The 266,861-nt window shown below is 40.5% G+C and overlaps 7 protein-coding genes across 8 annotated transcripts; 5 read left to right on the top strand and 2 right to left on the bottom strand.

Annotated features, from left to right (window-relative positions):
* The first annotated feature begins 473 nt into the window (after positions 1-473).
* On the top strand, positions 474-6,506 carry cdk5 (cyclin dependent kinase 5). Its single transcript, XM_070844403.1, has 12 exons — positions 474-647; positions 1,003-1,091; positions 1,186-1,253; positions 1,397-1,457; positions 1,547-1,603; positions 1,713-1,808; positions 2,045-2,119; positions 4,028-4,124; positions 4,548-4,619; positions 4,813-4,871; positions 4,985-5,065; positions 5,310-6,506. The coding sequence occupies exons 1-12, from the start codon at positions 611-613 to the stop codon at positions 5,394-5,396; spliced, it is 879 nt and encodes a 292-aa protein (XP_070700504.1). The 5' UTR covers positions 474-610; the 3' UTR covers positions 5,397-6,506.
* Positions 6,507-12,178: 5,672 nt separating this feature from the next.
* Positions 12,179-27,549, bottom strand: asic1c (acid-sensing (proton-gated) ion channel 1c). Its single transcript, XM_070844700.1, has 11 exons — positions 26,908-27,549; positions 23,626-23,776; positions 22,961-23,088; positions 18,459-18,609; positions 18,289-18,345; positions 17,676-17,829; positions 17,357-17,448; positions 16,925-17,004; positions 16,664-16,735; positions 13,412-13,464; positions 12,179-12,257 (listed from the first exon to the last, which is right to left on the bottom strand). Exons 1-11 carry the CDS (start codon positions 27,547-27,549, stop codon positions 12,179-12,181), a joined length of 1,659 nt encoding a protein of 552 aa, XP_070700801.1.
* Positions 27,550-105,811: 78,262 nt separating this feature from the next.
* h2bk1 (H2B.K variant histone 1) lies at positions 105,812-106,275 on the top strand. Its single transcript, XM_070844970.1, has 2 exons — positions 105,812-105,946; positions 106,038-106,275. The coding sequence occupies exons 1-2, from the start codon at positions 105,833-105,835 to the stop codon at positions 106,272-106,274; spliced, it is 351 nt and encodes a 116-aa protein (XP_070701071.1). The 5' UTR covers positions 105,812-105,832; the 3' UTR covers position 106,275.
* Positions 106,276-112,117: 5,842 nt separating this feature from the next.
* asb10 (ankyrin repeat and SOCS box containing 10) lies at positions 112,118-117,147 on the top strand. 2 transcript variants are annotated; one of them, XM_070845838.1, is made up of 5 exons: positions 112,118-112,548; positions 113,767-114,034; positions 114,751-115,255; positions 115,806-115,919; positions 116,481-117,147. In XM_070845838.1, the coding sequence occupies exons 1-5, from the start codon at positions 112,224-112,226 to the stop codon at positions 116,664-116,666; spliced, it is 1,398 nt and encodes a 465-aa protein (XP_070701939.1). In that variant the 5' UTR covers positions 112,118-112,223; the 3' UTR covers positions 116,667-117,147. The 2 variants fall into 2 exon arrangements, with proteins under 2 accessions (XP_070701939.1, XP_070701940.1); XM_070845839.1 differs by lacking the exon at positions 112,118-112,548 and adding an exon at positions 113,257-113,518.
* Positions 117,148-119,438: 2,291 nt separating this feature from the next.
* gbx1 (gastrulation brain homeobox 1) lies at positions 119,439-121,171 on the top strand. Its single transcript, XM_070845652.1, has 2 exons — positions 119,439-119,889; positions 120,568-121,171. Exons 1-2 carry the CDS (start codon positions 119,439-119,441, stop codon positions 121,080-121,082), a joined length of 966 nt encoding a protein of 321 aa, XP_070701753.1. The 3' UTR covers positions 121,083-121,171.
* Positions 121,172-126,735: 5,564 nt separating this feature from the next.
* On the bottom strand, positions 126,736-240,486 carry agap3 (ArfGAP with GTPase domain, ankyrin repeat and PH domain 3). The gene is made up of 18 exons (XM_070844873.1): positions 239,672-240,486; positions 190,447-190,505; positions 187,557-187,644; positions 184,052-184,137; positions 181,309-181,450; positions 180,568-180,702; positions 177,752-177,879; positions 177,291-177,446; positions 171,964-172,047; positions 167,704-167,808; positions 165,770-165,941; positions 159,227-159,376; positions 153,014-153,169; positions 142,990-143,144; positions 142,431-142,521; positions 140,881-141,103; positions 130,735-130,990; positions 126,736-129,898 (listed from the first exon to the last, which is right to left on the bottom strand). Exons 1-18 carry the CDS (start codon positions 240,039-240,041, stop codon positions 129,668-129,670), a joined length of 2,787 nt encoding a protein of 928 aa, XP_070700974.1. The 5' UTR covers positions 240,042-240,486; the 3' UTR covers positions 126,736-129,667.
* Positions 240,487-249,694: 9,208 nt separating this feature from the next.
* On the top strand, positions 249,695-263,381 carry rb1cc1 (RB1-inducible coiled-coil 1). Its single transcript, XM_070844571.1, has 23 exons — positions 249,695-250,001; positions 250,982-251,114; positions 251,206-251,332; positions 251,435-251,605; positions 251,830-252,032; positions 252,300-252,714; positions 252,818-252,988; positions 253,073-253,257; positions 253,409-253,595; positions 254,444-254,525; positions 254,650-254,714; positions 254,836-254,939; positions 255,404-255,530; positions 255,750-257,686; positions 257,970-258,156; positions 258,801-258,909; positions 259,190-259,493; positions 260,899-260,950; positions 261,053-261,100; positions 261,546-261,604; positions 261,827-261,954; positions 262,241-262,311; positions 262,479-263,381. Exons 2-23 carry the CDS (start codon positions 251,044-251,046, stop codon positions 262,554-262,556), a joined length of 4,881 nt encoding a protein of 1,626 aa, XP_070700672.1. The 5' UTR covers positions 249,695-250,001; positions 250,982-251,043; the 3' UTR covers positions 262,557-263,381.
* Positions 263,382-266,861: the final 3,480 nt, after the last annotated feature.

The following is a 266,861-nucleotide window of genomic DNA, read 5'->3' as shown; positions in this document are numbered from 1 at the left end:
AAGTTAAAAGGTAAGATCTGTATCCCTATGAAGTAATATTGACGCAATTTAACAGGCACAGTAGGCTGTCTGGACTTAATAAATCAAAGTACATGAAAGTATAACCTGATATCTATCTAGTAGGATCCATTTGCAGCTTCAGATTAGATCACAAATGATCAGTTTAAACAAGGGAGACACATTTAAGAAGGCTCATCTGCAGTGAGTGTACTCATCCTGCACAGCTGTAATCTTTGACTATAAGAGTCAGGATGAAGAGTCTGATACTTGGACACTATTAGAGTGAACCAGTCTGCCCTCTGTATACACTCATTACGCCTTCATTCACAACCTAAGTCTGCTATTCAGTGTCTGCAGAGAAAAAACTGCTTCTGCTGCCAAGATGTCGCTTCATCCAGCAATGTTTTGATCTGGTTTTCAAGGGTGTTGCAATACATCTTTTGTCCTGTAGATGACCAAGAAGACGAGCTCTGCTGCAGACCGACCAGGAGCAGCAAGTGCAGATAGCCTCAAGCTAACGCCAGCTATCATAACATTATTAACCCCGATTTGGGGCTTTAACCAGTCATTGGTTTGCTAGCTTGGTCAAGGCTGGCTCCACTGGCCAAACATGCAGAAATATGAAAAGCTTGAAAAAATCGGGGAGGGTGAGTTTCATACGCTGTTTAGAAAGTTAATATTAGCTAGCTTGATTTGCTAAACTAGCATTCATGATAGTTGCTGTGCCAGCTAGCGTTAGCTCGATTGTAAGCTTTGTACCAGCGCTAACTAATTCATTAGTTAACCACATTCAAAGCAGTGTGTACCGTTTTTACTTACACTAGCATGTGTTAACGACAAGACCTGTCAGAAGATTTCTGCCCGCCAACAGTAGCTGTTACGATATGAACGCTAGTTAGCTAGTTAGGTAGCTAGCTAATAGTAAAACATAGCGTTACTGTGTCATTCATCAATAGGATGGCTGCGACTTAGCGTTAACTCTAGCTAACTGTCACTCCGTAGGTACGTATGGGACAGTTTTCAAGGCTAAAAACAGAGAAACCCACGAAATTGTGGCTCTGAAAAGGGTCCGGTTGGACGACGACGACGAGGTACGTTTTCACAACAACAGTAATTTCATTTCATTATCTCCTAGCAAGTTGTTAGCATGCTAGTGCTAATCCAGCTGGGTGTCATCTCTTCCAGGGGGTGCCCAGTTCTGCCCTGAGAGAAATCTGTCTTCTGAAGGAGCTAAAGCATAAAAACATTGTCAGGTCAGTGTGCTGCCCAGACTGGTTTTAACTTGTTGTTATGTGGTAGGGCTTTGCTGTTTGCCAGATGGGTTAAAATGCCATTCAGTTTGCATTTAAATTTGAAGTCACCAAACATTAACTTAAAGCTGTTCTGTCTCCTCCAGACTACATGATGTTTTGCACAGTGACAAGAAGTTGACCTTGGTTTTTGAATATTGTGACCAGGTGAGGTAGAGTCATCCCAGTCCTGCAGTATGCATGTTTTAATGTGCACCGCCTAAAGCTAACATGCGTCTCTTATCTATCATCTACAGGATTTGAAGAAGTATTTTGACAGCTGCAATGGGGATCTAGATCCTGAAACTGTGAAGGTGAGAGACAAACCTCCTGGATGCTTTAACCAAAGACAGCACGTCTGCTTATGAAACTGAAGATTTCGTTGTCTCTAAACTCTGTCTTTCTCTCTCTGTTTTGATGCAGTCATTCATGTACCAGCTGTTGAAAGGCCTGGCTTTCTGTCACAGTCGAAATGTTCTTCATCGAGATCTGAAGCCGCAGAATCTCCTCATAAACAGAGTGAGTGTTCAAGTGCACCTGGACTTTGGCTTGAAGGCCGGTAAATATTCATTATTGCATGAAAGAAGTCGCTTATGTCTGTCATGTTGAAACCTGGAGGAAGACAAACTACACACACATTTCAAACAATACATGCTACAGACATGCTGTGAAATGTATAGCTGTATCTGATGCATTGTGGGGGCTGTGGTTTTAGTCACCTGGGAAGATTTGGTAACTTGTGTCTGTGTCTGTAGAACGGGGAGTTGAAGCTGGCTGACTTTGGGTTGGCTCGAGCCTTTGGCATTCCTGTGAGGTGTTACTCAGCAGAGGTAGGTTGTGCTTCATTGATACAACATGCAACTAATGACTGACTTCTTCCATTTTAAATGTGGAACCTGAATGAAATTATATAGATTTTTCGCACATTTGATATCTTAAGAGAAGCCAGAGACAGGTTTCTGAACATGTTGACTGCTATTGAGGGATTTTAAATCAGTTGCTATCTTTAATCCAGTTAGTTGTATTACATCTCTATAGATAATCCATAGTCTCGTACTAAAAAAATATATTCCTAGTTTTAAAACTAAACACTAAAACTAAATGTAACTAGCAAACTGCAGCAACAATGGGAGATGCTCGACCTCTTTCCTCCATGTTCTCATGTTTTCAGGCACACTTATTTCTTCTCTTACTATTTGTGTGAACAGTCGATGACCTCAATTTGTTTCTCCTGAGGTCCTGAAGTTAAACCATTAAATGAATGATGAGCGAGGGTGGGACATGCAGCACAGCATGTGGTTTAGTGGTGTTTGATTTTTTTATTTTATTTTTTTTTATCGTTGCTGATGCTATCAGAGAAATGACAGGCGAGTCTCACATAGGTTTAGTGGTTTTGGTTGGCTGACCTAAGGCCCTGGCGAGCCACTCTCATGAGGAGGCGTTTGACCCAGGGTGATGCCACTGATCTGAAAATGTAATAAACAGAAAACCAAGAGGGGAACGGAGTTTGAAGCAGCTGAGAGCTTGAAGTAAGGTCATTGTAAAAGGTCATTTCATTTCAGAGGATGTGTTACCCTGAGACACTGTTTCAGCAAGAAGAAATGAATGATGCTACACTTATTTCACATCACACATGATATACTGTAGCGTATGTAGTAACACACAGCGTAAATTAGAAACAGTGACTGAGGTTCTTGGGACAGTATGGGGAATTTATCTAATTCATCAGCATTATTGCCAGCTAAGTCAAATCCCTAAAAATCCAAGAAAGTGGGTCAGAGTGGAGCTCATCAGTTTTCTTACTTTTTCTTGCGTGACACCATTTTCTCTTCCCTGGCAACCTCAAGTTAACGTGCAGCAGGCATTATTTAGGCGCATAAGCAGTTTCATGCAGTTTCATCCAAGAAAAGTGCATATGCAGAGTTCCCCACACTCTTATTTTGAAACTCTACTCCATAAAACCATTCACCCAGATGAGTGAAACATCTCCCACAACCCACAGCTGGGTGGTGTCTTTGAAACCAAATGCTCGAGGATGTGTCGCACATAGAGGGTTTTAATTTATGTCATCCGTGTGCGTTGCTTTTTTGAACACTGTAAATAAAGAATGAACGCTGGAAACAGTCGTGACTCATTATGTGCCATTTTTAAGTTACTTAGCAGCTTAAAGCACGTCTCAGTTATTCCGGTTTGAGGATCCCCTGACTTAACTTCATTTTTCTCTCTAAAAAAAAAAACGATTCTCCAGAAGTTAGTTTTTGTAGTCACTACAAAAAGTTATGAGCAATTCTGTGGCAGGTGGCCACATTATTAAAATCTGTACTGAACTGAACTTTGAAAGTTTTCACGCTGGGCCATAAGCGCCTCCAACTGCTTTCAGTCAGCCCACACATCCTGTGAAAAAGAACTTTTCTTTAGTTTCATTTTATTCTTTTGGCTCTGTCCTGTCAGCGCACTTCACCAAACACATTTTCATAATACCTGGAAAAATATCTGTAAAACCCTGGATACTTGACTAAGCAGCAGTTTGTTGGTGTAGCAGGTGTAATGGGAAGCAGATGGCTGATTTAAGTTCACCACTTAAGTGTTAGTGACAGTGCTGCCAAACCCCTCTGTGAGTGAAATCAGTCAGTACAAGATAACACCCACCCCAGAGAACGGGTTTTAACACCGGTTTGGCTGTGATAATTAGTCTAATTATTCTAATTCTTACATTTTAATCTGTGATTTGTACACAGGTGGTGACGTTGTGGTACCGGCCTCCAGATGTGCTGTTTGGTGCTAAACTTTATTCTACCTCAATTGACATGTGGTCTGCTGGATGCATATTTGCAGGTTTGTTTGTGATTGTTCACATAAATTAGGATCTAAATTACTGTTCTTGTCCGTATAATTTGTCCTGTTACCTAGCGTGACTAGTGTACTGTTGAAACTAATGATATTCACCCTCCAGGCCGTTTACAGCTGTTTGAGCATTAGAGAACATCAGATGTATAATACCAGCCAGGCATAGTTAAAGTCAAACTCCAGACTTGAAATGTGTGACTTGAATATGGAACAACTTACCTGTCAGGTTGCTATTTCTATTTGTGTTTTTATCCTCTAACTGTTTGTATGCCATCTGTGTGTATTATTTTTTGGTGACTATGTAGAAAAGTGTGTTGTTTGTAAGCTGTTTCATGACAGAATCAAACTAAACCAAACTACATGGAAAATGTTGGAAAATGGTTTTTCACTGTGATTTAATGTCCCACTCAGAGCTGGCTAACGCTGGAAGACCTTTATTCCCTGGAAACGATGTGGACGACCAGTTGAAAAGAATCTTCAGATATCTTTTTTTTCTGGACATCATTAGTAGGTTTTCACAGCACCAGTCCTTGGCTTGTACAGTTTGGTATGTGCGACCACAGAAGCTTGTTCAGGCAGAACTATTGATCCACTCAATGATTTACTGACTGTAAGTCTCAGCAGGCTGGACACACTTCTCTGTTGCAAAAAGTTTTTCTTTAACCACTCGGTACATTGTTGGGCACGCCAACCGAAGAGCAGTGGCAGACGATGACCAAACTCCCCGATTACAAGGTAAATCATTGATGTCAGTTAGTTTGTAAGACCCACGGTGGGGAGTGGATAGATAGTGGTTAGAGTTTACACCATGTTTTTCTCTTCTTCACTGCTTGTCTTTCTACCTGCAGCCATATCCCATGTATCCAGCCACCACCTCACTGGTGAACGTGGTCCCCAAACTAAGTAGCACAGGACGGGATCTACTCCAGGTACTTTCACTGTCAGCTTTCCTTTAGTTTTTCAGAATAAATTTGAATAAACACAGTAATGTTTGGCTTTCTAGATTTACATACACTCCAATATCAATCTATACTCAATAAAAGTCTCTATATTTTATAATTGTGCAAATAACTGTAGCTACAGTTTCCTACCAGCTGCTAATAGTCAGTGTTGCTTACAAGAAATGTGGTGTTGCAGTTCACTTATTGGAACGTTTTCTTTGATCTCATGCAGAACCTGTTGAAATGTAATCCTGTCCAGAGGATCTCTGCAGAGGAGGCCTTGCAGCACCCTTACTTTGCTGATTTCTGCCCACCCTAAATGCTAAATTGCCTCTCGCTGAACCTCATTCGCCAGAATCAATCATCCTTCACCCTGTTGGGTCATTAGGACCAGTCCCAACAAGGCAAATCCCTCACCGGTTTTCAAACACTCCCCCCCCCGCTTTAATTCCGCTGTACCTCTGTATGCGTTTAGTGGCTCTGCAAGGTTTAAAGTTGTTTTAAGTTGTAAGCCTGTTTAATTTGGTACATACACGCCTCCTAGTTAATTAGCACTAATGCTGGAGGGGTGGACTATGTGTTGCATTGGAGTCTTTTTATACCTGTGGAAACGGTCGTCAACAAGAAGCCCTTCGGTTTAATCATGAATGGTTTTTAAAAAAAAAAAGCCCCTTTGAATCTGTGGTGATCTCACTTGGTGAATTCATTGTGGACATTTGAAATCCAAAGTGTTGGAACACACTGCATCAACTCCCCACACAGCGTTTGGAACACGTTTAGCTCTGCTCTTACTATATTTTTCACAAAGCAGCTTCTCAGTTTGCCAGAAGTCTTAACGTCGGTGGAGACTGTATACGCGACTTTTAATGCCAATACCAATGCTGATATTTGAGAATTTTGGGGGGGGAAAACATCTTTTTCTATAAACACAAAGCTTTAACAAGCATATTTAATGAGGGTCACTGAAATGTGGTTATTGAAGAATTCTAATTGTTGTGTGTGGATAGACTATAACTATACTAAGGTGACAGTTTTTCTAAATTATTTCTGCAGTTTGTTGTTACTAATTAGCAGCAGTATACGGCGGTGCTGATACACAACGTGATAGGTTAATATCCGCCGGTATATTGGCTCCAGTGGAGACCACAGATTCCTGGGGCAGCTAAACGCTACCACGTCGCTAAGTTTAATTCATTTATCACTTATAGAATCACAAGAAAGATACATTTGTAACTTGTGAAGGCTTAAATCTGTGTTTGTATGTTATTTCTTGTAACGCTTAGTTTTACAAGTCTGTAATTTCTGAATCATTTCCTGTGAATACTGAACTACTGCATGTAATTTGTTATTCGTTATCGGTAATAATTTATTTGAAAGAACTTACATCAGAGTAAATATTCATAAATTATTCGCATATAAGAAACTTAATTCTCCATTAATTACTTATTTTAAAATACTTATTTTACATTTTTGCAAGTTCAGTCGATTTGCTATTAATGACGAAAGATTAATGGAAAATGTCTTAATTGAACACTAAGAAGTGATGAGGTAATTACAGACCTATAAAGCACAGTGTTACTGACCCAAACGGACTACACTTGTTATTCTCATGAGTCACATACCAACAATACAGCTCTGCCCCACGACCTATTACAAGATTGTATGATAGCATGGGGAAGCTTAATTTATCATTTTCTGTTTTCTCAGGCTTTTTTTTTTTTTTTATTTCCCCTTTTGTATTTGTCTTTTGTGCACTTTGTAACTGACTTTTATTTCAAATAGTTGAGTTATATTATTATTATTAAATATGTTGAACACTGACAGCCGGGATTAAAGCCGGTTATCAACAAATGGGTGTGTGTGCACATATACACATATACTTACATACATATATGTACGCACACACACACACACACAATGTTAATGACTAGTGGACCATTAGTAACACGTCTTTTTTTTTTTTTTTATTGACATCTTTATCATTATTGTACTAATGTCTTTTAGCTGTTCTGAAATGTTTTTGTAAGAAGTCAAATTAGAGATGAAAAAAATCCAGATAATCCACTGATAATCTGTATTTTCATATAACGATTGTTTTGCACCATTAGCTGTTTCCATTTTGGTTTCTTGTGACATTAACATGGTTAACAGCTCGCAGTGTTACTCCAGATTGTTTCAGTGCTACTTATCCCATAAACGCCTACATTATGAGTTGTGTTTTTGAAGTAGCTGTGTCAATAGGGGGGGGGGGGGAGGATGTGTTTTCATTTTGCTGATGTAAGACAAGTGAATGGATGCATGTATTTATTAATGATGGAATGTCTGCTCATGTTTTTGCATTCATTTAAATGTAGCACAAGTTCATTTTGGTACGGACAGTCTCGTTTTGAATGAGTTAGTGATACTCCGATCATAGCATTTAGCGGGCTCGTTTTAGGATCTAAAATGTTTGAAGGGTTGCGTGTGTGTGGTTTAAGTTATAATGAAAAAAAACAAAAGCATTTGCTCTCAGTAATTCATTATCTCGTGATGACGGGACATTTCAGACAAACTGCTGTAGAGTTACTTCATACAAACTTTGGATGGATGTTGTCAGCGAATCTTTTTGTGTATATCTCAGCCAATAAGACTCAGTATTCAGTAAAGTGGACATAAATACATGTTTGCCTTTGAGATTGGAAATTCATTTTTGACCTTACAAACAGCTGCATCCATTTATGGAGCCGTTCTGGATGTTTTGATCATATCACATGATCTTCCTCATCCCACGGATTTGGCCGAGTTGTTGCGGAAATGATGTTGAAATTTCCATTTGTTTCTGGACACTTTAAAGGATTTCTCCCATTCAAGTTGTCTGCAGTTCATTCTTGGCAAAATAATCTCACGGGGACATTTAGTCGCTGTTGTGGAGCTTTCGATTGTATCCACGACAACTGGGTAAACTTTATCTGCTGATCATGTGATACGAAATAGACCTTGCGGTGTGGTTATTTTTTTTTACACGACTTGCTCAGTCATAAGTGATCTCGACTATTTCAGTTTTAAAATAGCAAAAAGAATCCAGTTGATGAGGGCTGCCACGCGGTGGTTGAAAGAAACCAGGAACATTTTCTCAAGTGTCTTCCATTTTTACGTCACTTCATACTTAGGAAATATTGTACTTTTTACGCCATTATATTAACCTGACAGCTGTAGTTACTTTTTACTTTAAGAAATCAAACAGAACACAAGATACAGTATATAAGGTACTTAAAATGGGCTCCATCTGTAATCATATGATAAATATGATATTACAACACTCTGAGAGAGACATTTAAGATAAGATAACATAAACCTTTATTCGTCCCACATTGGGGAAATTTGCAAATTTGCAGCAGCAAAGAACAAGAACAACAGTGCAAAGATAAATTATAACAACAACGATTAAGTTTTTTGCTGATAACATTTGCACTTTTACTTGAGTCAAGACTATAACATGTTTTTACACAGCTGTTTGTTACTTTGGCTTAAGTAAAATACTTGAGTATGTCTCCCACCACTGCTGCTAAGCTTTAGTCTAAATTAAACTAGGTGTCAACTTTGCTTAAAGCCCTGGAAAACTTGGTTTCAAATTTAACGCTTTTCTCAATAAAATAAAAAATATGTCCAAGCAACGCTCAACATTGACATTTCAGAGTAAATGTCATTAGGTATTATTAAATAAGAGTTTGACTGACCATCAAGACTGAAGTAAAAACCCACCGACCTTCATTCATATTTAAATGATGCTGAGTTTTGATTGGTTCATGGAAGAAGAGCTCTGGGGAAAAAAAAAGCACCAGCACAGAAATCTCTGTCCTCAAATGACCAAAACTGCTCTGTGGCTGCTTATTTTGTGTTCGTGTAGGATCCTGTCGCTCGTAGTGAGAAGGAGATAAAGAGAATACGATTTCAGGGCCTTTAAATTGGCCTGAGTTTGGTTTGAGACTGACTACGTTACACATAGTTAAGTGTGTATTAACTATTTAATATACAGTTCAGAGTTAAAATCACATATCTACAATAAAATGCACATAAAGCACGTAGAGCCAGATGAAGCAATTTCAGTTCCCCGGATGTTTGTGTGCATGAAAATCTTGGTGTTACCTGTAAGAACCAGTCTTGAAGGCACATTTTAGTTTCACTTCAAGCCACATTATGTTAATTTAATCCATAAAAAATGCAGTTTTTCCACACCTGCACAATATATTTCTTTTGTTGAGTATTGCACAGTCCCAAGCCTGGTAAAGATTCAAGACTTTATCGCAAGATGCAGAGAACGCTGTCTTGATTCATCTGGCTCCAAAAATACATTTTAGACCTTACAAAGTGAACAGCATGGCTAAGATTACATTAAGAGACCAGAGATAATAGGAATACACAATGGTCATGCAAGGAAAGATGGGTGATGTGACAAATTATTAACTGTAAGAATAAAATACTTCAAATCTAGGTGTTAGGTGATAGAATATGGTTCTCTACTTGGCCATAACTATGCGGTAAATATTAATTGAGGACTACTAAATGAGCACAAACAGTCCAGTGATGGTTTCTGCCAGTTCACATACACTCTGCTGTTCTTTGACTGGTAGTAAGGCAGGGGGTGGGGAGAGAGAGGTAAAGACCCACAACATTTTCACAAATCCTTCTTCTACAGTTCGCAGTAAATGCTGGGTCATTTTTATGCTTTTTTTAACCCGACAGAATGACTCGCACACACTCAAAACCATCATGGCAATGCAGCATCATCAGAATAGCATCATTGTGTAACATGAATTGGCATTTGTGTCCCTTTATTTGGCTAACGATGGTTTATATACAGTTGTCATATCATACATCTGAGTTGCAGTTGGCAGCTGTCAGTCTGCACCCATTCCAGCTGTTGAACACCTCGTGAATTGAAAATGGGGATCCCAAATGAAAGATCTTTTCTTAATGTCAAATTGATAACAGTTGTATCTGATTCAGTGCACTTATTGCTCAAGACACATCAACACTGATTCACCTTTTTCTTTTGTTTCCTGAAAGGTAAAATTTCCACTTGGATAAAGTCTCTTCACGAGGTGAGTACGCTCTTACTCCTGTTAATACTGGAGCAGTGAACACACCGTGTGTAGCGGAGTGTGCAGTTAAAACTAGAGCCACTAAAAGGTAGTCACAACCATAGACGTCCAGTCATTGGCTTTCAAGTGATGGCTGATCTCCAAGGGTTTGTGCTTCACATCAACAGTCATCTAAGACACAGACAACAGAGTAATAAAGCTACAGTGTTATGAACACCACTTATGTGATTGGCATTATACTTGAAAGTTTCACATTAAAAAAAAAACTGTTCTCTGAATTTCCATTATTAATTATTTATAGTGAGGATATGTAAGTGTACCTACAAGTCCATAGCTGTAGTGTTGAGGATTTAAACAACAGTGAACATTAACAATAGAGGAAGTAGACTCACACGAAGGTAAGAAGAAAAGTTGTGTACGTGAGTAAGATGGGTAAATATAGAGTTTATTATACTTGATCATTTATACATCACAAACTGTTATTTGTGACTTATTACATGTTCTGGAATAATAATAATAATAATAATAATAATAAAAAGGACACAATGTTAAAATTTTACAATGCATTTCTGTTAGAAATCAACTGAACTGAATGGGGCCGAGGTGCGAGGTGGTTATGGTGTTTTTGAGGCAATTCTCTTGTATCTAATAAAGTCTAGTTGTCAGTCACGTTATAATCACCAGAAACTCAAAGACACTTATGGTCCACCCAGACACAAAGTCCAAATTCCTTCTGGTGTAAGAACAGATGAAATAACACTTTATATATAGATATCTATATATCTATGTATATATTTGACCAATGTCTCACATGAGTGGTACAGAATTTCTTCATGGCATTTGTTTGCGGGTATTTACACATTTTTCTGTCAAGTTTAGGAATGTCTCCAACAAGCCTTCTAAACTCTACTCATGTTCCATAGATAATAGATTACTATCACAGGGGATTGTGCTGATGGGCGCCTTTAAGACACAGTAATGGGAAAAAATAGCTGAGACTTATTAAAAAGGCAAAAGGGAAAGCCTGATTGTTTCTCGTGTAATGAATTCAATGTAAATAAGGGCCAACTTTTACAGCAAGCCGCATGCTAGCATTTTTTTTTGTGACAGCACAGCAACACTATCCCAAAAAATGGGAAAACAATGACAATTGAAATATTAGCTATATGAAGAAACTAACTAACTCCCTTTTTTGACTCTTACCGTGTGTAAAAAGTGACTTAAGTTAACAAAAATCGTCTAATTCAGTCGTTTCTGTCATTCTGGGATCCACGTGGAGCAAAACTAGATACTCGCATACATACAAATAATCAAGTTCCTTTTCTGTTTTCAAATTAAACAAGCACAGTCTTCTAATTAATGAGGCCATTCGAAGCCTCACAGTAGCAAAAGGCAACATTAAACACTTGTGTAGTGTTTTGATTCAGGTATGAGCAGAATCGCAACCAGCCATCAGCTCATTAAAGTCGAGCAGATTGCTAAAAAGGCTCTCCTGTTCAAACTGGTGACAAGTATAAGGTCACTCAATACAGCATCGGTTAGACGCTGGAGACGTAACACCGATAAGAAACTGCAATGCTACACGTACCAATCCACATGTACTCGTTTTCTTTTTTTGGATCAATGTACAGCAACACCAGCACAGCAGTACTGTGGAATTCATCTCAACACAGGTCACCCCCCCCCCCCTCTTTTTTAGACACATTTATCTTCTCTGATACTATACTTTAAAGTGACCGCATTTAAGAAAAACAAATCCACAAAATGAAACATGAATAAATTAACACTGATGCCTTGACATGGCAGTTAAACCTGAGTTCTGTTTTGGAAGTGGTCTCTTTTTCTTCTGATGATAGTATTCTATTTCTATTCAGGCATTGATAAACTCTACTATACGCTTTTTTTTTTCTTCTGTTAAATACATACATTATTTCACAGTTTGCTGTCAAGTCCCCAGATGTGCCACCCCACCCCCAAACCCCTACTTTATGTTGTCAACAAGCAAACTCCTCAAAGTTGCCTAGAGTCGGGTGACGAGGTAACATGTTCGGCGTGAATCCGAGACTGTCCGAGTGACTCCGGAGGGTGTCACAGGTGCTCTGCAAAACAGAGGGAAGGGAAGGAGGGAAGACGAGTTCAACCGGGTTAAGGGAGGGGCGATGAAGGGAGTGGTGATGATGAGCCACAGGTAAAATGAGTGGAAGCGGGACAATGGAGGGACGGCAGAGGAAATTGGACAAAAAAGTTATATGTGGCGATGGGAAATTAAGCAAAAAACAAAATAAAAAAGAAAGAGGTTCATTATTGTCAGAAAAGGCATCAGAAACAAGGATATATGTATAAAAGAGGACGATGAAGGACAGAAACATATGTGGACAATGATGAGGTAATGAATACAACAGATTTGGAAGTTCCGAGATCAGCCACATCGCATATGTTTCACAGGCAGTGAAGAAAGAGTTTAAAGGAAATCAGGGGGAGGTGGGAAAAGATGAATGAGAGGAGGGAGAAGAGAAAGAAAACAGCATATTTTTAGTCCTGTTTTTACACTAGCATGTTTAATAGGTATAGTTAACGGAAGTTGAAACATCCACATATGTCTGCATTTCCCTGTGTGTGCAAAGGTGCTCGCTGAGTAGATAACTGTTGGTATGTGGATAACAACCATTGGTAGTCCCATTGGCAAAATGGCTATTCCAGCAGACAAAGAACCATTTATGTTTTGTGCAAACTCACTGCATGCAGACCTGTGATAACATCACAAAGTAATGCATCTAGTGATGTTATCTGGCACGAGCCGCGAATGCATTGCATCTGAATGGACCTCTGTGCTACAGGGAAACAAATAGATCTCATGTGGTTCAGCTTTTTGTACAACAATTCAATAAATATGTAATCTGTTTTCACAGGAGTACTGCGCTTTATCCTATGGGAAAGAAAGCATCATTATTCAGTGAGAACGAGCAAATTTTGCATAGTGCAGATTCGGATCTTTGTACATTTGGAGAATCCAACCAACTCATGTCTTCTTCTGAGCCGATAAATACAGAAACACACCAAACTAACCTAACTAAACAAGATATTAAAATGCTAACTGCAGTTGGATAATCACCCCTCTTTTTGCTGCCTGTTTACTAAAGCCAGCCAAATCATTTGTAGCCACTGAGGAAATGATGTATGAGATGGTCTCAAGTATGTATGAGAGAGAAGGACAGCATGGGAGGGAGTATCTATTATCAATGGGGTGTGCTACCTGGGGGCATGATTAGGCGTGACACCAGGGCTGGTTGGGTTCTCTGGAAACTCCTGGAATAGACATGATGAAAAGAAAGATGGGTGAGGGTGACTGAAATGAAAATAAAACACAATGCAAATGCTAATAGTTAAAACTTGTGAGGGAATACTGCAAGAGAGCGTTTCCCACATCACTCGTCTCAGTGGTGTCATTAAAGTGCTGAGGGCAGACGGCGCTTCGAAATAAGATCTGAGTGTTTTTTCAATAAGCAGGGAAAACAGAAGTCTATTACTGCCATCCAGAAGTGTTGATGATCATTGAGGAGAATGAAAGTCAAACTCTTACAATAAAGTCTAATAAACCACTAAATGCATTACTGTATTGCCAGGTTGTTTGAGTGGAGATGTGACGATGGAAGGAAGCACAAAAGGATGGTTTGTTGTAGGCAGGTGGACATATGACATGAATGGGGCAGAATACAGTAAATATGACTATGTAAGACTACAGTACAAGCATGACATATTTTAAATATTAGCCCACTGAATAAATGCTTCTTCTTCTGACACTTTTGATTTATAAGAACTGATCCTCCTAAACACCAGACTGACTAAAATAATCTCCTCCCTAACTACAGTGGCTTAACATTAACATGTCTCTACTTCTACAAAGAGACTTTTTTTCAGGCTTTTCGTCCACATCAGCCATCAGACCAAATCCTGAACCCGAGGCAACTGAGCATGCAAGAACACAATCCACATGCGGAGACAAACCCATGGCTTTTTCACCCATTTTTTTGCATGATGTCAAATTGCCGGTAATGAAAAAGTCTTGGGCTTGAGTGACACAGAATTAGAGGATGCATTTCCAAGTTTCTGCCAGTGAGGCTGGATGCAAACTGGTATATACAGTATACTCAGGGACAAAAGGAACTGTCTGTGCCTAACAACAAATCTGCTTAAATGCTTTTGATTAAAACAGCACCAGAAAAGAAGAAATGTTTTAGCCTTTGTTAGCGCATCCACCTCTCAAGTGAGAGGGATTAGTGGGTCTTGGCTGTTTGGACCTGAGACATGACCAGTGGTCCCCATGTGTTAGGAGGAACTGGATTAAATTGCTAGAACAATTTATATTTTAAAATTAAGATTTATTTTCACTGAAAGGAAAGCTTGATGAAAATTGACGGTGGTTATATTGGCAATTAGACAACCTCTAAATGAAATAAAGCAAAGAGGATTAATGAAAACAAACCAAATAAAATCTAATGATATCAAATGAGCAAGAAGAGACAGAACAAATGAACATAAACATCAGAAAATAAGTTGAATAATTTCACAAATTAAATGGTAAGCAATTCAAATTATACAATTAAAACATAAAGTAAGCTGTAAAAAATGAAAAATGTGAATTTTGATTTGTCTTGTTTTGGCGAGAAGCATACTCCAGACAGAGGAAGCTCTATATTTAACATTTCTCATTTGTTGTTTACAAATGAGGCACTACCGGACAGCATGTGTTCACTTCATGTGTGTTACACTTATGACAAAAACAGTTGTTTTTTTACAGAAGAAGTGTAAGAAGAACAAAAAAGAACTTATCAGATGTTTTTATACAGTGTCTCCTGAACAAGTGACCATGTCAGAAGATGGATTATATGCAGAACATTTCCCCTGAAACAGCCAATTTTCCTTCCTATCATAGAAACAATGTGACCAATGATGTGAAATGAATTAAGTTTAATGGCCAATAATTTGGTTTTTGTGAGCTGCTCGGTTTCCCTTCAACAGACTAATTAAGTTGAATGATACTACCACTACGAATATTAACACATTTAACTTTAGCTATGCTCATTATTAATTATTTTCACCCGTGTTGCAATAGTATGCAGCTCAACATGCACTGTAGATAGAACAAAGAGTAAATCATGTATAAAAATCTGAAAATGAAAGTGGACCCAGGCAACTTCTTTGTGGGACTCCTCAGGAGTTATTAATCTATTTGCTATCAGAGAAGATACTGAATTTCTTCTGTCAGGGATGTAACGCTCCACCCAGCCAAGAGCCAAGCGTGAAAAGTGCTAAAGTTTAAAATTTGACTGAAAATAATAATCTCAAGTAGTTTTCTGAGCACAGTGAATATTCTAATGGTTCTACAGCTATGGCCAGAAAATCCTGCCTTTTCATCTGTTGGAAAAGGTTTGATTCAGCAGTATGTGCTGAACATTTGCTGATTACTGATATTAAAAAGGTGCATTTCAATTATAAATTATTTCTCCGCTGCTCTGTATAAAGCTTACACAACAATCTGCAGGGGAAATGGAGGTGCCTCTGGACACAGAGTGTTAAACCACTGGGCTCAACAAAATGCTGTGATTTAGGGCAGGGCAGGAATACCTTGCATTAATCTAGTTTTCATTTTGAAGTTAAAATGGACTTTATTGCCTCGAAGGCATTGAAAACGAGTTGATCATGAAATGTTAATAAAATCTCCAGACCTCTTAATCTTGTTCTGCTCTCTGCTCATTCTTCTACCCTTAAATGAATCCGTTCTGAGTTTCCTCTATCATACTGCCACACATACAGCAGTGAAATCTGAGTACAAAAACAGCTTTTCCTGCTCTAAGTGAAATGTAAATACACAAGTGAAGGTGGCATATATTGCATTTAAATACAGTCATTTGGGTTGGTGCGTGGGATCAACTAAGGCAATATAACCTGACTGTAAGAGCAGTTAAAGAATCATGATAAAAAGTTAAATGGGAGCAGGTCAGACAAATCACTTCCACTTATTCATACACTGTAGTTTAAGGAAACTCAAGTGGGAAAACAAACCGCAACAAAGCTTAGAAAAAGAGACTTACAAAGTCAGTTTGCTCTTTGTAAATACTCATCTGCATCCCATCTGTAATACTATTATAGATTTTTGTCATCACAGGGAAGAATTTGAACTGTCTCTTTATAATATTTACCATCTAAATAAACAGTACTGTATGTGTCTACTATTACATAGACTGATTATGCATTCATACTGTGAAATAAAAACAATGTTTATGAATTATTTATGATTATGTTTCTGGCACAAAAAAAATTTCTGCATGGGAAATTGAAACTAACGATGACATAATGTGGTGTGGCTTTCTCTCTGGTGCTGTTCATTAAAAGCATTTCCAGTATTACCAGACATTTTATGTTGTTGTTATTGTTGTTTCTGAGCTCATCTAAAACGTCACATTCATGTCATTCAATCAAGTGCATTCTGAGAGACTAAAATTACCAGATTGTCGCTCTGACAGCGCTGTGGTCGTTTCTTGCGTATGAAGTAACCCAAAACTTTATCCTTAAACACCTAAATGCAAAAAAAAAAAAAAAAAGAATCAGACAAACATTATAGCATATTAAAAGATTATCTTGAAAAACTAAAATCAGCAGCAACATTTAACATTTAACCAGTTGCCTTTATAGACACCAGGGCAGGAATAAATTGAATCATTGTTATTGTGAATTATTATTTCAATTGGTGAAAACATCACGTTACCTCATACAGGTAGTCAAATATTTCCAGTATTGTTAAAACACTGGCTCCGATAAACAGCCCCATCTGACCTCCAATGTCACCTAGAAAAAGAGAGATTAGCAGATATGGGCAGGTACAGTAAGTGAACAATACTGCGTGAAACCATTCCCTGCGCTGTCACTTCCAATTCAGTATCTCTCAGTAATCTGAGCAGAATTGTCAGAAGTGTCCAACCAGACCCAACTTCTCGTCACACCCAACACAGCTGCCCTTGCAAGAGCATCAGATTATGAAAATGTGTTCAGCCTGTTTCACAAGTTCAAAGAGGAAACCTCAAAGCACCAGGCATGAGCACACAATGTGAAATGTGCAGTGTGGGCCCGCTGAGAGTGCTGATACAGAGGTCAACCACATTTTTCTGTCACAATGAACCTGAAACTGTGAGAATCTTACCGAGAAGCCCTGCAATTTCATAGGCCTTCTTCTGCTCAATCTTCTCATAATTCAGAGCTTCAAAGAAGATGTCCAAGACCAATATATTTTCTCTGGAAGAGGACAGACAAGAGCACATCCAGAAGAGTTAATTACTGTTGGTATTAGATTTCACCAAATGATATCACACATTTCCTTTGTGACTGTCTTTCGTTATTGTTACACTGAAGGTGAACGATGGAGACTCAGATCATGCTATGCCACAGCACATCCATCCATCAACAGAAAATAGAAAAGAGGCTAAGATCTGAAGAACCGACTGCTACCGAATGATACTTACCCAATATATTGCTCAGTTTTGTTGAATTTCTTAGCCAGATATTTAGCAGATGCCTTACTGGGGATCTTTACCATGGACAGCTCCTTGCCATAGCGAGTCATGTTGCAGGGGGTCTGACAGACACAGTAATCGTTGTCTTTCTCTACCAAAAAGTCTGTGGATGATCAAAGTAATTTAAAAATATTGTGATCACTGCGAAGAATCAAACAAACCTGCACACAGAGGCTCTCAGTTTCTGCTAAAAATATCTCGGCACACGACATAAAAACCACATTCGCTGCCATCGTTCACTTTCCACGAAAGCAAAAAGTGACTGAAGCTATAATACAGAGGGAGAAAAAGGCTCTGTGGGATTTATTTAGTATCAGCGAAGCATGGACACATCGCAAATCTTCCTAATGGAATTTTTAAACAATAATCCTACTTTATTATTTGGCTTCGGCACTGTCTGATATTAAAGTAATTTCAAGTTAAAGCTACAGAGGTATTATCTAAAGGCTGGAATAGTCCCAGAGCAGTGCTGCTGTGAACAGTTGGCTGGATTCAGACATTAACGTAAAATTATCACACCAATATTTCAAACTTATGTAGAATCGTGTGTGTGTGGGCTCACCTAAAGCTGGATCAGCACAGTCTTTGTACTGCTCAGGTGTGCAAACTGTTGAGGTTCCTGTTTGAAAACCATAGAAGTGAAAATATTTACACATACAATATTTAAAAAGTACGCAAGGACACAAGCATTTGCTACATTTTTTAATTGGCCAAGTCTTTGTGAAATCATACCAGGCATGTGAACCATCCTGCAGTTGCAGTTCTCCAGCAGGTACCGGGTTTCACAGTCAATGCGGCAGGCGGTGATGCTGTACGTGGAGAAGTATTCAGAGTCTATGGGAGTAGACTTGCAATCTCCCCAAGGCGGAGGGAGGTACTGAAGCTGAAGGAGCAAACAGCACATGTTTTCCCTCAGTATATCAGCTCACAGGATTACAACGAATAACATAATGCAAGCCCTGTACAGCGGAAGAACAAAAGAGGACAACAAGCTGACAAAACCCAACACAAATGTCTCAAACATGAAACTAAATAAACAAAAATACAGAAGCATTTAAATGAAAATGTGCTCTGAGACAATATTGGCACACAACGTCCAGTCAGACTAACGTTATTGCTCATGTTTTAGCAGCAAGCAGACATCATGCAGAACATTACTGATGCAGGTCTAGTCCCTGGTAGGAAGCAGAATACCATGGGAATAGAGACTAGCTTGATAGGAATCTGTAAAATATGTAGATTCAGACAGGACACCACAATCAAACGACAAATTTTACAACCCCGAGAACAGAACAATAAACAGTTTGCATTTTTCAAATGAATGAATACATGAAAAGTACTGAATTTAACAGACATTATACAGAGAAGTATATCCTTTTATCGTAAAAAACTGACAGATTGATAAATAAATAAGTCCTAATGAATAAACTACTTTCCAGAGGCTTATAACAGGTTTTACTGTTGATTAAATGTTTTGATTTTCTAATGTAAGCTCGTGGGAGTTTATAACAAAGCTGCCCTGACTGCACAGCCCTGTGACTTTAACAATGAAGTGAAGATGAGGTGTACAGTCAGTCTGCAGGCTCATTAGAGGTAAAACTCTCATTAAAAAGGTGAAGAGCAGGTCATTACATTTGTGAATAACTCTGGGAATTCTAAATGAATCTGCTAATGAGGAATATTTAATGCCTGAATTTTAAGGTTTTGGTTCACACTAAACATTACACCCATGGTGCTCGTCTTAAAACTGCAGCAATGTGCCCCCTGTGTGTGTGTGTGTGTAGGTGTGTGTAGGTGTGTGTGTGTGTGTGCATGCGTGTGTGTGTTTTGATCATTTTAGAGCTCTCTTTCACACTTTAAAGGAGCTCTTTTTTTGGTGTAGCAAACGTACTGACATTTAACCACCAACACGACTTTCACTCCCCTTTAAAAGTCTTGTTTATAGCAGTTTATGGTAATGAATGCCTACTACTCATTTTCATGACAAAAATAAACCAATTATTTATGAAGGCCACCATTGCTTGCTTGGGTATTTGAGCATGTAGCCACTAATTGCAGTGGGAGCTAGCCAACAATCAATGCCAAAGGCGTCTTCCTGACAAACTTCACAGGAAAAACGATGCTGCAATTGTCACATTACGGTTCACTATAATTCCCAATCATCTGCACCGGCGCTAACTGGACTAACTCTGACAATCTAATGGTCATTTAGTCAATAGAACGTGGCAGAGATAGAGCGAAATTCACTGAGGGAGTGGACTTAACCTAGCAAACATGATTAAGCCTTTACTGAACCCCATTTCCAGCCCGCAGGCTTTCATAACTAGAGTTACACTGGAGATAAAAATCTTGTGCAGTAAATGTTAGACTTCAAACTGATGCCAGAGCCCTCTTGGGTAATAAAACCTAATGAATCACATTGTCCGGTCCTTCCTGATGACATTAAGTAGCGGTCCAGTGGATAGCCCCAGTAACGCATAAAAGCAAGACGAACAAAGAAATGTTAACAGAGCTGTGCGTGGCGGTGAAAGGGTGAAGCCAAACAACAGCTTTGATGAAGATACAGACTCGGATGAATGGCTTAAAGCTGGAATGAAACACATTAGCTTCTCTTTACTGTGATCTATTAAACAGAGAAGACACTGATGACAAAGACAGACTGCAGATGTTGTTGCATGTCGTTGCTTCAGCCACGCAGAGGAGGACAGATGGATCCATTCCTCGAGGGGGGACTAGCGGATGAAAGTGTGGAACTTGAAGATGGGTGTGTAGCTGTTCAACAGTGCAGTATTTGTGGCATGCAGCAAGCCCAGACAGTCATACGCTACCCTCTGCTCTTGGGTGGAAACGAACGTTTGGAAGCCGGGGGCGACCCCGAAGCCCAGCTCATGGAGGAAAGGAGGCTCTGACTGAGAGTGAAGCTGTACCTTTATGCCGGCCTCATACGACGTCTCATCTAGGGCGAGGGGTGAGGGAACACAGCCCACATCATTATCAAAATAATAAGAGGAGGAGCAGCAGCAAGGCAACGGACAGAATGTGGTCAAACCCCTCCGGACAGAAAGGCAGCCTGTTGGTCGGTATCACAACAGAACAGCTACAACTCCCAGTGGTGTGTGAAAACTTTGCAGCATTGGTGGTTGTCATTCAGCCATTCTCTTCTTGCATCCACTCAAGCTTGAGGGAAGACAAAGCTCGGTTTAAGAAGTTACATATTTCTAGCTCAAAATTTGGTGGTGTAGTCTTCATGGCTCTCTGAGCTCACAAGTCATAGCCTCCTATTAAAGATTAAATTCTTCTGACAGAAGCTTTCCAAATGAAAAGTCTTGAAATCATAAGTGCTTCAGCCAGCTGTCTATTATTACACCAAGAGCAGTGTCACTGTACTCGTTGGAAGCTGACTGAAATTAATGGTGGCCAGACTTTAATGACAGTCTAATTAATTCAGCACATCTTTTAGGTCGTAAACATGTCTTTTAGCTGTCACTGGTGTGGGTGCTCGTGCCACGATTATAAATGACAATCCATGCTCTTTTGCTTTCAGGAGGAACCTTGTGATGGTGATTAATAGATCAGATTCACTTCTTGGAGATGGCTGAATGATGATACACTTGGAGCATTTTAACACACTTGTACACAGAAAGAGTGAGACAGAAATATTTCATGTTTTAAAAAAAAGTTTCCCAAAAATAAAATTTGTCATCTTTGTGGTGTCCAAGTGTCTGTTTTAGGAGACCAAACTCTGCCTCAATCATCCCATGTTATTCTGCTAAAACAAATAGAGGAAGATTTTATTTCATCATTTATCTCATGCTCAAGAACTGACCGAGACCATTAGCTTTAGGAGCAAAATCATTTAAATTAGGCTTGATTAAATGCTCAAGTAATGAATTTGATTTGCTTGTGGAGTCTCCATCACTTCAACACTTCACAAGGACTGACTATGTGGTGGAAATTTTAATGAGCCTGCAGCATAATACAAAAATACACTTGATCTCAAAGGTAATCATTGCAAAAAACCTAAAATCCTTTGTGGCGCAGATGCCATTTCCTTGTGACTTGAAATGAGGGTTTTTACTGTTTATCTGTTTCCCTTTTCTGTCACTGTTTCCGTTTGGAAATGTTTGGCTTGTGTGTGTTATTCTAGTGGAGACAAAAGGGGCAATTTGAATTTGTTGTCTTGGCAACATCACATAATCGCTGCACGGTTTCATTAGATTTGGACAGGAAATCCACGTGAGTTCAGTGTCATGACCTTGCACATAGGCTTTCCAATCAGTAACTATAGTTCCTACTTTTCATTCTTCCTTGGTGGCAATAGAACACAGCACATTTGAAAAATATGTCCTCAAAATAGCTGTGGGTCGTCGTTCTCATCTAATGATGCACACTGAGAAATAAACTATCATGATACCATGTGCAGTTTAACATCAAAATCATGACGATAGGTTCAATATCTTTCCCTCAAGATGTAATAAATCTTGAGGGGGAGTCTTAAGAGGTCAGTTATTTATAGTCACTCTTTAAAGGAGTCAGATTTTGGCTAAATGCTGCTGCCAATAGACAATTTTAGCTGTAATTACAGCGAGAAAAATCAATTAGAATGCTCAATATTACTTTAACAAAGTCTTTGATGGGTATTAACTATAAGAACTTGTTAATTCTCTGTTCAAACACTTTAAATTTGGTTTCTTTTTTATTAATCACAGTTAATGTTTTGATCTTTAAAGCCCGCTGACGACAGCTTTGTGAATTCTGTGTCTCGCTCACAGTTTTTCCTTCTCTTTGAATGCTCCGCTTAGAGACAACTTTCACAGCGTTTCACATAGCTAGTATTTTTTTTCTTGTGCTAAAAGTAGTGAAGACTCGATATGAAAAGTAAGACAAACACCCTAAGGTGCCAGATATTTGCAAGCTGTGTAGTCTGAGGTTATTTCGGCTCAGATAAGCACAGTATGCTGGAATGCTTGCATCTAATCATTACCTGGCCCTGCTCTATCAATATTCCTCAGCCACTATAATCCCTCTGTTTTATGTGTGCAGATTCACTGGGTGTTTACAGAACACGTTAACTGCACATTTCCCTCACAAGGTAGATGAAAGATCTGATTTTGCTCCAGGCTGTGTAACACAGAGGTAATGGGCACTGTCTGGCGGGGATTTGGGGACAAACACAGAATGAAGCCAGGCAAAAGAGGTCGAGGTTGGAGGGGAGGAGGCTGAACATCAGGTACCAGTTGCTGCTGACATGACACAAAAGTTTGAAAACCAGGGGCCACACCAAATCCCAGTTGGTCAATGAAGGGCGGCTCGTCCTGGCTGTGGATCTGAACCTTGATGCCTGCTTCATAGGAGGTCTCATCTGTGGATACAGCACGCCAGAAAATGTAACAAGAAGTACGGTTGCCGTTTTTTGGCTCTGGCACTGATACTAAGTGCTCCTAAACCCCATGCTGAAAGTTATTATCAGAGACATACTAATGGGAGTGTGGAGAACCAGTATTAAACGATTTACGAGCAAAGATTTATTACATGCTGAATACTTTATGAATGTACGGTCCAGGGGAGTTGCTGTCTGTCATAAACTGAAGACAATATGTCAATAAATGCAATGTATTAGACCTCTGTTGTAGAAACATAGTGTGCTGGAGAAACATATCAAGATAATATACTATCTAACATGCTAGTGCATCACTTGTGTGTCGTGCAACAGACATTTAGCAGTGAAGTCACTAAGAGAAGAATCTTGGGGGGATTTTGTTATCTATATGAAGTGATACATCAAGATGTTATAGACTTGACAAAGGACCAGAGGAGGGCAACCAAGATAGAGGGATTTTCACAAAAGAGTTATACAAGTGAAAATGTTAAAGTGAATGTCAGAAAACGCTGCACTGACCTGTCTCTCCCCAAACAGGCAGGTATTCATCCTGCTGAATATCCAACATGATCTCCAAGCCGTTTCCCGTGCCACCTTTTAATGTGGTCAACAAAGGGTTGCCGTCTAATCCCGAGTTGAATGTGTAGCATTTTCCGTAGCGGGTGTAAATCTGTAAAAAAAAAAAAAAAAAAACAGAGCACAGAAAGAACAGGAGTGTAAATGAAAAGTCAAACCCTTACCACTGCACCGTGGCAAATTGTGCCCCTGTGCAAGACGTATTACATGTCAGCCTGTAATTGCGCAGGACAGCTAATCATTGCAGAGGGTTTGTGATTATCAGAGAAAGCAGTACCGGCTTTAAACAGGCACCTGGCTCTGATTCGAGGAATTAATGAGCGTTTCTTAGCAGCAGCAGTAGCTATCAATCTTTACCCAATTTCACTCCAAATTTCCCCCGAGTTGCTTAGGGTGAATGTACTATTTTGGCGTCATTAAATAAGAAACATCTGAGGTGGAAGCTCTCTGGACACACAAACAAACTCTGAACTGGGCTCGTGAAAGACATCTGCGTGTCTCGACTTCCTTCCTTCCTTAGAGACCAAACATGTGCCAGTAAAGCTCAGCGGTGCTTAGCGTTTGATGTACAGTCCCTACAGCACTGCAGGTTTGCTCACACCACATATCTATCTGATTTAATTAATCCAGTTGGCTTGAGATATTTATTTTCAGCTTTTGCTTCAGAACTCACAGGTGACAGATTAACATTTTTTTTCCCCAAATTTATGGATTTTCACTGTGATTGGAAAATTCTCTATCCTCTGCCATTCAAATAAAAAGAAATCTGCCATGACTGGAAACGTTGACATTTTAATTAAACTTGGTCTGCTATTTGGATGAAGACAGCTTGAAATTCTGAATGCAGCATGAGAGCTTCAGTGAATTCAAGATAAGTCTATCAATTTGAGATAAGACTATGAGACTGTAGAATTGATTGGTTATGCAACACCCCGTGGAATATGTATTTCCCCTGCATTTCAACACAATCGAAAAACCTGCAGTGTTAAGAACAGCAAGAAACAGGTGTCATATTTGTTTTAAAATTGTGACAACACTGACATATGGCTGACAAACACACAATTCCATGCGCATCAATGTCTGCTTGTTTGCCTTCCCAGGACACTTCCCAGGAACTGCATATTTTAATATTTAAATGAATGAATCATGACAATACTGTACAACCATGAATCGTCATAAAAATATGGAAGCTAAGAAAGGCCAAAATTACATGAATTTTCATAAGCAGCTGAAAACCTAAATTTAGTCACTACTAAATATTTAATGTTGTTAAATAATATCAATGAATTTATAGCACTGAAATATTTCACTGAAACATCTGTTTGAATATATTCCTCATTCCTCTGTTCTCACTTCCTCTGAAGTATCAAGTTGAATTTGAGTCAAATGGTCATTTTGGGATTTCCAAAATCGAATTAAATCAAAACATCAATGCCTAAGAAATTCAAAATGGTGAATACAAACTTCACAACTTCAGACAGGTGTTAAGTTAAATATTTCACTGCAATAGATTTAGGGGTAAATTCTTTTAGCTATTCAGTTACTCATGAAATTATAATTATTACAAACCTTTTTCTTCCATAAAATACCTTTTTTGGAAAAGTTACAATAATGATTTGCTACATTGAGCCATATTTCCTACATTAATGATCAAAATTGTCCAATAATCCTTATTGTCACACAGAATTAGGTCATAAATATAACTGATATAACAGAAAAAGCATGGCTGTTTTCTATGTCTGTCTTCACTACATTTTTATAAAACAAGTAATGCTGGAAAGGAAAGGGATGTCACCTCATGGTTAATTTTCTCTCCCCAGTGTAGTAAGGTTGTGGTTGGAGGGGTGCTGGCAAAATCTCAACCAGCATGGAAAAGCGGATCTCGGGAGATCAGAGTCACTGTTCCATGTCCACACTCACAGAGACTAACATGCAGCTCAGACAGATAAGACAGCGCTTTGGTCCCCTCTCCCTGCTGGCTATATAATGAGGTCAGGAAAGTGACTAGAAACTAGTTTTTAAGGATTCAGATTTAAGTTTAGATAAAACGGGAGCTTCATTCAGTCACAGCCACACAATGTGTTGCTTAAGATGCGAGCACACGGCACACTGCGCAGTTTAAATCACAATTATGAGTCCCACTCTGTCCATGAAGACTGATCTTAAAGATTGCAGAGGCTCTGCGCTGGTTTGTGCAAAACAGGGAAGCTACTGTGGACAACTGATGTCTTGTAGTGTGCAGGACTTTGTGCATTTCAACTGTCTGAAGACCAGCTGAAGTTGTCCCATTTACATTTTTTATTTTCATGACTGAAATCAAGACATTCTGATCTGCAAATTCAAGTGGTTAAATGTGATGCCAGTGACAGGTTAGTGTTTTAAACCTACCAGCATTCCCAGACTTAATTTATTCTCAAGGCTGTAGAAATAAATTAGTCACTCTACATGCATATTTCTCACTGCAGAAGTTTCTCCATTGAGCTTTTTAAATATTCTCTGGTGTTATAAGCTGCAAATTTATGCTGCGAGTATATGATAGAAATATTACCATTTGGAAAAGTGGGACTATGGTTTGCAAACGTCATCCACTTCCTCCATGCAGCTTTCGGTGCTTACTGTAGAATGAATGGGTATAACAGACTTACGTCTGGTGTTTTAAATGGGAAACTCAGCTGCCTTTTTTAAACAAGACCATACACTCCACATGCCCTCCAGATGTTTAATTAGAGATGCTAAAAATTTAATTTGAACTGATTTACGATGTCTGAATCATTAATGATCTAATTCTTCTTCCTTAATACTGTTGTCGCAGGTTATAAAGCAAGAAGACGTTAAAGCAACTGGCAACTCAAGAACTCGCCCGGGTGAATACAAGTGAACGACTCTGAAAACTGTAATATAGACACCGAATGTTTACTTTACAGTAAATGATGATGATGACAGGACATTGATTTACCATCACAATATGAAGGTGACATTGCGCTTGTTTTCCATAGTGACTATTTGAAGAGATCACAGGCTTAATAAGGAAAAAGCTGTCATGTCTGAGAGGCAAAAACAGGACAGGCTTGTTTGCAGCTTTGAAACATCAACAACTTAAAACACCCAGAGAGAATGCCTGCTGGCAGGTGCATCGTCAAATGCTTATATGAATTATTAATACACCTTGTAAACAACATCCATATCCACACCTGGCAGACACACCATCTTTCTTTCTATACATACAGTGCTGAAGTTTTTGTAGGTGCATGTTTCCCCACGGAACTTGCACTCCAGGAGCATGTCCTCCAACTGGTGGCCGAGGCGTCCCATCATCTCGGTGGTGTTGATGCGGTAGTCAGGGTGTGGACTGTAGTTGTTGAAGTCCAGCAGGCTCAGGAGACCCTGCTTGTGGCTGTCTTTAAGGATGGACAGGCTCCTCTCCATCACTGTGTGATTAGGATACATGAGGTCCATCCAGTAGCCGCTGTGATACAGGTCATCCCTGGTCAGGGTGGATACACGGAACACGTTTTTATTGCAGAAAGTAACAGCTGGGAAGGACATGTTGTGAGCCCACACCATGTAGATCTTGGTGACAGCGGGGTAGGACATCAAGTAGAGGATTCGGTTCCAGGACCAGGTGACAAGGAGGCTGACACAAACAAAGAAGGCCATGATCCAGATGACTCGCTGTGGTTTCGACTTGTCCGCGGAGAAGACAAACTTCAAACCGTGGACCTTGGTCCTCATTATGAAATCCACCGTGATCTCTTTCCACGTCGGTTTAAGCGAGTTGGATTCTGTGTTTTGGAGAGGGGTCTCTTGAGCATCGTTTTGTTTGTGTGGCCCCAGGGCGACTGACTCGGATATGGGTGCTTCAACCATAATTGCTTGTGTCGAGGCAGGTGCTTCCTTGCCAAACGCTGTTTCTTAGTAGCCCAGTTTAAACACAGAGGCTTTCTCCACAACCATCTCCAGGTTTATGTATTACAAATTCCAGGTTGCAGCGACTGGAGTCCTGATGTGCAGCTGTCCCGCTGTTCAGGCTTAAAAATTCTTTGCCGTGAAGATAAAAACAAAGGAACTGAGCTCCTTGGGGGAGGTAAAATTGATTTACATAATGATTCCTTTATGAGAAAAACAGCTGAATCACTCCATTAACAAAAACCATCAAGCGTAACCATCACCAGTTCTTCATCAATAGATAAATGGACGTGATAATTGCAGATGTAAGCGACGACTTCACTCCCAGAGGCAATCACTTTGAAAATCCGGAAAGGCTTACCCCTGTTGCTCAGATCTTTCACTCCTCCATCTCCCTCTCCAGTGCCAGACAATACTTGCAGATTTCAGTGGTTTCCCTCTTTGTGCAGTAGCTGCCCAGAACCCAACTCCTCCCTTTTTCCACAGATTTGAGAGATGCTTTTTTAGTCTGTTGACTTGCAGCATGCAGAAAGGAATATAAAGCTTTTTGCCCCCTACACACTCTCTCTACAGTCGAATGGAGAATGAGGTGGAGCCAGTGGATGAAATTGTTTTCCTCCGGTGATGAAGTAGACCTCCAATGACATAGAGAGGTAGGGGGAAGGAATCAATCAAATTAGACATAATTGTGATACAGAAATTTTGCGACTGGAAATATGATGAAGTCTATAATTCTTTAATATTGAATATTGAATATTGAACTTGCTGGTGGACCAATATATCTATAGAATTGATAATTGGCCGGAGCCAGCTAGTTGGTGGAAAAACACAGCAAAATCCCCCTCAAAATCTGAAATATTCGTTATAGCACATTTTGTTTTTCTTTTCCATTAGTTTCAAAGATAATTTCACAAATGCAGTGTAATGACATTCTGCTGCATGCAGATGTGGCTCTGGCTGATATTAAAGGTGCTTTGCTCCATTTATGTGAGACTATCAGAAGATTGTGTTTGGCAGAAAGCTCAGGGCTTCATGCTGAGCCTGTTTTTTTCATTATGTTAGCTGGAACACTTTCAGCCTTAAATGTGAATATTGGCTGAGAAACCTGATCACAGCTGTGTGTGATATATGGTTGTAAAAAATTTGTCGGAAAAGTGAAAAATAGCTTTAAATGTTGGATTATTGGAGTGTCATTTGCAAGTTAAAATGGAATGAGGAGGGCTAAAATAATTGTATTCGACCTAGATTAAATACAACACAAAAGGGTGGAAATGACTCATGGGCATCACAGGGTCCCTGTCCCACTGACTGGAGTCACGCAGAAATGTCAAGAAATGCTCAAACCGATGCCAATTCTGAATCCATCTACAGATGTTGTTTAATGTACCTGAATTTATCTTAAAATACACAGTTCTTTAAATAAAGCAAATGTGAAAAGTTTTATTTTACGGTAAAAGAGACACAAAGCTCAACATCACTCTCACACGTGTATGCCATCGCTGTAACATCCACTAGGGATGGGGGAAGCTCTACTTTTCATAAGACCATTTTTATTGCCCCACCCCCAGCCTTTTTTGATCCAGCGAAACACTGCGCTAGCTCTCTACTGTCTGATATTGTGCTTATTTTACATTAATTTGACGGCAAACTCTGCCCAGCTGATGCAACACCAACGTATGCTTGGATAGTAATAAAGTGGACCCACCTACACTTGAAGTTTGATGAATTGATCTGTCTGTCATTGATTAACTGATGTCATAACAGTTAAACATGGATACATGAAGGTAAGAAGAATTATGTTCTTATATAAGCCCTTTGTGGATACACAAAGTTTTCTATCTTTAAAAAGGGAATAAAAAAGGCATGTATTCTGAGTTATGGTGAGGCGGTATAATCATAACAAACTGCCCATAATAAAGAGTACTAGACAGTGGAGAACGTAAATAAAATACATAATAATACAAATACTGGCAAAATGATTAAACTAAGCACGATAGCCATTTTCATGACGTAGCTGGGAATATAATAAAAGCATGTAGAAATGCAGAAAATGCTATTCAACTCTCTTTTTTTCGCTGGAGGAGGGCCCCACATACCCCCGACACACATATTTTCAAACCAATAATGCGCCCTTGGTGTAAGCTAGGCAGGCTGTTAGCTTAGCACAGACAGCAAGCAGGGGGAACCAGGAGGCGACTACACTCACAACCGCAACTTTTTTACAGCTCTTTTTACACTTCGATTTTTAAATGGATTGAACACAAAGGTTTTTTTTTTTCTTTCTTCCGCCTCAGACTTCTGTCGTCCAATAACTTTTAAGTGCTAGGATAGGATATGGTTTCCTTGAATCAAATCGCCTGTAATGAGTGATAATAGATGTGGAGGTGTGGATAGAAGAAAAGAGGCTTATAGTTACTGTGCAAAATGTAACTGGGTATCCTCATTACAAACTGGGAGAAGGTACTGTTATGCAGTGCAGAGGATGAATATTTAACTGATTGTTTTTTTTTTGCATTCAACAGAAATATCAAAAAGGTCAAACTGCCAACTTTGGGTAATTATGCACTTAGAGTCTCTGTTCCTGCCCACACATTTGTTATTTAACTAAGACGCAAACCTTAATTTAATAAAAAGATTATTTCAAAACATTTTATCTCCAGCCAATTTAATTATAGCCAGAATTATTATTACTTCATAACAAAGAGAGAGGGTGAGACACTGGGCAGAACAGTTCTCTCTTTGTTCAAAAGTTGTGGTGACAACAACAATAAGTCTGATAACATTAATGAATGAATGCTGAAAAACACAGAGAAACCAATGTGACAGCTTCAGTACTGTGGAATTAGTGATTTTCCAGCTGTGAGCTTTCAGGTCTTTCCCACAGCAAAACAACTAAATTAATTGCCTGGATCCAGCTCCCCCAACTGCTACTGTATGTCATATTTGCACCCCACCTATTTTTTTTTATGGCTTCCAGACATGACAGATGGCCGGCATTACTCTCTATTTTTATTCTTACCACCGGATAGGCTTGTTTTGATGTAGAATTATCTTTTTGTTGGGGTAAGATCTGATCAAAGTGAACAATAGGCTCTATTTTGGTATCAACAGGGATAACTACCACAGTTCAAGACCCAATAACAAAGCAGAACAAATGGGAGAAAAATACTAATGCTGCATGAGTGACAGGCAAGTAATAACTCCAACAATTCCACCTTATCAGAGTTAAGGCTGACCGCCTGGTTTCTCTACGTATTGACCAGCTGCATTGATTTCCTTTATTCTTGGTTTCTTTGGAAACATGTCATTAGAAATGGGGCACATTTAACGAGTGAGTTAAATGCTCGAGCTCATTTATCCAACACAAACCCAGTGGAGGCGGCTCTCCTGGTCTCTACTGGTCTCTGAATAGTCCCTCGTCAGCAGTTTGGTCCAGAGCTCAATTTCATTACTTCCACTTCCAGAGGTTACACCCAGCCAATGCATGACAATCATCATTACTCTTTTCAACATGTGCTTTCTGTCTTCGACAGCAGCTCTCCACCAACGGACTTTAATTTCAGCCTTTTACTCTGTGGAATATTCAAACACAAGTATGTATTCAAGCACCTAGACTGATTGGACCAATCACTTCATTTCTTTATCTTATATTTTTAAAATGTAACTTTTTAAACTGGACCTTTGTAGCGAGTCAATGATTGTTTCAGATACTGTCTGTGTTTTGGTAACTGGCTATGTTTCTGTATATTTCTACTGTATTTCTTCCATCTCTTTTCTCTGTACTTCTATCTTGTGCTGTGCCCTGTGCACCCCATAATTTCAGCGTCTTAGTTGTGAAGATTTCCTGCTTTTCTTGGTCTTAAACCTGCTTTTTACTGATTTTCTGTCCACTTGGGGGCAGAAGAAACAAGCTACAAACACAACATTGACTTATTATTATTATCTTTTAGGTTGATACAGCAAACTTGCTAGCAAATTGTTGCTTTTTTTACACATGCAGCAGATACAGATTACTTATTACTTATTTGGTAGGCCAAAATAGAGAACACAGTCATTGATGTAAACTGATTTGCATGTCAAATACCAGTGTTGATATCATGTATGCAAATCATAAACCTTTTCATTGATTTTTAGGCCACTTGGGACCCAGCTTTAAACACAACACTGACGTGTTATCAGTTTATTAAGTCATTGCAGAGAACATGTCCGGCTGACACAGAGCTATATTAGCATTCATTTGGAGTCATAACTGTGTTGACCTGATGAATGTGAGTCCAAAATTTATTCTTCTTTTAGCTCTTGAGAGAAATATCTGGGTCTTTAGCTGCTAAATACAAGCTAAAACATTAACTTTGTCTGTTTGCCATTTGGTGCTGAGCAGATAGTGTGCAGTGGGTTTATGGAGCTTTTTTCTGCAGCAAACAGCTGCCTGCTGCTGCTGGAGATGACACTGATGAAAGCGTTGCGGGTAAACCAAAACATTTCAGTAGCAGGCCTTGAAATCAAAAGTGATAAACTGAAATATGCTAAAACACACTGTAGAGGAGTCCATCAGCACATCCATCAGTCATTTTTTTCCACTCTTAATATAAATATATTGATTAGTGCAGGTTCAAGTATGAAGGAGTCTTACTAGTGTTTATTTTGTTTACATCAGAATCAATGCTGTGTTAGGGAATATCAAAGAACAAGGCAGTGAACTGTGCAAGTATAGGACTTTATATTTACCCTGCAACTGTGATATTGGAAACACAACATGTCTGTATAAAGAGGTCAGAGCATTTCAATCCACTCGAAACAACAAAGCTTTTAAATCTGGTGTAACACTCTGCAATCATGTTTCTGCAACTTTTTCTAATAAAGCTTATACTTTAGTGCAACTCAAACTTTTTAAGACCGTGTTTATTTGTCAAATTATTTCACAAAATCATTAATTTAATTAAAATACCCCTTCGGAGACTGCGCTGCAATCACTCCAGAATATAAAATGCTTTGGGCAAAAGTTAATGATTTTTCTTCTCTCTAAAACTGCTATCCTCCTTACTGAAAACACATTTCTGCTGCTCAAACATTCCCATTGTTATCTTCCCCGGAATGCAATTTCATCTTTGTCTCTGTATTCAAGCATGTAATTAGAGGACCATGGTGTAATAAAATTTGCCAAACTGAAATGAGCAGCTGATTGTTGTTTGATGGATAAGAAAAGCAAAACTGTCTGATGTCATGTACTTTTCAGATTTTCAAATTTATTGCCCAGGTTGAAGACCAGCTCAGTGATCCCTGACAGGGACAGCAGCCATCCTCTTTCATGTCAAAGCCAAGTTGAACCCCAGAGGTCTCATTAGAGGAGGAGTGGAGTTTTGACTGAGTAAAGGGAAGAGCTCCGTCAAGGGCCAGTGAAAATGTTCAACACCAAATGAAATACTGGCAGCAATTAGACACACATCAGAAAAGCAGGCAGAGCAGAGACGGAGATGAAAAAGAATGAAAGTCATATCCGACATTAAGGTCCAGTTACTGCAGATATAAACTGATTAGCTAATTAGTGAGTTAGTAGATCAACACAAAGCAACAATTTTGATAACTGATGAATTATTTTTGTAATTTTGTTCGTAAATTCAATTGGCTTTAGCTTCTCACTGGTGAATAACTTGTTTGTCTTTTTCTTCTAAGATAGTAAAGATAATATTTTGGGGTTTTCAGACTGTTGGACAGAGAAAAGAAGCTGTCTTTATTGTGATGGCCATTTTAGTTAATCAATAACGCAGCCCTAAGTACAGAGGGTCTGAGGGTCAAACACATCGTTTTACAAAACACAACATTATTTTACAAACCTAAGATAAAAACATCAGACTGAGTGTACGCTATATTCAGAATATTTCTACAGTTTACTATGCTATCAGACAGGGAATTGAAGCGGTAATATCCGTCTATACTCTCTCTCAAGCCACCAGACTCTACTGATAAAAAGTAATTTTACCTGGCAGAACATGGGAGTGGCTGCTCTACCGCTGCCTCAATTGGTTAGTTATTGTGTGACTTTGGTGATTTAAGGGATTAGTTTGGATCCAAACTAACTTGATGAAACACAGAAGACAAAGAAATTAGACTAGCCATTCCTGTGTTTTGCTAGGTAAAATGAATGTTTTTGTTAATGGAGTCTTGGAAGAGAGATATAATGGCTTCAGTTCCCCTGTCGGACAGCGCTGTCTGACCTGTATGTGTAAGTATGTTCTGCTGCCCCCATCCACAGCAGAACATTGGTTAGCTTCTGCGTTGGTGATCTTCCCTGCTCCTCCAAACCATACACTGTACGAAAGGAGTGGACTTTGGTCTGAAAAGTGATGCTGAAGTGCCTTAAATCTGCATTCTTTTTAATGGCCAGCAGGGGGCGACTCTGCTAGTTGCAAAAAAAAAGCCCTAATGACTGGAAGACAATGAGAAAATGAACCAACTCCTCACTTGATTTATTACCTCAGTAAAAATTTTACTAATGAGTTTATGGTCTCAGTCGCCAGTTTCAAGTCTTCTTTAACACATCATTATGTTCACTTAGTAGATTATGGTCACATTTAGAGTAAAATAGATGATGAAATCAGGAGAAGCTTTAGGGCAGGATGACCTTGTGACTATCCAATCAGAGGCGGCCGTTGTTCTGGCTCCAAAAAAACCAAGATGATGCCTGAAAACCTAAACTCAAGGGTTCAAAACGGCAGTCCACATGGTCGGATTGTCCACTTCTTTTGTACAGTCTATGCTCCAAACAAAGGGCAAACAGACCGCAACCTGTTGCAGGCAGTACACTGAGCATGGATATGTACCTCATATAACCCTACTTCAAAAAATCTGAACTATTCCTTTAGCACATTCATTGGACAAACTCTTAGTTGAATTGGGTTCTGTCTAATCACAAATGAGAGGTGTTGCCCTGCCCTTTCCATAATCGGAATTGTCACTGTGTTTTCTGAACTGTAAGTGTATTAGTATTTTGACCCTCAGGACCACCGTAGTTATGTGACTGCTCAATGAACACATACAGAAACGGAGCTGCAACTAAAGATTGTTTTCATTATCAATTAATCTGCCAAGCATTTTCTCAATTTATCAATTAAATCTTTTTCCTATAACGCTGACAGAAAACTGTGACTCATGTCAATTAAGATTAGCAAAATGACTTCTTCAAATTTTTGTTTTATCCGACCATCAGTCCCAAACCCAGATATTCAGTTTAATATCATAAAAGATAAAGAAAAGCAGCAAATTTGTTATTTCCTCTCAATCTACAACTCAATTAATTGATTTATCATTTCAGATCCACATAAAACATCCTACACTGACAGTAATGTGACTACAATATATTCCAGTGATTTATTTCATGTGTTTAATAATTCGAGTGGACTGACACAGATGCAGTGTCCAGATTTAGTCCAGGTGAAATTTCAAGATAAAATTTATGAAGTTCAGTAGCATTTAAAGCTGGAATAAATAAAGCTAAAATCAAGGAAATATATATCAGACCAGAGTCTCTCAACCGTGAGTTCACGATTCCTCACGGAGTTGCTTGATATGCAGCATGTCACACTCAGATTCACATGAAAACTTTACAACTCATCTCCCTGAGAATTTTCAGACCTAAAAATCAAGGCCACTGGAAGGCAGAGAGGTCCTGGGTTACACTGTGATTTAGGATTGGCAAACAAGTGCAAATCTGGAAGACAGGCATGCGGTTAGAGCCAAAACATTTGCAATCAGGGATGTCACTCTGGTGGACGGGCAGCTTCTTTAGCAGAGGGAGACATCTTGTGGCCTGCCTCTAAATGAAACTAACCTCTCACTGCCTTGAAAAGCAACACAGCCACTCTGTATGCTGCACGAGTAATGCAAGGGAAGCAAGAATGGATTTTTAGCTAAGAGGAGCTTATACTTTGAAATACCTCATATAAAATTCATCAAAAGGGAAAAACATTGGCATGTACTTTATAAGAAAACTTAAATAAATGAACCCCAAAGCTCTTTTGGAGAAGAGTGCATTTGATCAAAAAACTATTTCAATCTGTCTTTTTGTTTGTTTTTCTAAAAGTGTTGTAGTCTTAAATTGCTGCAGCATGTCTTTTCAGGGGCAACAAAGGTAAATGAAGGACTTGCTGTTGCTTATTTGAAATCTACGGCAACTGTAAATATATCTGACACTGCAGAGTATATCCCACCCTGGCAGACGAGGTGGAGGGCAGATGCAGTCTGTATCAATAGAAAACAGATGCTGCTGGCAACACCTGCCATCTTCTTCCCTTGTTCCATTTCCAGGCAGAATCCAACTAAAAAAACATAAGTGCACTGTCACTCAAGCTTTCAGTCTGCAGCCTGCAGTCACACTTTGATAAACTCACTCCTCAAATTTCCTCACCGGTACTTTCATTTGCAAGGATAATCTCTTTTTTTTTTTTTTTTTTTCCATGTTCTCATCTTGTTTGCTCAGCTGGAGGCTTTTGGTATCCGTTCCTGAATTCATTTTGCCCACTTGCCCAGAAATTAAGCAAACTAAGCACTTGCCAGCTGCCGAAAAGTGAGTCAGAGTAACAGCATTCCGTCAAGAGTTTCTCCTGTGTCAGGTGAACACACATGAACACACAATCTTACCCCTAAACACCCGCTATCTCTCTTTCTGACATTCAAAGAAATGTAATTACAGAATCTAAATGTAAAGGATTTCTTAACACTTCAAAGTGGATTACATCATCACCCATACTTCCAAAAATTTTGCCATTGCCATTTCCAACAATCTGTCAAAGCTGGCTTCCCCTGTACAATGATTTGTGGCACCTAGGGGGATCTCAGTTTACTCGTAAGAAGATAGCGATACAATACTGTAGAGGGTGCAAGGCATTGCTTTTATTGGCTAAGGGTGCAGGATATAGATCCCAGAAGCCATTAGTGGAAACAAAAGCTAAATATGGGCACGCCAGGTAATCTAAGATCAAAAGGATGTGATAGGATGCGTTATGAATTCATACGTAATGTTTTGAGTTATCATCTAGTAAAATATGAAAATCTAGTCTATGAAAAGCCCTGACACATGCTTTTAGATATCACACGATGCCAGAAGGCTGGTAATTTACAACATATCATAATGGCACTATTGGTTTTGGACAGAGCCGTACTTGTGTCTGGTGTCTCCACCTAACAACCTAATTAATTTAAGAGGTTTTGTCAACTGGCACCGCCAATGTCTGCCTCTGGTAGTATCTGCGGCCCGACATGCGAGTCAGCAAAAAGTATCCCCGTGCAGAGTCCCCACTATGAATTCCTTCACGGTTCCTCTTCAGCGCCATTGATCGGACTGCCAATACTGCACTTACAGTAACAGTGGCTCCCACACTGGCCTTTACTGACACCGCGTAATGGAACAAACATATTAGGTATTTGCTATTTGGCCTGTCATCTATGCTCACTGCCTCAGATTTGTTTATTTCATTGTTTGCAATGTGGGGCTTTATTTTATCTTTCCCCTACCTTTTCATGCTCCAGGCAGCACTGTAATTTTGTGCTGCTTCACACACCTCTTTCCCTTCATCTCTCCTAATGCTTCCAGTAGTGCATCGCGGCGCTGGCTCGGTTCCAAAGCAGGCTGAATCATAATGATGGTGTCAGTCCTCAGCTGAGTCCCAGTCCCACCTCAATCTAAGCACAGCACAGCCTCCTATTCCTCTGTCTCTTTTGTTTCCACTTTGTCTTAGCTCTCTCCTTCAACTCTCATTCTTGCTTTCCTCCATCGCCCCTGTATAAGCTACTGCTCTTCAGTCTCTTTCCCAATTTCCCACACTGCGTATTTTCCGCCTCTGTCTGCAGCCAGGATCATTGTTTCTGAACAGGACTACCACTCAATCCTGACTTTTGCTTCCTTTACTCACCTTCCTCTTTTTTTTACAATCTCCAAAGCCAACTTCAGCCTCCAGACAATACTGCAGTGGATGAAGTAAAACACCACATCCTGATTCTGGTTTGGCAGAACAAACCCCCAAAGACCACAGACCCATAATGTAATATTAAAAAGTCTCCATCTTTGGTTTGAACACAAGCGGATACCCCAACAGGAAGTTCAATCATAACACACACGAGACCAACCATAAAAGGATAATGTGTTAGAATCAAGTCTCTGCATTGGTGCGAGCCAGCTCAAGTGCTGAGCTGGTGATCGATTTAAATGATATTAAACCAACTTCAGCATGCATCAGGCATCTGCACACTGACAGATGATTCATTTGGACAGAGCCAATCTTGCAGGTTAAATCCAGAGCAGTGAGTTGGGCTGTGTTGAGGTGCTTACGCTTTTGAGTATTAATGAGGCAATCAATCACTCACCAGTTCACAGACGGCGTGTAAGGCATCGAGATGGAGGCACGAGATTCATTTTGATAATGAAATAAAGCCTACACTGAAACGTGGAGTGATAAACACTGCCTGACATACAAAAAAAGATATGTTTGATGCACATGAAGTCTCGCAGAAGCACAAATATCCTTAAGTGTAATCTGAACAAAGCTTATTGCCACAGTTCACTCACAGATTGATACAGGGTCATTCAAGGCTATGTTTCTGTATATATTTATAGCTCTGGATAGAAAAATTTCCAGCGTCTACCATCTGCCAGCCTTTTAATATCTGAGACTCGCTCTCCTCCAGTGAATTACAGCATCCTCTCCCCCAAAAAATATTTCATTACTTTATGCAGAGGGAATAATTGCACTTGGGGGCCCTGATATTTCCTCTCCAAGTATTTCTCAATACCACTGCACCCATATCCAGCTCATTAGCTGAAACATCTGGTCTTTCCTGTCACTGTAGGCATGCTGAGTTTCTTCAGCCACTGTTTCTTTGTTCGACTTTGACACAGAAATGCACATTCAGGCATAGCACACAAACACACACGTGTGAGCACTCACTACACATACAAAAGAAGGACTACATATACAACAAAGATGAAAGTATTGCACAGGTAATGCATTAATTCTAGGATAGAAAAAATAACAGCACTCTAAGGGTTTTAAACAGAATAAGTTAACAGTCTATTTATGTCATATATTAATATATTTGTGAGGGCATTTGAATGATTTCATGCATACATTTTCTCTAATTATCAGATGTTGTCTAGACCTTGTGTGAGTCATTTCGTGGTGATGCTGCTGAAGTATATAATGGGTAATCTCAATTCCATCACATCTCATCTTCAGTGAGAGGACCTGCCTCTGAGCCTCCCACAGTAAGATCAGCAGGCCGAGGAGGGGGAATTCAGGCAGCTCCATGAATCTTTAATTAGTCCCCTCTATACTTAGGCCCTCAGAGCTTCTCCAGTTTCTGACATTTAGCTGAAATTTGCCCTTTGTGCGTGGGTATGATAAAGCGGCAAGGTCACCTGACTGACCACAGCCATATCAAAGTCTGCCTTTATTACATGTGCCGTTTTCCTTTTGAAGCTACAACTCAAATCAGGCGCACCATTTTCAGTCTGAAGCTCATCTAGCAGAAGATGTCAGGTTTGGTGCGGGTCGAAAATCCAAATCTTATCTTTCAATTTAAACCACTCACGCAAAATAATAGCATTGCCACTGTAGAACTACTAGGTAATTAGTATAAATCATTAGCCTCACTTTCACTGCTGCTGGTTCTCAAAGAATTTGTGCAGCATGACAAGCCCATCTTGGTGCTAGGCTTTCATCACTCAAATCAATGGCCCATTTCATCGAAATACAATCCTTCCCCTGTCTCTGCAGCAGGGCGATTAAGTTCCATTCAAATTCTGCTGACATGATTTTATCTCTTCGGCAGAGGCCTGAAAATTGAGGTGGAAATATGTGATTTCACAAAAACGAAAACAAAGGAGTTAAGAAGAATCACCTTTTTGTTGCAAAAGTGGCATTGTTCTATTTTGGATTTTGTGAGATGGCAAAAACAACGCTAGAACATTTGGTGCCACTGCTGCTATGATGGTGATCACTCTTCTGAGGTGTTTACTCAAAAAAACAATAACGTATGAAAAACTCTACTGTTCTTGAAAACAGCATATGTTTGCTTCATAATGCATGATGCGTGATGTCAGCAGAGATTTGTTGAACCATATGGCACCTCAGTAGTTTACATCTTTCTGAGGACACGTTTAAGCAATTCTCATTTTGCCTTCAAGAAAAACGATTATTAATAGTTGCAACAAAATGAAGAATTGGACACAGTATAAATATTGGCATCACCATAAAAGGCCAGGATATGTCTTACTGCTTTTGGCACCAGCTTTTGTAAACAGAGATAAAGCATAGCTTTATTAGTATCCCTCAGAAATGTTTTCTGTCTTACACCCCCATACCTGTTGTTTCCCCTAGAGCTACTTAATCTTTCAGCAACCATTAAATTAATTATTTAAAAACGGGGGATTAAGGCACCATTGCTGAAAAAACAATTACGAAATGACAACACAATTTGAATGAAAGTGACTTCTCTTTCCCTGACGATCTCTGATGAGGATCATCATCATGGCAATGCTCATTTTATAAAAACAACTGCTCTCTTACAGCAGATCTCTGCGGTAATGCCTCCTGGCGTCCATAAACATAAACTGACTCATACTTCATTTCACCATGGGGAGAATGAAGCATTCTAATTGTAGCATTATAATAACTACTAAATAGCTTATTGTGGTAGGCATCGCTGCCAAAGGCTACTGCATATGTTCAAATTTTGCTTTTCAGCTTTTCTATTGAATATGTAAATATTTTCCTTTAATTTTCTAAAATTTTTTTAGATTTTTTGGATAAATATTTTGTCCCAATATTAATACATATTATATCATGTAATACAATGTCTAAGATAGTTCCTCTTCACTCTGTCACAGCTTATCACTCCAGGTTTTTCCTATAATGATTCGGACACAGTCTACATTGATTTCACCAGAGGCTAGATCCACAGAGGGAGCCATACTTACTGTAGTAAAGTTTTCTGAACCACAGTCTTTGCCTCTGTATTTGCAGTCAAGCAACATTTCTTCTATGTTGTGGCTAGTCCTCTGCACAAACTCCAGCATGTTGAAGGTCTTGCTGGGGAAAAACTTGCTGTTATCTGTGGGCTGCCCCAAAGCGGCCATGAAGTCATCAAAGTCACCTTGCTCCACACCCAAGAGCCCGGCCATCCAGAAGATGTCATTCCTACGGATCTGAGACTTCCGAAAGCTGTTGTAGTTGCAGATGGTGATGGCTGGGAAGTACATGAGGGGGCTGTCCATTTCATCCAGGATGGTAACATGGGGGTACCGGTAGTACTCGATCACGCGGTCGGCCACTTGGTAGAGGAAGATGGAAAGGGAGGAGAAGAATGCGGAGGCCCAAAGCAGCCGCCGGATTGTCACCCCGCCAGGTAGGAAGATGTGGCTGAGCCCGTGGAGGGTACAGTTGGCCCCGAACACTGTAATGTCAGACGGCGGACGTGGTGCTTCATCCTCTGGGGCTCCCATTATCACCAAATAGTTTCAAAGTTGAGCTCTGTGATTGCTGGATGTCGTGTTGCTGCAGTGGTGGCCTGCTGAATACTGGTGCTGGGGAGGTTCACATAAACTAAATGTTGAAGTGAGGCTGGATCAGACAGGGTCTAGTTTCCTCTTGGCACCCGAGGGAGCGGAAGGGGTTGGATATCTGGAGCTGGAAAGTAGGGATGGACTGTTATATCAACCAATCCCCGTTCAGATCATAGAGGGCACATTGAATTTAAGAGATCTGGTTTCGTTTGGGAAGTAAGATCTGATCCCACAGCGGGTAGTGGTGGATGGATCAGACAGGGATACACCAGAGCGGCAAAGATGAAAACTGAAGCATCTTCAATTTAGTGACCTCTAACACCCCCAAATTCTTTTCTCTTTTGCAACATTCATTCATCCAGAGAAGGTTTCTGGACACACATTAATGTTATGGTATGTGTAATGATATACCTTGAGGTTGAACTTAAAAGTGTAACTTCAGAAGAATTTAGTGCCATTTAATAGATGATGAAAAACACAGTGACCCTAACAAAACCCTTTGGGGATATCATGAATGTGTGGTCACCAAACTAAAAAACAAGGCTGCTCTTAGTTCCTGAAAAGATGACATTTTGCAGATACAAAATGTCAGCAATGACCAATTAGCATCACATCTAGTTACAGTAGCACACAAAGCTTGAGCAGCCGTGCTCCACTACAATAATCTATTGTTAGCTACCGAGAAGCTACACTGGGGGAACAGTTTAGTGCTCTCCTTAATGAAACCTTAGCGGACGTTGTTGTGAAAGGCCAGAGTATTACTCATTCACGGTTCCCATTAAGCTTATTGCAGCTGGATTCAAACCTGGCACCCTTCTTAGTCGCAGACTCACATTTATAATCTTTACACTACCATTATCCTTCCTGAACTTGTAGATTAACGATTACACGTAATACATTGACATAAGTCACTCTGGAGAGTCAAAGCAGGCATTCATCTACAGTACATATTCTCAAAAGCTTCTTCAAAGCCATTGAAAGGATCAAAAACACATTATATTCTAGTCAATACAACCATAGCTGATCCCTTAAGTTTGCAGCACACATCATCTTCTATCTTGCTGCAGTCTCCCTATCATGTGTTTTGTAACAACATCAATTATTAATGTGTTCTCCTGCATACATTTCAACTCACGGACAGAGGTGTATATTCGCAGAATGCAGGCCCGAGTTTATTTCAGCCAAGCCTGATAAGAATCTGTCTCAGTTGTAATTGATTTGCTCAGAGCAGCAATCATTTGAAATTAAGATAATAAGTTAACTGATGTCTGGAGCAAAACAAAGACTTGAGTCGCACTTTTAATTGCTACTACTTAAAATATACCTGGTTAGCTTGTCTCAGCTGTCTTCACCCACCCACCAATCTCTTCTCATCATCTGCACCTCTTCCTTCTTCCAAACACTCCCTTATTTATCCCTCTGCGTATATATATTCCTGCCCTCACCCCCCTCTATCCTTCCCCTCCTCCATTCACTTCTGCACATACCTCTCTCAGTTTTACTTCATTCAGTTACTGTCCAGGGCTTCCAAATATGTGGCATGTGTATTTTATTGATTACTGATTCCCTTCAGCTGTGCTGCATTTGTGATATTTGATCCTTAAAGTGGTTATAACTGATATCTTAAATAATAGTCAATGACAAAGGGTCGAAAAGCGTCTCTCAAGGTGATGAAATTACTGACACTTATTTCCTGAATCTGCAGCTCCACTTTAATTTTTAGAGCTACACAGCAAGTTTCAGATCAGTGTTTAGCTGTCCGATCTACAACTTCACTGTTTTGATTCACTCTTCCGGCTCTCATACAGTAGCGTTGCTTTTAGCTTCTGCAGGCGCCTATGGACTAACTGGAGAACATAATACGTATTTACGAGCAAATCAATCAGATATTTCCTTCAGCAACTTGCATTAATCTGATGGACACAAATACAACTCCAAATGAATGATAATGTTGCTCCATAACAGCTGGATATGTAAATAAGCAACTGCTTGCTGACATGTTCACCATATCACCTTGGTTGGTGATGTTAATACTACTTTAGGTCTCAATAGAGATCACATTGAACTGCGTTGTATCCCAAAATTTGAGATACAGTACTTTGTATGTAAACCTTAAACCTGCATTAGGTATTGTTTTGGCCACGTGGGGGGGGCAGCACAACAATCAGTAAGCACAACATTGATCGTTTGACACCACCACAAAAAGAAACTGGGAATGTGTTAGCACAGTTGTGTTAACAGTTGCCTATTAACGCACCCAGCAGACATGGAGCATGCATTTGGAGTCATGTTTCTGCCCACCTAATGAATGTTAGTCCACTATTGACTCTCCTTTAGCTCCGGTTGGTCTGCACCAACTCCTGAGGGAAATATCTGTCTCTTAACTACTAAATGCTTCTCTGTGTTCAACAACTACAGTCTGCTGTTTGATGCTGGGCAGGTGGCGTGCAGGGGGGTTATCTTCGAGCTTTTTCAATGAAAACAGTTGCCAGGTTGAGGAGAGCCGTGAGGGTAAATCAAAACAGTAAAGGCCAAAACACACAGTCACCAAATGACGCACGTCAAAGCAGCCGGTCCTATTACTTTCTATGACCAACCCCCAGCTTGACTCCGCCTCTTGATGTCACAATCTCTCCTGTGTCTAGAACAATGAGGAAGGACTGGTTGTTGAAGTAGAGAAATATCCAGATCTGAAGGACCCACAGTCCAGTCATGGTCCTGTTGACGAACTGCAGTGCAAACACTTCCCATTGGTGCTAGAGGCCACACTTGATGCACGGCAAAAGACACGGCATGGGCGGCAGTTGTGTTTTGCATTTTAGGGTGCTGGCCATAAAACCAAAACAATGGACTGAACGGTGCTAAAATGCTCCAGAGAGATGAGAGGAACTGCATGGTGATCATTTACTGTGGGGTAATCAATACACACGCCCCCCTTTCACGTTACATGTAGCCTTGTCATCCATTCTTAATGTAAAAATATTGATTCGAGCAGCTTTAACAACTCGAACATTACCAATGCGGTTGCCATTGTCTGTCTGCAATAAACACTGACTCAGCTCTCACTCCATCACTTAACTCTTGCCAGCCAGAAAAGGTACATGAAGAGTAGGACACACCTTATAATTACTACACACTTAACAATGCATGCATACTGTACATACTTTCACACACAGTTGTATTGTTGTTTGACAGTTATTAAATGTGCCTATCTAAGAAAGCACTGCATTGCCAAAACTGCTAAATGTTCTGATTTTGAACTCATAATGACAATCAAGGGATACTGTGCATGGAACACATTTTTCATTTATGTGTTGCCAGTGGATTAATGAAGAAATAATGAAAATGTAAAAAAAGACAATATCACACAATGTTAATAATTCCTTTCTTGGATCTGCAACAAAAAATAATCACTTGTTCTCTGGCTGATGTCCTGCTGTAACTTTCCACCAAATGTCATTAAAATCTGTTTACTACTTCAGAAAACCTATTAAACTGACAAGCACACAGAGAAACACAAGGGACAGAAAACATGCACTAACCTGCTCCTGCAATGGTATGAACTTCAAGAATAAGTTCAAAAAACTCAAACCTTATGCAATGCACTTCAACCGAGCATTTAGGTGCTGCTGGGCAAAAACATAAAGGCAGCCAAATCTAAAAGCTGATCTTTGAGCTGACTTTAAAGACGATGTTGAAAAGAAATTCAAACCACAGCGACCTCTCCCTCACAAAGCATGTCAAATGACAGAGAATTGATTTAAACAATGTCAGATTTGGCAAAGACAACAAAGAAACACAATGTCTAGAAGAATGTGCAGCTTCAAACTTGAACTTCTTGTATGAGCTGTTTGCAGAGGCATTGAATAGCTCTCTTCTTTAAGTAAAAGTAAATTCATTCAAAAGCTCTTCACTATTCTCACAGTAACCCGAGCACCGATGCCCTGCGAGTAACATCTTTGCTCTTTTCTGTCACCTATGGGTAAAATTGAGTAATCTCTCTCCAACTACAGCAAATGGGAAAGTGGTCAAAGCACATTTCTGTAATTAATTGGTGCACTCTGAGGGAAGTGCAAGCCACTACTCAATCAATAGACTGTGGAGTTTTTCCAGATGCTTTCGGTTAGGTGTACTGGTTAATGCGCTGCCGTAAGTAATCAGCGATTCAGTACATCACTGCTTCTCTGTGGCCTGAAAACACTTTCTTTCACTCTACAGTGAGAACAAGCCGAGGCTGTATTCACACGTGTCAAGATTACCAATATCTTCAGAGACTAAGTGCTCTTTCTCATGAGCCACTTTGTATCCTGACCGTGTGGAGAATGTCAGAGTTAGTCTGTCGGATCTGTTACAAGTTACAGGTGGCTACAAAAATGTCATTTTTATAATGATGGAAGGTCATTTAAATACTGAAAGTGCAGGAAAAAAGTTGAAACTTGTCCCTCTGCTTCTCAAATTCTAATTAGCTCCTGTCTCATTTGATTGACACAAGTGCATCCCAGCACCACCCAATCAAACACGTGTTGCGTTTACAAGGAGGTTAAAGTGTTCTTGGCTATTGCATGGTTCTATTTTTGTGATACAAAAATTGCCTGGCGTCCTCCACAGGAAGGTCTGAGGTCAGGAGGAGGACAGTGTCCCTGCAGCTGGGTGGGATACACAAGGACACTTAAAGTCACAGAGACTTCATCCAACTGTCTCCCAACTGGCCATCTTTCCTAATTTCTTTCATCACATGTAGAGAGAGCCTTTCATGCGATTCCAAAATCAAAACTGAGAGAAAGAGCCAAGTCTGAAAGTGCTGAGATGACATATTGCTGTAACGCCACATTTCACATCAATAAGCCTTACTGGGATAATGATGAACAAGGACGTAAATAAACCCATTAAAATGCAGCGAGCAGGATGTTGGGATTTACTTCAAAATGTTTTAACCTCTAGACCCTAAAGTCCTCAATGTTAAGCTTCATGGTTCACCCAAGTGTTAAGTATTTCTTCAACTCCCAAAGGTCCCAAAGAATAATTGTGAGCATTAAAGTTCATTCTTAACCTTGAACCTATTAAAAAAATAACAAAAAAGCAAAACAACAACATTTTTCCAGAGCTATTCACTGCTTTCAATCACATCAAACTACAAACTAAACAAATTCTACTAATAAAGATCAGTAGATAGAGTTTATAACATAGGGCTAAAACTACTGATTGTTTTCATAATAGATTAATCTGATTATTTTATCGGTGATTTAATTAGTCTTTTAGTCTATAAAATGTCATAAAACAGTAAATTACCTTAGAGTATTATTATCTGCCCTTTACTGTTTATTTAATCTATGATCCCTATACATATGCACTTTATTGCCTTTTGCACATCTGGTAGTACAGTACAGTAATACTTTTGATTGCTGGGGACTTTCAATGTAATGTTTGTGCCAAAATGCAATTTTAAATGCAAATTACTTCAACAAACAAAAACCTTCTTCAAAAACATGATTAGGATGACTAATGAAAAAATATCTCTTTGTACCAATCCAGTTTTCAGTGTTTCATCAAAGTCCTTCTCGGTATCCAGAAGTGTAGCTTGCATGACTCACATAACATCCTTTGAAACTCACTGATCAGCCTTTGCCAGCCGAAACACCAGGACAACCTTCATTTGATTAATTTCATTGACAACCACATTCTGACACCGGCACAGTATCTGCTGCATCCATCCAATACTCCACTCTCACTTCATAAAAAGCTGATTTTTAAATGCCAATAATCAGAATCTGGGACTTCAGTGAATGTAGGCTGCAGCTGGTTTCTCTTATGGCAAGAGGAAATGGGCAACGAATAATGAGGAAATTCAATATTTCAGTATTGACCCCAACACATGAGAATCCTTGATAAATTGGACATCATAACAGCAAAAGGACGATGCCATAGCAGTTGTTTACACAGCAGTGGCATATACAGTGGATTTGCTTCACAAGGAGCATAGTGTATGACTTTTTTATGTCAGAAATCCTCCACAATTTGATTTAAAGCCTAATTCTATGCTGACAGTTATTCACTATGCACAAGCAGCAGACTTCATACAGCTGCCAAAGTAATCACATGGAGCATAAAAGACAGAAAAGCTTCACTGTGGGTACATCAAAGGACCTTTCAAAAATTAATTTCTGTCCATCTAAGACGACAATTAGCCTAGCTGCAAGCACAGTTAAGGGGAATAAAAGGTGACTTTTTCCCTGATCCATTTAAGAGAGTAGTCTGGAAACAACACTCCTGAGACAAAAAAATCTTATCTATAAAAATGACATTCACATAACGTCCCTGTCCTCGCAGACTGCAGACACTTTGAGTCTTCAGAGAGAGAACTTTTGAGAAATATATAAAACTGATTTTACAGGTTTCTCTTGGTGTCAGGGAACATTAGTGGAGTACCTTATCCACGAAGGAATCAATATATTTGATTTTGGACAACTTTGTCCAGATTTGTCAATGTCAAATGTAATCTGTGCCAAATGTAGAGATAAATTGACTAAGGCTCTAATCTGTTATGTCATTATGAGATAACCCTTTACGTTTGAGGAAGACGGTGTAAAAATAAACCCAGTAATTCACTGAAGATAAATTGAATTAATGGTTACTGTTACCAGTCCCTCGGATGATCTTTGACTTGTGATAATGAATACTTTTCTCCGGGGCTATCCAAATAATAAAGGCTCTAGTCTGAAATTGCTGACTTAGTAGAATTTGTGTCATACAGTGTTGTTGGAGCCCAAATCAACGCTGTTTCCACTGAGTATTCATAGGCCTGAACCAAAGCACATGTCCGCAGGAAATTAAAATGACCAGTGTCAGAGTACAGCCGGTGCCCCCCTACTTGCTTAACTGCAGAAATTCATCCCATGTGATGAAATCTCAGACAGGAGTCTCTGTGTTGTCTCTAGATTTGGTGGAAATGTCCATATACTGTAAATGACAGTAATGTTGGTTAAGCCATCCGGTCACAGAAACAACATATGTGAAAGCTGGTTCACGGCCAATTTGAGGGCAGTTCTGGGTTCCCAGTGGCCAGGCTGTGCTATAACATCAAGTCCAAGTGTTGTTGTATCTCTTGCCTTATGGCAAATGGTAATATCCACTGAAAATTAACATTCCAGCAGAGTCAAGGCCCCTATGCTTCACTCAACCTGCCAGGGCCATTTTACAATAATGACCAGGTCTCCTGGTACATGATTACAGTTATCAAGATGGCATCACACTGCAGTTAACTCACTGTTACAATATATTGCCTACAATAATGACAAACCTCATACATTAATGCAATGTTAGGAAGCATCACGTTTTGGAAAACTGCCTTTATTCTGCAAGAATTAACAAAAAAAAATTGCTCCCAGAATTCAACTGACATCATGCCTGTAAACTGCTCAACTTTTATGTATGACTTTGACAATGTGAACACATCGAGATGCTTCAGTGCTCACACTGCTCTCACACTTGTACAAAGCATTTTGAAAAGTTGTCACTTAAATTTCTCTTGCATCTTTGTGAATCTACTAAATAATGTACTTTGTAAAATATGATGGTAGTGTTTTGTGTACTTACAAAGCAGTGCCTATGGGGATCTAGAGTATATTTCACATGACTGATCGATGGACTGTACATAAGGACACCGGAAATGACCTCAACCACCCTCTCTGATGAAGTAAAGATTGTCTTCATTTGGTGCACTTACAGCGATCATTTAATACCCATGGAGGCAAAGGTACTGTAAGTAAAAATTACATTGATGACTTCAGCTTTCTCTGGATAGTGTGCTGCTACGACAGTAAAAAAAAAGTTTGATCTTTGACCTCTTGTGATTAAAGAAGCATTGATACCAATCAACACACCAGGAACAAAGAAAATGTGTTATCACATGACCGTAGATTCATCAGTCATGTAATGAAACTTGTGCCATCTGGGTGACAACTGAGGAAACTCAATCTGTTGAAAGCTGTGGAAAAAGCTAGAAGGTATGCCGTGATTAAAAAGAAAGGAGAAGGCTATTTTGCATAAAACTCCTCTATTCACCATCTTCCCACTTACAAATCGGGACAAACCCACGAAGTGTTTGTTGTGATGTTGATTGATGGAATCCATTAGATCTTTCATCATCACAACTAAGGAGTCTGATCTCTTTAGTCAATATGAGATGTTTTAGAGGAATGCTGATATCATTAAATAGACTATTTAGGCAGCTCTTCAGTATTATGTCCTCCCTGCTTGGCCTGACTTTGCACGGCTGTACAAAGTCAGCTAACTGGATTAACAGTGACAGTCGAAAGGAGGCACCGGATAGTTCTTGTCAATAAGGAATTACTCCCTCCTCTCATTTGTGCCTGGGTGTAAAGTTTGCATTGAGAACACGAGCTAGCTTCCTATTCACTCCCACGGCCATTAATTATAGCAGCTATAAATTGCTTTGGACTAATTAATATACTACTAGAGGGAGCTTGATTGTTTTGATAGCTGTCTGAAAGACGTCTGGAAAATGAAACAGAGGAGGAAGGCAGAATAACTGCGAGGGGTCTGACAGCCCTGAAGTGCCGGCTGGTTTTGTCTGCTGTCTTCTCCCTCTGGGAGATTGGCAGGAAGTCCATCAGAGGGATGGCTGACACCTGTGCTGGCTGGATCCTCGGCTTTATAAGCCGGCGGAGGCAGTCAGTCACTCTCTCCCTCCCCTGGTATTTGGTTTGTTGTGTTGGGTGGGTTTGGACTTCAGTTTACTTCTTTTAAATGTTGCAAATGATGCAAAGTATTTCCCATTGTGGTTATAGAAAATAAGTTAACTGGACGTAACTACATTTCCTTCAGTTTGATAAAGACATGACGGAAACATTTCCCTTTGGCAACATGGCCTTAAAGTTAATGCTCAAACTTAATTCCGGGGCAATAAATACTAAAGGCCATTTAAGAAATTCTGATGTTTTTATGGATCTCAGTTTCGAAGCCACACTGGGGCCACGAGTAACTCATTCTTTTACTATCTCCAATATGTTGTAAGAATTAAAGATTCCATGAAGATTTGGATCGATGCCCCAATTATTATGTTTATATACTGTATGCAAAATGATTTTGCCTAATATGTTTTCTAGGAAATGAAATTGCTGCAAAGAGTAAGTGTTTTCCAGTCCACGGTCTTGGCTTCTTAGGGTGATGGTTGGGGTGGATGGTGAGCGTTAGGTGCAGGACTTTGAGACTTGAATTCAGGTTTAGGCTCCTAAAATGTTTTGGTAAAGGTGCGAAAAAGATTGTGGCTTTAGTTGAATACAGAGAAACAATTGCGCACAACCCAATCACTTTGTGTGTTAGATGGACGTGGTTATCACATTTTTTAAGTAACCTTGAAGAAACCTGGATAAACCTTTGTCAAGGTTTATGGTTAAAGATCACAATCTATCCTCAACTATACTTCCAATTGCCACAAAAATGAATGCCATGCTTTGGCTGCCACAAATGGATCAAGTATGATAGTAAAAAACAAATACGTTAACATTATAAGCATTTACTGTTGCACAGTGCAGTAGTAATGTACATTAGTACGATCCTGTGAGCACAGGATTGCCTCATGGATGTGTACTAAGCACACTGTCATTCACACTGGTGACACATGACTGTTCTGCACAAATTTAACACGAACCACATCTTGAAGTTTGCCAACTGTGGGGAAGAGACAGCATACAGAAGTGAGGTGGAGTTGCTAACAGTCTGGTGCAAAACACACAACCTCACCCTGAACATAGACAAAACTAAGGAGATGACAGTGAATTTTTAGCTCTTTACCGTGGCTTCTAGTTAGTTATTGAATGGATTTTACAGAGTTACCATTATTTTATAACTCACCTTATACCCTAAAAACAATAGTAATGCATTCCCTATGCGCAAAAATATAAACCCAGTAGTCCCTACAGGTCTTTAGGTAGCATTCAGCTAGTAAATCTATTACTCACAGCCAGACAGTAAAGTTGCATTTAGCTGCTCTATGCTTCACACAATCCTAAATGTGCTCCAACTTTAGCCACTATCAAATCTAAATTAAAAAGTATTTTGTACCTTTGATTGATTTGCTCTACCACTTGTTTTCTGTATTACATTTGTGGCCATTTATTACTGCAGTGGAACTGTAGCATGACTCGTAATCTTTTTCTATTATTTCTTGTCCGCTTTTATTTTATACGATCTCATTTCACAGTATTCTCATATATTTAATTTCCCTATTTCCTTTGTTTTGAAAAGAACAAATAAGTTTGCTTTGCCAACTGATCCGTGCACTGCACGCACCCCTGATGTTACTTATTTACATATTTGAGATTATCTTTCTGTTTGGTATAATAAAACCTCTGAACACTTATGCATGGTCTCCTCCTTTGAGCTGTGCTGTGACAGGGACGAGGTGAGTGAACAACACAGTGAAACCAATTACGTTCTTCCTGTACATCTGACAGGCAACTTTAAGCTGAGGCAAAATAAATGGGCACATAAGTCAGCTTGGGAATCAATAGCATTAAAGCCAGTACTTGCACTGATTGTTAGAATCACATCTGATTGTTTGGTGTGGAAGAGAACTGTCATTGGTCTGCAGGCTTGAGTTAACTAATAAGACTATCTTCGCCCTGTAATGGCTGTGTATGAAGCATGCGGAATTCAATTAAATTGGCCAAGTAAACATTCACTCTGCTACAACCTGTGACATTAATCCATGGGAACACCCTGCTGAGCCCTACTTCCCTTATTCTCCTGGGATTAACTAAATCAGTCTCTCTGATGGTTAACCAAGCAGGACGGAGGCAGGGACACCAAAGATTATGCATATGACACATTTCATACACTACTGCAATTTTTCTGAAACTTACTTTGGAGAGGTTGCAAATTACACACCACGGAGACAAGTGGCCATTGTTCTGCAGAAATAAGCAACAGTACCTGACCTCTCCAGCTGTACTGTTGCTCAGTTATTGCCTCCACTTCTTTACAGCTTTTCCTGGCCTTCAACTCTCAGGGCGATGTGTACAGAACCTGTCTATAAAGCTGTGCAAACTGTAAACTGTGAAGACCAACTTTTCATTTCATCTGTGCCTAGGTGTTGCCACCTTGTCTTCAGGATAAAAAGAAACCGTTTTGAGAGGAGGGTCTTACGTACAGTACCAGGACCCTTTGTGTTGGTTGTGTGTCTATATTGAAAGCAGATATGTTTTTTCTTTTTGTCTGGGCCCTTTAGCAGACAGTGAAGGGAGAAGCTTCCATTATCCTTTTCAGCTGGCTCCTTAACAAGCTCTCCTGTGTGCCTCAGAGCGATCTGCTACGCATCTCTACTGTTCATCCACCAAGTGCTTGCTGCTGACACACTCCCCACAAACTGTGTTACCCCCAAGGGTAGTACAGTCCTCAAGACCTCATCCCTGTTTCTCCAACAGAAAAGGACCTTTAAAATTCAAACAGCTCCAATGCCAGTGCAAGTCTCTGATAAAGCATACTGATATATCCTTGGACTGTGGTGCTAAATGCTTGCAGATAAATCTGAGGACACACATTAAAATGATTTGTGTTCCCAGGGCTCTACATTTGACATTTCTCCCAGTCAATTAAGTTGTCTGTTTGTTTGTGGCAGCAAAATTAAATGTCAGTTAGTGCGTGAAAAAGGTACTTCAAATAATCTTTTTGTGTCCTGATTCAATTAATAGAGGCAGGCAGCAGGTGGCAATGTTTATTTAGCCAGAGATACAGTATTGTGGAAACATGCTACTGTGACTGAAACAGTGATTTCTTTTATTTTTTCAATAAGTTATACCAGAATTATTGTTTTCTATCCCTTAAATGTCCTGTACATTTCCTAACTTTGCAAAGCACTTTTTGCTTAATGTGCTTAAAGATCAAATTAAAACTACTACCATTATTGTCACTGTTAGAAAGGCATACAGTTAACTATATGTTTTCTTTTTCTATTGAGGTTGTAGTTTGCTGTGGTGTTGACCTGCAATGCATTAAACTGAGAGCTGTTTCTAATGTTTTTGCCCACCCACTGACAAACACTAGGGGGTAATATATTAGAAACACATACTGCAAAATAATGCAGTCCATTAAAGCACCAACAATATGACCTCAGGAATGCAGTTGAGTGAACACCCCTTAGAAAGCTTTAAGAGAAACTGGCCATTATAGGCTTTGTAAAGGTTGAGTATGTGGCAGAGCTGCTGTGCTGGATTGCATTAGACTGCATAGGTGTTGCTAATTAAGAAGCCAGGAAATGTGCTTTGCCATTTACATTTAAAAACAACATGGCAGTGAGACAGCATGGACAATAACTTTAACTTTATACTTTACACAATGGACTAAACTCCCCATACATCATGGATACAGCTGGCAGATCAATTTGCAGTATTGAAAACAGAAAAATTCACATCAATACATATACCAATACAATACATACCAAACAACAGCTCATGAGTCAACATAGCCTGGGAAAGAAGAGTCTAAAGAAGTGGTGAATATTGTGCTGATCAATCCAAGTAATATGTGGACATGGAGGCACACGTACAGAAACAGTTTCATAGAGTCAGAGAAACTACTATACAACTATTTATCCTATGCTATTTATCCTATGCTATCCATGCTAGTCCAGATCTGCTCCTGTCAGCAGAGGCGAACCTCCAGATTAAGTCTCAAAGGAGACTTGTGAGGTCTGTGTTCTGTGAAATTTGATTTTCATTCTCATGGATGTCAGATTGAGTCACTTTCATTTCAAAATGACACAAGGCACCCAATTCAAACAAAATGCATTCATATGATTGCACAGCTGAATATTTCTAAACGATGGCCATCATTCATCTTGTTCTCAGGTGTGTACGACAGCTGATTTATCTAATGTGAAGCAAAATTTATCCCTGTGTAAAATATAACATTTGTGCCTAAGGGCAAGAATCACAAAGTGCCTGTAAGTAGTTAAACTAGTGGTAGCAGAAGGGCACTCATACATTTCTGACACCTGAGAATTTCAATTTAATTTAAGTTCACTCGTGTGAAAGATTACAGTGGGTCTGGGTGCCTGTGAGAGGCGCTGGTACATGGCAGTGGAAGAGGACTTGGCTTTCCACCTATTACACTCAAGCCTCCATGACCAATAGCATACAGGAAGGCAAACAAGTCTGTCCAGCCATGATAAATGCTCTTAGGGCAAATCTGTGGGAGACAGAAAAGCTGGTGCCATGTGCTGCCATTTGTCCTTATGAAAACAGTCTATAATTTCAGGACAATAATTTTCTCTGACATTGTGATCACATCTAGTGAACTGTGAGAGAGCGAAGCGAGAGGAGCGAGGTCTTGATGAGGTGTGTTAGCTACATCACTTCAAATCTGCATCATTTTACTGGTGTAATCAGGGTGCTTAAGAGGCAATTATGCACATAATCATTGGTATCTATACAGTATATAGACTCCTTGTACACAAAATAGGAAGGCTGTTAATTTCAGTGATCAATTGGTCTGTATACCCTCGCACTGATAATGCAGTTTGTGTGCAGCCATGTGCCATCAGGGTGTGAGGGGGGGGGGGACACAGGATTAACTCTGTTTCAATATGGCCTGGTCCAATGATGGCCACGTTCTGATGGATGGGAGGGGATGACTTTGGTTTCAGGGCTGCAGCTTTTTAATTTGTGAAGGATCATTAGCTGGAGAAGGCTCCTGCTTGCAGCTCTGGGGGGTAGGGAATCAAATAAATGCAGCACAGAGAGCTAGCTCTTCATCCATCTAGCTGCTGTTGTAGCTATCACAGCTGGTAAGAAGAGGGTATTCTTCATGCATTACAATGCAATGTGAAACACTGCTATAGATTGTAAGCTGTACATAGTGGGTCTTGCCATGAAAACCGCCTTTTCTGTGTGAATTATGTGGCTTTTGAAATACACAGGAATACCAAGTGAGCTTGAGTCAAGCACCATATATCCTGGACTTGTCATCCAATCCCCCTCCTACACGCACAGCAATGTGTGTGGGCATGGAGTGTCATGCTGGGGTCTCAGTTACTGCCGCAGTCACTATGTAAAGTAAATTCATATATGCAAACAAGATACACAACTGATTCAGATTTGCCCACAAGGTAAAAATAGATGTTTTGCAGTTTGTCTGCTTTCCATCACTAACATGACTACAGTATAGATTAAGGCTTCATCACCAGGTTCCGTTCTGACTAAAATGTAATTTCACAATGATAGTTTACCTGAAACGTAGCGCTCACAAAGTTCAGATGTGATACAATTGCGGCTAATGACAATGTTCAGTATGTCTTCTGAGATTTTTTTGATCCACTGTTCTGCCTTGCCTCTGGGAAAAACCTGCGCTTAGGTGCAAATACTATCATTTTCATCCGGTTCTCACACCCCAAGGTGCTGTTTTCTCTGGTTAAGTAGGGGTTAAATAAGCATTTTCCTTATGCCACTTGTGTTTTGAAGAATAAAAGCTCTGCGGCAGCGGATGCGTTTTTTATCCTGAAGCCCACTCACACGGTGCCTTTTGATTTTCCCCCAAAATCAATTGAACGAAAACAATACAATCAAGTGCCTGAGGCAAACCACTCATTCTATTGAACTCATGTCTACATCCTGATTGCTGCGGGAGATTGAGTATAATCATAGCACACCCAATATTTTCCTGTTTTCAGTTTGTTTTTTTACTAAACGGACACTAAAAAGGAATAATTGAAAAGGATTAAACTCTTTCAAGTGTTTAATTTAAAAATGCAAATCAAGCTCTTGTGTGGGTTTTCTCTGGGTACTCCGGCTGCCTCCCACAGTCCAAAGACATCCAGGTTAATTGCAGACTCTAACTTGCCCATAGGTGTGAGTGTGAATGGTTGTCTGTCTCTATGTGTCGGCCCTATCATTGACTGGCGACAAGTCCAGGGTGTACCCCGCCTCTCCCCCAATGTCAGCTGGGATTGGCTCCAGCCGCCCCATGACCCTTAAGGATAAGCGGTATGAACAATGGATGGATGGATGAAATACTTTTTTTTTTTTTTTTTTTAATCCTTCAATTATCTTTACTTTACTACTCTAGTAGTCTCAAGTTTTACTTTAAAGGAAAATTTATTTTACTAGAGAAGGTGATACAGTTTGAAAGTGGTGGATATGGCATCAAATTAAAGTGATAAACTGTATGTAATGAGGAATGCAATGGTTAATATCACATAATGCTGAGAAATGAAAGGCTGTGCTTGAGCCGTTCTGTGTCTTTCTAGAAATCAGGTAACGACCAAATGCTTCGAATATTTGTGCATGACTGAAGTCATTTAAAGCATACCTCCCCTCCAGAGGAGAGGAGGATGAGGCAGGGAGATAATTAGCACGAGGCATTTCTTGTCATTAATTGTAAGGGAGGTATGCTCCCGTGTCATGTAGTTTTGCCATTCTGCCATCAGTGTAAAGGCTCGGTTATAAAACCCTATGGGCTATTTATAGAAACATGTCGATGGGCAGGTTGGTGATTTAAGCAGTATAGTGCAGGGACCCTTAGAGAAGATTTACTATGGTTGTTTCTAAAGGATTTTCTCTGCAAAGGGGAAGAGGAGGGTTTTGCTGTGTCAGTCAAATTAGATGTAAATTGAAAATATGATGGCAAGGAATAAGGTAGGTAGTAAAATGAAAAGATCTATGGATGACTGGTAATCTTTAATGGTTTTGGCCCCAGCGGCCACTTTTTACAGCAGGCTACATATGATGAGAGACAATTAAGCTTAAAAGAGAGCGTGCCTAAGCAGTTGTGGAAGGGAGACCTGTTTTTAACTGAGGTAGAATTTAGCCCGAGTACATTACATTGTTTTCCTCTGAACACACCGGTCCAACATTATTAACAAAAACGCGACATATGATACATCTGTTGCTGGTGGCACAGACAACCTCAGAGGGTTGAGCATCTGTCTCATATGTTAAACATGTTCACACTCTCAACACTGCAACAAACTGAAAAGCTTTGTAGACATAAAAAATTAACATTTTAAAGCCTTTTCAGGAAAATTTCAGTCCATGACCCAATAATTCTTACAATAATAAGGTAAATTAGATTTTCAAGATGAGGAATATTCCCCCTTGTCTATAACACTGCCATCACTTACTGATTATACAAAATTTATGATTCATTAAATTGACACCAGAATTTTCATTGTTTTGTCTTTGCCATTTCTTGCCATTTCATCTCCTCAAATTATCAAGTTTATGCTGTTATCTCTTATTTCTCCAAGCATCCATTTAATGAGCATCTAATCTTGTCATCATTAGCTTAATTACAGCTAACAGTATGATCGTGCCCACCTGGAAATGGATGTTTGATACCTAGTCACAATTGTGTGACTGCTATGGCTCAAAGTCTCACAAGACCAGCAATTCACTTCTGGTTGTTGATTAAGTATCCAACACAAAGTATTATTTTTAATGAACTTCAGTGAGCCCTATGAATCCCACTTGCCCTGCATGCTTTTTCATGTGGGTAATATTTCACCAGGATGGTGCAGACAGTGCAGATGGTGTGTGCATGGTTACAGAGAAATGGTGTTGCCCTGGTAGGCAGACAGACAGAAAATCAGCACCATATCTGAGGACCACAGCTATGTTACCCATCCTTTTAGTTCACTGTACAAAGGAGCATACAAAATGCATTCATTTGCCGTTGCATATAGAGGCCACCTCAATCGCCTAGCTCAACTTTGGCTTGTGACATGAATTACTAACCAATGCTCAACCAAGATCAGACTGTGTTCGAGTGTGACTGGCAAATGACAACAATAGATAAAATGTGAAAGGAAAGGTGAAATCCCTCATGATTTGTAATTAAAGCATCATCAAAGAGCAATATACATTATGTTAAATACGTCTGAGTTTGAACTCATCCTTTTCACATACATTTAAAAAGAAGCAAATTCACGCTCAACCGTAACTGCAACCAACTATTGTCGACTTCATGCTGTCGACTTCTTTTCAAATCACAACCCCCAAGAGTTTCGATGTTCCTACGGCTCAATGAATTCTGGATAAAAGTCACAGAAAATATATAATGTAACACCTGGATTTCCACCACCTGTAGCAGTCAGGAAGGATGAGCATAGATGGGGATTTGCAGAGATAAGACTGAACATGATGTTGCCTTGCACGTTGGTGACGTGGTATACAAGGCAACATCACAAGATTTTCTTTGGCTGAGATATAGAATTAGATTTTACGGGGGGAAAAAGCAAACAACTGATGTTGCAATGAACTACCAATTAGACTGGGAGAATAATCAATTGATGGTATGATAAAGGGACTAATTCATTCTAAAAATATACATCTGTCTGTGTAGTGGAGTATAATAAAACACACAAATCTGCAGAGTGGTTCTGCCCGTTCTAGAGTCTTACAAGCTACTTGTTTGTACTAATAAAAATATTTGTTGGCTAATAGAGTTGTAAGATTGCATCTGTCCTGGTTGACAAGTCAAAATAAATCCGTTAACGCATCAAAATCACAACAGCAATAATATCACAAGATGCACCAATCCGACTTTTTCAGCCCGACACAGATTCCGATACCTCTGCCTTGTTGTATCAGGCGATACCAAGTACTGATCTGATACCACTGTTTAATTGATAAGCTGCATGTCTCACAGTGTGTGACTGAAGGCACCATCTGGCTTCTTTCCTAACAAAATGTAACAAATACATACATAGATATTAATTTACTGACGTTATTTATTGTGTAATGGATAACGCCCACATCATCCATTAATTCCTGATAACGGACACCTCGTCGGGTTATTATCTCATACTTAATGGACACCAAACAGCCAATAAGAACTGAGTATTCATCCAGACCATAGTATACTAAAACATAAATAATCGTGCACCAGAAACTTGGTTTTGGTTTGGATTTACAATTCAGTTGGACACCTTTTAAATGCAGCAACATATTTTCTGTCTTTCATTTTGTTGGTTGTTGTTTGCCTGCTCAGGTGTGTTCTTACTGCTCCTTGTATCATGGTTGTTCTGATGTTTAACACATTCTTTTTGTAATGTGTTTCTAGTATGGAGGTGTTTCTGTTCAGAGGTCTGATCGGAATGAGTCTACTGTTGAGCTGCTGGCACATGACATAGCACATACTCCTAGATGTAAACATAGAATTGAATCGAATAGATCGGCCCTATTGCCACTGATCCTCAATTCAGCTGTTTGAGTCAATATCAGCCTGATATTGATACATCCCTTAATATCACACATGGCTAAGTGCACAATTTTCCAAGTTTTGCAGTTAATAAAAAAGCAGGCTCAGACCACAGGCAAAAAAACAGAACAACAGAACATTCCTTAAATTGAGTGCAATAGGTTAGGTGCAATATACTGCAGGCTATTTATAAATGGCACTAATGTTTTTTTTACTTCATTCATTGAGCTATTTTTCTTTCTTTCGTTTTGCTATTTGCCTGGATACAGACAATAGCTGTAATATTTGGGTAAAATCCTTAAAAAGCTTTTTGTAAATACTGCATTAACAGTGGCAGTAGTGGGCATATGTTTGGTAGCTTGCCCTGTTAGTGAAGCATTATAGCAATTGTGCAAATTCACATTGTTTTTATATTTCTTTTTTTTCCCCGACAAATCATCCCTAAAATCCTCTCACTTATTGATTCCACTACATTACTAAAAGCCCTAACATTTCATTATTGCACCATATATTATAGTGCAACATCTATCTCGTGTTTTTTTAATCACAGAAAACTAATATACACTAACAAGAATACCCTGCATTAAGCAAAGATATTCAATTGATCGTATGTTCTGTATGTCAATTTCTGTCTGTGTCCCTGGATAATGGCCGCCTCTCTGAAAGGCTTCATCAGAGAACTGTGCCTCACTCTGGCACCTGATCCAGGAACATTTGGCTGCTTTCTCTCCCCCTTCTCTGATCGTTATATCCCTCCATGCTCTTTTATGGGGATGATGTTTATGTTTTTTAGAGGGTTTGAGATATCGCCACCATACAGGCGTACAGACTGTTGAGACACATATCACATTTTGCTTCATAACGGTTTAGTGAAATATCTCCGAATGATGTTTCTTTCTTTCTGCCATTTCCTCTGCCTGGCTTTATCTGTCTGTGTATTTCTCAGAGGGACTGTGATGATTGTCATGACAGTCAGTGCTGTCAAGAGCAAAAAGGTCATTGCAAAAGCCAACAATAAAGGATTAGTTTAAGGGGGACTCAAAAATGCTGGCTCAATTCATACATCAGTTGATGATCTGTAATAAATCCTCTGTAGAGCACTGCAGCTGCCAATTGTTTTATTATTAATTTTATTCATTCTCTTCACATCACACATAAACAAAAGAAGGAGAAGAAATGTTTATATCATTGGGCATCATTGGGGATGAAATAAATTTGTGTTTTTTCTGTCTTCAGTGAAATCATTCCTGAGTTTTTACTTAATAATGAGGCCCAGACCATGCACATATATATGCCTTCCATTGTATTTATATGAAAATAGTGAGGAAGGCATTGCTGTTATTTAAACCTCATTACAGTCATTATTTCAGCAGCACCAGTGAAATTGTTTTTTGAGCCTTTCCTAATTATGAGGCTGGTCTCGTCGTGTCCTGTCGACTCTCTCTCGCATTCATGATTGAAGGTTCAGCAAAGAATGGAAGCAAATTTTCTAATACAACCAAATATGGTGCATCCATTTGTTCCCTTGTATTGAGAGAGACCAGTGGTTTAATCAGGTCTATTGTAATTAAATGCTGAAATTTAACATTTAGACTCATGGAAAATAAGAAGAACTTCATCTGTTTTTCCTTTGGCGAGAACAGAACGAGAGGTGTGTCTATAGAAAAGCAAAGTCCTGCTTCAGTGGAGCAGAAATCTTAAGCCTGTAAGTTCTGTTGCCTTCAATCTTTGCTGCAGACACGCATTTCTGGAATTTTCCACTGCACCACACTCTCTAAATGCAAAGCTCCAAACAAGTCAATTATTGTAAAATGACAGCTTAATATGACTACATGGACTTGGAAACATGTGCTCAGCATTGACATGTCCATATCTTAGCTCTATTAATATGGAGGTCATGTCTGTGCAGCAGAACAAGCTGTATTTATAACATTGACAAATTACTACCTTATGAAGTACAGATAGTAGCAGATCCTGTGGACACATCCTGTGGACACGCAGCAACATTAGCATTCAGGTATCCAATATTCACCAGCTTAGCTTTGGCCTCCATTATGTCCTAAGGGAATTATCGGGCTCTTAAGCAGCTAAATGCTCCATTACGTTCACCAGCTAGTCTCTAACTTTGTCTGGCAGTCTGTCTATTGGAGCTGAGGTGCCAGCAGTAAAGGTCCAACGGGTCACCCCTCCCCACACTTTATGCCCCTGCTTGGGCATGAAACAGGCGAGGATGGCACAGTTTGGACAGCCATCCAGCTGGGGCCACACACTGAGAGAGCGCAGTCCCAACCTTGGCTACGGAGAGAAGTGTTCACTGGCAATGGTAAGTGAAGACAACATATCCCATGATTCCACGCTACTTCATCAAACTACGCCTTTTGTTATTATTTTAACTGAGAGACCCCTTTCTTTCTTCACCATCTTTATGAGAGAGGACCAGCAGATGTGCTACAGCAAAGATGCGCTTCTTAATTGGACTGTTTGAAATATGACGCCCTTTGGTGAAACCTATGCACACATTTGGCACCCCTGAGCAGGTATCGTAAAGAGGGAGGTAAACAGCTGCCTGCGGTGGTTTGAAATAAACGTAATAAGAATAGTGTAAGAAAACCAAAACACCAAAGTTGCGAGCAGTAAAGCCAAAACAAAAATTCTCTGTAGAGCAGAGAAGAACTTTAGTCTGATGATAAAACACAATCTTACAGTGATTAATCAAACTAAATTGTAACACATTGTGTCGTCACGGCATCTAAAATGTGAGAATTTGCTGCTTTTGGGCTATGGGGATCTTCATTGAGAACTTTTCAATATATTTTGACAATTTAAAGACTAAATGTCACTTATTTTACAATTACTTGATGAACAAAGTGAATAATAGTAAAAAGAATTGTTAATTGCTGCTGTAGGTAAGAATGAAACTGTTATATCAGCAATGAGCAATCAGAATTGGACCACAGGTTTTATAATACAATATTAGATTGACAGACTGGCGCACAGTGATAAAAACAGTTCAGTCCCTGGTTATAACAAACATCTTTATAGATTCCCCCAACAGTGACTCCTTGAGAGGTCACACTTTAGTAGTAAGTCTTTTTTTTTTTTCTAAAGAGCTGTTAGCAGATAATGACTGTTACCTTTAAAAACGGCTACTATAGCACACAGAAGGTGAAACAATTCACAATCACTGAAGATAGCAATCACATAGTGGAGCCTTGGTTTACCCCATGGAAGACAATCAGCCTGTGTGATACACATGGGCTGCAATCAACAGCAGAGTGAAGATTTACAGGAGGCTGACATGAAAGATCTCACTTGTCAAACCATAACAATATGTGACTAAGCAGCTCCTTTATGAGGCAATCCACAGAGAGCAGATTCACAGTCAATCTACTTATTTTCTGGGCTGATGAGCGCTGAATCATATGCTGTGTATAAGGTCGCCTCCAAAGCTGTTGATCAGGTGTTTCAGTTAAATTATGCTGAGGGGAAAAAATATCAGTGAGGAGGAGGAGGATGACTCAATGTACCTTCCAGGGTAATGAACCTGATGCACAAATGCAGGTCTTGACATGCAAATGAGGACGATCGTGAACATTCTGTATGATTATAAATTGGTATTTTCCACAGCGCCGTCATGGATTCGCCACGTATTTTAGAACCAAACTAAATATCTTCCTACTCTAATGTCTGCGTCATCCCGGCCCAAAGCTCCATCTTCATTCCCTCTCTGCACTGTCACGTGTAATGAAATAAACTGGACAGGATTTGATTAAACAATGTCCTTTACCATATATCCAGTTAATTTGATATATTTCAGTTTAAGTTGCGTGGGACATGTCTCATAATGTCAACATCTACAGGGCTACGGACTAAGTTTTTTCATTAGGAGCATCACTGCTCCCCTGAAAGCCTGACCTATCTTCAATTTTTAAGGCTGATATCAATATTGATGTTTGAGAGTCGAAAAACTACTAATCAGATGATGATACAGAGGCTGAGTTCAAATTGACTGGCTAATCATCACTAAGCAGATGTACTGATTTCCCTTTCTTGTAGGCCTGATCAATAGACATTAGGAAGAAATAACAATGTACAGTTAGTGCTGTCTTCTTGAAGCTTGATACTCCAGCCTTTTCACAACATGTTTTATTCTGCCATATACTAATCTGATCCAGCCACATCCCCCTGCACTGCAGTAACCCTGTTTCCCGCAATACCCATTACCTGACCCCCCCACCTTCTCACTCATCTGCTTTCCCTAATCAACCCAGACGCATATATACTGGTTCATTCCCACTCGTGCTCCCCCAGACTGTCCGGTTCGCTTTGCTCTAGCGATCCAGCCCTTTTTGTTACCTGGCTGACTGAACTGCTGCCTGATCTCTGGACCTTTGATTCTCTGCCTGCCCCTTGCCGGATAAGAGTGGCTGTTCTGCCTGATTTCCTGGTTTTGGCTCTTGCCTGTTCTCTCAGCATCTGTAAACTGACCTTTGATTTTTACCTGCCTGCTTCTAGGTTCTTGTCTGTCAGTACACTAAAGTTTTTACGGAGTAAACCACAGTTAGTATTTTAAATTTTATTGTTGCTCCTCTGTTCTCCCTATCTATTTTGTTAATCCATTCTCTTTACCGTAGTAGAACGGGTCGTGGTTAGGGCTGGGTGTCATTCAAAACTTTTTGATACTGGTCCTTTGATTTTGGTTTCTTAGCAATACTTTTTTTGATCCTTTATCCTCCTTTTTTTTTGCACAACTTGAGTTTTTCTTTTTTTGTTTTTGCATTTTACAGTTAAAACAAAAAATATCTAGATAACAATGTATCTAAATATCAGAAACAAAGTTGCTTGTGTTTAATGCTTCCTGCTAGGCACTTAAACACAGTTTTCTTCCATCTGATATCCAATGATTTTTTTTAGCTGCCTTTGTACAGAGTTTCACATCTTTCCCCAATTAAAACCATTTGAGAAGGCCCAGCTGAAAGAGCATGTTTGGATCTGAGGAGTGTGTTGAATCTCCACAAGGCAGATCCAGAAATGTTAAGTTGTCTTAACAGTGCAAACATCACACTGCAAAAAAGCACTTATCACAGTCATTCAAATCCTAACTTTAAAGCTTAACCTTAAATGAACTGTCCCTAAAATTGCTGCAAACTCAGTAGTAGCATTCCAGAGTCCTGAACTTTCATCTCCAAGATGTTTTCGCTACCTTGAGGACAGAAGAGCTTATGCACTAATATTCACTGCTGTAGCAAGCAGCAAGAAGATTTTGCAATATCACACCGTTGTGCAGCTACATACAGAATAAAGTGTAAAAAGACAGAAGGTTGCCTAACAGTACCTGGGATGGTTTTCTGGTTAGAACTGAAAGTCCTGCCATGACACACATAAAGATGTAAATGTAAAGCTCATTTGGATGCAAATTCAGACAAACATTGGCCCAGTCAAAGGAGCAGTTCCCCATTACATTATAGATTCGAGTTTTGTTTTTCCAGGATGTTCATGGTCACAGGTCAAAGCATTAAATGATCACTGAATAAAACCATTCACTCTGAAAACCATCAAAATCATCATTTCCCTATGGTGGATTTCAAACTGAAATCTTTCATTTCCAGTATTACTGGTAGCAAAATATATTTGTGACACTGTATAACTGCACTTTGACCTTAAAAACACCAACTTTTAAGCGGTAAACATTTTACTTGAACATACTTTATGCTTTAAAGCTGTATTCTTGTAAGAGAAGACCTTCCAGTTCAGGACCCACCATGCATGCATTGATGGAGGGTAAGGTAGGAGGTCAGGCTGACTGTTTCTGGTTAAAAGGAGTAGATGTATCTGGTGTCAACGCCGACGTCAGTAAGGCATGAAATGAGCCATCCCTACGGAGGCGTCTCTACAGCAGCGTACTGCAGCCACCTCTATTTCTCACTGCACAACACCAGCCTTCTTATAATGGCTCAATGGAGACGGTGCAGCTGGTCTGCACTAACATACACATAAACAAAGCTGATCTGATATTCATTATTCATTCATTGTCAAACAACAATTATCATATTCCTCAGGTTTGTGTTTGATTGTATTTGATCAAATCTGAAACCGTTATCAAATCTACTCATGGAATCACTTGTTAAAATCAAATTTGGTTTAGATTCTGTCACCTGCAACTAAAACTCAAAGATCTATGACCACATTTTGACAGATTATATAGAGAGACTTTTTTTTTTAGGGGTAACCTTATTAACGTTAACAACCTGTAGCTACTAAAAATAAGATAAACAACATTAGATATGATCTGCTGATGAAATACATGCCTGATAAGCTGAAATAGCATGAGCAGCCTACCTACTTTTAAACCTTATTTTTCCTTAGGTGATAAGTTTAAAGTATTGATGTGCCATGAATGTTAGTGTAAAGGTGAGATTCTCCTGACATTGACGGGACTTTCTAGATAAGTGTTGCCACTCTGTTGGCCATGTTAAACTACAAAAACACACAGTTCACTTCAAGTTGTAGAGTGGTGTTAGAGAGTAATGTTTGTTTTCTTCTCAAAACAACCCGTAGCTGGGCAGATGACTTAGTAGCTGGCTTGCAGAGAGCATTTTAACTAGACAACAGCCAAAAGTTTATTTTAGCTCTTTTGGAATTTACGATAATGAGTTAAAGCGGATATAATCCACCGTCTGTGATGTTTGTCATTTTAACCGGCAAAAGCAATGGTCAGTGTCAGCTAAAAATGAGGCGTCTGCTGACTGAACGTTTTCAACAAAAGCTTCAGTAGGTGATTGATTACCGCAAGACAGATGTGGATATTTTCCAATCATTTGTCCAAATCAAAGCACACACAGGTACATTTAGCATAGCATTTAGCGATGCATAAAATCTAGGTAATGACAGTGGCTGCAGAGGACGAACATCATTCATTGCAGTCTCTCACTTAAACTTTCTTAAACATGAAAAGAAATCCTGGCGGGGTATCATCAGAGAGGCTAACCTAGGGTAGAAAATGACTCAGTAAAGCCAACCATTTTCCTAAAGCCAAGCCACCAAAACAACCCCCTCAAGTCATAATGAGGAGGAAAACTGTGATGGGAAACAACTGCGGAGCTACTGTGTGAGTGGGGAACACGGGCCAGCTGCTCGCTAGATCAGCTTCAGCAGGGGTATCTCACTCCATCACCGCCGCATCAGTGAACACATCACATAGATGGGGAGAGGCTGCATCAATCAAACACCACGCCACGGGGAACTCAAGCTTTCAGCCCCTTGAGGGAAACTTTGGAGACAGTGTCGAAACACGACAAAATATCAACATGTGAGCCTTGGGTTAGAGCACATTTTCAGTGCAGAGATTTAAAAAAATAAATAAATAAATCTAGAGTCCCTGCTGATACAGATGGCCACACTTCCTTCCCAGGTTTAATCCGCGCTTTAACAACTAGGTATACTCTGAACGTGAAAAACTAAATATCCAGAGAAGGTGGGGCTCAAAAGGAAGAGAGAAGAGAAGAAGGCGTCGAACAAACAAGTCCTGGTTTATTTCCAATGGGCTCCAGTGCACTAAATCGAGATTGTTTGGATCAATCGCAGCAACAAATTGCCAATGAGAAAAAAAATCTGATAAACAGAGATAACAGATACAGCTGCCTGGTCTTTCAGCACAAGATGGGGCCAGCTGATGCCACAGCAAGTGGAAATCTTTAACATTTGGAGTGTCAAATGAAGATGAAAGTGCGCGACAGAAAATAAATATGTGCCATGCATAAAAATAAAAAAAAGGGTCACAAAACATCAGTGTGTAGGCTACAAAGAACTTGATACACTGCACACTACTGTTGTGATAAATCTGACTGTTAAAATGCAGCTAGCTCTCAACAGCTACTGTGTGCGCACTGGTTTGGTAAAAAAAAAAAAGACATAGTAAGTGTAAGAGTAAAAGGCTACATGCCAAATGTGGAGGACTGAATCCGTAAGGAGATGTGATCTGCATGTGTTGTTTGCTCTGCAGGTTTCCTGATGTTCATACCTTTGCAGTGCAAGTTTGCCCTTCCAACTGTTGCCCATCTTTCTACTTTTTAGTGTTGTCTCGCAGTGCACTGTAGGTTTATGCTGACAAAATCAAACATACTTGAGAATCAAACCTAAAGACCAGTTTCAGAGTGATTCCACATTTTACTTTGACAGTTTATTTTTCAGCTTTTGTCTGCCTTTACTGTCATAACTGAACTAATATTTGAATTTATCTCAGTTTTTGTGTGAGAAAGTATTTAATATAATGACACTACAGCATATTTTTGTATTTTTCAAAAGAGGATAAAACTTGGACATATCTGTAGAAACACTGTTCAGGCATTTCCCTTGGCAACTGTTTACTGACAACAGCAAGCCAGGGGTTGCTAGGAGATGTGCTGTCAACTTCGGTGGTTCGCCTCTGACTGCAGCTTTTAATAATGCATAGACTACGAAAGTTGATACAGGAGTTTTCCCCCTTTTTTTTGTACCGTTAGCTACTAATGCTATCCTTGCATTTACAGCTTTCAATATTTGGGAAAATCCATTGTGCTGTCAGATATGTTTTCCACTCAGAGAGTAGAAGTCAACTAGGCTAGCTTACAGTAGCACAGATTCACTGAAGAATGTAATTTATTGCCATTTGCACAAGTAAGAACAGGTCCATTGGAATTGATGCACACACATTAATGTGTTCTTCTGGCATTATACAAAGGAGGCAAGCCTAGACCCTTAACCCACACACGTCACATGTTCAATGTAGCCAAACCTTGACATGATGACAGATACATACATACATACATACAAATTCAGCTCTGAACAGATTTAATCAAAAACATAAATGTACAGCATGTTGTGCTTGGAGTGAACTTTTGACCATGCTGACAGCACTCACTAAATAAATATTAAAGACCTTCCCAAACAGCATTTAAAAGTATGTAATACTTTTAAAGGCCTTTTGTTAGTCAATGTGAATTTAAGACATTTGAAACCTAAATAAGGACCTGCGGCCATCCTGAGTAAAGAGGTAGTCAGCTGGGAGCTATTACTGCATGAGTACCATTTACCAAATCAAGACATATGGTGTTTTTGTCAGTTATGTTAAGTTACATAAAAGCATTGACTTTTGTGCAATGGCATTCAAGCAGACTGTGGGAATATGTAGGAGTGTGATGTCCATGAGCATAGAGATTTTGTCAAAGCCAGTTGAATAATAGCGGCTATTCACAAAGATACCCTGAAAATCCTCATCCTTCTCACAAGATGCACACAAAATGCTCTCTTGAGTTCATACTATTGAACTGGGCTCAAATTCAACCAACTTCAAACATCAAAGGATTTATGGCATAAATCCCTTACTCCCTGTCATTCATGCACACGCATGCGCACACACACATGGACACCAACACGACCTCATAAAATAATTAAAGGAGATAATGACAGTATGGGCCTGAATGCTAAATTACTTCCCTCTTATTTTTCTGAGACCGGCCGAGCTTCCTTTTAGCTCCAAAGACAGAAAAAATAGAGGTTCAAATGCTCTGGTGCAGACTTAAAAGACAGGTTGGATTTTAATATAAACGCTCAGGACGTGTCGTGTTTCATGGTATGGTTGCATTTGTGTGTGTGTGTGTGTGTGTGATGTGACTACTGTGCCATGTGCATATGTGTGTGGGAGGCTACGTTGTGTATGTGTGTGTGTGTCTCTGTACGTACAAAAGAGTGGGTGGGTAAATGCATGCATGGGAATGTGTTTCTGCGTGTCAGTGTGGATCTGTGTATACACAAACATTTATTTGCTCTTCCACGTGTTGTCTTGAATGTAAATGGGCTCAATTTGACCTTTCAGGCAAAATATCATGAAAACTGTGACACAGATCAATTTTTCTCATTTCCACTCCTGTGCTCCCCTGGGTTTTCTGCTTGGCCCCTTTCTCTCTGGCCTAAAACAGAATTAATTGACCTCCTGCTCTATGAAACTTCTCAGCTGCAAACTTTACCCTATCATCAAAAGTATAATGAAGTGACTGATAATTAATTAATGCAGCCCTTCCTGTGTTAGTGCTACAGGCCTTGGCCGAGTAGATAATACTCATATCTGTATCTGTATTAGGGAGCCACGCTTCAGCGCTTCTGACTGTGTCCAGAGAAAACAGTAGGTGACTGTCTGGCAGAGACACAGCACTGATGTAAATAAAACACAAGCAGAACAGTTCTGCAGCCCTCCTCCCCTCTACACTCCTGCACTCCTACACCAGCCTGACACCCAGAGCCATCAGGTTATTCATAGGGAATGTAAAGAGTGAAGTGCTAAATAGAACATTTTGAACAGATTAGCTAGGTTCTTTATTTCAAAAGAGCTTTATTGTCATTATCTCTGACAGCAAAATTACAGATATTCTGTTTGTCAGTTCAGCTGGTATTTTAACAATTCTTAGAGTATTTGTGAACTGCGATTCGTCAATGTTTTCTTACATAAACACAAACTGGTCATATTTTGATCTATTAGGTAACTGTTCGCTGATTGATTGCTCTGATTCTTTGGGGTTGTCTGGAAAGGTTTAAGATTTTTTATTTTTATGTGTGTGTATGTGTGTGTGTGTGTGTGTGTGTGTGTGTGTGTGTGTGTTAGCGTGTGTGTTCGTGCTTAACTCTCACTTGGTTTCAAACCTCTGAATTGCTGCCCGTATCTCAGATGTTTTCAGTGATTCAAATCTGTCTGGTGTTGTGCTCAGTGATGGCTGCTTCCACCATTGAATAAACAAGTGAGCCAATCAGAACTCCGTAGGCGTGATGAATGGGGATGTCATGTTCCTGTGCCACAGCAAGAGAAATTGTCAACAAGCGTGGAGAAGATTGAAGCAGCAATACAAGTTGCTTTAAGCAGGCCATAAAAACAACTTTTAAATTGGCATATTTCTTTGAGAAACATGACAAATCTGAAGTTAAGTGCTAATAGCAAGTGCTACCGCAGCTTTTGTGCTAAAAATGACATTGACGAATGGATGTGTCACTGCTGATCTGTTAAGGCAAACACAACGACTAGTGTCGGGGACAGACTACACAAACTTTTTGCCTGGTATGATGGTCACCGCGTCACCTTAGACGATTACAGAGTCATAAATTCTTGCAGTGACTTGGTGAGACACATGACAGACTACAAGTTGGTCCCAAACCACATGATCGCTTTCCATCTTTAACAGCGTGCGTCATGTCAGCAGGTAGGAGGTGCTATGGACCAACGTCCGGGAACAAGAATGTAAACAGACAACTGAGTCTAAACTGGAGTACATGATGCTGTGTGATTTGTATTTGGAAAAATTAAAGAAAGAAAGGAAAAACAATGGTGCAGCACCATCATCACTCCTCTTTGCTTCCTTATGTTTACTGTTGTTGAGCCCATCGTGGAATTTGTCGAAAGAGGTAAAGAAAATTCCAACACGCACGTCTTCCTGGCGTCGGTTGACCAGTGTAAAAATGATCAATTGTCATACCCAATGCCCTTTAATCCCCTATCCCCTATAATCAGGCTGATACTGTGTAGTTTGAACCCGTCATGACACGACCAAACTACGAGACTCAATAATGAGGCAAAATTAACAGCAATTCGATGTAGAGCTGAAATCATCAGCTAATCAATGAAGTACTCAAAGAAAATTGAGTTCCGTTAATAATTTAATTGTTAAGCAAAAATGTTCCACTTTTTCAGATGTGAATATACGCTGCTTTTCTAAGTCGACTATGTGGTTTACTGAGTTTTGGTTGAAAGAAAAAAATATTTTTGAAGATGTCACCTTGGGCTGTGGGAAACTGTGACATTAATATTTTACTATTCTCTGACATTTTTGTAGACCACAGGTCAGATTAATTCATAAGGAAAATAATCCCTAGTTGAGGCCCTGATTTAGTGCTGATTATAAGGCTATCTTGGCTCACAAAAGCTTTGCGATTGCTACACCATTGCTGTTTATGTCTTATATTGACAGTTCAATGGTGGCTTAAACTTAATCACGATGATTAGGCAGATGGAGCAGCAGACTAGAGCATCATAGATATTATTGTTCAGCACTTCCACAACACTAGTTTCCACAAAAAGCATGTCAACTGTTAAAATTACTCATAAAATAAAAGTATCCAGCTCACCCCTTGTTAATACTTAGCATTTGGCTTCAAACCAACATAACAAACAAATCGTAAATGCTATTAAGTAAAATGTGCTGAAATATCCCTGTCAAAACACCCAAGCTAAAACAGTATCCATTAAGCAGAAACAAATAAGGCACAGTGTATTCAGTTTTTCCTTGGCACCTCGTAGCAGCATTACTGTGTGTGGGAACTGGCTATGGCTGTTAATAATGCCCCTGTGAAACCTGTATGCATTAATAATGAGCTCAATCCACCCTTCCTCCTCCCTATCAGCTGTTCATTTAGTTAGAGAGGATAAACAGGCCTCGGTCAGACTACACACACGACCTTTTAAACTTCAGCTTGGTGTCAACTGAGCAACTGTCACTCTGCAACACTTGGTGAAATTTTTCAGGCACCAGGAATCCTTTAGCCAAGGCAGACATTGAAAGATTCAACACAAAGTGTTTTAATACCCATGTTCTTTGCAGAGGCTCAGTCAATATTTCACTTGGCATTATCTAAACTTGCCGAATGCCTCAGGCTGATTGATAGTCCCATTTTATCTATTGAAAGCAACTCAAGCCAAGCAAACCTGCACCAAATCTGGACTCAAGGACGGTCAGGCAATGAGCCCTAAAAACTGGATTACAGCAGATTTTCTGAGAGTTACCTCTCTGAATTCTGTGCACAGTTAACAGCTGTCGGTAGGTGAAATAATCCCTCACACACTTATCAAAACCAGCCTAATGGATCCCCGTGCACATGCAAACAAATCTCTCTCACCTGCCAACCTGGTGCTACGAGGAGAAAAATAATCAGTATACAAAATGAAATGTATTATTTATTACGTTTTTTTCTAATTCCCTTACAGCCGGGCAACTTAATAACAGCTAACCTTCTGTATTTGCATGGTCTGCTGGACTGTAGCTGATGACTTCACAGTAACATTTAAACCAAAATGTAAAGCTGCCCTCTCAGCAGTTATGTATGCGCGAGACCAGGAGACAGCCCTGTCCTGACGAGAGGAATAGTAAGAAGGTACAAGTGGCAACAAAATTGGCTGCCACTGGAGATGGCAATTTGCTGATGTGTTTCAAACCACCAAATTAATATCGTGGAGACATCTGAGATAACGATCTACAGAAAGGCTTCTTCCAACAAATGGTGTAATGGCTGGCATGCATGCCCGTTGTCCTTGTTTTTAGTCACATGATAGCAAAAGTATGGATCTCATTCCCACACAGTGGGGGTATGATCTATTTTGGTTCTATCAAAAAGTGCCACTGGATAAAAGGCAGACAAAGCTTTTAAGTGAGAGACATTTGTAGTGGCAAGAAAGCTCCCTTTAATTCAGGGACTTAAACGGATTCAGATGAGATGTAAACAGCAATGGAGAGAATATCAGAAACTAAAAGATTGCCTGGCTGTTCTTGTGGGCATCTTTCAACTGTAACACTACCTTAACTAATCACGTATTTCTCATAATTTCACAATTTGTATACTAGTCCATGTGCTGTTACCCATAGTACAGCCAGAGATATAATGTCCATATCGTGCCATTTTTAATAGACAATACTTTTTTTCTGCATGAGCTTTGTATTCTCTCCCATCATCTTTTAACAAACTGTCCTAACACAATCAACTATCTTTGGTTAAACTGTTTCTGTAAAAAAAAAAAATCTCTCCTGCCCTTTAACATCTATAGTGCCAATTTGTCTATATATAGGTGTATATTTGCATGAATTATCAATGTGTGTGGATTGTTTTCCATGTACGGGCAGTGAACTTTGTTTTGGAGGACAGACAGTATTTGAACATTTGTCTGTCCCTGCCTGTCTGTTTGTCTGTCACTGTTTACGGTACCTCCCTTCGTCCATCCATCTACATCAAAGTTTTGACAGCAGTGGTGAGCTATCCCACTACTGTGTGATCATGCGTGACAACTTCTTCTTGTGCATCAGCAAAAGTGTTACAACTTTGAGCTTGTACGCCGTTTTCTCTCACAGCAATTAGCTGGGCGCCCTGCCGGGATAACTGCTTCACAAGTCTAAACTCCACAGACTGCTGACAAGATATTCCATCACGCGAAAAACCTGAATTTAAACAATGGCTACAGTCTGCAGTATGTCTGTTTTACTGTAGTTACAAAAAATATAAGTTAAACATGTGCTCCTCTGAGGCATAATATTCATTCATTCTGGGTCTGCACATAAAGTATGTAGCGCAAAGCAAACAGCTCAGGTACAAAAAGTGAAGGTCAGGCAAGTTTCCTGCCAAAGAGCAAAAAAGGAAGCCCGAAAAAAGTTGCATTGTGGCTCTGTAATATACAAAACAACAGGCTGAATGTCCAATAGGCTCGACTCTCACTGCTATGAGATATTATGATATGATTGTACACGTAAGTGGTTTGCAAGTGTTTTCACGGTCATGAAAGCGTCACATCCACGGCCTACGCCTGAGGGTTGCAACAACAACAGTCAACAACAGATGGACCTGGTATTAGAAACGCTCTATCAGGTAGAGCCGCACATACTGGAGAGAGGAAAAGTGAAAATGCTTTTAGCAGAATCAATCTTGTAGGTAGAATGTATTTGGCTATCAAATTGTATAAACAGTATTCAAAATGCCCCAAGTATTTATGAAACCCTGAACTCAGAAAGCAGTGAGCACAAATGTACTGATGAGCAATTGGCCCCAAGGGAGAGGTCAACTCCTCTACTCTCATGTACTGGAGACGGTATTTGACTGTGAAAAAGCAATTCAGGGGCTTAATATGCAATAAACTTGACTTCTTAACCCATTGTAAATCTGTGACTGTTACTGTGGAAATATTTGGTTACACAGTTACAAGTTATATTGATTAAAAGGCTTAAGAGGAGCTAAATCCCTTCGCTCATCCATTTACAACTGAGGCAGCTACTCACTGCCCTTTTGAATCCCGTGCAACTCTCACCTTGAAGGATGTGACGCTTGAATTGGCAACACTCATACGATAACTGTATGCAGGGAAATAGAGGCAAAGGTTTGTCATAAAAACAATTAGCTGTACACCGCATTCAGTCTTTGCCCGGTGTCAGTGTGTACAGACGTTGCCATATTCACATATTATTCAAGCCATCTGTCCACAGTTGCACAATCACCAAACGTTTATCTATCCTGTTAACCAGCAAATGTCCTCTAAGCATTGCCACTTGACCATGAAAGCTCCTCACTCATACAGCACAGTTTGAGCTGTGCAGGACTGGAGGAACCTCCCCTGAATTCAAAACAAAAAGCCTCCTGACACAGTCGGGTCACTGACTCGAAGAATGTCTCGGTGCTCTGTAAACAGAGCCAACCCTCAGGTCAGGCTGACAGAACAGATGCAACCATTACTGCGTTTGGGTGTGTCACAACCTCACATAAATATCTCCACTGCACCACAGCCAGATGGGACTCAGATTTGACTGTCTTTGATTTCTCCTAACACGTGTGACCACTTATTGTATGCACTGTATACACACACGTGCAGTGGTGCTACAATTTCTACCGCTCCAAATGTAATCACTAAAGCTTGGTTTTGTCTCTGCTCTTGTATTCCCATTTGCCATCCACGCTATTTTAATTCTGTTCCTAATCCCACCTACAGAGGCCCAGGTAATTACATATGTTCAACACCAGTCCACACTGCAATATAGTGAGAGTTAGAGGAAAAAAGCTCCAGCGGCTCTGTGCACTAAGTCTGTTTGTGCTTCACTATGGAACAAAAGGACGATGCAGCTGCCTCGTCATTTGCTCACTCATGTTGCTTCCTGTCTGACAATGTTCGTGGACAATGACAGTCCGCAGATCCAATGAGGTGCCCTGGGATTCTCACACCCATATGGGACCATGGCTAGGCGTAGTTATTGGCACACAGTTATGGTTGATGTTTCAGTTCTGAATGCATGACAGAGGCTTGGGCTGTGGATTTAGCTGGATATTGATTTCTGTGACAATGCCGTTGTGTCTCAAGCACATTCGGGGTAAAAATAGAACCATTATTAATAGATTAGTATACCTGATAAAAGAATAGGATAGGATAATGGCAAACTGTGTTAAAACAGTGATAGTTTCCATGGAATAAAGCCACCAGTAAAAGAAAAGAATTTACATCCCTAAAGCTTCTGATGTGGTGCGATTTGTTTGAAATGTAAAGTACATAAAGACCTTTATTAGGCACCCAGCTACTCCATTAATCAAGGAAGTGTTCTTTTGGTGCTTAGATCCAGCTGAGGCTGGCTGGATAGCAGATCCTCATGACTCTGTGATGGATTGTGTGTATACCGTGTTCCCCGAGCAAGAAGCGGTGGTCCCTGGGCCGGGCCAGCCCCAGTGGCACACAGCCATGAGAAATTAGCTGAGTGTGCCCAACATTTTTCTGTCTTGACATGAATCTGCACATCCATTCCAGTCACCATAACACATAGTCTGGGCTGGGAGGAGAAGCGTGCGGTGTGACTAATCATTCCTTCTTGTGAGGACACTTGGCACAGTATGTAGTAGCATGTATGTCCTCATCCAGCTGCTCTCTAAAATCTGATGAGAGAGAAAATGCACAAGGTAACATACAACTTATCTGTTTTCGGATTAAAAAAAAAGGAGAGTTCCTTTTTGAAATAGAGATGAGGGAAAACAATCATTTCACCTAAAGCAGCTATAATTAATATTTTTGTAATAACAATGCGTGAAATGTTGAAGGGTTCACTTATCACTTGAATTTGCAGCTTCCCTGCATTTTTCAGAGCTTCTACACTATCTAGTCATCAGAGCAGACAGGCACAGTCAGCTACTAGCTGGTGAACGTAGTGGAACATTTAATATTTTCCTCTGGATATGGTTGAGACCAAAAACAGAGCTGAAATAGAATGAATGAATAAATGATAATGCTGCTCTGTAACTGCTGCAAGTGTAAATAAGCAAATGTTTGCTTATAAGTTCGCCCTTAAATGGTGATGATATGCCAATGCTGTGTTCATAATTTATTTTTGCTGCCCAAAAGCATCCAAAAATTACTATAGGTTTAAGAATTGCAGTTCTTACCTTGTACAATTGTTTTAGTTCTTTGTTAATAACATTATAGTTTCTAAATGTTATACTGGCAGAATTTAAATTGCAGGACTATGCCATGAGGTGCGGCACCCAGAAGTGTTCATGTCTTGGAGCCTAACTTGGGCAACTGTGATCAGGCGAGGAAAATAAACTGGTCCATAGCCTATTTAATTTCAAAAGACCTGCTGTTATGCTTTAGTCCACTGATTAGGCACGTAAGGGTCTGAAACTAGGGCCCTTTTTCTGTTTGTTGAATTAAGAATTTTGCTCACTGTTGGGAGAAATAAGTTGTGTAGACAGATGGACATCTTTATTACTATCTTCCGTGGGGAAAAGTCAATGTTCTGGAAAGGAATTGCTTTCCTAAATTTGAATTAGCTCCTTAAATCTCTCCCCATACATATTCCTGTGAAATATTCCTTGTGTTTGGAAAAACTACAACTCGAGGTGGACAGAGCAGGCGTGGGACTTCCAAAACTGTTATTCTGTCATTACGCATTTAGTTTGCGACATATTGTCCAACGGCCCCTTCCACCAGAAGTGTTGATCTGGATTCATACAGACTGTTGATCTGGATTCATACTGACTGTTGATCTGGATTCATACACACCGTTGATATGGGCTCATAACATAGACACTCATTTCAACTCAGAGTCAGGCAAGTTATGTGTTGTTAGAACCCCGTTCTTGTGGAAAGTGTGGTTAAATAGAGGAATTCTGAAACTTGGAGATCAGTTTATAAACGATTTTCTGAAGAGTTAATCCAGGAGTTTGGTTTCCCTCTGCCCAGTATGTGGCAGTACTTGCAGTTTACTGTGATGGGTTTTCCAAGAGCACCTGCTAAACAATCTAAGATGCTGTCTGTATCATTAGAATGTTTGAACTGAGGGCTCTCAATACTATACTAAGATATTTTGCCAGGCTACTATGATTTTAACACGATTAAGGACTATCTGAAGGATTGAAACCTTTTATCTCATGGGTCAGAAGGGATTATGGATATAGATTATGGATTATATAGATTACATTGATTAGGCCAACTGCTGGAGAAATCAGAATTCTAGGGTAAACCTCTGGATATGCTCTGCTTGATATGCTCTGATAAACTATGGCCACCCAGGATTGTCCAACCTATGAGAATTTGGTGGGACAATCTTGTGTGTTACTTTGATAAGTAGAAATGTCTTCTCAAACCATTATTTTTGTTTTTATGCCGTGACAAAAAGTCATCACTAGTGGGGGACTGGCATGACTGGCAACATGTCAGCGTGCATGTTTGAAACCTAGCAACGTTAACATGCTGGTTTTCTCAACCAAGAACTTGCCCTGAGGGAATAACTAAGGTAATATATTGCCCTAAGGGTTTTTTCTGATTTTATCTAATTGTCTCTTAATAAGAAGCCCTACTCTGCTTCTGTTTTCCCATTACTTCACACTAGAGATCTACTATAGGTAGAGTCAAAGGGCTTGATAATTGTAAGAGAGACAGTACATTCATTTTTGTTCAATTAAAATTGCCATGTTTCAATTATATAAGTTTCCCCACCAGATCTGTATGTTTACCTTCTACCCTAAGTGCGTTTGGTGTGTATTTTAATATATAATGTTTGTTTTATTTTTTTCTTTTCTTTTCCTTATCGTATCTATTAATATTTATTTCTATTATATTATGTATTAGTTCTCCGAACTGTTGAGTGTTGTGTTATGTTACAAATTGAAAACAGTAATAAGCTTTAAATCATAAAAAAAAGAATCAACTCTGAGTTGTTGGTGTTTCCATGACTACTATGACTGAATACAGCATGAGTTAATGACCGTGGATGGGCAATTTCATTACAATAATTGATTACAATATTTTGATTAATAAGTCATTAGACATTCACTAACTTCCGCCACAACAGCTTCAGTTTAGATTTAAATGAGGTTCTCTGAATAAATTGATAATTGTGAATCATCAGCAACAGTTGGCGGGACAGGAGTTTGAGCTGGAGTCTCTGACAGCAGCCTTGTCACCTCTAAGCATACGGCTAATGTGCTGTAGCCTATTCTCGCCAAAGACAGCAGGGCACTTTACAAACACTAATCAAGAGCATGATTTAACATGCCGCAGATGACGGGAGCCTGCTTTGGGCAATGACTATTTGATGTAGGCAAATGTTATAGCTGTTTAAATATCACATTTAATTTGTATTCAACATTCGTGCAACCCTAAAAAGAGGCAAAAAATGGTGGAGGGGAGGAGAGCAGGGAATCTGCTTGCAACGTTTGCTGAATCAATGAGATAAACATAAGGGCTCTGAATGTCAGAGTTTACATCTACAAGATTGAAGACTTAAACTTGGACACTGGCGACTGCGCTTAGGGAATATTCCATTTAAAAAGGTCAGCCTCAACCGTCATACTGAATCACTAAATGTCTGGTTCCTCGTGTGGATCTGGCCTCCTGTATCAAAAGCATGCAACTGACTTAAATGCCTTTGCCTTTGTTTAATAAAACCACAGTGTTTTAATACAAAACACTGAATGTTGTTATATCAACACAAATGTCACTTCCTGTACTTTTCTTCTTTAATTTTTAACTACTAGATCTTAAGATTTTAGAATTATGACACAGACATTTTCATTTTAAAAAAATTGTCTCAATGATAAGTGCAGTGCTCTCCATCAATGACTACCTTAATTGGCCAACACATTTTACAGGGATGGTATTAAAAGTCAACAATTAATTTTCTGCTTATTCAATCCTGTAATTCAATCACACCTTAACAAAGGCGATTAGCTAAACACTTGGCACTGACGCTTGCTTATTCATACAAGTCGTTGCCAGGGTTCTTGCTGAGGTCTGATGGTGGGACTACAGCTTCATATGGAAACCTGGCTGCCTTATGGATGGGTCTCTGGCTGGGATTAGACTTACAACAGAAGACCAGGTGGCAGTGCAGTAGGAGGCTCTTGGCAGGCGACATTTTTGTGAGACTGGAGGGGAGGAGAATGTTCTCCTGCTGGCTGAGGGAGCTGTTTCTCACCCCCTGGTACAAGCCGAGCACCCTTCTGCCAGAATATGCCTGTGGCGTGTGGGACTCTTACCAAGTCTGGAAGGGAGAAGCTGAACTTCAGAATTATGAAGTTCTGTACTGTGATTTTTGAGTTTTAGCAGAAAATTCAATGATTTTATTTTCTATTTTAGAATGCCATGATTTTACTGAGATTTCTAAAACTAAATATATGACTGTTATTGTCCATGTGCAAGCTGTTACAGCATGTAACAGATGCAGCCACTTGTATGGAGTGCATGATAGAAAGCACCCCACACTTAGCATGGATAGCAACCACCATCATGTCTCAACAGAGCAGACAACGAAAAAAAAAAAGAAAAAGTCACATTATTGATGATACAAATTGATAAGGAAGTGCAGTGCAAAAACACCGCAGCAATGTAAGATCTTACAGACTAAATACTGAAATATAAAGATATATAAGTATATTTTAGAATGAATGAAGCTAGAATTAACATTCTTCAGCTATTATCACAGTGATGTTTTGATGTAAGACCAGGCGCTGCGTTCGTGTGCCAAAACATGTCCGAGGATGTGCCCTCACAGTCACAAGAGACAGGAACATGGCATTTTTCACATTGGCTCTGGTTTGCAGACGAGACAGGAAATTGGTCTGGTAAATGAGATTGGGTGTGGGCTGTGGGTGAAGGAAGCAGAGGGCATGAGTTTGAGTGAAATCCTCTTTAAAGTCAGTCGGAGACAAGCATGAATGAGGATGGACCTCATCTGGCAAATTAGGAAGAACAGCGGTCTAAGTGAGCATTGCCCCTGCTCAGACACTGGCTGAAATAAAATGCCTCAGATAATACAGTAGGTAAAAAAAAACCAAGAAAGGTCTTAAATGAGATGCATATCAATGAGTAATAGTGCATAACAATCCACACAAACAGTATCTGTGTGCAACTCTTATTGTTTCTTCATTTCCCTACAAGAGACATAAAACTTATTTCTCTCTGATGTCAAAGCTAGTGGAGATTTTTTTTTTTTTTAATTTCCTTTGAGAATTTATTCAGCAGTCAGAAGTCTGTCCAAATCAATGAGAAGCCCCATTAACTCTTCCATGTGTGGTATGTCCTGAAAATCCCCAGCTCGAATCACTGGCACAACTGTTGTTCCCAAACTTCATGTGGGCAGATTCCCATGGATCTAGCTAATCCTGTCACATGTTCCATTTCTCTGGTCATTTCATCATTTTTTTTTTTTTTTTTTACTGTTTTAATAATTCATGTGTAAGAGAAAGGAAGATGATCTAACAGATGAAATCAACCCTTGTGAAGCTGTAATCACAGCAGCATCTACAATGACAACATGACAATTAGATTGCTTGGAAATAAGAATTATTGTGGCAATAACTAAGCCCATGTTGTCACAGAATGCTACTGTCTGTCTCATATTAAAGCATGCTGAAATATAGAAAATAAAGTTGGTGGTGAAATATCACTTGCCAACAGCTTCCAATCAGTTGTGCCAACTGAGGACAATTATCAGACCCATAATGAGTTCATTAGGATAATGAAAGAGCCATGGCTGATTTTCTATTCTGCATTTTAAACCCTTGTATTAGGTTCTCCACCAGCAATTTAGATTAGCAAACCCAAACACAGACTCAAAAATGCATTGAGCAGATAAGACACTGCTAAGACACACAGAGGTTACAACGCCTGCATCAACTGCTGTTGAGAATTTAGAGGAATGTGCAAGAATGATGGGAGATAAACACACGACAGTCTTTTTGGAAAATGACACATTTTAGTGTGCTGGCTCTGTACTCCAGGGGCTTTCACAAAAATATTTTAGACTTCTTGAAGTTGCTACTGATATCAATATTTGATATGGGTCCCAGAATTTTCCCACTAAAATGTCCTTATAATTGTTCAATTCTTCCTGAAGGCAAACGTTTCATGCTGAGCGGTTTGATGCAGTTGATGCCATGTTTTTTTGGTTTGAAAAAAGTCTTACTTTACCCAGAATTAATATCAAATTAGTCCTACTTAAGACGATCATGATCTAAACTTAAATGATGAGTCTGACTATCAGTCTGACTGCGAGTTAGATTTATACCACAGTCAGAGTCGCTCTCTCTTTGTGAAACTGGCCTCTTTGAATTTAAAATGACTCAGACAGAAAAAATGACTCTGAGATTTAAGTGTTGATTTTTTTTCCTTTGAATGACCTTCATGCCCACGCAGGTGTTTTCAATTACTCCATGTGATCAGGCCTCTGCTCTGGTGAAAGTTAAGTGGAGCTAAATATCATGTGATGTCACAATACTCTATGGACCAATAAGAATTAAAACAGGGTAAGTTTCTCTGCCCTAACAGCTGCAAAACTAACAGGATGTAGTGAGGGAGATGTCAGTGAAGCCTAGTTTGTAACCACATAGCCCGGACAAGAGGTCTTATCAGGCCTGTGGGTGGGTGTTTAGGATCAGATGAAAACTGTAATAACTCTACGTTTTATGCGCACACCCTCAAGTAAATGCCTTTGGTTGCTTTGGCTGCACGTTTGGCTTCAATGCCCAGCTGTATTTTCCTAAAATTGAGGGACTATGTATAAAAAGGGCTACTAGTCCTACACTTTTCGCCCAATATGGATGTGAACTCCCGTAACTATGTTTACAGCTGAAAGTCAGCACTTTTACTTCATGGTTATTGCTTTATTTCAAATCCAATATGCTGGAGTATAGAAAAACAATGGAAAAACAACAGAAATCTGCCACCATACGTATGGGCCACAGTATACATAGGATCCTGGCATGTAAGTATCAATAACAATTTCACTAAGACAGTGATTATGACCCTGCTGAAGAAAACATACATTTAAAGTCCTCTATGGGCCGACTGCAAACAAAGTTGTTGCTCTGGAACTGTAATAAATGTGTGGCGAAACCAGAATGACAATGAATCACTGATCATTCATTTGCAGCACTTCCCATAAATTCATGACGGTGGTCGTTACTCATCCCAAGTTTGAAGTGTGCGAATGAGGCCGATGCTCCCGTCATTAGCCTTTGTGAAATAAGCACCACCTCTCAGTGAGAAGTTTGAAACAGCACTCAGTAGCAGAGCAGATAATAAAGCACGGACAAGGCTATCTGCTTTAATTTATATGCAGGCAGAGAGTGATCTGCCTCGGGCGTGTTAGGCCTGACTAAGCAGAGTGAGCGAGACATTGACTTGTCTGCAGAGAGCCTTCCCACAACCCGCTGAAGAGAAACACATCTCCTTCGGCTCTGGGCAACGGTGCAACGGTGCAGCGCTGGCGTATTGAGACTCATATGTCTATGCAAGAACGTCTTAACATGATCTTGACTGGACCTCACAGCCTACCTCATGGCATGGATTTGTAGAATAAACAGCGAAAATGGGATCTCAAAACAATCTTGACAATCGCAGCATTATCAAGAGACTACATCTGGGGAACATGTAGCCTAAAACCAGCCATTAGGGAGAGCTAGTTCAGCTACCAAAGCAGCAGTTTCTTAATAACAATTACTGTTTTAAGTGTTCAGTGTGAAGTGTCTTCAAAAAGGAATGTTCCCCTGTGGCTGTCATACATAGAGACTCCTAATAGACTTTATCGGCAGATATGAGAGGGAGGCAGAGACAGAGGAGAAGATGGAGATGAAACAAAGAGGGGATGAGGAAGACATGAGGAGAGAAGAGAGGAAGAGAGATTCCCTTGGCTATCCGGGGTACATAAATTATCTGACTGCTGTATTTGTTAAACGCAAAGAGGATATTGTAAGTGGATTGCTACATTATTTTAGCAATTACTGTATCTGAGGCACCCGATAATCACTATAATAACTGTTGTTTTCAGTGAAGAATTAAAAAAAAAAAAAAAATGCTATATAAAGCGTCGGCATTTGCAGCCAAATGGGCTGAGATGGGTCTATTAGAGCTAATACTGGAACAACAGCTAAAAACAAACACAGAACATAAACATAAGGTAGATAATGAAATGCATAATTCGGATATTGTGTGTATGCTTATAAATTTATTAACATATTTCTGTGCTGGCTTACACTGACATATTTCCAAGAAATTCACATTTTCTGATCAAAATAGTCTGGTGTTGATTGTGTTGTATTTGGCAAAGTATGAATCAGCTGCAGCAAAGGTTTACCAGTCTGCAGATACAGAGGCAGGGACAGGAGACAGGAAGGTACGAACTGTGCTGCAGAATAGAGACACTTTGAGATAAGCCCAGTTACAGAAAATGCAAACTAGATGAGTCACCACTCCTCCTCACACGTATCAGAACAACACATTTCAGGTAAGGTCATTACAATTACAGATAACAATACAGTGCCAGAATTCAGCGCTGCGCTACAGTAACTGTGTGATTGTGTTTCACTATCTCTTGCAGGTTTGCAGTCCTGTCAATGTCCTCCCTGTAACCCCTCCAGCTCAGTTAGTGGGAGCTTTGGTCCTCATTTGTTCTACTATTGTTGAAACCACTGCATATCTAAGGATTGGTATGGTGGCGATACAGACACTGTGTGATTCAAGGCGCTTTCTCAATATTAGCAGGTGTGCAATCTGAGGGAGCACAGTCACAACACCTACAGTGCATTTCTAACTGCTCTCTGCAATAACACAATACCCACTTTCGATTGCCCTCCATTAACATCCACAGGTGGCATGCAGGCTTCCAATCAAAGCCATTAATAAATGAGAGCCATTGTCATTTCGAATTACACCAAACTCTGAACTCTGCCTGAGTCACATTTGCATATCCATGACAACAGTCAATTTAGCACTTTTGAAGGGTGTGACCATGAATACACACTTGGCATTTCAGTGTCCAACAGCCCAGAGCCTTAACAAAACAAAACAAGCACAGGCATGAAAGCGTTACATTTCAAAAATGTGTTTTTGGTGAGAATCATGTCCCCAGTGAAACCATTATTTTATATCCTCTGGTTCCACAGTCATAATGAGTCTCAGGGGAGTGCATAGTAATAACAAGCATCTCTCACAAAACACAAAGGAAGAGAGGAAAATCTAATAAATTGGTACTTGTTAGAGTCATCAAATTGTAGATCAATAATCAAAAATGAGTGTACATGACAAAATGTATGTTGCAAAAGTCTCTGTTATTATACTAGCTGAAAGAAATCGAAACATACAGTCATAACAGAAAGAAACAGTGTTCGTAGATCTCACAGCAGCCTATGACACACAGCCGCCTACTGAAACTCACAAAAGCCCTCCGTACCTGGGCAACAGCAAAAATCAAAACTCTGCAATCTAACCACAGGTTTAGAGTCCACCTCAGACAGGATAAAAGTTCATGGAGAATACTGATAAACAGGCTCCCGCGTGATCAGTTCACACTCCAATCCTGTTAAACCTCTACATGAATGACAAGCACTATCTCCCGCCAATTCATCTATGTTGATGAAATCTGCCTGGCAATCCAAGTACCAGATTTTGATTCACTGTAGTAGGTGTTCACTGAAGACCTCACAAAATTAGACCAATGCTGCAAAACCTGGTGCCTAAAACCAAGTCCAGCAGAAACAGACTCTACCTCAAAAATGCAAAAGAATTGAACATCAAACTGAGCAGAATTAAACTGAAGAATGTCCCCAACCTATCTGACAGGACCCTGTCTTTTAAGGAACATCAGAAAGTAACCGAGGTAAAGGTGAAGTCCAGAGACAACCTGCTTTGTAAGCTCGCAGGCTTGTGGGGGAGCAGCCACCACACAGCGCAGCTCAGCTCAGCACTGGCCAGTGCATACTCTGCAGCAAAACACTGGGTCCACCTGGTCCAAGCCGCCCGATACACATCATGCAGATGCCCAGCTTAACACAACCATGCAAATCATAATCAGGATTGCTCAACACCAATCCCATGGCCCCGTCCTATGCAACATAACACCCCTTCATATCTAACGAGCCACACTTCCTTTGAGGATGTTCCCAAACGTCAAAGATTCCCCCAATCCACCGATCCATGCAGACGTCTTCAATCTACCTACTGCTCATTTACTCATCTTGACGGCCAGTCTGGAAGAAAAATCCACCAGCTGACTTCAGCACCTATTCTGCCGGGGGAAAAAGAAAAGGGAGTTCAATGAAGCCCAGTTCACCAGCTCTGATGATCTATACACTGTTTCTAATTCCACGTTTTGGCAAATTATTATTGTGAGAAGGCCAGCGAGAAGGCCTGGAAGGCAGTGAGATACTTATAACTGAATGTGTAAGATGATTGTACTTTGCTCATGCCTGTCAAACTCTTTGTCTGCAATGGTAATGTACCCGCTTGAAAGTGTAAAGAAAGGAGCCCACAAAGCATTTCTCTCTCTCAAGTGATTTATTTAAAGAATTGGCCATCGTAAGGAGGAAACAATGGAACATATCAGTGAAGGTTACCCTCTCCGAAGACTAAAAGGAGGATTAGCCATACAGCCTTATATTTATGCCTCCATACAGCAGATCAGGAGGTTAACTGCTTAACTTGAGGACTTTGTATTTGTTAAGGAAAAATGAGCTAATAGTCGCTACAGCGGGCTATCAAATGTGAAAAAAAAATCATATTTGAATGAGTGAGAATTAACATGTAATTCACTTGCATTTGTTTGACCACAAGCCATGAGGCTTGACTCCAGTTTTACACAGCACATGCAAGAGCAAACAGTTGATACAAGGTAGTGTGTACAATGACAGGGAGCTCCAAAATTCTACATGGAAATGGAAATAACTACAATATTTGTTTTCTAACTAGGAATGTGTCCTCTCTGATATTTTCTGCCATGCTTTTTTCAAACCCCAGATAACATTTAACTTCAATTACTAAATTGGTAAAGGAAAATGAGAAAAAATGTTAATATCCTTGAGTAAGATAGAATGAGATAAATAATGTTACACAAGCAGGAGCACTAATTGTGGTTGTGTTTCTCAAAAGTTAAATGAGTGAATGAAATATCAACATATCTAGTACATGAATAACTGTGATTGAGTAAACATTACTTTAAAAACCAATGCTAGGACAAATACCTCTAGATGAATTAGAAATAACTCCTTACTCTTAAAATATTCTGGAAAAAAAAACCAATCTCATTGTGCTCATGCCTCCATATTGATCCTCTTCAGTCAGGAGTGTCTCCCTCACTATGTCATTATGTGCACTGCTCCAATATATTGATCAGCAGGGTAATGACATGTCATTTTGGTGTCAACATGGTCAAATGTTGGTGATCCACTGTGCTCTGCACTCGGAGGTACTTTGGAGCGAATACACGGGGGGAAATGAAAGTACAGAACATTGGGCTGAAGTCTGGTTGCAGCCAATGTTAACCACAGGAAGAGTGCTGTTGCACCTTAAGAGCTGGTTAGATGAGACGGGTAATTGTGCTGAACGTAGAGTAATGCAATTCGTGATAACAGCATAGGAGCATGGCTCACAGACGACTGCCATGGCAACAGACTGGCCCAAGGTAGCAAGGGGATAGATTTTATTTCGTTTCACACCGGCATGAGGAAACAGATTCATCATTAACCAGTTTATCAAGCTTTGATCTATTTAAGCAGCTAAAGATCAAAGACTTAAGGTTTAACAAAGGCAGCTGATCATCTGTCTTTAGATATGGATCTGGTGACAAACAGACTTTAAGTATTTATTTTTCATCCATGCGAATAGATTGGCACAGGATTGCTAATGGCACTTCAGTCACTGCAAATCATGGAAAATACATTTAATTGTTTCTCCTCTTCATTAACTTATAGCTAACATGTCTTATGAAAATCCTGACATAATCAGACACAGCAATGAAGTGTTTGTTCATATCTAGCTCAATGTAATTCAATTAACTGTTTAAAGTTAATCTTCAATTTTCAATTTACATTCAGCCGTTTCATGCATTGCAGCAGATATGATGGTCTATTAGATGATCACTTGTTTAATTGGTGTGTAATAAGACCTTAGCTGGACAAAAATAATTACGATCCAATGAATGTTCAAAGGGCACACACTATGCTCCCTTGTCAGTGCGATGATTTTCCCTTTGGCTACGTCCTTTGAAATCTTGGAGTTACAGGAATGGAGAAAGATTACAAAACAAAGGCTGACAGGTTGTTGAATCATGAGATAATATATTTTATAAAAACCCTGACTATATGTATATGAGTATTTCAACTTACGCTTTGCTAAATTGTGATGGGAAATTTTCACCGTTTTCTTACATTTTATCAATTAATTAAGAAATAACTAGCAGATCAGTCCACAATGATTTCAGCTCAAGAGCCTTAGATTTTAGAGAAGAGTGAAAATACTAAGCATGAAACAACTGGTTGGAATCCAGCCATGAAATGTCAAATACCACGCACATGTAAGACTGTGGCTCGTGGTATTAAAATAATGAAAACAGTCAAACACTAAGCTAAAATTACTCCTCAGATCAGTGTACAAACCAAAAACTCAAATGTCAGCTCAGATGGTTACACATGGAGAGGGTTGAGAAATGCTGGAGTGGTCTGTTACTTTCATAGGAGAGGTGTGACCTTCTGTCTGGCCATTGACCGCGGGCTATCACATCATCTAACGGCCTTGTATCTGTAACTGCAGCATGTTCTGCAACTGCAGACTGTAACAGTGTATAGACGTACAGCTTTTGCAAAGCCTACTGCTGATGGTGTCTCTATTTCTGGCAACAGCACTGTAAGATTGGATTTTCGCAAGCACTGAGGTGTCTGAGGGCCATTCACCTACTATGTATTACTCAACATATGTCAGCTGACACTGTGAAAGGCAGCACCAATGATGCTAAACAATATGTAACACAACAGCAGTAAGAATAAGAATAAAACCACACAATGCTCCCATCCATGTGTGAAGTAAAGGGATATTCTGGATTTAGCATTAACCACAAATTAAAAGGATTTTGCGACATAATTGTATCGGCCATGGTTGTTAAAGGGACAAATCATGACAGAGTACATTATGTGCCATGAGCAAACTAAGTGGGTTTAATGAAGAAAAAAGGAGGCAGCGTTAAGCTCAGAGGCACACACCAATCTCTCTAAGATTAATTTCAATAAGATCAGTAATTTAAGACTGCCAGCTATCTCATATCAAAATAAAAGCATTAGGGTAAAATAGTCTTCTTATGAGGAAGGAAATAAAAAAAAATCTGTTATTCCCACACATTCATAATTCCTACAAGACTTGTGTGAGTGGAAACACTTTGGCTGCCATAAACAAACTGGAACTGTGTTGCTATCGTAAACTGAGCTTGTACAATACCAAGGGACATACTGACAACTTGGCCCTCGTGTAAAGTAATCCGGCCTTGGTGAAGATAAACGAACCACCAAAGCCCATTAATGTAAATGAGTTAAGCACTGCAGACCTATTTATGATGGTGCGGCTTCAGGTCACAGTCAAAGTAATGACAGGTGAAATGATTTCTAGTACAGTTCTGTCGGTGTGATTAGTGGTTCGATGAACTGAAATGTAAGGAACTAAAGGAGTCGCCTGTTTTCAACCTCTGGGCAAAATTTGGTGGGAATTAATAAACATTCTGAACATGTAGGAGGCAGAATCGATTTACTCAGAGACATATTCATTTGTGGGTCCTCATTGTGTTGCTGTACTTTAATGGAAAAAGCACTCAAGCAAACAGAAGGAGCAAAATGCTTGTTGTGTCTGAGCAACACCAAAAACTATGTGTGTGCTTGTTTTGTAAACGCAACATCACCGTCAGTTTATCCATTGTTCTAAACTGGCAAGTCATGAATGTTAATTAAACTAGATTAACCTTTGTTTGAAGTATAAATCACTGCACTTTCTAAAAACAACAATGCACAGTTCTACAAATAATTCACACTGATCACAAATTCATAACAATAATATTCTCAAGAGAACTGAGTGAGTCATGTTCTCTTTTCCATTTGCAAATACAAGGAAGGTTACAAGGTTTCAAACTGCAGTTCTGATGATGTGATCTTCCTCATGTGGAGCCCCGATCGTTGAGAAACAAAATTAACTCTTAAATTTTTGGAGCATTTCATTTTTAACTCTCTCTTGATGTTTGGAAGACCCTCACAGTGCTCATTTAAGCCGTTACTTTACCCTGGTTACTTTTATCATTTAAGTAAGTCTCTCTTTGACTTGAGATTTCATGATTCGTACCAGTTTGACTGCTAGACTGTCTGTGCTGTCCATGTTTATTAGTCCCAAAAAGCCAGTGTATTGACTGTGCAGACGTTACCTGTATGCTAAGCCAGCAACGGATGTGTTGCACATGTTTGTGGGAGTGTCTGCGCGTGTTCTTGTCCACCTCTGCTTCACACAGAACTCACCAGGGGCACCGACTCTTTCTGGGGTTTTTTTTCCCATTTCCATTTTTCTCTTTTTTCCCCTCACTCTGTCTCCATTTTCCTCTAGTCTCTCTACAATTATAATGTAGACTCATAAAGGCATGGGATAAGTGCTAATTTTTCACTCAAATTGAAAAATTTTCAGCTCACACAGACATTTCCTCACATTAATTACCAGCAAATTCACATCTATTCACATATTTCCATTGATTTTGTACTCAATTGCTCCACCTCTTAAATTAATTTTGTGTTCTGTCCGACCACTCGGGCAAAGCAAAAAGAAAAGTTACATTGAAAGCCTTTAATTAGTTGGCGTCATTGGTTTAAAAGCTCTCCAGTTTTGACCTCACAGGTTCCTCTTCAGGGCAGAAATAGTAAAAACCTTGTCAACCTCAGTCACTTTTACTTACATAACCCACAATCACAAAACACAAATTCACCTTAAAAATGTCATAGGATTTTTTTTTTACTAAATGTTAAAGTTTTCATCATTTTCTTACACGTACTATTCACAAAGTAAAGAGTGAACTTCCATGCAAATATTTGGGTTTTTTTTTCATTTTTGGATAACTGATTTTTGTTATTTGATAGCACCTTTCAATTGTATCATCACAACACAGTTGTTGAATGACAATATTGAATTATTCTCCAGACCTAATAGAAAGTATGGCTGTTTATAATTCATAAATGTTTACATGTTTATATGTTCATAGTCACTATTCTGTTGTATGTTTACTGTTGTGTTTGTTTCCTGTGCTCTAACGGAGCTAAATGTGCCTTTTTGACATCTGGTGGAGCAGAAGAATGGATAACGATAAACAAAGAGTCAGAGTTCCATCCACCAGTAGCCAAAAACAAATCAATGAAAAAAAAAAATGTAATGATTGACCAAAAACTGGCTCTGACCATTCCAACCAATGCCCTTTGTATCTTTATATATGATATATTGATTCTCTCTGCATGCAGCTCTGCATGAGTTTGACTTTTTATAAAAAGTCAATGTATTTTTAGGTAAGAGTAAATATCTTCACATATCGATAGTGAGACTGCCGTTATTGTACTAATTACCACTGCTGTGATAATTAGCACCATATTCATTTTGCCTCTACCACCCACCTCGATTTCTGACCAAGATCTGAAGCAAGCCATAAAAAGTTACACCTGTCACAGCAACAACAGGGTACAGAGGAGTGCAGAGGCCGTGGCTGTAATCATCTGTATTGTTTTGTGCAGATGATCAAAGAATATTAAGCTTGTTTTCTTGTGATTACAACATATCTCTGCATAACCAAAACTGTAGTTTCACGATCATTACAGTAGACAGAATTCACAAGTCTGCTGTTTAGTAATCATCACCCGACATGTGACACTTCCTCTCAGAGATTGCTTTTGGTCAACAGAAGCAGTTTTCGTCCCAATATGAATATTTCAGGGATTGTTATTGTCGTTTGGTTGCAGCAGTACTAGGCTGTAATAACTAATGTTGTTATCTGCTTATGTCAAATGTGAGCGGTGACATAAGGCAATCTCGGGCAGAGATTAGGTTCATTCAAGACATCCTGACTGGAATGCAGATGAGAGTAGCCAGCTTAGGTTGGGGGAAATCACAAAAACTGCAGTCACGTCGGACAGTTTCATCCTTCCTGAGATACCACTGAGAGTCAGTCAAATACTTGTCATTTTGCAAAAATGTTACTGCTGATGTTGGGTGGGATATAAGATAAAAAGTATCTCTCTCCAGTGGGTTTAACTAAGAACACCTTGTCCTTCTCTGGTAATTGTTGTTTAAATAATGTGGATTTGCTGTTTTATGTCCCCATGAATTAAAGTATTTGAATAAAATGGGAGCGCATGTTGCACAAAACTTCTAACCAGCAAGCTTGTTAGGTCAAGATTAAAAGATAGTTATTTAGCCATTATAGCAAAACAAAACCTTCTTATTTGACTAATTTACCTGCTGTCAATGCTGGAGCTGACTCTTGGTAGGTGGATGTACCGTCTGCTTCATTTCTGTAGTTAGTGCTACTAACTAAACAGTGCTTCTCCCCAGGGTGGTGCACTGCCTGGATGGAGGCACTGCCTTAAAGGCTAAAGTCAGGGAACAAAAATCTCCCATGAGCTGTTAACGCTGTAAATTACAAGAAAGATTGTATCATGACTGGCTGCAGGCATCCCCTGTGAGACACGTAATGACACGCACCTCTATTTTCTCTGGATATACACTGCATACTTGTGCATAGTGCATTTCAAGAGGTGCTTCAGTCAAACTACACTTGCTGAGCATTACTGTACTCCAAAGTAACTGCCTCTTTTTCCCCTTTTACAGCCTGCCTTTTCCCAGGTTATTCTACATTTACTTTTAGATCCGGTTTCTTACTTGTGAACTCAATGATGGCAGGGAAAATTTGGCCCATACTTCTTCCTGTAACCACTCTTATCCCTCTTAGACATGCTGTTGTTTACCACACTCAGATATTCTCTCCCTCTGTGTCTTTGTCATGCCGCCCTACTCTAAGTAATGGAGACCCTGGTGTTACAGGTAAGGTTGTAAACATTAGCAGGGGACTGAAACATGTCCCACAGTAAATGTGACAAAGGCTCCACTGTTTGTAACAAGGACGTGTACTGTTCCCTCTGAGACCACAGGTCCAAACGCAGCCCCACTGCTCTGGTAATATTCTCACCAATGAAATAGAGCATGCACACACTATTAATTATAAATTGTGTTAATTTAAACAATTTCACCATTAATGTTGACAGCTTTAATGTGTATACATATAAGCTGATAGCATCACTTAGGAGGCTTGCCGGACAAAATATGTCCATTTGCCCAATAGCTAATAGTTAATTTTTACAGAGTATGTTTAATTAAGTACTTAGTGTTTACATTTGCCCACAAAAGAAATCACATATTTGCTTGTGTGTGTATCCACATCAGGAACCTGCATCAAGGGGAGTGAGTTGTGAGTGAGTGTTTTTAACCCAGTAAATGGTTTAAATTCATTACACCACTGTCAGTACAAGGGCAAGGAGGCATTTGATTTCACCTGCTGTGAAAAATACAGAAAATGGTCACAGATTTGTCATTTAAAAAAAACTCCTCTCTCGCACACTTGTTTTTCCATCTCCCTCTGTTCCCGGGTTTTTACAGAGTACGTCTGCTACACTCTGCCAAGTTCTCACAGCTCATCACCTCCTGAGAAACTCATGAAACATTATTCAGTGGAGCGTCTTGTTTTCCTTCCTTCCTGACACTCTCCAACGCTGCTTCCCTTCACCGTGTTCACATATCTATTGCTGTTGCTGAGCAGCTGGTAGTGCAGCACAGATCAATTAATTTATTTTTTCACTGAAACTGATCAGCTTAATGATGCAATCTTGAAGACTACTTGTTCCCACCTGCTGAATTCGGAGGATAGCTGTGTCCCATAAAGCCAGCCCACATACCCACTTGACAAAAGCAACTGACAACAGTGGGTTCATGCGGTGGCTGCTGCAGCAGTTTGTGGATTTGGTGTTTTACTGCTGCAAATTCTATTTCATGGGAAGCAGCTTTGTGAAGTGGTGTTACATGCTCTCGCTGTGTATCCCTGTATGTGTGAATAAGGCTTCATCTGGAAGTGGCAGCTGCAATGTTCCTGACTGCAGGCATGTCTGTGTATTGTGTCTGTCTCTGTCTTTGTACACACGATAAGAAGATATGTAAACAAAAAATTCAGCATATGCATCGACTGATGCTGGATATGAGCAGCCAATGTCAACATTTGGGAATGCAAACGTCCCACAAACAAAACAGACACTTCTGATAGCAGATATACGTGTAAAAAGCACATGTGTAATGAAACCCTTTAAAGCTGTTCCAAAAATACTTCTGTAATGGATCAAATGACCACATGTAATGACGATTACATGCCATATGATAAACCTACAGAGAATTATCAACCAACTTTCAGTCAGCTGTTGTTGGTGAAAAAGCTCTGAGAAACAGAGTGTACACCTGCACTGCATTTAATAGCAGACAAATAAAGTTAACAACTAGGTGGTGAACATTGTGGAGCATCTTCAGAGCCAAATATTTTTATCAGGTGTTTTTATCAAGTGTCTACCAACACATTCAACATAACAAATCTATCAGGAGATAGGACGTTGGTATTGTGTTTTCCCTCGATCCCATGCCCCCGAAGTCAAAAAAATAATCTATTAACGCTGCTTTAATTATGGCTACATTATTTTTAGGTTCCAGGGTCCTGCCACAAAATGCAACTCTAAATTAATGTTACTAGTTACCTGTTTGACAAGTCAATATTTCCTCTGTTCTACTGCCTGATATTCATAAACTGATTACTCTAATGATTAGTTGTTGAAAACCCTGTTAAGTATGTCTTTGCCCGGTTTCTTCGCTAACCTAACTTATAGTTATTAGTAACAGAATCTGCATCCCCATCTGCTGAAATGCAACATTTTACACAATGATATTATGACTGTTTTTAAATTGTGTGTTTTACTGTATATTTGTAGTATGTGCATATCAGCAACAAACACATCACTGCTGACTTATAGTGTCTGATAAGACAACAATATAATGCCTATACAAATATACTGACTAGCGCTGTTGGTTTAGAGGGGAAATGAGCCTCCAAATGATGAAATCATACACATATCCTTTGTGAAGATCCACAAGTCACACTTTGTCTGTCAGCTTCGTCTCAACCTCACCCGTGTTTCATCCCCTTGGCACCTGCTGTCACCTGGATGATGACATGAAAGACAACTCACATCTTAAAAGATGGAGCTTCAGCAAAATGTGATGATGAATACTGATTTTACGCACTCTGTAAGAAATGAACAGAAATGTAACCCAGAGGGACTTGTCATGGCCTGTCAAAAGTTAAGAATGGAGCACTACACCCACACTATCAGATTATGATAATCAACCTCTTGTTCACTAGCTGCAGTCTATCATCGACTCAGGTGCCATTTACATACGGTTTCAAAGGCTACTCACGTGGTCTTTTAGTGTCACCACAAGCCAATAAATACATATTGATAAAGGTCATTTTGTTGACAGGAGCACAGCCGTTTAAGCTGTAATGCTACCTTAAAAATATTAAAATGCTGTGCGAACAAGTTTAATCTCAAGTAAATTCATTTAAACTGTTTAGATGGATCACTGTTGATATGGTGACAAAATGTCTAAATTAAAATCTGGTTAATCCTACTGTGCTCTTTCAGTAGAAAAAGCTTTAGCGAGGTTTCGGGATTTGTAATATAATAGGAATGGAAAGCAGCTTTTGTGAGATTTCAGGATGAGATTTGAACTCACTTTTACACCTCACTAAAGACATTGTGTTACGTGTGTTTCACCATTCTGAAGAGTGAACTCCCTGTGGAGGAAATTCAAGCATAATAATTCAGTGGGTAACAAAACATGGTCCAGACCACGATATTTGGAAAATATAACTCTCCTGAAATATAGGCAATTTAAAAAATTGACGAAGCGGGCCCTGACCTAAGAACTGACAGGCTAACATCTTTGATAACTTTCATGTTTTAACAAGCTTTTTTAAATTTTTAATGATCTTAAAATTGGGTCATGGTCCGTAAGGAAAATCTCAATTTTTCATGACACTGGTTAAACATGCCACATAAAATCATTAATAGGGATTAAAGTTGTAAATGGCATTGGATTGCCATTCTCCCCTTGCCCAGCCATCCATTACCATGCAAAACATTTTGAACGCTTTGTTTCCCAACTGCATCATAACCCAGACTTAATGGAATTCTTCCTTCATTTATTCAAGGTCAAAGCTCATCACTCCCACAGTCCTTTGCATTGTAAATCTTCCTCTCAACATGTCTGTGGGGAACTCGAGTAATTGAAAATTTCCTGTGGAAGTAATCTAAATATCAGTATACTGCCAGTGAATAGTAATTCTGTGTTTGGAAAAGATGACAACATGAACACCTTTTAGTTGATAAAGTCAACCAAATAAAATCTGGTATATTACTAATATGTCTTGATTTTGTGTTTCCTCCTTAAGATTTCTGACAAAGAGTAGCGGCGACGTTTTCTTTCCCACTCAAGCAGGTTATGAACTCAGTTACCCCATTAGTGAGCACGCCTCAGTGTTTGCAATTAGTTATGTGAGATTATTATCAGATACAGCACCGAACACTCAGCTAGATGGGTATGGTCTACTGGCACTCATCCAAGTCCTGACAAACACATTTCTGCCCACTGAGAGCGTAATGCAGCATGTTGTGGCACTGCTTTAGCCACTCCATCCAAACAACACACCACAATGATGGATGGGTATCAACAAGACCGATCCAATCTAATGCAACTTTCATGGCCAGGGGAGAGTTCACAGTTTGCTGGGCCACCAAATATGCCCAACAAGAACAAGAAAACATGCATTCATTAACTGTTTCCACCAGCTCATTTGACACTGCAAGCATTTTCAATCAAGCAATACAACTGCAATTAGTTTCCCATGAATAATTTGTTTCTCAAGACACTCGAGTGCTGCTTAAAAACAAGCATGTAAATGGAGATATTCCCAATTCATGATCTTTGTGATACAAATTGAAAAGAATAAAGATAGAAAAGCAATATTAAATTAGTGTTTTATTTCCTCTTACAGCAGAGAGGAGTGAAGATTGTAGTCAGTCACTTAAAAACTGGCCATCCGCCGGGATTTCTTTCAGGGTTGATTAAAGATACAAAACAGATAAGAAATCTTATTTTTGAGTGCAGACACTATTGAGAGATAAGTAAGTTAGGTGCTACTCCATCAACCTGCACTTTAAGAGATGGGACATAGGACACAGACACGGTGAGAATAATAAAATGCTTTAAAACAAGAATGGGAAGTGAAAGAGAAACAAGTAATATTGAAGTGCCACCTATCCCTAGGCTGCGTCTTTATTATTTTTTCCTTTTTGGCCAATGCACAGTACACTTGTTTATATACAATAATGGGCAATCCAGACTGCGCCAAGAGAGCTTAGTCTACTGTTTTTTGGGCCCATATTGGACTCAAATAAAACAGGCCAATAGTAATGAAACAGCCTGATTTAACTCAAACTTTTATTCCCTCTATTGCAGCTTGTATATTGTATAGCTGTAAGAGTGGGGAACACAGGTTGCGTGACAGGAACAATGTCATAATACATGTTAATTTCAAATAAACTACTGTGAAAAACAGTATTAAAAAGAAAATCACACTTTCTTACTTGCAGCACTGATTTAACCATTTAAAGTAAGGCTACATCATTTAGGATTTTGGGATGCGTTTCTTTTCAGTTAAAGTACAAAAACTGACTTTTGACCAGCCTTTTTAAAAAGATACAACCACATCTCACAGTGTACACTATAATGCAGCTGCAGTACTTGGGTGTGTTAACATCTTTATGATATATGTCTGTATAGTCCATCATTACATGGGCAAGTGTTATCTGCTATGTGCAGTGTCTTTTAATGAATGGGGATTTGCTGTTTAGAGAACAAATTGACAGTCAACCATTTACAGTTTAGTGAACTTCATTCATACTGCGTGGTGAATCAAGACTTGCACTTGCCTATGGCTGCATATGATTGCTTGGTGATAAAAAACTTGGCACCTTTGCACCTTTTCTGAATGATCTCTAATATAATCTTTGTAGAACTATGAGCTTTTTAAAGGCATTTGAATTGCACAACAAACATTACACTTTTTCCCACTTACTACTGAGAAATAACCTGTCTGAAACAGATCATTTAGAGAAGCACTGATTAATACTTGAATGATCAGAACAAACAAAATATACCAAAATAATGACAAAAGACAGCACAGTGTCCCCAGCTTCATAACAAAGAAATGGTTTGTGTGGAACTTCAATTTGAACGATGTCATTAAAATCAGATTTCAGATAAAAGACAGATTTTCAAAACCAAAGTCTTGAGCGCATATATAAACCATCTATTTGACTTGAGTACAACACCTTATTGTTTCCTCAAGATGTAGTGATACACAACACCTAATGAAAATGATTTCCATCTTCTTGGAAGCCAAGTTGTCTTCAGAGATCACTAAGCACCACTAATGCAGCATTTTACCATAGGACCTTACCCTCATCATAAGTTTTATGCACTATTTGCTCTCAGCACAGCACGGGTATCAACTACAGTCTACAATGCAACACCTACAAGGACAGCTTTTGTAAGTACTGTGAGCACTTTAGAAATAACAACCACAACGTTAACACCAGAGGACCAAATACATTAAAGCCAGACATCTGTTTCAAAAGAAAAAAAATTGCCCAATCAAAATTAAAGCTTGGTCCGAGCTTATTTGAACATAAAAGAAAGGGACAGTCTGTCAGGTCAGGCAGGAAACAGAGCAGCAAACATACAGTGCAGAATTATAGCAGGTTAAGACATGAGCGCATGAATACTTACTGTGGTGAAGTTCACCGGGTAGCAGTCCTCCCCTCGAAAGGTGCACTGCAGTAGCATGTCATTGATGTCATGACCCGTGCGGTTATAGAAATCAGTCATGTTGAACAGTTTGGGCTTGAAGTTCTGGAAGTTTGCCTTATCCTTTAGGGCAGCCAGAACTTCGGGCTCAGCCAGGTGTGGGTTGGCTATTTGGTAGTTATTATTGAGGAGGGCCAGGAGCTCTCCCACATGATAGAGGTCATTTCTGGTGATTCTGGAGAAGCGGAACTCATTGAGGTTACAGAAGGTAACAGATGGGAACGTGAGGTTAGTCGCCGCCACCTCGTCCAGCTTGGTGACGTGAGGATACTCCAGGTAATATGACACTCGATCCATGCAGACCAGCAACAATAAGCCTAGTGAACCAAGGAAGGAAAGAGTCCATAGAAACCGCCGAAATGTCATGTGCCCATAGGCGAATATGTGACTCATGCCATGTAGGGTGGATATGTTAGCAAAAGCTTGCAGGTTGGAGGGCCTGACGCTTTCAATGCTTTCCTCTGAGCTTCCTTTCATGGCTGTAGAGTGATGCTCAATATTGTCTCACCAAGAACTTCAGGTTAAAGACTTTGCTTAGCAACAGCAACAGCAGAATCCAACGGGCAGTGGTGGTTTGGCACACTGCTTCTTTATTCCCCCCAGGAGTGGTAATGTTCTCAATAAATAGCTACCTTAAAATGGTTGTCAGTCTCTGTAACAGTTTTCTTTTCATCACAATTCACCTTCCAGTGGTTGTCAGCAGTTCCTGTAGTCCCAGGTCCCCCCCTTTTCTTTCAGGCTGCTATTTTATTATCTCCAAAGCTGCCTCTCTCACTCCCTGCTCAGCTGTCCTTTGTAGCGGCACCAAACACAATGACAGCTCTAGAAACACCCACTTCTACCAAAACGCAATGCCTCCTGATTCCTGAGTGGTGTGAAAAGGGAAAAGAATACAAGGGACAAGAAAAGAGAGAAGAACAGAGAAAATAGAAGACGTAAGGATAGAAGCGAGAGATGGGGGGGTGGCGGGGGGCTGCAATGAAAAGGGCTAGCGTTTGGAGAGAGGTGCTAAGCCTCAGCAGTCAATGGGACCCTTCCTCCTCTAATCGGAGAGAATGCCTCTACATCGCTGTGATAATGGGATGCAATGGTTTTGTGAATGGAGGTAATAAAGAGAGAAATGGCTCACTGGTCCCTCGCTGCCACCTTCCCTTTTCTCTTGTGTCTCTTTTGCTCTTCTCGTTTCTTCCAGAAATGAAAATGAGGGGGTCAGAGACCTCCGACCAGCCCACCACTGTGCTTGACAACCGGCGTTCACAGCTTCCACGGGTTCCACTTCCTTATTTGCACAGATCCTCAGTCAATAGGGAAGACCACCTCTTGATGCTTTATGGCCACCCCCCGCCAGGATAACCACTAAAGCCGCTTCGAGACCTCCAGCTTTAGTCCTGTTAACATACAGATTTATATTCTGCCGTGTGGAACGTTTCACTCTCTTTTTCGCTTCCTCTCTCTCTCTCCCACCACTCCCCCATTTCTTGCTCTCTCTCCTTCTCTTTGAGTCTCCCTCTCTCTCCCTCTTCCTCTTTAGTAGTCAGGATCCATCCCACTGCTGAATGGCTGCTTTGCCTGTGTGTCTGTGCTCACAGGGGAAGTCTCTCAATCTGGACACCACCTTCACTGTGTTATTATTCTCTAATCTTCTCCAACAGCCTCTGCTGCCAACATGTTTGCTTGCATACAAGTGCTACAGGTTGCATGTTTATTGCATTGACGTATGTAACAGAGTTCCAGAAATGTCCGCATTTTAGCCTGTTCATAACAATGAAAACAATTAAAGCAAGCAAATGCATGACCCAAACCACCTGATTAAATGTTTTATTTATTATTGCATGTGATTCTTCAGATCTTTATGCATTATGTCCTCTTGTGACAGCATGGGTTATATATTTCTATGGGTTATATATTCTGTAGTTCCAAGCGATGGACCAATCCCAAAAGCATTTCACAGTCTTCTGTAGCAGTCCTTGGATATGACTTGCTCTGTGTGACTATGTGAGAGTTTCAGGCTTGACCATTAATGGAGTTGGTGATTGTGTAGAGGTTAAAATTTCACCACACCAGTCTGAGAAGCCTTTTCATTTCTCCATGGACCAAACAAGATTATCAGTCATTGGCCACCCGCAGATGTCTTATTATCATAACAATAGGTGAACCGCCAAGGATATGACTACAGCCCTTGAGGATTAAATCAATATTCTGCCCTAGTAACCAAGCACAGAGACCATAGCAACCATTACCCACCACACTATCGAGCTAAGCAATTCAGATGAGACTACATAAACCATTTCATCCATAACTTTTGAGAAATGCAATGTCAACCATACACTGACACAGACCAGATGCAAATTAAAAAATGCTCATCGGAGGAAATGCAACATGACGTCTGAAGCGATACACCGTTGTGGTTTTGAATCTTTTTACCTGACAGGTAATGCCAACACTACCAAAACAATGTCTGAAGTATTGCATTTTTAAAACTACTGTACAAGTCTTATTGCACTCCTCAGACGCACAAGCGGTACAAGCTAAAAACAAAACAGGACAGAGACACTTTCATTAACTCATAATATGATGACACCTTAAAAGTATCCAGTTCTAGTCCTCGTCAGAGTGTCATTGCCTTGATTAAGATGTTTGACTCACGGCGAGCTAATCTTGTCCTATCCTTTAAAATGTATGAAATTCAGCTGCCCTCCTTTGTATTCACAGTCATGACTGATAATCTGCTAAATAACACTTAACAATGATGGATGATCCCGTGCCCATTTAACATACGAGACCTCCACTGAGTTTTAATATGTCTTCATTCACAAACAGCACCAGGTAAGTCAACGTTGCTGACAACAAACTAAAAATCCTTCACTAAGGGGTCGCCTTTGACTTTCTGCCCAAAAACAAATCAAGTGTAGATTTGACTGGATAGTTATGGCGCTCCACGGGTACTTCTTTACAGTGGGAATAAAGGAGAACACGCATAAATCAATGAGCATATCGGCAGAACTCGAAAATGTATACTATAGCAGCATTTGCTGTAAAGAGATTATCTAAAAAAAACACACTTAAGTCCTGGACCAGTTTGTGGAGTGTTGACTATAAGCTGACCTAATATGTCAAAGATATTAAGTGTCCAAATAGAACAGAGACAGAGAATACTGAGGTGAAATCCTGTGACTACAGTGATGATAGTAAATGTATGGTTTCACAACACCTGAACAATATAGATTATGAGACGGAATTGTGACAAATAACTGAATTGTCTTCACTGAAACAAACATTTACTCACGTCTTGATAAATATTCAGTATTACAGTATAGTGATTTTATTGTCATCATTACTGAATAAATCTGCATTTGACATTCAATTTCCACACTTAAAAGAACGCAAATACTCCTCACACTGCATTTATTTGCATTCTCTTTACATTTGGGTAGCGTTGTCCTGTGTAAAGATTAGCAAACGTAAATTCCAAATTCATACCAGCAGGCATGCCTGTTGTTGTAGATTGCAGGATGAAAGTGGCAGACTTTCCAATAGTAATTGGCTTTCAAGTGGATGGTAGAATGCACAGCATAATGCAGTGAATATTAATAAGGAGTGGTAACATTTGAGGCGCTGCTGTGCACTGCACTCTCTCTCTCTTTTTTGGGGGGCTTTGACTTTTAACTATCAACTAATGCTCTGAAAAATTTCAGACCTGAAATGCTTCTATCTGACGCAATGTCATAACTGCATATGTTAACTATTACTGATATGATTGTAAAAGCAACTTAACATTGTAAAGGTACAATATCATTTATAGGCTAATGGATCCTAGACAAGAGTGATGAGCTTTTAGTGTTTCATGTTTGATTTGAGTTCCTTCCAAATACAGCACTAAATATAATTTGGCTCTTAATCATAATCTATGCTCTTCCTTTGTTCCCTTTATTTGATTATGGTTTGTGTAAATGCTAGACCTTTTAGTTAACAGTTCCATTTTTGGCACAGGTCAGATTTCACTTTTGCATATCCAAGTAATGAGTTTAGCATTGCCAGAAATGAACAAATGTGATCAAAAGCTATTGTATAGAACGCTAACTGGAACCGGGGGGTTTTCATAACTGAAGGACAGAGACATGCTTTTTACTTCCCCCTTTCAATCTGACTTATTTCCCAGCAACCTAATTATTACTTTGGTCCAAAATGTGTGCTCACAAACAGTGTGATTCATACTGCTGGCATATTGTGCTGTGTGTTTGCTGTCACTAAAGATGTGTTGCAAAAGCTTTGGCAAACTAATAACTTTAACCTGATTTGACAAATAAACTTCTTAATTTAATGAAAACAGTACTGCAGCACTGTTGCCACTCTGACTAAATGATGCTGGATATTAGTAATGTGCTATAATTACTACAATTCAGCAAAAATTCCTATGACAAGCAAACCGCCCTGATATGATGTAAAGCTAAAAGGGGCAATTACTGCGAGTCATTTTTTTGTGATGCCCAAGTTATGCAGATTTGGCAAGCACCACAGAGGATGGATTGCCCTGCTAGGAACTGAACCCTGCACTAACGCAGCCGACATTTAAGAGCACATACATCATGGAGTTAAGGAAGGAGCAGCAGAGATGCAACAGTGCACCGGACACGGCAGTGCCAGTATGAGGGGAAGTAAAAACGCAAAGTGGAATACAGATTAGACTGAGAGCACGATCCTTCATAACTATCCCAGCCTCTAAGCACTTTGTTTTACTTAAAACAATATTCAGCAGCTTACACAAGAACACCGCAACTAAAACAAAGTCAGTGATTTGAATGTTTGAGTTTAAATGCAAAAACTTAAATGTGGTCTAATCTTCAAGTCTACAGTACTTTAGATGTGTGCAGCACATATCAGACGCAAATAATTTGTTCACAGTGGAATTTAATACAGTTCCTGACCCTTTTTGATCTCTATTTGCATCACAGACATTTCTTTTATTAGTAAGATAAACCAAATGCTTATTCAATAAGGGACACCATTATAAAGCTCCATCATTTCGCTGCAGATAAGCACACAGAAACACAAACTGGTAAATTTGTATACAAGGCTTTGAAACAACTTGTGCATTTGGCAACTACAGAGTAATAACTGCAGGTATCCAGCTAAGCTTTGTTCTGTTAAGCTCCAAACCCTGCAGAAAAAATAAATAAAACAAACACTCCTCGTTGCCTTTAGCAATATGTTGATATGAAAGACTGTGATAAACAGAACAGCCAACATTTTTCCTTTTCTGTGACTGTCAGACAGACAAAGCGAGGCAGCAGATGTGCGCTCACACGCTCACCTTTTTTCCATCTTCTCTTCACAGATGAAACAAGCAAACAGCAGAAATCTGCCAAACAACAGAGAAAAAGATGGCCTTCACAATACAGTCAACCGAAGGCTGCTATTCAACGTGTGTGGCAGTTGCTGCAAACGACCTTGCATAAATGCTGCCTGAGATGAGGGGGTATTCATATGTAATCTACTGGTCAATATGTCCTGTGCGCTTGTGGAGAACAACACTGAGAGGGGAAGAAAAAAATCCAAGACCCTGGACACAAGAATGGCAATGTAGCGTGAAGAGATATGGCAAGAACACAAATTATAACGTGAATGTGCCATTCGGCAACATGCCCATTTCTAATGGAAAGAGAAATAAAATGAAATCTCAGTAGATATCAGAGGGTCAGTGAAGTTTTACAGCAAGAGCCTTTCATGTAAAACCTGAAGACAAATAATGTGGAGGGGCGTCTACTGGGCTTTCTGGAATATGTAGCATTGCTCTGGGTGAAAATATTTCAACATTTAAACCACAGCTGACTAGTTTTTTTGTGTGTAGGCTGTAAATTTTACATCTTGTATTGTAAAAATTTGAATACGTAACTGCAACTTGCTTAAAGGTAATAAGTACTAAGTTGTGAGCTATTTAAAACCCCAAAAAGCCCCTATGATAGAGCTGTTGCAAAGCACCACTGCTCAGGGCTCTGGGGTGTTTGCTTTAACACTCCTGTGAATTTACTTCACTCTCCACAGCCGAAATAGCCCACTCGATAAAGAGTGATGCTGCAGTACCTCTCACATTCGCCGCTTACCTATTATACGATTATTTATGATGTGGATGCATCTCAAAATGGAAGGGGAACCTCAGTAGCATGTTTAAAGCCATTAGGACTGTGCCCAATATATTGTATATATTATAATTGAACCTGGATGTAGGTGGTAATCAACTATTCCATCACAATAAATGACTACAACAGTGACACACTGAGGGCCAGTTCAGATGTTAAACCTTTCATCCTAAATGAATAAAGAGAATACAAGCCTGAAGCAGAAACATCCCATTATCAGCTTTAAAATCTTACAAATAACAGTGTGCAGGGTCAAGCATAAGCATAGAGATGTTTTACTAAACAGACAGAGCCGTTACTACAGTCAGACACCATAGTAACACCAACTAAAACTCAAATGTCTTCTGCGTGCAACATCCAGAGGGCAGGTGAACCAGTTAGGGCACCTTAGAGCAAAACCTACTGTGGGCTCAGATACACAACCAGCTACCATTTTCCTCTGTTATCTGAATATGATGAGAGGATACGTACGTATGATAAGAATATGCCTTCATTAGAATTTGCCAAGAAAACCAAAAAAACAATAAGTAGTACAAAGCTGAAATACTGCTCAGCCACCGCAATTAGTGCCATTTAGGAGATGCAAATGAATTGAAGTGTCAGGAACGTAACAAATATATCTGCCGCTCACTAAATGTGCTCATAATACCATACATTAATAACCTCAGCGTGCACGAAAACAGTGCGTGCAGGCATGGAGATCATGAGGGAGCGCATTTAAAAACTGTCTGGGACAACAAATGCCGATCAAATGTGTGTTCATTTGAATCTTACAGTATGTAAACACACCCTGAGGTCTAAAATATTTTTGTATACTGCGAGCCACAAGGAAGATTACAGTGGATTACAGTGGAATCTACTACGTGTGTGCACAACTCCACTGGTGAGAGTTCACGAAGCCTGAAAAACAGTGCAAGTGTGCCACCCAGGGGACGTCAGCATTACGTGCAACGGTAGAACTTGTCAGTGGTATTTGTCACATAATCTTGCAAGAAGTGCGGTACAAAAACACCACAACAAAACTAACTTTTTGGAGGCCTCTTGGCTCTCGGTTTCTTTCCATGGCATTAATTATTCATTTCATCTTGACGTGGAGCGCGAGTCCGTCCTGTAAACGCACAGCAGGTGAGCTGGATCAGTCGCTAATTAACCCCAGGCTACATAAACAGCGGCTCATGAGCCAGAAAAGTGGGAAACTTATTCCTAAAGTTCACGCACTCAAAAAAAAAAAAAATGACTAATGATATATCTAAAAAGAAAGGGAAGAGTTCAGGTGAGAAAAAGGCGAAAAGAAAAGCGAAGAGAAGAGAGACTTACGCCATGTACATCTATAAAGTTTTAAAACAGGTGGGTGGAAAAACGAGCTTTTTACCGCTTCAGTCTTAAACTAGCTAAATGGCCTTTTTTTTTTTTTTTTTTTTTTAAATTGCCCTCGCAGGTTCATCCGGACACGGGGATTTCGAGCAGAGCCATGAGCATCATGAACTCCTTCGTGAATGACCTGTTTGAGAGGATCGCCACGGAGGCGTCCCGGCTGGCCCAGTACAACAAGCGGTCCACCATCACCAGCAGGGAGGTGCAGACCGCGGTGAGGCTGCTGCTGCCCGGGGAGCTGGCCAAACACGCCGTGTCCGAGGGCACCAAGGCGGTCACCAAGTACACCAGCTCCAAATGAAGACCGCAACACACTCGCAGCTGCAGTGACGAGGGGTTCGAACCTGTGTAGCACTGCCTGTGTAAACTGGTTCAATAAAAGGCATGCAAAGCTGGATATTTTCATTCATTTTTTTTTTCTTCCAATCTAGAGGGGGTAAAGTAGTAAGGATCGGTATTAACCACTAGATGGGGCAACTGTACGTGTGTCAGGCTTCAGGCATATGGAGTCGCTGTCTATGATAAACACACCTATATACGAAATATGACAAACAAGTTGCTTGTTTCGTACATTGCAGCTCTACATGTTCCTGTATCCAAACACATGTAGTAGAACAATAAGAGCCTGTAGTTTTTGCACAGCACAACTTAATTTTTTTTTTTTTTTTTGACCGTCTGGATGCTTCAACAGTGTTTTATGAGGCACATAAAATAAATATTTTTGATCAAGCCCCAAACTCAATTGCCAATCTATGCAACCGAACAGCGTTTTAATTGTTCTCTTAACGCAGTTGGTTTTAACTTCTATCCTACAAGCTGCCAGCGTAACAGAGGACTATGTGGTACAGAATCACAACAGCTGTAACTCCATCCTCGGTGTGTATTTAATTAATTTATAGCCTAGTGGACACTGATCATAATGTAGCAGGGATGAAAATATATTTTATAAATGGTGGTATATACAGTCAAGTGTCAAACTTATTTCTGATTACTGAAAAACAGTTTGTCCAAGTACATGTTCAACGTGAGTACATTGTAATTTACTCCTGTCAATCCAAAAGCAAAGGCACCTGTGATTCTTGATGGGACACACTCTGCGGAGGGAACAGCTGTCTGACAGTGGAGTTAAACAGGTAGCGGCCATGTTGGAAGGACAACTGTTGACAACAAACCGAAGCTAATGTCTAGTTAATTTAGCATGTTAGCTTCCTGAATGTACTCATCTACAACGGTCCCTTGAAAAAGAAAAAGAAATTTTGAGGGTCAACTAATACGACCACGACTACTTTTACAAGTTCAAGCTCCCAATTAGTCTCGTCCCAAGGCAAATCAGTGGCCATAGCTAACGCTAGCTAGCGCAGCACAGTTTGACCATGTTGAATCGTACTTAGCCGTCATAGTTGCCCAAGGAATGATAACATAACGTCATGTAACCTTTGAAACAAAATTGTTATTTGACGACACTTACCGATGCTGGGAAGACATTTCCAGTTTCCATGAAGCTTCGAGGAGAAAAAAAAAAAAAGCATGAAGTTGACTGCCCAAAACAAAGATGGCAACCGGAAGTGACATTTCTTGCTGTTTGATAGGCCACAGAAAACAGGATGTGGCATTACTACAGTGAAAAAAAAGAGATAATAGGAGGAGAATAACATTTATATATTATAGCTAGGCACTTTATCCAGTTACAAGAGATTCAGAGATGCCCCTCTGCATAGTTTGGTTAGTTATTTCAATTACTGTTGGCTCTCTATCTGCTTGGACCAGCCTGGCCATTCTTCTCTGACCTCTACCATCCATATTGAACTTTTACCCTAAGGATTCCTGCACAATGGATATTTTATTTTTGATGGACCATTCTCTGCAAACCCCTAGACATGGTTGTGTGTGAAAATCCCAGCAGATCAGCACTGTCTGAAATACTCAAACCAGCCCGTCTGGCACCAATGACCATGCCACTCAATGCTTGTTCTGAACTACAACAGATTGTCTTGATCATGTCTACATGTATAAATGCATTGAGTTGCTGCCACATGATTAACCGATTAGATATTTGCATTAACAAGCAGCTGAGCAGGTATACCTGATGAGGCGGCCAGTGAGCAGATACATTTAACGGATGATATTTTAGTTTTGGTGATGTGCTCCACAAGATGAAAAAATCAGGTTCACAAAATATTTTTGTACCAGCTGGATAGACAAGACTCTTAGGGATCTAGAAACACAGGTTCCCTACAGGGGTACAGGGGTAATTGTTGTAAAACACCTTCAGTTTCTCAAAGTTTGGCTTGTATGTGTGAGTGAAACATGTACATCGCTCTGAGTCAGTTATAGTCATTATTTATGCCAAATGTAGAGACAGTGAATGCATGAGAGGTAAACTGTTTAATGTATTTATCATTATATTTCATAATACTGCAATGGCCTGTTTTAAAAGCAATCTTTTTCCACTCTCTAATGTGTTCATCCAAACACTGACAGGAACCATTATTCTGTTAGCTTTAAAAATTGACATAAACTCACAGAGGAAATAATGCAACATTATGTCCTTGTTATGTATTCTAATCAGGTTTTTAAAAGACGACACTGTCAACTGAATAGTACTTGATTACAGGATAATGACACTAGCGTTTGCACCAGTCCAATCTGCATAAAATGGAGGAACTGATAAAGGTCTCTCTAATTAGGATGGTGTTTACATCAGGCTTTACATACACCTATTAGGCGACCCTTGTCAACACCCTACAAAGCCGAGCTTACTGTGATAATGTGTTTGGATGTGACTCCCACCGCTGACTGTTATTGTTGAGCTACCCATTTTAGATGTTTCCCAGTATTCTTGGTAATGATATGAAATCTACAGATGTTGTTATGAGGGTGATACAATCTTTGATGGCAGCGACTTTGTTCATGATTAGCATGGCCATTTAGGTTTTGTATCCTGCACCCTTCCCCATATCCCCTCTCATGCCCATGCCAAGTGGTAGTCATCGCTGTCTCCTTTAGGCAGACTGCTATGAACACATTATGGATGGGTGCATTAGTGAGTGATGCAGAGCCCGGGCTGGCTTGCCTTGTTTTCGTGTGAGAGTGCATCATTAGAAAATGTTCCACTTGGCAGGGAAGCGCGTATTAACTGCAACCGCAATGAAATGAGGTTGTGATAGATGGTTAAAGTTATACAGGACTATTAGGTTGAAATATGAACCTCTCAATTGTCATGATGAAACAGAGGGCTATTTGCGTGGTGATCAGTGCATTGAGAGACAATTGGAATCTGCAAAGACCGATACAATACATTATAGGTAGTGGGCTCAGAGCTGAAAGAGTACAGAAAAAGTAATCATGATTCCACAGAATAGTTTTGGAGCTACCGTTCAATTCAGGGCTCTATAAATTCATTTAGGTTCTCTCCACCAACATCTCAAGCACTGTGATGAGACCTGGGGGACATTTGCAAACAGGGCACCGTGTCTAAGCCCTGTTGTGGCCTCTGATGAGCCATATATATGGAAGTAAACCAGCGTTGATTAGATATCAACGGCGCTTTAATGGCATCAAAGACTTTAAGCAGACTGTGTGTGTCTTCCTTAATGTGTCCGTATGGAGTGTCAGAGTCAATACGATATTAAGAAAATTAGAATAAGTCAAGATGTAAATCAGAACCAGCAGACAAATGAGTAAATGCAGCAACTAGCTTTCCTTTAGATAATGTCGCAAGCCAATTAAGCACGCTCATTATCTCTTATTATGTCTCCATGGTGACCTACCAGTTTTTCCACCACTGGAATACAAACGTCAGATCCTATTTGTCTGCAGCTCCCTAGATGGGAACTGAAATATGTAAATTGCATATTAATTGCTCTCTTACCAGCAAACATTTACCCAAATGCCAGCTATGATCTTGCTTCCTCTGATAGAAATAACAATAAGCAACACATAAATCATTAAAATAAGAAACACCTGACAGATAATTGAGTGCTCTGATGTAAGGATGATGCTCTCTCTAAACTTAGACTTTCTTTGGGTGCACTGACTCTGCCTTAAACTAACAACAGATCCAATTGCTAGGCCATTAGCATTTAATATTACTGTAATTACTGTGTACATTTTATTATGTTCTCAGTATATTAAATGGCTGCTCAGTGTGGAGGGAGGGCTATAGTTTAATCTCTTTCTGTATTACTGTGTGCCACAGTACTCAAAACAGCATTAAGAGGCACATAATCAGAGGGAACTAATTGCCTATGATTGCATAAATGAAGTGCCTCACTCTCATCAGGGCTGTTGCTGATGTCCAGCCTTTTACCGCCTTGGGAGAGGAAGGCGGTTGACCACAATGCAGAAAACCTTGGAGAGGCAGCTACTGGTGGGTAATGTGAGGAAACCAAAGATTTAATATGTCTACGGGGGGCTACGAGGGCAGGGGGTTTTACTACTGCTGATGTTTTTTGTTGCCATCAGAGTTGCCTCCGCTTCACAGAGAAAAAAAAAGAAAGAAGAAGAAACATGAATGCCCACCATTTGAGAAATGAATTTATCGAAGTCGCTGTCTTTTTCCCCATTAGTAAGTGTTTAGTTCAGCGTTTTAAATAATTGCGTTACCAGGAATGATATTTAAAATACATTTGGGAGTCAATGAGGCGGGAAAGTGCCTACATGTTTTGCTGATGACACCCGGGCCATTTGGAAGACATCAAAGTAGAGAGGAGGTAGCCCAGATGCATATTATAAACTCATTATGTATATCATTTAAAAGGATGTACTCCAGCCGCAAAAACAATATTCCTAGTCTCTCTCTGGTAATGTGTGTTTTCAAAGTTGAAACTCTTACTCGCCTTCAGTTTAATGTGGCATCTATTACCAAACTGTAACATAAAACAAATGACCTTGATTTCCATAGCAGAACAATCATTAAGGTATGGATGAAATGCAGCAATGCTTCTGTGTTTTCAAATGGGAAAGAAGGTAAAACCTCCCTACAGATATCACTTATTTCTCCACCTGTGGTGCAGACCTTGTTTTCCACAGAGCTTACAAGCATCTTGATGGACTCCAACATAGAGGTGAATAAACAGACACTAAAATATGTGCGTTTTGATACATTATGTACCCAATATCTGTGATACCAGTGTTATTGGAGCAGGTTATTCAGTCTCCAAAAACTCAAAGGTAATTTGGAGTCATGCTTGTCAGCTATGAAAAGCTCTCCTTGGTGCCCAGAGAGTTAAAAATATAGGACCGGTTTTGCTACTGGGTAGAATTTCTACCAGCGCTGGAAGATGGTGGTCCATCAGTCAAAAGAGATGTTTGACAGATGCTTAGCGAGTAGGCTTAAAAGGCGTAATTACGTGCCGTCCCTCTGCCATCAGAACACTACACGTGGGGCACAGTGACACAGCGGTTGCCAGTCATTCAGCCTAATGCTCTAATGTAGGGAGCCATGTGGATACATAAAATCCATTAAGGCTCTGGAAAAAAAAAAAATACTGAGCAGAAAAAGACATTTTGCAAATACACGCACAGGGGCTTACAAATGGGGTATTCTTATTTGGGCTCCCACAAAGGACAAAATGTCAAAAATCATTAAATTTGACCTTAAAAGTTGCCCAAATGTTTATGTCAGCTATTGCTTTGTAAACTTATTTTTGAGTTTAACAGTGAAAGCCCTGCTGGGAATGATAAAGGTTTATAATCCAATGATTTGGCCCTTTATATGGAGTATTCTTGCTCAGCACATTTAGGAGTAGGGGAGATGGAAACACGCTAAATATGCCTAGAATAAGCAGCGTTTTTATGTGCTGAACTTTAAAATCTGTAAATGGAATGCTACCTATATACCTATCTGCTGTTTTGTCTAATAAGATACTGTGCAGTTTAAAAAAACATGTTTGATCACATGCACATATAATAGTTACTGAACATGAGTTTCTTCAACTCCTTTGATACTTGCAGCCTGACAGAGACGCTTCATGGCAGTAATTTTCCTGGAGGCAAACAGGAGAGGCTCGAGTGGCTGCATGTGAGACATAAAAATAGCTTTTCTTGTCACACTGCAGGGAGGGTCTCATACCGAATATCAAAACAACTCTGTGAACCAGGCCTGCGAACAGCCGGCAGGCACATAGTGGGCATTAGCCAGAGAGAGGGAAACAACAACAGAGACACAGGCCACTTTAGACGGTCTCCCTCACTCAATCACACACATCATACACCAACACTTTTCTTTGTGAAAGGCAAGCCATTCAGCATGTCGCAACGCAGCTTTGTCTTCACATCCACGGCCTTACGCTCTCTTGAACTTGATGAGGACATGCTGGAGAGACACAAGTACAGGAAGCTAGTATCCTCCCATCACTTCAATAGCTACATGCTGAAGAAGGAGGTCAGGGACCGATCGCTGGTGAGGTCCAGCACTGTCCTGCCAGCAGCTATCTGCCAAGATGTGGTCGTCCAGAACGCTTTGTATACAGGAGACCTGGAGGCTATGCAGCACCTCTTTCCTAGAGGCTCCACAGCAAACCTCATCGTTGAGCCACAAGGAGGGGACATGCGTTGGATCGCCTCGGGGGAAGGTAGGAGACAATATCTGTCTTCATTAGGAAGTAATTTAGGAATTGGTATTATTTTGTACAACTCAGAAATTACCATCCAAAATGCAGAATTAAAAGTAAAGTACTTTTTATTTTAACTGAAGTGACAGACATTACCTGTGTTGTAATGACAAAAGTGAGAAAGTAAATCACTTAGAATGAATAAATGTAATATGATATGCAACTACAACCAATATGTAACTGGTGCATCTCACCATGAGGCAGTATTTAAAGACACAGTGATGCAGTATTTATAGAAACAGAACACGAGTCAATATTTATAGAAACCATCATATGTCTACCTCATAATCAGACTGGATTCCACTGTGGCCATTTGCTGAGGACTACGTAAGCAGTCTAGTCTAATATTTTTAGTCAGTTATTGCTTGTTGAGTCCAATAAATGAATGTTCCAGAAGTTTTTGGATGAATGCATAATGAATGCAATACCGAATGTAACCAAAGTCATTCTATTTGTCAGAATACTGTGTTTCTTGAGTGCATCAGAGCTTTGTCCGTTGACCTCAGTGACTTAGCTGAATCAGTGGGCAGGTGACATTTAATACAGTCATTGGCTCCCATATCACTGGTCACCGGGTCACCCAAAATATCACATAACACCCCCCCCCTGAAATAGCCCTGTCTGCACAAACAACCTGCATAAGTGCTTATTTCCTTCAGAAGAAAAACAAACAAACAAGTTAGGTCCAGTATGGCTTATATAGCACCTAAGGTTAAGTGGCACAAACCGAAGCCTTTCCGCAACGACGTGATCGCCACAGCCAAGACCACGGGTTGTGTCCTGCAGTTCTGGAACGCTCTGCTTGTGGGTGATGAGCTGACGGTTCTCAGCATCGTGGACGACGACGAGTATGAGTATCTTATTGACGCCATTTATGACACCAGCAACATAGAGGAATGGAAGAACTTCAGATTTAACTACAGGGGCCTGAGTAGGTTAAAGAGCTGATTCATCGAACTGGCTAGACTTTTATGGAATTATGGTCCTCCTTTTCTTCGGGGTACCAGGGACTTTTATTTGGTGTTATCGAGTATTTTACTGAGTACTAGCAAGTGTTGTGCAACCAGTAATACTTACTCAGTCTTGGATAGCTTATACCTGACAGATCTGCTTTTTTACACTGATCCTGAGGGTTGAGCTCAAAGTTAACTTCATGCCAAATGTCCTCCCTGCTCGCAGGACTATGGTCACTGAGTTATGAGCAGGATCTGACCACACCGCTTCACATCACAGCTGGTCGAGGCTTCACAGACTGCCTGAGACTCCTGCTGCAGCGTGGGGCCAATGTAGACCTTGCCCCTGGAGGCACCACTGCCCTGCATGAGTCCTGTGAAAACTGCCAGACAGAGTGCACCAAACTGCTGCTGATCCATGGCGCCAACGCCAATGCTGTCACTGAAGATGGCCTTATGCCTTTGCACTATTGTACAAGCCCCGAATCCCTTGAGTAAGTAAAGTAATAAGATAAAGTGTATGCCAGTGCTTCATCTAATGCAGTGATTCTGAGGGTACTTGTATGCCCTGGGGTGCTTTCACAGTTATCAGGGGGTATGCGGATGGATTGCGAAATGGCTAATTTGGTGAATTAGAAATTTCGATTTGTGGTAAAGAAGCTACAGCGACAATTACATTTTTTTTCTCAAGATAAATGCTAAAACATAAGCTGGTGTAACAGCAGCACAAGAGGAGAATCAACAAGTCAGTGAATTGACTAATGCAACTTGTACCACAATTTATACCAAGGCTTTTCCAACAATAGCTAAAATTAGCCATTGCAGGCTACTAGTCATACCAGACCAAGTAAGACTAGCTGCAAAGCCCCTGAAAAATTTGAAAGGGTGCATGAGCTTGCTCATGTGGGGATTCTTGAATCCTTAATTTTGAATTCCTGAATCGCTGGGTCTCTCTCTTAATTAAAGAGTTTGGTCTAGACCTGCTCTTTATGTAAAGCGTCTTGAGATAACGCTGTTATGAATTGGCGCTATATAAATAAATTGATTGATGTATTGTGAATCAATTAAACATCTGGCAGAGGTGTTATTTAAAGCTACTGGTCATGACAGACAAAGAAAAACTATAGCAGCAACATCCCTGACTGGATTTGTAAGATTGTGTAATTTCAGCTTTTATTATATTACAAAACAACATTCTGTTATTTTGCAGATGTGCCAAGTATCTCCTTCAGTATGGTGCAGCAATCAATGGTCGCACTCTGGATGAAAATGACACTCCCTTACATATGGCAGCAAGGAACGGCCTCCCAGACCACATTGAGCTCTACCTGCGCTATGGAGCCGCTGTGGACAAGCAGAATGACGAGGGTCTCACACCCCTGAACGCTGCTTGTGCACAACCCCAGGAGGTGCAGGCCCTTGAACGTTACTTCAAGGTGTGCCAGATGCTGCAGGGGGCAGGGGCCGACGTCCGCACTATGGACCAGGACAGACGCACTCCTTTGCACATGGCCTGCAAGAACGTAAATCCAGACATAGTGGATCTGCTGTTGGCTAATGATGCCTGCGTCAATGACATGGACTACGGAGGTGAAGCTCCCATGCACAACGTCCTGAAGGTGGTGTGCTACAAGGTTTCCCATCACCCTGAGAGGATCGTCCGTGCTCTGCTCAACCATGGTTCTATTCGAGTTTGGCCTGGAGCTCTACCCATGGTAGGTAATCAAAATCTATCCAAAAATAGCATGTTATATAAAAAGACTAAATGATCGCTGTGTGCACATTCATTTCATATGAGCAAAAGATTGGCTTGTAGTAGTATATTTGAAGTATTATTCATCAAGGTGGCTCATTTTGCATAATTAGCAAGTGCTGCACATGTAACACCTTGAGAAGGAGTCTTGAGGCACTAAACTGTTCCTTGCAATATTCCAGACTTCACAACTTCACATTCAAATCATTCACATTTCATGACACAACACGAAGTGTTGCACTCTCTGTGGGAAACAGACTACAACTATCAGTGAACCCACGTGCACTAGACTAAATGCCTGGTTCCTAATTAGGCAAGTGTTAATAGGAGATTAATTAGCACTAATTGCATAATTTCCAGTTAAACCCCTGGAGGGAAGACCAATCTGTTCATTTCACAAGTGTTTAATTACTTTATTTCTTCAGTTCTATGGAGTCACAGGCTCTCTCATGAACTTAAATGGCGGGTACATGAATCCAATGGCCTTGCATGTTTTGTGGCATTTCTTTTAGGTTTTGAAGCACTGCTCTGTGTCCCCACGCACCATCGAGGTCCTCCTGAACGCCTACAGTCACCTCAAAGTCACAGACACCTGGGCTGAGTCGGTGCCATCGGAGGTGTTTAAGGCAAGCTCATTCAATAATTTATTCATTAAGGGGTTTAACCGGTGTGGGTGTTTTAAGACTTATGTTTTGAGATTTATTTATTTATTTTGATACTTTACCAATATTTTTAACCTCATCTTCTTTCTCTTCTTTAATTTCCTGATGGTATATTATTGTTTTGGTATTAATGTTTTGGTTGGTATTAATGTTTTGGTTGGCTTTAATGTTTTGGCCACGGTATCTGGACAACACCAAGGCTATGAAAGCTCCACTAAAATCAATTCTGCTTTAATTAGTTTTGATGGTTTAACAGCTCTTAAACTCTTAAAGGTGACTCACCACATATTTTGAGTGGTATGAGAAACATTATGGTGATTATATAAATGAATAAAAATGTACAAAATACTGAAATTTGACATTCACAAAGGGATGTAGCTAACGGTAGATGAATGACTGAACGTTTACTTGATTAATACTACTTATTCATTTGAAAATACGACTACGATTTACTGTCAGGTGAGACAAATGATATCAGCTCTTCACCAAATGATCTCCTGCTCATCTGTGTCTTTATCCAACCAGGAGCACAAAGAGTTCTATGAGTCAGTCTTCTCTTTGGCACTGACTCCTCGCTCCCTGCAGCACTTGGCGCGCTGCAAGCTCAGGAGCTTCCTGGAGGGCCGGGTACACAAGGTGGTTCCTGAACTTGATCTGCCCGCCTTCATTAAAAACTACCTGCTCCTGGAGTACAGAGGCTACATCCACTGAAAGCACTGTGTGTGGCTCTATGCAGTGTAGGATCCTGATGAAGACTGAGCGCTGCTACATGAGAGAAATGCGCGGCTGCTCACAACATAATAACAGCCAAGGTCATAATTGAAATAGGGACATCAATTGAAGCTGATTATTTGCATACTTTTTTTGTAAGCATTTCAGGAGGAAGAAGCAGCTGTTTGTTCTGTCACTTTTACTCCAGATCAGTCTTTGAGCACAGGTACATGTTTGATGTTGCACCACAAGAGGGAGCTACAGACTAGAGTTGCAATTTGCAATTTTAGTGCAATTTTATGTTTTATATTTTATTTTTAAACACTTTTTTTTCCTTTTTTTTTAACTTATGCACTTAATAGTAAAGTGGCTCAGATGCGTGTATTTTTATACATAATTATCATTGCAGTTTGGCGTTTAGTGCTCATAGTGGTGATGTGTTGTACGCTGAGGATTGCAATAAAAGATTTGCATTAATAAATATTCGGATCGATCTCTTTGTAATTAGATGTTTTATATCAAAAACATGCTTGATACAAAATATTATATCCCACCATGGCCATGTCAATTAGCATTTGTTCTTCATTGTTTGCTGTTGTCTTACATTTCCTCTCATGTTACTGCTTGCAGTCTGCTGCTTGGTGTCGTTTTTTTTTTTTTTTTTTATTTGCTCGGTTTTTCTATAAAGGAGAATAATAATGACAGAAAACATTTTTTTTTTTAATTATTTGTTCAAATACAGTGCTTAAAAAATAAGGTAAATATTACGTTCAACATGAGAAACAAGTTGCAACTACATTAAAAGGTGCAGAATACCTCATAAAAATAATGCGTAATTTGTGCTTTTTCAAAGAGATTCCGACTTGGTTATTCTTTTTCCTGAAACCTTGTCTTGAGTCAGAAGTTTAATGACAAGATTTGGACACCACCGAGAGACACAAAGGACAAACGACAGGAGTTCGGTGGGCTGCACCTGTCAGGTTCTCCCATCACTCATTTACGGGGGAAAAGAAGTTAACTCAAGGGTCATTATGGTGACATTTAGCAAAATGACAATTATCTGCAGACTAAATTCTACCAATTCAGCTTATATTGGGAATAAAAAAAACAGCATTGACAAGATTTCCATCACTTCTTGTGTCAACTGAAATATGGGACTTGGTTTAAAAACAGGACCTATAGGAGGAAATGTTATTAGATCTACTTCAAATATTCTTGAGAGGACTTTTGTGTCCTATAAAACAAAAATGGATCAAAATGATGAACATTCTTTATGAATGTACATTTGATTTGATCGTTTAAAACCCCGTTAATAAAATCGCCAAGGGGAGCAGAAGAAAAGGAGGAAGAGGAGCTCCGGCAAACGGTTTCAATAGATCAAAGAGAGGTGCTGCTGAAGTCACTTGCAATTATGAGAATTAGCCTGGCCTGGCCCTCCACCGCTAATCAGAGTCGGTGGTGATATGTTTATGTCCTCGTGCAATCAGACGACCAGTTGGAGAGCCCGGGCACCCAGGACTCAATAGGGCTAATCATCATCAGTTCCTATTGCCATTTAAAAGGTGAAATGATCTGCGATTAAACCAGTGCTTAAAGAAAAGTGATTTTTTTCCTCTCTCTCTCTCCACAAGCATCTTTTGATCAGGAATGAATTTTAACTCGCAAGGTGCAAAAAAAAAAAAAAAAAAAAGAAAGTGTCAGTTATTTAATTTATGTATTAAAAACCGTTAGTTGTGATTTAGTTGATGGATAAGAGACGTTTTAGTTTAGTTTTTTTTTTTTTTTTTAAATAAATCCCCCCCCACCCTCCGAGTTCAAACTAATTTGACTTTGGCCACTATGTGTCCGTGTCCACGCTGCAGTTGACCTCGCATAAACGCCTTTTATCTGAACCTAATTTCGCGCAGAGTATCTCTCTCCGGGGAACAATTGTTGCAGCACTTCTTTTTTTTCTGGAGCGAAACGCATTGTTTTTAGCCGCGGAGAATGGGACAGAGAGCGGAGAAACATCTGCCTCTCCTCCCTCCTGACTCTGATGCCCATCGGCCCCAATATTTCAACAAAAGCCACCGTTGTTTTACGCTGTCCCTTGAATCCAGAGTAATTACTTATCATCAATCAAAATTAATAATAGCTGATTGGGTTGGTGTGGTCAACGATTATAGAAGGGGAAGGGCTGGAACAGTCTCTCACACCGTTTTGCAGTCAATGGTGAACCTGGCAAAAGGGGAGGAGGGCTGGAGAGGGGGGGGTGCGACCCGTCTATTTGGTCTCCACTGGGAAACTACCGCCTCTCAAGACGGCCAAAAAGTCAGAGGCTGAATAAGGAAATGAAGCGTAATTTGAGGAAGATGGATGAGCCCCCAGGGAAACACCCCCTTTTCATTCCTCTTGTATTGCAGATGATAACCAATGCGCTCTCGCCCTCTCTCTCTCTGCACACACACACACACACACACGGTGCATCGGTGAGGGGCGGAGGGAGGAGTTGCAGAGAGGGGAGAGGTAGATAGATAGAGAGAGCGTGTGTTTATGTCTCAGTGTGTGACAAATAAGAGGGAAAAGGTAGCGGTGGGGCACACAACAAAGCGCCCGACTGACTGACGCATATAGAGCGCAGAGCCCCGGACAAGCAGTCCACTCCCAGGGATGACAATACGGCAGAGGATCTACTTTCATTTCACTCTGTCTTTGAACTGAAAGTTTTGAACGTCGCCGAGGAGAGGACACCTGCTTTCAAGTTTCCACCAAAATAAAGCGTTTGCCTGCAAAATGCAGCGACCTGGCGGCCAAGGGACGGCGTTCTCAATCGATTCCCTGATAGGGACCCCTCAGCCCAGACCGGGACACCTGCTCTACACGGGCTACCCTATGTTCATGCCGTACAGACCTTTGGTTATTCCACAAGCTTTATCCCACTCGCCTTTAACGTCTGGTATACCACCACTCGCGCCTTTGGCTTCTTTTGCGGGGCGGCTCACAAACACGTTCTGTGCCAGTTTGGGACAAGGGGTACCGTCCATGGTCGCTCTGACCACGACGATGCCGAGTTTCTCGGATCCTCCGGACAGTTTCTACCCGCCACAAGAGCTCCCAGGTCCCCGTTTAAGCGCCGCCGATCCCGGAGCGAGAAGGCAGGAAAGTCCGCACTCTGAGGAGCTGCACAGCCGAGACAAGGGCTCAGAGCTGCTCAACTTCTCGGAAACTTTTCAAACAATTTCAGGTAAGCTCGGCCTCATTGCCTGTTTAAGGTTTTTGATCAAATCCGAAGCACAAGGCTGATGCGTAAAAAGTGACCACCGTGCGTAAAATACATTAAATTGATGGTGTTTGGTCACAGAGATGCACTCCATCAGTTTTGTCGGTGTTGCAGGGTAACAGAAATATCAATGATGCGTTTATTGAAACCTAAATTCTTGGGGATACAACCTTAATGGCAGTTATGCTATAAAACCAGTCCAGGTAGTTTATTTTAAAGAACAGGCTGTAAATGAAATTATTGTTTCTGAATCATTTTATTACAATTATAACAAATTGGAAAGCATCCTTAACCACATTTTAAGAATTAAGTCATTAGGATGTAATAAACCTGTTCCAAGTTGCCAAAAAAACGCACTCAGATGCTGAGAAAACTTACAGAACTCAGTGTTTCCACCCAGGAAGCTATAGTGGCCTAATACGAGTTTTGTTGCCACTTGTAAAAAAGAACATTTTGACTGTTTTTTGTGAGCAATTGTGTTTTGTAAGCAATTTGTAAGCAATTTTCTCTCCCAGCTGACTAAAAACGTAGTGATCGATGTGCAAGGTCATTGCGTAATGTTCGCGTTTGGCTCAGCAGGCTCATGAACAAGTTGGCTCAACGTGAATGTGTTTGCTCTTTTTTTTTGCCTCCACGTTTTAGGTGAGACCAAACTGTACAGCTCGGACGACGAGAAGCTGGACTTAAAATCAGCAGACACCGTATGCAGTGACCGAGAGGACAGCTCCGCAGACAGCGAGAACGAAAGTTTTTCGGACGGGAACAACTGTGGCTCCCTGTCCCAGAAGAGCAAACTAAAAACCGGCTCGCAGGAGGCGCTACCGACCGGCAGCTCAGCGGGGAAGAGCCGGAGGAGACGAACAGCTTTTACCAGCGAGCAGCTGCTCGAACTTGAAAAGGAATTTCACTGTAAAAAGTACCTTTCTCTGACTGAACGCTCCCAGATTGCACATGCACTTAAACTGAGCGAGGTGCAGGTGAAGATCTGGTTTCAGAACCGCAGGGCCAAATGGAAACGGATCAAAGCCGGCAACGTTAACAACCGGTCAGGAGAACCTGTGAGAAACCCCAAAATTGTGGTCCCCATCCCGGTGCACGTCAACAGGTTTGCTGTGAGGAGTCAGCATCAACAAATAGAACAAGGGACCAGGCCATGAACTCAGATGAAAAATCAAAAAATATTAATAATAATTAAAAAATAAAAAAAAACACTTACATTGACTCTATGTTCCACTGATTTGTTGAACGCATGAAGCACAAAAAGGAGACGATTATCTTGTCTGAGAGGTGAGACTGGGCAGAGGAGCAGATTTTGCTCCCAGACAGATCAATTATTTGGCAATATGCTGTCATTTTTATTTATTGTTCTGTGAATATGTAAATATAAATGGGTAAAAATTGGTACAAATGGGCACTATGAGAGGAAACTGTAACGATTTTTTTTTTTAGTATTTATATGTAGGGCCAAAATGTTCTGTTGGTTACGTGCATGTCCTCATTTGGTGAAGCTGAATTTTGTTTTGTGTTTCGTACAATTTGTTGACCACATTTGCATGTAAGACGTTTTTTTTTTACATTTTGTTTGGCAACTGTAGGAACCACCTTTGACAGCTATTTGTGGAAGAAGAAAAAAAAAAAAGAAGAGATGTGAAGGAAATACTGACCAAACAAGGGACATCTGTAAAGTATATTGACCTAATAAATCGCTTTATACGAAAGTTGGAATCCAGATTCAATCATTGTTGTTCAGAGAGTAGAGTAACGGTGTTTTTGTGGTTTGCGAAATTATTCTATCCTGCTGAAATGAAAAATGTGGCTTGCACTGTTTTAAACATAGTAACGCATAATAATAATGATAATAATAATAATAATAAAAAGAGAAGCCTACAAAGTGCAGTCAGGCGGCTATTTTGATAATATTTAACACATTCATTTAAATGTTTTCTTTAAATCCTGGATATTTCAAAATTTATAATGAGAATATTTCTATATAATTTCTAAATTTATGAAGGTTTTCACTGAGCCAGGCACTTGTATTTCTAATATCTATATAAAACCTTGAGCTTAAAAGTTCACTGTCATTCTGGATGTTGTCAGAGATGCAGCCTCGCAGCTTCGTTTACACATTAGTGACTTTTAATTCCCCCCCCCCCCCCCCCCCATAACATCAGGACCTGAAAGTTAGATGGGTCTCTTTTTAAATAGCAGTAGTGATTGATTTCTCTTTAGGAGGCCATGTTGTCTCAAGTGGACTGATGGATCCTCATTAGACAGGGCACATTCAACACACTGTAATGAACTTATCTATCAATCAGTGCAGACAGAGAGAACCAAACCCACTGCAGAATCTGACTGCCAAAAAATACTTAGGTGAAACAATTAAAAATGAACTCTGCAGAAATTTAAAAAGAAAAGTCACGTATAATAAAAGATGAAAAAGATAGTATTATTGCTTTGGTGATATAATATAGTATATCACACACACAACGAATACAATACGCTTCTTAAATATTGTGCAATTATGTAAATTCTAATTAATTAAACTCATTTCTATACAAGATTGGATTATATATTTACTCAGAAATATTGACACCTGTAGATAATTCTTTAAAAAAAAAAAAAAAACTGTATTAGAATGAGGCTTGAATCACCCAGTGAGAGAATACTTCACAAAAGTGAATGATTTTTTACTGCTGTAGAAGAGGCAACGTGTGACCTTGAGTAAGAGTTTTTCTGTATATACATTTAAAAGTCTGAAGCTAATAAATAAAATCAGATACAGATACACCAGATGCATAACTGTTCACACCAACAAACCTCATCTGCGAGACTACAGTGACATAAGCAAATAAATGCGACAGCTTGCTCACTCAGTACCAAATATGGAAACTTACATGGCAATGTAAAATCATTGAGCAGCACTATTAAAACAATCTGTAACTAAAATAATGTCTGGCCACATAGCTATCCAATTACAGGAAAGGAAGAACAGGGCTTGATGTTTTATGCAAACTTTCATATGCGTGGTTTCTCTGAAGTGTTTCCAGAAAAGGCTCATGTTGGAATAATTTCACTTCACCTCAGATGAGAAAACGTGATTGGTTTTCCTGTTTCCAAAATAGACTGAGGCCTCAAGCCACGTTTAACCCACTGCAGCAGCACCTGTTGAAGTATGATGATTCTTCAGATATTTTATTAGTATTAATACTTCATTAAATTGTCAAGCCCTCTTCTTAATCAGTATTTAGCCAAAATACGGAGGGTTTGGTTGATGAAATCTTCTTGAATACAGCAGGAAACACACTATCATCTCACATTTAGTTTCCCACAAGCATTTCATGGGTGCACACACTGAAAATGATTTTATCTCGGTTTGACCTCGGAGCATAAATAGACATTTCATGACCGGGGCACCCATGAGTTGTAACGTTTATTTCACTGTCCACCTCATACATCAAGACTGTGACACTTGGATGGGGATTCAAGGAGTGATGATCGTGTGAGGGAGCAGTGGAAGTTTTATTATGGTCCAAGAGCTGACTAATATAGACGGTCAATTCCACGACATTGTGTCAGAGTGCAACGGCTATTTCGGTCCCCATGAGCCGCATGGTGGAGGTGACGCTGAGGAGCCATGACACCGCTCAGACACCGAGTTCATGTTTGTTATTATCGAGATCCTGTGAGTGGGACCGTTTCATTCCAGCTTTACTCCAAAGTGTGTTTCTCTGCTTTCATGGCCAGGAAAAAAGAATTATGGCTGTGTGGCTGTTACAGATTGTATGTATTTCATGAATTACTTGCTTATTATCGGAATCCTTTCTGAGTTTTAATAACCTCTCTTCCATTAAAGCTACATCCTAAGTGAACACCTCAGTCTCAAGACAATATGGAGATCGCTCTGCCACTCTGCTGCTTGAGTCACAAATTGAAATATCAGAAGTCCTTCCCAGCGAAGACATTAAACCATTTCCGCATTCCCACCTGGAGAGAGAGGGAGAGGAAAGTGAGGGACCTCATTACTTGCTGCTTGTGTGAGTGCAGGCTGCTCAGCCCCGACTGGAGGCCTGACTTCTTGGGAGGGTCCGGACGGTCGTGGCTACAGTGATGTATGGGCAGATGCATCAAATCGCACAAGATAAACAAGCGATGAGTTTCATCAGGGCCATCATAGCTTTAATTTGGCTGCCTAATGAGTCAGATCTAGTGGCGGAGATAAGAGTTGTCAGAGGCCCAGCTCTAATGAATTTCTTGCCACTTGTAATCAAGGTTGCCTGTCTGAGGGGGGATGATTAATGGAACCCTGGAGGATTCCCTCGGCCCTCAGCCTTCATTACAGCTAATGCATTCTCAGGCAAATTAACAGAGAAATGCAGGCAAAAGCCAACGGGGAAGGGGAGAGAAAGAGAGAGGGAAGAAGAGAAGGGGAGAATGGGAGAGAGCGATGGGAACAGAGCATTTATGTAAGACAAAGGAGAGAGCGAGAGGAGGGTGAAGAGGAAGACGGCATGGTGGGCATGAAACAGCCAGGTTGGCAGCAGGAGGAGAGAGGAGGAGAGGCAGGGATGTGCTGAAATCCACTGATTAGCAACAGGGGTTCGAGGATATGGAAATGAGAACGGAGACATGAGTTTGGGGCAAGGTGCAACATGGATGTACCGGTCAGACATGATGGAGCTGGAATTGATAAATGGCTGTTAGGGTCTGGTGGGATTCAGGAGAGGAGAGATGGTCAGATGGAAGGAGCAGAGTGGATATAATTAATGGTTAAAGGGGTTAAAAGGGTGGAAAAAAAAACCCAGGAAGCAACAGTAACCAAATGAAGATGGGCTGACACAAACATGCAAAACAAACTGTCTTTAAAGCAACATTTATGTTACGACCGGGCACATCACTGACGTCTTGCTAAACACGCTGTCAGGGTGGCCTGTGGCCAAGCAGTTCCTACATGTTATGGAAATATGGATTTAATGTTTGCAAATATGGTCTCGTCAGGTCTTTGTGTACCCATCCATCAGCCTCAGACCCACCTCTGCAATCTTGGAGGCAATTTGTCTGAGAAGAGGTGGGCGGCAGAGAGCCCTCCTCACTGTTTAGCAGGCCCTGATGAAATATCAAAACACACAGCAGTGCAAGCGAGCGCTCCAGTCCCACCACAACAAACACAAGTGGCTGGGGTCTGGCAAGGCGTGAGGCACGGTAATAAATTACAGGACACATTCTTTTGGTGATATTTCTCAAGAGATATAGAATGAATATGATTCTGCTTAGGTTCATTCCAACCAGCCAATTGTATACATGCTGACATTTAAAGCCCCTGAAGGCATCAAAACCTAAGCTGCTATTATCAGTATTTTTTTCATATTAACAACAGATCACATTAATATGTTTTTGTGAAAGTAGAACTCACAGAGAATTATCACCGGACTCTGCAGTTTCCCTCAGACCTGAGAGTCTTCAGTGCTTTTAGTGCCTTTTATCCTGTTCTTTTGGTTTTCTGGCCTGCACTTTTCCATGTGTCCTTATCGAAGTCTTTTAAAAAAAGAAAAGCTCTGAAAATTCACTTGACAATACCTGCCCAGCAACAAATGGCAGACAGACATAGTTAGCGACTAGCTGGTAAACATAGTGGAGCATTGAGCAGCTGAAGAGCCACGCATTTCCCGCAAGAGTTGGTGGAGACCAAAACCAGAGTTAAAAGGTGAGTGAATACTGGACTTGGATCTTTCAGGGGGACAAAAATGAATCCATATGAAATCTGCTTGATATCAGCCAGGCAAATATTTGCAAACAAGTTCACCATATCAACTTAAAAGCTGATAATATGTCAGTGTTGTGTTTAAAGCTTGTTTCCGCTGCTTCAAAGTTGCCAGAAAAGTCAGTCAGTGGAAGTTTTAGTTTTCATTGAATATTCATGACCAAGTAGACAACAATCAAAGTTAAAAATGATTTTGTATCAATAGTCAGTGTTTGTGGGTTGACCAGATTTGATTGACAGTGTCTAAACAACCCACAATCTGGTAAATCCAGATTGGTGCGTGGATATGTCACATAACCTTTTTCTAGATGAGGCTCACCTACAAACCTGGGAAGGGCACAGAGAAAAAACAAAGAAATACAGAAATCTATAATGTGAAATAGCCAAAACTGTCTTTACATAAAACAGGTTGCTCATGTAGGAATCCATTACTACTAGTAAGGAAGCGGATTGATAATATAAGTTTTCAGGGCCTTGAAGCGTGACTGAGCATTGTGGCTCCATGTCAAGCCCACGCCAAGGGAGGAAGAGGAAACACTAAAGAGAAACCAGGTGATAAAGCTCAAACAATGCCGGCCAACAGAGAGAGGAAGGGGATGAAGATATGCTGAGACAAGATTAGCAGGAAATAAGAAGTGGATTAGTGAGGGCTTGACTCCTCTGAACACTGAGACCTTTCACTTTTCCCCACGGTGTTGTGCTGCCTGACACTAAGCCCGGCTCTTTATCTTAATCCTCTTTCAGCAACTGTTGGGGGGTCCCACAAGCAGGAAGTGGAGTAGTTGCTTTGCTTACCTCAAGACAGGCTTGGTTGAGTTATCTCAGGCTTGTTAACAGGACCTTGTCTGTTCCAGTGATGTTGAATTTCTCCGAGAAGTTTGATGAGGGAACATGCAAAAGGGAAGAACATAACACGACAGTGTTTGTTGACGTGATCGTGGGGCTTTTAAATCGTAAGAGTCTCACCTCGTCTGTTAGGCGTCAGCAGGTCACGTACACAAGCGATGGGAGCGTGACGGATGATGAATGAACACATACACTAGACAAATGTGTCGATTTCCCTAAATGCAGGGAAGGCTACGTCGTTTTATTTGAGTGTTTATTAATAGGTCAACAGTCAGCCAAGCATCCAAGCATACAACAAGTTACTCTTTAGCTTTTGCTTTGTTTCACGTTCTGAACGTAAAGGAATTACAATAGGAAAATTAACTTGAACAAAAAAACAAACAAAAAGATATTTACATACTGCATTATAAATATGTCAAATGTACATCATTATACACAAGTACCAAAGAAGGTCGGTTAATACAAGACCAAACAAAAGTACCTTAAAAATATGCCTAAAGACAAACAAAAACAACATATCAAAATATGGTTCATGGGTCAAGGGGACTGTTGACCTAAAACCAGTTTAGTTTGTTTCTCTAGGAGGAGCTTGTCTTCAGATAAAAGCATTAAGCTAATATGTACACTTCATGTTGTGTTCGGGGAAAAACAGGCAGGTTTCTAATGTTTATTAAGCATCTACAGTATGTAAATAAGGGTTCAGGTATTCGCTATACACATTAAACTCCTCTCAGTAATCCCCTGGGACACTGAAATGTACTTATTGAAATAAGCTTGTCAAGTAAAACTAGGTAGAAATAAGGCCAGTACCACTGTACAGTGCAAGTAAGTTCAAAAGTATCCGGTTGAATTTGTGGCCAGTTTTTGGGATGTCTTGAAGAAATAATTTGACATTTTGGGAAATATTAATGATTTTTGCTTTCCTGATGAGAATTGGAGGAGAAGGACAATACCACTCTCATGCCTGTACGTTAAATATGGAGCTAGGAGGTGCTAAGCTTAGCTTAGCTTAGCTAGCATGAAGACTGGAAGCAGGGGGGCACAGTTAACCTGGTCTGGCTCGCTCCAAAGTTCAAAAATGCACATTACAGCATCTCTAGAGCTTACATAGTCACAAAGTATGTACTCTGTGTTTAATTCGTACATAAACAGAAATGTAAAAATGAAAATAGGTGTTTTTTGCGGGAGTTACGTGGTGTGACTTGCTAGGCTAGGCTAATCACCCCCTGGCTCCAGATCTGTGCGCAACGCTCAGACACAAGAGACACGGATCGTTTTCCCAAAAATGTCAGACGATTTCTTTACAATATCCAAGATTTCCAACACCCTCTTTTGGCCACATATTCATTCACTATGGGCTCTGAAAAAAAAATACTGTAAAAGGAACAAGTGAATCGTGACAATTAGGTACCAAGTCAATAACTTGCCCTGTAAACATACATCCTACCTCTGCAAACCCATAAAAATCAAGTCGGTTTAAAACCTTAAAAATGGCAGTTAAATAAAAGGGATAATACACTGTAGATGTTGTGCCAACTCCACCTGAAATCGTTTCTGGCCTAAAGTCCTATTTACTATGAATGAATTGTCTTATGTCTGTGGAATACTGTACATTTGTACTAATAAAAAGAGAGTAAAACTAGTAATGCTTCCCTCTATGCTCATTTTAATCCCTAAATGTCACCTTCACTTCAGTCACTTGGATGCAATTTGTTAACTCCCTGCTTTTAGGCTGACAGGTTCTCAGGACGAGGGAGGGCACAAAGTTTTAAGGAGAAGCGTTGTTTTTTTTTTCTTTTTCTTTTTTGACTCTAAAAGGCAGAGTTAAACTGTTCTTATAAGGAATAAGGTGATGGAACAAGAACTACTTTTTACAGAGGTCTGTACATTAAAACACAGTCAGGTCCCCAAATCTTCACTGTAGGTATCTTTGCTCCAGTGTCCTTTCTCCAATGTTTATGAACAGAAATGCCCAGTCGCTCTCTGCTGCACACGGTTACAGACGAAGACGTAAGCACACACGTATCGTACAGTTATGTATGGACGCGCACACACACACAGCACCATATATGTATTTCACAGCAACAAAAGGGTAAATGCTCTCAGGAGTACCAATTTTACAGCCTTCAGCCACAGTAGTTGAAAGGATATTCCAGTACGCGTATGGTTTGAAATTGTGTGAATCTATGTCAAACAATTATCAAGACAATCTCGTAAAACGGAAAATTACTCCAACAAAGACACCATAATGGTACAATTTCACTGTTTCAATCAAACCTTTGAATTTGAATGAATTCTGATTGAAGAGGCACGCTTATACAGACATGTGGCTCAATGGTCATAAAACATTAAACCCCTTAATTCCTTTATAGTCACGGACACTTTTACTGGAGGATCACGATAAGGGTGGCAAAGGAAATGACTCACTTAATCCCGATAGGAATTCTGCAATCAACTCCTTTATGATGATCCAACTCCATTTTCCTGTGAATTAAGTATCTAAATCATTTGGACTCTCAATTATAATTGCTTTGCCTTTGTATATGAATACTATGTCAAGAGTTTGATAGCTTTGTTGAAGACATGCATCATTACTAAAGCTGTAACAGCCATCGATATCATAGAAGATGTAGTTTCTTTCCCACATCATTGTTCTGTCACTATTCCTCACCGTTTTATGTTATTACGCTTAGGCTCGGAAATCTGAAGGAAGTTTCTCATTCACACTCATTATAAAATCAGTTCATGTCGCAGAAGGGGAAGACATAAAAGGAAATGTTCAAGCATTAAGGAAATGCTTTTCGTAGGGTAGGTATGAATGCCGAAGTAAGTCATTTGTTTGGTTGACGCTTAAAAAACAAAAAGCTTAAAGCTGATCGTGATCATTTCAGACCAAGATTCAATGAATTTAACAAACAAAACAAATAAAAAATAATATTATACAACAAACAACAATGTCCGAACCCCTACCCCCTACTTCTTTCAGCGTAGTGGAATATCAATGAGTCCGTTACTCCTGATATCTCTCCATTGGTACTGATTCTGGGTTACACAGTGTGAAACAGAGGATGAAGTACTGGGAAGAGACAGGAGCAGGTTCGGGGTTTTGTGTGTTTGTCTGCGGCTGCTCTCCGGCTCCTACATGATGCTGATACTGCGGTTGAGCTCACACTGGGCATTGTTGTTGTTGATGTTGGGATTGGGGTTGCGGCGGCTCATGTTGGGCGTGGGCACGGATGTCAGGCTGCTTGTGTCGTTGGGGCAACCGTGCTGAAGTAAGATGTCCGCGCACTCCTGGCTGCCAGCTCGCCGAGCGTAGGACAGTGTGGTCTGACCACGAGCATCCCGACTCTTCACGTCCACACCGTACTGTGGGAGAAAATGATGGGTATGAAAGGCAGATCAGATATAACGTTTTACATATTTTGCAGGAAACTCCAAGACATTTCCACGTATTCATCAATATCAAATCTACAAATAGTGTGAAAATAGTATTCTGAAAATATCCCACGCAATGCAGGCACTGTGTAGTTTTGCTCCATTGCTTCGTCGATCTTTCCTCCATTTTTCTCTTCTTTTTCTACAACCAAAACCCTTTCTAGAGCTGTGTTTGTTGAAAAAGGTAAATTACAATGATCACTGTCTTCAGGAAATGCAACAACTTTTGGATGATACAAAACCAGATTTTTGCCATCCAAAATCTGTACATTTTAACAAGCCTTTGATATACTTTAAGGTCTTAATCTCTGATTTTTCTCCTCAATGCTGCAGTATGTTTTATGGTGGGTTCTTAAAATTATAAGGAAATATAGAATATCGCTCCCATTTCACCCATACTGACAACATTTGTTGTGTTTTTACAGGACTGTAGCTACCATTGAGTTAGCTGTATTTTTTTCCAGGAATTTTAGCAACATTTTGGGGGACATTCTACATTTAAAATGACTACTGTCTAGCCTAACATAATAGATGAATAGATGATTCAGTATTTCAGTGCTTTCCTAAGGTTCTTTATTGGAAGGAAGTCCAAATAATGGAAATTGGGGTATGGGAGGAAACTGGCACAACTGGTAAGTTTAAAGAGCTCAAAGCACTGGTTGTTGGGAAATCTTTCCTTTCACACACACACACACAACTCCTAATTCACTTGTCCATTGCCTACAATGACAACGTTCATCCCCTCAACGCTGGAGGAGCCAACTCACCCAGATGAGCAGCTGTGTGATGACCACATTGGCCATTGCGCACGAGAGGTGCAGAGCGGTGCGTCCATCTCCGTCTCCGTAGGTCTCGTTAACCTCCTCCTTGGTGCCGTGGGCCAGCAGCAGCACCACCAACCTCAGGTCATCCTCCACCACCGCCCGAAGCAGCTGCTGCCCCAGGGGCACGTCCGACTGGGGCAGTCCCACCAGGAACAGCTTCTGCTCATACTTGGCTCGGATCCAGCGCTCCTTCTCCTCCCTGGAGAGAAGGAAATGACAGAGACGCTACAGGTCAGGCAGGGTGAAACATGCATTGAGCAATTTAGCACCTAAGTTAAAGAACGTTCAATGCATATCTCATAATTCAGAGGCAGTGATCTTAAGTAAAAGCCGTGTGGAAAAGGGAAGAATGTAGACACACAAGGGAAGTATTACTGTAATTGGCTTAAACAACTCACTGGCGTAAAGTGACATTTCTAAATTGTTAGAGCACAGGCAAGCCACTAGCCTTCACTATCACAGTGGGAAATAATACAGAGAGATTGGCTGCAGAGATGAGAGAATGCCAAAGGGTATGATGCTTTGGGCAATATTCCACTTTCTAGTGATTACGGTCGACAGCAAGACAGTTAGAGCCTGGCCAGCTTTCTAAAGGTTACACATCTTGAACAGCATGTCTGCTGCGGACAATACAGGAAGGAGGGGGACATATTTTTATCAGGGCTGTCGGCTGTCAGTCTGAAGTGGTGGATCCCCTCCACAAAAGCGGCAGTGTGTCTCCAAGCCCCAGTCTCCCTTGGGGTGGCTGGGCCCTGAGTCAGATCGATGGGGCTGAATGGCAGCCAGAGAGGGACGGTGGGATGTGGGGCTCCTTCACTCCAGTCTGCAGCAGAGAATAGAGACTGAGGGAAGGCTCCATCCTCTATCGCCAGGCAGAATTCTATCTATTGCTCTCCATCTTGACCCCCCGTTTCATTCTCTGCCCACATACAAACTGTCCAAATAAGAAAGAAAAAAAAAAAATCAATATCAATATGTGAATGACTGAGCATGCCCAGTGTGGCACTAACCCTGTGACCCTGTCAGCCGGTGTGATAAGGGGAGCAGAAAGAGGCTGTTGTTTGGATTTGTGGGTGAGTGACAGAGAGGAGAAGGTTTGTGCGGATAAGTTGAAGCAGCGACGCGGGCTAGAGTGACAAGGCTCTCATGGGACCCTCTATCAACAAGGAAAGGCTCAGCAGCAAGTAGAAAGTGATAATCTAACTCACTTCAATTCTATTTCATCATAATCACAGTGACAACAAACCAACAGTACAACTTAACTACCAAAATCAACCTTTTAGATGAGCCACGAAACACCAAATCTACACAACAAAAGTGCGGAATTATTATCATACATTAATGGCTTGGTTCGTCCAAATTACGAAAGTAGCATTTTGTCACACAGACATATTTGGTTTTATTTCAGCAATCCATCCTTGAGATTTCCACCCCAATACAATGGAGATGCTTTGAATTTCATCTGTGATGATTTATGGCATTTTAAAGATAAAGCTGATGTGAAAATGAATTATTTTATTGTCAGCAAATCCCATGAAAAAACAAAACCAACAATGTGTTCATCCCTCTCACGATCCTTTCCATCTTCCCCACCGTGTCTGTGGCTCAGCCCACATTTAGTTACATTTTTAAAAAAGGGTCAGTAATTTCGGCAACTGGACAGTGCTTGAAATAAACTAAAATAAACTACAGTGGCCATATTCATCATACTGAAGGAACAGGTTACCCAGTGCAACAGTGGGGCTCATTGATGTATTTTCAATAGTTTTTGGACAACAGTGGAGCTGTGCAGCACAGAGGACTTAGCTGTATCAGATTTTTTTTATTTTACACAAATACTTGATTAGATAAGATTTAGATCAGTAGGATCAAATAATTGTTGGTTTGGTCTTCTCATGGGATTTGGGACAAAATGTAAGATTTTGTTTGCCTAACCCTTTTAAAAAGTTCAACAGCAACATCTATCCATCAAACAGCTGCACAGTAATTTACCACCTGAGATAAAACAGAAAATGCTATTATGCTATTCTGTCCGTTTCAATTTTCAATCACAGCAGCGGTTTTAACAGTAGTGACTAGTTCAACATTAGTCACTCTCCTTTATTATGACCTTAGCAGCTAGGTGTCAAGGCTGCCAACTTACCACAGACAGCAACCATTTTCAGACTCATATGTCAGCTGCCAGGCTCACTTCACAGAGCAGTCTGTCTTGCACAGAGGAGCCTGGCACCGGCCAAAACTACAGGAGTTGAGGATATGATGGAAGACGTACATGTCTTTATCAAAGCCCAATCACAGATTGATTAACTGCAAAACACCACTGGAAGCTCATAAAGTAACTTCACTCCTATCTTTAAATAGCCTTAAAGCTCTTGTGTCTATGAGAATATAGGTGCATTTTTGTAATCACCTCCAAGAAAATGTGGTGGAGAAGGTCTTACCATGCAAAGCCATAGGAAAATCTTTTCTTAAGGATGAGGGTATTATGTGAGCAACAATACAGCCCTAATGGCAGGCAATTGCAGTGGCTCAGAGTTTTATGGTGTAAGACCTCCATCAATCCCTACTCAGTCATTATGTGCGGACAAGCCTGTTAGCAAATCAATTGGCCTTAGAGGCAGTGGACCGCTCAGAACAGGAAGGGGCCATCCTGCCCTCCCCTCTTATTTCCGGTGGATTCTTTGAAAACCAGTGTTTTTTTTCATTGTAAAAGAGGATAAAGTATGTCTGAAAACTCTGCGACCAACTCCAATAACTCAAGGCAAAAATCTACAACAGTTGTCAAAAAATCAGAGCTCTGTTAAAAACAATCACTGAGAGCTGTTGTCCAAAGTTTGTTTCAGAAAGCTAGACCATGAATGAGATGCTGAATCTGTAGAGCCCAGTGAATTGATATGAGCTAAATGAGGCAGAAAGTTAGCACCAAGATGTGAAACAAAAAGGCTGAGGAGAGCCATTAAGAAGACGTCAACATCTCCGAAAGGAGCCCTGAGGACACTTTGTTATCCTCCGCTACAAAATCAGCACTGAAGACCCACAGGAAAAGGCCTCACTCACTGCTGATGCTGAGCTCTAAATTCAACCACAGTCCTTTTTCACTACTTTAAAGAAAAAGCAAAAGCAGCCAGGCAGTGGTTTTGAAAAAAATTCCTAAACTGCTGCCACTTGAAAGACAGAGTGTGAAAGGAAGTGAAATGGTAATCCCGCCTCTGTCTTTTGTTTGAAATAGAAAAACAATCCAAACAGAGGTAAGGTTTAGACAGTCAGGGGGAAAACTGAGACCCTTGAAAAGGACACTTCCTCACCACAGGAGGAAGAAAAATAAAATCAGCAGATTTAACATGTCAAAGCGCCAGGACAGAGTAGGAGGGGAGGTGGAGAGGGAAAGGAGAGTGAATTTTCACAGCATGGGGGGATATTGAACTGATGGTTACATGCACACACACATCCAGGCATGGGCACCAACAGACACCAATTTCCCCACTCTGGCTTGAGCGCATACTTGTTCTTAATTTCTCTGTTGCTTAGGGGACAGAGGGGAGCTTAAACTTCCCAATAAAAATGCCTGTGTCTCTTTCGACTAAAAACAAGTGGTGTTTGCTTCGCCACAAACCTCCTCCGTCATTCAGACTTATCTCACAGTTGATAATCACGGCTTAATTTTCTGTCTCTGACTTCTATTTGGAAGAAATCTTGGGCAAATATCAAAATGCTTGAGAGTGAGAAGTGGAAATGGGCTCCTGTCCAGAGCTGGTGTCCCCTTTCATTTGCCTACGCAGAGCCCACCTAGATAAAGGCAGCCTTAACAGTAGAGAAAGGCCTCTTTTATAATTCTATTAGAGCTCTGTCCTTTCAGCTCTCCGTTGAGCAATGGATCCTGACCCTGACTTAATTAAGTGGCAAATGGCGGAATGATTCTCCTAAACCCAGCCCACGGAGTCAAGAACACATGACTGAATTCAAATAAAGAGGGACAAACAAGGATAATTAGTCAAGCCTGAAAGACAAAGCCGATCGGGAATTTATAAGAAGGGAAGGGAAACTGAGACGGCAGGGGTGGAGCCAGTGGTGGAGTAACCACAGAATGACCAATCTGACTGCCTGCAATAAAGGTGCATTGGTCCATAGGAAGAGGAGGATGTCCGTCCCACCACTCGCCCATCTTTCAAACACATACTGAGTCCTCCTAAACAATCAAAGCCTCTAGGGCTCCTCCTACTCCTTTCCTGAGGATCCAAATTCACCGCAGACACATCAAATAGACGCAGTGAAGGGGAGAAATGGTGGTGGTGGTGTTGGAGGGTTGGAAGAGGGGGGGGGTCTTAGGGGTTTGACCAGCCTGAACAGACCTCGCAGTGGGGGTGGGCGACTTGTATGGGACCGATTCCCATGCAGCCAGCAGCTTCACTTCCACAAACCGAGGGGAGGGAAGAGACAGAGAGTGAGGAAGAGGGACAGCAGCAGAAAGACAGAGAGGGGGCTCAGAGGGAAACGACAGAGATGAAAAAAAGCACACACAACAGGGAAAGAAAGCTGGGCCCCAAAGCATCAAAGGTTGCTAAGGGCGAGAAATGAAGGAGCAACACAGTAAACGCCGCAGCAAAAGTGCTAAATAAGGCCCCCTATGGTCCAGCGGGTACAGTGTAGACATGGTATGCTCCGCTCTCAGAATAACAGCTGCAAAAGAATTAAGACAAATATTTTTACAAGTGGAATCGATGCCGCTTTTCTTGCTTCCAGAGTGCGGCCAGAACAGATGACCAGAATTCAAAAGGTTGTTGTGTGTTGAGTTCTATAGAAAGGCCAATAGGAGAGCATCTGGGTGCCGTAGGCAGGCAGAAGGATGAGTTGAATATATTGTGACATTAATGAGGTTGTCAGACTCCTTGTGATGGAGTGGCTGTGTTTTTGTGCCAGCAAGACTAACACCCTTAAATGCTCATGCTGTTAACCCCTGCTGAACCCTCGCCTCACATACAAAGCTGAGGGGATGATAACACATGCCCTGCTTATGCATGCAGCCTGCTTCACGTACGTACGTACACATTTCAAAATCTGGGTCACACAAAGGGACAGTCTTGGATCCTTTCGCACAAGAACTTTTCTAATGATTTTGTAATGCTAACAATATCAAAACTAAATTGTATGGCTAAGTGTGCTGCGCCATAATGACTCAGTCCTTCCTCTACGTCTACCTGGCTCTGAAACCCGGTGGCATGTGGGCAATTAGCGACTGTGGTACCACTTCTCCCACACAGGGCTAATTACTGACCTGTGGGTTTCATTTAGAGAGAGAAAAAAAGAGCAAGACAGAGGGAGGACATGGGAAGACCCAGCCATTCATTTGTCTTAATTAATTACTCTTCCTCCACCAGGGCTCCTGGCAAGGCCGGCTATTCTAAAAGCCCTTTTGAGAGTCGGCGTTCCAGCCCCGCTAACCTGTGAGTAGCCCCGAAGCTTTGCTCTGTGTTGTGGGGAGTAACGTGGAGGACAGAGGCCACTGTGGACAAACCCCCAGAACAGGAATCTAACGGCCACAGCACCGATGTTGTAAACGTGACCAACAGCTTGAGAGGCCGAGGCAAGATGCCACTGCCGGAGTAGAGGGGGTTAAAAGAGGCAGCAGGGCCAGGTTTGGAGAGGTTAGCGGTGTGATTCATTTTTATTACCACGCAGCCCCTGCAGGCGGCAGGAGTGGCAAATTATTTCTGAAACAAAGTGGAGGGCTCTCATCAGAGCTATTACCTGCCTGTGGCCGAGGGCGGCGCGGAGCCTACAGAGGGTGACAGTGAGAGGCCCGCGTCAGTGAGGGATAGCCGTCCACATCCGTCCACGCTCCAGGACATCTCCCCCAAATGAGAACTGGTGTCTGTGTATGTGTGTGTGTGTGTGTTTCACTGTGAGTGTGTGCGCCACTAGAAGATAAGGGTAAAGTTAGCTGTTGGACCTCCCCCACAGTATCCGTCAAAATAGTCTGTGGTGTTTTCTATCGCGAACATGCCAAGCAATTAGAGGTGACGTGCAAAACACAACGACTCCCAGGTGCTAATTAAAAGAACAACTCCCCTCCAATATGCTGACTGCAGAGATCAGCCACAATGCACGGCTCACACAAATTTATTATCACCCGTTTAACTGTAGAGTAGTCAGGTCTGATTTCTGCTTTTAATGCACTTTTTAACAAGACATCCTTTAAGACATCCGCTAAATCATTAATTCATTATGGATCAGTTATAATCCATGAATGAGAATAACTTTTAGGTTGCCAGGTTGTGAAAAATCCTGTGTGAAACTTCTAACTTCTTACCCTATGGTTATGGGTTGCAGTTTTTAACAAAATATAAACTCTTACAATTGAATTAATGATTAAAAATCTATATAAATAACTTTTAAATAAGCTGGATGGCTTATTGGAAAGTGAGAAACACATAAGCATTTATTCATGGTTAACAACACTTCTAACTTAAACTTAACTTTTTACAAAATAGAAGGGATCTACACCAGCCAATGCATTTTTCACGACCACGCAAACCAACATTTGTTCTTCTTCATAGCTTCTAACTGCTCTGAAAATATTAGCAAATGATTCATTGACCATTAACAAAGCCATTAGCCACAACCTACTCTAATAAAGGGAGCCTTATCAGAAAGTGGTACTATGCATTCTTCTACAAGTTCTTATGCACATATAAATGAATCTAAACATGACTCCCATTATGATGCCTGTAATCAGTCTGTTGTACACCAGTAATCTTCAGTGTTGCTGTGCGGCTCTGTGCCAGACAAATCTATATATTGTGTTCTTTCAATCCAGAACATCATAAGCTAAACCAATCTTGTGGATGAATGCTTTTAAGTTAAATCTCAAAAATGCAAGTGGTAAAACTAGTCTTGCAGGAGACATTCAATCAGACACTGAGTTGATATTCAGGTAGTTACTGAATCGTTTAGATTAGGTGTCACTAATGTTTAGTGGGACTCGGGAGACATACACTGCCTGCCTGGCTGCCATCACAAAGCTGCTACATGTCACCGATGTGACACAATTAAAATCCTCTCATATGTGCTCCGCTCAACTTAAGAGGAGCACACACAGAAAGAGAGTCAGGCCACGATTTATGGCGTTAACAGAAATAAATCAAAAAAAAAAAACTACATCCCATTAAGTTGGTTATAATTCATCATTCAACATAAAGCAAAATAACTTGATACCAACGTTTACCCCAAAAGGGTACATCATTCTATCAGTAACAAAATCATCAGCATCTCAATAACCAGTGGCCATATATGATATTTACAACTGCTGTTTTTTGTCTGAAGATTAGTTATGCCGCAAATGAGATTTATTGTTTGACAGCAAAAACTAATGGAGATGCTGCTGCGGGATAAGATCGGATTTTTTAGACAATGAAGAACCATCCTGCTCGGGGCGACGTGGGACTGACAGTGGTAGGGAGAGGAATCAACATCAATAATCTTTCATCAAGTCCACAGTGGAGCACTTCAGTGCAGATCCCATTCAATAAATAACTGTAGGCCATCATTCAGGTCTGAACTGGCCACAGAGCGCAGGGTGGATGCAAGAGGATAAGGCCCAAGACTACCGGTGGAATGAAAAACAATGAAACACTTGAAACAGCGTTTATATGGTCCCAGTATGTGCAGGAGGAAAGGTCTCTCACTGTATGACCTGGTTGGTGGTTGTGGTTTGATGCTGTGCATGATGAAACTGCTCCATAAACAAACAAAAAATACCAGGAAAGTGGATTTTAAGGCACTCATTAACACTGCTTGAAATTTTTCACAGTTAAGTGAGCTTTATGTACTGTAGTGGTACAAGTTCAAAACCAATACCAAAATGCGCTGTCCTTTCTGATCCTCAGAAAACTGTGTGACTGTGACATCACAGATTTCGTAAAAAAAAGGCCAAACTCATCCCTCATGTTTCTAGTTGTGAGTAAAAGTTCACAAAAACCAACATCAGAACAGGAATTAGTGCCATTATTTGGGTTAAAATTGGCCAGTACTGAACTTGTCTGCTGCTGATATGATAGCGGTTCCTCCTTTGACTGTATACGGCCTGTAAAAATGCCCTTTTTGTCCCTTTTCATAATACATTGACTTTAGCAAGCTTTTTTAGTCAGCTTGTTTTTTAGCAGCTTCAGTGCAAAAAACTGTATTGTTCTTGAAAAACTTACAGTAAATCAATGAAGCCATAGTTTCATTTCAAAGATGCAATTAGGCCTGGAACTAATGTTTTGTTTAAATTGTTTATGCATCTACAGTTTACCATTGATATTTTCAAGCAGATTAACCATTTAAACTGTAAAATATTACAGAATAAGTACCCATCTCAGGTTCCCAGACTCTTAAGTGACATCTTCCGATTACTTGATTTATCAACAGATTAAAACTCAAAGGTATCTCACATACATTACTTTAAATCTGAGAAAGCCATCAAATTCTGATATTTTACAAAGCTATGACCAACATTTTGTGCTTGCTTCCAACTAATACTAATGGTAATGCCTACCTTATGTATAGTTAAAATGTTTCCACTATGGTGGACAATAAAGTGGTATTCTATTGAATTCACCCACAAAATTACTCCACTAAATTACAATTTAAAACTATTCACTTGTTCTGAGGCCAATGGCCCATCTTCTGACAGATTTCAGTGAAATTTGGTGTTCAAGTTAAAAGGTATCCTGCTAACAAATATGACAGGAAACAAACCAACCTGCTTGCTCACACTGCTGAAATACATAAAATCTGGTCCACATCTGCTAATACAAATACAAAATATACTAAATTCATCTACGTGGTATTGATAGTATCTCAACTGATTGACAGGTAACACAACGTGGCCCTTAGTAAAGATTGTATTTATGTTATATTTGTAGTAGAAGCAGCAGTACTAGTAGTAGTAATAGTAGTAGTAGTAGTAGTAGTAGTAGTAGTAGTAGTAGTGGTAAAAAGAAGAAGCCAGCTATGTCTCTCTGTTGGTATATCACTTTTTGTAACAAAGTTACAAAGCTGTGATGTTAAAACAGTCTAATGCCACCAGGGACACCCTACAGACAGTCTTTGCTGTGACAGACAGAGTGATGACCCGGTCCTGTGTGATGGATATGTGACACGGCAGCTTGGGGCCTGAGGGCCTGGCTCTTGGGGTGGGGTTTAGCCATAATGGTGTGCTTAATTACCTGCACAGCCACACAGCAGGTCATTAGTCAGACTGGGACGCTAGGTCTCACCTGTCACCAAGAGATAAACAATCCTCCTACCAGATCTGGGTACCTCAGAGGAGAGGGAACAGATCGTCATTGGGGTAAGTTGGGGCAGGGCAGTGCCGGGTAAGTGGGAAAGCATAATTTAAGAGACGCATATTGAAAAGATGGAAAGCTACTTGTTAAGCTCCAAAAGTAAAAAAAAACAAAAAAAAAAAAAACTGTGGTTAAATAAGCTGTACAAGTTCTGAACATTTCCACCTTTCTGCTTACTATCAAACTCTCACCTGGATACACTGATATCGAGCAGAAACAAAGAGCTTGTGCTGGTTTCAGATGTGGTTTAGATTAAAAGATCTTTTCTGTATTGGCGCTTACATGTCAAGTGGCAAACCAGACAGATGTGGAGCTAGTTGGGGCATTCATCAGGTAAGTGCCGGATGGTGTCACACACGACGGCCCTTTCATGAATTATGGTTTTCAAGTCAAGTTAGTAGAGGGACAAATGAATAAGACAACAGACACTTTGGTGGAAATATTAGAAATTAGATCGTAATATGAAGACACAGAGGGATATGGACGCCTAAAAGTACTGACTCAAATAAACAGAAGCATTGTGAACAATGTGTACAGGGTGGACTGACGCTCAAACATAAAATACCATGCTCTTGGCTCAGCAGGCTGACATTTATGGACCCCTGGTGCTTCTTATGGAGCATTTTGTGGTGTGAACTGCCTGAGCTGAAATGTGGGTGGCTAATAAACGGCAGCTAATGGAGAGAAGAGAGGGCTGCCTTCTCATTCTATAATCTCTGAGCGCTTCATTAAGCAGCACCTTTACTTGTAGGAGGATGCTAACCTGGTGCTGTCGTTCCCCGGCTTGGTGTAGCCCTCCAACGCACCCTCCCACACGCTGTTGGCCATCGCGTTACCGATGGCCGTCATCACCATGCTGAGCTCCACTGGCCAGTCATCCAGGTCCAGGGAGCGGACGCGAGACAGGTGGGTGCCCAAGTTTCTGTGGATCCCGGAGCACTCGATGCACATCAAGGCGCCCAGGTTCAGACTGGCCCAGTCTGGGTCTTTATGAGAGAAGATAAGCATCAATTACAACAACAGGGGAAGAAAACTAACAAGAGAAGCTTTGTAAAGCTAAAGACTAGAAACAGGAGATTTAGGATGAGCTTCATATCTGTAACCTCCCTTGGAGAATTGTCTAATTACAGCAAGAAAAGTAGGACTATTAACTTATACTAATTTTATTTCAATAATTATAGCTTTAAACTTAAAACATATGATGTGGACAAGCATAGAACAAGCAGTATCCATCATGGCGGAGTCTTGAACCCAATAAGGAAATGCCGTAAGATGCAAGTACCATAAAGGTCGCTAGACGCTGGTTTTGATATCTCTGGCTTGATGTTAAGTGGTGCAAATGGCTGATAAACGTATACCATTTTTGAAACACCAAACACACTGTTAAGTACTGTATAAGTTACAGTAGGCTGCATTAAAGATGATAACAGAAGAGAAAAAGAATAGGTGATCATGTCCAATAAAGTCACCTGGTATAAAATCAACAGATACACAACTTACTATACGAAAATCTGAATTTCAGAGTGATTTTTCATGTAGATATAACAACATCATTTTTTAAAATGTAATCACTCTTTTCTAATGAGAAAATAGAACGGATTAATAAAGGAGGTACGTTGGGCGGCATGTTTCTAACAATGAAAGGTGTTTCAACCTACACAGCCAGAGAGGCCACTGTTCAGCTCCACCCAACTGATCAAATTTGTATTTTCTGTCTCTAGAACTGTAAACAATGGCAAGGCAGTGAGAATGTGGTAAACCCAAATCCAATTCATTTTTCATAAAATTTTGCAAATAAATGTACTTAAGGGTCAAAGGACACACTCATTGTCTTATACATAACACCAGCAGCTCTTCTGCAAACCAGCCTCACAGGAAAGTTTTCATATTTCTTTAATTCCTTAGTGATAGCATGGAATCAAGCTTGTCTGTGTTGCTTTGGCTAGTGATACGATAGTCTATGGCTGTACAATTCAATGCAATAACTTTATAAAACCACTCAAAATCAAATATTTGGGAATGTTTTTATGTATGATCAAATATGGAAATACATAACACTTTCCTATAATACCAGATAAGAGATAAGACGGTTTATTTATCCCACACTGGGGGAATTCACTTGTTACAGCAACAGAGGAGACAGGGAAGGTGTCAGTAACAGAATTAGTGCAAAACAAGGGAAATAACAAATATAAAATGAAATGCAAATATAAAAATATGAGAAATCTAATATATACATGTGTGTATTGCACAGGATATTGCAAGGCCATTATCAAAGAGAAAAGAGGTGTTGTGGTGACGAATTATACTCACTGGGTGCATCACAGTCCACACAGAAGCTGTTCCCCCTCACGTTTCGTATGGACTGAATGGCCATTGCATCACTTTGGCTGCCTAACCGAGACTGAAGAAGAGAGAATAAGTCAGCGGGAACCAATAATTGCAAGAGTAAGAGAAGGCAAACAATTATAGCTGGACTCCAATCATAGACAACCAGGAGAGGAGAGGGAGGGGAGAGGTTTTTCAAAGTCCTCGGAAAAGACTGAGGCAGAGAAAAATATGAATATGAAAATGAGGCCGTGTCTCCCCAGTATGCTGACACAAGCCGTGTTCTATCTCTGATGTCTGTCAGTTCTAATAAGAGATCCCCCACACTGCGGTGCACCTGTCTGACAACCTCCCACATGTGACAGCTTGAAGTGGGTGAGGAGGGGTGGGGGAGGGTGAGGGCACAGTACAGGTTGGAGAGAGGAGAAATAGAGAAATGTAAATGAAGCAGCAGAATTGTGGGCTGATGACGATGCTGTGATTAGATGGTAATCACCAATCCCGTTCGGTCCTTCTGATATTTATCTTTCATGACCTACTGTACCTTGTTCTTTATGCTCTCACAAGACTGCAGGCTGGCGAAGATCTGGCTCTCAATTGCCTGGACCCACAATTCCCTCTCTTCATATGTAGACGCCTCAAAGTTCCACGTCTGACCCGTCAACGACACAATGATGAACTCAAAGGAATCCTCTTGCTCTGGAAAACACAAACAAACATAAATGAGTACTCATGTCTGTTGTTAAAGTCTGACTCTGCAAGTCAGCAGCTGGGCTCAGTGATTGAGGCCCATTCGTGCACGGATGCACGTTGGAACGGGCTCCTTGGCAACACACTCCTTTGCTCTTTTGGCACTGCTGTTTTGTTTGGTGTTGCCTCAAAATCTCCAACTCATAATGCTTCAACACATTTTAATTCCCTTCTGCTGGAGTCAGATAACATCAAAAAACCATTGACCATTTAAAAAAAAAAATCTTTTTTTATGTCATCAATCGCACTCATCCCAAATTTGTAAAGGTCTACGCACTTACCAGGAAAAAAATTAAAGGTGTCAAAATGACTCAAAATTGAGTTCTAATCATTTCAAAATTTAAAAGAGTTTTTTGTTGGCCATTTTGGCTACAATGCCCAAGAGCCCCTGGTGCCATTGCCACGGAGAAGAAGGCAATCAGAAGGGTAGCAAATTCAAAACCTGGCGCCACATTTGCTGAATAAATTTGACATTTACTCAGAATCTGAAAGCAAATTCATTCAAGATGCAGATTATATCCGTTTTATGAACACTTTTTTCAGCTTCCACCTGCCGCTATAAATGCATATACTAGAAATTTGAGCTCAGTGATCAGATGTTTCTTGTTGAAATGCACCTGGGGGGTCGTAGTTGCCTTCTACCGTGACGTTTCTATGCACACAGGCTTGTACCTTTGACTTATTACCAAAGAGGCCAAGATTTAGGAAAACAGTTCATCTTTTTTGTACTGATAATTGAACTGGTTCAGTCTCACACTGATCCAAACCACGAAGAACTTCGAGTCACATAAAAACTCTAATTCTAGTTCTAATCATTATCTAAGTAGTCTGTGTTTACTTTCTCAGTGCGTCAACTTCCCCTCAGCCTGTCTCAGTTAGACTAGATACAAACTAAATCATCGAATATCTCCTAAACTATAAACAGCTAGCGTCCTGGCTCTGATGTCAAAATTCGGTTTTATGATTCTCCTAATTTCCCTGAATGAATTTTGATGACACTTCACAAGTCACGGGTGACCAGTGCCAAATTTATTTAAATTTAAGTTTTTAATAACAAAAGCACTTCCTTTTTTTCTAACACTGGTTATACATTTTGTGTTAAAACTCAAAACTAGAGATTTCATTGACGGTTTGAGTAAATTTGAACACATTTAGATTATTGACAGGAACTTGTAACTTCTTAGCTGTTTCAGTGCACCCTGCTAGTACTGGCATTTTGATATTTTGTCTTTCAGCATACTGGACAAGGCTGTGGTTTGGGTATTTGTTTCAAAATCTTTGCCTTAAATTAAACCCTCCTTGTCAAATCTGTTTAACTAAGACTAATCATGACTAAAACTTAATAATGCCTTGTTGACAATAATGAGTCCAGTAATGTTCCGTTATAGTATTGATTTACAGCTTAGCTACTACGTCCAAACTCAACTAAATAGGTTCATTTATACTTTGCCAACAACTCAACAAAAACCAAAGTCTTGAACATGTTTTTTTTTTAATGCAAGTTGTTTTTTAACCAGCACTGAACATTGTGAACCGCTGTGTTTTCCTCCACTCTTTTAGTTTAACTAAGACTTGTTACCTTGTCACCTGTCGTTTCCAAACAAGAGGTCTGACACAACATATGTTCCGACACATGCTATAATGTCTCTGCTGTTCAGAAGCAATTCATTAACTCCGTACTGTACACTCTGACTCGTGTAACATCTCTGCTCTGTGCACATGCTTGAGCTCATAGCCAAATGATTTGTAATTACCTAATTATGTCTATGCAAATAGTCATCTAATTTGCATAAACCATGTTTGGAGGACCAGAGGCAAGTAGACACGAGGGGAAGGTTTTTTCCCTGTGTGGCTTCATCATTAAATCATTAATAAAAAGTTACACGAAAAAGAAAACTGTGTTGAATGTATAAAATGTATTTGCACATATATTTTAATATATCCATTCTGACATTTGATGCGTGAGGAAATATATTAAAATCAACTCTGTATCATTTACAAAATGATTGCAATGTGATAATGAAAAGACAGTCAGACAAATCATCGAGTCAAAGAAATTACTTCACTTTACATTTATAATAAATTCACCCTTCCTGGTGCGAGACACAGCCCTTTGCTGTTAAATGACAAATGTGTGACGGATGCCACTAATGTAGCGATCCCTGCGCTGCCATGGAGGGCCATCTCTTCAGGGGGAAAGCAATAATCCAATTAGCTCGACACCAACTTCAATTATCTGATTTAGTTTGTGGAATCGACTACAGGTCACAGAGAATCGATAAGGGCTTAGAAGCCACTTTATTTAGACTTACAGTGAAAAAGTATTTATGTGGGTGCGACATTTTAAAGCAGTGGTGGGAATTAAAACACAACGCCTAGAATTAGAAGGAAACCTAAAAGTGACCGAGAATTGATGTAGAAATATGGAAAGAAAACTGAATTTATACAAAAAGGAGGTTGATTAATTGGAATACATACAGTAGAAATCATTTGTTTCTTGTCCAATATAACTCCAGGTACAATAAATAATGTATTTGATTATAATTTCTGGTTCCCTGAATCAAATGTTGTTGTACTTGTGTTTTCATCTTTTTAAAAAAAAACCTGAACAAAGCTAATTATTCTGTTGGCTGCCCAGGCAATAAATTGGAGGCATTAAAACACTTTCATTATGGAGATTAAAAAAGCAACGGATGGCTGCTTTCTTAAACTGATGAGTATAAGAGGGAAAACAAATCTAATTCTCCATGCATAGTAATGCACACGCGTGGCATACTGCAGCCACTAAAGAGACAGAGGACCATGTGCTGCAGGAATCTTTATGTGTAACACAGGTATTGTCATTACATGCAGCCCCAGCACACTTACATTACTTTTTAATGCCGTCCACAGTGTGGCAATTCAGCTTCATAAGCTCAAAGTAATTCTGCTCCATGTAAGCATGATGCTGAGGTCAAAGTGGTCTTCTCAGAGACAGTAAATCTGAGCATGAACAATGTGTCAAAGGTATCACGGCTATCTTACAGGCACCTGCCATGATGAGCTTGTAAAGGGGCCATTAGTGCTTCTGTTATTACTCAGGGGTTGCAGTTAGCACATGGCTAGCAGAGGAACGATCACCTTGTCACATTAACACGAGCATTAACCTCCTGACCAGATCTATCTGTGAGCCCACAATCAACAAGTTCGTGCCAATTAGAAATAAATTAACACAGCTCTGCCAGTGGGCGGACAAGGAAGAACACAATTGAAAGCCAATGGAGGAGCCAACTGTGAAGAATGAGCAAAATACGATTTTCCTTAATTAACATGGCATAATAAAAAGGAAATTATAGTGTAATGGCCATACAGCTAGAAAGAGGAAGGAACAGAGATAAAGACGCACGTCTTCATCCACCATTTACATGGATCATAAAACTGTTGAGGAGCCTCTCAGTTACACGTGTTCCTCATCAGATACTTGATGGCTTCTAACAGCTTCAATCAGCAGAAAGTCTCACAAATAATGAACGACTGCTTCAAGATACAAAAATAGATGGCATATGCACCTCTAATATTTACTGGCTGCAGTGAAAGAAACTACATACATTGACTCAAGTACTTCACTGAAGTACAGTTTTGAAGTTCTTGTACTTAACTTGGGTATTTCCATTTCAAGCTAGTGCATAGTTCTACTCTGATACACTAAAGATGACAATACTGGACTTTTTACTCCACTACATCTATCTGGCAACCACTGTACTAGTTTTCATATTAAGATTTTACATTAAAAAAAAACATGATAAGTTATGATAACATGTAAAGCATAATTGATTGGAAATGATCCCTTATGAATGAGCAGACTTATTAGCATCGGTGATGTCACTTTTAAACTTCTCAGATGGTTTCATTTAATTTAAACTGCCAATGAAAATAATGAAAATCACCTGTCATAAGCCCAAAAGACTTCAACTTATCAAATACTTCACAAAAAACAAGATATTGTCCCATAAGTATTGTACAAAGTAGGTTTTTCTTCTTTTATAAACCATCAATCATCTCAGGACTTAAAATACTATCTTCACCTCAGTCAGGTACAAGAATAAAATGCTACCTGATGCATCAATACTAACAATAGAATCATTTCACATATAATTACCTGTATTCTTTAACGCTGATAATACTGATAATACTTCTGCACATTACCTCAAGTAGGAATTTGAATACAGAACTTTTACTCTGGAAGTCTCCCCCTTTTTACAACTGTTAATGGTGTAGTTTCTGTATGACACGTCTTTATATCACTAAAAGGTGTATGTCTGACCTGAAAACCAAACAAAAGAGGGTGACCTGAGGACGGTGATTCCTCTATCGCTGTGTATGTGGAGCAGATGCTGCACAGAGGACCTGTGGACCAGATTAACACCTCAGGGGTTTGGTGAGGAGCCCAGCTGTGCTGTCAATACGGCAGGCAGTAACGTAGCCTCTATTCTTTGTAAGCCTCTCAAAAACCTCTGGAGACCAGTGTGGCGAACCCTTAGAAAGGACTTAGCAAAACAGTTCTTAGCCTTGAGGACCTTTTTTTTTCATCCATTTGCGTGAACACTTGGCTGAAATGATGACAAGGAGCAGAGGTACACAAGGTGAGCTATTGTTTTGGTGTGTAGGATGTGTTGTATTGCGTCCTATGCATGCATCAGGCAGTCACTTAAAGAAGTGCTTGCCGTTCTCGTGAATTAACGAGCAGTTGGGAAGAACAGGCCAAGGCGGTGCCATCTGTAAATGTCACAGGCACTGCTTGCTCATTTTACACATCATTAAAGCCAATATTCCTAACCTGTATCAGAGCAATCAGGAGCAGGCCATTACTGCGACAGGGGCCCCAGGGGAACCACGACCAAACTCAGAAAGAAGAGAACAGGGAGGGAGAGAGATAGAGCACACTCTTTATCTATCTGACACACACACACACACAAGCTCGTGTACACACACACACTTCTGCGCACTTTTACACGCACACACATGCTTGAGCTACTAACACGGAGCACAACACACCTTCCAACAATAAACAAACACATGAAATCAGCACCAGTGCCACTACCCTAATAGGTAGTGCATTTAACAACAGAGCAGAATGAAAACAGGGCCAATTATACATGTATCTGTGGGCAGTGTGTATGGAGCCCAAATGAGAATCTTGTTATTCCTTTCCCTCCATACTGTGGCGCTCAGAAAGCTAAGCCATTACAAGAGTGGAGGCTCCAGGGACAGCTTTCGGAAATGAGAGCGAGTCGGGGAGTGACAAAACAAAGTATTGAGATAAACACCCACCATTAGCACAGGCAGTTAAACCTCCATTTCCTAATCCTCAGCTGGACTCCAGAGGATATTAACCCTTAGTTTACTTAGGTGCAGGACAAAAGGATACTGGATTAAGTTGGACAGATAATATATAACTTATTTTTGATCAACAGTCTTGTAGTGGGAGCACAGAGAGAGAGCATGATTCCTTGTTCCAGTCAATTTGTAGGTGAGCCAGGAACAACGAGACTCTGGCAAACATTGTCTGCCTCTGATCTGAACCTGCAGATAGTTTGTAGTGTCAAGAGTCACCAAAGACATCAGAGAGCACATACAGATTAGTAAAAATGAACGTCCAGGGCTCCTGTTAGACCACACCCATGATGTTTGTCGACATTTAGCACCACCATCCCCCTGCATCCCATTCATTTTGCATCTTTTGATATTTGCACTGTATGTAATATTTCCTACCTAATTCCTCTGCACATATTTCCCATCCTTATATATATGTATTTCTTGTGCTGTATATACTTTCTTGTTCTATGTATCATAATTTTGAATATTTTTCATTTTCAAGCACAGAACTGAAGGGGGCAACAGAGCATTTCATTGCACAATGGAGAGTTATGTTGAACATAAATAAAACTTTGAACTTGAAGTTAAATTCACAGCATTTTTAAATGATGAAAATGCATTCAAATGATCTCTCCGCCTTTAAGCCTCTTGTCTTGTTCGTTGAGATGGTGTTGACTTTCTACGTTACAATTCAGCATCACTGCAAACTGGTTCGTCTTGTCATTGCTTTGAAGCAGTTCTGGTTATTGCAGCTAATTCATCCCTCATTGTTACTAATAACTGCACCATTGATCCAAGAAGACCCATATTATTCCGTGTTATCCAAAGGTACAGTACATTATAAACAAACATGAATTTTAAGTCAAATATCTGTCATTGAAGTTTTAAGGTCACATTCCACCAGTGTTCCTCTGGCCAAAAGTGTACATCAATGTCAACTATTTGTTCCTGTACAGATCACAAAAGCACAGATCACATATTCGTGCTACCATGTCGCACAAAAGCTAATAATGGCCCCCTTATTTAGGGGTTCTGTTTGACGAGTGTTTACGAGTCCTCTTTCTCTACACATAAAAATAATTACCCTGTCCTCCTCTAAGGGCTGATACAATCCAGTAAATGAGTCCTTTCAACCACTTTAAAATTCAATCAATTTAAGCCAAAATAAAACTTGATTAAACTCCATTATTCAATTTTTCATTAAATAATAGGTTTAGAAAGCAGTTTAAGCTGGATTTGATTAGAAAATGTAATTCATCAAAATAAAGTGAATTGACCCCAGTCCCCCTGTCCCAAACATAATGCTGCACAGCACATTTGAGTTCATTATAGCTTATAGAGTACATGTCTCACTGTACCAGTAATTCCTTCCTTTAGTCTGTTGTTTCTAAGAACTGTAATTTGGTTTAATTGAAAATACATCAAATCAGATCTTGTTATGGAGATGTAAATAGAAACCTTAACAATGTCTTTACATTAAAAGCATTCCGGCAAACCCTTCGCTCTCGTTTTCTCCCTGATTTCTGTGACCTTAGCACAAGTAAATATCTTCATCCCCAAAACTGGAAGAATCAGGAAGGAGCCTGTCGTCACAGTTTCCCTCCATCCCTGCACCTCCCTTTCTGCTCACATTGGACAAGCTAAAACCCCCAAAACAATGAGCATTTGATACACTTTCTTTAAAAGAGAAATACATTAATGATGCTCCCTGACAGTCTGCATTAATCAGAGGGGGCTCCCCCTGAACACAACTCTTTATCGGCCATCGATTTTCCAGTGGGTTTATGGCGAGCGACACACCGAGAAAGCTCGTCGCCGGGCGGCTGCTGGGAAACACATTACGGGGCTGTCAGTTGTCTCGCCATGCATCCTGCATCATTCTTTAAGCACATGAGAAGTTCATTACACCACACAGCTCTGACAGTGCATAGGATATTAGAGGCTGTGTCCATTGCACATATCTCTGGTGGAAGTGTGGCACCTTAGACATAACAGAGGATGTATACATTATCATCATTTAAGTTGAAGATTGAAAAAATTGAAATTTAAAATCTAAGTTCTTTGCTTGACTAAAGCCTATTTGAATGTTTGTTGAAAAGATCTGTGTAATCACTGTCTGTCATTTAGCCTTTTATCATCACAGCAATTACTTTTATGTTATAAAACATGTCTAAGATTTCCTCCCATTATAGCAGCCATGTAGACGAGTCTCGCTTAGTACTGTAGTACCATATTTGGAAATGATGGTGCAGCAACAGTTTCCTACATCCTACACGTCCCATGTTGACCAAAATGATTTCTCACCTTAAGACACGCACGCTGTTTTGATTTATGATGCTTCACAACTACTAAAATTCAATTTCAACCTGCATTGCACGCTTCTGATTGCCCTGTAAATGAGATAAACTGATAGCAATTTATTCAAGGATCCCACCTCTCCTCTCCTTTCCTTTCATCTCCTCTCTCTTCTGTTCTTTCAACAGGAGACACAACGCTCACCCCAGACTTGGGTGAATCCAATATTTAAGCGATACGTCTGTATTCCTGAGCATTCAGCAGAACAGACAAGGTGATGCTAATAGAAAACCTTGCAGAGAACCATGAGAGAGATAGAAAACAATGTGCGTGTTTGATGACGTGAGAAACATTCAGAACCTGCTTCCACCAGTCTGATTGCTCTTAGATTTCCTCCTCGGGAAGTCCAGGAGTAATCTAACTTCAATTATTCCTGTGCAGGGCATTTATCGATGAGATTTCATGACGCCTGATAATGCAAACCATCACTCACTAAGGCTTTAATGCGACTGTGTAACTCTGCCAAGAGGGTCCCATTGAGAGCTAAGTAATGTCAAATAAAACAGAAGTAACTGAAATCTGTAAGAGATTACACTTGAACACTGTGCTGGGAGCTGCTGACTGCTTCTGTACTTGCACAGGAGCAGCCAAGTCCACAAAGTGATCAGATTCACTTTCACCAATAATCTGATGTGCCCACATATTACTCCAACAACAAAAACAGCACCACTTATCTCACACCACTTATCTCTGAGGTGCTGATGATGTTCACTCTAAACAACAATGTGGTCAACAGACCCATTCAGACTTTAAAGAGAAGCTGTCAGAGACCGTGATAAAAAAGTATAATGATTATAAATGCTGAGCCCCATTTAGGAGGCGTCAATGCCATTGTTGTTGTTATCCAGCGTATCAATCTTGTTGATTGATCATCCCGCTCTGGTGACATCAGTTTTATGGCCTCTGAAATGCGTCCCAGTGTTTTCACAATGCCATCCAATTAGGGTACTCCATTCATCATTGGGCTGGAGAATCATTATTAATTGGGTGGAGAGCCGACTGCCACTCCCCTGCTGAGGAGGGCCACGGCTTCTGGAGAGCGGGCCATTCAGACTACGGTGAAAGAAATGGGGGGCTGTGAGGGTGCACTGTGCAGGGGGCCACATGGAGATACACAGCTACACACCTTTATGTACTTCATAGGCATTTTTAATCAGAACAGAGAGGCTTACAAGCTGTTTTTTCATGATGTTTGAAGAACTCTTATCAGTGTAATGAAGCTAAATTCGTGGTGGATCACTGAGTCACCATGTGGCTGCTTTATGTCTGGCATATCATTAACTCAATGACAAGTAAATACATAGAAAAAAAAAAAACATGTTTCTGTGAAGCTCCATCTACATGTTTTATTCCAGTTTTGACCTTGATTTGGTTCGGACAGTTTCTTTTACTGCACTTCTACAACTTCCTCTCACATACTAGTTAGGAGTTTCACTGGTAATGTTTAATACTCCGATTTGCATCATCCTCCAAATCCAACTCGTCCCTGTGCAGGTATACAGAGCAACCAAAGGAGTCTCATGAGCACTGCCAAGGACAGGATCCCTCACTGGCTTCCTAACACTAAAAAGTGGTAATTGTGTTGGCTGGTTAGCACAACCAATTTTGCACACTCAAAACATAGCGGACACATCTATGATTTTACTTCTTTGTGCTTAATATAGGAATTTATAGATAAATAAATTCCGATAGATTTGTGTGTGTGTCCTTTTTGTACTACCAAGAGTAAAAGTAAAACTTAATCTGAGGAAGAAAGTGTAAATTAATGCACCTTTCCAATCACTACAGTTATATGAATATTAGGAGGTGGATAATTGATAAACAGTTAGTGGCAGTAAGCCATCAGTCAGGTACCATTAAACCACAGAAGAAGAAGGCACACTGAGATGACATAAGTGACAGAGTGCTGGTCAGACCTACTTTCTTCAGTGCAGTAGAAGCTGAAGTTGACGCTGAAAGTGCTCATAAAAACAGGTGGATAGAAATGCTCCAACTGGTGGGTAAACGTTTTGCCGGTGAGACACATGTGTATCCCAATATTTGTTTTTTGGTTTTTTCCCCAGAAGTTTTGGTCATTTCACAGCTCTAGTAATGTGATTGTGTTGTACCTTCATTGCCTGCAGACACGCCGTCTGGCTTTGTGATGCCCGTGCTCTTTTTCCGTCTGTGTTTCTTGCGGTTGGCGTGTGGCGAAGGAGGTGGCTCAAGTTTAGGACTTGTGGCGCTGCCGACACTGGAACTCGCAGGATCACCCGTTCCATTGGCTGAAAAAAAAAAAAAACACATAGATATTATTGTTTATGCTTAATAAATAAATAGGATAGTTTATCTTGCTTTATATTCACTGCCCATGTAGGTTAGTTTAAGTTTCACTGTCAATGAACAAAGTGGGTACATATTCAAAGTAGTTAACATGATGCTCTTTAAATGCACCTGTCCCATTGGTGGGTTATCATTACAAAGTCTCCAAACACTGAAAACATTTGAGGATGATTTACCGGTAAAACATGGAGAAAACTCTGCTCAAACACAACATTTTCAAACGGCAGTAAAATGCAGTCACAAGGAGAGTGATAGTTCTAACGTTGGGACAAAACATTTTGTCCAGACTATTCAAGTAAAAGTAAGCGACACGCTGAAATGAAGAAGGTAAACGTTGTGATATCTATTGCTATGATGAAATATAAAATATAGAACAAGAACTGCAGTTGATGTCTGAGGAGAAAGTGTCCAATTTGAAAATAAAATCTGCTTGATGAAATATTAACTTGATATTGCTGTGGCAGAGTGCTGTGGTACCGTGTTGGATCTGAGATTTTTGCGCTTAATGAGGACTGTTGATTTGTCCGTTATTAATTGCGTTAATTGCTCTCAACTGAGGCTGCAAGTCCAGTGTGGAGAAAGTGACGTACGACAGCGAAAACACAAAACCACCTACGTGTTAAATGGGCATAGAGTGACATGAAATGGAGACAGATTTGAAAAATGTGAAACTATTCCTTTAAAGATAAACTACACTGACAGCGTATTGAAAAAAGAAAAAAAAGCTATGTACTATTATGTATCAAGTGTATGAATCTTTCTGAAACGACACACAGCAATGAATAATGAATGACATCATCAGCTTTATTCAAGTAGAGACTCGTCACACCCTAAAAATGTGTCTACAGTAGTAAGAGTTGGAAATGGCTTTGAGTGCTGCAAAAGTAACTGTGTGGCTCCGGCTTTAGATAGAGTGAAGGACAGGTATGAGGCTATCAGTGAACAAATGGTTACCTACGTTAGCCCGCAGCAAAACTCTCTATATGACTGTCTGAGAGTGACAGGGGGCTAAGAGCCGGCTTTGTTTCTTGTAAGTGATTTTATAAATGTGATATTAACCTGTGCTACCGTTGGGCAAAGGGATAGGAGGGATGGGACGATAGGAGGGGGTTGTCAGCTTGCCATCTTTCTGATTTCCTGACATTTGACATCACTTTCCCTTCTTTCCCCCTCCGGATGCCATTATGAATCTGGGAGCGGGGGCCAGGGGCCTCGGGGAAGCAGGGAGGGAGGGCCGGTAGATGGGCCCCATATTGCTCTCCTCTTACCACCCTGTGTGGTGCTGGCAGCCTCCTCCATTGTCTCCCATCAAAAGCTCATTGTAGTGTGGCAAACTCCATTCATTTCCCTGTGCACCGTCCCAGCCCCAGGGGTGGAGTGCAGGAGGACAAGGGGCTCAGGGATTATTGCTGTTGTCGTCGCCAGTTGCACATGCTATAATGTGCAGCACTGTGCCATTAGCCAGTGTACAACATTAGGCCTAATTCGGTCATTACCTTTAGGGAGATGGGGCTGTCTTTGAGGAGTACGATGGGCTCAGCAGGGGACTGAAGATGCTAACGTGGGGGGAGAGTGGAGCTCAGAGGGCCCCAGGATGCATTGTTTGAGCGTCGGCGAAATATAGGAGACAGCACCTGAGACACATATTGTTATGTCTGTACTCGATTTAAGAGATTAATCTTGATGAGAGTTGATGTATACAAACAACAAATGTCTTTACTGGAAACAGTTAAAGATACTTCTGGTTATAACTAGTTTGACTGGTTATAAGGGACCATCTTCATTGTAGTATTAATGTTTCAGAACAAATAGTGAAGTGTTACTTGGAAAATAATAACAGTGATTATATGCCATCACATTAATAAACATAACATTGGTGCTTGTGCTGGACTACATACATTAGGTTCTCTGGTGTTTTGAATGGCAGTACGCAGCCACACATGTAGCAGCTCCTAGTCGAGGCGTCTGTTTCAATTTCCCTGCTCACTTACAACAGCCCCCCTGAGACAAGTCATTAGCTGGCTCAGACAGCTGGGGGCACAGGGGTCCTCCTTGTGCCCCCCCACCCATCCTCTCCTTCCTCCTCCCTCTCCATCCCAGCGTCTGTCCTGCCAGCACAGCTCCGTATGGCGGGTGGAAGACTTGAGCTCCAACCTGCCTCCATCGTGACAGCCAGCATTTGTTTAATGTCGCTTGAGGTTAAAGGGGAGGGCTGCCCCTCAGGGGCCCCAACCGTGTCATAAACACCTCTAATTATCAATTTCTGCCCCTAATGTTGTGGAAAATGACCCTGGCCCTGCTCATGCTGCACCTGAAACATATATGGGGAGATACACGTCCCTTTGTTTGCACCAATCAAGCTTTAATAAGTCTGTAACATGAAGGAGCAGGGACAGGAAATGGATAAAACAAGAGACTATACATCTATATATAAAAAAAAAAACACCATATAAAACTACACCACTGAGCAATGATGTCAAAGCGCCTGAAAACTATACCATGTATATGATCAGAATCAGAATTACTTTAATAATCCCCAGGGGGAAATTGCATTTTGTTGCTTTACAGCTCCAAAAGAATAAGAATAAACTTCAAACACAAAGTAAAATATAAATATATAAAAGTATGAATAAAAAAAAAAAAAAAAAGATGTATTCAAAATTAAGTCTCCTGCCTTTAAGTGGTTCTCAGCTCTAAACTTTCCATGCTGGTTAGGTTATATTTTCAAAGTTGAGAATTATGAAGTTGGAATTGGACTGACTCATATTCACCGTGGCGTTATTAGCTAGCTGTTAGTGTGCATGAGGGCCATCAGGACCAAGCTGGGTAATGAAGCACACTGGGGATCAGGAGTCTCTCTTTCCCACTCAGCCAAGATCACCTGGGCAGCAGAATAGGTATCAGCCTAACCTGTGATTACAGTGTATTAGACTCCCACCACAGAGATGACGGTTTAAACATGCTTCAGGTTGAAGACTATGGGTGAGACAAAGAGGGGGCTGCTAACAGCTTCCTGCCTTTACCAATACCACACTAGGAATGAATGAAAATGAAAATGGGTGAGAGAGAAAAAGAGAGAGAGAGAAAGGCAGACAGGGGGATGAAGAGGATGGGGGGAGTCATTTCATTGTTATTCAAGAGGCTCCGGGTGAGGAGCACTATGATTCCGCCAGGCCCCTTGACATGGCAGCCCTGCCTGTCCTCAATCAAAGCCAACGGCTGCAATTAATGGCAAAAATTAGAAACAATCACCGCCTCCCCCTTATTATCCTCAATTAGAGCGTACTAATCAAGGCCTGATCGCGCTCTGCTGCTCTCTCCAAACTAAATGTCAAACTTCATTACGGCCTGGCGTAGAAATCAAACGCCCCACATGCTATCACCCTCGCATCGGGAGGCCAAGGTATAAAACACAGTGCCACGGGAAAAGGCTATCGGTGCATTAACTACCTGTGTCCTGATATGCAAACAAAAAAAACACTTATATATAAATTAGCACAAAACCGAACAGAGTTGCAGCATAAATGTAAAGAAAGGAAAGAAAAAAAGTCAGTCATGCAAACTTTTCATGAAGGTCTATAGGGGGACAATATTGAATATAAATTAGTTCATGTTAACAGAATTATCAATATGTAGTGGTATTTTGCATTAAAAGTCAGGCGGTAAAAAATTTAAATATTGCTCAACCAATTACGGCTGCAACTAACCAAGTTTTATTGTGGACTAATTATAATTATCCAGAGCCTAAAATTTCCTTTTGATAATCAAGCCAGCAGTCTAAAACCAAAAAGATGTTCAATTTACCATCATATATGGCAAAACTGAATAATAATTTTAAAAAAAAACTTGATCTACTAACGATACAACAATAGAGAATTAATCACTGAATCGTCGCTGATGGAGAGCACTGATCGACTGTAATCTTTTGCCTTTGAATGTGACATCACTCTCACTTTGACCACGACTTAAGTTACTGTCATCAGCGAGCCCATCACACTGCTCAGACGACTGCTTGAGCTTTTAATTCAGGTTTCAAAGATTGAGGTGTACCGAGGAGAGCAGGATCTAAACAAGTATCCAGCGCATTAAGAATGAGCGTCTTTATGAATGCAAGCAATAGAAAAATTGGGCTGGGATTTAATCAAAAATCTACGCTCAATATTCAAGAGACGTTACTACCTCTGCTTCTGCCTTTGCTCAATAGGTTTACAAATGAGGACATTCTTTAAATAATATGGAAATGGTTACCTGGCTAAGATGCATTCATTCTCCTGTGAATCATCAATCTACTGTTTTTGCATCTCAGAATCACATTTTATGTTAACCTGCAACCTTCACCAAGGATAATGGAGTGATTGGGCTTGGTTCAAGTCAATTCATATGGCAAAACATGAGCACCCTTCACTGTGGAACACCCTCTATTGATTATTGAAGGCACATTAGGATGAAAGATAAGAGGGTCGCATTTCAATCAACCTTATGTTTTCTGATAGTCCAGTCACACTTTACATTACAGGCATATTCTGCTGCTGTAATTCAGATTCTTAAACTGTGAGGAGACACAAAAACAAGATGTGCAGAAAAAGTTTTTGAGCTACAAAGACGTTGCTTCCGGTGTACGGGCCTTAAACTGCCTGCACCGACTATGCACTGGTAACAGTGACACATCCCAAGGACAAGCAACACATCTATCATTTGACACAACATTTTTACTATTATTTTCAGCTCATTTGCCTCATTCAAGCTCATTTGTGGTTACCTTAAGAGTAGCATGAAAATAATTGAAGAAAGTAGAATAATGGAGCAAATTGTGGGTCTGATTTAGTTGAAGACTGGATGCTGGTTAATGAGCTATGTTAATATAAAGGGCTTTTCAGTTTAGCAAACATGGAAATGGGAAATTCTAGGTCTCCTTATTTTCACAACACAACGTTTAGGAGTTCCTATTTGTCCTCTGCAGACCGACTGCCTAACGCACATTCACAAACATCCAGTATGAAGCTTTTTTTTTTTCTTCCACACACATTGTAATACAGATGCAAACACGCTCTGTGGAAAAAACTCACATACAAACAGCTACACACACACACAACACACACTTGCGCTCATTTATTTGAGGACCCCACGAATCTAAGTAATTCTGCTTTGGGCATGCTGCTGATGGGAGACAAGGGTAGGGGGTGATGGAAGTGCCTGCGTCCAGGCAGAATTGATCGTTTGGCAGCTCCAAATGAGAGACAGGCTTGTCTGCGGAACCACGAGGGCCGTGCAGTTGGACTCCAGCAGCGCTCGTAAAGTGCGCTCTTTAAACTGCCGGGGCCCCTGGGAGCCCATGGGGAGGGGGGGAGCCGCCGCCGTGCTAATGAGAACTACCAGAGTGCAAACATGCATGGAAATGACTGTTATTCTGTTGATGTGCATTTAAGTGCTTTTTTACTGCCAACCACAAAGAGAGGGAAATAACTGGTGATGAATGGTACCCCCAAAAAGCATTCATTTTCCTCTTCGGAAGAACAGAGAGGAAAACAGAGGAAGGGTGGGGGGGGGGGGATAAGAGTAAGATGGAAGGTAAAGACAGGATGGGGGGGTGGGAGCGTGTAGACATGCATGGTGAATATATTATCTTACTTCACTCAAGTACAGTGACAACGTGCAATGTGACAAGGAGGCAGTAAAAGGAGATGCATCGATGGCGGAAAGTTAACCTTCACTCTTCCTCTCCTCTGAACACTACGCTTCTGTCAACGAGCAGCAGCCGAAAAGGTCACGGCGATCACAGCCCTGATCACCTAATTATGAAAATTAGGCTTGTTCCACCTGTCTATGACAAACTAGCGAAATGGCATCTCCATCACACAACGTCTCTAGATCAGATTCCTTCATTTTGTTTCAATTCAATCTTTGTGCTAGAAATATGGGCATTTTTTTGATTATTGCATTACGCATGTTGGAAGAGATTTAGGGGATGAGAACGTAGAAGCTAAGGGTAGAAGTCTTACGGGCTCCGCTGCTTGTACTCGTGTTGATGGCTTCATTCCACTGGTCGGCGCTGGACACAGAGAAGGAGCGTTGGTGCATGCCATCTTTACTGCTGCCAAACACCGACCCGCCCGTCTGGAGGGATGTGCTACTGTTGGAGTGAGGAGCGCCTGGAAAACAAGTGGCAGAAACAAGAAAATTAATCCTGATTTCTTACGTTTGTCCATAGGTGTTTTAGTTCTAAACTTAGTCGGGTAGGATTGTTTTCTTTGAAACAAAAAAGTCTGTAAAGAAGTGAAAATAGTGTAATTGAGTTAGCAGTTTTTAGTAGTTTCTAAAGCACTGCAATGCTGCTGCCACCTCATTTGTGCACATGCCTCCGTCAAACAGCCCCCCCTCACACAGTCGCACACACACACACGAAACCCCTCTCCCTCCGCCTCTGCCTCTAATTAGCCCTTAATTAACAAGATACACTCTGAACGCTAATTATCTCGCCTCATCCCTCTGACTGCCACATCGATCTCCACTGGCGTCAGCAGGCGTTCTCTCCCTAACTTCCAATCAGGCGAGCCACGGACGCCTGGCTCTCTTTACTAATTCATGGGTTAGGCGGCACCATGTGGGGTCCTTCCCTCCTGTTCGTGAGCAGGCGCTACAACACGTCCTAACTACTCTGAAAAACTCATCGATACACTTCCAGTCTCGTGAGGGGAGTCAGATTACCTGCTTAAGATTTAAAATGCGTCAGACTGAATATATAGCTGTGCGCGTGTCATTCAATAATTTGCTCCAAAACTGTGCTATCTTATTCTGACAAATAAATTAAACTGAATTTAAAGGTAATGCCATACAAATAAGATGACCTATAAAAAAGAGGGGTTGCTTATAAATAGTGTTGATGAGAAAAAAGTTAATTCTCACAGTGTTTCCTTAAAAGTGCCTAATTTACAGGCTCCACAAAACAATACAATATAATGAAGCACGCAGACAGTGCTTTGACGCTGAAAAGTTAATATTTCAAAGGTTTTGTTTTGGAAAACAAGTCATATCTCTTTCTCAATTTTCTCAACAATGCTGTCTCATCTTACAGGTATCACACATCAAGTCCTTTTATTAAAAAATTACAAGAGAATATCAGTTTCTGATTGAGGTGACAATAACAGAAAATATAGTGTGTGGGTCGTGTGTAAAGTAAACTAAGCGGCACGGGTGCTTGTTAGGATAATATGTCCTACTCATTATCTAGAGTAATAAGTGTATCAAATTCACATAATCATGTCTAATTAGTATCAGTAATTATCTTGTTGGGCCCAGGAATATTAATCTTCAGGTCCCAGAGGGGAGGGAGCAGAATCGCAGCAAGAATGGGAGAGAGAGCGAGGGAATCATGCTGAGGAGCACTGACTAAATTAGCATGCTGAAATCAGAGCAGAGGAGGGGGGGGGGGGAGGAGGAGGGGGAGACAGAGCCGACGAGTAGGGGGAACTGAAAAGAAAATGTGAAACTTTGTTTTTTAAAAAGTGACGGATGAATGATACATAAAATAAGCTCATGACTCCTGTAAAAAAAAAACAAAAAAAAAAAAAAAAGGCTTTTGGTTGCTTTAATTGTCACTGAATTTTACAAATTTATTTATAAATGTGAAAAAAAGTGCAACACTACTTAATCATTAACACATTAATGTGTAATCGCCTCATTGCTTAGAGGAAATTCTCCATTTTGTAATATACAGATCGGGAATACTTTATTTCCAAAGTGTGAAGTTTGACTCATTGCCACCTTAAAAGAGAGAAAGACAAAAACTGTTAGATAACTACGAGGCAACTTCGATTGATATTTAAAATTCAACAATCACGTCTAATTGTCAAATTGGATGCTAATGATTAATGAATTATACATGGCTGTATCCATTAGTCCCCATAGACCACTCCTGCATAAAGGGGAGGATAATGTAATTACAGTGGAGAAATAATCAGCTTGTGGCACTAAAAGAGCACTGTACTGGCAGCTCCAGCCAGGCCTGACTGCAGTACGTTTTACAGCTTCAGCAGTGACACAATGGTGGACCGACAATGATGAACCTGACAACTTCAAACTGAGGTCCGAAGAAGGATTGGATTTGATACTGAGCGCTGCCATCTTCAGTGATCAGAAGAGGGATTTGGGTGTCAAATAGAAATACATCAAGCATTATTAAATTTGAATCTTTAGAATAATAAAAAACTATAATGCAACTGGACTGGAAAAAACATCATTTAAACTGTGTCCTGACATTTGCTGAATATATGAACCTTACATTTTCACGTCTCTTGGTCAATATCATTATTATTTTTGCGGTAAAAGTGTGACAGGAATCAAGCCATTTACTGTGAAATGACATGTAGACAGAAGGTGAAAGTTACTTAATCCATTTACTGTACGATTACTGTACAACTATAATTATGTATAAAAAGGTATACTTTACTTGAGTGTTTCCATTTTCTGCAACTTTATACTTCTACTCCGCTATATTCTAGAGGGTAATAATGTTCTTTTATCTCCACTACATTCAGGTGACAACAGTTACTTTGCAAATTAGCATTTTACAGACAATAAACATACCTATGATTTTTTTATATGTCGTTAGAGCTAAATCTACCCAGCAGCAAAAAAAATTAGTTCCACCTTGACGAGTTACATCAAAATGTGTTTCACACCTTCACGAATTAGTAACAATAATAATCTAATAATATAATATTTAATAACAAGACACTGACGGCGGCCATTTGTGTTGCATAATGATCCTGATCTTTTGTTTTTGATAATTGATCATGATAATATCTCTTTACTTTACTCTTCATTACTGCTTCAGTTCATTTTTGATGATGGTCTTTAACTTTTAATATAGTATTCCAACATTGTGGTATTGCTACTGTTAAATAAAAAAAACTGAATACTTCCACCACTACATCCAAGTACAGTATTTAAAAGGATCACAATGGGTCCAGTTCAACTAAATTCAAAACGATAGTTTTTTCATCATGCTGCATAGATATTTCTATAACAAAACAATTCATAATTAATTCATGTTCTGTTGTTATTAAATTGAATACAAACTTAAAAGCACAAAGCACCATTATGACCATTTCTTGCTGACTGTATCGTCATGTGTATAAAGAGATAACAAAAGCCATATAGTGTGTTCTGCAGGCTATCCAGGGCTGGGGTGTTAAGTAGAGGCGATGGATTAGCGGGGAGCAGCGCTGCCTTGCTTCTCATTTCTCTTTAGGCCGGGCCGTCAGTGGGTTGATGAGCCGTGACGAGGCCTGACCCCTCCGTGGAGTTGTTGCCATTATGTACAAGTAGTGGGATAATGAAGCATTCATGGTAATGTGGGCCGGGCAACACATCATCTGCGGCTGTGTGTAATTCACCACCATCATCCTGACCAACGCCCAGACGTCCCCCCTCCACCTCTGATACGGCTGCTGCTGCAAGTCCCCGCGCAAGTCACTCAGACGCTCCTAGTCACACTTTTGCATTAAATATTGTACTTAAAAAAAAGACTCTGTGCATTAAACCAATTTAAAGATTTGTACTGTCACCTTCATGTATGGCAATGCCACCCTATTTTCTTTACTTGTTTAGATATCTCACTTTTTGGACAACTTTAAAACGTTATGGCTTTATAATGTGGTTTCATATTGTCAGAGGCTGCTTGCAGACATTTCCAGCTCATAATTGCTGTTATGGCACACCGTTAGTATAAATTTGATGAAATTTTGAAGTAATTTCCTCAAAGATTAAGCTAGATAGTTAAAAAAAAAAAAAAAGACAAAATTGAGGACAGAAACAAATACTTCTACAAACAAAACAGATCTTGATACAAACTATTACTATATAGCGGCAATTCCCAGCCAAGTGTCCGTGTACCCAAGGGAATATTTCTACGGTGGTCAGGCAGCACATGGAAAGACTGAAGAGTAGACTTGTTAAAAAAAATTAGGAAATTGGACAGTTAAGGTAAAATTAAAATATCCAGCTTTTGCCACTATACATGGTAGCAGTACAACACGACCAAAAGACCAAGCCATGATAACAGCCTAAATAAATAAATCAGTTCAAAATGGACACATTGGACACCACATAACTGGTGGTGTTGATGACGGAGTCCTTGAGCTCACCTAATAAGACTACATCAGACAATAAGGCTGGGAACCACTATGCTTCCTACAAGAGGCCCCGTCTCATGTTGGCCCTGGCAGGGCCCGCTGGTCTGAGAGCACGTGGCTCCTGCTTCTACTGTGCTACAGATTGAAGATGGAGGGAAAGAGATAAACACTTTCCTGAAATCTCCACCTCTTCCACGTGCACATCTCTTCCACATCTCTCTCCCCCACAGGATTGATTCAAAGTGACTGGGCCCATTAATACTTTGATACGACGTATCTGTCGCAGGTGACACGGCAGGATGCGTGTTAACAGGGAGGATCATATTTAAAATGGTTCCGCTCAGCACACAGCAGAGGAATTAAACCTGGCCGCCTGGCAAACTCTTGGGCGCATGCGTTCTCTCATTTACTCTCTGTCTCCTCAGCCTCTCCTCTTCATCTTCCCATCTCCCCCATCCACTCCGCCCTTCCTTCTCTCCATCGCTATCCCTCTTCTCCCAGTGATTATAAAGGTCTTGAGATCTAAGGAATGAATGAATTACCAAAGGCACAGACAAGGCTTGTGATTTGGACGCGGTGAATGAAAAATTACCCCTTTGTTCCCTTCATCAATTGCACGTCTAATGAAATCAAAATCCAGATCACATAATCAGAAGAGGATCCTCCACCCAGAGAGAGACCTGATGTGATTTGTAACCTTTCTTTTCCTAAGTGGAGATTAAGGCAAATCTCCCCCGCATTGTTCTCTTGATGCACAAATGGATGGCAACAAAAAATCTTAGGGATTTGTCATTGAGACTAAGAAAACGAAAGGAAAACAACATTGTTGGGTTTGGAAGAAAAAACAAAAAAGCAAACCAGTTAGTGCTGTTTTCCAAAAAAAAAAAAACTGGTTGGTCCTGGCCTGTTTTTCAATGCCCATCATCTGCCCCAATGACCTCCCCTCAACCCAGCGCTCAAGGTTAACAGTTTGCGGGATGCAACAACCTCGATCAAACGTCCTCTGCTCTGTAAACTCCTACATCTTTCTGCTTTTGACTGATTAACCCGTTCAGCAGTGGCTACTCTTTGGCCCGGTTTAACAGTAACCTGCCTGGACAGTGCTCATGGTCCCTGCTGACCCGTCTTTGGCTCCGTACCCGCTCTCAGCCAGTTTGCTTTAGCCTGAGTGATGGAAACACTGTGCCCATTTCACAGCCGATGAAGGACCCCGCCTCCCTCTGGGGATCACTCTGCTAATTAGTATTAATTACTCTTAATCCTAACCCCAAAATCCAATCACTGGCTTCCCCTCTGTAAAGCTGCCAGACTCTCTGCAGCCTCCGGTGGCACAGCTCTCTGGGAGAAGAGCTCTATTTTTAAACTTGAAAGGTGGAGAAACTCTGGCACGATGCTCAGGACCAAAGCGCTTTTTCTTGCTGTGACCCACACTACCAAAGAGGGTGAAAAATAACTAGGTCACTGTCACAGTGGCAAAAACATAAACAAGTCTCCATTCTTGGTGATATTTCCTTAAAAACACAATTTTAAATTCCCCTGTTTAGTAATTTAAGGAATTAATAGATTTCTCATAGATGCTCATTAAGTCATCATTGTGTATAGTATGAGGCGACTAATTTACATACAGAAAGTGTGTAATTAACCTGCTGGGGTCCATTTTTATGATTAATCAGAAACTGGGGACATAGAAAATGAGTACAGTAATAAAATACTCATTGAGTAACCATTACATATTGCACCCGTGATTTGTTTTCTCCTTTGGGTAGTACATGAAATATGGGGGATCCTTCTTTACCTACAACATCTATCCTTTCAAATTTACCATTTAATATAAGTGACTATTATCATTATGTGGTATTTATTTCAATACAACTTCAAATGAAAAGGAGAAAAAAGTGCTCTGTGTGTACTCACACAGTCAAAACAGTTGAACAAGTGTTTGTGACAGCGAAAACACACTAAGCCTATAAAAAAATACAAACCATACATTCTTATATATTTAACATTTCATATTTGCAGTGATTACAATAAACTGTCTTAAGTGAAGTATTATCTGTAATTAGTACACAAACCCATTGGCCCATTGTGTGTTGTCATGAGTCTGATGAAGGATGGAGCACCACGCGCTGCTCTCATCAGTGTTAAGAGATCCTTGATCATATATTTTATAAGTGTGTGTCACTTACACTGACGCTAGTGGTTTATGTCCTCTGGCCATAACTTCAAGACTTAACTTGAAGCTAAAGCAGTATTCAAATGTACAAACCATATTCCAGTGGAATCACTTAAACTGTGCGTATGCAGAAATGTTGAATGTATTCAATTGTACATTATTCTGTATCTTAAATATGATAGAAATACTTCTATCACACAGGCCTTTAGCCTTATAATAAGGACAGGAAATCGTACCTGTGTTTCCTATGCCCAGCTGTAAGGTGCTGCGGTCCTTGGTGAGCCCGTTGGTTTTGGGACTAGCGGTGGGGGCCACGGTGGCCACCGCTCTGGGGGGTCGCTTCCCGGGAATCTTGACCGTTGTCCTCAGCAAGTCTATCTCTTTCCCATGCACATTCTGCATGTAGTCCTATAGGAAGTGCAGAAAGAACAAGACAATAGTTGTAAATGGTCTCCACTCTACTAAAGTCCCAATATTTCAAAATATTTCCCTCAATTGAAGGAACTGATTATACACAGCAGACCAACAAGAATCCAGGAATTATGGAAGAAAAACAAATTAAAAGACAATTCAATTTCCATCCCCATTAGTCACAACCCATCTCAGACCTTCCACTAAGAGTGTGTGATAGTGGAAAAATGATTGTAAAGCCATTATGCATTACCTGTGCCCACGCCATCTCTCCAAATAGCAAGAAGTTAGGCTTAATGAATGCAAACAGTCTCATTTTCTTTCAATTTGGGCATTTGATTTGGTTTAAAGCGACTACTGCCCAAATGTGGGAAGCCAAGGTGAAAATCATGGGGCTCAGCAGAAAAAGACCCAGATAGAGGCGAGCTCGGCCTTTGCCGTCCCCCCACCGGCTCCTCTGCTTTATTACCGTGTCATAAAGCACTCATTTCTTTCCCAAGCCTCCTCGCTAATTACCCAGTGAGCGCTCTCATTTCATTTTATTGCTGGAATTAACAGCCAGATCGAAGCGTGCAAAGCTATTAAGATGTGTGATTAAGCCACATTCAATTAGTTTCTACAAACAATTTAATTGATGTAGCAGATAGAATTAACAGAAGGTGATTGTGTGGATGGCTTGGCTGACTGCGAAATTAAAGGTTCCCCTCTTCCACTCTCAGTCTGCCTCCCTCCCTCTTTCTTCCTTCTCTCTCTCTCTCCCCTCCTCAATCTCTCTTTCTTACTCAGTCTCTGCTCCGCTGCTCAAAATGAGCTCGAGCCGTTACCACGCTAATGCAACTGTCTCCCTTATTTCACCTCTCTCCGTAAGTCAACAGATTCATAGATTCATAGATTGCCCTGATGACCTGTAATAGCTGTAATGATCAAGAGATAGCCTGTTCAGTCAATTACATACATCACTATAGCACCACACTGCTCTACTAATAACCGCTTGTAAATTAAACCACTAACACACTGTCAGTGCAACAAGGCCACACACAAGGTTCACGTCTAACTGTTGGGCTTGTGTTCAAAGTTTGAGCTGTCTCCTTACATGCAAGATGCTGTTAATATTTTTCGTTTTACTTCACCAAATTAACTTAACATCTCACAGACAGGACTGGAAGGATCAGAGAGTGATGGGAGGAACTGAGAGGATTTTGGAGAAAGACTGGCATTTCTGACAGTGGCACCAGGCTCCTGAGCTGTCTGCTGCCAGCCAGCCGAGTGTTTAAGAGGTATTAGTGGCCCAGCGGGATTCTGACAAAGATGGATGTAGGAGGCTGGTCAGGCTCTGCTGCCATGCGGTGAGAACCATTATAAATACAAGCCAGCGTGGAGTCTGGGCGCGGCGGGCACGCAGCAGCACAGCCATGTCTCCATTAGCCAGCATCGGGGATGGGCTCCACAGGGGGGGGGCAGAGATGACCACTGGGACACCCCGTTTCTTAATACTAAGCTTAAAACCACAGGGTTAGCTAATATAGCTATTATATACAGCGATGAGTCTCTGTAGAAATCGCGAGCCTATATGGTTGTAATCCAGCTCACTACAGTGGTGGTGGTAAATGTAATCGCATCAAGAGAATCGTGCTTAGCGGTTGAAAAAGTCCTACATTAAAACCTCCAGCAGCACCCTCGAGTACAAACAGGCGTGCAGCAAACACATAAAGCCGATTGGAAATGAAATAGGAAAGCAAGAAAGGGGCTCGAGACTCACATGTAAACTGGGGTGGTAAGTAAGGACGCCATTATCGCACAGTGTGACATATTTCTTTTTCCACTCCTTGTTGAGGGATTTGCCACTTCGCTTCAGAAGGATTCCCTGTAAAGAGACAAGACATCACAGTGAGCATGTGTTCCTCTCAAAGCAGCATGGAGGATGATAAGAGCCATTATGGCTGTTAAATACCATAAAACGTTATTGTTATTACAGATTTGTTATGGTGGTTACATTGAGCATCTTCTATTGGGAAAGTCATAAAGCAAACAAACATTGTAAGAGACAATTGTGAAACAGTATGTAGGTAATTACATTATATGTAAAGATATGAAAGCACAATAGTTATATGTAATTAAATCCCCCCAGACTTTCATTCTGACTTTAATTTGTTGGATGACAGATTTAATAATAGTTTTTCTGCGAGACTATTTGAACCTCCAAAGTTGGCCGAGTTCCTCTGGCACAGAGACCATTCAGAGAGGGAGAGACAATCCAATTTGCCAGACCTCCTCCCTACATTCATACACATAACATGCTGAACTCTGGAAGACCTCTCAATCCTGGGATTAGGGAGTGTGATCTCCTCTCTTCAAAGCCCACTCAGCTCTAATTCTATTCTACTTTATCTTCTGGGGCCTTTTAGGGCCTCAGATGGTTTCCTTATCTGCTGAGTAAATCCTCTGGTAAACAATGCAGTTCCTCTGCTGGAGGTGACCAAACGCTGCTGAGTGCAAGGGCCAGGAGGCTCTCTGGGGTTAAATAGTGAGGAGGGGCACGCTTAATTAGGGGATTAAGCCGGGGCAATGTTTGTGCTTTTACAGCCAGGACCTGTGTGTGTGTGTGTGTGAGCTGAAAAGGAGGGAGGGGGGGTAAAGGGGTAGTATTTTGCTAGCCAGGCCCATCCTGCAGGCTTTAATCCTGATTAACACATCAGGAAGAGCTGACCCTTGGTGACCTGGGCACCAGGCTGTTTGCCGACAATCATCCTAATCCGAACCCCGATTCATCTGCGGGGGCAAGTACTGACTGTTGGCTGCATGCTGGGGCTCAAAAGTTTGGTCTTCTTCATATCTTATCCATACATCTGCATGTTTTTAGCTTCTTACTGGAGCAGCACTTCAAATATGGCATTTTCTTCGAATCTGCTTTACTAAATCTGTGGTACATTCTTGATGTTATTAAGTACAGAGCATTTATTGATGTTATCATATCCTAAAACCATAACCTAAAATTTAAAAAAAGTAATTTTTAGAGGCCACTGAGAAAATGGACCAGCATTAATGTTGTCTCTGTGTCTCTGTGTTGCATTTATTCTGTTTAATTATTGTTTAATAGAAAGAACAATTAAAAGTAAAAGCAACACAACTAAACGCAAATGTTATTTTTCATACCAGAAATCCATGATCAACCATTTTGTAACTATTGATACTTGTGATGATTTTTCAGGAAGAAACATTGTGTCCTTCAATCGATAAATTGCTGACTACCCAGACTCTTCTCAATTTAGTCAATATAAGAACTGTAAACACTTTTTAAATGGCTCTCTAATCATACAAAGTAAATGATCCAGTCACAGGGCCTCCGGCAACTTTATAATGCATGTTTTACAAGCAAATATGTTGCTCATCTCGTGGCCTTACTGAAGCATAAATAAATCTATACATGCAATCAGTGCGGCACTTCATATATCTATCAGAGCTGTGAAGCAGATCAATAAAGATACTAAGACAATAATGTGAAAATCTCTACACAAGCAGACACATTTTTCTGCTTTTTTATTTGATCAGTTGCACATTATGATTGTGATCTATCTTCCATAAATGCCACTTTCTGTAATTGGAAGCTTGACAAATGATTTGAGAATTTATCATAATTGTTCAATCGTTTAAATTGAGCAATGTGTTCTCTGTGTGATAGTTTGTACCGAATGGCAACATATGTGGAGCCCTGTACTTTCTTCCAACACACACACACACACACAGATGAGTGTGTTCAGCCTGTGCGACATAAGGAAACAGGCCGATCGTCAGACGCTTTCTGTGGCCACACAATTGTCATATCTACACAGAGGAGATAGCGTCTTTCCCTTCTTTTGTCAGACAACCTGGAGAAAAGCTGCATCCTGCCACTGTGGCTGACTGATAGGCCGACCCTTTGTGACAGGCAGTGGAGAAGGGGAGGGGAAAAAAGTGTGTGTGTGTTGGTGTCTGTGTGTTGGGTTGGGAGGGTGGTTGGGTGGGGGGGGTCCATGATGGGGCAAGAATGCACTCACTGCTGAGAAGCTGTTGGCGGCTCCTCAGCAGTGAGTGCATTGTTATCCTCACTCACTATTTTTATAGATGGGAGGGGGGTAGGTGCAGAGGGAGTAGGAGGAGGGGGGGGGCATTTGGTGTGTAATTTGGCCCGATGGGGTGGGGGGTGGGGTCAGTGGTAATTAAGCACACATTGACACTTTGATCTCCTTGATTGTGCATTTGACTGGCCTGGAGATCAGCAAGGCACACCACTAGCCCCCCTCCACATCTGTATAGCCAAGCTCCCTCCTCCAAAAAAGTCCTTTGTAGATAAAGAGAGGGGGGGTGGCTTATCTCGTCAAAAGTTGCCATGATACTCAGGGAAACTGGCTCTGGACTTTAGAGGGGAGCACCCCATAATGTACTGGAGAAGAAAGGGGGAATTTACAGTAAAGACTGCTCAGAGGGGATTCTTTCAAATCTGTAAAAAACCAAACTCCTGCTCACCTGCACTCATCAGATTTACCAGCTTCTGCAGGGAATTACACTAATCTACATAAAAACCAAGAGATTCACAGGATGAAATAGAAATTACATGTTTCTATGTTGTTTTTTGAGGGTATTTTTAGCCATTTACCAGTGTTGAGCACAAAAAAACATAATCTCAAACTTTGATGCATAATAAATGTAACACTACTTCATTTGTTGCCATCATGAAATGTTTGTGTCACCAGTGTATGACCGATGACAGACAGATCTACGGATGCTAACGATGCATCTGATAAACTAGTTTCTCCAAAGCGTTATTTTCTGATTGAACGTTGGGTGCTTGGAAGCATCACCCTGCCATTATTTCTGCTGGACCGAAGCCTTGGTAATTTTCGCCCCAAAGGGAATGAGAAGGTCCAGTTTAACATTTTTAAAAAAGGACATTATCTTCTATGATTTGCTTGTAAAGAGGATAATATAGGGATGCTGACCCATTTTCAAAAGCCCTCATATAATCATGAGTGATTACTAATCAATGCCTCAATTACTTCGCCTTCGGCTACAGCCGGACCTTAAGAAATGATCCTTACTCAGATGTGAAATTCAGTGTTCGGTACACAACTTGTGCTTTAAAACAATACATAAAAGCATAAAAAAAGAGAAAAATAATAAAGACAATCATAATAAAGGTGGAGAAAAATGCAACTATGTGAAAAAAGAAATCTCTGTGATGTGAGTGAGTCTTTGTTTAATGTGGTGCCACGCAACAGATTTTTTTTCTTTTGTTAAGAAAATAATGTCTATGGGACATCTAATGATATATTAAGCTGATCATAGCTGTCAAAGTTGATTACATGGCTATGCATATATTACCTTATGTGCAAAGGTAGTACCCACACACAATTATGAGCAACAATAACAGTAACATTTCCACTGGAAACAAACCTTTTTATATTAAAAAAGTGCAAACCGTGATCAACATGTAAGATTATTGTCGATATCGGTCGCCGGAATGAAACCATCTCTTGCAAATTAATTGACATTAGTTTAAATATATGGACTAATGCTACACAATAACTAAATCTACTAAAAGCTGTTATAAAGTTTGTTTTTACATTGATGGTGAAATTGTAAGTACACAATTAAAAACAGGCCTGCAATTTATTTCCAATCAGAAATTAACCGATTGTGCGTTTAAAGTATCAGAATTTAGGTATTTTTAACATGATAGGGTTGTAATTTACACAAACAGGGACATTTCTTTGCTAATGGCCTTTCTGATGTTATGTCTAAACCTCCATCTCCAGCCTCTGCTCAGCACAGGCATTAGGGGAATTTCTTATATGTTGTATCATGTCGCCATCTAGTGGTTACAATAACACACGACTTTGCCCAAATCACACTGGATAACTCTAAGGCCTGTGATTAAATCTTTAACACAAAGCAAACAGTAAAGGACATCAAATGGCGAAAAGAGAGATAATACTTACCGAGATAACTATGAGAAATGTCAAAAAAGAGGAAATCTGCTTACCTGTTTGATAGGTATGGCCCTTCCACTGCCTATGCTGTCTGTTTTACTGTCAACGCTCTTTGCTTGTTCACTGGCTTTCCGTGACTGCAAGAAAACAAGAAAGTCAGTCAGCAACTGAAGCGACACACTGACGGCAAAGCAGAGTGGGAGCAGTGGGGTGTGAGGTGAGTTTGTGGGCGGATTCGTGTATGTTGGGGTGTATGTGTGAGAGCGTGTGAGCATATATGTGTGTGTTTGAGTGTGTGTGGGGGAAAGAGAAAGAGAGACTGGGGGTCAGAGGGGGAGGTGAGGGTTTGTGTTTTAAGCATTTGCGGTATTTGTGGAGAAACTCGACGTTGCAAAATAAAATTCTCAAAAGAAGCTCGAAATTAACAGACAAGCAGACCAGCAGAACAAACAGCGGTAACACCGACGTGCAAGTTAAAAAGAAAAACTTAAAAAGACCAAACCAAGACCACACTAGACACATCTCAACACAGAGGAGACCAAGGACGACCACACATTGAGTCATGACTCAGCCCTGAAACCCTTTGGGGGATCCTTCCCTCTGTTTGAGACCCAGAGCGGGCCCTTAGTGGACCTGCAGACCAACTGCTGCTATACCAGTAGCTTCAGCTGTGCCTTTGGCATAGCTGCACTGATCAGGGCTTTTGTAGCACGATAAATACATCACAGTTCATCACAGGTTAAAAGGGAGAGAAGGAAAAACGGTTATTTCGAAAAGACTTCAGTACAAGTAGCTTCTTCCGACCTTTGACCTGCAAAACCTGGTGGGACAATAAAATCACTTTGCAAATATCAAAACAGTGTCAAAGTAAAAACCCATGAACATTTCAAGTTTCTGGTCAACCCTGTGTGGGGAAATGTGGTTAGACAGTAAATATAACTTTACATGGGAATAAATAATCAAAAAAGAAAAGAAAAAAAAAAAACAATCTTCCCACCCCAAAACAAATACAGAGATGAGATACAGGCAGGGACAGACATGAGTGTGTATGGTCTCACTCAGAACATGAGAAATGTCCAGTCATCAATGGAGAAGAGGTAGAGTCTGAGTTCAAGTAAACCAAGTCTGGTGTTTATATTTTTTCCAACATTTTATTTTTTTCAATGATGACTTGTTTAGCTTCTATACAGACACCATACAAAGCAAGTCACAAATTCACTTCAAAATATTCAACAGATTGAGCCAAACATTGCAGTTCCCACAAAATATAGGATGGACAATAAAGGCATTATTTCATATACTCCTTATATGTATGTACTTTTTATAGAGTACCATTGTAAATAAAATACAATACAAGATATACAGCAGTCTATATTTTCGTCAATCCGTTCATGATAGAAAAGCGATTATGCAAGAGTTCATAATCTCTGTACCAAACCTAAATTGAGAGAAATGAAAATAAATAAATGATAAATAAAAACAAAAAACAATTGAATGTACAAAAATAAATAACTTAAAATAAATAAAAGGAAAGCAAATGTTAAGTTTAACTACATTCATACAAGTCGGTGCAACCCAGTTTCATTTGTTGGCAACTTTCAGTATAATAATATTTCTCTGTAATACCTCAACACCCTGACGCTCTACTCTGATTTTTATGAAGGCCTTCATAAAGTTACCCAAAGTTACTCTGATCTAAAATACCTCTACGATAAGACATTTATACCACATTTTCAATTTCCATTCAAAACGTCAATACTCCCTGGAAAATAAGAAGGAATCAAATAAAAACGGACCAAATGAATGTAGGTAAAAATTTAAAAGGAAGAACAAAAAAACAACTTGGCACCTCTAGTCCTTGAGTCCTCATTTATGGCAAAAGGCAGTGTGATGTCATGTAAGGAAAGGTTGTGTCCTTTGGGTGGCTGGATAACAGTTCCAAGAGTGACTTGACTGCACAGCGTGTTATTGTATGGGATGTCTGAATGAGGGTTGGGGGGGGGTAGGTGGGGATGGGCGGGCAGGGTGGACGGGGCATTTCCAGAAAGAGTCCCTACAGTCTGTCTCACTTCGTGATATTTGACAGTCTACAGTCCGAGTGCGCTCATACACTCGAATGGACTCGACTTTAGGCAGCGTTAGACGCAAAGTCCTATGGTTTCCGTATAGTGCAAGTTCTATGCATTACCCTAAATGCGATACAGCACCGAGGGTAAAGCAGTGACAAGCTGTAAGTCCTCAATAAATAATCTCTTCTCTATCAGGATTGGCAAAGCAGGGGGACTCTTTTTTTTTTTTTTTATACCATCATGCTCTTCTAATTCGGAAGGAGTTGGAAAGCCCTTTTTGTTGAAGAAAGGTTGGAAACAGAAGCACAAATCTGCAAATATTAAAAAACAGTGTCAAATGGTTATATATATATATATTTTTTATTTTGTTGTTCTTGTTTGTTTGCTTATTTTGGTTATGTTTTGTTTCATACGTGGAGATCCAGCAACAAGTCAAGGGACTGTAAACATGAAATGGGAAACACCAAATGGCAGACATTAATAAAATGGATTAAATGAACGCGAAGGAATGAGTGGGATGGACTTGAGTATAAAAAAATGCCGTAGTATTCATCTAAATTCCTAAACAGTGTGCTTTTCAACACAAAAAAGGGACAGACAGCCTGAAGACGTCAGGAAACCACAGACAGATTACAAAACAGATCGTTTAGAGTTATTGACCATGGAAGCACTGGGAAAGAATAATGTGTACTGTGCTGACACCTAGTGGCTGATGGCAGTTATGGCAAGAACTAGCTTGAAATGACTGTGGTTGGTGAAATTGATTTGTGAGGGCTGTGAAAAGACAAGATAAGATCTTCTGTCGTAAAGCTATGAGTTTTATTTACTTAATTGAAAAAAAAAAAGAAAAAAAGGCCAAAGCAATATAACTCTAACTCAATGAATATAACTAAAAGGATTCTCCTATTTGAAGGGGCTTTTCTATTGAACTATGAAGTCTTTGTTGTCTGATTAAGTTTTGGGCCAAAAAGTCTGAACCCAAAGATAATAACTTTTACTCTCCAACACAGTTAGTTCAATAAACCTCATACTGCAAAAGGTTATTCAGAATTTCAAGAGTCCCAATGCCTGTGCCACAAATGTGACAAATATTTTAGATCTAATTTACAACTGGACTGGATTCATTCTGTGGAGCAATTTTCTCCTCTGTAATATTAGAACAAAATACCTTGCGTGCATTAACTAAAGTGAGTCTGATATTGATCTGTCAAAGCTCGTCTATTGATGGCATTAAGGCATATTTTCTTTCGTTGAGCACTTCTCTTCAAACTCCCAAACAGAACAACATAAAGTGAACTACTTACAAGACTGTGGCTAGAAAACATGACAGGCCTTTTGAATGGCAGCCCTGCTCTCTATCGGTGAGCAGCAGGACTTTTAGAGAACTTGTAACACAGATGTCGTTTTATTTTTAATGGACAAAGCTAAGAAAGGGTCATCCTCGATATTGTTGTGGTGATGAAATATTTTCTCTTTCTGTTGTTTTGTAAAATGGCAAAAAGGTTGGCACTGCAAGTCTTCCTCTCCTGAGCCCATCGCACTCTTCAAGTGTCACTGAAGAAATGTGGACATCGCCCCGTTAACTTTCCGTCCCCTCCTCCTCCTCCTTCGCTTCCTCCTCCTCCTCCTTCTTTCCTCCCTCACCCTCCCTCCTCCCACCCTCGGCTCGCTGCTCCTCAGAAGGTCATGAGCTGAAACTCCCGCTCGGCTTGCCACTCCGGCACCCACACTGGGTAGGTGGCGTGCTTCGGCATCTCCATGACGCGGACGGGGAGAGGTTCATTTCTCTGGTGGACATGGTTAGTCACTACCTAGCAGGGGGGAAGGGAGACAACAAGGGGAGCTAGCACACAGCCTGTACTGCTCGGAGGCCACAAAGCCTGCGGCTTCCACAGCAGCTGGGGTAACAGGGTGAAGGCAGTAGGAGAAATAGAGGAGGGGGAGGGATAGATAGGGAGGTTAGAGAAGGAGTTAGTTAGAAAGAAATGGGGGAGAGAGGAAGGCAGGAGGTAGGAGACGGGTCAGAGAGCAACGGAGGAAACAGGTACGGGGAGGGAGGTGGAGGAGAAAGGATATTTTGGAGGTGGGATGGGACAGATGTACCAGGGAGGAGGTAGGAGAGACATAATCTCTCACAGCCTGATCTCTGTCTCAGAAAGCTCACAAAGTTCTGGAGAAAAAAAATAGAAAACTTTGGAAAAGGCGACTAAGCCCTCCTGTTAGCTGTGAGTTAAAAAAAAAACAAAAAACAACACCTTGGAATTTTTTGGAGGTACAAACAGGCTCTCCATAGACTTATTTGAAGAACAACAGTGCCATTTTTGGAAAAAATCTACAGACCTCCCTAAGCTTGAAGAAGCAGAGGTCTGGCTACGAGAGATTAGGAAAGGCTTAGCAGCAAAGAGGAAGGCTGGTGTGGAAGGGAAGAGAGAGGAGGACAGGAGGGAGCAGGCTGGGTAGAAGAAGAGGGCAGAGGCTACAAGTAAAAGACAAGCTTAGGACAGCTAAGGAAATTAGAGTGGTTAGTGCACACATATGCTATTGGTTAGAGCAAAGGGCAAATACGACAGGACATGGGGGTAAAGAACAGGCAGACAGGGGTTGGGATACTGGTGCCGTAGTGAATCTTGGTGGTCGAGATCGGATTTGGGCCAGAGCAGAAGTAAGTGGGGTGAGGATTGGGGTTGTTTAGACTCAACGTGGCTGGATGAGCACTTCTATCTGGTGCTGGGGTGTTGGAGGGTGCGAGCATGCGCTATTAGCAGCGTGTAAACAGGGCACTGGCTGGCTTGGACTTTTAGTTTAGCTTGGTCGGGCAGGAGAGGTGGCATTGCCGGTTTGTTGCTGCCGTCTCTCCCCAAAGGGGAAGTCACTGCAAAGAAAGGATCTAGTAAAAATAAGAGGGGTGGGGGGAGGGAGGTCAAAGTTTTAGACAGTGCAGAGGGCCTAGTTTGTCATGGATGAGATGAGAAACTTAATCCATGTGCACTTACTACATCCAATTAGGAAAGAAAAAGGACATGAAAAGAGTTGACGTTTTTTCCACAGTGTTTATCTTTGATATTTGCTTTGAAAGAAGGGTTTGTTTTTTTGGAGCATTTCAGGGATCTAATATGATTTCTTTTTAGTCTTTTTCTCCTTTGCCCATGCTGTGTGAACAAGACGCTTTCTTTGCCTGCATCGGAGGCAGGAGAGGTGGCTTTGATGCATTTCGAGCTACCTGTCTCCCTCTGGTGGACAAAGTATGCTTGGCAACATGCCTTCTAGTAGTGTGAGTGGGTGTTGCTTTGCATCAGCTGTCGCATACTTACTGTGAAAATGTTGGAGCGGCGCTTTGACTGCTTGCGGATGGGCGTGGGTGTGTTGGAGGCAGCGATGGTCTCAATGCGCATCTCCCGCTGACTTATGCTGGGGGTGGAGGGAACAGAGGAGGAGTAGTCGCTGAATGCACCCCCACCATTGGCCGCCTGGGGAGCGAGAGAGATTAAGAGGAGCCGACAGAAGCAGAGGAGAGGAGGGAGGAAGAGAGAGAAAGAGAAAGAGATTGAAATTCAGAGAGGCAGGAAAATAGAGGGCACAAAAACAATAAATAAACAGGTCACTTTAGGATACTGTAGATTCTGGGGGGACAGAATCTGTTCATCTTATTCATTTCTCCTCACTGATAACAGAAATTATGATTACAAGAAGAATTACATCGACTGTGTTATTTACACTGAAGCGACTACATGATCAGTTAGTAAATCAGCGTGGTGTCTTTGGTGGATCTTACCTGGTTAATGTGAACAGAGGGGATAGATGCAGCGGGGACCGATGAGTGGCTGGGAGAGTTAGGGAGAGATTTGCATGGACCAATAGAGAGCTGCTGCTTTTTCCTCATGGCCACAACCTTCTGGGCAACTGGAGAGGAGAGTGGCAAAGATACAGTAACAGACTGTCCATTAATCCCTGTCAAATTCCTCCAGATATACATCATTTTCAGTAAGATGAATGAAGAGAATTCAGGGGGTTTGTTTTCATACCATATAAATGTGGTGAATGTAAAGAAAATCCCGATACGGTAATAGTTAAAAAATAAACATAAAACATGTTTGTGATCAAGTCTTTTGTTATTTAATTTGCAAAATGTATGAATCTGCATCTGTAATATTGGGCAGCAATTCTAAGTTAAAAGTCAGTCTTCTCACTTTGACCTTTTAAGTGATCGCGTGTGACTATTTCAGGTCACCCAAATAACATATTTTCTTGTCGCCCAACTAGCCTTTGACACTTTGTGCGCTGAGCATTAAGGAAGGCTGCGGACCATCTACCAGGAACACACAGATGATTAAACCCGGTGATATCATCAAAGGGCTCCCTCCAATAAGACTTCAGAACTAAGAAAACATATTTATCAGTCAATTCAGAGTGTGATGTCTGGCCGGCATCTTATTTTCTTCCCAGTATCATTATAACACCTTCAAAAAAAATGTTCAATCTGCCAAATTTTCTAGAATTTCTTGCATGCAAGCAGAGCAGGGGAGACATTGCAAGCATGATAATTGCTACCTTAAATTAGGGCTGCTGTAGATGTGCAAGGCCAACTACTGCAGTATTATGTCTGCAGGTTTACACGTCTACATGATGTCATTAAAGTCTTCACAGATTTCTAAAAAAAAGAAAGAATTATATTTTGTTCTTTCATTATATACGAAACTCTAACACTATATTAATCTGGTTAATTCCAGCCAGACAAGGAGGCACACAAGCACATTATCACAACCACCTCGGCCCATTTGTTTTCCAGTCAGGTAATAAACAGCATACTGCAAGGTGGATTATACATATCTCCAGGGAAAATAGGTACTTCTATTACCAAAAAAAGAAAAAAGAATCATACAAAATGATACTTGCAATTTCTTTCTGTCATTCACTGAGCTCTGCAGAGAGAGTAATGTCAGCCAAGTGAGACTATTGTCACCATCTGAACAACCTGATTTGCCGTCAATTGGAGCAACCCGTCATTTAATTCACAGCACACTCGAATGAGGGACTGGGTGGAGCGCGAGGGAGGGAGGGAGGGAGGTGATGTTCACGGCTGCGTGATGTGAATTAGCACTGAGGGAAAGAGAGATGATTTGAAGTTGTGCTGACAGCTGGGACCATAACGCCCGGCTGCCTTCTGCAGCATGGCAAACAGAGAAAGAAGGCAAGAGTGATACAGAGCGACTTCTCCAGACAGCCACACTCCTTCCTCTCTTTTAATTATTTCAAATTGGGCTTCAGGAAGCAATTAAGGCAGGGAGGGAAGACTACGTGGCTGTGCATCAAGTCAACAGAATGCGGAGTGAGCGTTGTGTTGCATATTCAGATGTTTTTTGAGGGGATGACGGGCTTTCAAAGGAGCTGCAGCCTTGGGGGATAATGTGCCAGAGTTGAAGCAGCAGAGTTCCCAAATGACAATTTCATGACTGCAATTATGGATTCAGGGGAAAAACTCAAAAGTTTCCAGATACTAGAGACATTAAGAGGATATTTCACCATTTATACACAAGCAAATATGAACTGGTCTTTAGCTTAGTGCTCCATATTTATATGCAATCCTACATCATGATCTTAACTCCCATGATTAATAATTGCAGTGTTTGGCAATTGTGTTCAATGTCATTTAAAATGCCTGTTGTTGAGCCTCATGATGTTCCTCTAAGTATAGTGCCAGTCATTGCTGCTGAGCACACAGCATACAGACTATTCATGTGCACACCCTTCCGTGTGACTCGAGCATGCACGGGTGTTTATGCATGTTGCTAGCAACAATTCATGAACAGCATGTAGCACTTTGCAATTAGCCTAGAGTGGATTTAGAAAAAAAGTGTTATAATTAGTGAATTTTGCCACAAATTCTACCCATGCTTAACAGAGTGACACATGGAAATTACCCGTGATTATCGAGTTGATCTTATGTTTTGTCAGAAGACATAATTGGAACCTGGAATTGAATTGCCTCGTAGTTTTGCATTTTTGCAAGTCAGACCTAATTTGACTACTTTTCTTGAAATGGGAAGAAGGTGAAAACACCCTGAACTCCAGCTGTGTTTTCGTCATCCATACAAAATGCTGCTTATTTATTCAAGAAATGATCAAGAAATCCTTTAAGTCTTTCCACCAAACTTGTCATACTCTTGTTAATCTGCAGCGTTGCTGCTTAGATGCTGGAATGGCGGTCTAGAATAATTTTGATCGCAGTAAATAAATACAACCTTTGGACTTGACTTGAGTGAAAGACGAGAATAAGATGAAAAATATGGCTGAGAATCAACAAGTTCTATATCATAGATTTGAATTTGTCAGTAGATAGTCAAATATGCCCATCACATTTGCCCAAAGCCCACAATAACGTCTTTACTAGTTATGTGTGACCAAATATTCACATTTGAGAAGCTGAAATCTGTGAACACTTTTGTTTTACAAATAACAAATAATTGAATATAATATATAAATAATCAACAATAAGCCCAGATGGTGATGGTGAAGTGTGTTGTACTCTAAACCACTGAGCTCGTGCTACGCCTTGTACTTCTTGTATGAGTTTTTTGACACTCCTCTCACCGTCCTGGAAGACTCTCTCCACATTCAGGCCATAGGTGGAGCAGGTCTCATAGTATGTGCAGCGCTTCAGGTCATTTGACAACTTTCTGGCTCGCGAGTCATCAATCACTCTGGGGTTGGCAGCACTGATGGCATCTAAGAGGACACGTTAAAGAGAGATATCGCTCAAACATTTAATGTAAATGACAAAAATAACATCCTAAATAATAAAACAGAAAAACAAAAATCATACTTTCATTTCTAACAGGCTAAATCATGTCTTAAAAACAGCTGGGAACTGTAGTTTTTAATAAATATTATCAAAAACAGGAATAAAGAGTACATTTATTGGGGAATATTTTCAGCTGTGGATTAATACGCATTTGATATTGTAGTTTTAACGAGTACTTCCAGCAGCAACAGGGTGTATGTTGGATTGACTCAAAATAAATTACAGTGCCAATGTTCATTGTAATGAAGAAATGTGTTACGCAATGTGACAGTGTGGCTCACTGATCTATTTAATAGTTTTTTGGGGAAAAAGAAGGTCTCTTGCACACAGGAATAAACTGTGTCAGGCTGTGTCTACACAAACATTACTGTGTGTGATCAATTCATTGTTATTTTGGTCTGTTCATGGAAAAGCCACTGTAAGAACATAAAGTACTTCCTGTGAAAAGTGTGTACTTCCATTATGAAGGAAGCAATATCTTGACAAAACGTATATTATCTGATATATATAATCACACGTAGGGCAAGCACCTTGTGTTCCAACGAGGACCATGGGGACCTCAGCTGTGTTCCTGTAGCTGGATAGGCGCAAGAAGTAATTGTAGACCGTCTGGAAGCTGATCTCATCCTCCAGGCTAAAGACGAAAACCACCGCATCCACCCAGGCAGCAAACTGAGGACAGAGCAGAGGTGGTATGCTGAAGCGCTGTGAAATATAAGCTGCCTCGTTATTGCACAACATTCACACAACAGATTTTGTTTTTGCCTCAGAGTCATTGCCTCCACTTTAGTTAAACACTGCATCTTGAACTCGACGTCCCCTCCTCTCAAAAATGTGTTTTGCTTGTTGTTGCTTTGCTTCACTGTGTTAAAATGATGCATGTGCAGAGTTAGAAGGCTGATTTCACATTGGTCTACTGAAAGGGTTAAGTTTCTCTGTGCTCACCTTAGATCTGACTTTAAGACATTTTCTATGTAGTATTTAAATGTCTGAAATATAATGTTTGTACATTCATACATTATAGATTTTAGAAGAATAGATGTAATTGGGATTCTGTGGGAAATCTGAGACACAATCTAAAATATTTTCATGTCTTAAAACATGTTTTTAATAAATACAGTTTGCTCTTGTGATGGATCTGTGGAAAATGCTATGTTGTTACTTCCAGGCAGATATTATGACTGTTATTTGTTGCAGGCCTTCTTTTGACTTAAGTTCACATATACAGACAGTAGGGGGCAGTGTAGCAGCAGCCATAGTACACAGAGTGTCATGTTTTCATCCAAAGTACCAGTGCTAGGCAGAATGACAGTGAATGAATAAACAGTACTACTACATTCTTATGTTGGATGGACTTCCTTTACAGGCAAGACGAAACAGCCACCTCATGTTATTCTTTTACAAAGCTATTATTGATACTTCCAAACTAACCCCCATCTCTTCTCACGTTTAAATCCTTTGATTGATCCACGTTAAACTCCTGCATACAATCCAGTCACTACCTTTGCCTTGAATGTCCCTCATGTACACACTAATGTTGGTTTCAGGTACAATGCAACCTTTTAAATGGAGACTGGAGATTTTAAATCCTCATGTCTGATGTTTTCTGATTCTTGTATCCTTCTAACTGTTTCTTTCCTGTTTCTTGTTAATTGTGTGGTTGTGTTGTTTCTGTTTTGCTGATTGTGACTTTGTGAAGTTCTCAGGTTTCTAGAAAACATCTTGTTCTCAACGAGACTGCTTGATTAAATTAAGCATAAAATATAAAATAAACTAAAGAAAATCTGTTTTCTGTATTCCCACTGCTATCATAATCTAGGAATCTTGGTATTTACTGCATCATATACATTCATTAACTCTGTGTAGTTTATGATCAGACAAGGGGGCTCTCTCCCTTGAGCCGAGGAAATCAATCCTAATCACAATCCATTGTAGGAAACGAACCCCGAGTATTCCAAACAGTGACAATCAAGTGCTAACTATCCCCCCGTATTGCCCTCTGCTTCATTCAACTTTCACATCTCGCCCAAAGCTCCATTGGGAATGAATGGCAAATCAAGCCTTCAAGCCACAACTCCACTCAGCCTCCTGTAAGTGTGAACATAATGGAGGCATTTAATTATGCCACTAATTATACAGGCAACTGACAACGAAACTCATTTCTATTCCCTAATCTCACTGAGCGTAATGCAAGTGTAAATCTGAGCTTTGCCAAACCAGGTATCTGTAGCTGCTAATAGAAACGCATGGTGAATTCACACCAAGCTCACGTGTCCCCAGAAACACTGAATCTTCTGAATGAAACCACAAACAAGTCTGTTTGTCCCGAATGTTGGAGCTTGTTAGCATTTTACTGAATCTGCTTATTAAGTTTGAATCCTTAATAAATCTATTTAGGTTTGGTGTACTTTGCCAAAGTCTTTTTCGGCATTTGTTGCCCAAAGTTCTTAATCACAGTTTGCTAAATAAATGAATGCGTGTGAGCTGAAAGGTGCTTAAACACTCTATAGTTGGGGGGGAACTGCAGTCAGGTGATAATCCTCTAACATATAACACAGTCACTCGATCCATTGGGAATACAAAGGTACTGATCATAGCAGCTTTAAGATCAATTTTAAGATACAATACATGATTTGTATCTAAAAACAGGATATTGTGAAACCATGCCAAAGCAAATATTATCATGAGTCCTTGACTGTTTGCCTTCACAAACCCAGGCTGGATGAAGTAGTGGAAAACACAGATGCCCTGTCTTAAGTACATTTAAGTCCCGTAAGAGCTGTAAATGAGAGGCAAAACCTCAACACTCTCCGATATAACATGGCTCAAGCATAATCGAGGATCTGATGTCTGCTCTGTCATTACACAAGGTTGGATCACCAGGAGACACTTCCTAAATGTACTTCCTGTGGAAAAGCAAGCAGAGTATTGGTATCAGAATATCAGTTGCAGTAAAGCTTACTTTGGTTATAACCGTAGCTCCATAACTCTTCATATTTCACATTATAATAGGACGATTAGGTGCTGTGCTGTCCCTTTGACCACAAAAATGATTTTGGCTGGGATTACTCATTGATCTGTTGCTGCCCCTTAAGTGCTTTTGGTAGAACAAGTACAGAGTGCTGTCACACCGCTGCAAGCAGTCCTGCAGAGAAGTAATGGTCTGTCTCTAAAACAGTTCTTGTCTGCATGACAGCTTTCCAGGCACTTTCTGTCTGACACATCTCGCAGCTTTAGAGTACAGAGACATTATTAAAGCATCAACACTCTTACCTGCAATTCTGGAGGCCCTCCTTCATCTCTAATCAGAAGTAGGTAGCTCTGTCCATCCACCACAATTTCTTTCTTGAAACGTCCACCTGAAGGGGAGACATGTTGTTCCAATGTCAGTCTTGTAGCATGTTAGGTCTGCTCTACCTCTGGTACAGGAGGCTACTAGGAAGATGTCTCTCTTAGCATATAATAACAAACCACCAAGGGTTTCCCAAGGAGAAAAAGACTACAGGCAATTTTCACACTCGTTTATCATAAAAACAGTGTTGATATAGCAGCTAAATCAAATTCAGTATCAAAACATAGCTTGACATGGCTCCTAAAAGTTTGGTAGGGTGCGCCAAAGTTTGAGTGCAGTTCTCAATTTACAACTCCTGGATGTGTTGCTGTTAGGATCATATGCCGAGAGGAAACCAGGTCTCTCTGGAGCCAATTACGTGGGCGAGAAATTGCCATTTAGTGTGTCTAACACGCAGCTACTGAGGGAGCAAGTTCAGCGTCACTGTCACTGCAATGTCGCATGTCTAGGAAAGGCCCAACCCTCACTTCATAAACATTGTCAGACTCCACGTTCTGTCTCCATCACTCCACTGCATGAGCCACAGAGTCTAATGGTTGGTTTCCACTGCATTAACAACAAGTCATTATAGTTTGCTATAATTATTGTCCCATCATTTCATTGCAACCAGACAAAAAGAGTGGAAAAGAGGCAGCGGGAGATCAAATCAGAGTCTGATCCGGTGTGCCTCTGGTCACACCATATCCACAGGATAGTGCTGAGCGAACACTTAACCCTCATGCAGCCTTGAGTTTCTCTCCCCTTTTCTTCATTTCTTTTCTATTACAAATGCATATTCCTTGCTCCTAGCAAAGCTGGCTGCAGATAAAGAAAAGACCAATGGGAGAACTATGCAGTAAATTAGATTTTGCATATCATTTGAATGGTTTGCGATCCTGTGGAGATTAAAAACATTCAAAAGAGAAAGTTGTGAGGCAAGAGATGTTCCCGGGAGTGAAACGGGGGCCTTATGAATACCAAAATATGCTGAAAGCCATTTGACGAAATTGAACAGAGCAGAGATTTGAAAACGTCATGATATGTATCAAGAAAATGATGCTTAAGACAGCAGATGTGCACACGGAATAAAGGTGCACCTGTTACTCTTAGCAGATTTTATGGGTATTTCATAAGCAGACACGTTAGCTAAGATCTTCATATGATTAGATAATAGAGTGTCGGAGATCACGCTGTTCAAAAAGCACATTAAGAACTACAGATCTTACATCACAGAAGAGCCGTAAGAGGCCACAGAGTCGCCCGGCTCTGTAATTTTTAATAGGCGGACAGTATTCCTGTCTCAGCAAGCAATACATATCCACTTGAGCCACACTTCCACCCTGTTAAGTCCACTTTAGCCCGCTTGGCAAATAGGGGATTCTCCCAGCCTTTTTGCACAGGCTCTCAAGCTCTGCTGGATGCTGGTTGTGTAACAGAGAGAGAGAGAGAGAGATTCATGTACCACCAGCCAGCTTTTTTTTTTCTGAACTAAAGTCACAGAGCTTTTGGAGATTCAGACAAAGGAATGAGAAACTATGTGTCTGTGTCTCTGAATCCTGTTTGAAAAGGGAAAGAAGATGAGGAACATCAGCATCTCATTACACAGTGAGACTGGATCTGAGCGACACAGAAAACCAAAGGTTTATCAGAATACAGAGTTTGTATGCAGCTTGGCAGCATGTACGTACATCAGAACAGATTATGGAAAGTCTCTCTAAAATAAGTATCCGTAATAAAAGCATGCAGCTCTGATGAAGAACACAATCAGTTATATAATCATCCAGGATGCTGTTGTCTTTATTTAGAGATGAGCTGAAACAATGCATCCCAAGAAAAAAAAACCCTGTGCTGTGAATAAATGAGGCAGACTACTGCACTCTTCAGCATTAAACACTTTTCTTCATCAAGAAGAAAAGTAATTATGAATTATTTGAATGTGTTGCGTAACCTTAAGTAAAGAACAGGCGACTAATAACCTTGCAGACAGCCTACAGAGAGACGGTACATTGGTAGGCATGGTTAACACGCAGTAAGCATACTCTGCTTACACGGAGGCTTAGACCTTGACACAGAGCCACAATCCAACGGAGCTCCATCCGGTGTTGCCATGGCAACACACCCCAGTACCTTTTTTCAGATATCATAGCAAAAGCCCAGGAACAAAACACTGAAGAAACAGCCATTGCTGAACCTACCTCTGCTGGGTAGCGCTTCCGCAATGTAAATACCCAACCTGGAGCAAAGCCAGCACATAAAAAACAAAAGACAGCCTGAGCAGCTGCTAATTATGGGACAGGTATGTTGCATCAAAGTAACTCGCAGCAACGTAAAGGGGCACACGAACATATCTGAGCCGACATGTTTCCTTGATTACCGCAACAATGTTCGTTGTTTTTTTCCAGCATTGATTTCTGAAGGACTAATCAAGCTATGAGAATTTTTCTCCCTTGGTGCAGCAAAATGCCAGAAACTAATTATGTGCTTCATGTCTCATCCTCACTATAATTACACAAAAATGAAACATTGCAAACCTCTCAAAGATCATCAGTTAACTCTGGGTTTGCTAACATCTTTGTGGATTTCTGAGAGGAGGACTTAACCTTTCAGGCCAGAAGGGGGCATTCTCATTATGATTTAGCTGATAGAATTTAAGAATATCTGATTTTCAAATCAAATGGTGAGTGGTCCCTTTTCATTTCTGGGACGGACCCTCCGAAACATGGAAAACTCATCCTCCATCAGGACATCCGGGAACGGTTTATGATTGTAATAACTTTAATCCGTCTCTGAGAAATTGTGCCGTTTGGTTTTACCTTCGTGATTTAACAATGAGAAACCTTCACAGCCTTAACTCACTGGAAATGTTATGCTTTGTCATTGTTTTAACAGTTTTCACGTAGGAGTAAGAGCTATAAAAAAGGAACCCAGCCAATTATGAGTTTTGGCATCTGGAAGCTTGATATAACCCAACACACAGCATTTTAATACAAACTAATTAGAAAAACACTCTCACAAGGCAAGACAAGCACTATTCTTCATGTACATATCCTACTACGCCCGTTCTAACATGGTTCTCCTTCTGTACAGCGTACCAATCAGTGCCAACATGCTTGACTTTGTTCTTGTGAAAAACAACAGAAAACTAATTTACCAGCCAGCCAGTTTCTGTATAATTTCACTCATCAGATGCTTTTGGAACACATCAGATCGTCACCAAGCTAATAACAACACTTTTCTTAATTTGTGTGAGGCGCAGAGAAAAGGTTTGCACTCGTCAGTGGCCGTGTATTTTACACGACAAATGAGGTAAATTAGCAGCGTGACATTGAGACAATTAGAGTCATACTAAACATGCTGCTCTGATCTTTATCTTGGTGATTTTCTTTGAGGATCTGACATTTTTATAATCAGCTCCTGACCCATGCCTCCAACTGTACTGACTCTTACCTTCAGGAGACTCCTCTTGCACATATGTGCCCGTCAAGTACCGGTGAACCAGGGCAGACTTCCCACTGGATAGATTTCCCACAATGCCCTGCAAGGTCAAAAGCAAAATACTGTGACTAATACTGACAGGCATAACATGGCAGGTTCATATGACAATCATATGCAGACGTAAAGGACCGTGATGGTAACCTGATCAAATAAATCTCCTCTTTGTGTTTCCAAAGTTTAAGCCTGTAACTCCATGAGCTGAGTAAAGGCCACGAAATGTGGTTGAAAGCTTCAGAAGCACACGGTTAGTGGAGTGCTGAGGTTTTGTCAAGCTGCTGTTTCTAAACTCAGGAATGGACCTTCAAGCTCAGTCATAATGGTGGCTTTGCAGGAGGTATCCCATTATTAACAAATCAAGTTTATAGCCAATGGCAAACTATTGCATAGAGAACTATAATATCAGAAATTAAACAATGTCCCGCTGGACATTGTGAAAAAGTTGCTTTTTGGCTGACAAGCATAAAAACTTAGTTGTACAAGTTTCCTTGAATTTAGTACTCAGGAAAAGTTTTCAAAATCCTGCTCACAGCAGCATTACCACTGCACTCAGTTATTAGGTACAACTAGATGAACTAATGCAGTCTAATACAACAGCTCAGCAATGAATGATGTTGGGAAGGGGAGGTTAAGAGGATGTAGGTTTGTGGTGCAATTTGACTGTATTACATTATACATTTATCATATTAATATGAAAGGGGTGGACAAAATAACAGAAACGCCTACCAGTATAACGCAGTACAGTTCAACAGCACTACAAACATACATCCTCCAAAATGACCACACAGTTGAATCTGTGCCTTTCTAAAACAGTTTCAAAAAAGCTGTGACATTTTAAACCTTTGGAAAGGAGGATTTATTGTTGTATTATACAGCATCACTTAAGCTAGGTGTACATAATAAACTGACAACTGAGTGTAGAACCCAACTGATAAATCAAGGCTGACAAATTGATAGTTTATATTAGTTGTGTGGTGTAGGAATACAAAGAAGAAGAAATGCTTAGCGTATTGCGAAATGATCTCCAATCTTTACTGGCCTGTCCACCAGTAGGCACCTACAAGTTTATTTACCAAATGTAAAAAGGCTCACTCTCACCCAAATTTAAGGGATCTCTTTAAAAAAAAAAATTTGTGGTAAATGCATAAAATGTAAAAACTATATTATAGTTTCTGCCTGAATGATTGGTTGCTTGGGCTGTAATTACCAAAAAGAGAGTGGACTCTATTTAACGCCATACTGGCATGAACTAAGAAAAATTGCTGCCTGGAAAGTACAAAAATCGAACACAAAACTTGTGGCATGCTTAGACAATGGTGGGGAGTAATGGAAAGTACACATGGTTTGTAGTTAAGGAATAAAATCCTGAAAACCGTGGTTTGGTCCTTTAAGCAGGCTGTGTGAGGCTGAATCATTATGAAGAAAGTCCTCATAACATACATCGGTTTGGTTGCAATTTTTCCCTCCACTTCCTCTCCCTGGTGTCTAGACCAGACCTAACAACTGCGCCTTCGGGGTGATGCATGGCGGAGGGTGGGCTGATGATGCCAGCATGTCTGGGAAGAACAAAGGCCTCAAGATGCCTCACCTCCTCCTCCTCCTCTACCCACCATCACCCTCTTCTTTAAGATCATTAGTGGGTGTTAAAGGCAGGTATGGTTCTAATTATAGGGAAGTTTGAGGAGCAATGGGGAAAAAAATCTGTTTAAGGCTTTTCCCAGCCTTCCCTCTATGAGGTGCCCCCATAGAATAATCTGTGAATAAGCTTTAAGTTGGCAAAAGCTGTAGGCAGTGTGCGGTGAAAGCTGTGAGTCAACAAAAAACGACTTTGAATGTATAAGCGAACCAGAGTTCCTGCTGTTTTAATTGATGGGCTTTGTGACCTGCTGGTATATAGCCTTAATGAAATCAAAGGGCTGTTTCAGCACGTTTCAAGCACAAACCTTTTACTGCTCTTTGTAGATGTTTGGATTTGATCTGGGAATATCAAAAAGTGTGGACTGATAATCAAAAGATGGCAGTGAAATAAGGTTTGACCAAAGTTTAGATGCCACCATGAATGTTCTGACCCCATTTCCCATCATTAATACTGTATCATAAAAAAGACGAAAAAGCTTCTTAGACATATGACCAACTTCTTTTCAGTATGACCTTGTTGCTGAACATCAATTCTTTGGAAATGAATGATAGATATTTTGAGACATTTAATTCAGTCTTTCCAGGTCTATTTAACAAACCCCTGTGTGGAAGCAGCCAATTAACACCTTAGAAACATAAAAGGAAACAGATGCATTTAAAGTGTTTTGAAGCCAAAAAAAGCCAGTTTTTCTTTGAGCTCCCTGTGAATTTCCCCTTTTCATTCCATTGAAGTTTTCTCCTTTGCAAGGTGCCACAACAATAAATTCACCTAACATGGAAATATTATATCATCTGTCAGGTTGGTAGAGTGCAGTTTTTCAAGGCTGCTAGTCTTTATGGGAGGAAAGCATTAAATCATGTGAGGCTGTTAGTTGTGCATTTGGCAGTGGCTGTGTGTGTGTGCTTCACTGGCGAGTGGGATCAGACCCAGGATGTGTCACTAGTCTAGCCCAAAACTGTCACTCATCTCACGTCCTGCTGCAAGCCACCCTGCATCTCCATGCCAACGCATCTCATTAAAAATCACCCACTACGTGCCAGGGAAAAGTCCGGCCAATTTCTCAACTCTTCGCTCTCATGTAAAATGCAAAACCAGTATTACATGGATGGAACATGCTTTCCGACTGACATTTAAATCCATCAGTAAGATGAAAACTCTGAGGACGAATCAACAGAGGGCCTGTTAGAAATATGAAAAGTCACTCACCACTTTCAGCTCTGGCACTGACCGACTCAATGTCCATTCCTGGCTGTTGACGAAAGAGTCTGAAAAGAAAAAAAGCAGAACAGAAATAAAGTCAAGCAGCACTGAAAGGTAATCCATCTGTTTGTGTCCCATTTGACCCCTGCTACAGATAATATGACAATAACAGTATCACCCACTGGATAATGGCAAAGTGACTTTACAGCTACACTTTACAGACCATCTGCAGTGGTTCCAGCAGCTTTTATGACCGACTGTTCAGCTGCCATATAGATATGACAAAGCCCATCCACAGTCTGGTCAGGTTTTTTTTTTTTTTAAAAAGAAGGTTAAGTGTTATTTCACCTGTTTAATACATCATCTGTTAATTTCTGCACACAAAAACTCAGCCGTCAAGCTTTTATGATGTTTATAGTGTAGATTTGCAGCGCTGTATCAAGCTTCCTGAGGCTAAAAGTGTCAAATGGTCAGATAGATATAGCTTTTCAAACTGCAACTTTCTGACCTTTATTTATGCCGTACCCTCAGGGTGAAGCAATTGCTTTTTCCCATTTTTCACAACACTTTATACCAAGTGAGGATTCAAACAACATGATAAGAAAACAACTTAACACATTTGAGCTGCAACAAACAGTCGATAATCAATGAGTTGTCAATTAAGGGAAGCAAAAGGACTAAAAGCGTGGCTTCACGACATGATAAGTGGATACTGGCTGGTTGTCTTATTTTTTCTGTGATAATAAATTGCGATTGCAATAAGCCAACTTGGGGTTTGGAGCATTTTTAGGGCATTTCTTCACCATCTTCTGACATTTTATCAATCAAAGGGTCAGACAGTAGAGAGTAATGCGCAGATTAATTGAGAATCAAAGTTAGCGTTGGTTGCAGACCTAAAACAGCTTAAAGAGGTAAAATTCTTTCTGTCACTGACTAATTTGCTTATGTATTTACAATTTATATAAACACACAACTGCCAAAATACAATTGTGAAACACCTTTGGTAAGTACGACCCATGCATAAGGTTTCAAAACAGTACAATCTCTGAACGGGATTTAGCTAATCCATTTTAAAAGACAGTCATTACCGGGCTTGATTCAACTTGTTTGGTTTTCCAGTGAAATTTAGAGACTATGACGAGATAATTGCACTTTGAAATAGGGCAGTGGGAAAGAGCACTGTAAAGAACAATGCAAACTCTCAGAACTAAAGACACCAAATGACAACTCCACAAGCTGTGCTCCTTTTCCCACAGAGAGGGAGTATACTACTGTGTGTCATAACAACCATTAGACCACCTTCCTGGTTTGGATCATGGCTCTCTCACCATCTGAACCCCCCAAGAAGCAGATACCATCTCTAATACAGGAGTGTAGACTCCCCGTCTCCAAGCAACAAGGTGTGTAATACCAGGTGAACCCCCCCACACTCCCTCCCATTGTCTGAACTATGACAATTAAAGTGTTCACAGACCAAACAGGAGCCATCATTACAGTAAGCCTGTTTATTGCATCAATAGTGGTTTCCCTCTGTGCCCAAGGCAATGCTAATATGGAAAGGATGACAGCATAAACAATAAGGTAGCCACTGTCACTGTAACATGTTCTATTTTCACTCCAAAATGTATTCAAAAACGAGCACATGGTTGCAGATCTCAGCCAAAAATTCCTTTATGTACTACAATTAGATTTCCAAAACCCTCAGCTAAAATGTTTACTCATTTCTGACCTCCATTTACAAAGAACCTCGTGCTGCTCGGATGGCTCACTTGTTGTGGGAGAGGAGAAGAGTGCATCCCTAACAGAAGGGCCTTTCATCAAGCATTGTGGAGCAGAGTAGTCTTTAAACAGCACGCCTCATGTTAAGCCCTCTCGCTGTGGGTTTGACATGTCAGAACATGAGCAAAGACACCCATGTGACTCAGTTGTTCAATGCCCGAAACTGAATGCCGGTCACAGCTCTCCGAGGCAGTGATGCACAAAATATTCCAGTTTTTGCCATTATTCTGAAAAATATTCCTGCTGAGCTGTTAACATGGCTCATTAAATAATATTCTGATTAACTTAAATGCCCCCATGACGCACGTCCTACAGAAAAAAAGACTAAATCCTGAATATTTCAAGCATTTGATATCCAAGAAGTTCAAAATACTTAAAAGTAGGTGTGTTTCTCCTTCTGCTTTTCTTTTGGGCTGCATCTCTACCCCAGTCTTGCAAACTGTTGGCTAGTTGGTTTGAGAGCTGACTGTAAACAGGCACAAAGCCACGAGTCGCAAACTACTGTAAAAACCCCAATTGAGATGTCTATTTCAAATGTACTGTATATAAGTCCAAAGAATAACAGAAACAGAACATGCTGCTTACATGACCCAAATCAAATTCATTACATTGTTATATTCAGAATAATGGTGTAATATTAATGTGCACATAAATGTAGTCAATAGCACGTGATGTGATTTTTGTACAGACCTATTACCTTCCAGATTCATTATCTGCACTTGATATAAATATTTTTAATATTCATATCGTTTTTTACATAATTGAAAGGTTGCTAAAGAGTAACACTCACAACTGCTAATTAGAGAAACAATGAAATGTTCCAGTCTTTACCACTTACAGCCGTAACCCAACATTAACAAAGAATCAATTAACAGAGAGGTAAATAGAGACAACAGAGTAAAAGAAAAACAGCAGCCAGATGTTTTTTTTTTCCCCTCACATTTGCAAGTCTACATAATCAAACTTTCAGAGAGGGACACATTCTAACAAAGGCCAACCCCTTGATAACAATGCAGGAAATTTAAATGGCATCAAAGGCCAACATAGAAAACAAGCGGTTGGCCGCTGATGAGCGCTGCATTTCCGGAACAGCACACACCCTTAGTATCGACCACAACACCACTTATGCTTTAAAAAGGACATAAAAACACTGAAAGGAAGCTTTTACGCAAAATAGAACAGGACCTAACACCCATAGAGTTTTCCCAACAAACAAAAATTATTTGCCATCCTTGTAAGCAGAAGCAGTACCAGTTTGGTATCCTGTTAAAAAAAAAAAAACCTTAATTGAATCCATGTGCTGCATTACGTCATTCTTTAAAAATGAGCATCCCACATTACTGTGTCCCAGAATGCCTACAGAAACAGAAAGCCCCGGCGTTTGTGATGCTTAGAAAGGACACCAGTGTCTTTGTCTCTGTGAGAGGAAAACTGCGTTGCCAGCTTGTTTGTTAGGTTTTTCACTTCACTGCTCATGTCTACTCAGATAAAAATGACCATTCAGTCTGAGCGCAACCCCCCCCCCCTCCACTTATTCCGTTTCATGAGAAAAGAATATGCAATGAGAGCAAAAACCCTGTGTATGTGCATTATTGCATGTGCATACATGCGATAATTTCTACGTGCAGTGAATCTGAAGTGGTTTTTTGAATGAGAGGGGACAACCTTGAGGTCTAAAGTTCCACTCTAGCTCTAAGTTTCCAACCATGCTTTCCCACCGTCATAAATTACAGAGTGAAAATTTAGCTAGCAATTAGTATTTCTGTTTCCCTTATTTGCCAACCTCATGACCGACCAACATTCCTTGTCTGACTACTTTTATCAAGCTCATCTTGACAATCTGGTCCTGTATCATCCTCCTTTTGTGTGCTGCTCTCCAGAGCCATTTACACAGAGAACAACCCAGTTAGAGCTCTTATCTCTGCACTTCAGAGCTCCCAAACACCAACCTGTTATTTCCAATAAAGGAGATAAGTGACAAATACAATCAGCAGAGAAAAATCTTTATGCCATGTCAGTCTAATGCGGTCTAGCTGGCCTGTCCTACTTAGAGCTCTTAAAGCCTTGTGCTTTCTGCAGACATGCATTGATCACTTCCCTGTAAATAATTGGACATCCTGGTTCAAACAGGACTCTCATTTAACATGAGATTTGCAAATTGGGTTTTCAGATGTTTTGCGGTACAATGCCCTCATTGGTTGACTGAAGTTGTAAAGTTAAGAAAAGAATGTGTCAGATTTAGCTCTTTTTTCTTCCTCCACTCAAAACAGAGCAAGTGAACAAACTGATGGAGACTATCTACTGTGAATTAAACTGCGTACAAATTGATGGAAGAGCTACAAATTGCAGATCCAACTCAAACTTTGAACAACAAACAACAGTTTGCAGACTTGTTGGTGAGACTGTTTCTAGAGCAGCAGGATGCTGCTCACCAACTGAACCACATTCCTGAGGAACTAAATGTACTCAAACTGAGATTTGCTGTGGCAGATGCTCAAATATGAGCTATATTCAGTTATTAACAGATTTCCCTCTGCTCATGTTCAGACTCTATCACTCACAGTGATTATTCAATGTCTCGCTGTCTCCCCATTTCTCCTACAGCAGATGAGAGGGCATTATCACAGTGTTACTGTTTGTCCTAATTTCCTTGAGAGTGTCTGTTTGTCTTTAATATAATTAATTACCTGCTGGGAGTTTGGCTCATCCACCCCTGCTGGTATGAATGGAATAAGCAAATGGATCTCTTCAATTCATTTTCAATCTGCTGATTTTGAAGTAGGCAGGGTTTAAGTTGTTTATTATTGAAGAAATATTGTTGGAGGTTATTCATAGGAAGTGGTATCAAATGAGACATAGCAATGGAAAAGAGCAAAGGGAATACGATCCTCATGAATACATTTTATGTCAAATTCAAGATAAAGGAGGATAGATCAGGCACATGGGGGATTTTTCCTCAAAATGTCAATAAATGATGGCAAGTCAAGGCAAGTCAGAATAAATACGCATCAGTGAGTACTTTTCTGTCTACTGGATGTTCCCGACACCTTATATCGAGGGTTATTACAGAGTTCCAGTCAGTTACAGTCCCATTCCTAATATTTCACCCTTCACTAGATAAGTGCACTGTCGACCATCTACGCCTCAGGACCAGCCACCCCTCCTCCAACCCAAAGACCCCCAGCGAGCCCCCATCTCAGCACACGGTTCGCCGATCACTCATGCCTCCATGGGCACGACAGAGTGGCTTTGTTCATCCACAGGTGGGGGTGGGGACACAGTCTGCACACCTCAAGCCCCTCACTCTTTATCTCCCTTCCCCCAAACCTAACTTAGAAGTTATCAACAGGAAACACTTGAACCGTGTGTCTGTGTGTGTGTGTGTGTGTCTGTGTCTGTGTCTGTGTGTGTGTTTAGTTTTGGGCAGGGCTTCAGCTTCTTCTGGATTTCATTTAGGAGCAAACACTTAGGCAGGTAGCAACAGGCGCTGGGTCCCACCCAGAGCACTGAACACCTTTACTCAGGCTGATCGGCACACCTACATTCCTAATGCCTGACTGACTGACTCTGCAGTGGAATAAAAGGACAAATACCACTTGACACTGTAGCACAGGAGCAGGTCTCCTTGGTAACACGTCATGAGAGAATACAAATAGACCGGAGATCAACGAGAGTGACCCGAAGACTCATTACAATGATTATGCTTGCATGAGAATTAAATATCTGCTTTGCTGGTTCGAAGGTTGACTTAATGAGAATGAAAACAGGATGTATGTGACCTGACATTACTAAAAGTCATTAAGTTGTTGTGGACGACTAATTAGGTCTTCATGTTAAGGTGTGAAATTGGAGCTTGACACACAAAACGTAGCAAATCACAGCCATTAATCCAGATAGCTACAAATATTTGCGTCTCTCTGCCTGCTCTTCCAGGCAACTGGACAAACGCACTCTACTCACTACTGTCGGAGTTAACCTTTAAATACAGTGCTTAAGTCGTCTTCTCTTCTCCCCATCATTATAGCATGTAAGCCCTCTTAATTTAGCCCTGCAAGGCTGCCAAATGCATCCCCATTACAGCCACTAACTGCTTTAATGCTACTGCTTTAAGCCGTGCCTCTGTGAGACCAACAGGCAGCATTATCAAGACTCCCATGTCCTGTGTGTGGGTAACACAGAGACAGTACAGGGACTGTGTTACACCACTGTAAAACAAGCCATTATAATGTGTTCTTATCAGTCACTGGTGAGTTCGGTTTACTTCACTAACCTACTCATTTACTGAACTTCACATATCTTACGTAAGGCAAACTAACTGCTGTCTAAGTGCATACACACAGGCGGTTCACACATGAAACTCTGGAGAAATTACCCCAAAAGAAATAAAGTCCCCAAAATAGAAATTCCAAAAGGACTCTCTGGAACCACACGTTTTTGAATGCCATCCAAACTCACAATTCCCCATGTGTTTTTCATTTGCCTGTCCTAAAAAAAAAAAAGTGCACTTCCATGTTTCTCTTGAGCTGCAACTTTCTGTGCAGTGAAGGAGGGGTATAAATGGAGAATTGAGTGGAGAAATGAATTCAGCAATCTTGTAGGTCTTACCTTGACCTTTGTGTGAGTCAGTGCCTGCCAGAGTCTCTATGGCGACAGGCTGTGACTTATTATTCCTGACCAGGGGATACTGGCTTGTATCTTTGGTCTGGGACTGCTGGGATTCACATTTGCCACTGCATGGCTGCTCTTTCCTCCTAAAACGATTGGCTATGAGCTGCCATATGCTTGGTTCTTCCTGAACTGGTTTGGACGACAGTTTTGTTGGACAGAGGGGTACCTCCATTACCTTGACCTTTCCCCCGCTGTGGTACTGAATGTACTGCATGCTCCCATCCTCAATCTGCTCACTGGAAGTTGGAAGCGTTCTTCCTGTGAGGTACGAAAAAGGCCGTAGAGGCACTGCTGTGTCCTCAGCCATACTTTTAGTCCGAGAGCACACCTTTGCCTCAGCGTCAGACCCTACAGTAACTTTTTCCCTGGGCCGAGTCCTCCTGATTCGCAGACTGAGACTCCGTCTTAAGGAGCTCAGTGTACTTTTTGGAGCATCAGATTTGCTGCTTTTAGGTGAAGATTTTGCATCTTTGTCACTGTTCTTGTCCTTGCTCTTATCTTCAGATGCTTTGCCAAAAAGCCTCCAACGGAAGCCTCCTTTGAGAAAGCCTCCATCGCTGCCTGTGTGGCTGCAGCTCCTCTGGCTGTCCATCTCATCATCAGAGCCCCTCTTTCTCAGCTCCAGTACTGTCATGCTGACAGGCCTGGGCTTCCAGCTCCTCTGGTGGACCCTGGAGGTCACCTCTGCAGTATCCAAAGGCCGCTGAGCCACAACAGCATTGAGGCCATCCACAGCCCTCAACTCAGCCTTCCTGCTCCTGTACTGCTGGTTATTTTCTAAAATATCTGCCCTCCTGACGGGGTGCTGGATCCGGGACTCCAACAGGACTGGGCCTGGGCCTGCCAGCATGCATACACTCCTAGGCCTCCGCAGCCGTCTTTCTTGTTCAGTTTGAGAATCTCTTTGCTGCTTGACAGAGTCACCATACATGCTCACCGTTTTCCTACCCAGCGGGATTTCATCCTGACGTGGCCTCCGTAACACGGCCCGGGGCAGAGAGCTATGTCCTGCAGTATAGCCATGTTCCCCAAAGACAAGCCCTTTAGCATGTGCGGTGATAGAGCGTAAAGTGGAGCCCCGAACGTGTTGTTCCTGATTGTCAGTCAGAGCAGCTAACTCTGCCACGTCTCTGTCTTGCTGTGAGGAGTTACCAGAGTTCTTAGAGGTCTGTTTCAAAAACCCGTTGGTCTTCATTTTTCCCTCCACCTCCTCCAACTCCTCCTCATTCTCTTCCAAAACTACCTCCTCTCTCTGCCTCCCAGCTCTACCTGGACAGCTAAGGGAGGGCCACCTGTCAAGCTCCTGTCGTGCCCTGCCCAGCCTGGGGCTGTTCTCCATTGGCACTACACTAATTCTCTCTCCTCCTGGCTGGCAATTCTCCACCAAAGCATGGGTGACCCGGCCCATTCCCAGTTCTGACACCAGCGCATCTCCCTGTGTTTCTTTCAGGATTACAGAGATGTGGTAAACGGTTTTCCCCTGCTGCTGCTGCTGGCCAATAGCTATACTCCTTTGGGTCGCATCCACAGTCCCACTGCTAAGGAATAGCATGGCACTTCATATAAACAAAAGTCACAAATACATCCTCATTCACACACCAAGACAAGTATGTAGCACAAGCCAATGCTCACATTCTGCCCAAGAGTTGTTGAGATTCAGCTCATAAAGTCCTTCATTTGAAGACTAAATTCCTATGCCGGGCATAATCCTTCACCTTTGACTTGGGGGAAAAAAAACTTCAAACAAGTTTGAGCAAAGCCTTGCTGCCACCTGCATCCTCTGGCTCCTTTACTCACACAGGCTTTTAGATGGTAGCTGCTTTCTCCCAGCACTTTGTTCTACCTGTCCTACACAGGCAGATGAAGTGAAGAAAAACAGGTTATCCAATGCTTGTTTTGCAATAAAGTCATATCTGTAATAGCTGCAAAAGTTGCAACTTAAAAACCACTGAATCATCCTTCCTCTTTAGCAAGTTACGAACTGTGAGCAATCCTTGTTGTTGGCCGTGCAGACAAACCCCTTAATCTCTGAGCTCTTGCCATGCAGAGCATGAGGGAGTGAGTCTCTGTTTGAACTTCCAGCTGCCTTCCAACCCCCGGGACACACGGAAAACAAGGAATGGATCCCACGGGCATTAAACACGCCCTCCTGATTTCTCCAGAGCTGCTAGTAGCCCCCAGAGACAAAAACAGACTAAAGTGAACGTGAGATTGGCAGAAGACTGCACTGATTTCAGACTGCTGTAATCAGCAAAGACCGTCAGCAATGAATGGACACTTTGTGTTCTGCAAACCAATGGCAAAACACAAAAGGACATGTTTGTTCATTAATCTATATTTTAGAGACAACCAACTTGTGTAAAACTGAAAGGGTCTTGCATAGCCACACTGCTTAGGTTATACACAGTTGAGTCAGATATCTTTGATAGGGAAAATCTTACACAATATAAAAAAAAAAAAAAACGCCTGCCTTTCACTACAGGACCTTAGAGAACACAAATGCATGTTACCCGTTAGTAACATTGAGTATCCACACAAATACACACCACACTCCCACTGCACAGCCTACACACAGTGGGAGAGCTTAAGGATAATGGAAGAGCTTTTACATTTCCCTGATCCATTTTCTCGTTTCAGAGTTGTGGTGCTCTATGAAGCATTGGTGCACTGATATAGAGCCATCAAATGTAGGGTCATGTACTACAGAGAAGATCATCTGAATCAACAAGCCAGATTTTACCAGCTTAACTCTGCAGTACTCTAGATACTGTAGGGTTAGGGCTGGAACACTGCCCCTTAGTGGTCAAAAAGAGAAAAAAAAATGCTGGTAGGAAACAGACAACTGCGGAAAATGCTCCCTGAGGTTACAAAGATATCAGTTTTGGTAACATTACCATTGGTATCTTTTGCCTGAGCGATGTTTATATGACACGAGATCAGGACAACCGTCTCTGTGTTTGGATTTTATACTGAAATCTCTCATCATAACATTTCCTGTATTACATGCAAACCCAGAAACAGGTGCATGATCAGAATTAAGCATTGCTGCTTAAGAGGGTTTTTGGCAAAGAGAAAATGGCAGCACTGACTGCTGAGTGAGTCTCAGAGGGTGTCGCTGTGGGAAATCCGGTAGAACCATGACTGTGTCAATTTAGGAAATCCAGTATAACCATGCAGCTGGAAGTTGCAGTCCAAGCATCACAGGAGCTTTGTGTAAAAAGCTGATTCTCGCCAGCAGTTGATTAAAAAAACCTCTTTATTCATAAAACACCCTAGAGCCCTTTAACAGCTGAAACACTGATCATTCCCTCAGGTTGATGGGAAAACAACCCCCAAGCTCGTCTGAATCGAGGCTGTTGCTATTTCATACCATTTACGGGTGAGTATTAGTCTGCTGATAAGAACATAAAGGAAAAAACGTAACAAGAAACACCTCTGAGTGCTGACACAATGAAAGCAACTGAAAATATTTAAGGTATTGTTCCAGGAAACCCAGTGCTTTACTTTCAAGCACACACCGTCACCATACACTTGCATGCACAATCGGGGAAATCTTGATAGGAGAGAGTATTGAGGATTACCAGTAAAATGTCAAGATGTCTTGACAGTAAAGTTAGGACTCATGTTAAGCTGTCGAACTCTGCTGGCATTTACCTGTTTCTATGAAGCAGGGGTTTGGAATGATCTGAAGCTCATCATCAAGCAAACAGTCCTTTTCGTTCCACTGGATCTGATGGTGCCGAGTGCGTCTACGACTCCCGAAGCACAGCAACATAATCAGTTTATAACCTCAAGGGCACTTGTCCATCACTCACAATATAACCATTCAAAAAGAAAACATCCAGGTGCCTGAAACTTCAGTCCAAATTGTTGGTCATCTATTCATTTTCCACTCCTTCTGGATTTCTTTCACTTCTATCATGCATTGGTGTGAAAATCTCCCTGCAGCTCAATTCTCAGCTCCAGCATGTTAGTCCTCTGTCGCTTTTGTCCAGCACGGATACAAAAAAAAAAGGAAAAAAGAAAAATGTCTTTTGTCAGCTGCATCATGCTGAGGCCATGATGTGCCTTCCATGCAGACCTGATAATGTGGTTACCAGCAGAGAGCCGACCAGTTACTGGATGGTCTGAGGAAGTGGCCCAGAGAGGCCATGTATCATGGTTCACTTGGAGTTGCTTCCTCTTGGTAATTCCTATTGCAGGTGTTGGTTAACAGGGTCCTACATAAGAAACTCTGATAGGATTAAGGTTAATCCACTGCCCTGTTGTCTTTGTTGCGGTTCCGTCCAGAGAAAACCTGCGCTGTGCTAAATCCTGGGATTTCAGCGTGCTGACCAGGTAACAGAGCTTCTCTTGTGTGCCCCTCTCTCCTCCTCTGTCCCACAGCTAATGTTTCTCCTTCTTGTAACCGAATCTTGATGGCAGCTGGGAGGGTTTTTCAGAAGAACTGGATTAGCATGTTTTGAAGTATGTGTATGTGTATGTGTGTTTACACATCTGCCTGATTGTGAGCAGATGCCATAGTATGTGTGCTGGCCTTTTATCCGTTTATCTGTGTACGTCACTGTTACAAACATGAGTGTATTGCTTTGCCAACATGGCTCTGACCTGACTTTGTCCTTTACGCCCCTTGGGCCAACCAACACAAAGGTTTTCTTGTTATCATTATCATCACCTTTATCAGCAATCTTTCTTTTGCAGTAAATGTAATAAACAATACAATACTGGAATGGATTTTTGTTGAAAATCCCAAAAGCCCTCTCTACTTTACTTGCTCTTATGATACAGCAAGATACAGATACAATACCACATTCTAAAGGCACCACACATACATTATATCTAACGTAAATTAAAATACAATGGGGGACATTTCGTTTTGTTATCTGATGGGAAATAACACCCAAATTAAATTCAGAGCAGGTGCCATTCTATAGCTTTAATGGATAACTCATTACAGTACATAATTATATTGTCTGCATCTTTGCCCCATCTTAATTGAATTCAATTAGGGCTAATTTTATTTAATATTATTTGCATTTTCAGTTGAGATAATTCGATTCAGTATACTTGTCACTTCCAGAGGGGGGCAGTCACATCCCTCAGGAACTGCATACAGATTGAAGATTTGAACATTTAAAAAAAAAAAAAAAAAAAAGGGCTTTCAAAAGCAAAAACGTTCCTATAAAGAACAGCCATTTTAAAGTTTTAACTAACTTTTAAAATCAAACAGCCTCACTCGAACGCCACCAGGCTGCAGTCACCTGCTGTAAGCCTGGAGTTAGTGAGTGGCTAAATTGGGAATGGTTTTCAGAGCATCATCAATTACCTTCAGGGCTTAAGCAATTTCAGGGGTTGTGATGCTTTTTGAATGCCTATTAGCAGGAACCACACACAGGCAGACATGACAGACTGGCAGCACTGATGTATTTATATAAGGACACAGACACTATTTGCGACAAACGCTGGTGTTGTCTAGCAGTTAGCATGATGCATCCAAGCCATGTGAGGAAAGCTTACTAACCCCTCTTCAGTAATAGAACATGAGTCAGTGTGAGGAAGGCAGCCACGCACATATGTACACTCTTTCATGGTGACAGTTTGCTTCCTTTGGCAAACAGGGCAACAGGAAAAGTCGGTCGTGGCGGCTCCCTGACTTTGGATACCAGCATTAGGCTGGTCAGTGGACGGTTGTTTTTTTTTTGTCAATAAAGTGTTGCTGACCTCGTTCACACATACACAACAGCAGCGCCGGTCACACCTGATGAGCATCCAGCATTCTCCTGTATTGTGGAGAAAGATAAAACTTCTGGCATTATCTACTTCCTGAAAACACGAGAGCCTCCCATGACAAATCAGTGTCAAAGCTTGCAGCAGTGACTCACAAGGTTTAATGAGAACAAAAGTGTTCATGACTTTTCATAGGTATTGATGTCATGGTTTCAAAAATAGTTGCATATGTGAATATGTGCGAAGCCACTTCAGAAACTTATTATCAGCCATCAGAAATTGCATTGATTGAAGAGACGTCTGACCGCACAGGACAGAGTCAGAAGCAGTGATTAGCGTCACCACAGACGCATGAGCTCTGAATTGCTAATCGACCTTGCATGAGTTTCTGCCTGAGGCTTCAACCATAGCAAATGACTCCTGATGCCATCTTGAGGATTTTTAATTTGAGCTGGTAGCTAACACAAAATGGGCAAAAGATGGAAAAATGCTGGGACTTATAAAAACTCACAGAACATTTCTAGAGATACTATGTGGATATAGATCTGTGTCATTTGACCCAAAGTCAGTATTATATTAATTTTACATCTCAAAAGGCCAAAAACTGCAACCAGAGCTCCCTGATAAGATGTTAAAAATATGCTCAATTAAAGCATTGTATTTGAGCAAATAGTGCAGTTGATTTGTCTTGAATAAAGATCAAGATGACTGGGTGTTGAAGTTTCCTGGGAGACCGTTCATTAAAAGCATCCGGAGAAGGCTTTAAGCAGACATACCAATATCTGGGTCATCCATAGACCGCCATCATTTTCTCATTGTGGTATAAGTTTTTTCCTGGTCAAATAGCACTCTAATGATTTTAATGTAATTTCTGGTACTTATTTATGCTCAGCTATTGAGGTACAGCAATATTAAGCTTGATGGCTCAACAAGTGACTTTCAGCTTGTAAGCTGCTATGAAACACCAGTTAATTGTTTGGCTATTTTTAAAGCAACACTGCCAAATATTTTCTAATACAATTCTTCATTGCAGCCCTGATTGATTAATCTTGCAAACTATAAAAGGGGAGTACTGTTGTCTGAAAAATCATTTCTAATTATAGTGCAAGTGTTATTGCTCAGGTATCTTAGGTGTATGGTTACAATCTCACACTTATGTAATTCGCCACATTGTGATGAAGATTCATAACACCCAGGCATTCCCCTGACTGATCAGCAACCCAACAAGGGAAAAAAACAACTAAAATTAAAAATCTGTCACGACATCTTTAAGAAAAAATGGGGTGAATAAATTATTACAGTTAATTATAAGTGTGGGTAGTCACAAGGGAGTTCCTCTGGGAAAGCAATGTTATCCTGGGTGTGACTATTCAGCTCTCTGTGGCACAATTAAAACTTGATGTGGCAACCCCCAAAACTTTCAAACAGATCTCTGAAACAGCCAGTTCCCTTGAAAGATCTAAATTATAAAGTTAAAAAAAGAAACCCACACAGGACTGGCTGTTATAGCTAAAAACTGAAATGAGGTGTTTCTCTTTTTCTCCCCAAATGAGAATCACTCACAGACAAAAATGTAAACAAACTTCATTTTTCCAACATGAGGCACTCTGTGCATGCAGGAACACATGTAACAGTATTTGCAAAAACACAGTGAAAATATGTAAACATGCGATTTTGATTCACTCAACCCCAGGTGATTTCACAATGACTGTGATTACACAATATATACGTTTACCAGACCCCTTTTATACCCCCCCTTTCTACATCGACACCGAATTAATGTCTGCAACTGAATAAGTCAGAAGAATCATACAGAGAGACAGAAGGGCTACAGACGGCAAGGAAAGTTTATGATAATTATGCTTGCAGTAGTGGTATTCAGCGTGGGTGTAGAGCTTTTTAAAATTCAGCTGCACTAGCGATGAGCATACGTCACCATTGCTCCACTGCAGAGAAAATGATAGGTTCGAGGACGTCTGTGGGAGGTTGTGAAAAAATTCCAGACGCTTCTGTCTCTAACATTCAGGTTTTGAGAGAGGGCAGTGCATTTGTATAGCGTGCGTGTGAGAGAAAGACGGAGACGGACAATGTATGAGATTGAATGAGAGAGAGTGTGTATTAATTGCATAACCGAAGCTGTAAAAGCAGTGTGAAGCCTTCTTTTTAAAATGTTTTAAATCCAAGATATTCACTGATAATTTGCTCTGACTGAACATAATACTAAAGCTTTAAGTGCCAGGGATTAGTGTTTGTTATGTGTGTGTTTGTACTGTACATGCATGGGTAGATAAATAGGTTTGTCCTGACTTTTTGACTATTGATTCCTGCAACCATCACAACCGCCCAGCCAGCCAGTATGTTACTGTTCGTTTGATATGTCAGGTGAAGAAATTCAAGATGCAGAACACTGTACAACTGAACACAGAAAAGGTCAGTGTGAATTTCAGTAACAAGCAAGAATGTGCAGGGAAACACGGAGGCATATACTGGTTTGTAGAAGATGACAAAACGACCAATGAGAGAACGTAGGAGGAAGCTGCAGAGAGATGCACAGTTTTTACTGGTGAGCTTGTGTGGGCTGGTGGCTCCCAGTCCTCCTCCTCCTCTACACATTAGTTTGCAAACCCCCGCTTACTTCTGGTGTCATCTTTTGAAACTTGCCTGCAAACGCACATTTATGCAATAGCTTTGATGTGGTATTCTGTAATCTTTATTAGTAGAAGTAATATCAGTATTATCTTTGTTATTATTGCACAGGAACGCAGAGAGACATCCTGAAGGATCATCGTCAGGGAGCTGGGATGATTTCAGTGAATCAATTCACTGAAAATAATAACCGATAGCTATTAATGTGCTATAATTTGTTGACATCTCTGTGAAGCACCAAACTACTGGTAACTCAGCAAGGTCAGAGGTAAGGTACAGTTTGTGAGGCACAATTTAAACTTAAAGAAATCCATTCTATCAGGCTTCTGTATCATTTAGGAGAACGACCTTCAGTATTGGAAGGACTAGCTGCAGCATACGACAACATCTTGCCCACCAATATCTATACCCTTCAAGCGATTATGTTACCTGGATGTTCATCTTCCTGCAATTTCCTTCTCCTAACAGCAAGATGGAATATGTCATGCACCATCTGGCCTTCAGCTGCATTCATGCATCTCACCACCATCCTGTTGTAACAACCCCGCAGTTGTAAAAATAAATGGAACTGCCAATCACAACATCAGCCGACCACAGTCCGACGTCAGCTTGCCACAACAACACGGTAACAGTACTTGGCCTGTTAACTTTAGGGTGATTTTATACACATTTTTCATTAAGTAGTTATGATGCTCTTGAGTTGCAAGTTATGACGTAAGCTATTAGCATTTGTTCTTTCTGTACATTAAGTGCAAACCCACAAGTCCCGATTTATTGCTTTTACTGTAGAAATAGAGCAGAAAGAAATACAGCGTGCTGTGTGCTGTCCAATTCTGCTCACTCCTCTCCATTGCACTACTTTCAAGGTTCCTCTTTCCGTGCTGTTCCAAAAAGAGGGCCAAGAATAGCGACACATTTGGGCGCAAGCTCCCCTGTAATTTCCCACGCCTTTTGTCTCCGTTCCTGTGCCGCCCATGCATGCTGAGACAATAAGCTGAGAGCTTCGTTATGAAGCTGACAACACCATTCTACAAAGTCAGGAGGAATACCATCAATCCTACTAGTGCCCCCTCCCACCATCACCAGCATTAATAACATGCAAACCTGTGGAGCAGCTGCTGACTGAACTAACACAGGAGTCTTTAATTATTTCTGTCAAGTTGATACAGGTTATGAACCTCAAGTTTACAAAATAAAATCTGTGTGTGAAAAGATTCAGTGTTCCTCCCTTGATGCATTGCCATTCGTGTGCTGTAAACAGTTATGCAATCAGTTCTCAGCAGATAATGGCTCCAGGATAGTGACACATCATCGATTCTGTATTCAATGTGGGATTAATTGTTGTTATGTTCATTTAAGTAGCATATCTGTGACTGATGAAAATCTCAAATCCTCTGCCTGTGAAATAGCTCGGGGGGATTTAGTTCCACAGGTGACTGACAATTAAGCCACGCTCCACCAGTTCAAGTTAAATGGCACTCAGTAGGATGGGCACCGTGGCAACTTGGTTACTAACAATTAGCGTGGTGCATAGAGAGTGAAGGGCACCTAAGGGAAGACAGTGAGGTCAACATACAAAGCTCTTTGCCAAGAAAAATCAATTTGCGCATAATATCTTAAGATAAAAAAAAACAAATTGACAGATGCAGACAGATCTGTCTAGCTTGGAGAGGCTTGAAATCTCCCCATGGCTTCAAAAGTGAGGCTTTAGCGTGAAATTGAATAAGTTTAAAAATCATTTATAGTAAACGTTGCAAAGCTCGATCAGAAATGACATGCCATCAGTATTCTGGATGAGAACATGTCCTTCGTCAGACAGCCAGACACAGAAGTTTAGTTCCAGCTCAGTTGTCGTCTACAGAGCCGTCGAGGCTCCAGAGGCCAGCGCAAACATCTGTATCCTAATTGGTGAAGTTTCATGACAGCTCTATTTGTCAAAGTCAGTATGGAGCAGTTATATTACACACTCCTCATGACATTTTTAGGTGCCCTTAACATAATGACATATCATCCTGTCCCTGCCAGGTACATCGGAGGAGGAAACATTTCATCATGCTGGTTGCTTCAGTCCCGCACAATGAGGGCATGAGCAGCAGGTCGAGGTGAACCAGAAAATGTTACCGTGATTAAACCGGACATTGAGACACTGAGTGATGGTGCCCAGCTAGTATTTCCTGCAATTTATACTTCCGAGAAATGAGGCCTGCTAGAGGGCTTTTGTTATAATGTCAACCAAGTTTGAAAATGGCAGCACAGTCCATCTCAAGACTAGATGGGATGTAACGAAACAAAGACAACAGCTTAACATAGTCACAGTAGCAACAGTAACATAGAAACGCGAGCTCGTCATTGTCTTTTTTCATTTTTGTCACCTTTAAAGTTGAATGTGAGAATATCAAAACTGCTGATCAGGAGATCCAATTCTCCGCAGGGCGCAGCAGTTTGCTGAACACACAGTTTCTGTGACTCCATCTGGTATTTTACCACAGAGTTAATGTCAGGTTTTGACACGGACTACTGAAAGATCTAAAAACATTAAACAGATCCATTTGCAATCCCTCAAAAAAAGCTACGTCTTTGTAATCACACAAGATCAGAAAAATGAAAAGTAGACAAAAACTATATGGACCTGTTTTTGCTGGTAAGGGGAAACATGAGAGGCAAAAAGCCGCTGCGAGGCATCATGTGAAGGGATGAGTGCAATTCATGCAACCTGAGGGGAAAGCGGGGGAAATATAATGTACTTGAAATTTATATTAGCTGATTAACTGATATTCTGACTCTTTTTAGCCACAAAGGATCAACTCAACTTGTTCAGACTTACATCCAGCCCGCAGATTGAATTCTTCCAAATGCTGACAAGCTATCTTTATTAGACAAGGGGGAGTACTCCCTTCGAGAAGTGTCAGAATCTAGTCAATTTAATGGAGGCACATATCTGCTGTACCTAAGAGATTTATTTAATAACTTCTGCAGCTCTGCGGAGAGTGTCCAAGCAGGCAGCTGTCATACAGGTACAGTTAAGACCTTGAAGCAAACATCCATGGGAATGATGCAGTCATCATCTCTTCAGTTTCTGATATGAAATGTCACATTTCTGTGCATCACAGAGGAAGAAAAATGCTTATGATAGACTAAGGTTGCACTAATTTCAGTAACAGAGTAATATGCCAAACATTTCAGCACCTTTCCACCTGAAACAAATCACTGGCAGCACAGAAAATTACACCGAAATTGCAATAAATGGTTATTTAATGAGAGAGCCTCTTCAACGCACTTTATAGCAAGAATCTTGTATGCAGAACATGTACAGTGTACATTATTATTCAGCGTTACTGCATCATTGAGATCTCAAGTGTCATAACCTCCTACACCTCCAATCCAGGCTAACTTTTCAGCAACTGATTTTTTCACCCTGCCACTGAGGTTGATGGCATTTGAATACGACTTGCATGACACACACACACTCCACATACATCCCATATTTTCCCTTGAGTAATCTGCATTAAATAAGCTGCCTAATGAGCTGAGCTTTTGGGTTTTGGGCTACTGGAAAACAATCCTTAGCAGCAGAAATGACATAATAATGTGATCTCCTCCAGGTCCTCCTCCTCCTCCTCCTCCTCATCTTCTTCGTCTTCCTCCTCCTCCTCCTCCTCCTCCTCCTCCTCCTGTGTTTCTTAATCTTTAACTCAATCCTATCCACCCACCATCCTCCACCCTCCCTGTGCTTGCTGAACACTGCATCAGCAGCATCCCCGTGAGAAGGGAGACCTGTTTAACTAGACCCTTACGAATAAACTGCCACTTCAATAATCGCTAGGAAGCACCGACTTCATCTGCACCCACACCTTCTGGGAGGATGCGATTCTATAATGTGATTCTCTGTTGCATAATCCTGCATGATAAATAACTGCAGACACTCCAAGACTAATGAAATTCAGGGGAAGCCCCCCCCCCACACACACCTCCTGATCTACAGTACTAGGAGGAGATGACGGTTCTGCTATTTTTACTCAGGCATCTCATAGGTACTATAGTTTCTGAGGTCACATGGTTGCCCGCCCCTCGGAGAGACACACTGCTGCAGTGCACTATTTCTGGGTTCCTGGCAGGAAGAGACAGGTGTGAGCGCTTGTGGAGGGAGAAACCTGCTGAAAGGTGCAAGAGCACTCTACTGTTTCAGAGCTGATTCAGGAAAGATACAGCATGGTGGAAAAAAATAACTAGGATCCCAGCCTTCCCCTTGTTTTACCTCTAGTGTGACAGAAGCAGTTGAGAGAGTCAAGGTCAGCGTTTGGGGATCAAAAGGTAAAGGCTTGTGTTATTTTTGACTGATAGGCCCTTTGTCTGTATTGAGTCTGAACCGACTGCATGGCCACTGCTGCTGCATGCCAATGAGATGAGCAAAGCAGCAGTGTCAGTTTTGCGCCTCATCATAGTGACAGCTGCAGGACGGCCAGCGTTATGTCGACAGTCTCCCTTTCTCATAACACAAAACTCGTTTATCTAGTGAAACACAGGACTGGTGCATCCAGAGGGCTGCTGAAGAACTTTATGAATGACGATACAAAAATGCCAGAGAGTAGTCAGCATCAGACCAGACTTTTTATGAGGATGGGTATCAAAAATGGTAACTGTTTTAGTGTATTTTGCTGAACCAGAGAGGTATCCAATATCTTAGCCATTCATTTTTTGAATGACAACTAACTCCTGAAGACAAGAATGAAGAAGCATAGTACACTGGCATTATGTTCTGTTATATTCTCTGTAGACTAGGTAGTTCCCAATTTTTCTGGCTAACTGCCCCATAGAAGAAGCAGTGAACCCTCATGGCCAGTTGTTGTTGTTACCAGTGTCATGAAACAGTGATTTTTTAACGTTTAGATGCCTGTGGAGGTACTAGTAGCTGAATTAGTAACTGATTTGGAAAAAACTACAATTTTTATGTAGCTAAAATGCATCTTTTTGTTCATCTCCAGACTCCGCAGATTTGTCCTGCTGACCCCCAGTTTAGGAGCCACTAATTCATTACATGAAGCCAACTCTTCTTGTGTAAAGAAACTTAAATGCATTAGTTAAATGATCTCAAATTTCTATAAGGACAAGCCTTCATGCAACCAAATAAAAGGTCCTAAATAAGAATCATTTAAGTGTAAATTGCAATGATATAGATAAGAAAAACAAACTTTTTTTCTAAATCCCTATCCAGGGCACAGTTTTTGGGACTTATGTAACAGGAAACAAACAAATGAAAACTGAATGGGCTCCCCTGAAATGACTCTCTAAGTGGATGCAAAACAGGTTTTCCCAAGGACTGTGTAACAAACGAGTCCATGTCCTTTGATGTTCTTCATTTGTGATGGTGTGCAGTCAGAAGCACTGTAGACTACCTAATGCACCGGGTACCATTGGCCTGGATCAAACAGATGATTTAAGTCCCTGAAAGCTAATAAAACTGCTGAGTTTAAATTGAAAACAGGCAGAAACGGGGTCTTTTCTAAACAAGTTAAAGAGAAGAATAATACCATCTCTCTGTTAGGTGATGCTTATTTCATTCTGACTGCAGCATATTTCATTATCAGTACCACCCGAACATCAACACGCACGTTCCCAGGTGACATCACTGTTTTAATCGTGTACTGACGTCAAGCGATAATCTCTCCCCTAATGTGTGCTGGAAGACAAAGGCTGTCTAGGTCGCTGTCAAAATGAGTGATTATTTTAAGGATCATCATCTTCACCTGATATATTACAACAGAGAGGTGATCAGATAAAGTCAAAATTGATTTTATTCTAACGCATAAATTATAGGAGTGAGCTTGTGGGCTCAGATATGAATTCACTCCTTACTGCCGGAGACAGTCAGTCTGTACCGCAAATGTTCTTTTACAGTCCAATGCAGGAGCAAATAAAAGTTGGTAAAAAACTGTGATAATTCATCATAAATGAAAACCTAGCAAGAGAAGTGTGTGAGACAAGCAGGAAAATATTTAGGAGAACCAAGTGATTGTCTATAGTGTCAATCTCTCTCTGGTAATTTCCTGCTACTCGATTGGCAAATTAACTTCCCGTGTAAAGTGTGTAAGGAGGTAAATACGTGTTTGCTTATGAAATACTTGACAGATAAGCAGCTGCTCTCGGGATTCAATCTGATTTGCGCTGGCTTTCACTTTCTCAGTGCTAAGTAGACTTTGCTTTGAAAGCACACACTGAAAAAAAGTCATGACACATGCACATTCACTATGAAACAAACACCACTGAGAATGCAAAACTTACACAGAGGCCACGCTTGCTAGGATCCTGCGGGGCACTGACCGTGAACAAACCCTCTTGACCGTTCTAATGTCTGTGCTAATTATAAAAATATGTGGGAGAAGGACTGCTAATTATCCTCTTCACATGTAAATAGCTGCTCGGTCTGCTGTAATGCTGACGGTGTCTCCATCTCTTAATGGGCCATCAATGACTCATGCTGAAATAGATCTAAGGCCCAGAGAAACATGTAGCCATCTATCAAGGTAGTCATAAGGCATAGCTTACTCACTCACATGTAATGCAATCAGGTGCCTCAACGTTATGTTTACGGCTGATTAACATAGAAAACCATCACACATTTCAAAGTTGATGTGGTGACTGTAAAGACCAACACGAATGTTTAGATTTGGTTCCATTTACCGTCGTTTTAATTCATTTGTGTCCTTCCCTGTTGTGCTTTCATACCTCTCACTGTGTCATCAAACACACAGTAAATAGAAGCAAAGTCGCCCTTCTCTAAACTGTTCTTCCCAGAGGATGTGTCTCAGATAACGCCACCGTAGAGACAAACGTAGGATCTTAAATGTAAGAAAAGGACATCTTCAATTAAATATACAGGTCACTGCGGAGTGCCTTAACTGCCTTAACTGTCCAGGTCCACTCAACCAAAGACACAAGATAAATGAGAAATACTGTTGGCAGATTCTTCAGATAGACTTCAAGTTCCACAGATAATAACCCAAACATAACAGCATCTGTATACAGCCCCTGGAGAAGGGACAGCTGCAGAGAGTAAACAGATAGCTAATCTGACTTTAACCAACAACTGAGCACTGCCTTGACACAATAAACGGAGTAGATCCATCTAAATCCCAACATAAGCTCTGCCCACGTACTGCGTAGAGACGGCATAACACAGCAGACACCCTCTATTTCTGCATTCCCCGGTGCTCATGGGTAATGCCATTTGCTGAAGCGACTCTGTTGTGGTCTCACTTCAATTTGATGTGGTGTACTTACTTTGTTCCTCTGTCAGTTTCACATCAGAGGTCAAAAAGAAAACTCTCCTGGTGTGTATGCGGTAGCAGAGCGTCACCACAGGGGGTCACTGTTGCTGTATGAAAATGCTCAGTAAATTTAGGCAGGCAGTCATAAAACTATTTGCAGCCATAGGCCTCTATTACTGCTTGAACTGAAAAGTAAATGTAGAAAATCTCAAAGATGAAGAGATGATACAGGATTTACATACATATTTCCAAACTTTGCTTGCTCATATTTTCTAAAATCCTATTAAAAGTGATGTGAAAAGATACATAAGTCGTTCAGAATTTCTAGATTCTGTTTAAGTGTTATGCAAAGATAATTCAACTTCCTTTATACAAAAACATGGATTTTAAATGTTAGCCACAGCTGCACAAGAGTAAAACCTGCCAGCCTGTGTTCACTGAGGACAATCCAGCACCAGCGTGCACTGAGTGGTTGGAAGACGGATATTACATAAGGAGCTCATCAGTGGGGTAGTGGCCCACGCACTCCGCATCCTCAGTGGAATCTCTCACTGTTGATCGGCCTCTCACTCAAAGTAAGAACAAAATGGCCGAGGTGACCGCCTAAGGGGGAAACATGAAGCAGAGAAGCTGCAAATTTATGTGAATAATTAGCCATTAAAGAGCCCGTACTCAATGCAGCATGAGCAGCCGTATGACTTGGGAGAGATGGCAGTCGACGTCCCCATACACTCAACATATTTACTAACAAGCCCAAATGCTACAGGGAGGGAATGCTAATTAGGCTGTTACTGCAAAACAAACATTATTCATGCATTGCATTAATAAATGTACCTATGGAAGTGTTTACCCGCTATCTTTTATGTTATCTTCTACAGTTCAGGGTGTCATTTCGCTGTAAACACACAGAGTGTGGTCAGTGGGGTCTTCACTTTGGTTAGACTGAGCACTAATGCGAAAACCACACGATCCTTGACCTTTACTGCGGTTCTGTGTTTTTTCTATACAGTTGTTCTCGTAGGATTTAGAGCTCTGAGCACCTAATGGTAAGAGTCACTGAGAGAAACGATGAACCGGAGTGTTGAGATGATAATTTTGTTTGCATGAAAATTCATCTTCATGCTTTGACCGCATACATTATACGCAATGAGACAATTTTTGCAGAATAATTTCAGGAATAATATCAGTCGGGCTGCTGCAACTAGTTTCATGATCTTAAAATGTTTCTCAAATGTGATGTTCTGATGCTGCTTTGTCATATCTGAATATTCTGGGTTTCTATTTACTATTTGTATGTATTTTTTGTTCTTGTATTGTTTATTTTAGGCTGTTGGTTGAATAAAAACAAGCAATCTTAGTCCTTCACCTTGGGCTATGAGAGCTTGTGAAGGGAATTTCAGAAATTACTTGCAGCCCTACAGTAAATATCTCTGGGGTTTGGATATGTAGGCAAACAAATACGCAAGTTAAAGAGATCAACTTTGGATTCTAGTGTATGTTTCACAGTTTTATTGGCTAAAGGATTAATCGTGATATAATAGGCGGAACAATCGCTAGTAAAAATACTCATTAGTTGTTGCCATCATATCGTCAGAGAAATTCTTACATTTCAGGTGCTGGAACGAGAAAATAGTGTTTATATGATGACTTCAATAATTATCACAATAGTTACTGATATAACTCTCGGGTTCATGACAAACAAGCCTGATGGGGCTCGTGACCTTCTCCACATCCACATCAGACACTAATCTAAAAATCAACAGCAGCTGAAGACAGGACAAATCCTCTTACACCAGGTGGTCCCTGATTGTGATGTTTTCACAAACCGCTGTCGGCCTCCAGCTGCAGCACAGTGTGTGTACTCCCAACATGTCACATTGTTGTGACCCTCCTCAATTCCCAGCAGATGGACAAGGGACAACATCTCTGTCAGATCATCAGCATTAAGCCCCCGTGCGGCATGTGCTGTGTGCCAATCGCCTGCCTCCGCTCTCACCGGCCCACAAACCCCTGTTGACTCCACGCCCACTTGCCCATCCATTGCACAGGCAACCAGTTGCCTAGGCAACCTCAAAGCCCTCGCGCCTGGTAAGTGTCAAGACAAATTCTATTTTAACATTTCACTTGCACAGTTCATTTTTCATTCATCCGTTCATTCATGAATGTAGTTCCACATGTGCCTGTCCCTTCCTGTGAACTAAACCTGATGCTGAAGTTTTAGCCTCAGACACGGTTTTCTATCAGTCTTACAGATGGCGAAAACTAATAAAACTGCCACAGTCTTCCATCTTCACAAAGTAGGCCATGAGCAGTGAAAAAACTGATAGAGATCATCCTCAAATAGCTCCGATAGATGAGCATAATTTGAATTCCAATTACTGTGTGCTATTTCCACCAAAGCGATTTTTACGTGTAGAAATTAAACTGCCATGAAACACAGCTAAAGTCATGATGAAACTCAATTATCAAACAAAAACAACTAAGAAGTAAGATAACAGCAAATGTAATCATTTCGGTTACATAAGTCGAGCAGGATTTCAGGTGACTGTTCTGCTGTGCAACTTACCTGTTAAGTAACATCAATAATTACACTGTAATCAAGTGTCCATGGTAGATTGTAACACCCGTACATAAACCCACATATTTGATCAGTGACGTTACGTGTCTGGCATTAATCTAAAGCGACAAATTTGCCAGTGAAGGTAATTTGATTAGAAATTACCTTTATGCACACTAGTTCTAAAAATTCAATCAAAATGATGCAGCATCATTTTAGAAGTATTTCATGGAACCATTCACATATTAATCCTTTCGGTGATGTTTTTACTTGCACATCACCCATCGCCCATCACGCCATGGCAGCCTCCATTCCCTACCCAGTTTGACTGCTGACCAGCCATCCGACTAACCACCACCATTTCCTCCCTCCATCAGAAAATAACACGGGTTAGGAAATTGGAAAAATGTCTATCTGTTGTTTGGTTTTGTGTCAGAGAGAGAGAGGGAAAAAAAAAATAAAAGAGAGAGAGAGAGAGAGAATAACAACTAACATTCAGTTCAGCCCAGCTGCTGTTGCATTCATCAATGCCAACGCTCTGTCAAGGGGGGGGCGTGACACACACAGGCACACTCACTATGAAGCACATGCACACATAACCACAGACACGCAACCACAAACACTCACGCACATATACACACACGGCTGGAGGGCTGAGGCTGTGCTCATCAGTGTCACTGTTGCCGAGCCCCTCACTGCACAAATCGCAGCAGGGGTGCAGACGATGGAAGGAAGAGGATGCTTACGTAAAGGCGAACATAGAAACAAAGGCTGTATGGGATGCAAACATCCCCCTGGCATGAACACAGACAAGATTTACAGCATAAGAAGATGTCATGAAAATAATTCCCCAAATCGCTGTCAAACTGGAGATTAGTAAACAAAATCAGCGTCAATGGGAGACTTTCGCTTCCAATTAAAAAAGTCTCGCAATCAACCTTTTCTAAAAGTAGCAGCCTTGCACACAAACACCACAAAATGGTGGTGCAACAAAACTGTAAGCTCAACAATTGTTCATCCACAGCCTTAAAGACAAACAAGCACCTTTATCAAGACTGGCTTAGTGTGTGCATGGGTGTTGTGTTGCTTTATTCCTCATTTCTAGTCTACATTCAACCGAGCGCTGCTGTCATGCTCTGTACAGCCGCCCACGTTCACCCTTGCAGAGTGCGAGAGAAAGGAAAGAGAGGGAGAGAGGGAGAGAGTGGGAGGGAGGTAGAAGAGAGAACCTTGCTTTCACAGTGAGAGACCAACGATACATTATGGGAGGACAAACCATATTGCTCCATGCTGTTTTTCTTACAAACGACTACATGACCAAACAATACACGCACATATTGTACAAATCCAAGGCGGCGCGCCAGGCCTTGATTACTATAGCTCTGGTTGCACGGCTCAAAGGAGCCAAAAGGAAGCATGTACTATCTCAATCTATACACCAATAAGTCCTGTTTATGTTCATTATATAATGTGAACATGCTTACCCTTCCTAAACTTCAGCAATTTCCTGGTAAATTAATTTAAATGGGAAAAAAAAAAAATATTTGAGAAGCCAATTCCAATTCCAAACATTCAGGCATTGTTTACCCCTCAGGTGAGAGCAACATTGATTTTTATGAGGGAAAAGAACAACTATTGTACACACATGAAACACTAGATACTCGTGCTTCTCTGTCTAGACAAGACTGAAATCCTGAATGCTGCAGCATGAGCTGTGTTTCTCAAACACTGCTTTCATAATTAACGAGCAGAAAAAGACACAAAACAGTGAGATCTAAAAATGGTTCGATGATAGAAGTGGAGGACAGAACTGTAGCTAGAATACCATTTAGGATGCTGAGGTCATGTCCTCTGCTTTAGGCCTATTAGGGTGTCAGCAACTTGGGAGAGGTCTCTACAATTACTAACCTTCACATGGAGGTTATTTTATTATCTAATTAATACATTTTAAGAACTATGTTTATATTTAATATCTTCTTGGCGACCAAAATCTTACATAAATAAGGCTTGGGAAGCTTTAGACCATCATATTGGGAAATTAAGCTTGTATTAAGAGAGATTAACAAAAACAGTAATAAGAAAATAAAACAATGAAATCCATGTGATTAGGAACAATTTAGGGACCGCTTTGGTGTCTGGTGCAAAGGTAGCGGGTGCTGCATGGGCAGGACTCGTGACCTCAGTATTTCTAAACTCCTGGCTACAGCTCTGACTGCAGAAGATGCTTACAGCAGAATTATACCCTTCTGAATGAAATGGGAATCATGTTGGACTCAACTGATTTGTGTTACGATCTGAAGATCCCTCATGACCGTGACCCACATTATTGCAGGGGCAGGGAATCCATCAGAGGCAGTTCATCAGTGAGGATCTGCTCCCCTCCTGCGATGAGACTCATGGCTCATATTCAAGGCCACTGGTTTGTGAGCGTACACAAACATTGGCATCCCCCAAATGGCCCATTATAACTTCCTGCTCTCGTCTCCTCTCCCTGTAGACCACTGAGCTGACAGGATATGAAAGGTGAAAGCAAAGCAGTGGCAACCAGTTCATTACAACTAGTCTGACAGGTCGTTAAGAAGGAAAAGAGGTGCGGAAAAAAGGGATAATCAGATGTTTTGGCACCAGCAGTCCACTGAGTGAACTAAAAGTATTTCTCCATGCAGCCTGAATTCCATCTAGCCTACCAAACACACTGTCAGAGACAAAATGTTCCTTATTGTAGCTTGCTATACGCATTAAACCTGGGTAATCGTGGAGAGGGTATTACTTCGCTCTCCATCTATGCTCACATCACCAATTAGCCAGCCAGTATTGAATCAAATGACAAGAGGGTCAAAGCTGACAGTATCTGATGCACTCTCCATTATCTGCAGCAAGAATAGCATTATTAATAAAGAGTGTAGCACATGGCAGCCAATATAAAAGTACAGCACACAGTATGAACACAAGCTCAGAGCATCTATGGGCTTCTTATTTTTGTAGCCAGTTATTACGTAGCTAGCACTCTCATTACTTGGAGAAAGATGGCTCTCTGCAGTTCAGTGCTCTTCAGGGGAATGAGGCTTAGAGAGAAACTACGCACCTCTGCCTCGACTTTGACCTGGACGGCTTTATTTAGGTAGTTAAGTGCTATTAAATTAAACCGGCATGGAAAGGAAAATAAAAGGTAAAGATTATCAAATAACTGCATTGACCTGAGGTGCAGCTTGATGGCAATACGCCCTAAAATTATGCTTCTCTGCAGCCCATGACTAATCCACGATGAGGGGATTTATTCTTATGGGCATGTTTTGGATGCCAGATGAGCTAGATGTTGTCTTGTTGAGAGGCAGGGCAGCCTGCGTCAGCACTGCAGGCTGTCGTCCAGCAACACAGAGCGAGGACGCAGGACAGACAAGCATGAACTGCAAAAAGGCCTTTTCCCTCCAGGATTTTCCTCTCAAGCCTGGCAGCGCTCTGAGCCTGCGAGTCTAATTCTGCCACCAGGCCAGTCTCTGGCATCCTCTCCAGATGGTGGTGAACAGGGGGTGAACAGGGAGATTAGGAAGAGAGTGATGACTGGTTCCTGACTACACATCCGGTGGCTGAGTCCCATTCTCCTCCTCCTCCTCTTCCTCCTCCCGTCATATGCCAGGCATGGCCGCGGAGACCGGATGCTCCCCGTCTTCGTGCTTCAGTAAGGTGTTGAGCTGTTTATTAGTAGCATGACATGATGCTGTGGTAATGCTGTAAAAATCTGTGCAATACAAACACAGAGAGGCCACACAATGGCATAAATGAGAAAAAGGGAGGAAGTGCAGTACTGCAAAATAATGATTTGTTTACTTCTGCACAAGCATTGTTGTGTTTCATTGTATGACCGACAAATAAAAGACAGAAAACTTGTTTTACTGTAATCCAAAAGAAATTATATCAAAACAACAGAATAACTGCTCTGGCTAATGGCGTGCAAATCAGTTCTTTACAAAAAACATCCCCTTTTTTACAACATAAAAACTAAAGAAAAAAGATTTTACTTTAGCTGGATAATTGTTGTGAGCCAGAAGTGAAAACTAAAGCTTTGAATAATTTGGGGCCTGAGTAAGTCTGTCTGTGTGAGAGTGATGGAAAATACAGACAGGATGAGAAACAACAACGTAGAGTGTGAGTAGAATGAATGAGAGACGGCAAAAAGCGGACGGCTATGAGAGAGCGAGCGCGTCACAGCAAATTTCACACTCCAACACTGGCAAAGCAAATCATCTGGCCCAAAACGCTAAATTCAACTAGCGTGGAAAGAGTTGCGTCAGCTTCTATTTTCTCAAACTTCTGGAAGACTTTCAAGAGATGCACCCGCCAAAATCCTGCTATGTGATGCTGAAAGAATGCTAGAAAACAGTAGGAAACAAAGTATCTGAGACTTCCCCCCTTTGTTCGGAAAAGTTGATGAGACAAGGAAAAGTGGCAACTCTTGCAAAAAAAAAAGATTGGGTGTCTACAAATTATGGGCTCAAAGTGCACAGCAGAGAAGAAATGTGAAGAGAGGTGGTGACGTGAAGAGAGCAGCCCAACATGTTTTTTTCCTACTACTTAACATACAGAGCCCTGAAGACAAAACAATTATGACTCATCAAATGTGTCATCAAGTTTCATATCTCCCTCACAGTCTTTTCCATCTTCTCCAGATTGAGAGGAATATGGAGGACAAAGAGCAAGAAGAGATGAAGAGCACTCAGAACAACTCAGGCAAAAGTTGCTGTGTTGTTGTGACTATGCAGGTTGATTTATGACTCTCGTGTTTAAATGTGATCTTATGTAACTACAGTCAACTGGAGAAGCCATGAGCCGCTCCACAGCGTGGCAATGAAAGATTCCTGGACTGCCTGTGCCCGAGCTCCTTTGTCACATCCCTTGATTCCATAGCCATTACAGAAGCGGGACTGGAAAAGCAAAGAAAGCCTGGAGCTGTCTGGATCACAAAAGCCCTCCATCACCTGATGCTTTAGTCACATTAGGCTGTTTGAGCCAATTACAACACATACAGCATCTGATGCCGCAAAAGACATCCAAAAATCATCTAAAAGCATACTTAAAAGTAATTTTCTCCTTTGATCTTACACGGTAATCTTCACAAATACTGTTCAAAGAGCTAAATCCGGGTTATAAATGCTGCTTGATTATAGGCAGTGTGATGTGAAGGTGTAACCATAAACAAGTTTCTCCCAAAGCTGGAATCAGAAGAGCAAAAATAACCGTGGTTATGTCCTTTGGGATGACTGAATAACTGAGGATTTAGATTTATGGACATGCTGATGGTGAAGTATGCTCTTGTTACTGTTAAATCATTATTTCCGGGCCGACCACAATTACATGTCGACAGTTTAAAACGTGGAAATGTGTATTCCTGGGAGTGTGACTAGTTTAGCACAGTCATTACAAGGCTACAAGCTTTTAAACAAAAAAAAAAAAAAAGGCCAAAGGTTTAGAAGTTAGTCCAGACTGAAATACTGGCTGGGTTTCCATGCTAGATTGAGGATTTGATGACTTTTTTTTAATCCCATGATTTAGGTCCACTTCTGATTGTGACCAAGCACCTACAAAGCTGCGGGCCTTCCCATTCTCTGCAACATCGCATGTTATTTTAGGCAAGAAGCTAAATTATTTTAGCAAACAAGCTAAAATAAGACAGAATTCAATGCCTGCTTAACATGCTACACCATTGTCATCATGAGCTTGACATTAGCATAACTAGTGTACATGTAACATGCTTTTTTTTTTGTCTGTGAAAACAAATATATATATTTTGGCTAAGAGTATAATGTACATTTACATTACTGCCCAACTGATGGAGTTACCTTTAGCATTTCTGACTGAAGCTAGCTAGTTTTCCTAAGTGTCTGGTGGAGCCCAAAATGGAGTGAAAGGGAGAGTGAGTACTAGAGTTACATTCGTCCAGTAGCCAGACACACGACTCCAAATTAATGTTAATGTTGTTCCATGTCTGCTTACATGAAGCCATAAAGTGGGTGTGTATCTGTCAGCTTGTTTTGAGGTTTATTTTCTACCCTACAATGGCAAAAACTGATTAATGGATCCATAAAAATAGAAACCAAGAGTCATCGTATCAGACTGAATAATAATGGGTTGATTGATGACTCACAAATACTGTATTTATAAATATCTGACTTAAAAACCTTGTTTGGATCATCCAACATTCCTACAAAATGTAATTTTAGACAGCCTGAAAAACTCATCTATCCCCTCAAGGCCAGCCATACTGTCAGTGAATCCTAAGCTACAAAGCTAAACAACCAAAACAAAAATAAAGGGTTGCACTGATAATTGTGGTTTCCTCTCCTACTATTGTTGGCTTTCTGCTTTGTTTTTCACAATTACAAACACTGAGTAAAACAATTTTGGAAAGAACACTGGCAAAACAAGTTGTGAGAGGTGAGATTCAAAAAAACAAATACAAAATCAGGTGTTGAGTATAATTGTGTGTAAAATTCCAACTCAAGTTGTGTATCATTTTTGTGGAGCAGGGCGAGTACAGGTTTGTTTCTTAAATATAGTAATTATTATAACAAATGTGTTTCTATGATATGGTGTTGTGCATCATGTTGTTTTACTTTTATTACACACCCTTTAGATGTTGCTTTTGTGACCACCTATTGCCAAGTCCACACTGTCCATGTCAATATATCAACAGCAAGTAATTAAGAGATATAAACAAGGTTTAAATCATTCTGCTGGTGCCAAGTGGAGTTTCAAACAGCTCCAAACCACAGATTATGAACCCCCGACTTCAGCACAACCATTGGGACCTCTATCAGTCTCTAAAATCAAAGTGAAATGGGCACCGGGGTTGTACTTCCACTGACACACCACATGAGTCAGTGCACACATTAAATGATAAATACTGAGACCAGTGCAAATAATGAATGACCAATAGCAAAGTGTGGACCCTAAAACACTCAAACAAGATTGCACAAAAGAATCCTGTTAGCCTAAATCAATGCAATGAAATTGAAAAGTTAATTCCCAAGTTTATTTTCTCTGGACTCCATCCTGAGCTCTTAAAGATGTTATTACTTAAAAAGGAGAAAGAAATATGAATGGACTTTGTGCTGTTGAATTGACAGATATCAGGTATGACAGATGACTGAATCACTCACAAGTTAGGTCAAATTATGAGCTTGCGGTATGTTCCTGATACACGATGGGTTCCCTTTAAAGTGTGAAGTGACTACTGTCTCATTTTCACTGGCTTGGTACAACACATCAAGCCGCCTGTGATCGTTCTGATGCATTTTCACAGCAGGAGATACCCGAGCTGACCTGCAGTATTGTGGTCCTACTTGTCACACAGTCTGCTATCAAAAAGCTCTGTAGTTGAGCTAAATTGATTGTCGAGGCAAGGGGAATTTTATAAGAAATACAATACAGATCAAATGAACATTAAAATCATGTAAAAGAAAACAATTAGCTTAGCATGTCTTGTCATCCAGGTGACTAGACAGAAATCTTCATCTTCGAGTCCTAATTTACTGTGTAAAGTAGGCAGACACATTCGTGATGCTGATTTTGACACTTTTCCGTGTCATTCCCGTCATTTGTGCCATGCCAGGTTCTGGCCACAATTGTCCCAACCATATGGAAATTCTGCATAAGAAGAGTGTAGAGCCACAATGTATATAATAATTACATGGCTGGCTTAGCAAGAGAGGAGGCGCATGCAGATTGGACAAATTGCTACGTGTTAAGAGTGGGAAGGAAGTAGGCCAGCTGAGAGGATGGCATCCCCATCTGGGATCCTCTCTGAAGGTTATCACTATGTGCAACCCCCATCCTCCAGATGTAGATCAGAAACCCTCGTGTTCCTAAGTCCTCTTAACACATCCTCAGTACTGCCTTGCTTCTATCCTGCTCTGGGCTATGTGCTCCTCTCCTTTCACAGAGCACATGTCAGAAATCATAACACTGGAAATCTATTCAGTACCGAAATCAAAGGGTAATGTGTCGCCCTTTGTTGCGCTCCATTCTTCAACAGATTAGAAAGCCAAATCAGCCAAGTCAACATTTTAGGAGGCTTATGGGTAGAATTTTGAGAAAGGTCTTATACCGGATTAACTCAAAAAAGTAAAACTCTTTGGGATTTCGAATTCTTAAAAGCAAATATTTTGGTATTTCTCAAGTAGTCCTTATAGACAGTCCATCAGCGTACCTGCTGTCACATTCAGAGTCCAGATGGCCACAGTCACAAAGCACAGCCTTACGGATACACAGGTACTGATAGACCAAATTTAACAGCTGTTTTTTTTTTTTTTTTTAACCACTGAGGGTGAGAGGGCAAGGAGTCAGGGTTTAGTCTGCTTCAGGATCCACAAAGCAGATGGTGACACTCAGTCTCAGCCCAGTATGACAGGCTAGCTATTATCCCACAAATTATGTATGCGTGCATGGTGTGTCACCAAACAAACATTAGAACTGTACATCCTGATTTCTAACAATATGGTCACTGCTTTTGAGCATGTGTTCCTGATGGCGTGAGGCTTACCTGCAGAGTTGCGTGATGTTGGGAATACGTCAAGGTGGGCCAGAGGCAGCGAGGGCATGAGGGAGAGGAAACAAAGAAAATCAATGAGAAGTTCAATAGATGTTAAGTTGAAAATAAATCAGTTGGCCAGACCTCGGTGGGCTACTCAGTAAGGCAGGGTCTTCCATTATGAATCAATTATATCCGTTTTCCAGTATGTATACCCTAATCTAGTAGTACATGACCCTTGAGCCTGCTTTCTTACACACCAATCACACATCCCAGGATTAGTGACCACATACATTTTTAATATAATCATTAATGCACATGACATGATAAAACACAAAATCCGTAGACAGAGATGATGATCTGCCAAATTTAGAATTACGCTGTCAACAATTATCAGTTGTCCTGTAATTTTTTTTATTCTCGTCCATTCTTTTTATTCAAGCTAAATATGATCCAAAGTTTGCCACCTTTCCGAATAAATTCACAACCAACCTCCTGATTAGTTTAGCTTCATTTGTCTGATAATCAGTTTGTTCAGCTGACGGTTTAGTTTGTTGACATTAAGTGGATTCCTGCCTACGACACTGCAGTCTGTCCAAGGTAAGTCAATAAAAAAGGAGCTGACTCATGTCTCCCAAAATATTAAATGAATAATGCATGAAATCATCGCAAAGAAACAAGTTGTCAGGACAGATTTCTTCCAGTGTGAGTCTACATATGGTTGATATTTGCACATTTCTGTAAGATGTCAAATATAAGTCAGATGTCAAAGCTTAGTGGCAGATTGAAACTTGTCCCTGCAGACAGCATAGGCTTTGTGTGGCTGTGTGTCAAATTTTAAGCAGCATTAGATAAAAAATCCTGAGCTAATCTGTACATTTTTGACAAAACTGGAGAACAGATGACAAAACCGATCAGTGACATCACATCAAAGTAATCACAGGCATCAGAGATGATTTTCTCATTGAGTTTGGATAAGCCCGTATTGGACTGTTCGATCTCCAGTCCACAAAATCTGCTGAGAAGGTCATTCTTAATTGAGTTAGTCAATTCTCCATCCATCTGAGCCCATCTATCCTCTGCTTCCATCTGACCTGAGAAAAACAGGCCTGGCACAAGAAGAAATGTCACTGAACAGACATTCTGCCAAAAAACACCACTTTTTTTTCTGTCAGTGTCCTACATTTACATTAATTTTCTGTCCATCCAAAATTCATCCAGGTCTGAATAAGTAAGTTCAATACAACCTTTATCTAAACAACAGCAATAGGAGTTTGGCTTCCCATGGAAAAGATAACATCTTGCTTCTCTACTGCATACATTTGCGGAATATGATGGGTGTTGGGAAACATAAAAATATATCTTATTCATTTCATAACATTCTGAACATAAAACATTTGAAATCTCATCCATAGAGGACTTCAGAAGCAAGGGATCCAACAAAAATGTTGGTTAGAGTGGGTGTTATTTTCTCCAGATGGACACAAGAGGACAAATTATCCAGGATGTTCAAGTAAGGCTCCATAGAAACAACCAAACAAACCTAACTCCTTCCAAGTTCAGGAGAAAAATACTGTGTGTAGTGCTTCTTCTTGCTTGGACTCTATGTCCAATAGCTCATAGTCATCAAAAACCACTCCATGTTTGGCTTTGCACTAGCTATCCCCGTCCTTGAGTCAGTGCAGGCTGAGGTGCTGCACTGCTCAGCACGGGTCATATGCAACCAGAAGAATTTTCAATGAGTCATCAGCATGCCAGCTAATTCACACAGTATAGCTTGCTCAGTTCTTCCGGCAGTCAAGTAACTAGATATGTTTTGAGACACTGTGACCAACAAGACACGTGTAGCAGAAAGTTTAGGCAACAAGCTGTGGAATAAAAGTAAAACTGATACACATCAGGTGGTAGAGAGCGCTGAATGTGACCACCGCGCACTTATTCTACAGCAGCAGTGAACGATTAATCTGTCAACTATAAAATGTCACAAAGTAAAAAAGAAAAAAAGGTCAATTCCCCAGGGCCCAAGATGGCCTCTTCACATTTATTGTCTTGTACGACCATCAGTGCAAAATCCAAAAGATGTTCAATTTACTGTGATGCATGTGCTCTCATTTGAAATGCTTAAATTAGAGATTGTTTAGCATTTTTGCCAGAAAAGGTTATTAATTCATGATCAAAATAGTTGCAGTTGTTGCTTTATTTTCTGTCTGTCTGTTGTTAATCAATTACTCTAACCTGTTGTCAAATAAAATAAAGCAGATCAGGTGAAGAGAGGGTACTTCTCTTTGTATTTCCCTGACTTTCACCCTGTGCATGCTGGGATGTGTCCCACCCCCCTGTGAACAGAGCTAAACAGATTAAGAAAGTAAATGAATTCATGTTTAACGTTGAATGAAAGCGTAATATTTCTCTTATGTGTGCTTGCATAGAAAGCACAGCCGCAAACAAACCTGTGCGGATATTTTAGAGAGTAAATACTGTGCTGAATTGTTCCATCTATCCAAACATACAACACCAGTAGCTCAGGCTCAGACAACCTCAGGTCGACCTGCCCTCTGGGGACTCTATCTGATGAGATCCGATCCCTTCTTTGTCAGAAATAAGGATGTCTAGTCCTGGACCAGCAGCAAACAAAGGGGTCTGAGCCAACAGTCAGTACGATACAGGGCCAATTATCTGCACAGAGGCTGTAGAGACATTGAGAGGTTATAAAAAAAAAAGTGGTTATAATCCTAGAAAATGGTTTAGATTGATTCTGCCAGACAAGTTGTGTTAAGAGGCTTACTAGACGGCAGACTCACCCTCACTACGCCAATTCCTGACCCTCCATCACAACATGACACTGCTTCAATAACTTGTCCCCACCCCCCCACAAACTCCCATTACATCCATCTCCTCGGGGTATTGTACTCACCAGACACCCATCCAGGTCAGGGTCGAAGGCCTGTGTGTGTGTGGGGAAATTCACACATCCCAGGAGTACCACATGCACACCACAAACACACTTGCGGAGAACTACTCCAGCCACCTACTTGTGTTACATAACACATGCCACTGCCTACCCATCCACCGGGAGACCTGCTCCACACACAGCCACCAACGGAGATGCATCACCAGAGCTCTTACACTGCAAAAGTCTAACAACCTACCACGCTCTTCCCTATTTCTCTGCCTGGAAGACTCATTTCAGACATGGGGTCAGATCCTCTGTGCTGCCGATGCTAAATGACCTATGTCTGTGACTGAGATTTCAGTCAGATGTACTTTTCCCAAACGTGACATCTGACAATCCATGAGGGTGAGTGCGGCCAAAGGATTTGCTTTGAAAATGGAGCATTAATCATGCCCAAGCTCTCACGCGCCAGCCCATTAAAAGGTAGGGTCCTATTTACTAAAAGCCCTATTGGCACGAAGAGACCACAGGAAGATTTGTTTTATTGTGTAAACAGACAAAATGCAGCTTTGAATTAGCCTGGGTCTAGATTAGCTGCCAATTTCTTTCAGGCCAAAACCAGATTTCATGCCAGATTCTGACACAACAAAAGATACCTTTTTTTTTTGAGCGGAAGGTCTTCTGAAGCCAAATATGTGAAAAGCCACAATTTAGTAGTGTGAATACTTTCAGAGAGGCCCAATGCAAACATTAGTAATGTGAGTTATTCCCCACTTTGGACATATTTTTTGTGCAAGTGCTTGCAACTGGACAAATAACACAGAGGCCTGCGAGTCAACAGCGCGGTGCTGCTAAGAAACCAATTTGCTGAGGAAATAAATGTCCTGTAAATGTCTTGCAAAATGGATACAAATGGCTCACTATGCTTTAACGCAGCAGCAGGGTGCATCTCTAGACACCAGTTGGTCCAATTTCACAACAGAATGGACCCAAGAGCACAGCAGGGCCTGAGATGCAGTGTGTGGCAACACAAGTGTCATAATTCCTCCTTTTTTACTGTACAGTGATTTGAGGCCAGCAGTTCGTTCCAGTGTACGGACACAAAATCGAGGGAGAGCTCATCTTCTGAGAACGGTGTCAGGGTGCTGAACAGTGCAATTTTCACGCCAGACTCCTCAATGAGGAAAATCTCATCATCCAAACCAGAGCTGTTGAGAAGCTGCACTCACACAGCCCTGAGGAAGATTCCAAACAGCTTATATCAAATGGGCACCGCAGAGCGTTCATTCACACAGAGGACGGACAATACAGCTCGGTTTACAGCACATATCAGAAACTCATATCAGAAACGCTGCATTTTTTAAAATAGGACCAAATGGTGCTCGGCAAACACTGAAGCATTCTGGTAACCTTTTTCTTCCAAATCTCCATAGTAACATCGCTCCTAACTGGCACGCTATTAAAAAATGACTTTTATGAATCACAGATTTTATTCATTTTGCCTTCTAATGTTTGCTGTTAGCCTCTTGCATCCTGGCATTTTGTGGCCTGCTATAGTTTTGGCTAAACCCTGAGACAAATGTGCTGTCTTGTTTCCAGAGGCTCCATTTTTTTTTTTTTACCATAGGGCAATGCTCCTAACACTCATTTTCATGATTTATGCATATATAAACACAAATACTGCAGCAATGGAGTCATTAAGCTCCCTGCACAGAAGATATATTAACCATTTTGCCTCTAGAAAAGTTAGAAAATGAAGGTTTAGTGTGTAATGAGCCCCTAAAACCACATGGGTATTAATACGTTGGAGATATGATTTGTGCTCACCACAAGTCATTATTTGCTTGCAAAATGGAAAAATGTTTTGACTTCAAAATATTCCACACGAATATCACCTCATTAATCTAGCTGTTATCGGTTATGGGCAAAATCTGAGCTTTACACCGCCAACACTAAGGTCAATTAAAACCTAAATGTCAAAGCTGTGGTTGAAAAATCACATAAGGGAGACAAGTACTAATTTAGGCATGAAAAGAGTGGAGGACATTCAGCAAAGAGTTCCACAGGGAGTAAATCCTTACAGCCTATATCCTGTGCTAATGGAGGTTATTCTGAAAAACCCCCTCAGATGTCTGGTCCAAAGTGGGAACTGTGATTGTGTTCCTAGAAGGGTTGTTGTGCATGCAGTTCACATACCCTAACGCATGACATGAGTTCTGGGTCATGGCCAGGGGGATTCAACAGTGGAACAACTTAAGGTTATTCCAGTCGGGGAAAGCAGGAAATGGGGGTATAAACAGTAAATGGGGGGTCACATTACACTTCCTCTCCAGTGATTCCCACAGAATAAAACATCTCTTAACAACAAAACCCTCCTTAGAGCTGAGTTATGATTCACAAAACAAGTGACCAAAATATCACTGCTGATCCAAGCTGAAGCTAAGTAACAGATGCTTCAAACTTTTCTTTTTTTTTTTTTTTAAAAGACTTTATTAAAACCAACTGTTCACTGCAGCATTTCTTCTAATTGCTTCATCAGTGGCACGCATTTTCCCACAATCAACAACAAAATACACTGAAAAACAAGCATCTGGCATGCTGCCTGAGAGAGTGCTTTGAAGACAGCGAGCACAAGGCCAGAGGACATGTCAAGACACCATCAAAACAATGACATCCACTAAAGGAATGTAAGACCTGGGTGATAACGCTCAGATCGCACATGTTTAACAAGCTGTACCGACAAGAGAGCTAACCTCAGAAAAGCACTGCTGACAATGCTCACACTCCTCTCAGTTCAATGAAAATAAACTGAGAACAAGTGATGCGGTATATACAGTAGGGATATTACATTTACGGCCAAATGTGAGAGCAAATGTCAAACTACTGCATAATCACCTAGCCTGAAGTACTTCAAAAACACCACATGATCTGGTAGCAACGCTACCACATTCGGAAGGACACAGCCTTTAAAACATTTTGTTCAGCAGGATTCATCCTCACAACAGAAAAATAACTTTCATGAATAATTCCTCAAGTGGAAACAAACTAACTCAAACATGTCCTTGGAGATTGACTGACTCAGGAAAACTGTGGCATATCCCTGAGCTAATAAGAGAATTACATTGGATTTCCACAGGCCTGAAACCTTTAAATAACACATTCTCAATTACATGGCTTTCCAAAAGCAGGAGTAACTGACTTTTAACACAAAGCTTTAACTTGCATACTGTATGCTGTCTCTGCAGCATTATGGCCTCACATACTGTAGGACACACTTCCTTTATCCGGCATTTTCCTCCTCAGTGCAGAAAATGTGCTCCCCGAGGGCAAGAAAAGTCCCTGTTTGAGATTTCTTTTCAAAGAGAAGGGGCGACTGTGCTTCTCTCTCTCTCTGCTAAATAACTGGATAACTCAAACAAGATCACTGCTTACTTTTCTACTGTAAAATGGTGTTTTATAAAAGAGCTCCTGCAGTCCAGGTTGACTCTCTGCCACAATTCTCCATTCATCCCCAATTAAATCCTCCCCCAGTTGAATTTCCAGGGAAAAACTAGTCTCAGATAACAATTTCTATTCTAAGGACACTTCATTCTTTCACCATGATCCTCTACCCATCCCCAACCTGGATGAGGCCAGAATCTTCCCACAGTTAGTCACGGGACTGCTGGCAGGCTGAGGGGACTTGGAGGCATATGCGCCTTTCCATCTGTTGCTCACTCACTGCTTTCCAAACCCCTTCCTCTGTCAGCAGCCATCTGCTTCCAGCCCTACCCCACTGGCAGGAAACATGAGCACTTCCACCATAGGACACGGATGATGCACAAATTGAAAAAAAAACAAAAAAACAGAAGAGCCTAAGGCAAATTTAATTGACCGCTGTCTCAGCATTAAAAAAAAAAAAAAAGATAATGTTAATAGAGGGAATACAGCACAGTATAACCGTAGATGTAGGGCTATGCACATTAACTAATACATTGTCATCATTATCCATTACTCTGCTACTTTTTTTCCTGAATTACTCCATTATTTTGTGGTATAGCAGTCAATTAACAGAAAATGAATCATTAGAAATTGACAAACATTTGCTGGTTCCAGCTTCTTAAATGTCAAGATTTACTTTGTAATACATGATAGTAAACTAAATATATCTGGGTTTTGGACTGACTGTCCAATCTGATTGTCTTTAGTGATAATTAGTGTTGGTAAGACATTTGAACACATCCCCCTCCGCTGTGGGAGATTAAAATAGTAATTATTAATAAAAATTATAACATTTGTCGATAAAGAAAATTATGAGTTGCAGCCCTAATAGTTTGGCTTATAACTGCCAAAAAATAGTAAAAACACAAACTCACCATCTCCTAAAGCCAAAAGGTGACATCTTCGAATTGCTTTTTGAGTGCTATCAACACTAATTATCAGTGAAGACGCAGAAAAGCAGAAGTGTCTCACAATTAGGTCGCTGGAATAAGCCAATGTTTCATATTTTTGCATTTTAAAAAAAATCCCTCTTACAATAATAACTTATTCACTGAATGGATTTATTCATATTTTTGTCTCTCAATCTAAAACTAATTGGTTCAGCCCTACTTATAAGGCATGAAAACATTATGGTGGTGTGCATAATAAAGTGAATTAGAGTATATTATATATTGAACTCAACTGCAGCATTCTGTATCATCACCATAACACAGACTGCAGTTAAGCATCATTTCTAATGTAACTGTTACATTCTCTCCATTGCTCTCACTAATTGTACCTAATTTCACAATGTCCTTACAGCAGAAAGAGAATATCTGCATATATCCCAAGACTCCCGAGATTTTTTATATATATATATTTCTTTCATATAAATCTAATGAAGCTGCTTAATGTCGAGCACCCACTGATTCATGTATGGTTGGGACAAATGCATCTCTCTTATTCAGTAGTGAAAACCCAGTGATTCAAAATGAACTCTGCTGAGAAATTCAATGGTTCTTCCCTTCAATAAGACATTAGATCAGAACTGTTCCACACTACCCATTAACAATGTCAGAACATGGTGGAGTGAAAAAAAAAAACAACCCTCTACTTTCTGCTCATGGGAGATTATGATGAGTATACTCTAGATTTTCCTTTAAAGAAAAAAACCCCAGACCAGCTCAGCCCTGCTCCTCCATATTCAGAACACAAGAAAAAAATTAGCTGTCCATCAATGGGAGAGAGAGCGCCTTTGTTGAATAGCACAATGGAGGACATTCTGCTGTGGAGGATAGCGTCACATTCAATAAGCCAAAGCTGAGGTGCTGCAGCAGAGAGGACAGCAGGGCTGATGCAGATATGGCACTCTGACCCCGTCAGACCTCCCAGGCCCTCAGACTGAGGCTCTGTTTACAGCTCACCAATTCAGCTCTTCTCTGCACACTTGCGGCCGTGTGCTGTGTTAAAATGCACGTCAATGGAGGTGTAATGAGTGCTGTGAAGCTGCAGATGAGAGAAACTGTACAGGCTAATCACACGGAGACTTTTGAGAGTGAGGCGTGTGCAGACCCTGCTGTCTAGCATGCATCTGTCAGGGGTAAAGTCTGTTACTACCACACTCCCGAGAGTAAACCTGTGATGTAAACTTGATGTGAAGTGTTTCTACAACACTGCTCTCAAGGATTAAACATGGCTGAAACCTGACACTTGCAACGCTCAACACAGAGGTTGGTTCACTTGCTACAGATGCTCTGGCAATGTTTTCAAGTGAATGGCAAATCAAAAGAAGTTGATATTTCTAACAAAGGCTGCTTGGGCGACTTAACATGGGAGGTGTTGAAGGCCTCTGGTACATGACACACCGCAATGGACCGCTTTGCTCCTACGGGATCATTGTCGTCTCCAGCACAGATACAACTGAAGTGAGATATGGATTTTCTACAATCTATCTTTCTTTTAATTTTAAGAAATAGTCAATAGCAACCAAATAAGGGACTGCATCCTAGAGGTCTCAGATGAAAGCAATTTACAGTAAACTAAAAATGAAACTACAAATGATTTAAAAGGAACCTTTTTGGAAATACATTTTTTCTAGTGTCAATATTAATGAGTTAGTTTTGTAATTCATTTGAAATATACAACTGCTTAAAAAATGTAATTAAAAAAACAACACAGCTGTGGTTTGTTTACTTCCTGTTTGGTTGGCAATGATCTTCTCAAGCTCCGCTGCTATTCATTCCATATGCTTCATTTTCTAATGCCTATGGGGGGGATTTCTGACATAGGTAATACGCGTTTCAGCAATGAAGCAAAAAGGAAAAAACAAAACAGATTGTGGTCCATACATCTGCTGCTGCACCGCCATTCTCGGGCCACCACACCACGGCGATTCAAGATGCAGCGAGTTCGGTAAAGCTGGAACTGATGCAGCGCTGTTTTTTGTGTCTCCTGTGTTGTGTTGTGACACTCATTCACGTACATTTAGAAGACTGTAGTATAACAGCAGATAGAACTGCAGCCCTACAGATTTTACAGTTGTTAGTCTCAATCTGTTTTTTGCTAAGACATGCCATATGCTACGGACGTGTTGCGTTTTAGTGCATATGTGAAATGGTTTCCTTAAGATGATAAGAAGAAGATAAGATGATATCTGATTTTAGCAGCCTTGAAGGTTTTGAAATTCACTTTAACGTACAGGCCTGAGTTTTGTTATCATTTCGGGATTTGTAAATCCTGTAATCTTATCGTCACTGCAAATTGTCATTTTTACCTTTCTGTGTGCAGAATAAACAAATGAAATACATCATGTTGGTTTGTAAGCTTTAGATTTGTTGATGGACTTTAGAGAGGGCCAGGCTAGCTGCTTCCAGTCCTTATGCTGAGCTCGGCTGATCGCCTCTTGACTCCAGCTCCATACTTAATGGACAGGGATGAGAGTGGCATCAATCTTCGCATCCAACTCTTAGTAAGGAAGCTAAAAAGCTTGCTGGCTAAAAGTTATTGTAAGTGTGTGATAGCTTCACAACAAACAAGTTTAATGTCAAATCCTGTTAATCATTTAATTTAAACCTTACTTGCAGTTATGGCATAAAATAGTTATCTTAATGTTGCTCAGAAATAATTAGTATAGATACTGAGCAGTGTTTAATCTATGTTACCTATGTAACAGTACGTAAAAGAGAAGAGAAGAGAAACCGGCCGTGGTTGGGCCTATTCCATGCTTCACAGATGTATTTATGTGAGGCTTTATTTAGGCACAAGATCTACAACTAGTAAATACTTACTGAGCTACTCTATAAACACCAGCATTCCACATTAACAGCAATTTACATTGACACACCGTGTAAGAGACACAGCTGGTGGTATTGACTGACATTTCTAACTCTATAACAGTTTCTAATCCATATTCACAGTTACGGTTTTGAAAAATAATGAGCACATTGTGGAGACATTCACTTGCCAGAAGTAGCAGCGGCATTTTCCTGACACAGATGGCCCACAGTCCTCAACTCAAATTTAAGCCCCACAATGGCACACATATCTCGACCTCTTAACTGTTACAACTCATTGGAAAACCTCTGTTAGCCCACTCTGTATGAGTATTCTTAAACAGGACTATATTTATCCTGCCTTCGTGGGTCTTGAATCAAACTACCAAAGCTGTATCACCGAGAACTTCTGCTACGGCATGCCAACATGTGGTCAATGAAAACAATTTTAATGAAGATATTTCAGTGTTTTAGGTCACTGCAGGAAATAAGCCCCGCTTCAGCAGTGACGGAAAGATGCATTATCATCATTCTCTGCGTGTGATTAGCAGATGAGAACTCTGCTCGTGCTCTCTTTTGCAACCGACTACTAGAGAGATGCAGTATGTACCAGGGAGCTGCTGAGATGCCACACAATGCCAGCAGAGAGCTCAGAGGCTTCAGCGTGAGCTTTTGTATCTCATTGTGTCATCCCTTTTGCTATCTGAGCACACCATGTCCCATTGTGCAGCCTTATTAGTCCTTTCTTGAAATCCCCAGCACCCCTCTTGAGTAGCTGTGGATTTAGGTGACTGCCCTTGCCCTGACATTGGACTGCAAGTTGGAAATATGAATGTCAGCATGAGCTTTTGCAGTTTCATGAAACACAGTTATTGCTCAAGATGCAAGATGACATTGCAACAATGTAACATCGTGACAATCAGCTCAAGGAAAACCCCTCAAAATACACACACACACACACACAGGTCAGTGTCCTGTAATCATCACCACCTTAAGTTATGTCACACAACCTCTACTTGCAGGTGCTCTTGTACTTCATAAACCTACATCTTTTCAACTACCTACAGAGCGTCCTTAAAAAAAGTAAAGAATGTTATACAAGTTTGATAAGAATATGAATTAGAGTAGCAATCAGAAGTCCCATTGCAAATAGCACCAAAGAAAACTATTCCCAGGGCATAGTCTTGTTAATGGAACACTCATCCACATTAAAATGAACAGCTAAAAATATAACTGAAATCACAGATACCATCTCTGCAGCTGTCTGCATATCTCAGTGATCCGGATTTTATTCTGCTTACAAATCCTCACATGTTTATTCCCCCTAAATCAAATCCCCAGACCAAATCCAGGCTCCAGCTCTGGTTGAATGTGTAAACAGCACTACGTAGGTCTGGGTTCGAGTCTAGAGAAACCACCTCTACAAATGATATAAGTTTTTATCTGTGAAAAAATAAACCTATCTGCTATTTCAAACAATTAATTATGCAGCAAGGACATGGTATCCAATGTCTTGCCAAATGTCTGTAGGTTATTCATTAGCTGAACTAACTCCAGTGCATTAAGAGTGTAAGAAGACTTGGGGCACACTTTCAAGGTTGATGTAAGAACAAGTTGACGATGCAGAATATCTGTCCAGCCGACTGGTATTATTTATTCTCTCTTTTTTTTTTTTTTAAACCTGCTTTCAGTTGATCACTGTTGTGTTGTAATTCTCAGTCGGATTGGCCTTTCTTGGCTGACAGCTAAAAACTTTGACCTAAAACGAACTTCAGCTTTCTGCTGCATCATCAGTGTTACTTCACAGTGAGGCACAAAGATGGTCACTGGCAAGAAGGCCGGCCAGTGTAATTGTAGTGATGATTAGTTGACAAACTTGGCTGTCAGTGAAATAAGCAAAGCTGCAGCTCATTAGACATGTTTCCCTGTTGACTCAATAAACTCTGTCTTTATCAGATTTAGTTTCTTACACATGTTAAATTAGCTCTTACGTTACACAATGAAATAATGGAACCAAATTCTTTGTTCTTTATCATTTTTAGTAGCGCTCCACAGGTAGTATGAGTCAATCAGTTCCAAAAAAAGACTGAATATGTTCCATCAGGGGACAAAGTTACAAAGAGTGTCTATGAGCTGGTTGCTCAAACAAAGATGAAGCCTTGTCCAAAACCTGTTTTCAGACTAAAGACAAAGTTTAATTGGCACTGGCATTGAAAACATTTTATGGATTAGACCAAATCAATATCCAGGAAATTGCTCTTTTCACTTCAGCCTGATTGATAAAGCACCAGTTTGGCACACTAGCAACTCAACACCTAATCCTGGGGATTTGAGAGTCATTTTAGCTTCATGACATTGAAGGTTCTCTGTCATTCAGCTCACAGGTCTAACGTGGTTTTTAGCCACAAGGCTGGATTACCATCCAAAGTGGGCAACTGCCAGTGGGCTCAACAAAATGATCGTTTCCCAATTTGTTTGAGTAGCGTTTCATGAACTTACCACAAACGGACACACAGAAACCTACCTGTGTAGGTGGTTTCTGGGCCTCTGTGCACACTATAATGCAGCTGGCATCTACAGTGTGCTGTGTGCTCTGCACTTGTTGGGAAAATGGAAGCAACAGGAGCCCATCTGCAAATCTTTGCCCCGGGCCCCCGCACAGGTTACCCAGCCACGCTAACCCAAGCCTCTTTGACAGGTAGCGAAACATTTTTGTCACTTTAACATTAAATCCCCTTGCTGACCACTCTCTGTATTTTGTTACTGCCATTTTGTTTGCAAATTTCCTGGCCTGGTCTTTCTCACAGCTTATGATGAATTACATGAATTACATGCTTGTCTAATTCTTAATCAGCTTCCTGTCCTGTATTCACAAACATCGTTTTAAAAAAGACAAAAGAGAAAATGTTTTATTTGGAATGGCATTATGAATTGGCTCACTGAAACCAAGCACCATCCTGAATATCAATTATAGAATGAATTATGCAAAATGAATTATATGAGGGAGGGGGGAGCACAAAAACCAGTGTGGATGGTCATCCTTGTACAAAGGTCTTACTAATCAACAAAGCAGCAGGGGAACCTTAGTAACGATGGGAATTCATTTTGTAAGGGCTGTAATTTCTATTCACTCTTTTCTTCAGCATTTTCAGCTAAATGCATGAGCCACTGGTTCCTTAGCAACAGACTCCGCAATGATGCAAGATTGAAGAGAGCAGCTCTGCAGTTCCACAGTGCAGGTGAAGACAAGTCGGCCAACGTCTCCTGTTGCAGCTCTTCAAAGCCTCGCGAAGTTACAGGTATTAAGGCAACTGCATCTCATTTAACAGCATGAAGAAGAAAAAAAAAAAGCACCACAGCGCACATCAAAGCTAAAGCAATGTTTTTGGGAGAGGGATACCAAAACCTGTAATGCCTTTTGACATACGGTGTGTATGCTAAGACACATCAATTCAACACCATTCTTCATGCACATAACATCAGAGTTGAGACCCCAAACATGTTAATTATGTGCCAAAAGGGGAATATACTACATTAAATATTTTGCTTGACATTTTGTGTAAGGACACAATGCCACACCAATCATAGTTCTGTTTTTACTCCCAAGGATACCTGGCCCAATACAGACAGACAATGTGACATCCTACTGGGAGACTTCTCGTCTCAAACATCAACAATTAGGTTGTTTAGTATGCAGCACATCAAGGGATTGTTTCTAATCATTTTGCTAATGTTCAACAATTACACGGAGACCAACTGTGAGGAAGATGTCCCAGAGAGGCCACTTTCTCCACCAACAGAAGCCGTGGTGGACTAATGATGCAGTCAATATGGTGCGTTTTGAGAACAATAAGAAAGAAGGTTCAGTGGCTTTCAGATTTGACTCAATACTGATGAACTTGTTGGCTTGCTAGCAGCGTATTTTAATGCTACCATACTATCTTAAACTTAAGGAATCATCTTTGCGCTCCTTTTTTCTAAGGGGTTTGAAAGGGTGACAGTGAAGGAGGAGGAACCCACAACAAAAGTGAAGTTCAACTCCACTGGAAGCTGAAGGCTGACGCAAAATATCTGTACCAAAAGAGATTTGTGAATGAAGCACACAAGCAACAACCTTCCTGTTTTTAAGAGGGACATTTAAGAGATAACTCATAAAAGGCTCCTGTGTTGTCCTATCAAGATACAGAAGAAAGACATGTCATCCTAAAGCATCTGAGGGATGCTGAAAGGTTGAACTGAGACACAACGGGCCCACCAGTTGATTGCTTATTTTCACTATGATCGGTCCTCAACCTGTGGATCATGATACCGATTCTGCCTTGTGCTTTAATGGCTGTGGCCATTATGTTGAGTGATGTTATTCAAAGTAAATGTCAAAACACTAACGTATTGCTAAACAATCGGCAAAAGCAAGACAAACAGTACAAAACAAGCCAACATGGAAAATCCTTCAGTGATGACTCCATGTAATGATATTTCCCCCTGATAAATGTTAAGGTCAGGTTTATCTGATAAGATCATCACTGACAATGCTGAGGTCTGTTGATATCCTTGAAATATTGGTATATTGACAACCAGCATTAAAGCCAACACGTCAATATCTTCCTGAAAGTTGCACTGACCATTTATTTCTTTAATATTAAACATTTCCCATTAACCTTTGCCACTGGCACGCCAACATCAACATCTCACAGGAAGTGAAGTTGCTGAATGCTAACAATATAACTATTGCTATAGTTTTTTGTTAAAACAGCTAAATGCTCTAATGGTACCGCCCTGTACAGTCACACGCTAACCATTTACACCAATGAGGACTTTATCTTACAATGACTATCTCACTCTTTCACTGTAAACTCCTAATTTGTGCCAAAAAGAAAACTATTCAACCTGGTTTCACTGGTATTCCATATTGTTTCTCAAATTCAAGAAACATAATAAAACAGCTGCAGACGATGTATATTAATGGTTGCTGCTTTCAAGATGAACTTGATTCCTTTATTTGAACCGTGCAAAACACATCTGAATCCGAATTATGCCACTAAAGACGGTTTTGGAACCACTGGTGCGAACGTGTACTATATACTCCGACACTCCTCGAGACCCATGACAGCTGACTTTGTTAAACAGCACGCTGACTGCCATGTCAGCCATTGATTGGATACATGTGAGCAGCAGGGAGAAACACACAAGAAACCGCTACTACAATTTATGACGTTCACATCTCACAGTGAGGCTAAATCCTCACCTGAATTTGACAAGGGAGGCCTGGTCTGGTCAGGTAACATCACTGGGACCTGATTTCCACAAAGATTATACCTGTCGAGTGGCTTCATGACAGATTCACTTATGTCCATCATGGCATCTCCATTAGTGCATCATCATTTCCTCTCCTTTCATGTGTAACAGCCCGTTCTGTGTGTGTGTTTAGTGCTAGTGAGCCTCTGCATTGTGCAGGGCTATCTATCATCACTTTCATGTAACATGTGACTTGACATTGGTAGCCTCTCTTCCTGGAACATGGGTTCAAAATAAAACAAAACCTAAGCCACTCTCTGGAGGGACACACTTTTAGTGCATGAGATGTGAAATCAGAGGCCTCTTAACCAAATGCCATTAAAAAAAAAAAAAAAGGAGCAATTACAATCGCACAGACTGTCTGTTGTTAGTGCAGTTAAACATTTGATTGTTAACACTGCAGTGGATGGGGGCAATTCATGCCTTGAGCAGGACTATGAGATCGGCTACGCCCCCAGCTCCAAAGTGTGATTGTTGACACTGTGCTATGCGCCCATGACAATGTTACCAAGTGTACATAAAAGGAAGGGAAAGGAGACCCCCCTCACCCCTCAACCACTCTCCCCCCCCACCCCCAGCCCTCAATGAATGAGAACCACCAAACGACAGAGAAACCCCAGTGTGACCCCTCCCCACACTCACCTTCAATGGAGATTACATGCTCTCGGATCTGGTTCTGCAGGGCCAGGTCATCGATGCGCTCGATCAGGTCGTAGATTGCGTAAATGTTCGGGTGGACAGACTCGAACCGATGGATCTCTGCCCTGATGGCCGCCGAGTTGGACAAAACAAACTGCGAGCCCGCTTGGCCGGGCTGGGCAGCCTGGCCTGAAACAGTCCCCGAACCGAACTGACCGGCCCCTGAGCTTGCAGACGATCCGGATCCGAACTGGGACGGGATGGACTGGGGGACCGGGACGGGAACTGCCACCGGGACCGTGCCTGGAGTGGGCATGGCTGGCTGAGACTGCTGCGAGATACCGGACACTGGGACGCTCGACTGGAAATTCATCTTGGGTTTTTTTTTTTTTTTTTTTTTCTTTTTTGGAGCGAGTAACTCTTTTTTTTTTTTTTTTTTTTTACAGCGACAACACAGATATGCAGACTAGAAATTGGGATTCAAGCGATGCGAACAAAAGAAGTCCGCGCGAATTGGTGATCTGGAAAACGATCGGCGCTGAAGCATCAATAGTTGGTCGCCAATTGCAACAAAACGCGGCTCTTGCTCATATTATTAAAACTTGACTGTGATTCATTTTCCGTTATTGGCCAGATCTATCCAGGGCCCCGTTTTTTTTTTTCTTCTTCTGTGGCTTACAAACCCGCAATGCCTACCACTTGGACACTCCTCTGTGGGCTGCACCGCTGTTTTGGTCAAACCCGTTTTCCTTAGTTGCTCTGTTTGCAGGAGACAATGGGCTAGGCTTCAGCGAGGCGCCCCGGTCCACTGCCTTCAATGCGTTGTTTCTGCGCTGAAATGAAATAGCGTTCAGTCCTCTTTGGTCCAAGTGGTCCCTGCCCAGCGCCCTCCTCCGCATGCTGAAACGTCACCCATCACGTAATTGTACTTGAGATGGGGGAGGGTGTGATTGGATTTGGTGGAGGGGGAGAAAATCGCAACGTGCACATCATTATAATAACCTACCTGACAGTTATGCAACCGCAAAAAATTGGCCACTGCAAGATGGAAGAGATGCTGCAATTAGGAATCAGGACTGTAGTTGGTTGTTGGTTGGTGGTGTTTCATGTAAAAACTCCAGTTATTGTGTCCCACTGGCCTACACATTAACACAGACTGCATTGTTAGATTTTAAGGGACTACTTTGCACCAAATGTTACACTCCAAAATACTCCATGTTTATGTGTAGCTTAATATTTTAGAACAAATTAATGGTGGATGTATGGTACAATAATGCTATCGCCTCTGCTAGAAGGTTGTGTGGTCACAGCTCTGAGTATTTATTAGGCAATGGAAAAAGAAATAATAGTCATTATAGTCAGTGTACATTGTACAACCCATAACAAATATAGCAGCTATAGCTATGGAGATCTATCAGTCTTCATATGTGGAACACATACCTGGATGTCACAACTTTCTCCACAGCGTGCACACCTCATCAAATATCACTGCATGTTTCAGAGGCGTATGGAGCCTCATTAGAGGTGGTGTGATCTGGATCATGGTGGATCTTCCCTCGCTGAAAGGGAGGAGACGGAGCCACCTGCTGGTGTGAATGCACGGTACAACAACAGCTGCTCAAGGCCAGATGACTGTCACCATCAGTCAAGGCTCCACTGTTGGTGCAGCAGTGTGGGGTTGCAGATAAGGACTGGTCAAACACAGCTAGAGACACACACACAAAAAAAACATACATGTTATTTAAAGGTCTGTATTGTGTGACTTGTGATGAGTGATTTGAGTTTTCAATGCAGGAAAGGAAAAAAATAAAATAAAATAACTGAGCCAGGATGAAAAAGTTTTATATCCAGAAGTCACACAAGTATAATGCAGGAAAAATTAAACAGCTCCTGAACTCTCAGGCAGCCTACGGCTCCGAAACTCTTTTCTCTCACATTAATAATATAGAGCGCAATAACCATTTTTTTTATTATTCTTCCTCCAAGTATTACAGTTGGAAACACGGCTTCAATCTAGAGATTAATATTAGTTTTACCTCATAGTAGTTTCCAAGGCACGATAATGTAGATAAAGCAGAAAGTATCACTAAACACAGAAAGTTTTTATGTAATTGTGGATGAATTCATCATGTAAGCAGACCTGTTGTGACAGCAGAGGTGATAATGGATAGATGCAATATGACTTTTTATTCTTTGCTACAGCTGCAATGTGTCTGAGCAATTCCAAAGTCAGCAGCAAGAAGAAACTGCTGTTTTGAAGATTCTGATCATTATTTCCATGAATTAATGGCGGCAAGTAAACAACTTGCAACGTGACTGTGTCTTCATTTTGTGCTTGTGCTTATAATGAAGGAGAAATCTTAAGAAGTCGGTGCTCATCTGTAATCCTTTTTATGGCAGGTTTGAAGGTGACAGAACATTATTTTCGAGAAACTTACTGTTTACAACACATCGCCTGAATGTGAAGGCAGCAGACATACTTCTCTTTATGTAACAATGAACCACTTGTACACACATACTCCACATTCTGTGTGTGTGTGTGTGTGTGTGTGTGTGTGTGTGTGTGTGATCATCAGCCTTCTGCCACCATCTGTTGACCAAATTTGGAACTTCCTCCCAAACACATTACGCTCATCCTGCTGCACCCCATTTTAGTATATACAATATTCATAAGCAACGGTGATTGTTTTATCTGGGTATAAAGATTTTATCTCTCCAGTTCGTTTCATAGCAATCCTCCATTTATCATCTATTTGCATAACTATTAGTGGCTTGTAGGTGAGCTCCTCTGGTAAATAAAACACAGCAGCGAGTCACAAGTTAAATCTGGTGGATGTGAAAATAACTTTATAGTCAGATATTAAACCGACTATCCCTTTGCAGCAACTTCACATTTCTCATTATCTGCAGCTTGTGGGCCTTAAACTGAGTTTCATGCTCTGTGGAATTACATGAATTATGCAGTTAATTCTCTGGCTCATTTGTATCGACATGTGATAATGTTGGCACAGCTATTTTGGACCATCTTTTCATCCAGGCACCTTGTGTAATAAAGCATATGACACAAGAGTTGCCTGCAGGCCTTCCCTCTTTGGCAAATGGCTAACCTAACATACAGTAGGCCCATACAATATGGCACATAAACTCAGCGCAATGTAATCTAATCAATTTCACACAGAATTATATATTGGACATGCAGGATGTATTGAAACAGAATTTTCTCATCCTAAAGCAAACCCATAACACAGGCGAGCGAGGAGACAGGCAAGATGAAGAATGATCGTGAGCACGAGGAAAAATAGTGACTACAAACTTGGACTCAGAACACAAAGAACTAATGGCTACACTAAAGAGGTCAGAAGCACGTCACTGCCACTGAAGGTGAAACAACAACACCACCAGCAGGTAGATATGCTGAAGAGGTGTCGAGCTGATGGAAGGCAGGTGTGTGTGGGATCCAGGTGAGTGACAAATGAGACAGGACAGGAACACACAAACACAGAGATAACAGGGGACACAGAAGAAGAGGGAAACACACAGAAAGACTAGGAAAGACAGGGGGGCAGGGCCGTGGCCTCTGAGAACCGCCCCAGGACGCTGGCAGACGTCATGACTACTAAAAGAACCGAGTTTCATTCATACCCTGAGAGAAATAAATGAGGGAGAGCAATATTTATAAAAACCTGACTAAATTATTGATTCTCATTTTAACCTGCAGGAGAGCGGATTTTTTTCCCCGCCATCTTAAAGTCCCTGTGGCCAAAAGCTTCACGTGAATCTTGACAAAGGCCTCACTATAAAACCACCTCAGACTGAGTACATTGCACATGACCCCTGATCACATTGCTTTACTAGAGACAAGATGGAGCCAATCAACCACAGATGACCCCAGAAAAAAAAAAAAAAAACATCTCCTGGCAGTGACCATACATACTGAATGAAATAAAGCTGCATTATAATTGATCAGATAATGTACCCATGGTTGCATAATGCACATAAAGTAGGCAGCTGAGCGATGGAATCAAAGGAAGAGCTATAATGTTCAAGATTTCACATACTTCCAATTCAAACTTGGTCATCTTATTTACTAATTTTGAGGCATTTTTACTCATTTAGAACACAATTGGCAGCATTAGACATGTAAGCTGACCTGAGAATATACATGAAGCACTTCAGGTTTGAGTGTGAAGGCCCACTCACATGTATTTTAAGTAAAATAGGTTGAGTTGTGCCTCCCTGCTGCTCATTTTTTACCTCTATTTTGTCATTAAATGTAGTCACAAACAGTAGTCACATATTAGTCAAACAATGAATGACTGTTTTGTGTAACATGCTGACTGGCCCGTTGTGATGGATCCATCAACATTTGGCACCATGTAGTAATGTTCCCTTTCATTTCAAATAATCACAGCACAATTTTTGGTTTAAGTGTTTATTTTCCCTTTGATTAACATTATGATATTGTTCTCCAATTTGAGTGCACACATTTTGGTTAACATTTAGTTATAAGTTTATCAAGCTGGTTTTGAGTTAACACATTTTACCTTCTCTTTGGTTCTCCACATGCTGCTGAGTTCCTGGCAAAAGGGAGAGGCAGAGTTTAAGGCACCCTTTTATGCTGGAACACAGGAAGTGGAAGGTGTCAACTCCCAGTGCTGGGCAGGGGTGCTCTGAGTTGCAGAGGTTTCCAGAAAGTAGCATGATGTTGTATTGTATTATGTAGTATGGATGTTTCTTTGGGTTTTGGGTAGTTTTAGTATATATTGGTATTATTTGTGTTATATCTTTAAATGGCAGTTGGGTTTATTTTGGGGTGTTTAATGGTAAGGAGTTGGAACCCCCCCCCCCTCGTTTGTCTGTAGGCTAGCCTATGTGTATATATACCCCTTTCTTTGTGTCATTCACCAGGTCAGGTTTGTTCAGTTTAGGTTTCTGTTGCAATATCGGTTTGGTGACCTCAGTTTATTTAACCCTGGAGAACCCGAGAACCCTTTTCTTCTTTGGAAAATTATGAACTATGCATTAAATGACTGCTATAAGTTCACTGAACACCAACATATCCACTTTTTCAATTTTAACCCTTTATTCCCTAATTTAGGATTAGGGCCAAATTTGACCCATTGGGCTTTAGGTGTATCATTTCAAAGAATCACAATAACAAACACTGTCAAACTTAGGAAAATAATCAGTTAACCACACAGCTACATTTAACAATGTTTTTTTTGCTTTATTTGTTGCATGTTAGAACTGGATTTCAAATGTACAAACACACTTTGGCCAATGGAAACAAGAACACAAGGCCAAAAAACTAACACCATGGGTCTTTGCTTATCAAAAAATCTGTTCTGCTAGAGAGAGGAACTCACACTAGACATTGTGGTAGTCTTTGAAACAATTTCTTTTTTTGTTGATGCAGAGAGGAACTGCACATTTTTCACAGTGCATTTCAGTTTTGAGGTCCTTGCACACAGCACATCGACGGCGATTTACTTATTATATATATTTATATATAAAATACGTAATAAGTTATTATATTATTATAGTTATTATAAGTATTAGTCTCTGGCCCTGTACTACCGAGGTAACTTAGTAAAATTTATTATACAAATGAATTTATTTCAAGGCTTTAGCCAAATACAGGACTGTCACCATTCTCCATCTACAAAGTCACTCAAAGAACCAAAGGGTCATTTTTGACCTGACATTTTTTAACACATACACCCAGAAGGTCATTTTTGGCCCATCGTTTTTTGAACTAGCTCAGAGTTGCTAATTTATCCAAAAATAATATAAAACGTACTTCTAGGCATTCTGCAAGCTAATACTAAATAGATTAACAAAAAATACACAATTTTACCAACCACTTTGCTGAGAAGACGATTTTGTTTGGGTAGGTTTCCAGCTCAATGAAACAGCATGTGGTCAGTCATCTTGTCACTACCACTCTGGCTCATGTCAGTTCAATATTCATCCACTAAGTGTCTCTATGCAGGGGTCAGAGGTGGCACTCTGGGTTTTTGAAGTTAAATTTGACAATTGTTTTTATGTTTGTTCATTTTGGGTAGCAGCAATTAACAGCGGCCAAATTTGACCCCGTGGGTTCTCCAGGGTTAAGGGGCACATAGTTAGACTTGCATTTTGTATTTTAATCATTTGCACCATTGAGTTTCCTATTGATTGTTCAATTTGGCTAAATAAAGCCTTAATGTCTGAAAATTTACTCTTGTGTCCCTGCTCTTACTGCTTGGTCCCTAACACCTGTCATTAGCTACGAGTTGAGTTTCCTGTTTGTGTTCGTTTCCATCCTGTCTGGTTAAATGTATGCTGATGTGGCAGTTCTAAAAAAAAAATCTAGTTCTCTATTTTTGCTTTAAGATTTCAAAAATTTCACCGAGGCTCTCTGACTGCTGCCAGTAACTGTATTCTGTGTGAATAGTTGTGTTTTAATTGATTTTGTTTGTCAATGCTTTTACATTGTATGTGCTCAGCTCTCGTATGAATGTCTCTCTCCTAAAGAAGGAGTTTCCAACAAACTACAATAAAGAGCCCTGGCAGCGACTGTGAATGACAGTGACTTCATGTATGTGATTCAAAATGATCTTCCTCCGTTATATGTGGTCATACATAAACTCTGAAAAAAGCAGCCTTAAATAAACACCTTTAAAGCCCTTCATACATTAATTTATGACAATCAATAAAGGACAAACAAACACTAATTTCTCAGGGCCTATTCTGACGCATTTGCATGCACAAGAATAATTTCATGAGCAAACTGAACCAGTTGCAGAAGGAAGGGATGAGTCTCTATTTATTCTCTTTTATGTTTAGGCACTCAAGCATGCCATCCAGACACATCAGCTTAAACTACCATCTAAGGATGTAACCAGTGCAGGACAGAGAGCCACTGGCCTTCACAAGTACAGGCCTCTCAGAGATTTCAGATAGCTGGCCAACAGGCCAGTGACCTCGCTGGCTGCTCTGCGTGAGCTACTCACTCTTCTTCTATTGCTCAAGTTCAAGGTGTTAAGCCATTTCAAACTCCAATTAATCAAGATCATCCTTTACAGTACATGGTCATGAGGTTTATTTTGAGCAAGAAAACCATTCGTTTTGTAACTTATTACAGATTGCACCTATTTGTTTGTCTAGAGGATTTTTTTTTACTTCCAATGTTTGATCACTGTTTTATTGCATAAGATGCACTGATTTTGCAACACCCCAAACTCTCTGGCTTTTCTCCCAGCTCACACTGATGTTTTGAAACTCAACACAGTTCATAGTTATTTCTAAAACACGAACTAGGAGCTTTGTGGAACACTTTAGCGCATTGGGCACTGTAAGACAAGCAGGCAGTGTTTCTTTATCCAAAAAAAGCACATGAAAACAGCAAAGGTACTTTCAATACTACCAGATTACACAACATTACTTTCTGCTTGTTGCAATGCTTCATATAATCTGCCCACTTTCTTCTTGACAAGAATTTGAAATTAAACTCTGTTGTCTGAACAAAACGTTTGATTAATGGACATTGTAACTCTGGTGTTTTGCTGAGGGTTTGGGACACTTTCTGCTCTCCAACCTAATATTGTTTTATTACCTTGATATGTCACAACTTCTCCTAATTTATGAGAATTGCCTATACATGTGATTTTGAGCTTGATGCATTTTTTCTGTTTGAGGGTTAAATTGCTTTTATTGAAGATTTGTAATCATTTGAAAAGACTGGGGCCTAACTGACAGCAAATCTAAGTAACGAATCTCCACGGAGGATAACATACTGTACATTTCTGTATATGGGAATGGTGTTTTGGCCACCAGGGGAATCTACAGTATATTTATTTATGCATTTAAGCCCATTTAATAAGCTATATTAAGCATTTACTTTCTTGAGTGTAATAACAATGGTCAGTTGGTCATTTTGGTATTCTGTCACCTTCATGAGAATGAAATTATTCATATGTGTACACTTGTTCTTCATCTGCCCTGGGCAAATACAGTTCAGTTGTTCAGTTTCTGTTCGGTTCAATAGATATAAAAATAAAAAATAAATCTTGCTGGTTTGCTTGCACATCACCACTCAATGGGAGTATGAGAGAACAGCAAAAAGGCAGGGATTCAAACCCTTGTCATCTGCTTAAAGAACTGCATCCTATCCAAGCTGCTGCATTGCCGCTCAAGAGTGGGCAACAGTGAACTCTGTTACCGTGACCTCCTGCACTGTACAAAAGGGTCCTGTAGGTGGCAAATTTGAGACTGTTTATTTCAAGAATTTGGACTGACTGTGACATATGATGATAAGAGAGAGAAAAAGGAAACACCCATTTGTTTCCATTTGACGTGTTTGGGTGAAAGCAATTCTTGTGATACAGTGACCTCTAGAGGGCAGTTGTCTTATTAAACCTTACAGGGATTAAATGGTCAGTTCACCTAAATGACAATTAATAAACCAACTAAATGTTAACAGAAAGGATCGTGCATTTGGATCGCCACATGACAATCCCAATTACATTTTCACAAACTGTAGTCTCTGGATGAAATTTGTACTATACTTCACTGACAGTTATGATGGACCTATGCATGTATTTAATCTGCCAACTCATGTGGGATTGATTTGTTTATTTTAATACATGTGCATAATGTGCATAAATAATATTTGGAAATAGGCTTTGACCTCCCCACAGACGCATTACATTTAGCACAGTAGACACTGGGGAGTAATAACATTAATGATTGCACCACTTAGAGACATTTGGTAACGTATTTATCTACTTGGCAGCAATTTGGTATTTAGTCTTTCTAAAAAGCACTCAGGTGAGGATGCAAAAATGGGATGAATGACCGCAGCCCATGTCCACTGACAGTGGTCTGCAATAATAAAGGATCACTAAATGAAAAAGACTTATGGCTAGAATTGAATTGACTGTTGCATTAATGTCCCCTCCTCTGTTGATTACTCAGATTACTCATTTAACCAAAGCAAATGAAAGTCAGTTGCAGCAATTTTACACTGGTGTTTTTATTTATTTTATCGGATGGTTTAGAGCATATTCCCTCTCATCGGCTTCAATGTCTTAAATCACCAAAAAATAATACCCAATTAAGAAAATATAGGAAGATTAAATGTTTTAATTTATTCTAATTGCACTACAGCCGGTGACAACCCTCAAACTACCTCCTCTCTGCAGCAAAATAGGATCATCCACACACTGCAGCCTTACATTAACCACACCCCTTCTCATGTTGCAGCAAAACACTCGACAGCGTTTTTTTCCCCCTGTTATTTTCCCAGAATTCACCTGGAGAAGTTCAGTGACGAATGACGAACGCATTAACTGATGGGAAGTTCGAGTCTGTTGTAGGATCCGAATCTTTTGAACTTACTCAGTGTGATTTTTTTTTATTTGTTAAATTCAATGTATTGATGCCAGAGTGCTTATAGATCATGAAAGCAACACAAACAATAACAATTTAAGACAAGATAAGATAACAACAATAGAATAATATACACAAAATGTGGATCAAACAGGTTATAGTATATATTATATCTTATAGTACCTCTGTATTGATTTGTTTTAAAAGATTGATGAAAAATACTTTTTTCATACTGAAAGTATTACATAGAAGTAATAGAAATGAATTGAGTGAGTGAATTACTGATTATTTTTATTTATTCTTTTTATTTACTATTTATTTCAATTAGTTAATAAATATCAAATGAATAATGTTTAAATGTAGCCTTAATGAAAACAGTGAATGAATGCAGAAAGTTAAAGTTTGATAATTCCTTAATTACAGCCACATTAAAATGTCAAAATGATTAAATTAGACACATTTAGGTAAGATATTATTTTTTGTATATGCCTTTTAAACTATGTAAAAAGATATAAATTTGGCATAAAACGTACAGCACTTGTATTTAAAATATTTATAATGGTATTAAGTTAATTAACCCAGCTTTGTTGAGCTGGCCCACAGTAGATCGGATCGTTTACGAAGCGCACATCAGCAGATGACAACAACAAAACAGACACTGAGAGGGTGTTAGCGTAGTTAGCTACCTGAGATAAACAACCGGTGGTGTCGTCCGTGTGTTACACCATCTCGGCTGCAGTTTGCCAAATTAGACATTTCTTTTCCAGCAATGTGGATGATCTGTGCAACTAACCATGGTTGTCAGTTATTCTAGTGCAGTTTCGTCCAGCTAACGTAACGTTAGCTAAGTGGCTTGCTAAGCTAGCTCTATGTATGCCAAGCTAAAACAGGTTAGCTAGCTAGCTTAGTTGCTAGCTAGGCGAGGTGCAGACCAAGAACAGGGAGATGCGAGCTAAGTGAGGTAAGACCAACGGAAACATTTATGTTGTTAATTCAATGTGGAATGTCACCCTTATGACAATACAAGTCTAAGCAGGTAGTGTTCGCTAATCTCATTACATTTCACAAATTCATCGACGTTAGAAATAGCTATCCTGCGCTACACAGCTGTGTTAGCTAATAACCAGTTAGCGCAGACCAGCTAGCTTGCTAGCAGCTGCTGGTGGCCCCTTCTTTGGCACAGTAATCATGACCAACTGGAGGCCTCGAGCTTGATATCATCGAATAAGTGTCAGTGATCTCAGTGGTAAAACGGCAAACATAAACAGCTGTACTTCTGTAAGCCTGAATGAGAGGAGCCGCACAAATAGTTATTAACGGCAATTAACGCTAGTTAACATACATTCACCCAGACTGTGGTAGCTACTTAGCTGGTAGCGTCAAGGTGTTTATGTTCTCTGTATATTGTTTGTGGTCAGGTGGCTAACTCTGTATTGTAATATCTTTTTTTTACCTTGATAAGCCATTAGCGCAGCCCACCGTGTAAGCAAACTTGAACAAATGTGAACTATCCAACCACTTCTTCAGACAGTTTGAAAGTTTGACTTTGTCTTACATTACACCAACATAATAGTTGACCTCTCACATGTTAGACATGTTAGGAGTCAGCAGCCAAACGACATGGTGACTCAGCTGCTAGGCTAGTCTTTCAGTGGACATTAAATTGCAATAGGTGGAAAAGGATGACATGTTGGCGTTTTGTTGAAGCTGAATCATATATGGAAATAGACCATGATAATAGTGTCCCCTGTCACATAATTATACTCTATGCTGTACCAAGGAAACACCTCACATAGGTATTAGTAGTAGCTGTATGGCATTGTGGTTGGAGCACACGGCAGCATCTCCTCTCACCAGATATCATTTATTGATAATAATGATCGCATGTTATAATTGAAAATATAAGTCATGTCATATTAATGTTTGTATTTTTCTTCACAGGGTGGCCTTGAATGACTAAATGAGCAAGACAGGCAAGCACCAAGAACTCTGGGAGATTCAACATGAAGTTGTATGTGTTCCAGGTCAACAATGGCAGCACACTGACATTTGACACCGATCTTGCTGTCCAAACGTAAGAAATCTGCATTTTACTAATATTAATTAGAAATATTGATTAGTACATCTTGGCTGTGTGGCCTAAATAAATTATTCTTTTGTTTCAGTGTACTGGAGCTTAAACATGCCATCCAAGCCAAATATAAGATTGCAATTCAACATCAAGTCCTTGTTGTCAATGGAGGGGAATGTATGGTTGCAGAGAGGCGGGTCTGCAGCTACAGTGCTGGCACTGTAAGTCCATACAATCTGTCGCTGTGCTTTATGTTTGCCATGAATGTATACATGGTGCATTTGTGATGTTCTAATTGCTCACGTCTTACTGTTGATCTTCAGGAAACCAACCCCATATTCCTGTTCAACAAAGAGATGATCCTGTGTGACCGGGATCCAACGATCCCGAAAACCACCTTCTCCATAGAGAGTGAGATTCAGGTTAAGGTGGAGGAGTCTCTACTGATGCCAGCTGTCTTTCACACTGTTGCCTCGCGAACACAACTTGCTTTGGTAATTATCAATTTTTCTTTTAAAAAAACTGGCCTTCATTGGGACACCAAGAAATTGCCTTGTAATGTTTGCCTGTCGTGGTGCATTGCCTTTATTGTCATACACATCATTTTTAAAAACTATGTATATCTCTTGAAGTGTATTATAAAATGATTACAACCAATCAGTTAACTATAGTATGCTCCCTAACTTATCCTGACATTGTTATATTTTTGCCTCTCCAGGAAATGTTTGAAGTTGCCAATAAACTTAGCTCTTTCTGTGAGCGTTTGGTTCATGATGAACACCTTCAACACCAAGGCTGGGCTGCTATTATGGCTAATCTGGATGACTGCACTCTGTCTTATCAGAAGTTGCTCATGAGATTTGACACTGCGTATGCAAATTATCAACATGACTTGGAGGAAATTAAAGTGAAACTATCAAAGTAAGTGTTGGCACGGGGAACATGACATTTCATATTTTCCAAATCTTATCCAATAATTATGAACTTGAAAGTACTGTATGTTAATTGGTAATTAGTATCTACATAATGCTTTGTCTGACATTATAGCTGTTTCAGGTTATTAACAATCGTAGCTGAATTAAAAAAATGAAGTAACAGTTGATGAATGCAAGTAAAATACCTTTATGTTTAAAGGACATGAGCTTGATGAACTTGATGTCTTAATGCACATTTTATTAATCATTGCAGGTTAGGGACAGCAGTATCTGTCATGGCCAGGATCCCTCTGCTGGAATGTTTGACAAGACACAGTTACAGAGAGAGCATGGAGAAGTCCAGCTCTACCCCAGGAAAGGATTCAGATGAGACGGAAGAAGAAAAATCCACTGACTCTGTGCTCTGTGCTACCGATGCACAGAGGACCTCCAAGTTGTCAGCATCCTTCTCCGCTTCTGGGACAGCCACATGTGAGCCAACTGAAGACCAGGGAACCAATGAAATGACTGACAGTGGTGGTCTGAGAGCTGCACTTTTAGATGATGACACTCCAGAGTTCGCCTACCCGTCCTCCTTTAATGTCACATTATTAGATTGGATCAATGTTCAAGACAGACCCAATGATGTGGAGTCGGTTGTGAGGAAATGCTTTGACTCCATCAACAGAGTGAGTCACAGATGCATGAATAGACATGTCAAAATAGTGTTGCAAATGTATCGTCATAAACTGTGGTAGGAAAAGTCTTTACTAAAAATGATGTTTCTTTCAGCTCGACCCACGGATCATTCAGCCCTTCCTGGCAGATTGTCGTGATACAATTGCCAAGCTAGATAATCAAAACATGAAAGCCATCAAAGGGCTTGAAGACAGGTTGTATGCTCTAGACCAAATGATTGCAAGCTGTAAGAAGTTGGTGAATGAGCAGAAAGAGCTTGCTCAGGTACGTAAAGTAACAGATAAACACTCATAAATTACTTTCTCTATCTTCAGTTTTTTTATGAATGGTTCTCACTGACTCTTGCAGGGATTTCTGGCCAATCAGAAGCGGGCTGAAAACCTGAAGGACACGTCTGTTCTGCCCGACTTGTGTCTGAGTCACACCAACCAGCTGATGATCATGCTTAACAACCACAGGAAGCTGCTAGACATCAAAAAGAAGTGCACCACTGCCAAACAAGAACTTGCAAACAACCTTCAAGTCCGACTCAAGTAAAACTAAAACCACCTCTTTCCCAATCTTTCCTTCCTCTTCTACTAGTCTCATAATCCACTACTTTCTGTACATAGTGCTTTTGGCTTGTTCTGTTAAATTTAGGCATACAGGTTTGCAACTTTAATGGTGCTAATGATTTTGCTTTAGATGGTGCTGCTACGTGATGCTTCATGCAGACCAGGACGGCGAGAAGCTTCAGGCTCTACTCAGACTTCTGACCGAGCTAATGGAAAGAGTGAGGGTGGTGGAGGCCCTCAGCACTGTGCCCCAGATGTACTGCTTGGCGGTGGTGGAAGTCGTCAGGAGAAAAATGTTTATGCGCCACTACAGAGAGGTCAGTGCTGAGCGTCATTATTGGACATTAATCACGCCTTCAGACAAATCAGTACAAAGAGTTGAGCTGTGTTGCTTCTCTGAATCTGTAGCTTTTGGGCATTTTTATCACTGAGTACATGATTTACATATTCAGCTCTAATTGGGCATTTGTTCCCTTACTTTGCCACAATGATGAAAAGAGAACGGGACTATTATTTTTTTTTTTACTGGTGCTTGACAATTAAGTCCATTTTAACCAGTTTGTTAGTCTTTCATTTTTTGCTCTTGTGTGTTGGAGGGGATATTTGCTTTCCAGTATTGTTACCTTACAATAACTTACATCCCTCAAGAGGTAAACATAGCTAAATATGATAATAGGCGCCAGAGCTGGCTCAGATATACTGGCATTGCGGTCCTGTGACTTTGTCAGAAATAGGACTGGTCTTTACGCCTTCTCATGTGTAACATCGTATTTAGCAAGCTCATGAAACACTAGGACTGTACCACTGTGTGGTTTGGGAGTTGTGCTCATTACCATAAGGCTAAAACTTTATCACCGCTAACAATCTTTGCAGAGGGCTCCTGCTTATGTCTTAAGATTCAACCAGTGATGACATTTATGCTTGCCTTAAACAGAGAGCCTGACTTCTTTTGAATTATGCAGATAACAAGAAAAAAACAAGATAGTGCAGTTATAAGCATGAATGAAACTAAGTAACCTCCTTTTGACATTTAAACTCGGAATAGAAAATTGCCATTAACATTAAAAACTATGCTAAGAAATGCCACCAAGTCCTGAAAGTGGACATTTTTTGAGACACAATTATTGCTTTGTTATTGTAATATCTTTACTTTCCATCGTTTCAGTGGGCTTATGCACTTGTGAAGGATGGAAAACTACTATACGAGGCGGAGAGGTTCAAAAGGGAATCCTTTGGAAAACTCTTCAGTAAGTGGCCATTGAAAACTCCCATTTGATGACACTGGAGTTGTCAACATGCTTTTGAAAGCATGGCCAACCAAGAATTCCAACCAAGACCAGAGTTTTGATCTATATACTTATTTTCTTTCAGGGAAGTCCTTCCTCAGAAATCGTTTGTTTAGAGGACTTGATTCATGGCCTCCAACATCATTTTGTGTAAGTTAGAATTTAAGGCTATTTTCTATTAATACTACCAAGTTGTTGTTGTTATCACGTACATTTGTTTCCTCAGTATTTTAAGGAGTCTTTTCTTTTGCTCTGCCTTTATTGTTTTTAGACACGAAAGCCCAGAAGGTTTGACGATGAACTTCCAGACATCTCAGTTGAGGACCTGCAGTACTTGAAATCTTGCTGTCCTCCAGAGGTGCAGCCTTTCCTTATGTAAGCCACTGTCCTCAGTTATTGAAATGGTTCTACTTATAACCTGGTCAGTTATGTAATATTACCAGAATTGCACCAAGATAAAAGCATACATTTTGGAAGTTTGTGCTTTCTAAATCAAATCTTATGCAAATTGATGTGCTTTCATTAGAATAACCAAATATGCTTCAAATTGTGACATCAAATGCCTCACAAGTAATCCATTGCTGCGAAGGAAAAGATAATAATCCTTATCAGGGTTTAGACATTTCTAATTAATGCAGTTCTCCATAATAAGTAGACTAGTAGATAATCATTAGATTGGATTTGGAGCCTGATCCTTTAGCGTGGAAATTTGCATGAAACTCAGCCAATAAAGCACCAACTTGCAGACCTCTGTCCTTGATTGTTGGTATTAAAAGAAAATCTCAATGTGTTTTTAAACCTTCTGTCTTTAATTTTGCTCCTAACATTTTTTTCTGCAGGGTTCCCACAATGTGTGACTTCGAGCCCTTAAATCGCCACGTACAGACGCTTCACCAGCTGGTCCAAGCTGCGCAGAGTGTGGATGAGATGTCTCAAACTATTACTGACCTGCTAAATGAACAAAGGGTAATGACAGCTTCATTAGAAGTCCCTCATTGTGTTATGTACTAAGTAGAAGTTTAGATAGGTTTGTTACTTTTAAAATCGGAAGTGGCTCTTATCTTAGTAGATAATTCTTAATAGCAGTAGGAACAGTTTTTTATACTTGGTATGATTTTGCTTTTGCTTTAGTCGTTTATTTTATGTAGTAAGCATTTCCCTTCTGCATCTGTTCTGCCTTTGCAGGCATCCTACAGTCAGAGCACTCGCAGATCAACCGTGTTTACCCCACAGTCTGAAAGCATACCTGGGACCATAACATCGATGTCCTCCAAAACACCTTCCTCTCTCAGCCTTCAGGGACCCAGCTGCCAGCCCTTACATGTTCCCGTCCCAGCTCCTCTTGAGGACTTGTCCCCAGACAGCATAGATGCTCAAACATTTGACTTTGAAACCATCGGCCATCCAAACATGGATCCCGTGCTGCAGCAGGGCTCCCTTGACTTGGATTCTCTAGCAGAGAGCCCCGAATCTGACTTCATGTCTGCTGTTAACGAGTTTGTGATTGAAGGAAACTTGATATCCCCAAACCCCATTAGTGACCCCACTAGCCCTGAAATGATGGTGGAGTCGCTGTACTCTTCAGTCATCAACGCTATTGACAACAAACGTATGCAGGATACCACTATACTCGAGAGGGAGAACTCAAGGATCGCTGTCCTCAAACAAGTTATTGACAAGTACCGATCGGCTGCAGAGGAGTCCCATTCCAACTTAAGGAGTGTAAAGGATGACCTGTATCACTTAAGAGGCATGGTATTAAAAGAACAACATGACTTCGGCTTTGTCTTGAGGAGTATGACCACAGAGGTAAGAAACATTGTGGACAACATATGTCAGACCCACGAACTGGAGCTGAAGGAGCAGCACCAAAGTGAGCTTCTCTCGCTTCGACAAGAGCTTGAGAAGCAAGTTCAGACACTAACGGAGGAAAACCAAGTAAACCAGAGTATTGTCAGAGATGTCCAGCGTGCAATGCTGGAGCTGGAAGGGCTTATGGAGCGCAAAGAGAAAGAACTTACTCAGCTTGAGAATGAGAAAGAGCGATGGGTTGAAACGGAGAGTAACCAGGTGGATAGGATCAAAAACCAGGAGCAGATGATCAGTGATCAGGCTGAAGAGATCAAGACGCTGTCAGCTTCAAGAGACTCTTTGACCAGCCAACTGACAAATCTGCACTTTGAGATTGAACGTAGCCAGCAGAAGATCCGGCAGGAGTTGGGAGATATTGAGCAGTCCCACTTAAAGGAGCTGGGGGACAGAATGAGGCAGGAACACAAGGCAGAAGTGGAGACCCTCACCAAGGCTAACCAGGAGGCTCTGGAACATCTGGCCGCTGAAAATAGTGCAAAGTTAAATGAGGCAGCTGATCTCCATTCTGCTGCGCTTAAAGAGAAAGACAAACAAATGAAGGACTTGGAGGCTCGAATTACTGAGCTCTCAGAGCTCCGCTGCAAAGTAGAGGTGGAGCTAGCCCTCAAAGAGTCTGAGACAGAAGAGGTGAGGCTCTTATTTGAAGAGGCCAAGATGCAGCAGGCCGAGGCTGTGAAGTCTCAAGTAGAGGCTGAGACTAAAGTCCTCAGCGAAGAGCTTGCTGGTATCAAAAAACGTCTTCATGTAAAAAATGAGGAGTATGAAGTGGACTTAGCAGAGCTGAGAACTCTCATGAGGATCGAGAAGGACCACTGCATCTCAGAGCTGGTGGACAGACACGAGGAGGAGACTATTTTGTTGCGCAACGAGCTCTCCTCCCTGCAGCAGAAAGCCCAGGACGCTGTGAGGACCCATGCTGAACAACAACAGACTCTTAAACAGGAATTAGACCAGCAAGTGGCTGCTCTAAGTGAAGAGAAAGAAAAGCAGTTGAGGAGTTTCCAAGAACTGGAGCAAGAGTTGAGGACTGTTATCAGCAATTTGAAGGCAGAAAATGACCTGCTCTCCAAAAAACTAGAGCAGGACAGACAAGCTGTGGAGAAAGATTTAGAAAAAGATGAGGCCTCTAAGGCTGCATCACCAGATGCCTTTAAAGAGTTAGAGCAGCAGAAGGAGGAGATGGAGAAAAGACTGTTAAACAAAATTAGACACCTTGAGAAAGAGCTTCAGGAGACTCAGTCCTCAAAAAGGTAAATGTTTGATCACAAAGGCAGACGCACCACAAATACAAGTCTAGCTTTTTATGTTTTTAAAGATTTAAAAAACTTGACTGTCGTGAACAGTTTGTAAATTTAGTCAGTTAACATTTGAAATGACACCCTGAAAGAGGATCTGGGGTTAAATAAGTAAACAAACTATTTTACTGTTTACTGAGAATGAACTGTTAACTGTTCCTTGTCTTTGTGTGTGCTTATATGTCCAAATTACGTTATCCCTTTGTCACAATTAAAAGTTTATCGTGTCCCCCCCCAGCGATGAAGTGTTGTCGCTGCAAGCTGAGGGACGCGCAGATGCTGGAGCACCTCTGTCCCTGGACTCGGCACTACAGGAGCGGCTGCAGCAGGAGAGGGCTTCCCTGCAGTCCCAGATGGATCTCCTGGAGAAGAAGAAGAACGAGGAGATGCAGAACCTCAAGACATCACTAATTGCAGAGCAGCAGGTTTGTATTTGGGCTTTAAATAGGGAAGAAAAAGTACTGCATCTCCTGATGTGTAAGTGTAGAGGTAACCAAATACCCTCCTATTTCCGTGAAAGAAAACTTGAGACACAGCTAGTGCATTTAGATCCATTTGGAGCTCCTTAACATGTCGGGGTAGACAGGGGTAGTAATAAAAGATGTATTTTATAACACTAAGTATTGGAAAACACTATATTATAATACAAGTCAACAGCACCATAAACTACAGTCTCCACAGTGACTATAAAGGTCATTCAGCACCTCTCTAACCTGTATGAAAGTAGGGTGTATTGCAGGTGAGGCTGTTGTATTAGACTACATTAGTTTCAGCTATGTGTACCTAATAAACTGGTAACTGAGTGTATAGTATAGTCTGAATGCTGTTTTCTGTCACTTTCAGTCATTGCAAAGATTTCCTCTGAATCCTAAACTGAATAAATATCAGATATGGAGCAACTGAATAACTCAAACAGATTAAGTAAATCACAACAACTTCAACTCTCACGATGAAACGGCATCCTCTCAATTTATTTGTACTTTGGTATAAATTCTCTGTTCTCTGACCATGGCTCCAATAGCTATTAAGCTTCTTTAAACTCTAAATGTTATTTTTTTTGTGTCCGTAGACTAATTTCAACACAGTTCTAACCCGAGAGAAGCTGAAGAAGGAGCAGATCATCAATGATCTCACGGAGAAGTTGCGGAAAGTTACCCAACAACAGGAGAAGGACAAAGGTGAGTGCTGTACATAAGGGAAATCATTTTTTATGTCTGGTTACAGAAACTGTTGCTGCTAATTGTGTCTTTTAAAGATGTGGCTGAAGAAACTTTCTTTGTTAAAGGTATTGACATAACACAAGATTAGAATGTAGTCTTGTCAATATCATACCTAATGAATGGTCACATTTGTCTTATTCTCTACTACTCACTGCCATATTTTAGGAATAGCCATGCTTTAAGGATTTATGTTCCAGATTGCCATATTGTGTTTCTTATTCATCTGAACTTATTGCAGCTCTGATAGAGACACTCTCTGAGGACCGAGCTAGTGTCATGCAGGAGAAGAAACACTTGGAAGAAGAGCTTAACCGCCTGCGCAGCACTGCACTGGTCTCCTCTGCCTTCTTCACTGCTAACCCCCCGGCTCAGGAGGTCCTAGAAGCCGGAGCAGGAGCTGCAGCAGCAGCCAGAGCTCTGCCTGTTATTGGGGCCTTTTCCTCTGAGTCCATGGCTGAAACTGACAGACTGGCCTCCGTGGCAGCCATTCGAGATGACGAACATGTTGATTCAGCAGTGGAAGCCAGCATGGTGACAGTCCAGTAAGCTTCTTCCCTCCAATAAACACTGTTTTGTTATGTTTCAGTGATAGTGATCCTTGTTTACATGCACAGAAGTCAGTGAAGGTGTGCCTACTCCACACCTCACTTCTGAACACATTATAAGTATAATAAAATATTTTTTGTTTTATAAAAACATTTTGTTATGTGATGCAGATGTCAAAAGGGATTTTTTTTTTATAGGTCAGAGTGTTTTGACAGTTCACTAAGAGAATAATCTCTGTAGAGGAGAAACACTTTTTCCCTGCATGTCTGATTTACATATAACCTGCTGTTCAACTGTGGGCTTGAAGTTTCAGTTTAAATTTGAGTTTGTATTTAATCATGTAGACTCAAATTTTTATGGATCTCTAAATTCTATACACTTCTCTTACTGCGATACTTACCCAGATCCTTTTGTTTGTCGTGTACATGCACACCGGTTACATTGCTAAGAAATCAGGTTTCTTCAGCAGCACTGTAGCTCTGATGAACCTTTTTTTTTTTTTTTTATCTCTTAACCTGACAGAGGAAAGTGTTTCTAATTTACATGATGTTACAGAGATCAGGTCACCTCTGAAAGTGGATAATAAGCAGGTGATTGAGACAAGACTTAGACATGACAATAAAGACAAAGTTTACAGTCGCTACAAAGGTGAGAGCCACTGAATTACAGCAGTCAGTCTTCATCCTCAGTGCATTGTAGTCTCCTAATAATGCTACACTGCTGTTCTCTAATCTGCTTGACCTCCAACAGCAAAAACTAATTTGAAATGATTACTATAGACATACTTTGTTCATTCAAAGGTTCATATTTTCTGCATCATAACACAATTACTTTTACAAGAATGGAGTTTATTTGGCAGCAAAGATCAAACAGCTATTACCTTTTTACTGTTTCCTAATTGGGAATTGAGCTTATTTAGATCACTGTGCTATTTAAAATGCATCAATTTTATCAACCACAATATTATAAGAATATCATAATATTCTTTCCACATTTATTATTCACAGTATACTCATAGCATAGCTACAGCAGACCGGAAAGTGGCTGCATTTATACTGTGAATAAAGCTTTTTGTTCGATGACATGAAATTGGTTGACAGTCACTGACAGAAAGAGGTCTTTGCATCATGGAAGAAGGATTTCAAAAGATCATTGTGTATAATAGCCAGAATGGATGGAGAGAAAGGACATTTGACAGTGGAAGGGAAGGCAGGCTAGGATCAAACAGTGTAAGTCTTTCATTAATTACTAATGAGATAAACAATCATTAGGTAGTTATTGGACTAAATATGAGAAATAATTCATATTTTGATCAATTTTAATTTTCTACATAATGCTTACAGTTTTGCTGGCATTTTTCTGAGCAGATTTATCAATAATCTGATGTTTTCTCTCTTGTAGTGATAACATCCTGATGTCAGAGGAGAAGCAGCGGATCCTCTTACTTGAGAGGGTAAAATGGACACACTTGCATCCATCACATTGCATTTGAGAGGACAAGACGCTGTGTTTCTAATGTCTCCTATCTGTTTAATCAATCTAATATATGTTTCAGACTTTACACATGAAGGAAGAAGAAAACAAGCGCCTCAGTCAAAGACTGGTCAGTTATTTATTGTCTCTGTGGGCTATGCAACACCTGCTCCACTAGGTGGCAGTAGCATCAAAGAGTAAAATCCTGACCCAGGAGGCCAAAGAGCTCAGTGGAGAAAAATGGATTTTTAGGAAGAGTGTCATTAGAATGTGATTAGATTTTTATTTTAGTAAAATTGCATGCTTGAAACTAAAATATATATACGGGTATACATGTTAAAAAATATAGTTTTGTGGTTTGAAAAATTCAGCTCTGATGATTGATAAACAAAGGAGGATAAAACTGAAATTAGAGTATAATGATGCAAATAGGGTAAAAGTGCTAATACTAATTTGTTAAGCCTTTTTCTTGTAAATGCCCTAAAATATAAATGTTAGAACTCTAATCTTATCTATAGCCAATATAGCCAGTATTGTTAACACGTGTAACGTTGCTCTAATCCTTTTCTTTGTAGATGTCTCAAAGCATGTCGTCTGTGTCGTCACGGCATTCAGACAAAATCGCCATCAGAGAGTAAGTGAATTTAAAAAAAAAAAAAAAAAAAGCATGGCCTTAGCATGTGCTTGTTGATATGATTTTTTAGCATTTTTTGGTTTTTAGCTAAAACTCCGACCACCATTACATGCAGTGTAATTATGTACATTATCGTATGATTACCATTAATGTGTTATTTTTGTTAGCAGCTTGCAGAGCTCTGTGTCATCCTCCCTCTATCTCCTTGTGCATCTTTTTCAGTTTCCAGGTAGGCGATTTGGTTCTAATCATCCTGGATGAAAGGCATGACAACTACGTGCTGTTCACAGTTGGTCCCACCCTCTACTTCCTCCACTCAGAGTCTCTTACTGCACTGGACCTCAAACCAGGTCAGCTTTGCCCAGACCTTTTGTCACCATGATGAGCTGCGGTGTTGGCATTTACTTTTTAATTTACTAATGAAAAAAACATGTATCATTGACAGCTGTGTATTAGATCTCCTCTGTCAGGCATGAGTGGATCTATAATGATGATACTTTTCAAAACATGGGAGTTGATGTTTTATTTTGGTATAATTTGCCCTACAAGCTTTATGTTACACACAAGAATTCGTTTGGCATTTGCTTATTGTTCAATGAGTATTTGTTTAAGAAGTCGGTTTGTTTTGCTGTTTAGCTTCAGGGACCTCAAGACGGCCGTGGGTACTTGGAAAAGTGATGGAGAAGGAATATTGCCAGGCAAAAAAGGTACTTCACCAAATGTGTTTTGTAACGTATGTTTTGATAAATATTTCTTTAAGAGCCAATGTACTGATATAAATTAAGTCCTTGTTTTTTAGTGATAACTATTTTGTTAATGTATTTGAACCTTCTCTCTCTTACAAACCTTTCTTTCTGTGTCTCTTTTCCTTCAGGCCCAGAACAGGTTCAAGGTTCCTTTAGGAACCAAGTTCTACAGAGTGAAAGCTGTTCCATGGAACAGAAAAGTATAATAGCCAAGTAATGAGCTAAAATGTATATTTATATAGCTTAATTTTTGAACAGAAACTTCACATCATAATTCATAACTTGAAAAATGAAAGACCTTAAAAATGGAAAGAATTAAGATAGTCATCATGCTATTTTGAGTTTCAGTTCAAAATCCCACCTGCTACCACATTTTAGTTTTCTTTTAAACCCAGATTTGTCATTGTGGACCAAATGCTATTAACTTTATTAGGGCATCGCCCTATACACTGTGGCATTATGCCATTTGACCTGTGTGTAAAATTGAATGAAATTTGGATGTTAAATATTAGTTCTCATTATCAGCATTTGTCCTTTTGTGGAAAATACTGTGTCATTATCAACATAATTAAATAAAAATATACATTTATTATAAATGTTTATGGAGGAATGTTCATGGCATGCATATTGATATATTTTCTTTGATTTACTTATCCAGATAAATGTTGTAGTTGGAAATGTAGTTAATGCTGTTTGTTACTCACAAAGCAGTGTGGCCCTCTGTCAATACTGAAAATGTACATTATGGCCGACTGATTGAAACAGTCGTCTTTGCAATCCTTGAAATGCACTTTCAAAAACAATGCTTTTGTTGATTTGAAAAGGGAAGTTAATTGAGCTGTCAGAACTAAGTAAATATATCAGCACAAACTTCTCACTATCATAGAATACTGATATGTAGAAAGGAATACTTTGTGACTGTGTTTCATTATCAGAAGACATTGTACATTACCCATCAAATCACACATGTAACAATAAATGACTGTATTGTAAAAGATAGAGTTTTGAAACAATAAAGGATTGATCCCAAACATATTCTGTTGTTTTTATGAAGGCCAGTTATTATTATTGTTCCATATTTGGGGATTATTGGCGACGTTAAATGAGTACGAGGGGGTTAAAAGTTTTTCCTGGTTCATGGTCAAAAGCTAATTTATTACACCAGAAGACAATTGCTAATTTTCACTGAGACTCACTCGCCTGCTGAGATTTCTGTATTAACTAATGTGAAGCCGTTTTATTATAGCTTGTTATTATGAAACAAAAAAAAATCTACACATTAGTGACTTTTGGGACATATATACATATTAAATAGCTTTTTAATGCTGCCTATAAAATTCAGGAGTCAACGTGGAATAGCACAGTATCGTGTGTTCATTTGATTTATCATTTTTGCTTTTGTGGAAACATTAATGTTGGCACACTGCTGCAGGAAACAGACTTCAAAAAGGCTTCAAATCGGGGCCCAAGAACGATGCGGCCCTCATGGAGAAGGAAGCCCACCAACATCACTTTCCCAGTTCACAGCGGGGAGCATAGCAGCTCTCTGCCGAGCACTCTCTACCATGTGGGTCTAGGGGTGTTTTAACAATGTTTAGCTCTATTTTCTCCATTTAGCATAAGCCTGTTGTCACATTTGGATGGCTCCTTCATAAATTGATGGTGTGATTCCTACAATTTCGGGACAGGCCTGAATGACAAAATATGCAACACAACATTCGATACCGAGGTGGCTGGCAAGCACCAACCATGTGCACTGGACAGGCTCTTAGTGTAAATGTTTACAACCCCCCACTGAGCTCAGTGCTGCTGGGAGTCACTCTCATCAGGCTGAATGGGATTTAACATTGCCATGTGTAGTCTCTAGCTAGTTCCACCATTAAAACTGCCTTGGACTTGCTGTCAAACTACTTCCAATAACACTTGACTACTTATCTGAAGTACTGCATCATAAAAATGGCTGTTGTTAAGGTGTATGCATAGTGGCTTAGAATGTGGCGTGGTCTCTGTTTTTGTTTTGTAATGTTTATTTGAACGGACTTATGATTTAGATTATGATTTAATCCTACAGGAAAAGTAACGACAGTGTAAGTAAAAAAAAAAAAAAAACACATGACAGACATCTGTTAAGCGTATTGTAAATAATAATGAAGTTTTGTGATGTAGCACTTAAAAAAGCTAGAGATTAGAGATATGAAATATGATACATGAAATACATGCACAAACTGAAAATAGTAATCCATAAAAATGAAGTTGATTATAAACACAAAAATGTGTTAAATATTATTTACATACATACATATGCCGAATCTACATCTACACACAGACATACACGGAAACATATTACTTACAAATTAAATTAAAAAAAAGAAGCCTTCTGATAAAAAAAGGTTTTCAGAGGCGATTTAAAAGGCAGTACTGATTTTGCAGGTCTAAGTTGAGGCACCATCAGCAGCACAGTTTTACCATAAGAACCTGTTCTAATAGACTAGACAACAACTATTTAAACAATTTTTACTCCTTCTCACTTATCATATATAGATAGTCAATAGAACTGAGACTTTAAGACTTAATGGTTTTTTTTGGCAAACTTTTTTTACTAAGTGACGTTACTGTGATACTAAACTAATTCATGCATAACACAACATCATACTGTCTTTACTAACATTACATCTTCATACACATGTCAGTTCAAATGAATCTCTTTTATCACTATGATGCAAAAAGTTCAAAGGGTAAACTAAACTTTCTAATGTACAAAAGCATAAATTCATCACAAACGTACTCCAGTAATTGTATATGTGCAGGTATATTAACGCAGCATCCAAATGCCATCAGACACATTATAATGGCTTTTCTTTGCATGTCAACATATGCAGGAGACACTAAATTAAGGTTTAGATGAGTAAATGTGAAATATCAAAATCATGTCAGGGACAAGTCACAAAGAATGTCATACAGTCTCAGATCTTACCCTTTGTTAATGATATCCTCCGTATTTGAAGATAATACACAAGTTGTATTTGATTTTCCAATATCTCTGACGCTATAGTAGATAGACGGAGCAGCAAATAAACAAGCATTATTTGTAGAGTAAATATATGCATGAACTTCAAATGATGGATAAATGAAAATAAATAGGAAAGCCTTAACATAACATTTATATTTTCGAAATCTAAATGGAGCGAGTGTGTTGAAGAAGAGCCAAGAGGCATTAAGGCTGAAACTGCAAACCAAGGAGTAAATCGACTTAATGCCATCACATTTCCACCCTATTCATGCCTAAGAAAAGGGTTAGGGAAAGAGATTAGGTTATATATCTGCTGTCAGGGACTGAAGAGACCAAGAAGAGAACTTCACCTAAACAGAATGATGATCAAACAGACATGCTTTAACAGACATGCTTCATAATCTCATCCGTTATTGTCCCCTCTCTGCCTTGACTACAGGTTCAGTAGAAAATCTTAGACAGGGGCAGATTAAATGTGTGATGAAATGTCTGAGAAATATGTGAGAATACGCAATATAGGGATGGTTGATTTTCTACCCACATGACGAACATAATCACTATTAGTAACACATATCCACATAAATATGATAATTCAAAATTTAAACACATTTATTGGGTTCATATTGGAAATCATCACCATCTGATGGCATAGTTTTATGGATAATTACCGCCATAGAGATAATGCAGCATATGAAAGGGAAGCTTTGAGGCTTCTCCACTCACTGGGAGGAGAGTGCGTAGGCTTAGTTGTGCATTTGAGCTGTACCCAAAAGGCAAATATGTGGAAAGTTTGGTGACAAGCATCCAGGCGTGTGGTTAACAAGATTGCATCTGCAGAGCAGAAAAAGTAGGATATAACTTAACTACATATTTAAAGGGCAAATTATTTTTACGTTAAGTTCAATGCCATCAGTAATCCTTCCAAATTTAGACAGAACTATTTCATTTTCAGTGGAAAATAATTATTCAAATACCCTATAGTGCAAATCCCATTAATTTAGTGCATGACACAGTTTTTGATTTCCTACCACAAAACAAAACGGAGAAGAATCCAGTAAACATTAAAATCTGTTGTCTTATTTTGGTAATCTGGCTGCTTACTGACAAGTAAATAATCAATACAAATAGTTCTGAAGTGTCTGAAAATAGACAGGCGATTTAAACTGTAACTAACAGCCATGCATTTTCCAGCTGCAGTGCAGTATTGAGGAAATGACACCAGCTTTGATGGGTTGTATAGCTTTTGAGATGAGCCTCTTTATGCCGCTTGCAGTTCCATTATGGCTTTGTTCGAAAGCTTGTTTACCTGCTGATAACATACACTGGTGGATTCAGGAGCACCGATCCAAAATCTGCTGCCAAAGTCACTCAAGTCTCATTGTACTGCAGGAGGGGAAGAATGAAATGTTTATGCGGAGGGGAATGCAAATGCTAAATGTGAAATCAAACTATGGGACCAATAAGGGATCAGAATAACTTTGCCAGGTTTTATTTTTAGCCC

The sequence above is a fragment of the Pempheris klunzingeri genome, chromosome 15 (genome assembly GCF_042242105.1).
Source record: "Pempheris klunzingeri isolate RE-2024b chromosome 15, fPemKlu1.hap1, whole genome shotgun sequence".
Lineage (NCBI taxonomy): Eukaryota > Metazoa > Chordata > Actinopteri > Acropomatiformes > Pempheridae > Pempheris > Pempheris klunzingeri.
This window is presented reverse-complemented; position numbering and strand designations above follow the sequence as displayed.

Excerpts from the sequence above, each read along its gene's own strand:
- cdk5 (XM_070844403.1), top strand. The coding sequence starts at position 611 with ATGCAGAAATATGAAAAGCTTGAAAAAATCGGGGAGG. Across the intron at positions 648-1,002 it reads GCTTGAAAAAATCGGGGAGG|GTACGTATGGGACAGTTTTC; the intron begins GTGAGTTTCATA and ends GTCACTCCGTAG. Across the intron at positions 2,120-4,027 it reads TGAGGTGTTACTCAGCAGAG|GTGGTGACGTTGTGGTACCG; the intron begins GTAGGTTGTGCT and ends ATTTGTACACAG.
- asic1c (XM_070844700.1), bottom strand. The coding sequence starts at position 27,549 with ATGGTTGAAGCACCCATATCCGAGTCAGTCGCCCTGGGGCCACACAAA. Across the intron at positions 17,830-18,288 it reads CTGTGCTGATCCAGCTTTAG|ACTTTTTGGTAGAGAAAGAC; the intron begins GTGAGCCCACAC and ends GATCATCCACAG. Across the intron at positions 12,258-13,411 it reads ACGCCTAATCATGCCCCCAG|AGCACCTGTGACACCCTCCG; the intron begins GTAGCACACCCC and ends TCTGTTTTGCAG.
- h2bk1 (XM_070844970.1), top strand. The coding sequence starts at position 105,833 with ATGACTAATGATATATCTAAAAAGAAAGGGAAGAGTTCAGGTGAGAAA. Across the intron at positions 105,947-106,037 it reads TCTATAAAGTTTTAAAACAG|GTTCATCCGGACACGGGGAT; the intron begins GTGGGTGGAAAA and ends TTGCCCTCGCAG.
- asb10 (XM_070845838.1), top strand. The coding sequence starts at position 112,224 with ATGTCGCAACGCAGCTTTGTCTTCACATCCACGGCCTTACGCTCTCTT. Across the intron at positions 114,035-114,750 it reads ACAAGCCCCGAATCCCTTGA|ATGTGCCAAGTATCTCCTTC; the intron begins GTAAGTAAAGTA and ends GTTATTTTGCAG. Across the intron at positions 115,256-115,805 it reads GGCCTGGAGCTCTACCCATG|GTTTTGAAGCACTGCTCTGT; the intron begins GTAGGTAATCAA and ends CATTTCTTTTAG.
- gbx1 (XM_070845652.1), top strand. The coding sequence starts at position 119,439 with ATGCAGCGACCTGGCGGCCAAGGGACGGCGTTCTCAATCGATTCCCTG. Across the intron at positions 119,890-120,567 it reads AACTTTTCAAACAATTTCAG|GTGAGACCAAACTGTACAGC; the intron begins GTAAGCTCGGCC and ends TCCACGTTTTAG.
- agap3 (XM_070844873.1), bottom strand. The coding sequence starts at position 240,041 with ATGAATTTCCAGTCGAGCGTCCCAGTGTCCGGTATCTCGCAGCAGTCT. Across the intron at positions 190,506-239,671 it reads GCATGTAATCTCCATTGAAG|ACTCTTTCGTCAACAGCCAG; the intron begins GTGAGTGTGGGG and ends TTTTCTTTTCAG. Across the intron at positions 143,145-153,013 it reads CGTGTCTGCAGGCAATGAAG|AGCAAGAGGATTCCTTTGAG; the intron begins GTACAACACAAT and ends TGTGTTTTCCAG.
- rb1cc1 (XM_070844571.1), top strand. The coding sequence starts at position 251,044 with ATGAAGTTGTATGTGTTCCAGGTCAACAATGGCAGCACACTGACATTT. Across the intron at positions 251,115-251,205 it reads ACCGATCTTGCTGTCCAAAC|TGTACTGGAGCTTAAACATG; the intron begins GTAAGAAATCTG and ends CTTTTGTTTCAG. Across the intron at positions 253,596-254,443 it reads TTATGCGCCACTACAGAGAG|TGGGCTTATGCACTTGTGAA; the intron begins GTCAGTGCTGAG and ends CCATCGTTTCAG.